The following is a 279,986-nucleotide window of genomic DNA, read 5'->3' as shown; positions in this document are numbered from 1 at the left end:
GCACACAGCACACAGCACACAGGTGTACACATCACACTGCACACAGCACACAGCACACAGCACTCAGCACTCAGAAAACAGCACACAGCACACAGCACACAGCACTCAGCACACAGCACACAGCACTCAGCACTCAGCACACAGCACACAGCACTCAGCACACTGCACACAGCACACAGCACTCAGCACACAGCACGCAGCACACAGTACAGCACCGCAACATCAACAACACCATGGACGTGGCGGGCGCGCTGCTGCCACTCGCCGGCGCCGCGCGCTCGCAGCTCGCCGTGCACGTGCGGGAGGTGGGTGTACACACACACAGCACACAGCACACTGCACACTGCACACAGCACACAGCACACAGCACACAGTACAGCACCGCAACATCAACAACACCATGGACGTGGCGGGCGCGCTGCTGCCACTCGCCGGCGCCGCGCGCTCGCAGCTCGCCGTGCACGTGCGGGAGGTGGGTGTACACAGCACACTGCACACAGCACACAGCACACAGCACACAGGTGTACACATCACACTGCACACAGCACACAGCACACAGCACTCAGCACTCAGAAAACAGCACACAGCACACAGCACACAGCACTCAGCACACAGCACACAGCACTCAGCACTCAGCACACAGCACACAGCACTCAGCACACTGCACACAGCACACAGCACTCAGCACACAGCACGCAGCACACAGTACAGCACCGCAACATCAACAACACCATGGACGTGGCGGGCGCGCTGCTGCCACTCGCCGGCGCCGCGCGCTCGCAGCTCGCCGTGCACGTGCGGGAGGTGGGTGTACACAGCACACTGCACACAGCACACAGCACACAGCACACAGGTGTACACATCACACTGCACACAGCACATAGCACACAGCACTCAGCACTCAGAAAACAGCACACAGCACACAGCACACAGCACTCAGCACACAGCACACAGCACTCAGCACTCAGCACACAGCACACAGCACTCAGCACACTGCACACAGCACACAGCACTCAGCACACAGCACGCAGCACACAGTACAGCACCGCAACATCAACAACACCATGGACGTGGCGGGCGCGCTGCTGCCACTCGCCGGCGCCGCGCGCTCGCAGCTCGCCGTGCACGTGCGGGAGGTGGGTGTACACACACACAGCACACAGCACACTGCACACTGCACACAGCACACAGCACACAGCACACAGTACAGCACCGCAACATCAACAACACCATGGACGTGGCGGGCGCGCTGCTGCCACTCGCCGGCGCCGCGCGCTCGCAGCTCGCCGTGCACGTGCGGGAGGTGGGTGTACACAGCACACTGCACACAGCACACAGCACACAGCACACAGCACACAGGTGTACACATCACACTGCACACAGCACACAGCACACAGCACTCAGCACTCAGAAAACAGCACACAGCACACAGCACACAGCACTCAGCACACAGCACACAGCACTCAGCACTCAGCACACAGCACACAGCACTCAGCACACTGCACACAGCACACAGCACTCAGCACACAGCACGCAGCACACAGTACAGCACCGCAACATCAACAACACCATGGACGTGGCGGGCGCGCTGCTGCCACTCGCCGGCGCCGCGCGCTCGCAGCTCGCCGTGCACGTGCGGGAGGTGGGTGTACACAGCACACTGCACACAGCACACAGCACACAGCACACAGGTGTACACATCACACTGCACACAGCACACAGCACACAGCACTCAGCACTCAGAAAACAGCACACAGCACACAGCACACAGCACTCAGCACACAGCACACAGCACTCAGCACTCAGCACACAGCACACAGCACTCAGCACACTGCACACAGCACACAGCACTCAGCACACAGCACGCAGCACACAGTACAGCACCGCAACATCAACAACACCATGGACGTGGCGGGCGCGCTGCTGCCACTCGCCGGCGCCGCGCGCTCGCAGCTCGCCGTGCACGTGCGGGAGGTGGGTGTACACAGCACACTGCACACAGCACACAGCACACAGGTGTACACATCACACTGCACACAGCACACAGCACACAGCACTCAGCACTCAGAAAACAGCACACAGCACACAGCACACAGCACTCAGCACACAGCACACAGCACTCAGCACACAGCACACAGCACTCAGCACACTGCACACAGCACACAGCACTCAGCACACAGCACGCAGCACACAGTACAGCACCGCAACATCAACAACACCATGGACGTGGCGGGCGCGCTGCTGCCACTCGCTGGCGCCGCGCGCTCGCAGCTCGCCGTGCACGTGCGGGAGGTGGGTGTACACAGCACACTGCACACAGCACACAGCACACAGCACACAGGTGTACACATCACACTGCACACAGCACACAGCACACAGCACTCAGCACTCAGAAAACAGCACACAGCACACAGCACACAGCACTCAGCACACAGCACACAGCACTCAGCACTCAGCACACAGCACACAGCACTCAGCACACTGCACACAGCACACAGCACTCAGCACACAGCACGCAGCACACAGTACAGCACCGCAACATCAACAACACCATGGACGTGGCGGGCGCGCTGCTGCCACTCGCCGGCGCCGCGCGCTCGCAGCTCGCCGTGCACGTGCGGGAGGTGGGTGTACACAGCACACTGCACACAGCACACAGCACACAGCACACAGGTGTACACATCACACTGCACACAGCACACAGCACACAGCACTCAGCACTCAGAAAACAGCACACAGCACACAGCACACAGCACTCAGCACACAGCACACAGCACTCAGCACTCAGCACACAGCACACAGCACTCAGCACACTGCACACAGCACACAGCACTCAGCACACAGCACGCAGCACACAGTACAGCACCGCAACATCAACAACACCATGGACGTGGCGGGCGCGCTGCTGCCACTCGCCGGCGCCGCGCGCTCGCAGCTCGCCGTGCACGTGCGGGAGGTGGGTGTACACAGCACACTGCACACAGCACACAGCACACAGCACACAGGTGTACACATCACACTGCACACAGCACACAGCACACAGCACTCAGCACTCAGCACACAGCACACAGCACACAGCACACAGCACTCAGCACACAGCACACAGCACTCAGCACTCAGCACACAGCACACAGCACTCAGCACACTGCACACAGCACACAGCACTCAGCACACAGCACGCAGCACACAGTACAGCACCGCAACATCAACAACACCATGGACGTGGCGGGCGCGCTGCTGCCACTCGCCGGCGCCGCGCGCTCGCAGCTCGCCGTGCACGTGCGGGAGGTGGGTGTACACAGCACACTGCACACAGCACACAGCACACAGCACACAGGTGTACACATCACACTGCACACAGCACACAGCACACAGCACTCAGCACTCAGAAAACAGCACACAGCACACAGCACACAGCACTCAGCACACAGCACACAGCACTCAGCACTCAGCACACAGCACACAGCACTCAGCACACTGCACACAGCACACAGCACTCAGCACACAGCACGCAGCACACAGTACAGCACCGCAACATCAACAACACCATGGACGTGGCGGGCGCGCTGCTGCCACTCGCCGGCGCCGCGCGCTCGCAGCTCGCCGTGCACGTGCGGGAGGTGGGTGTACACAGCACACTGCACACTGCACACAGCACACAGCACACAGCACTCAGCACACAGCACACAGCACACAGCACACGATCACCAGTATCACTAAATTCAAAAAATTGTCATTCAGATTTCAACTTATCATAATTTTGTGTCTGTATGGAAAACTCCCTTCCTTCCTGTATCTTTACATTCAAAATTTAATAGATAATGAGATAAACGACAGAATTACTTACAAAATTAGTTCATTTTATGTAATTAGAATCCCACCAAAAACATTTTCATGTAAAATGTTGCCAAGACGAGCCCATATGACTCGCACTGTCAAAAAGTTATCAGATCTCATGTAGAGCCAAGCTTCTAACACTACATGCCCTAACTCTACAAGGCCTAACTTCACAAACTCTACACCTTAGTCAAAATATGTGGCTTGGCCATTTCGCTACATTCTTACATCGGCGTAAGGTGAAAAATTAATTCACTGTTCATTACTTTTGTGTTATACAATAGTTCTTGTAGTAACGAACGGCCAAGCCACATATTTTGACTAAGGTGTAGAGTTTGTGAAGTTAGGCCTTGTAGAGTTAGGGCATGTAGTGTTAGAAGCTTGGCTCTACATGAGATCTGATAACTTTTTGACAGTGCGAGTCATATGGGCTCGTCTTGGCAACATTTTACATGAAAATGTTTTTGGTGGGATTTCATTTATTTTTGTAAGTTGTTTGCAACAAAATTTTTTTCTTCTTTTTTTGCGGTGTATTTCTTGCACATCAGAGACGACTTTTTTTATAGCCCACTCTCTTGTCAAGGACAATTTTTTTTTATTTTTAGCTACTGTGTGGACGTAAGAGGCAGGAGACGTTCGCAACACTTCTATTCATTCATATTTATATGATCTGATCTGTAGTATATGTCTCAATATATGTCGATTAAATTTTTATTTTTTTTTAACAAGGAGTACTTACCTATACATATATATATCTAGGGGAACCAAGTTTTAGATTATTAGATTAGACCTCTAGCGTCATCAAAATTTAATTTAAAATTACAGATCTCATACAAACTCCCATCCCCTAGTTTAAGGAGTTGGGGGATGAAAGTTACAAGTTTTATAATTTTTTTGTTGTTTGTGTGCTAATACTAGCTTACATACAAAATTTCAGCTTTCTAGGACATTAGGAAATACCTTAAGAATTTTGATGATCATCAGTGAGTCAGTGACGAAATTAGCGTTTTTTAGATATAAATAAAATCTGAAGTATTATAGCTAATGTAATTAAAACTTAATATGTTCAATTAGTCCGCTATTGACAATATATCCCGAAAATTTTGTTGATCTAGCATAATCCAAACCCAAGTTATGAGGGTTCAAAAAAACGTCGAAGTGCTTCGAGAAAAGGTAAGTAGTGCCCATGCGCTTCACTTTCGCTTGGCTCGTCTTGGCGGGGGCACTACCGTGCCCCCAGATAATAATTCGTGAAGCACCAATTCCAGAAAATCATTTCAATCCCAAAGGTTATAATGTATGTATGTTGGTCAAATATCGGAAATCAAACTGAGAAGACTTTGAAGTTCCTCAAGTTAGTAATTCTAGCCAGTACAGAATTATTCAGTTTATTTGCTTTGCCTTGCACATCAACTATATGCTCAACGAAACTTAAATTAACTTCAAGAATATGTTTTTATTATAAAAATCTATTTATTATTCCTTGAAAATGATATAGCATAAATACCAGAATAACACGTCATAAGCTATAGAAATACTTGTTTATGTTCGTATGCGAGTGAAACCGCGCGGCACAGCTAGTATTAAAATATAATTTGGTTATAAAAATATATCATAATATACTACTATATTGTTTATCTTTTTTTAATAATCAACCGTTATTGAAATCGAAACGGAGCGGCAACGTCGCGACAACCGCAAATCATGCGTTTGTCGTGCGTTGCGACGTTGCCGCTCCGTGGACAGTTTTGATTATTTTTGCGTAAGATCACAGGATGCAAGGACTCGTCTTGCAATCGTCATAAAGTGTGCGCATCACGTGCTTATTAAATGGCACTTGAACTTTGTTGCAAATAGTTTTCAACTGATTTAAAAAAGGAGGCTCAATTATCTTGCTTTTTACGGTTTATTATATAGTGATCATACCTAACTTTCGTCTGAGTGAAACGATTTTGATGATTATTTTTTAATTTAAACGCGTGTTAATTGTGCGCGTTTAATTTAAACGTTCAATTTTTATCAGTTTTTGTGATTATTGTAAGTTAGAATTAGCATAAATTTACGAGTCATTAATAAATCCACAGGTACTAACCCAAGCGGATGGTGAAAAGCCCAAAATCCCGCAAATCAACGAGCCACAAGACGACGAGGAAAGTCCCAAAGAGCCAAAAGTCACAGCTTGATGGTTATGAGTGCAAAAGCACGTGCACTTCGAGACTAATGATAGGATTTATTATTTCTAGATTAATAAAATAATAAAATATAATTGCTGGAGACAAAATGGACGACTTTTTTTATGGAATAGTATTAAAGAATACCTATGTATTGAGGAACTAAGGATAGGAGTAGACAAAAAATAATAATTCTAGATTCGTTCCAGAAAAAAACTATATAACTAATTTTATGTCTTTAAGTGTAGAAAATAGCGTAATTGGCCTCGAGTCTTTATTATTATTGGTTTTATTTTTGGACATGATACAGATCTTTAATAAAAATAAATATACGTATTCATAAAATTCCTTTATAAATGGGAACAAATAAAATGTATTTCTCTCGAAGAATTAATTATAAAACTCTATCATATCAAATATTTATAATTTACATACATAAACCTTATACAAATACGAATAAGGTAAAAAAATCTTAAAATAGTTTTTTAACAAATACTGCAAAGACTTTTTTTTTATTTTTTATCGTATTTTTTGTATTTATGACCTAATTAAAAAAGTTTTGATATCCAAAACTTATAACACCAATCTATATAATATTATATAAAACTCAAAGGTGATTGATATAGTGATCTATCAACGCACAGCCCAAACTACTGGACGTATCGGGCTGAAATTTGGCATGCAGGTAGATGTCATAACGTAGGCGTCCCCTAAGAAAGGATTTCCCGAAATTTTTGCGGGAACGGGGAAAAACGGGGATGCACGTACAAAGTCGTGGGCGGAAGCTAGTAATTATATTAAAAATGGTGATTATTCTCAATGACTAGGACTTGTAGGCTCTATATTACCTTAATTAAAAAAAAAATATTAATAAATGTTAGTTTTAATATAAAATGTAAATTTTCAAGCTATATTTATGCGAATAAAAATAAGTTTTTATTGCGTATTACAACGAAAAATTTATTATACAATGTTAGGATAAGTGCATTTGGAAGCTAAAAGCGTTGTGTAAATATTATAGGAACTTTAGGAACAGTATTTATAGAAAATATTAGAAATCAGTAACATATCTCAGATGCATATTAATTATATCATAGATATAGATTTTGATATTTAGTTTTATAGCATTCAAATGAGACATTTTTGAAAAAAAAAACAATTCTTTCCTTTTTTCAAAAATTTCCCAATTATAAGGATTAGATGTTTTTACGTGTTTTGCACCATGTATTATTAAATTCAAAATGTGTGTTTTGTTCATATATTTATACATAGGTTCAAATTTTTGAACAATTTTCTATATCCACCGTCATTCATGCTATAAAAATTTTTATCCAAACAATCCAACATATCAAAATAAGTGTAAAAAAATTTGTGCATGTAGGTACTAGTGTACACATGTAAGAAGTGAAACTTCTTTATGACCTTATTTTTCAAATAATAATTTACTATATGCAACTTTACAGAAATACGTCGAATCACGCGTGGTAGGGATAAGAAAAAGATGGCGCGTAACGGAAAAATGTCACGCATAATGAAAAAATGTTACACTAATTTTTTTTCCCAATCCCGATGAAGAAGTTTCACTTCAATTATATAAAAAAAAAATCTTATTGAAAACCCATAATTGGAAAAAGAATCTTGTATTGAAATTTGAACCTATTTTAAAAATGCGTGGATCTGGCTTTAATGGAATTTTGTGAAATACTTATATATCTTTGTATGTAAAATGGTAATTTTTAGGAAAAAATGTATATTTGTGCTTTTAGATGCGGATTTGAAGATTTTCATTTATATAATTATATCTACATGTAATTATCGGTCCGATTTTATATTGATTTGCCTGAAAATGAAATAAACAAATACTCAATTATAATTTTAATAACTAACACTACCTACTAAGGGCCGATTTTTCAATCCCGAGATAAACAGTCTAATAACTACCCCTCGAATAGATTTATTCAATTGTTTATCTAACTCATAACGGCTCGCCTATTTTTCAATCGTGATTTATTTGATGAATAAGTATCTGACCAAATATTTCCATATTGGCAGCTCTGCTCTCGAAGTGGCGAAACAAACATATTAAATAAGTCAGGTTAGAGCGGGATAGAGTCAACTCTTGCAATTAGTCAACAATCGTCATTATGACACACGTCAGGAGTGCATTTTAAGTTTGCTTGTGTTCTATGATTGTTGATTGTTGTTTTGATTCGAGTAAAGAGTTTTGATTAAATTTGTATTTAAATTTAAATATATTTTACGATGGAAACGACATAAAGCCAGCGTTCGGCAAATTTTCAATGGCATGGTCATCAATACTACCAAAAACATCAATTTCAATATGATTTTAATTGATAATAATTATATAGAAAAAGGCTTAATTGTTAATAATTCTATGCTCTATGTTATTACAAACGAAAATATCCCAAATTTGACGCGTCAGTTGTCAAATCAAACGCCTATTCGTCGAATAGCACGCTATCTGGCCGTTGGAGCGGCAGATAGATTTATTCGTCAAATAACGTAGTTATTCGATAGATAAATCCTATCCGTCTATTGAAAAATTGAATATTTTGTTAACTGAAGAATAAAGTCTATCTAGCTGTTTATCTGGGCATTGAAAAATCGGCCCTTAATACTACTACTACAAATAGTAAAACTGTGACAAGCTGAATATGTAAAAATAACATTTTATGACATTATGTGGAAATTATTGTGTATAAAGCAAAAGATTTTCTTATCCTATAATTTTGGTAAGTAAGCTCTACATCTTTTAATACAAGTAAGTACCTGACTTTTTTCATAATAAAGTAGTTAAAAATATCGTTTTCATTGGTTACAATTTAAATGCCGTTTTGAAACGGACAGACAGACCTTATTCACGCTATAAATAGATATCTCCGATAATTCACACGCTATCAAGTCGTAAGGTGAGCAAAAGCTTTTAATATGTAAAATAGACAACTGATAACACATTTTGTTTTAAACATTTAGAAATCAACAAGATACTAGAAAAAACTGTTTTTGAGTGAATAGTTTAAGGTCAAATAAGAACCATTATAATGAAACCTATATCAATAAAATATGATAGGGCTTAAAAAGGATTGATCAAGACAATTAAATAAATAAATCATAAAGTTATTTATTTAGTTGTATCGAGAAAATAATTATCCCACCAAAAACATAAATGTAAAAATTGGAGCCGAGTTCAATCGTTGACTTAATTTGCCAAAAAAAGAAATGAGATCTAAATGTGTGCCAAGTTCTGCAGACAGTCCAGAAATTTATTTACAAAGATGTATTAAGTTCTTAGGTTGACTGAAAACTCAATTGTTTTATTCCCTTAGAGAACAATGTTTATTCCAAAATATAACTCTTTTAATTTGAATAATATAATTATTTTCACAAAGCAAACAACTAATGACCTATTGAACCCCATAATTTGATGAGGCTAGTTTTACATACTGTTTATATTTTGTGAGGTTCTAAAAACTAGCCTCATCAAATTATGGGGTTCAATAGGTCATTAGTTGTTTGCTTTGTGAAAATAATTATATTATTCAAATTAAAAGAGTTATATTTTGGAATAAACATTGTTCTCTAAGGGAATAAAACAATTGAGTTTTCAGTCAACCTAAGAACTTAATACATCTTTGTAAATAAATTTCTGGACTGTCTGCAGAACTTGGCACACATTTAGATCTCATTTCTTTTTTTGGCAAATTAAGTCAACGATTGAACTCGGCTCCAATTTTTACATTTATGTTTTTGGTGGGATATCATTACTTTTTGTACAGAAAATTACTCTGCAAATTTGATTTACTTTATAAATATAATACTTTTTATATACAATTTTTTTTTCTTGCGGTTTCTCTGTATGGTTTGTTTAGTATTATTTTCTATATTTTCTTGTATGTTATGAATGTCAGCGCACATTGCCCCGTCATTATCTGCAATTTTTTAAACTCGTTTTCTGTTTAAAAGATTACATAATTTTCTAAACATCCAGCGTGAATTTGTACACACACTATTACCAAGATGCAAAGATTGTTGTAGAAGAATCGTCGCCTTACTCCATGACGTTACGGTATTGCCATGACGCGATCTTGAAATTTTACTCTAAACGCGCCTAAAGATGTTTCACTCATATTAATATTACGCAAATTAAATCATTTCGACCTTCGACGAAGCCTTCTAGTTCTTCCATTACACCATTTATGGTAATTATTTTTGCATGCTTGTATTGGCTAAACATGTTTGTGCTTTATTAATATAATTGTATCACCATTGAATACCATGTTTAAAGCAAAATAAAGATTTTATTTTTTTATTTATTTACACTGAAATTAAAACTAAACTAAACACTCATAAATAAAGAATAAATAAATGTGAATATGTAAAATTATATATTATTTTTAACTGTATGAGCAATAAAGGCAATATTTTTATTACAATTTTCTTTTATTTAACGTTTAATAACAGTTTTGAATAAAGAAATCATGCAATCGAAGTAATCCGCCCTAGCGATACTAGCGCGAGTGAGTGTGATGTCAGAGGCGCTTCGAATCTACAGATGTTTCGTCCTAAAATATGTAAACTTCAATAATCTATATCGCAGTCATTTATTGATGGATTTCAAAATTTTTTTCGGCCACTGATTAGTTTTGATCTATTTTTTAAGACTAGTAAGGTGAATATACTATTTTCTTTTTTTTTAAACTTTTCCATTTTTCCATACAAACAAAATTTATGTCATTGAAAAAAAAATTAAATACAAATAAATTCAGTATTTTCTGATTTTTTCCTTTGTACACTCACTATTACCTAGTTGATTACAAAATTTGAACTTTCTAGGTCATCTGGAAGTGGGTTAGGTTTTGTATATGTCTATAAGTCAGTCAGTCTTAAAAATTGCGATTTTTGGATATTAATACCTACGCAACTGTTTCATCTGTATTTATGAAATTTAAGGTCCTTGTTTATCTTGAGGTCCTCTTGATATGTACCAAATTTGGTTTATATAACTTAAATAGTTTTCGAGTTATAAGGGGGTGAAAAGTGGCTCGAAATGGTTCGTGTAAATATACACACGGCTGCTGCTCGCCAGTTCTCTTCGCTTGCACTCGGCTTGACACGCTGCCGCGTGTCTAGATAAGTGAAAAACGAACACAAAAAAAAGCATAAGTTACTTAGGAATTCTATAGCTTAATAACATATTTCTTCCTTCATTTACCAAATAATTTCAACAATTTACGATAAAAAATACCACCAAACAAATAATCAACTAAACAAACACACAAAACATCAACTAAAAGGTAAATACCATCCATGTTGTAAGCGTAAAAATGTAAAGCAATTTGGTTGATCGAAAATCGATTGAACAACATTGTTAACGAAAGTAGGCCAGTGTAAGCCTCCTGTATTGGTTTTAGCCGACTTCCAAAAGAATACCAAATTATACAACATACATACCTATAATTTTTCCTTGATTTGTGAATACAAATCTTGTATTGGATTTTATTTTTTCAACTTCTGTTTATTGAAAATACTCGATTACAAGGAGATTTTAATTACTATCGACGCCCCTCATATTAAAAGTAACATCACAAAATGATGTTTACAATAATTTAAATGTTCAAATTCATTAGTTTATCGATTATGATCACGTTTATTACGTATGAAACCAACTGCTATAATATGAAAAGTGTGACGTAATAAAGTAGGTACTACTTTATTACGTCACACAGTTATTGTTTTCTCGTGAAAATTCTTACAGTGTTTCTAACCTTTCTTCTAAACCGCTTGACCGATTTTTATTAAAATTTTCATGTTTATTCGTTTGATTTGAGAAGAGGTCGTAAACTATTTTTATACCTCTTGATAAGGATGTCCTAGTAGAACAACGTTTGTTGGCTCAACTATAAAAGTATATACGATATATCTATATAAAAAAAAACTTTTATATCTTCCTCCATGAAATCTATGCTAAAATTATAAAGCTGAAGAGTTTATTTGTTTGTTCGTTTGAATGCGCTAATCTCGGGAACTACTGGTACGATTTGAAAAATTATTTTGGTGTTAGATAGCCCATTTAACGAGGAAGTCCATTGAAGGTCAATTATCGACCAAGGAAGGCCCATTTATAGGCTCATTTATTACATCTATCATCTCCCTAAGACCAACAGGAGTGGTGCACTGCGGGTAAAACCGCGAAGCACAGCTAGTAGCTCATAAACCCGACCCGAGGCTTATAAAAACACACCCACTGATAGTTATTTCAATATGATTTTCAGCTTTCCAATACGATAATATTTTGATTCCGTCAATATGCAAATGATCGCACACTAATCATAACATTACGCATAACCATGTTTTAAGTTTCCTTACTATATCACACCTATTTAATTAATCATATTATTTTTAAATAAATATCGGTCTAAGTGTCTGTCTGTTCGTTTCATAAGATAAACAATTATTTTTTGGAAAACAACAATTAGAAAATAGGTAGACATTACTTCATACACGAGATATTAAACTTGAGTACGAATTACATCATTTTAGGCTCTGTATTATATTATGTAAATCTTTATTATTTATTTGAAAACATCCTTGTAGCTATTATATTTATATTACACTAAACATTTTAAGTGGTATAAACGCGCGCTCTATCAAAAAAAATCGCACAAAATCTCCGCATAATAATAAAACGGCACTGATTATAAAACTCATAATTTATAAATAATTTGGTAACAAATTAACTGAAAGCTTCGTCCTCGGATTCGTCCCAAAATAGACCAATTTTCCGAAACTGCTTATATAGCTTGTAATCCTATACAGTACCAATTTAAATTGTGGAATTTATTTTATACGGTGCTTTATTTTTATAATATATAAATGTACATTATTGCAATGCGATTAGAATTGAATATTTTAGCTGTGTATAAATGTAGGTATATGTAGTAATTCTTAATTATATTCCGCATATAATTAAGAATTACGTTTATATAATAAATCTTGATAAATCATGTAACATATCCATGAAAAAACTACATATTCAAAATCGACATATCGACTACTTTATACTACAATACATACTATAATACTATTCTAATATAACGAACTGTAGTAAGCAGAGATTTAAAAATATATATACCAGTTTGTAACGATACTATATCATAAAATATCACGTAAATTGCAAGCCATGCGCCATTGGGAGGTCAAATCATAAATCACAAAGTTTTCTAATATACTTACGAGCTACGAACCATATTGCATACAGATACGATCACTGATTGGATTTACATGAACAAATTGGATTAAACATAGTTTGAGATGGAATAACAATATTCATTTTGTATGCGACTTCCTTTCAATCGAATCTTAAGAATTCATAGTAAATACATAATAATATTTATATTTAAACATGAGATTTTTCTCATAAACTCATATATTCCCGAACTTATTAATGCAAAAAAAAAACTTCCTTATAACGATTTTAACTTTGAACGAACAAATATGAATAAATAAATGAAAATATACAAACCGGGTCACCGTTGTTTACTCTTTGCATAAACCGTTTTATTTTTGGCTCGTATAAATTTAGGACCAAATGAATAATAAGTGTGAAAAACAGCAACTTTTACAAAATAACATTTTCAGTAGATAAAATTTTGTGGAGCTACTACTAATATTCAATTAAGTTAGCTCAAAAAGGGACTCATTATCTAACTTCACTGTTGTAGTAAAAGTTGAAAGGCAAATACATTTATTAATGCAAAAGAAAGGGACAGACTGAAAGAGAAAAAGGAGATGTTTGATGAAAAATTAATATAATTTGTATTGTGAATATAAAAGCGCCCCCAAGCGTTTTCGATTTGAACTAAAAACTGCACTAGAACATACTCTTCTAAATAATAAACTAAAAACCATTAAGTAATCCTTATTTTTAGATGTGTAGCACATTTATGTATGTAAGTATGCGTATTAAACATAATACATATTTTTACAGATGAGGCTTAGTAGGCTGTGTAGATATACAATTAGTATATAATTAGTTTTTGATTTGTTAGTTATAGATATATATTTTTTGTGATAAAATGTATTACGTGTAAAATTTTACCTTTATCTGATGTAATCAAGTAGATGTATCCATATCATGCTGCTTTTATATATTGTAATAAAAAAAAATGTGTGCGTGTACACACGTAAGAAGTGAAACTTCTTTATGACCTTATTTTTCAAAAAATAATTTACTATATGCAACTTTACAGAAATACGTCGAATCACGCGTGGTAGGGATAAGAAAAAAATGGCGCGTAACGGGAAAATGTCAGGCGTAACGAAAAAATGTTACACTGAATTGTTTTCCAACCCCGATAAAGAAGTTTCACTTCAATAGTGCAACATAATTAGAAAATACTTATATTGTATTATTAAGGTAATTTTATCTTAAACATAAAAAGTGGCAGCATTCCTTAGAAATATTAAGATTAAAATGAACAAATCACTGACTTATGATACAGTGATAATCAAAATTTGCTAAAACCTGAATCATCCTTGTATAGATTCACCTAACTTTTACAAAGTATTACCATTATTATAAATTTTGTATTAAATATAAAATCTATAGATTCGTAGCTCTATTTAATGTAAAATTAACGAACTTGATTCGGGAACATAATATACGTAGTACAAGTAGTATTTTTATAGATACAAATTATACATAACGTAGTGAAATATAAATATCGATGTACTCTGTAAACTGTACGAATAAAATGTACGATGCATATTATATTGTTTTATTTCAATTTATTTTCACGACAAAATCTTATCGATCCTGCATCTCTCAAATAAAATCATAATCGTAACAGTCTGAATAGGCCTAACGAATACATGAAAATAAAGTTTTCTATGTTCAAGATATATCTATGAAAAAGAGGAACAAGGCAAGACTGGGCCGTGTAACACAATTAACACTCAAGGAAACATTTAGTACATAACTTAGCTATTTCTAAAATTTTCTTCTTTGAGAATGAAGTCAAAAGAACTATTGGAAATATATTAGATTTTTGCGTGAAAGAATACCTAATAGTTGTTTTTATAATATTAGTAGGACTATAAGTTGGAGAGTGTGACTTATTTCCCGATATTTACAGAATATTAGTATGAAACGAGTTCCCAATATTGATAACTTTAGTTTCTCAAGCCTTTCATAATTTGGGACGCCTCAGTCAACTACGCACCTCCCACGAAACATCTTGGCGTTATCCATAAACTATTTATAATTTAAATAGCCTCCTCCAACGCTCACAAAGGTCGCAATTCGTCATTGTCACTGCAAATTTAACGATCCCAATCCCCTGGGCTGCGTGAACTTATATCAACTGTCAAATTATTTATGTATATTTACCTTATATTTACCCATCTATTTGTGATGCCAATCTCTGACATAATTGGAGTGGCTAGAGAAGTTTTATAAGCTTGATTAGCCATTGTTTTAGATCTCTCGAGCTTGAGGTTGCATTGTCTTGATAAAAACATAAGAAAACATGTCTTGCAACTAAATGAATTCTGGTTACAACAAAACTCAGTTTTTAACATTGTATTCTTGAGAAAAAAAAAGATTTTTCTGGCTATTAAATCTCTGGAATTACATGAACGAGAGTACAAAAACAAGGCACTATTTTTCAAAAGAATACGACTATATTTTTTATTTTATATATTGCTTGTTTACCTCTAAACTTTCGAATGGGTGAACCGATTTTGACGATTATTTTTATTTAATTATTTTTATTAAATTAAAGCCAGTGCATAATTCCAAGGCGGTAGTTTTTATTTTGTTACAAAATGCTATAAAAAATCGCTATCCCAAAAAAGGTGTTCGGAGAACTACAAATTACTACCACTGTGTACATCTATTCTTGCAAATACAAGAAACATTTGTTTCCGATAAATAATTATCAGCACTTGCTCTTAGTAGTTTTCCTTTACTGAAATATACCTGTAATGTATATCGTATCCATTTGTGCCGCTCCAAGTATTCGTTAACAAATTTAATGATGCGTTCCAAATAAATTGGAACCGATTGATTCTGAGTAATTGATGCCTTTACTACTTAGTACGTAATAAAACATTGAATTGTTTTTGTTTATTTCTATTCGGTCATTAATTAGGTATAAGATATTACAAAATCGGTTATTAAAACTACTATATATTTTATTGCTCAAATAACCGATCTATTTAATAAGAAAACTGTCGTGTTTATTTTTACGGTTATATGTAGAGGTGATGCCATAGTCTTTACTCTATGCACAAGGTATATTATTTTTTATAAAGCTGCAGAGATTGTTTTTTTGAACGCTCTAATATTAGGAATTACTAGTTCGATTCTTTCGGTTTTAGATAGCCCATTTATCGAGGAAGGCTATAGACTATAATATATCATCAGACTAAGACCAACAGGAGCGAATGCGGGTGAAACCGCGGGGCACAGCTAGTTATAAAATATAAGTGCAATGAAACCTAACCGACATTGCAAACGCAAACATATATGCCTGTATCAACTCTATATTTATTTCATATACCTACTATTGAACAAATTAGAACAATTTCGAATAAGAATAGTTCTCATTCGCTTAATTCACTTTACCCAAGGGACTACTCTACACTTGAACCTCTATAGAAAAAAACCTTAGAAATAATCTCCATTTTCCATTGAATTGATGTGGCATTAAAATAAGCAGAGTATTTTAATATCTCTAACAGACTAAGATGTAAAATTTTAGAACGAGTATAACAATCTCACAGAGTGGCGCGCGGGGAATGAAAATGAGTTCGTGCTTGTATTTTGTATAACTTTAGTTGAGGTGGGGGTATACTGAGTTCATAATAAAAACAATTAAGTTAATTTCATTGATCTTATTTTATAAAAACAATATTACTTTTTAATCACACTTTATAGCACACTATAATTAGAAGTAGAGCGAATAATTAATGTAATAGTGATAATATGAAGGTAACAATACTAGCTGTTGCCCGCATTTTCACCAGTATGGTAAATTAAATCATCTCCTATTTATCCCTTTCCGAGTAAATTATGTAATCCTTAACATATGCCTGCATCGTAGCGGCTTGCATAGCATAATCAGCCTGATCGATCCAGTAGTTATGGACTATGTGTTGATAGATCAATCAGTCTGTCAATCACTGTGAATCACAGTGATTAAATTTCAAAAAACTAAGCTGAAGGAAATAGAATAAAAAATATTAAACTAAGAAATAGTAGCTTCGCAGAAAATAGAGTTATAAAACGTATAAAAATAATTGAATTTTTAATATAAAATTCTTACAAAAATGCATACTTACAGACTAGAAACATATTAAACTCATATAAATAATGTACAAACTAATTAATTGCGAGCTTATCCCAGTGTACTCCCAGCCTTCATTCACGAAAAGTACCTTTCATAAATTTCATGAGATATAAACAAACACATACTTATAAAAACAAATATACGAGAAACTTCGCTGACATATTGCTGAGAATAAAAAATCTTAGCATACATTTTCCTTGGAATACTTGAATATAAACATTTTATTTACTGTGCTGTTACATTACAACCTTTTGATGAAGTAGGTACAATCATTTATTATTAAAACTCGGATAAATAATTTTCAGAGAAAATCATCCCACTCGTTGTTGTAGTAATTTTTTCTTAAGTTATCTATTGTTTTTATAAAAGAGCAAGTAAACGGTAATGTATATTTGATTTGAGTACCTATATCAATAAGAATAAAAAAAACGTTTTATATTTCTGTCTGTCTGCCCCTATGTATGCTTAAATCTTTAAAACTGCGCAACGGATTTTGATGAGTTTTTTTTATAGATAGGGTGGTTCTTGAAATGGGCTATCTAACACCGAAAGAATTTTTCAAATCGGACCAGATTTGGGCGTTCAAACTAACTTACTAACAAACAAACAAACTCTTCAGCTTTATAATATAAAAACGCATATTTTATAGCTATAATATTATATATACATTTTCAGTACAAAGACAAAAGCGTAAATGGAAAAGACATAAAATTTTCAGGATTTGAAGATTTTGCATCCAGCAAATAAAATCTACTTGAATAGAAATATCACTTGGTGCACATTCTTGGGAAAATTTCGATATTTTATGTATTTATTCAAATGTATTTCTTTTAGAAGTGCTTTTGAGTCGTCGGTGCCAAATATAAGAACATAAATTAATATGAAACGCCTTTTCAACTTGATGTTATGCCTGTGGTTATGCACTAAAATTCACTGTCTATTGATAATATTATGACTTTTAATAATGATAAGATGGATTCGCAGAACACTATTTTTTTTTTTAGGTAAGAAGTACTACTTTATTGTGGTGCGATAATCGGGGACAATTTTCATATTAGAAATTAAACACTTTACAGCGAGCGTGGTCACGGGGAGACACGCTCACTGTAGTGTTAAAATGGAAAATAACATAACATTTGAATAAATCGCGTTTAAAATCCGTTAAATAGTGTTTAATTTCTAAATGTATAATACTCGCCTAAAATCATAATTTATTAATTAACCTTTTTGAAAAAAGATATTACGAATAATTGAGTCAGTTTAATAATTTAGTTTAATAAATGAGCTCTACATATTTCAATTACGTGTACGTCTTTCCTTTTTATCTTATCTTAACTTACTTAGTTTTAAAATACCTCAAACTCATAACAATACCTCAATACACTACATTTTGGAATAAAACAAACCAATCAGTAACACCGCTAACAAAAATACACAAGAGATTTCATATCCCCAAAATTGAGAATCACAAGTGGAAATTCGTTGAGAAACGTGTAAAAACTATACGAGAAGGCACTCAATAACTTGCTATATCTTCCCAACACGCTCCGGGTATCGAATGACTCAAACTATGCCCTCGGGACATCGCATAATGTATTTATATCTTTACTAGCTTTCCGCCTGCGGCTTCGCTCGCGTGGTCAACGAAAAACGCGCGCAGTTGCCGTTCCCGTAGGATTTTCGGGATAAAACTTATCCTATGTCCTTCCTCAGGTCTCAAGCTATCCGAATTTAAAATAAATGCAGTACTTTTTTAAATTAGCCCGGACATACAGACAAACAGACAAAAATTTTTTGGCTTCGATATCTATTGTAAATCACACTCCAGGTATTCTTTTATAAAATATTCAATGTACAGTTTTGACTTTCCTACGATTTTATTATATGTATAAATAACACGGGGACAAAAAGGCTAGATTTTGAGGTATAAATGAAATCTCTCATCCACTCGCTGAGATGAAAATATATTTTTCTATCTGGGGAACTGTATTGATTGCTGCTTTTTTCTATTTGGATTCCGTTTATAAACTGGATGCGGGAATATTTTATGAAAATGTGGGTAGTTAGATAATTATTCTTGGAAATTTCGTGTTTTTGTGTGAATAAGATATCATTTCTTTATTATTCGTGAACAGTGATCTGTATGAGAATATATTATTGTGCTAAAAGTATATTAAATACTTCGCAAATAATACAAAAATTATGAATGCTTCTCAATTAACTTATTCCCTACTTATTGTTAAGGTAATTTTGAAAGATAAATTATTAAATAAACTCAACACTTCTTCAACAATTGGACGTACAAAAAATAAATTAATATTAGCAACGAATAGAAAAGTGAAAATGAACCGTTGGACCGAAAAATACTTCCCCCGGGCGCCATGTTACTTCCTTAGCTGGAAACAAGATTATTCCATCTCATGTCCGATATAAATAGTCTTATTTTCAAAATAAGTTCTGGAAGCTGGAAATACTTTAAAGCAAGCGTAGTCACACGATTTATAAAATCTTTTCAAAATATTAATTCATAAGAACATTATTAACGGTAAAACCAAAATAAAAGATTAAAAACACACTGAAAATTTCAGTACTTATTTTATAATTGTTAAATAAATATTATTGTTAACCTTTAATCATAAATTATGCACAGTTCATGTTAGTTATTATATCACGCAATGAAATATTTCCTATGAATAAAATATAGTTTGTATACTTTGTATGAAATTATTATTCATATTTATACGAAATCATCGTTTTAGGAAGATCCATTAAATTTGTATAAGACATAGTTAAAAAATCACTTGATAATAAGTGAAAGTACATAACTAATGCGTAGGGATGTGACGACCCCATCGCCCACGGTTGGAATATCTGTTGTCTACGTGACAATAGATATTCCACCCGTGCAATCAGTCAACCCGCAGGACACCTTGTGGCGGGGTGTCGGGGAGTAGCGACCCCGCGGGAACCGAGTGCTCCCGGGGGAGGCCCCTGTCTTCATCTCCGGCTTGCCTTCACCGGCCGGTCGGAGTGAAGCCTGACGAGGACAGGACCCCCACCTCTGGCTTGCCTTAACCGGCCGGCCAGAGTGGAGTCGCGAGAGCTTTTAGCTCGAAGGGTGGATGCGAAGCGTAAGTGGCGAGTGGGCACGTGATGCTGGACCCTCAGGGAGCGCGTGATCGTCGTTTAAAGTCCAGGGACGCCTCTCCACCCTTAGCTGCTCACAATATGTTGCCCCCTTGTCGCATTATTTCGGGGGCCCATACAGTGAGAGGGCGAGTCACCACCTGCCAACATATTTTTTACTTTCTTTGAGTAGAAAGGCAGATGCCATAGTTTTCAATAGTCCCCAAATACCGGCCCATTTAACATCCCATTCCATAGCCCAGTTTATTTTGCTTTCCATATCTCGAAATAGTCCTACATCGGCCGCGGACTGCCTAGGACTGTATCTCTATTATAGTGCAGTCATGGGCAGGCTGCGGCTGGTGTCCCACGACACAGTAAAGTTCTCTAAAGGGCTTCTGCGTGTTGGATACGTGTCCCCACGTAAGCCTTCCAAAGGACCGGGTATCTTCCTTATGATGGTACCCGAGTATTATGGATAAAATGATACAAAGCTACTCGTTCGTGGAAACAGTACAACACAAATCGATAAAACAGATTCATACTCTGAAAACATAAGCTACAATACACACCCATCAATAAATTAATTTCTCACCCACAAGGTCTTCAATTTAAACACCATATTCAATTAACAAATCACTAACATAACATTGACTTCTCAAGCCTAAATAAATTCCATTGATCCCTTTCCAATATTAAATGAAACTCCATTTCAATGGCTTATAATAATTTATTTGAGCCCATATTAATAGCTTTGATCAGTTGTCTCCCAAGATTAAACTCCCATCAGGACATTAAACACAATTTTAACGAAAAACTAAAGGGAAATTCGCAAAACAATTTCCTTAAAACGTCACCGTGGGGTGAGTAGGGCTGCTAGTAATAAGTTATTTGTTAATTAATTTAATCTTTATTCTCATTGTTAATGTTTTAAGGGTTACTGAAATTTTCATTCTTAAAATCGAAATTTTAATTATGTTAATTTATATTAGCATCATAACGAGCTTATAAGCTCATTGTAAACTATTATGTCTTTTTCCTACTCGTACTGAGTTGGTCGGCATTTATCGACATCTAAACGTGAATTGAAAGTGTTTGATGATGTTAAGATGTAATAGAGTCTCTTTTTCACGGCACAAAATTGTACACAATAATCAACAACAATGACTATCTCGACCTTCACGTAAAGAGACCTTAGATAATAATGTATGTAGGTACTTGATAACTAAATATATACATATTAATTATAATATAATAATAAATATCTGAGACTTTTGACAACCCTAGCCACCAAGGAGGTGTGGGGCGACCTTGACCGCTAGCTCGCTTCGATAGACTTTACATCCATTAGCCACGACAGGGAAATATCTGAGACTTTCAATAAAGATACGTAATTTTCCTTCCATTTCACTGAGCCACGTTTAATCGGAGATCAAGATGGACGTGATCCATGTGACGATATTTAAATTTATATTTTGCGTATCACATTTTTGTAAATGTGATACGCAAAATATAAATATAAAGTATATCGTATTACTTACAGTGGCAAGTGTTTCTCTACCGTATCGGTTTTATACAGGATTCGGTTTAGCTTTAGTATCAGTATTTCAATTTGTTTGATTGGTGGCATGAATATATGGTTAAGATAGCCGTCTGGGATTAAAAGCTGACATTTGTCCATTGTAACTGGATAAAAATATATACTTACTAATATTATAGAGCTGAAATCTACAGGTCCGATCTGATAAATTATTTCAGTATATAGATAGCTCATTCATTATTATAGTCACGCTAACACCAATAGAAGCGGAGAAATACGGGTAAAACTGCTGCAAGTAATTAATTAGTAAAGTCCATTACATTGACACTATATTTTAAACGCCAAGATTGTTACTAAACCTATGTTAGTAAATTGTCAATGTGCTCAATAAAAAAGACTGTTAAAAATAATTTCAAAGGCATAAACATAAGTTATATAATCCAATATGGCTATAACCATAACAAGACATAATTGCAGTATAACAATTAATAATGTATCGTCATGATACCCAAAAGTTTTCCTAAGTATAAGCAGGTCTTCCAATTTCAATGCTTAATAGACAGAACCATTACTATTTGATGAGGACAAGTCTATGAAAGCAGAAAGTAAAGTTTCAATACTCATAGGATAATATTTACAGATTATACATAGTTAATTCTGTTTTACCTTAGTAGTATGCATTTAGAAATTAAAACCTTTTAACGGATTTTAAACACGATTTATTTATTATATTAGTGGTTTATACAGGTCTCCCTGTGTACCTCAGTAACCACGCTCGCTGTAAAGTGTTCGAAACGTAGAGTAAATTTACGTAATGCTTATATCGGGTTTAAATTCCGTTAAAAAGTTTTTAATTTCTAATTATACATATTCTTGCACAAAATACCATAGAATACAATAGAAACCTGCGAAAAAAGCCTAGTTTATGTCTGACTGCCATTGTAGCAGGGGACTACGAACATGACTCTACTGTGCTCCGAGCTGTTAATAGAGAGGACATCGCGGGTATGGTATAACAAAGTATATACTAGAAATGACATTTATCTCAACAAAAATACCTTGAAACTGGGTTAATTACCGCATAATTACATAAAGCATTAAGATGATTAATGACCAATAATCCAGTCGTCATTTACGCACAATTAACTAAAGTATGGCAGGTATAATCCAACCCAACTGTTCGCTTCGTAATAGGTAATCGTAACAAAAACATGCAAATTAATAGGGTCTGATCCGACACAGTTTCCTAACCTTTCCAATGTATTATTAAAATTTACCTTTGAATAATACGGGTATGGGTTTTACCGGACGATGATTCATTAAATAATGAAAATTAAAATGAAGAATTATTTATTTCAGAAAAAAGATATTAGTAATACAAATTTAACAATATAAGAATTTGGTACACCAACACTACAGCTTATTACACATTGTATTATGTATTAAAGTGATAAATGAATATCACACAATAAATTAAGGCCATTAATGCTAAGTCGTAGTCTATAATCACAGATATAAAAATACGTAGTAGGTACAAGCCTTAGCATTTCTTTGAAAAAACCCGTATGAGTATAAAACATTTATGGCTTTCCCTGTAGATTTTATTGTTCTGCATTTCTCCGTATGAAAATCAATTATGCGCACACACCTTACAATATTCGTAAGAGCGAGTTCTTAACTTTTATTAACATTTACTATGAAAGTTTATTTGTATCTGTGACACTTTTTGACAGCGTATGTTTTCCCGCGAACTGTCAAATTCGAAAGTCGAGATTACTCCTACACCCTACTTATGTATGGAGGATGACACACGCCGAATGAACGAGGAATTAACTTGAAAATCTCATTTAAAACATTCGGGTAATTGCCCTCAACTGTTGTGTGTTTATGATAAACAAAGGTTAATGTTGAAATATATTCCAGCCACTCCATACTTTTTGTTTTCTGTGTGTCGATGAAAATGACATTAGGCGGATTTACAATCTCTGCTAATTATTTACACATTTACATCTACATTTCGGTAACATATTATATTACCTTCATATTTTACCTCAAGAATAATACAAAACTAAATCTAGACTAAAGACCATATCGACAATACGTCTTATGTGTAAAGCAAGGGCGAAAGGAAGTAGGGAGTAGTGCAGGAAGTGAGGTGTCGTGATGAACGAACAGATTGCGCTTTCAAAGCGATCGTTCACCTTTGGAAACTAGGTCTTAGGATACTTTCTTGGTATATTTGTAGTAAACGTAGATTTAATGTACCAGCCAATTTGGTTTGCCCGAATCTATTCTAGTATTATAATAATTATAAAGCTAAATAAATATAAATAAATAAATAAAACTGAAGTTTGTTTGTTTTTTTTTGAACGCGCTAATCTCGGGAATTACTGGTCTGATTTGTAAAATTATTTCGGTGTTGGATAGCCCATTTATCGAGGAAGGCTATAGGCCATTACGCTAAGACCAACAGGAGCGGAGCAATGCCGGTAAAAACACGAGGCACTGCTAGTTCCAGATATGGGATAATATGTAAATAACATAATAAACATATCATAAGATTTCAAGAGTGTATTTTATTTCATTTTAATTTTTTTTTCCATGCTTAAGAAGCTCAATCCATTGTTGAAAGCATTCGTTTCAAAAATCATTACTATTACTACTCATCCAGCTAAAACTCTTAAAAGTGCTTTTCAATCGTTACATTATTGAACAATAAGGTACGATTGTAGCATTTACTTCAGAAAGAACGAATAATGCTCCTAGTTTCATTCTTTCCATTACAATACTTAAATATTAAAGCACCCTTTATCCACGAACGTAATTTACGAAAAGAACATAAAATACTCGAGTCTGAGTAAAAGATTAATGTATTAAATCCACATTACAAAATACGCAATATCATATTCGATATTATTTTTCCCAAATCATGTTTTTTCAGCTCAGCTTATCCCCCGGTTATCGTTAAATAGATAAGAAGGTAATAGTTTATTGCAAGAGGTTCTGCATAAAATGCTGAATAAAAATTATCCGTATAGATAGCTCCTAGAACAGTTCTAGAAACAACATTCATTAGGTTTGTACTGTTATAATACCATTGTGTATAATAATTGTATTCATTTTTATACGTAAAAATGAATAAAATGCCTAAAAAAACTGACCACTCTTGAGATTTTTTTAATATACATATATATATTTTTTTATATCTGCATACCGAAAAAAGCGAGCAGAGTCACGTTAGAAGTAATAATTTCACAAACGAAGTACCAAGGGTGTTTCTAGGAAAGCTATCACGTTTCTCTCTAAAAGGGGCACCTTCCGAGTAATTGTACCCCAGACCCTTTCCAAATACCTTCAAAATTGAGCAGCATATTTGAATGATGCTAGAACTTAAATGAAATTTTAATTCTTAATTGATCATATTTTAATTAATTTTGAATAATAGTTACGGAAATTTGTACCGTTATTCATTTTGAGTATCTTCACTACTTTTAAAAGTTATTTCTTTGAAGTTAAGTTATTTCTTCGAAAAGATATTAGTTTACATATATACATATAAATGTGGAACCCAAAAAGATCGTAATCCCATATTACCGAGACTGAATAATATGAAGGTAAAATAAATACGAGTGGTCATGGTTCGGGTACTTTTTAACTTTTTACCCTTTGGCTTTTGACTGGGTAAATACTAAATATCACGGCCTATTTGTTTAGTAGAGTAAATATAGTGTGTTAGGTTTTAGGATCGTAGGATGTAGGTAGGGATTATAGATTGGAAAATTATGCTATGAATAAAATGATATTAGAAATATTTTATTATAGCAATATTTGAAACAATATATATTATATATATATCTATTATACCTATCCCAACAGTAGCTTCTTCAATTTTCTGTTACTATTCCCTTTTGTTTCTTCTTTTCCTTGCCTTCCTGTATGCCTTCTGAAGCCATTCATTGTCTTATTCATTATATTTATTTTATTTTATTTTAGTATGTGTATGTATATATGTTTATATGTATTATTTTATGTATTTGTAGTGTAGTATTGTATTTATGATATTGTATTTGTTTATTTTTATGTAGGTATATATTATGTTTATATAATTTTTTTTTTGTATTAATACTTTGTTTGTATTTTTGCACTATCCCATAATCTTCTTGCATTTCCTCTCCCGCCAGGTTGCCTGGTAGAGATTTCTGTTTAGCAATAGGCCGCCTTTTGGGCAATTTATGCTTTTGTATTACTACTTCCTTTAGTATACTATTGTTTGTACATATTTTGCACAATAAAGAATTATAAATAAATAAAATAAATAAATATTAACGTTACAATGTATAAGGTTAGAAAACTGAAAATGCAATAGATATAATCAGCTTTTTAATACATATTTCTGTTATAAGTATCTAATAGTGCATAAATATAAACAAACAGGGTGTCTTAACGTCTGTATACTAGGCTGAAAGAGACTTATACATACTTTTGCATGCAATGATTACGTAAAAAATACTTAACAAATCGACGTAAAAATTAGTTAAAACCCCTGTAAAGTAAAAAGGAGAGTTACAAATATAATGTACACCTATTGCTTTGTGAAAAACGTTAAAATCAAATCACCCGTGAGTAAAGAGAAACGATTAACATAAGAACTGGCCAGCGATGCCCTGTGCGTGACCTAATTTATTAGAAAGCATAATCGATGTCCAATAAAGTACTATAGGAGTATACTTGACATATTTATATTGTCCTTTTATGACCTTCGATTAATGTACGCAAGTATATTGCTGTATACAAGTCAATAACTGCGTTAAAAACAACCGACTTCAAACTTGCACTTGCAACATTTACAAATACAGACAAAAATGCTGATAAAATAAAAACTACTAGGCCTATCTGAATAAAATTTTTATGGGACCAATTCGACACCATCCCACATCAAACAAAAAAAGAATCACGTAAATCGGTACAGAAACCTCGGAGTAATCGGTGTACATACATAAAAAAATACCGGCCGAATTGATAACCTCCTCTTTTTTTTTGAAGTCGGTTAAAAATAAGATAGTATTACATACTAAAATATCAGGACCATTTCATTGGTAGGTATAATGTTCGAGCACTTTCTGTTCAAACCATTCAGGGATTTGCGTAATGACCGGTCTACATTTTTTTTTATATTAGATTAGGTATAGGTATAGTATATTAGGTACTATGTTGTATATATAAATTTTTACAACGTTAAAATTGAGCAGTTGTTTATCTGTATCACCTTCCATACTATTTGTATTTAAAACCTGTTAGGTAGAAACAAAATTAGATACCTACCCTAATAATACCACGATACGCGGTATTCAGACGAAATTCAATACCCATATTTGCTACAAAAAATCATTACACAGTTACGTTTCTCTTCAAAAAAATCTTCAAGATGATCACGGAGTTATTATCCATACCTTTTCTGTTTCAAATTTAAAATCTCAAGCGTCTCACGTTTAAAAAATTGTCCTTTAAAGATAAGCGATTTACTCAAACGTGATATGGGATTCTGTAATTAACCTCGTCTCACAAGTGCTCCGAGATGGATCGGTTAAGTAAACAGCCATAAATCTTGAGGTGTCGCGGTAATATAGTGGCTCTATTCATCATTATTGGGAACTAATCCCTCAAAGGGTTGGCACGTCATCAATCAACGTGCTATTTTGTTTTGAATTCTTAGACAAATCTTGTGTGGAATCTTCAAACTGTTTAGATAGACTACTGGGTAACGTCTAGACACTTATAACGTAGCGTACCTAAACTTGTATGTGTAAGTTCTTAATAGATAAGTAAGTAAATAAACTGATGAACATGTGGAAAAAATCAAATCTAATTTATTCAAATTCTCATGTGAATTTCATTCCTATTGCTAAATTAAACATAATATTTAAACTTTTATTTGTGTTAATAACTACAAATTGTGTGTATGGATACAAAATTTAAATAAAATGATAATTTTAATGATAACACGAATTGACATTTGAGATTATCCAAAAATGTAAAGAAATTTGTACACTTCCAAACTGAAAAATAAATCATGAAAAAAAATAATCATTCTTAAAAATAATATTCAGCATAAATCCACCATATTATCCAGGAAACATCACAAGACATTCTCCCATATAACTTCGATATACATAACGTTAAGTAGGGATCAAGTGTCAGAAACGAGGCTTCGGTCCACAAAACTCAACAGCTCTCGTAGTGGGTTCCGTACGAAATGTCAATACAGTTTGATCAGCGTTTAGTTAATGACCCTCATGAGAAACTGATATTCCTTGAGTGCTATACGCAAAAAATGTAAGTATTTGCTATCCTTTTAATTTATGCAGTGAAAAAGTATCGGTTTTTAGAGAACATTTTATTGTTATAAGCCTTGTTTCAGGAATAAAGTTTCTATTTTAGAAATTATTGAAACAAGGTATTTCATTGTTATTCTTGTTTTATATTCCGACTAATTCTTGACTGTAATTTTTTATCTCTTATATAAAAATGAAACGCTAAATTGTTGGTAAGCGCAAATCTTGAGAACGGCTGAACCGATTTCGTTAATTCATTTTTACAATATTACTTGAAATACAGAATGGTTCTTATGGAGAGAAAACGTAAACATGTACCAAGGTGACGCCGGGTCGAACCTTTAGTTGAGATTATAAATAAAGGCTAACAACTACTTGACATACATCACATAAACAAAGATATCTCTATAGATTTCAAGCTCAAAGATCGACATATTCAAATTCCTATATATAAGACGTGTATACTGTCGTGATATCGAAATGTTCAAATAAACCCTTTCAGGGCGTCTCACATAACATTCTTATCATTTTCGCTTTGATCTATATTGAAATGTAATCCAAATGTAATGGAAGCGTTGTCGAACAATGATGAATTTTACTGTATTTCGTGGAAGGCTTTGCTGGGAATATTATTTACACGTTACAAATATTTTTTCAAACAAATCTTGAGAATACATTGTGTGTTATTTACGACAACTCACAAAAACATCACACAAAGGTATAGTTAGAATGGAACTGAAAAAAAGTATTTCAAAGGTAAATATTAAAGAAATAATGAAAATATTTTACATAAAACTGAATATAAAACTCAGTCATATAACGTATTTAGTAATCTGTGATATTATATACCTACATTTTAAACACTCCATCCATATACTCGTTTTTATTATTTCAGCCAGCAAGCGCATAAGTATAATACGTATATCCGTTATCAGAACTTAAAGTTAAATTTTATCTACAAAAATGAATATTTGTATTTTTCCAAGCTTCTAACCATCCCAATCCATCAACCATGAAAATGTAATAATATTCTAAAAGATTGGGTGTCGTTTTGCATTTACAAGGGATCATAGACATAACACGTAGACTCGTAGACTCGTAGAGTGTCGTAGCACGTCGTAGAGCCGAAAGACGTGTTAACTGTCGAACGCGTGAATTTTATATAATATATAGCTAGCATAATAATATTATGTCCGTTGATATATTTATATTTCCTTACAAATTTATTATCTAGAATAAATCACTTTAAAATATAATAAATTCACTTAACTCTCTCAAAGCAAAGAAATATTATCATGAAAAGTTACCACGGATATTAACGATCTATCAAACGTCTAGCAGCGGAACTCCTGGATTGATACCTCACTTTACATCAACAGCAGACATTTTGTGCTTAAGTATCTCTTTCATACAATAAATATCAATTTCAAAATGATGTAAACAATAAACATTGCTTGCTCAGTGGTTAAAAATTTTAAAAGTTAAGTCTTGAGTTCGCAAATAGATGATTATTTTCTTTTAAGCTATTGCATAGCTTCTATCGCGGGCATTGAGCGCGGAGACCGAATCGAGAAATTCCGTAACGAAACAACCTCACGCTCCCCACTCTGACGGGCTCGGAGGTGTGGCTTGAAGGCATAGCATGCAATAGCTTTACCGCGGCAGTCCTCGAGTGCCACACGTCTTTTTTTTTTGTTTTTGTTACAACTCCAATTTAATGTATAAAAAGATGTATCGCATTTGTGTCATGTTACATTGTATACGGATGATACGGACATAATCATTTGTTTGGCTTACTAGCTGCAGATAAACTAAAAATATATATGAAGCTGATAATGAAGATGATCCTTATAATTTTCATAGATAAACCACAACCATGTATTCACACGAAAACATTTTCCTATTACAGTACATGTTTTATAAGAGGATAATTAAGCCTATAACACCATTATTTTATTATTTTCTGCACATGATATACAATAAATTCCCTGAATAAAAGAACCAGAAAAATATAATGTCGCAAATGTCATAAAAAGCAAATATGTAATATTATTATGAGACCCTCAAATTGTTATTACGAAAAAACACTCAACGATCTTCATATTAGCAAGCGTCATCGTATTACAATATTTCTTCCATAAAAATTCACAAGCTCGTTTCGTCGTTTATGTATTTCGGTGAAATATAATTGTATTGCTGTGTGTGAATTCATTTGACACATTTTGTTTGTTATTATAACGTCTATATTATAGTTTGTTTATAGAACATTCTTAATCAAATTATATACAGGTATAAGGATTGCCCGGTCGAATTTCTTTTCATTCTAACGATTATCATCTAGATTCCAACGCAATAACTCCTTACGAGTCGGAATGAACCATATCTACTTTCCACAAATCTCATTTAGGAATCATTTATAACACGACTATTTTCACGCTACGTAAAGAGAACAGTTTAATATGCCTACTACTTTCTTCTTATTAAGATCACTCTTCCATGCCCATAGCAACGACGTTAGGTATCCTAAAGAACCTCAAAAACGAAAAAACAAAACACCCTAGCATGGACCATCCCTATGGCTATGTACAAGCAATTTATTGTCGAACTTAAGGCGGGTAATAACGGCACAAGCAATAAAAGATAATTGCGCGGGTATAACTCAACGTTATCGTAGGCTTCACCTTAATATTAAGGTGCTGAAGGGTTCAAGTTGATTGATGACAACAGTCTCTTAGCACGTTATAAAGATGGCGGATGTCAATTTTCTCGAACTAAGATGCAAAATTTTTCTTAGATCTTAACTTCACTATCTATAACTATACGATTTTAGAACACGTTAATTGTTGTATACCTTTAAATTAACGGTGTGCCCCGGCTTCGCCCGTGGTCATTGTAAACCCATAGCAATCAGGAATCATGTAGCTATGCAATGGTAATTTTTTTTGAATCGGTCCAGTTAATCATGAGATTAGCAGGTTAGCAGGTTGCCTTCTTTTACGATATAGCTCTAAAATCAAGACATAGTAAGCGAAGAAAATCCTTTGATGTCTTTTGATATTTCTTTTGAAGACTTCTATTTATTGATCGATTCAAATGATCTTTAATTCTTAGCGTATGCATGTTGACGAGAACATAACAATAATAATATTAAGAAACCCAATAGATATTGAATTTAGATACTGTAGGATAGATCTTAAGTCGATAAATATTATAAAAATTCATAAATATTAAGCACCAGGTTTCCGCCCGCGGCTTCGCCCGCGCAGTCAAAGAAAAACTCGCATAGTTCCCGTTCCCGGGGGATTTCCGTGATTGCGTCATTTTCCCGGGATAAAAAGTAGCCTATGTCCTTTCTCGGGTATCAAAATATCAACATACCAAATTTCATGAAAATTGGTTCAGTAGTTTAGGCGTGAATGAGTAACAGACAAACAGACAGTTACTTTCGCATTTATAATAATATTAGTATGGATTATGGATTAAAGCCTAATATTATAAATGCGAAAGTTTATTTATAAACAATGGTTAAAATATTCGTAATTCTCAAATACACTATACCTACTATTTTTCTACACCCAGAAGGCCTGGTATTCTAAAACGGTAAAATGATAAGAAAACATAATCATCCAACCATCCCATCATCACTTTAACAGTCACATGAAACACTCGTAGATGCTCTAAACATTTTAATGTGGTACATTTTTATCGCATTCCTCTCTGCATACCCATAAAATAAATAATAGAATCCATTCGACCTACGTTGGCGTTAACAATGTATTCCAATACAGGGTGGAATTTAAGCATGCTCTTAATTCTGTAGATAGAAAAATCATCTGAATTTGTAGCACCTGAAGACAAATTTATACTCTTAATACAATTAAAAACATGACATCAACCTTGAAAAGATAGATCTGCATTCAAAAAATTTCGAAAAATTTCTTGCCACACCTGGGAATCGAACTGACTAAAATCTTGTAAAATTACACCTTGTTCTTTTATTTCATCGTCCGTTAGGATATTGATCCTTATAATATTATGTACTAGCGGTCCGCCCCGGCTTCGCCCGTGGTATTTTTCGCAATAAAACGTAGCCTCAGGGTGTAAAGATTGTCTGTGCCAAATTTCATCAAAATCGGTTGAGAGGTTTAAGCGGGAAAGTGTAACAGACAGACAGACAGACAGACAGATTTACTTTCGCATTTATAATATTAGTAGGAATAGTAGGAATAAGAATGAAATCTCAAATTTATGCGTGAGTCCTTATAATTTATTAACCGACTTCAAAAAAGGAGGAGGTTATCAATTCGGCCGGTATGTTTTTTTTTTTATGTATGTACACCGATTACTCCGAGGTTTCTGAACCAATTTACGTGATTCTTTTTTTGTTCGATGCGGGATGGTGTCGAATTGGTCCCATAAAAATTTTATTCGAATAGGCCCAGTAGTTTTTATTTTGAGCATTTTTGTCTGTATTTGTAAATGATGCAAGTGCAAGTTTGAAGTCGGTTGTTTTTAACGCAGTTATCACTTGTATAATCTTAAATTTCAAGTTCTTTCTTGTCAAGTAAGGAATTTTTTCTTGAAGTATAATTTTCTATCTACAGTATGATTACTTTCCCTCCAGGTGGCATAAGAAAATCCCACCCTGTATACTGTAAACCTTTATTTCGTTCGCCTACGCTCGTATGCTAATATTAGCTTTGCCCACATTGCATTACCTAGCATTATTACTTGGCAATTTCTCTCCATACTCGCAAATGTACAAAATAAGGGAACAATGGAGATATTGTTACGTAAACTTCCTTAGAATTGATTATAACGTGGTAAATAGCGCACGTATTAGCGGTTGCTAGGTGCTAAATATTGGTTTAGCAATTCATGCATGCTTGCTACATCTTATTAATGAGGTAAATTTTGATTAAATTGTAAATTGTTTGTATTAAATTTAAATTGAGGTATGGGATCAATATACAGAGAAGAAATTCTTTATGGATAAAGTATTTTGTGTCTGACTACACAATAATGTCTTCAGATAGGATTGAATTTTGATAGTGCGTGTTAAAAAAGTTTAATGCGTACTTGAAGTTAACTACTCTATCAATAAGACTAAAATAAAATTAGAAAAAAAATCACATATTTTACTGACAAATGGAGATGGTGAATGGTCTTTTTCCTGTACTGTTCAGCTGAAAATTAAGCTTAAAATAAGGAAATACTTATCTCCAGGTTTCTTCGCTGACCCACTACTATCTCAAGAAAGAAGTGAGAACGATTTCCTTTAACCATTTTCGAACCAACCAATCTATCATATCAATAAAAGTGACCCAGAGTCAAACTTTGCAATCGAAGTACCTAAGTAAATAAAATGTGTGTGTGTACTAGTGTACACACGTAAGAAGTGAAACTTCTTTATGACCTTATTTACAAAAAATTAATTTACTATATGCAACTTTACAGAAAAATAACACACGTGGTAGGGATAAGAAAAAGATGGCGCGTAACAAAAATGTCACGCGTAACGAAAAAATTTTACACTAAATTTTTTTCCAACCCCGATGAAGAAGTTTCACTTCAATATCGCATTTTCAACATGATATATCTTCCCATTTTCACATATATTTGATGCAACATAAACAGACTTCAGTCAACTGTGAAATCTCTAAAATAGCTTACTGAACGTAAATTTTCAGTAATTTGAAGGCAAGCTCTTTGAGCACAGCTCGACTAAAGTAAACTTACTACTCTTGCAAGACGGAATCTAAAATGGGAAGATTTATTTTTGCAGCATTATAAACGATGTAGGCTTTTATCTTTTTGAAATATGTATTTTATGTTTCGCTGTGTTTTATGAATGAAGAGAGACAAAATTAATCTGTGTGTTTGTGTGCGTTGTATAAACGTAGATGTCTTTCATCTATACATATAATAAAATCGTAGGAAAGTCAAAACTGTACATTAAATATTTTTTTAAAAGAATACATAATCCATGATCTATAATCGATATAGAAGCCAAAAATATAGTTTTTAGAATTTTTGTCTGTTTGTCTGTTTGTCTGTTTGTCTGTATGTATTTCCGAGCTAATCTCAGAAAGTACTGCATAGATTAACTTCAAATTTTGCATTAATGTTCCTGAGAGGTCGGGTGAGGATAGTTTAAACATAAGTACGTAGTACACACGTAGACAGAAGGTACGTCACGGTATAATCCTAGTATAATCAAGCTCCAGGAGCGGGGTCCACAGATGCGATTTTTTTGACATCGTTCTTCTAAAGATTTTATAACAGACAAGGGGTTATCATGATATCACGTTCGGGGGAGGAGCTGTGGACCTTTATTTTTCTTACATATTCCGTGTACTACGACAGCGTACAATCTAAAGACTCATGTTTAAATGTTGGTTTCGAGTAAGCCATGCTATTATCTAGCTTTACAAAATAAAAACTATGTCATTTACGTAATTTGGGCAGAGAAACAGTTTAATGAATTAAATAGTATAAAGACAAATTTGAAATAGCGCCATCTATTGAGAATTCATTAAAATCAAATCAATTTACATAATATTAACGCTTCTTGCAAATTTATAATTTAAATAATATGATGTTGGTGGGGTTTTTAATTGTACTTATTTATTTATCTTTTTAACCCATGTCTTCCCAGAGTCCACTTCAGGTGCTTATATTTTATGTGAAGTGAGGGTAAATGTTTATTATTTGATGTCAAACAAGACACCATTTAACAGTTAATATTGGTAATATGAGATTGTGTTCATTGTTGACATTTTAAAAAATCCTTCTTGCGTTCCCACAAAAGGTAAGTTGTAGCTTTTATATTTATTCTTTATAATAATTATATAGTTAGACTCATGTTTTTAATTAGAATTGAAGTTAAGACAAAATAAGAAAATGATGAAATTCTATTTTTATGTATAACACGCCCAAAGAAGGTCACTTTACTTCTTGATAAAATTTTATTTGTTAGTAGCTTTTTAATAAAATTAGGTAAAGATATCTTTTGATTTTTTTATTTACAGATTCATAAAAATTGATGATTTGCGTGAGGATGTAGTAGGAATTAGTATCCTTGCGCGTGGTCAATTGTTGACTAAAGTTAATGTCCAACGTATGGTACAATCATTGGAAGAATCTTGGGTAGTTTGAGAATATATTTTTCAGGAATGAGAGACGGGGCAGCCAACCACGTATCAGCGTGCGTGCGTGAGAATCTACCTACGTTTTAGTACCATAAAAAAATGTAATTTTGAAACGTAAATATTGCACTCACAACTTATTATCGTTATGGCTATCGCGGTACAGATCGTAGGATAGTACATATTATTTATCAATTTAATATACGTACCACACCAAGTAAAATATTTACAATCATACCAAATGGATTAACGCGGTATGTACATAAGGCGGTCTTATCGCTTACTAGCGATCTCTTCCAGACTGCCCAAGGTAAGAGATAAAGAATTATACTCATGATCCAGCAATTTTCAACCGAAAAAGAAGTTTTTCTGTAATTGGTACATAGGTAGTTGTTTCATTTATTTATTTTAAATACCTAATTTTACTTTTAATATTTGCCCATTTGCATTACATTCAGCGTCCATAAAACTTATAAAAATTTAATGTTTATTTCTGTCTATTAAAAAAGCTCCTTTTTAGATATAAATAACAAAAACAACTTTTTTATTAAAATTTAGTACCTTGGGAAGATATTATTATCTATGTGTTAATAGAACAATAGGAAATTAAGTATGTTACGATTTTATACAATGAAAATAGGTAAAAAATAATTAGCAGGTGTTATTATTAAATTGATCCCGAACCCAAAACTGCAGTTAATTTTTTTTTGTCATTTAGTGTTTATAATTTCATGTCAATTGGTTCATTAATAAAAAAAAAATATGATCATTTAAATAATCACGGCGAACATTTGCTAAGGCATTCATATACAGGGTGTAATCGTTAATCGTTAAGTAAAGAAAAAAAAGAAAAGAAAAGAAACATTTATTTATCAAGGACAGCACAACACACACACATAAAAACACAAAGAACCGTAAAAGATAAATAAGAAAGCACCACGACAAGAAAATAGCAACAATAACACTTAAATTAAGAGGCCTACACCACCGAAACTAGCGCCACCGAACATTTTATTTTTTTACTCCTAAACCAGATCAAATTTAAAAAATCTAGCTCGGTACTTTGCTAGTATATTACTTGTAGTATTTTTGGTATTACTTTTCATTATTTTGCATTCGGTAAATTAGGAGAACTTTTGATTACCGCCAAAAGTGACCACTTTTGGCGGTAATCAAAAGTTTTCTAGAATAATGAACAGTTAGAATAGTGAAAAGTAATATCAAAAATACTACAAGTAATATACTAGCAAAGTACCGAGCTAGATTTTTTAAATTTGATCTGGTTAAGGAGTAAAAAAATAAAATGTTCGGTGGCGCTAGTTTCGGTGGTGCAGGCCTCTTAATAACATAAAAAAGCACGTAGAGAAAATAAAATTGATAATCAGTATTTTTTTATTAAGGTGTGTCATTATACGACCCTCACAAAAAGGAGACAGCTCAGCATAAGTGTGCTTTTGTGCTTTTTGATATTTCTCGATTTTTTTAAATAAATCGAGATATATCAAAAAAATTATCTTTAAACCCTCCCATACATTAAGTATCTACATATGAAAATTGAAATATGAATATCCCTTATACATTTAATATGAAAGATTTTAGCTTTCTTTTTTTTTTTGGTTGTCTGCTTTAATTACTTCGCAAATTTGAAGTGGCATTTTCCACGCTTTTTCCGGACATTTCCCAGGCATTTTCCGGACATTTTCCAGGCATTTTCCGGACATTTTCACGCATTTCCCGGATATTTTCCAGGCATTTCCCAGGCATTTCCCCGGCATTTTCCCGACATTTCCCTGACATTTTCCGGGGATTATCCAGGCATTTTCTATGCTTTTTTCCGGACATGTCCACGCATTTTCCGGGGATTTTCCAGGCATTTTCCACGCTTTTTCCGGACATTTTCACGCATTTTCCGGATATTTTCCGGGAATTTTCTGGGTATTTCCCAGAAATTTTCCAGGGATTTTCCAGGCATTTTCCACGCATATGCCGGATATTTTCCAGATATTTTCCAGGCATTTCCCCGGCATTTTGCGGACATTTCCCTGACATTTACCGGGGATTATCCAGGCATTTTCCACGCTTTTTTCCGGACATGTTCACGCATTTTCGGGGATTTTCCAGGCATCTCCCAGGCATTTTCCGGGGATTTTCCAGCAATTTCCACGCTTTTTCCGGATATTTTTCAGGCATTTCCCCGGCATTTTCCGGACATTTCCCTGACATTGTCCGGGGATTATCCAGGCATTTTCTACGCTTTTTTCCGGACATGTTCACGCATTTTCTAGATATTTTCCAGGCATTTCCCAGGCATTTTCCGGACACTTCCTTGACATTTTCCAGGCATTTTCCACGCTTTTTCCGGACATTTTCACGCATTTTCCGGTTATTTTCCGGGAATTTTCTGGGTATTTCCCAGAAATTTTTTGGAGATTTTCCAGGCTTTTCCCGGACATTTTTACGCATTTCCGGATATTTTCCAGATATTTTCCAGGCATTTCCCCGGCATTTTGCGGACATTTCCCTGACATTTTCCGGGGATTATCCAGGCATTTTCTACGCTTTTTTCCGGACATGTTCACGCATTTTCCGGGGATTTTCCAGGCATTTTCCACGCTTTTTTCCGGAAATTTTCACGCATTTTCCGGTTATTTTCCGGGAATTTTCTGGGTATTTCCCAGAAATTTTCCGGGGATTTTCCAGGCATTTTCCACGCATTTTCCGGATATTTTCCGGACATTTTCATACATTTTCCGGAGATTTTTCAGGCATTTTCCACGCTTTTCCCGAAAATTTTCACGCATTTTCCGGATATTTTCCGGACATTTTCCGGGTATTTCCCGGACATTTTCACAAATTTTCCGGGGGATTTTCCAGATATTTTACAGGCATTTTCCGGATATCCCCGGAGAATGCCCTGGATTTCCGGAAAGTACGTAAGTTTTTTAGCTTAGATTAGTAATAAATTCTATTAACAATTCTTTGAATTGTTTATTGTAGTACGTGTTTACTAAATAATTGTATGTAAAGTAGTAACTACTATGCAGTCGCTATTCCACGCGGACGAAGTCGCGGGCACAGCTAGTGGTTAAATAACGACTTTGAACAGATTTCCTTTCAATTATTTTCATTTAATACCATATAAGTCTATATATATTTTTAGAATGTTTTAGATTATTTTGTAACTAAGTTTAATTAATATTCTCTTTTTTGTTAATATTTTTAACCATTTTAAAACTTCTTATAAACTTCTCATAGTTAACATATTTCATGTAGGTTTATAAATCAATTTGGCTGTACCTACACGATACGATCAATGAATTTAAACATTCATGTAAAAAAATCTTTTATGGTCTTCTATTATATAATTATTCGTAACACGTTATTGTTGTATGGGAATCAAACGATATTCAATCTTAACAAAATATAAATAATTTTTAGCATATATAGATACAAAAACATAAAATTTCACAAAAAGCGCTTTATCAACAGAGTTTTATTGAGTTTTTTCTTCAAAAAATAAGCTGTTTCAATTTGCAAGCTGCCAGCAATTTTGTTCATATTTATAGAAACTTTCAAACTGTCGCAATTAATTACGCTTGCGTCTTAATGTTCTATTTAACGATATAATTATTTTGGATTAATTTAGCCGATATCCGTCGAACACGATAAATTTAATGGTTGAAATGAGTTTCAAATGTTATTTGAGTTGATAAATAACAGCTGATTAGACTAGTTATTTGTGACGGATCTAAATTCTTATTAATTAATAGCTTTCCACCCGCGGCATCGCAGTCAAAGAAAAACCCGCATAGTTCCCGTTCCCGTGCGTTTTCCGGGATAAAACCTATCCTATGTCTTCTCTCGGGTATCAAATTTTTCTCTATACCAAATTTCATGCAAATTGGTAGAGTAGTTAAGGCGTGATTAAGTTACAGTCATTTATAATATCAGTATGGATAACGTTTTTTTTTTTTTATTTCATTTAACTGTTTGTTATGACATTAATACAAACTATGAATACAGTAAATTATTAAGTGTTAGAATTAGTTTAGTTTTTTTGCTGATTTTGCAAGGAATCAACGAAGGAATTTTAAAGGTACATAAGTACCTACATATTTTGATAGTGTAGGTACTTTGAACACAGGTTATTACGTTGTATAAATGCTCTCAATCAAACATTACTATAACAACAAGAGAATAAACAATAAACCAACAGACTAACCAAGGACTGAATTTTTTTTTACCAAACTTTAGGACGCTTAAGCACACATTCCCATCTACCTATGTAAGTAAATCTTTCATCATGTACCTATCTATAAGAAAAGAAACCACACAAAAACCAGTCGCCAAATAAATTTTACGTAACAAACGCTTTAACAGAAGAGTCAATTTAGTCCTACAAATCGACCCTCAGGAATACAAACGAGCGGCATCGTTTTTTATGCAAATTCATGTTTATGAAAATCTTTGGAAGTCAATTTTTCGTTGTACCGTGAAATATTATTGGTGTTAGAAGTGAAGTAACGAGGGCAGATTGGATTTGGTTTACGCGAATAGCGTTACAATTACTTCCTTTCTCGGAAGGTGTGAATACAGATGGCGATGTTTATGCCAAGTTTGTTCAAAATAATAACGTGATGTGCGTTTTTGAACGCGTTCATTTGCTTGTGGTATTTTAAATACTGAAAGAATACCTATCTTTATACTGCTTATTTTTACTACTAATATTAAACTTTTCGAGTGTTATATAATTATTTTATTGATTTACTGAGATAAAGGTATTAATATATTAGCTGTAGCTTCACTCGCGATTGGACTCGCAGGCTAAAGCGAGTATATACCATTTACTAGTACTGTAAAGTTCCGTCCAAATCCGTCCATAATCCTCACAAACTTTTGCATTTACAATATAAGTAGGATAGTACAATATATTAAGTTTTTCCGATAAAATTACTTACTTATACAGGGTTACTTGTAAAACACCAGCAACCTCGCAGGACAAGATAGCTAACATCATAAGTAACAACATATTTTGTTCTACGACTTTTGGCATAACGCAATTAATTATTTTTAAATGATTTTTTAAGCTTTTATTGTACTCTCCTAACATTTGTAAGTCTATGTTCTATTCATTATCGAAAGGACGACGCGAAGCCCCCTTCCCTCTCTCGTTCGCTTCTTGTTAACGTAAATTTTAGATGCGCGTAGAGTTTATAATATTCAAACGGAAAATTAAATGAATATTTATTTTTGTATGAAAATAAAATCTAACAAATTATCAAAAGTCGTAGAACAAATGTTGTTACTTATGATGTTAGCTATCTTGTCCTGCGAGGTTGCTGGTGTTTTACAAGTAACCCTGTATATATTATTCTTATGTCTCGTTTTTCCTTTCATAATTCTATATCTGCTTTTATGCAAATAAATTGCTTTCTTTCCACTCTTTAATTACACAAGCTGATGAACTTCGGACCGCCTCATAAATTTTTATGCATATTTATTTTTACTCCTTTTGTTATTCTGATATTCAAAGTGGAAGATTTTTTAAAAGTTCAAGGATTATAAAATTGGTTTAATCACTTTTTTATTGTAATGGTTAGTAAGTCGAAGCCTAAAAATTATAAAACAAGGGCTAATTTCACGACCTAGTGATAAACTAACTTCTTAACTTAAAGTACCTCTAACTTAATAGAACATAATATCCAGAAGTGTGTAAACGACCATTACGAATTTTAAATTATACTCTTTAAAAATTCATCGTTTATAAAGTAATTTAATTCTATAGGTAAACAAAATAATATTAAAATCGATCATTATAAATTGGGTGAAAGATTAATAAGCCTAATTTAATAAAAATATATTTGATTTTGAGTTTGGCCTTTCTAGAATTATAATAAGGTGATAAACCACCAAAAGTACAATCCATTAGCTAATATGACTACTCAATGGACGAAAAAGTAATATTTGCGCTTTCCTCGTGGAAAGTTCGCGACGTTATAGCCGTATAGTGCTCTTTGCTGTATCTCAACTCTTGAGTTAGATCTTCCAGTACAGGAGAGAAGCTATAGTTTTTAATTAGATATTATTGGAAACTTTTTATAGGTCGTTGCAGGGCTCTGCTATCTACTATTGGGTTTGAAAAAAAAATTCCCTAATTTATTGTGGAGACCACAAAGATTGAATAATTTAATGAACAATATAAATTTATATTAAAGAACAATGTACCTAATACTATTTTCAATTACATTAGCAGGAACTAATAACGACATAAATACTTACTAAGTAGGTATAACATACCATAAATAAAAATAACTTATTTCGATATTGAAAACAATAATCTATAACCACAAGCAAAATACAATATTATGTTCGCTTACTTTTCAGATAGCTTAGCTTTTACTACAGTGGAAGCCTTACTATAAGCCAGATAGCAGCGTGTGTGGCGGCGTAGATTACACATAATATGTTTCACGTACGATGGAACATGAGAATTAGTGTGATTCTGTTATGAACATTCGAGATATAACACTACTAGCTGTTCGCCCCGGCTCTACCTGTCTTTTTTGTCATTAAAGCAATTTTGGAGACATAAGTGGTGTACATTAGATGTCAAAAGCTGAATTTTACGAATAATCTCGTTTTTATTTTTGCTGTAAATAATATTTGAATTTGTTCCAAAAGTTGTAGAGCAATAATTGTAGAGTATGGAAATGTGGAACAAATTACGCTTAATATTTTATTGCTGTTTATTTGTTGAAAAGATCTAAAAATTTATTAGTTTATTTTTTCCTACTTATATTATAAATACAAAAGTTGAATGCCAGGAATATAGGCTAATGTTAGAATATGTATATAGAAAAACAATAACAATGAATATTCAAATACCGATACACGTGCTATTAAGTTAATTAGTTAATAAGTAGTTAAGTAAAGCTATTTACTGTAATTTTAGTAGATTAGATTAGATTAGATTTTATTAGATTTATTCATTAAATCTCTTGTATTTTCAAGCGAATTTAACCCTTATCTACAAAAATAGTTAAAGTTTTAAAACCACGTCTAAACGTTAACACAAAAGGATGTCGCAAAGTCTAAAGCAGTTTTATATAAACGACATCACTTAAACAGTAAACTCTAAATGTTAAAACAAACATCAAACATAATGGCAATACTGCAGTATAAAGTTTATTTTCTTTTCCGAACAACTTTGACCTATTTTCGTGTGGCAATTAACTGCACTTGTTAGAAACGTGGGTTTTAACCGAGGTATAGGTTTCATTGATTGGCTTTCTTATTTTTATTTGATATCGAGGAGCGTGTTTTTGAATGTAGTAATTTGGTATTGAATGATTTGATTGTGTTTTATGATCTATCTCTATCTGTTACATTTTGGTAAATAAAAACACGCGTTGGTACGTAGGTACGCTTTATACAAAATTAGCCTTTTAAAGCATAACGTAATACCTAGTATAGTATTTATTATAATATTATCTGTGATAATACTAACTTTCTGCGCACTTTTTATAATACATTCGTTATCACGCGAATTTTTCCATTATAATCAATTATAATATTAAATCTAACAATAGAAGTTGTTGAAACTGCATGTACCTATACATAACTTTCCTTTTAAGTAGGTACCAAAATTCTAATACACAAATATCTAAATCTTAAAAAAATCCAAGAACTAACGAACTGAAATTCACGCCTGTAAGAAATACCAACCGACATCAACAACCGCTTTTTAAAACAGTATACCTACTAGAACCCTATTTGCATACACTTTATTTTTTATTTTTTATTTTTGACTTGAGACTTTTTATTTTTGACCGCCTTCTTGGTACAGTGGTTGACGCGTGAGCGTAGAACCGAGAGGTCCTGGGTTCAATTCCCGGTGGAGACGAAGAAAAAAAAATATCTCAGTCTGGTAGGACACAGAAGGGTGATCACCTAATTGTCCCTAAAGGAAATCGATCAGTGAAACAGATGTATGTACATATAATATACACATCTGCCCCTTACCCCACTAGGGGACACAGGACTTCACTTATTTTTGAAACCGCCAACATCTTGTTTGCTGAAATTCCCTTCAAAACACCGGTAATCTAGTCACGTATGTAACGTTTAGTTTTATCGAGTACTAAAAGCTTCAACGGTAAACTGTTTAGCGCTCCACCGACCCGTTAAAAGTTGAAACAAAGCTTATGTTTAATAGCGTTTTACATGATGGTAGTATAATATAGCTAATTTGTAGTGGATACTTTGGTTGATGTAGTTTTTAAATAAGTTTCGTAAGTATTTAAATACTTATGATGTTGGCAAGTCCAACTTACAACAACACATTAAGTCTATATTATCAAAAGGTGTTCGTATTCATGTGCTGTTTTATGGCAAAACGACATTATATCAAAGAGATAGAATAGACACAGTAATTTTCGAAATAATGTTCTTGAAATGTGTATAGGCAAAAGTTTCTAAACAGCTATGAAGCGCCGGTGGAAAGTTACTACTATTGTATAAAATTAAATTTGAGGTTTTGCATGCACCATTTTCAACAGTAATACGGTAACAAAACTTAAAAAATTTCTAATTGTTAGATAAAGGTAATTTAAACCACATCCCACTTCACGATCAATTATATATATTAGTTTTAAAAGTACATATATTAATTTAAACTCCTCCAAATAACACGTTTGATAAATGAATAGAAAATTAATAGTACACAGATAGAGAAATTAAATTTACACCTCGAGCGCTCAGGTTTAATCACAAACTAATCACTCAGGTTTCTCTAGTTCTCTACAGGTACTTGTAATGTTGCTTATTTCTTGTTTATAATATCTTAATTCGTAGATACTTCTTCCATACTAATATTATAAATGCGAAAGTAGCTCTGTCTGTCTGTCTGTAACTCAATCAAGCCTAAACTACTGAACCAATTTTCATGAAATTTGGAATGGAGATATTTTGATACCCGAGAAAGGACATAGGCTAATTTTTATCCCGGGAAAATGACGCAATCCCGGAAATCCTACGGGAATGGGAACTATGCGGGTTTTTCTTTGACTGCGCGGACGAAGCCGCGGGTGGAAACCTAGATATGAAATAAATCTTTGTGCTTTTCTCATTAAAGAATAAGTTATATTGTTTACATAGCTGAATTATACCTATGCAAAATATACCGTATCCAGTCAACCAACACAAATCTTCTTCGTTGAACATTCCTACAATACTTACCAACACCTATTATTATCCCCAGGCTATATCGTAAATTGACACATTTCACGTGTGCGTATTATTCGCTTCGAGGCAATTACAGTAGCTTCTACTGATTACACGTATCTGAGATTGGATCCTACACTTCGATAGATAGCAGGATAATTAAATCCTCGTATAGTTTTACACTTCCTACATAATTGATACACACGAGGAAAATACAAGCTTTAAATGTCAGCTTATGATTAGGTTTGCGATACTGTCGAAAGATCAGGAAAAGCAAAATTGAACGAACATCTAGTCCAAAAATGTACACCGTGTACGAGTTACTTATGTTGTATTATTTGTTTCACAATTTTTTATGTGGTAAACAATTTAAGTCAACGTTTTAAAATAAACTTTTTGTATGTGACAAATTACGATGTCAACTGGGAAACGAACGCGAGAATGTTTAAAGTCAACTTTACTGAGTCATTTAAACTTTTGAATAAAAAGCTTATTAGCATAATATAGAGTCCGTCCCGTTCCGATTATGTTTTTATACATGCAGATGTTTAATTTAATATACAAATAAGTCGACGCTGAATCAGATAAGTAGGATGGTAGCATTTATTTTTTAAATATATTTTTATAATATTTTTTAAAAATTGTTCTAAAACAAAATTTAATTACTTGTTGACACCCAAAAAGTTATAATCCTGCGAAATATGGCGTTTACCTCTCAATTTGAGCTATTTGTCCACAGTAAAATAAAATTAATGAAATTTCAATATTATCATGATATAAGACTCAATAAATCTAAATTGAATTCCTTTTGCAATATTTCAGAAATAAACAGTAATGTAACGTGGGAGTCACCCACACGTTTGCGGGGTTTAATACCTACCTTTTCTTTAATATATACGTGAATAAGACTATATCTTATTTGCTAGAATTGATAATTGACTTGGTACTAGTATTAATTACGACTTTATAACACGAGCATGAAATTTTTAACCCTGTACTTCGAAACTCAGGATTTGACGTTGTACGATGCTTTTCATAGTAATTGCGATAGATTAGCGACAGGCACAATGTAGAAACATTTTCATAATACTTATCAACTATTAAAAAACTATTGAATTAATAATGATAATACAACTTACATTTTAAAAATCAGCTGTTACTTTATTACAAGGTAGGTACAACAAGTTATATGTAGTATGATGGTTCGAAAAAACTTCGAGTAGATCTATATAATATTATTTTGAAGATATAAAAATTTGAAATGCCATGAATCAAATCAGAATTTCTCACGTTTACGTGAACCTTACTATCTATCGGTTGGGTGCAGAAGAAAAAGCTTTTTTATTTAAACCAATTTTTTCTCTAAAGCTCTTTTCTCTTTCCTCTTATTCTACACACATTATTCTGCGTTTCCAATTCGACACTTCAAATTCCGTATCCGAAAAACGTCTAATTATGCGGAAAATTCCTTATAGTAATAAGATCTGTCTTCGGATCTCGATTGTAAAGGACTCGAACTTTAGACCCTTACCCGGGTCGCCGGGGACCGACCTGATTTCCGATTGTGCCGTTATTTTTGATTTTTCATACAATTTATGTTTATAGGATAGAAATCTTGAGAGAAATAGTCTTATTACGGAACTCGAATTGTCGGCCTTTCAATAATGTGGACGCTTTTCAATATTGAATTTGAAGTATTTGCTTGTGTTTGATTTTTCCAATTCCTACATAGATTGAACATTATTTTGAATATAATTAAAAGGATGTAAAAAATTATATTGTAAATTTATTTATTTATTTTGTAAAGATGTTCTTAAAGCTTCTTAATTTTCTTAAAGGTATAAATGAATAGACATGATTGGTATCGAGTTTTATCATTTCGTCTAGATTCAAAAACTAACTAATCTAATAATAACATTGCACTAAAATTATAAGAAACTGTTTGACAAAATAATTATAATGGCTTGTAACTTGTATTATCTACCTATCTAAAAAAATCCAATAATACCTCCAATCTGTTTAATTTACATTAAAACACCACAATCTCTTTAAACTATGTCTATCTACGAACTCACGAACCAAATAACAATGCGTTGGTTAAGTAATCTCTGTAACTAAAGCGAATGAGATATTCTTACCACAGCATCCCATTACCTGAGAAACAAGCGGGAACTAATCCGGGAGAAAATTAAGGAATTACAAACTGGTTACGTGTACAGATGGAAATTTAAACACTGAAAACATTTCGTGGACTTTATAAAGTTAGTTCACATGAAGTTAGCGATGTCACTGATAAGTACGTTTGGGGTCATATAATAACTTGCTGATAGAGTCATTTGATAATGTTTCTTTTCATTCGCATCGATTATTTTAACATAGAACATAATATCAATCATTTCCAATTGAATTACGAATAAATCGAATTATAAATCAAAATGTTAATATAAATATGTATAGAGTAAGACCAAAGACTCAGGCTCAAGATCAATAGCTCTATGGGCTCTATATGACATTCCCTAAGCAATAGAAAGTTATAATCTTCATGTCTTCAGAAGTACAGAGGTATGAAATCATAAAATCACAATTATTTCCAGACTGAGTTTAATATAAAATAGGTTAAGTCTACAATTCCCCAAGAGTAGGTAATAATTCAGAGCACGATCCAATTTACGTATAATTTATCGACTCTTTGATCACATATATCCGCATTATCTAATTTAAAATCTCTGGCTATTCACAGGTGGGTTTCAAAAGTAATACTGAAATACCTTGACGTTATGGCCCGTTATGGCGGGGAGGGAATCTGTATATTGCTCCTCGGATGTCGACGCACAGATCCAATATTTCACACTTAGATCTTGGATATGGGTGTTGTGATCGGAGACGATTTGGAACGTGAATTCCTGACGCTTTTGAATATAAAATAGAGTGGCAATATGGATTAGTTTTAGTTTAACGTATTATGTATGTTAAATTTTAATATTACAATATATTATGTAAAATATATATGTTTTTTTATTTATTTTGATATGTAGATAACCCACGTGTTATATCTATATACATATATAGCATACCTATCTAATTCTATATACTTACATATTTGATAAGTAAACATAAGTTACTCAAAAATGGCAAATATTTCACAATGGCTCTCTATGTAATTTTTTATGAACAATACCAATCCATTACCGCCTCGGTCTCCCTCTGGTTCGTTTCCGAAATCATAAAGAAATGTACATACCATATTCACAACAAAATTCACCAAACCTGTCGCAAAAATGAAAGTTTACTAACTAATTTCTGGCTGTGACATATGACACACAAAGCTTAGATAGTTTCACATAAAATTCTGCATTAGATATTGAATTTTACATCATCCTAACGTAATCTACGTGCATGCATGATATTTTATAAACAGTTCTTTATTTATTTGTTTCTAAACCGCTTCATCTTATGAGAACAGTTCCTGCAGTAAATTGCATTCAAATCGCACAGACTGGTCATTAATTATTGCTCTCCACTTATCTACATAAGTTCCTGAGTTCCTGAGAGCATGCGTCATACCTAATCCGTGGTCCTGCACTTTTTCCTGTATTTTATAATTATTCATACGCGACTCAAGACATACGAAGTCTGAATAGATTATTTCCTCGTGTTTTTATTCAAACAAACATTTATTCTTTTAACTAGACTTCTACTACTAATACAAGCTAGTTGAATTTAGACAAGTTACTAATGAATTCTAAGCTCTTTGTACATCATTTTAATTAAAAACACATCCATTGAAACACTGAAAGCATTGGCAATGAAACACATCAAACTGAAAGGATTTTAATTTCAAAGCCACAATCACCATCAATACATCATCATTCATTATCAATAATATTTTCATTTTTCAGTAGCGACGTAGTAAAAAAGATGATTTTGTATGTCATAAAGCAAAATATTTTATAAAAGTCGTTTAAAAATATATGAACCTAAGTACTTCTAGGGATAAATCTCATTTAGATGTTACCGTATTTTCATCGCTACAAAATCCTAGAAGCAATCATTTCTTGGTCCCATTTATTTCATAACATCTCAGTACATAGTAGGTATACTTGGTACAATTTCCTGAACGATCTTTTTAAGAAATGAAAACAGAAAACATCGACTTTCTTCCTTCATTTCTATTTACGATAAAACCGTTGCAAGGATCCATAAAAGAGTAAATTCATTAAGTTTCAACAAGTTTTAAAAGTTTAATCGGAACAGAGGTGCAATTTCACGTTCCCGTAAACGGAGGTCAAAGCGAAGTTATCGGAACTTATTCAGTTAGCCTCAGAGTTGAAAGAAAAATAAAAACTAAATAGAAAGCTGCTTATTTCGTTTATTTCGTTTTATATCGCAACTCGTGGCGAAGTCTTGTATAAATCGTCGGAATGATTCTTTTATAAAAACTTTACGAACTTACAATTTATGGAATTCTATTTGAAATGAATGGAGAAACTTGGCTCTGAAGATAAAGGAACATTGTGTTCGTGGAAACTTTTAAAGAATGATATTAAGCGTATAAGAATCAAGTTATTGAATCAAAGATGAAATGGAAATACTTGCACACGGATCGCATTATACTTTGGAAAAGAATCTTATAACTTTTTTTAATAAATACTGCAAATTTCAGTCCAAGAAATGTATTTTGTATTTGATTTTGTATCGTTTGAGGGCAATTCTATTTCAAAAATACAAAATGAAAATTCTGTGCTCTATCAGACTAAAGCTTGGTTAAATTCACTATCTCTTTTTTGTAACACACAAATCTACTAAGGAGGCCTTTAATACTAGGTACCTTGTAGATTTGTGACCATTATAAGACCAGGTTTTATTAATGCCTGAAAAAACAGAAAAGTAAAAGATTGGACTATAAAGACTTCAATAAATAAATATTCTCCTAAACGGTAGCAATGGAATATATATTCAAGGTTCCCGTTAAACGCTATTAAACTGTAATCCGACGCGCATCATATCAATTTACTCAAACAATGCGAATACTTCGTAAACATACATATTATCTATTTGAATATAAAATTTATATATTTACTTATATCTTATGTATTTTGTAGATGAAATTTACAAAATAATCTTACCGTAGTTAACTATTTTTCTTGAAAAAGAACCATAATAATAATAAAATGTGAGATTAAAATAATTATGTGAAAAGTCTTAAAACTTTCGAGCTTTTTCTACTAGTTTTGTACTAAGTAGATACTTAATAAATAAAATGGTTAAAATTACTGCCTATGACAAGATAGAGACTGTTTATACAAGTAAAGAGAGCGGTTTATTCTGTTATGAATATATTTTAATTCTCTATTTTACTTATAAATCCTACAAACATCCTAGTATTTCCAAATTGCACAACACAAAAATCAGTTGGCAAAAGCATTTCCTATCTTCAGTCTGTAAATTTGCACTGCCAGCCTTTGTAGTGAACACCAAACATTTAGATCACGAATATCGGGGAATGGTAAGTGGTAAATATACAATTAGGTTCTTGTTTTTAAATAGATTCAGTTATTTTTAAATGTAAAAGAGTCTTTATTGATTTTTCGGTTGCTAATTAGAGATAACATTGAATCGTAATAAATAAGAACAGGATTAAAACGAATTACGAATGTGTATTAAAAAATCACCAAAAATTTAATAATCGTCTATCCTCTCTTCACCAAATAGAATACATAACTTAACTAGATTTCCGCCCGCGGCTTGGCTCGCGTTTTCAAAGAAAAACTCGCGTAGTTCCCGTTCTTGTGGGATTTCTGGGATAAAAAGTAACCTTTGTTTTATTCTGGTTCTTCAGCTAATATACCAAATTTCATTGCAATCAATTCAGTAGTATATGCGTAAAAGAGTTACAAACATCTATCCTCACAAACTTTTGCATTCATAATTATGTATTGTCGTACAAAACGAGAACATGTATTTTCAAATCGGTAAACTTATTTCAGCGAATTCCCTAACAACATGAATTTATTATCTAATCATAACAATTCTATTATATACCCTTAACTAGCTGTGCTAGCGCCGTTTTACCCGCAGTGCTCCGCTCCTGTTGGTCTTAGCGAGATGATATTCCTATAGCCTTCCCGATAAATGGGCTATCTAACACCGAAATAATTTTTCAAATCGGACCAATAGTTCCCAAGATTAGCGCGTTCAAACAAATAAACTCTTCAGCTTTAAGCGCGTCACACACGGTGAAGATAGGTACTATAATATTTTATGTTAAGATTCTCTAATATAAAACGTTATAGTATTTTAAGGTATCCGGTATCAGCGTTCTGACCATCATTTTTCTTTTTGTCATTGCGTACTAAGACCCCTTTTGAACCGCCATCCTGTTACAAATGACCCACAAAATTTCGGGTCATTTGTAACAGGATGTAGTATCTTCACCGTGTGTGACGCGCTTTATAATATTATTATAATAGTATTACCTATAGTATAGATAACATGTTTACCACACGCTTTATCCGTAAATGGAGCTTTTAATTTACAGAAAGTTTGCTAAAAATATAACAGAGTTTACACTGACTCCAATACCAGCAATTTTCGCTCGACACGGAACAGGCGTGGTTCAATATAAAACTGTTTTACTGTTAGTTTGTTCGGACATAACTACGGTAGTATTATGAAAATTGGAAAATAATGTTTGATATTTTGTCTTTTGTCTTGTATATAGGTAATAAATACTTCGCTATGAGATTAGGTTTCCAGAAAATTAGGGATTTTCAGAACGTATGAAGTAGTTACCTCCTTCTATTTCTATTGTTTTTTTTTTATATTTAAAAATTTCGATTGATTTCAATACTAAAGGAACCTAATAGATTTATTTACCTATGGATCTTAACTAATTATTTCAAATCAATTATTATTATTTTCTAAAAACACATTCTGGCAGAAATAGCATCTGATGATCTGATCGTATTATTAAATTGCATCACAGTTTAGCTTACATTACCCACTCTACTTTATAAAAAGAGACTAACAAGTAAATATATTTACGTCGACAGCTAAAATTTGTAACCTAGATACCACTCGGCGCTCGTAGCGTCGTCAGTGACGGAAAAGTTAATTATCTTACCTGGAGTTAGACTCTTTGGGTCTCAGCACACATATGGGATCGGAAAGGGATCGTAACCGTATCGCCTCGAGCCGTTCAGAATGGTTTGTATTAAACTCCCTACTGCAACGCACACTTATCGGAATAGTAACGTAATCGCCTCCGCTCGGAACAGGCTCCGAACTTGCAACGGCTCATCGTCCCCGCGCTTACGTCTCTCCGTCCCCGCGCTTACGTCTCTCCGTCCCCGCGCTTACGTCTCTGCCTGCTATGACTTGCCGTACGTTGCTTGGTGTCGCCTAGCCGTAGCCGAGTTGACGTACAGGCGCTGCTGATACGCTTTCGTCACGTGCATACGGTAGGTTGACGCCTGGTTGACAGCGAGGCGAAAGGCGTTACGGTTACGATCCCTTTCCGATCCCATATGTGTGCTGAGACCTTTTCTGTATTACATAACCACGGATGTATAGTACTAGATGCAACTTCTATTTATTATCACATAACCAAATTTATGTGTTTTACATTATAGTATAATTGAAATCGTGGACGTGCGTCGTGCATAGATACTAGATAAGTACTAAAAACATACGGTTTTTTAACTACTAAAAATTTATAATTTTTATACTGTAAATATCATCATAATCAGACATGTTTATAATTAGCACTGCAGGGACTAAGGGCTCCTTTGATGGCAATGTGCTTGAACTTGTAATTCTTGAACATTTTAGTTTCTTTTCCCTTCAATAAACAGAGCAGTGTTGTCGAAAGAAATGTGTATTTTAATTGATATAGTTTATGTAATAAATAAAATATGTAAAGTACTAATTCCAATTATGTAGATACTTACTGAATTCCGGAAACACTGAGGTTGAATATAAGAATATGTAAGTACCTAATGGTTTATCGTTCAGCAAAATTGCAAATCATTTCTCTGTTTAAAGGTTAAAATATCCAGTAAATAAAATATCCAATAAAAAAGTTAAAATATCCAGTATTCTCTAAATCATCATCACTCTACAAAATTCAATTCTCCATTTCGCTATTTTATAGCTCTTATCGAATCATACGTAGAAATAAAATGTTATTATGATACCGTAATAGAGCTTTAGTTTCAATAAGGTACCTCTAAAACTTCTTAACTAAACCATCTAAAACTTTGTAGGTATCTTAGGTATAGGTTTTAATTGGAATTTTTAATTTTATATTGTAGTATTTACTAATGTGTCAGTAGTAGTAGCCAGTAGGTACTTAAACTTTTACTTAATTATATATTTTATAGTACCTAGTACCTCATAATATAATACACTAGAAATATTCAGCTCTATATTATTGTTTTAGTATGAACTAGCTTCCACCCACGACTTTGTTCGTGCATCCCCGTTTTTCCTCGTTCCCGCAAGAATTTCGGGAAATCCTTTCTTAGGGGACGCCTACGTTATGACATCTACCTGCATGCCAAATTTCAGCCCGATACGTCCAGTGGTTTGGGCTGTGCGTTGATAGATCACTATATCAGTCACCTTTGAGTTTTATATATGTATATATATATATAGATTCATGGTATTCATATTTGTAGAATTGTCGCTCAAAAAGTAGCTAATAGAAAATTGTTATAGGTAAAATAAATTATAATTTGAAAGGGCTTCAAAAATTGACTATTTGAGTTTGACACAGAGATTTTACGTTATAGAAGTTTTATCTCAACTATTTTTTGCCCTATTCCATTTAAAATCACTCTGATTTCAATATTAAAATCATCTAAGTTAAAATCAATAATTATAGTCAACAGTTACAAAGGTCAAATTTGTTACTCTTTACAAATTTAATTTAATTCAAATCTTTTTAAAATGGTGTCTAGAAAATAAACACCAATAAGAGCTTTAATTAAGAGACCACTGAGAGAAATATAGTATTTAATTACAATAGAAATCGTAAACGATAGTTGTTCATCGGTTTGAGTCATAAAAGCCAAATGAAACATTAATTAATTATTGAAGACCTATTAATATCGACAATGAGTGCCAATCTTGATGTTACCTACTGTAGTTCATAGTGACAGAATACTAATACCAATAGATATGTACTAACTATAAACTTTATTATAATACTAGCTTTCAGCCCGCGGCTTCACCGGCGCTTTCAAAGAAAAACCAGCATAGTTCCCGTTCCCGTGGGATTTCCGGGATAAAACCTATCCTATGTGTTTATCCAAGTTACCCTCTATATTATGTATGCTAAATTACAATTGTAATCGGTTCAGTAGTATTTGTGTGAAAAAGTAACAAACACACTCACATACTCACAAACTTTCGCATTTATAATATTAGTAGGATAGGATAGGACAGTTATATAGTGCACATGTATGCATGCGATCATAAGTGCACTTATCACTCTCAAAACCCACTAAAAAGTCCATTTGGTTGTCTGTAAAACGTAAGTAGTTAGGTACTCTTGTTAAAATTAAGGAGACTACTATGTAAATAAAATTACTATTTTTAATTAAAATGTCTTGGAATAAAGCTTGGCCAACAATAAGTATTTGTTAAACCAATAAAAATATGTAAAAAAATAAACGAGTTAATAAAATAACTAGGACCTATATAAAACTATAGTTATTTTAAATCTTAGTATATAATTATACAAGTTCCGTATTTTAACGGTAGTTAGTAATAGTATCATTAAATTTTATTTTCCACGAACTGTTAAATCCACATTATGAAGCTAATTCCCAAGTTATAATTCTAAAGTTATGCACGACATAAAATATGCAATAGCTACAGCCTATTTCGCGGGAACTTTTAATGGAGTAAGTTTAATCTTTGGATACATTAATTTGGTGTTACCAACGAAAAATAGAGGCCTTGTTTTATTTATGGTGTCTTTCTGTATTGTATTTCTTGCGTGGGCTTCGAAACTTTGTTGAGAATACAGCTTTTGATAAAATAAATTGCCTATAAGTACTATCAGATATCTTATTACTTTCATAGCTTATTTTCGTCGACATTTTGTATTAAATTCCAATGTTGTTTTAACAATTAATCATATTAATGAGCTAATTATAACAGTTTTTGTTGAATCGTGTTTAATTTTTTTTTATAAAAGTTATCCAATTAACTCAAAAATATCTCGACAGGTTTAAAATTATAATTTATCGTGAGAAAGCAACAATATCTATAACAGGCTATATTTGTTTGGCGTCAACCGGGATCGAACGGAAAGCCGCTAGGGTAGGTATTACATAATATTATTACCTATATATAGGTACCATGTCCCATAGTAACAGTGACGTAATACAAAAAGGTAAGGTACTAATAATTGTTTAGCATACAGAAAAGGGATCACCTTAAGGGACGCTCGATTTAATCGACCCACATCTTATGGTGTTATGTATATTTGTAAAGATTAAGAGTGGATAAAATATATTATACCTTATTTCGCATAATAATATAAGATACTAGCTTTTCGCCCGCGTCTTTGCCCGCGTTGTCAAAGGAAAACCCGCATAGTTCCCGTTCCCGTGGGATTTCCGGGTTAAAACCTATCCTATGTGTTAATCCAAGTAACCCTCTAAATGAGTGCTAAATTTCATTATAATCGGTTCAGTAGTTTATGCGTGAAAACATACATACATACATACCTTACCTCTTTATAATATTAGTATAGATTATTATATTATGCCTTAGAATTCTTATTTAGAAAATTATTAGATATAAAATTGAGAAAAATGTCAGAATATCTACTCGGTAAAAAGATAAATGTATTACAATGATGCAATATGCATTTCCTAGGATTAACTGTGACATGACACTATTATGTAATCATTTATTTATGTGGATATTGATAAAATAAAACAAAACCATACAATATATTATTTATTAAACTAAAAATAATACAAAGTGGTCCTATTATTTACAACAATCGTTTAGTTTTTTCCAACTTTTTAATATCAGCGCCATCTATGATTCATGATGTGATTTACAAAATTTATTAAAGCGCCATCTTTTGATACAAAACGGAAGTTATATAAACTAAAATGGAGATTTTTCAATCAGAATTAATCTCTTCTGCGACTTGTTGCCATTTGGCGACTAGAGACGACACTGTTTTATGCTTCATTCCTATTGAACTGGAGATCTTTACCTGTGAATTAATTAAAATAAAATTATTACTTGTTTATGGTTAAACTAGCGGTCCACCCCGGCTTTGCCCGTGGTACATATTTCGCAATAATATGCCGTAATAATACGCCTATGTTCTTTATCAGGGTCTAAAGATTGTCTGTGCCAAATTTCGTCAAAATCGGTTGAGAGGTTTAAGCTCGAAAGCGTAACAGACAGAGTTACTTTCACATTTATAATATTTGTGGGGATTGTGCCTTATAAGTTATAGTCTTTTGTTTTATGTTTGATATCAGTTGGCGGTTCGGTTCAATATTATTTTTTAGACATACAAATATAGGAAAATTACAACTATTTCAATTTTTCTACTAATTCAAAAGATAATTATCCTGGAACATTATTGTAGTATTTTCTTTTATGAGTAAATAATATTATAATGAATAAATGGCGTTTAAATCCGTTATTTTATTAATTTCTGTCACATTAGCAATAATGATTTATTGCTAACTAGCTTACCACCCGCGGCTTCGCCCGCTTTGTCTCTAACCTAATAAATTATATACATACTAAAACCTTCCTATTCAATCACTCTATCTATTTAAAAAACCGCATCAAAAACTGTTGCGTAGTTTTAAAGATTTAAGCATACAAAGGGACATAAGGACAGAGAAAGCGACTTTGTTTTATACTATGTAGTGATTTCAACATGCTTAGTATCTAAATTCCTTATACTATTAGATTCCAGAAAAAATACAGACTATAATAAAAACAACACCATCAGAAGACAATATTTTAAAAACACTAACCTTACTCTTCCGTCTACTCTTTTCCTTTTCACATTTCTCAATCTTCTCCACTGATTTCACTTCACTCTCTCTGTATCTTCTCTCTTTTTCCTTTTCACTCTCCCTGATTCTTCTATCCCTTTCTTTCTCACTCTCTTTGTATCTCTTATCTTTGTCTCTCTTTTCACTGTCTCTGTTGGATTCGGGAGAGTTGGATGCTGTTGGTGGACCGGAAGAATGCTTTTCTAATTCTGCTATATCGCTGTAGAACGATAGAAGCTCGTCGCCTATCTCTTTCTTTGGTTCCTGAAAAGATAATATCAATATTACATGAAAAAAAATTACATAAAAAGTGGTGTTAGAAAGTTAAAGTTAGTCATTAATGAACATATATTATTTCTTTTTATTTGTTGGATATGAACAAAAACTGTCATTATAAAATTATAATAAACACACAATAGTGTGCAGCTTGTAGTCATAATAAGTGATGCATGCAGTTTGTTGTATACAGTTTCCTTAGTTATAGAATGTGGACTAGAACTAGGACTTCCTTAGTTATAGAATGTAGACTGTAGAATGTGTGTGTGTTATAAATTGTTGATTGTGTGTGTGTGATGTATTATGTACATTTCATGTATGTGTATTTAGTTATAGAATGTGGATTGTTGATTGTGTGTGTGTGTGATGTATTATGTACAGTTCAGGTGTGTGTATAATGTGTTAGAGTATCTGAGTTTTGTATTGTGTATTTAGTATACCAGCACCAGCTTGCGGCGCTTCACTTGCAGCATTAGTTGCGTGCGTGTTTCGTAGTGTTTGCCATGCGGTAAGTAAAGTAAAAAATATTTATTCAAAAATCTATATATTTATAATAAACATACAATCTCGTTGAACTTATGAAAATAAGGCTGTTAACACAGTAAATAGAATATACATCATTTGAACCCAGATGCCCACACTAGACTCGTGGCCTGTACTGTGAGCATCAATGCAAAATATAAAGAAACAAACAAAACTAGACATGTATGTAAATGAAATGTCGATTTATTATAAGTGGTATGTAATACTGTGTAGCGTAAAGTGTTAAGTGTGTATTTGACGATCGTGTGCAGTATATCCAGCTATATTATACTCACGGGCGGCGGCGGGGGCTGTACTTTCGGCACATGTGGCACAAGCGGCACTTGCGGCACATCGTCGGTGCCGGGCGGGGGCGGGTCGTCCCACGCGGGGGGAGGGGGGGTCGGCACGCGAGGGGGGGTCGCCGGCGGCGGGGGAGGGGGAGGACTCTCCTTTAGAGGGAAATAATATTATTATGATGTAACACTGAGTTTCAGAGTACTTTATTTGACTAAATATTTAAAAAGATATTTTGATATGGAATCAAAATTTAAAACAATCATGCCCTGTGTTTCAATTTCATAAACACACTGTAAAAACACTACAATAATTGACGTTATATTGACTTAGCGTTTTGGTATAAAGTCCAAAAATCGACCTCAGTTCATGATTTTTTTTCAAAAAAACCTGATTGTAAAATAAACAAATTAAAACAACCATGCCCTTGATCATATTCGAAACTTTAATATACATTTTTTTTTGATATGTACATTAAGCATCTAAGAAGAAAAACGGTTATAACTAGAGTTAATTTTCGGTATTAAAAGGGAATTCTACCCGATTCAGGCCTTTTTTAACTAGCATACATACCCTGTCCGGCGGCGGCGGTGTAGTGCATATCTCCATGTCCGTGCTGGCCACAGCCGGGTACTCCCACTGCAGCAGCCCGTCCGCCTCGCGCTTGTAGCTGTAGCGCCCCGCAGACCTGCCCGGGTTACCCACGTTAGTACACACCCGGGGAAATTCGTGTAATGCCCCGGGAGTTTAGCGGTGGATCGCGTTTTAAGGATTTGAGAAAAAATATATATATATTTTTAAAGTTTGGGATACATATAACGCAGAGTTGCTGGATTTTAAGGAAGAGACGTTTAATTTCAATGTGGGCTATATAAAAAAGAACGAAAAGTAACTGGATTTGCGTTTGTTTTTAAAGTAAGCTACGTAAATAAAGTTTTAAGAATTTGAATAAGACGTTTGTTTGCAAAGTTGGCTACATAAAAACGATCGTGGAGTAGATTGATTTGAAAGAAAATACATATCGTATCATTGCAGTAATAAGGCCGGCCTTTGTACTCTATCATTCTTTTAATAATATTTTATTACTATTATTTTTACTCAAATAATATGTATATTTCTACCTTATATTTATTTAAATTTAATAAGGATAGTAACTGCGCGGTGGCCGCACGCTTCGTCTAACTGCAGCCTATATCGATCGCCCTTTTGATTGTTTTAATATTTTTATAATACTGTTTTCCTTGCAAATGTTCGACTATAAGCAAATAAATTAATTTTAACTATAGAAATCATTATTGTAGTTATTATTTCCATATACCGTATACTTAGAACACGATACCACAAACTAAAATCACGGGGCCAACTTAAGCTATGACACATAGGACCAGTTCAGAAACGTATTAAAAACCCAATTTCTGGACCATTCCCATAAAATTCAAATGTTCATACTAAACCCATGAGCTGTAAGGAGCTTCGTATAAAGAAACTCGACCGCCATTCGATTTTCCTCCTTATACCGTTCTGGAAAAGATCAAAGTGCATTATCAAGAATATAAATGGCAAATAACAAAAATGTATCTTACCAGATTCACGCGCGACGTATCTCAGCATCCGATGGTCTTCTTTCTTCCAGTCGCTTCAACGATTTGTTGGAACTTTTAGTGGCTTTATACAATTATTTTTATCGGCCCGTATTAATACCTCTTAAATACTGACTTATAAACAAAACATAGCAGAAATGAAGCGAAATAAAACATTGTTGAAATAGCATACTTGGTATTTTGAATTTAATTTTTATCACTAATTTTACACTTGATGGTTATCAAATCGCGAAAATCTATTTTGTCTTCAGACTTAAGGTCAATAATTACAGAGAAAAACAATCATACACATTTAACATTTCAATCAAGACTATAAAAAAAACAATAATCACTTAATAAAGCTAAATAATATAAATCTCACTAATTCTTAATATTATATTAATAAGGGCCAGCGGATAATTGACACAAATGTTAAGTTAATAACACTTTTATCACTTACAAGTTTTCGGGTTACTGAATTAAAGAAACTCAAAATTATATCGATAAATATTTTATTTAACAATAATAATTCAGGTACTTTTTATAACAGTTATATCACAGTATTGTAAATATCACAGTATCTTTAATACTAGTGCATATGCATTTTATGCATACATAATATATTATTCCATGTTCTTACTCCCGTGTAAAAATGGTTTAAAAGTGTAATTTGTATGTACATTGATTAAAGCTCATTTTTTAATTTATAACTGACTAAAAATAAAAACATTAATGTGTGTATCACATATATGTAGGTTAACGAGACAACCACGTTCGAATTGGAAGTCAATATTTTTTCAAAGTTCATTCCTAAACATTATGTAATATTTGTATTGTATTGCCAAAAAATAGTGATCAGACGATATTCACGGTTAACAATTACATATGTTTGATGTTAGAATATGGAAGATAAAATTTTAATCGACTACATTAGAAGCAGCATCTTCATTTTCGAATCCGGCTCGAAGGACCAAATTTTACATAAATATTTGTTTTGATAAAATAATAAAATTAATTTGGAAAACTTCTTTATTTCAATTTTATTTATTCCATATTCTCTAGCCAAACTAACACAACCTAGGTTTTACGATAAAGTGTAACAACGTATAATGTTGGTGTCATCGTGTGAGTGTAAATGTACGTCGCGATCTAGTGTTATACGTAGAAACATTTAAATGTATGTACCAATAAATTGCTCTAAACATGAAACTTATAAACTCGTTTAATTACTGAAGACTAATCTTGTTTAATTCAAATTACATTCAAAATGGTAAAATAGCTAATCATATCTCAAATAATAGTTCCCTAAATACATTTACACGGTACAGTATATCTCGTACCATTACGCGCATAGATGAGTCTTTCATATTAGGTCACTTATATGTGCGCGCGTGTGCGTGCGTGTCCGTGTACGTGTCGGTGTAAGTTTACGCGTGAGCGTGTGTGTCGGTGTACGTGTAATTGTACGCGTGTGAGTGTGTACGTATTGTCGTATGTGTATGCATAGTTGGGAGTGTGTGCATGTACTATCGTAGGTATATAGGTACGCGCGCGTGTATGTCTCATATATCGCATGTTCGTATTGGTGTACGTGTGTGTGTGCGCGCGCATGTATCTCATATACAACGCGTGCGTGCGTGTGTATCGGCGTACGCGTTGCGCGCGTGTGCGTGCGAGTCTATATATAGGGGCGCGTACCTCTGGAAGACGCAGTGCCAGCCGGGCGGCGCGGCGCCCCGCTCGTGCGCGCCGAGCGCCGCCGCCGCGCCCGCCACCCAGCGCCGCCAGTACGGCGCGGACAGCGCGCCCGCGCGGAACGCTGATACTAGCGTCTGCAATATTATAATATTGTTAGACTAGTTGTCAATGTAGTTGTCATTATTTCATGTCCGAACATGCTTAGCTGTCGAATACTATAAAAAGCCGCTTTCCTTTGACTCGTGGCGCAATCGTACGGATCGTGCCTAGGGGCTCGGACGTTGTTTATGCGACGTTCGACCCAACTACCCTCACTTTGCTAATAGTCGTTGACTAGCTGCGATTTGTTATCAACTACCTACATCAATTAGGTAGCTGTGTAGAATTGCAGTACATTCTTATTACATTTAAACTAATATTTAACCCAGCCTCTCGTGTTTTTTTTTTAATTTCTTACAATATTTATATTATGTTAATAAATTAGAATACAAATACTTGATTTTTGCACTAAAAATTATTTTAAATCGGTACAATACACTACATATAGAATCTCAGAAAACGAACACATGTAATTCTTTCTAGTGAATTAACTTTCAAAATTATTTCACCTAACTAGGACACCTAGGAAATAACCAGGTAAGATTAAAATAGAAAATGGTTATCTTAAAAGTTTAAATACAACTGGAAGAACAAAAGACTCAGAGAGAACAGAGATATGCTTAAATCTAAAGTCAAGAAACAACTATTGATATACTCTTTGCAATTGATATGTTAATTTCCAACATCATCTACCATTAATAAAGTAAATAATAACTCACCTGCATTTGTACCATCATCTCTTGCACCGGAGTGAGCGTTGCCGTTTGCACTTGTATCAGATACTTTATCTTAGCTTCCACCAAATCCGCCAAGTCATCTAACGCTTCATCTTTCTTATCTTCGTTCAATACTTCCCCTTTCGTGAACATCAACCCGTTGCCATAATTAATAGCATTTTTCGGAGCACTGTCTTCATTCTCTTCGTTACTAAAACCTAGCCCCATCCGTTCACTTGAAAACCCTTCAATATGCGTACTATATTTCGTTGTATACGCCGGCACTTCTATCTTCTCTTTCCTTGGAAGAATAGATTTAGATATCCTGAGTTTCCTAGTTTCGCCTTCCGTTACATCAGTAAGATAAATATTCTTCTTTTTTTCCTTTTCAGGAGGTGGCGGCGGTGGTTTATCTACTATTTTAGTTTCATCTATATTAACTGCACTAGGGAATAACGGTCCGTTTGTATGTTTGTCTTCTAGACTTGGGGTAAGACTACGCGGCGAATTCGATATACTTTTATCATCAAATATGTCTACTTTTTTACTTTTAGCTTTTGGTAGTTCTTTTTGCTCAATCTCTTGTAATAACTCATCAATGTCTAGATCTTTCACTGATTTAGGTGAATTCGTTCTTGATGTGTCATCTTTTATTATCTTCTGTAACTCTGACGGAAGTTCACCACCGAGTTTTTCTAACAACATCGCTTTATCTTTGAGTTTCTTTAACAATTCACTTTCATCTTGACTGTCTTCATCTGATTTTGTTACCGGCTTGGGAGTTAATTTACTTTCCTGTAACAAATATATCATGTTTTGATATATTAAAAACAATACTAACACATATTTAATATTTTTATAATATATTTGTCACCTCAGATTGAAAACTTAGCCATCAAAGTGCATAGTAATAATCCAATCCCGCTAAATTCTATATCATTAAATAACTTGAACCCACTAAGCAAAAACTATAAGATGACATAATTATTGCAAAGTGTTTCCAAAGTTAGGTAATAATTAAGAATTAAGTGATCCTGAAACATTACTGTGTGGCTATTTGCCAGTTGCATTTCAGCTTGCACTTCTCATCATTGGTAAGTAATACAACAAACTTAATAAGGGATAAGTAATTTCAATCATTCTAGCTCATATAAAAAAAAAAATACACACATTTCTACTATACAATGATAATGATGCCATTTCTAATGTAAACACAGTAGAAATTGCATCATCTTTATTAATCTCAATCAAAAATAATCTAATAGCTACATTTAGAAATGTAATTAATATATTATTATTTTTATGGTACAAATATCTTAGGTCTGAACTTCTATACAATTAAATATCAGTTTCATATAGAGCATCATTTCCTAATTTTCCAAACAAGAAATTAATTATTTTAATACACATAAAATAAAGTAAATACCTCTTCCTTCACAATTTCTTTACTCTCTTCCGGTTTCACTTCCACAACCAAGTCAGGTGGTAGTTCCGGACCTATGGGCGCAGAATAACTCTGATTATCAGGTAGCGAGGGTCCATACTCCACTACATTGGTCTTCTGCTTCTTTGGCTGATGCTTTGGTGGTGGTTTTGGAGTGACCGGCTGCGGTTTAACGATCTCTTGCTCGTCGTTGGATTCCGAATCTGAGTTGTGGTAAGATGTGATCAGTTCTATTTTGTACCTGTAAAAAAAGGCTTAATAAGATACAACTTTCTAAATTCAAAAGTGCGTCTATGTCGTCGTAAATCTATGTTACTACAATTCAAAAGTCTTATTGCATAAATAAAAGTTTGATTTTGATAGCACTGAGTTTTCATATAATACATGGTTAATTTTATATCATTTATACAGATGAGATATTTTTTTAATTCACATGTGTTTTTATAATTATTCTACTACTTTTTTACTTACTTTTTTAGTGTGTGGAAGCAATTTTTGGTAGAATTTAGAAGAAATTTCATGAGATAGCATTAAAATTTACTATTATAATTCTATTCATAAACTTACTCATCCTCACTGTCACTGGAAGGCCTTTTCTTTGGGTTTTTCTTGTTTTTGGAAGTTTTCTCGTTTTTCTTGGAAGATTTTACGGAAGGCTTAGTTACTTTTGCTGGCGTGTTCTGTTTCTCCGCTAAAGCCTGTTGATACAATTGCCATTCCTCCGCGGATACTTCTGCTGAACCTAAATAATATAAACATTTGAATGAACAATAAAAAATGATGGTAAATTTTTATATTTTTGTATTTTGACCATTTACAAGCGCTACTTTTCAAAGTCTATTTGATTAATAAATGTATGAGTTTTACACTTTATCTAAAACTAGTTCTGCTCCGCAGTTTCACCTGCTGCTGCTGTTGGTCTTAGCGAGATGATATAATATAGCCTTCCTCGATAAATGGGCTATCTAACACAGATATAATTTTTCAAATCGGACAAGACGTAGTTCCCTAGATTAGCACATTCAAACGAACAACCAAATTCTTCAGCTTTATAATATTAGTATAGATTGTCTTCAAATAAATATTTGTAAAATATAAACACACAAAACATACCTGCTGTAGTCAACTGTTGTTGCGCTAATTTTAATGCCAATAGATACTCTGGAGGTGCTTCCCAAGTGACTGCATTTGTATGTTGGTTCCAGTAATATGTGAAACCACTGTTCTCATCGTAACAAGCAGACCAAGCTAAATAGTTAAGTTTCACATTAAAATTGTATAAAATCATGGAAAACATTTTTTTTTTAACAACGAATGTGTATTCTTCAAACTTAATATAGATACTGGTGTAATTAAAATCTATAGTATAACTACTGATTTTTAGTACTTAAAGTTGTAAATATTATAAAATTAGTACATATAGGTTATTACTCTGATAACAACACTTACGGCAATGTGATATTGGCGGTGGATGGATGGCGGCTGAAGCATGATCATTTGTCGCATAGCTTGTTGGCAACTTTACACTTCCTTGCGGCTTCTTGGGCGCTGAACCACCATCGTCGGAATCATCGGAATCGCCATAATTTACAAGCAAACCTAGCGGATTAGCTTTACTCATTCTTATAACTATACACGTTTAGAAGTATTTTCATAATATGTACTGTTTCACTGAAAAGTCCTCATCAAGGTTTGCACTTTATAAAAAAGGTAATAAAATATTGCAATTGAATTTGCGAGTAGATATTATTTTTCACAAAAGCGTTTTTTATTACTGACAGGTGTCTGAAAATGATTAATGAAGTTAAACCCATAGACTACAAAAAAATATTGCCATTTTTATTAAAACCATAGATGGCATAGATAATAAAAAAAATGTAATTTCTTAATTTACCAACCTTGATATTTCGTATATTGTAAAGGTTTCTAATGTTATAACATTATTAAATATTAATATCACATTATTTCAAATATTATGTACTTGTAGTCTATGACTGTGCGCACTTGCTACTCTGTGGCATTTATTCCTTGCCTTGTCTGTAGGGGTAATTTAAAAAAAAAATGTTTATTTTGAATTTTGAAATCCTCCGAGCTCCGAGTTTGAACTTTGAAATCGATGCCTCAATTCGATTTCAATTTTCGTTTGTTTTATAATTTTTGTCTCGTTTCTGGTACATACTCTATTTTACTAATTATAAATTATTAAAGAAAGATTAAAGACTAAGATTTATTTTATAGAGTTAGTTTTTTAAATAATCAAATCTTGGACGAGAAAAAGTAGGTAAGTACGGTCTACGGTCTACTTTTTTTAGTGATCTGAACATAAATTTACATTTACAACACACGTGCTTACTAGTTCAGGATACATCACCCATTTTTGCAAGTGACTACTATCAAGCTGATTTTCCGTTTGTAGCTTTATTTTGATGAGACATCGAATAATTTCGTGTACGAAACTCTCGATTGTGGTAGCTAACAGAGATAACAAGGATAAAATTTTTTGATTTGATGGTTCTCAAATATTTATTACGCAACTTGTAGGACAATATGTCTGTTGAATTATATAAACATTAACTAAGTGAAAACAAAAAAATCAGCTTGTTATTAATCATTTATGATGACCTCGTTATCGATACACTTTGGAAAGGGGGACTCTTTGAACAAACCATAGATTTTGTAGGACAAATATTTTTTCGAATAATTTAGGTAATTATCTTGAGATTGAACAAAAAAAAATCATTCAGTTAGTAATAAATACAATCGAGACTTTCGTACACGAAATTATTGGGTGTCTCATCAAAATAAAGCTACAAACGGAAAATTAGCTTGATAGTAGTCAAGTTTGCAAAAATGGGCGATGTATCCTGAACTATACAGGTATGTACCTATTGAAGAATATCTATTTTTATAGTAGCCACTACCTACCTAGACATTGCCTGGCCTCATCTGACTGATGAAGCCGGATAAAACCTATAAAAAACTTTAGCCATGTTCTTACATTTTCCTTTTTGTCATATATACTTATTAATTAATTATTAAAAGATACGAATCTTTCAAAACGTAAGAAATAGGACAGATTTTTCCGGTATGTTCCGTCTTCCATAAAACTAATTTTTGAACATTAAATAAAAAAGCAAAATGTAGGAACATAGCCTATACTTTTCTCTACAAAATAATGAATAAATTAATTAAATCGGTACAGTATTGGAGGAGGAAACAGGGACCTACGGAACGTCGAATTTGCGTAATTTTCCTAGATATTTTCGGCTCGACTGCAGTTGTCCCTGTCGCGCTCTACGGGGGAGGCTTGAGAGTTGAGGCATAGCGCGACAGCACAGAGTACATTATAACTGCGCGACAGCAATAGATAATAGGAAAACCTAATTTTGAATTCTCTCACTCGTTTTGTTGACTCTACTAATGATATGCAATATTATTATAATACTACTTGCTCTGTCTGCGACTTCGCGCGTGCGTAGATGCAAATTCAAATTAAATTCATCGAAATAAATTATACCTATGTTATCGATTACAGAAAGTTGCATCAAAATCCAGTACCTAGACCTACTACTACTTGTGTGAAACCCAGATAATTGCCAGACAGACAAAACTTTCAAAATATAGGTACATTGGATAATTATTGGACTAGGTTTACATATACCTAAATGTATAAAGATCCATAGATGATTTATGTATATAGTACAATATATAGGTTAGATAATAATATATATAATAGCAGATGATGCATTATACCTTACCTAGTACCTACATAGGTACTAGCTGTTTCATAGATCGATTTTATTCACGTAGGTACCTACAATTATTATATGATAACATTTTATTTTATCTCCCGCCTTACATTCTTTTTTTTTTTGTTTGTCACCAAAGGAAATCGAATCCAGCGCTCATTGGTAACATGCTCACATTTATCAATTTAGATTCATATGAATTAGAAATAGAAATGTCTCTTACTAATAAATAAAACAAGAAATACATATATTTTAGTATTTAATTTAACTTAACTTTCTACATAGGCACGTGTAAAATATTACAACAATGTATAAAAATAATCTATTTGTACACAACTATTACGAATTAATAAACAACAGATGTCAGTAACAAAATATAGGTACACGATAATATAATAATTTATAGCCAACAAATATAATAATACGTAATATGCGAATTATAAAATTACTTCTTCAAAATGGCAAGATCACATTGTATAAAAATAACAATTTTTAAATGTGTTGTTGTGTTGAATACCACAATAAAATCATAATTATTCTTATTACATATATTTTGTTTTATTTGATTATCAATTTGATCATACATTCACATATTGTATTAATTAAATATATTTCATACAATTAAGTAGATATAAATGAACCTTATCGATTTACATAACGATTCTAGCGTGTTACTATGTTAAGGAATTAAGATGTGATCAAGTTTTGTATTCAAAATTACCATCGTTACTGCAGGGTGTGTACAAAATCTTGAAAGCCATAAACAATTTGTGAACGTTATCATCTATTGTATAAGGCTCCTTATTCTTCATTGCTTTTATTGTCGGTGTATCACAGTGTTAAGCCTTCTCGAATTCATCTGTTTATCTTCTATAAAGATACTCGTCTATCTTGCATTCGTTAAATTGGTATTGAGCATATTATGTTCGCTGTTTAGTAAAGACAAGGGATTTATGTGAATCATACAAATTATAATGACTCGTACAACTAAGTATGTGAATAAATAATTTACTAACAGTGTTACCGTTTAACTACACAAGGCTCGCATTTACCGGGTTCAAGATAGGCTGGATGGCATTGAGGACAGTTAGGGTTTTCTCCATAACTAGACCTCCCGGCCCTTGATACTTCAACTTGGAAGGAAGTCTGTGCTTCATCGTCACTGTAACCTGGGTGAGGATTGTCTAAAGGAAATACGTAGTCTGGTACGAAGTAAGAACTAATATTATACTCTGTGTTGCTTGGTGTTAGATCAACAGTCGCTGGCGTAGTTCTTGGTGCGCTAAATGGTCGTTTTCCTTGAGATTTTTGTGGAACGTTAGTTACATTCGTGAAGTTACTGAACTTTGGTGGTTCGAGCTCCAGCGCAGGTACTGCCCATTTCCATTCATAGTAGATTGGTGGTCCCATTGTAGTGGTCATACCCAGTGTTGGGAAATCTTTTTTCGGTGGCAGCAAATCTCTAGAAGGTTCTGGTATGTGTTGTGTGGAAGGTGTGGTTTGTGTTGTTTGCGTGTCCTGTGATTTCACTTTGGAATTTACTGAATCAAATCTAGATTCAATTTTTGATCCTTTCTTGTTATCCAGCTTGACGAAGTTAAAGTTCTTATCGTTGTTTTTGTTCTTGCGTGGAGTTCTGTCTTCTTCGGCACTAGCTTGTCCAGCTGGTAAATGTTGGTTGAGATTTAAGATCTCCGCTTGCGTCATGGACGTTCCGGTAGTACGTGTGTCGGGAGAATTTGGATCGAAGCGTTTAATAAAATTGTATACTGAATCTTCTGGTTCCATTCTGATATCTAATTGGCCAGCGCCATCATTTGAGCCTGGAGACGGCAGGAAAGGTGGGTTCAATTCTTTGGACGGTGGTTTTATTTTAGGGGTTTCTTGGACTGGTGTATGTCTTGTAGGTTGGGCTAATATATCATCGTTATCATTGTCTATGTAGCGAGGAGTTGTTGACCGTACGCCGGTGCCCGTAGACCAGGATGTAGGTGGCCGGTAGTTTTGCTTGTCGCTGTCCAAACCGTTGTTGTTGGCGCTGGATAGAGAATCAGCTATGCCGACGATGCTGTTGCCGGGGTGAATTGAGAACTGAAAGAAGGTAAATTAAATATAGAATGATTGAACATAAGCTACTTACTAAATGTTCATCGAATGGATCAAAAAACAAATCAAACCAGAGATCGTTTATGCTAATAATCTATTAAATCTGTTTTCATTACAAGAAGGCAAGATGATTTCAAATTCTTGGAATTGGAAGATTTTTTATTACCTTTGTTTCAGATTCCTTAAGACCATCATAGTAATTACTATTCGGCGGAACAGATAGTATGTCAGGCCGAGGGGTCCGTTGTCGCATCTCTTCATCAGACACGAACGGCTTATCTCTTTGACCTGCAATTTAAAAATACTTTAAGTTAATGATTGCATAACTTGTTTAATTATAATGCAAGGAAACTCCGATGTGAGTTAATTGCGTGATATATTATCACGAATACATCGCCATTATAAAGTAGATGCATACTGCAAGTTTCTGCAACATTTTCCCATGTGATTGATTTTTTTAAACTATAATTTAATACAATCTAATTCCAGTTACAGTTAGAAATGATGAAGGATGACGTGAGGAAGACGAAGAAATCATACTAGACAAAGAAAGTTGTTGTCTGCTATGGCCTATGTCTACCTAAAGACTAAAGCCAGAAGACGTGATAACTGATGAGATATAACTGAATCATTCAGAAGAAATTCTTGGCCCATTAATACATGACACTTACAGATGATTTATTGAAATGGGTACACGGCCTTCCACACACAAACAGGTCATTACCGCGTGAACTCTGACATCCGATAATACATTGCCGTATTCGTGTTATCACGCAAAAAGTACCCAATTATACCACCCATGTAACGGACACACGGAAATATTGCCAAGGGCATTGCACTTGATTACGTCCATTCATACAAACAATGATTACATGAGCAAAAACAATGTTTAGGCCATTATGTCTGACCATGTTAGGATAATAGGCGCTAAACAATTATGGAAAAAATGATAGACATCACCAGACAATGCGACGTTTTTTATTGCATTTGAAAAGTTGCAATTTGCCCATATGATTATAGAGTTTGGTAATCGGTAAGGAAAGGTTAAATAAAAAGTTGCACGCAAACGTTATTGCGTATTTTAATACCTAACAATTTAAAGATGGTAGCAATTAATAACCAGTGAATTACAGACTATTTCAATTTTTATATTATGTAGATACTTGCATTTTCCTCTACATTAATTCTAGAAGCAAAAAATAATATACAATCAATTGAATGGAGTCAATTCATTTTTAAATACAAAACATCAATACCAAATTGATTTTGATTGACTCCTCATGTGCTAATGTACTTTTGATTATTAACAAGAGTTCAAATTATAATTTGTAAAGTGCAATACGTAGCAAGGCTAGGCTATTAGGTTTATAACGACCTCCATTGAAGGATGGTTCCATAATTGTTGCAAATTTACTCATAATATTATTTAATTACAATTGTATTATTATACGTTACGTAAAAGTTGGCAAAAATTGTTAGACGTTAATATTCTTTAATAATATCTAATAATTTTATTAAGGTAATCTCTAAGGTTTAAAATAACGAACTCATTGATACTTTGCCTTAAAGCAGAGAAGTTTTTAAGGGCAGCACGCATTTTAGATGCTCGGATCGTTGATAATGTCAGAAACATAATTATGTTATAAGATTTAATTATTATATTGTAAAATTTAATTAGGTTGTAAAAAAGTACTTGGTCACGGTAACTTCGTAATGATTGGAGTAGTTTTTGCGCTACCTACGTATTTATGTAAGTTGAAAATAAAGTTTGAATAACATTTTCAAGAAATATAAAAAAAATTATACTATCAACCAACCTTATCATAATAAAACCACATATTCCTTCATGTGGCTCTTATTGCAAGAATTCAAAACCAGAAATCGGACCTCAAGGCATTTAAGAAATGAGCTTTAAGTCCATAAAGCCATAAAAAGCTAAAGCATCTGCAATACCTATGTCTAGCCAATGTTTCGTGGTAGCGATGACCACTTAACCTCAAGTGACCTGCATTCACATAATATTATTCAAAGTATCCTTCTATAAAAAGCAGATCTGAGTAGGCTCAACATATTTTGTGTTAAATTTAGCAACAATATTTCGTTCGTGTAATCTTAAGAGCAAATTATTTATTTTTCGATTCGGTCCTTTACTGACATACAATGCTGAATTTTATTTAATAAAACGTATAGCAGTTAGGTATAATATTTATATTATGTAGTATAGCTTAGCATATATCAATCATATGGAAAGCTGCGCTAAGATGAGCTACAAATAAGAGCGAATCATCAAACATTTTCAAAGGCTGCGGAAGAAAACAAATTTCTGACCCTATCAGCAAATTGACATGAAAAATTTTCTTCAAATTCGACAGTTGGTCATATATGAGTACACTGAATTAATTTACATCTACTATTAATAAAGTACTGACCTATAAGCAGATTGGCATCATAATTATCCTCCGAGTTGGAACAGTTGACCATATACCAGTGATCACAGATCAGCATTCGTTGTTGGAACAGCGTGGTGTTCGGACAGGAGTAGCTGAACTGCCGCCCGAGGCCATCGCACATGTGGTAGATCTGGAATAAGACATGGGTTATAAGAATATGTATACTTATATTGTAAATCTGAAGAGTTTCTGTTTGTTGAACACACTGATTCCAGGAACCACAGGTCGATTTGAAAAAATATTTCAGTACCGGGAAAGGCTGTATATCATCACACTAAGACCAATAGGAGTGGAGCAAAAAAAAAAGCGCGGCACATCTAGTTATGTATATTCGTCGAGTTGAAAGGGAAAGAAATCTAGAATACTTGAAGTAAACTTAAAAAGTATAGAGCTGATTTGAAAAAGGCTTTTACCAGATAGTTGTGTTGTTCTGAAATACATAATATTATTATAACTTTTGTTTTTATTGTTATTCACCCGAAGACGAGCGGATAGTTAATAAAAACACACACATAATTAGAGAATCACCTCTCAACTATTTTAATTTATTTCCAAGTTATAGAAGCTTCGCTTATTTTGGCATTCGATAGATAATAACGTGTGACATCTCCAACAATATGCATTATTAATTTGAGCAAAAACAACAAGCGAGAGATTAAATTCATAATGAACTTACGCAAGTGTATAAAACGCAAATGATAAAACGACGTATTCTCAGAAATAGATTCATTCACGAATCGTAAATGGTCAATTTGTATAACGACCCGTCTGTGGTTTTAATCTATTTTTGATACACTAGCTTCCCACCCACGGCTTTGCCCGCGTTGTCTTAAATTTAATAAATTATACAGGCTGACAAATCAATGGGAAAAAAAATAAATAATAAAAAATTTAAATAGGAAAAAATATGTATAGGAAAAATTCTTTAAATACTGAAGATGGCAAATTTTGCTGAAACGTTACATTACTTTATTTCTAAAAAGAAATTTAATGCATGTACCTACCTATTTTCGAAAATTGACTTTCTTAATAAGGATGATCATTTATAATAATATAATAAAGACGATCAAAATATATATGTTACCGGAAATGTATGAAATCAAGGAATTGTATACAATTCCTAGGAAATGTGTACAATTCCGATACCATTTAGGAAATGTATAAAAAATTGTTTAAAAAACTTTTTAATGCATACATATCCTAGGAAATGTATAATCTTCCTAGGAATTGTATACAATTCCAATATCGTATTAGGAAATGTGTAAAGTAAATGCTTTCTGTAATAAAACACGTTGTTATTTTTTTTATTTTAGCTCTTATATACAATCGGGTAACAGTCATACCGTAAAATTGTAATAATATTATGTTTATATGTATTATTATCTTACTAATTAACATTAATTTATAAATCAACTATCTAACTTTTAACGTAAATATCACAAAATCAACTTATATTTATTCTTGTAAAATCAAATTTTCATTTGGCAAGTAATCAGTCCCCTCGTCACGCTGTCCCCGCGTATATTTGGCGCAGTCGGATTGTATAATCCGCCGTATTACATTACGGCTAGCTATTTTAATATGCCGAAAATTCGTCTTTTTCCAAAATTCTACAAAAAGACGGTCAGAGTCGACGGAGCCCCACTTCGTGGGGCAGGGGGCTCCTATTTCTGTGTCGTTTTAAAAAACACGAACCTAACCTAACCCACCCCCTTATCCAAACCAAAAATTTCTGATTACGAATTATCGGCATAGTTACTACAAAATGCCGACCGTTTGTAAACGGCCAGATTATATACAATTTGCCTGCGACATATCAATATCTTAAATGTTTTACATTTCCGATAGCTATTTAGGAAATGTATAGATTTCCTAAGAAATGTGTATAAAATAATTTATTTCACACATTTCCGTGCGATTTTAGGAATTGTATACATTTCCTAGGAATTGTATACAATGACGGATTACATACATTTCCGGTAACATATACATTTATTATATAAAGTTATTACATTTATGTCGACACCCACGTTGTTCAGTCGTTAACTATTTATTTTATTTCCATTAAAATTCAACATTATAATGGTCAATAAGTATAGACTTACTGGAATGTCCTGATTAATACCTATGTGAAAAACACTAACATTGCCATCTTTGATTTAAATGCCTGTAAGTTTTTTGATCATATACTTAGTTAAGATAATAACTAATGATAATAAAGGTAATAACTAATGATAATAAATACTTGCGTTTTATGTAGGAACACGGGAAAGAACGTATAAAAGACCCGATTAAAGTTGAAGATGAACACACGATTAAAGTTTGTAGGTACTAATATTATATTATCTGTGGTTATAGCACAGATACCTAACTTAAATAGTTAATAGATAATGGTACATAGTTCCTAAATAGCGCGGGTATATAAAGATACTATATATTATTATATTAATTATTAACTACCAACTGTTTCATAAAAATTGGTCTGCTTTATCCTATTTGGTGCATGGTTGATCACCTAATGCTCAGATGAAATTAGGGGTAGCGTGATGTTATAGTATAAAATCTTTCTCGAGAAATCGACTAACCAACACAAAAATAATATAATAGCGCATTCCAACAAAAAACTCTACAGCTTTATAAAATTAGAAGAATAGATAGATGACCTCTTTGTGTAGTCGCAATTTGTATATGCTTCAAATAAGACCAGAAGAAAACAATTATAGTAATTACTGTGGTAATTACTTTGTAATTCCGGCACTTTACAGGAAGTTATGTACGAGAACATCAATGTAAAATAATTATAATTTTATTTTGAATCATGAATTTAGTAAAGAGCTGTGAACTTGATACTTACCTATTTAAAAAAATAACGCTCTTGTATGTTCAAGGGGGTTCATATAATATAAGTGTTATTACAAAATATACTTGATGAAATAAAAAAATATCGTTGTTGACCTAAATATTTTTCCTATTGTTCCCTCCTGATATAAGAAGCCTTGGCGTTTTTACGTTATTCAGTAAACTTAAACATAGCTCTATTTATATTAAGTTTAGTATTATTGTATCTGAGAAGTGAGAAACGATCTTCCACGAAATAACGTTAATATTTTTTTGCGAATCCTGCCATCGCCGATTCATTAATTGGTCTACATAAAATACAGGAAAAAAAAACAAAATCAAATCAACGAAACCACAATTTGGCTAAAATGCAATCAAAATTATAACCAATAGCGGTCCGCCCCGGCTTCGCCCGTGGTACATATTAACGTTTTCTCTACATAAGAACCATCCTCGTACTTCAAGGAATATAATAAAAAAAGAATTATCGAAATCGGTTCAGCCGTTCTCGAGTTATGGAATTACAACGAAAAGTGGCATTGATTTTTATATATTAGAGAATAAAAATTCATGACCTATCGAGGGTCATCATTACAAAAGAATATAAACTGTATTAACATTTACAAAAAATCGTAATGTGATTGTTGATATCAGAGCACGAACAAAAAGTATTTTTTTTATTATTTTATTGCCAAGGTCACTTCCTCATACCAAAAGAAGACGCCATCGATAAAAACCAAGATCATAGTAATGGCCAATTAAATCTAAATAACGCTTTGTCAAATTGGTTTTGACGGATTAAGGTGTGTTTTTTCTATGAGCTTTTGTATTATCTTGATATCTATTTAAAGTAAGTGCCCGAGGCAAAATACCTAATAAAATTCATTATTTATTTACAAGAACAAGGCGGAGTAGTTATCAAATTATAAGATTTTTTTATCACTCGATTGCTAATAAGATGAAGCAGGGAGAAAAGCTTCAGGAACAAGAAGCTTTCTAATCTCAAGAATTGTTCTGGAAAATGATAATAAAATATATCCAAAGCTTGTTATTAATATAATACTCAACAGATACAATATGCTCATCAAGTTTTCACCAAAATAGAAAATATCGGAAAATAACAAAGCGGTCCAATAGGTACAAGCCTTGAGTACCATCAAGTATCACGTACCTACATAATATTCAATGGTGACATAATTTATACAATCCGTCCAGCGGTTCCTGAAATTCGTTCAAACATACAAACACTCAAAGCTTTATATGATTCGTATATATTATGTGAATTCAATTGCAATAACGCGTCTGTACTACCCAATCCTTTCTTGAAATGATTAAGTAACTTTACTATTACTATTATGGCGCCGTCATATTACAATAGCTATTACAGAAAATCTACCAATATGGTGACAATACCATATTAATGCGTGTTCTTGACACAGAGTCGCGTGGGTTTCCTCTCTTACATCATGACTCTTGTTAGTTAATAATTATTGAGATTAGATAAAAGATTAGACAATTTTCGTTCTAGAATTCTGTTTTTGGATTTATCTGTGGTTTCTGCAATAATGTATAGTGCAAGAAAAAATGTGTTAGGTACCTACTCTGCGAAATTTATGATTTCAAAATAGCTCTGTTTTTGAAAGTCCTCATCATTAATTAAAAATAAATGCATTCTCTATTACTTAGTTTGGCATAATCTCTGATAAAAAAGATTAAAGATAAACTTTTAAAGAGCTTTTTTTTACAGTCAAACCCAGATTTATCAGAAGTTCTTCAGTAAAACACGCATAGTAAGTATTATATTACTTATTAGCTATTGTTGACTTTATTAAATGTAACTAAAAACTTAAAGATTCAACTAGACTTCTTTAAAAGCTCTTTCAATTATTATCCTAAAATGTACATACTTTCCTAAATTATTACGCATCACTATTCTTAACCCATAGGTACATAACCTACAACTTTTCAACATTTTCACAACACTACATCAATACGCTAACCATGTTTTAAAATAAATTATAAACAAATATAAAACCTCGGAAAGTAAGAGTTAAAGATCCAAAGACCTTGAACCTTAAGTTACGTAACTTATGAGTGAAATTACGGCCGTCTGGTCAAGCGGTGATTCATTCTTATCTCGAGACATTCGTAAGTATGGTGAATTTAAGTAGTACCTAGTTTTTAATTTTTATTTGCATATTTGTAAAAACTATCAATAAAAAGATAGTACGTAAGTATCTTAATAGTTACTTCCTAAAAGCGAAAGTTTTTGAATTGGATGTATCTATGTCTGTAACTCTTTCGGGATAAAACGATATTGGCGTTATAATAATTTTAGTACATTTGACTAATAATAATTATAATAGATATTATTAAAAAAAACTAAACAAACTTCAAATTGTCAGAATTAAACCAAAAATATACCGGAAGATAAATCCATACTAATATTATAAATGCGAAAGTAACTCTGTCTGTCTGTCTGTTACTCAATCATGCCTAAACTACTGAACCAATTTGCATGAAATTTGGTATGGAGATATTTTGATACCCGAGAAAGGACATAGGCTACCTTTTATTGCGAAATATGTACCACGGGCGAAGCCGGGGCGGACCTCTAGTAAGAAATAAAAATAAAAATCTAAAGTTATGATATGTAATTGTAACAAACCCAAAAAAAACTATGCAGTCAATTTCAGAACCACCTCCTTATTTGAAGTTGTTTGAAATTTTAAGAATGAGCTAATCCTACCTACCTAATTTTAAAATAGAGCCAACCTACATACGACATAATTTTGTAAAAAAATACATTGACAGAATAAAATAAAATGGCACAATCGGTATTACATAAAATGTAAAATGATTGCAATAAAATAATTATTCTCTACACGTTTAGAATCTCGTCTTCCGTCAAAAAGTGGGTCACTTTTTAGCTCTCTTGCATGTCAAATTGTCAATGCAACTTTTTGCTAACCTACGCGCGATTCGTGCCCGATTTAAAGGTATTAACTTTAGAAATTTTGGGGTCATGCCGTCATGACCTTATTATTACAATGGTTAAAATACGATTTTTTACCTTTTTATGCTTGATAATATTAGTTTTAATAATAAAATTTATTTAGGCACACTGTGTTATTGATTCAATGAGGTAAGTTTTATCGTCTACGTGGTTCTACTTTATACTTTTTAAGTAAATTAGCAGGTAATAAACTAATAACGCACTCGAAGTGACAACAGGTACCTAAGAAGATAACGTTTTGTAACCAAATCTTTACCATCGTTATAACTTGTTATTTTTTGTTATACGAACATGTGCTCTACGAGTATGTTAACAATACATAGTATATTTTAATTTAAACTGTGCACATGATCCTATTGGCCCTTAACCCTTAAAGGTCTCTAAACAGCATTCCAAAGATATTAATAAGTTAAATCAAGTGCAAATTGTGTACGACCTGATGTATAGAGTATAGAATATAGTCGCATACCTATATTAAATCTGTGCACATTAATTAAGAATTATGTTCCAGAGACAAAATTTATAGACAAAGTAAAATTTATAACAGTCCGATTGATTTCTCGTCACGATTTTGAATCTGTAGTTAGTACCTAATCGATGTTATTATTCTTATTTCAGTGATTTTTTTATTTATGTTTACAAACAAATGAAAAATATTGCAAATGTGAAGATTCAGTATAAAGTCTTGTGCTAAGAAATGAAGTTATTTCATGTTGATGTACCGTCAGCAATTTTCTGTGATGTTAGCAATGGAATACTATGCTTTTAACTGGTTCTATTTATATTTACATTTACAGACGGCGCTAAACATCTATCCTAAGAATGGCCAATCATAAATCAAATACTTTATAAAACCATTAAAACTGATTCCAGAAATCTTACAACAACTTTATTTGCTGACGGTACGTGCGTAAAGAATGCGAACGGCTTATACATAAAGATGTTTCTAATATCTATGCCCTATAGTTCAAAGAACAATGGGTGCGTCGGTGTGTCTCTATGCACCTTCCAAACGGATGCCCTTGAATACACATTTTGTAATCATTTATATTTATTACACCTATTTACTTATGAGATAGCAATCCGTGGGACTTTTTCCGATTTCGAAAATGAGGCTATCCGTTTATCACTAAACTGGGTTATAATCTTTTTGTACTTTCAGACATGTATACCTACGCAATGTATGTTTTATTGATATGTTTCATTTGCCAAATAGGTCATGTTTTTATTTATGGGGTATTGTAGAAATAGAAATAAGGAAAAAGGAATTATTTTCTTGAGAAAAGTTCCGTACAAAATCGCGTCAAACTAAAATACCTACCTACTAACATTGTCTACTAACTATAAAAGTAATTAAGATTGACGGAAATTCTATCATTTATATTAAAACTAGGTTTCCGCCCGCGGCTTCGCTCGCGCAGTCAAAGAAAAACCCGAATAGTTCCCGTTCCCGTGGGATTTCCGGGATTGCGTCATTTTCCCGGGATAAAAAGTAGCCTATGTCCTTTCTCGGGTATCAAAATATCTCCATACCAAATTTCATGAAAATTGGTTCAGTAGTTTAGGCGTGATTGAGTAACAGACAGACAGACAGAGTTACTTTCGCATTTATATAAGTAATATTAGTATGGATAATGAATAAAAAAGCTAGATACGTTACCCGCTCTCTATTTTGGCAAGAAAAAACTCAGGTAAGTGCCCGAGTTTCACTTAGTCACGCACCATTCAGCGTCGTAGCTGGACGTTCTTTTTATATTTTAATCGGCAGTTGTTATTACGAAGTACATGAGTGAGACATGTATTATGTCTCGTGCGTGAGAGTGAAAGAGAGAACAACTGTATTGGTGATAATGCGTTAGTAAGTAGGTATGTATTAATTACGCTGTTTTTTAGTGCAATGATGTTGGCGTATGCCGCGTCTACTAGTATAATAGGTCATTGACTGTAGGTACCTGCGATAATAAACCAATAAACTAGCATTGCCAATTTAATTCCACTAAGTTTTAATTAGCATTAGCGGAACGAATTTAGATTTGATTAAATTGTACCTAATTTTCAAATACAAATTTCAATGCGAACATTAAATCGATCAACTTTTGACACGAATTGTGTTCATCGTAAAATAAGATGGCGTTTTGTAAGGTTCTGTCGTAAACCAACACAATAGTTGTTCGCACGCTGCTCACAGTTTATTTATAACGAAATGGAGGCCGTGACACGTAAATTTCTTCTAGCTGTTATTAAAAATTGTTTACTTTAAATTATTATGTAGGTAGTTGGTAAGAAACATGGGTGCACAGAATTCTCTTGCATAAAACAGCGGTATTAAGAGCCAATTATGCTCTACCAAATAAACGAATTCAGCTGGCTTAAAAGCATGATTATTATAATATTGTGGTATAGACAAATACTACATGGTGTAATGTATTTATTTTCTGAATTGCCTCAGCCCCCGGAATCACAGACACAATAGAAAATCTATTGTGTCTATTCCCGATCGGGCCGCTCGATGGTCAATGGGTTAATGTGATCTTATCTATCCGAGTTGATCAATTCGCTAAAACAAAAACCCATAATAGTGTGAAATTAAACGCTTTCGTGTGTTCTCTCCTGTGGTTCTCTCTACTTCTATCCCTTTCCGATAAGTAGGTAATTATCTTCTTCTTAGATTATACAATAACATGAAAACTGGAAAAGTACGCAAGTGACGGCGATACGGAAATCTAGAAGAAAATATAATATATCATAGCATTATCAACATTATAGCAATAAAACGACCTCAAAGGTTGCAAGCAATCCTGAGACAATTTTAAAACAATGGCATTCACCTTGAATGTAAATATCGTGTTTAAAAGGATATTAATTTAATTAAAAATTGTACAGTTTTCGTCTGAGGTGCGAAATTTTTGATGAAATTTTGGATGTTTTTTTCGAAATAATATTTTTTTTTAATCCGTTCTTTTATATTTTACCTTTGGAACCCTTTACAGATTAAACCGTGTAATTTATATAGTTACAACGGGAATATTTTTTCCCTGTAAAGCATAATTAAAACATGTGTGCGATTAAATAAAAACAATATTATCCAACATTTTATTGTGTCTTCATTTATTTCCGAATGTCTTTTGTCTGTTTTTTGGTTTTTTGTTTATTTTGTTTTGACTATTCTACAATGTCATCAAACTGAGTTTAGCAACATGTCACTGTATTATCCTAAGAGCAATAAACCTATAGAGTTCTTATATTGAGACAGAACAAAATACATATTTTCTAATCTACTTACTCATAGTCAATAACAGCATAAGCCAGATTGAGATAGCGATAGAGTATCTGCACTGTCTTCAAACGTAGCGCGCCGGCAGTCAGTTTGTTTTCCAACCAGCTGGTGGGCTCAGTGCGTCAAGTGTTTTTAACGAAATATTTAGAAAATATAAAGTGTACAGTGTTTCTTTTTATTTGTCAGTGTGCTAAAATAACTATTGTATGTTTATCAACCGGCTATCACTAGTCGAATGGGAGTTTTGGATAAAAACAATGTGCAAATATCTTTCCATCGGTAAGTGATTTTCAGCAAATTGATAAATATTTATGTTTTAAACCTATTTGAAGGTTTTATCAAGCGCTTTTTTGTAATTTTATGTTGTAACTGTAACATTTACCCACTTTATGGGGTTGTGGAATATAGAATAATGAAATAATTTTTTAAAAATGTCACAATAATATCACGTTTGGCATTTTGTTTACCACCGTAGTGTTGTAACACATCTAGCGTATATTATCGATTTATGACAAAAAATCTATTTCATATTAACGTTGATTTATTTATTTTGTTTCTTATATCAGATTTATATTATGTAGTTGTTGTTGCAAATAATAGATGTAAATTTTTTACCGCAGGAAAATAAAACATACCACGTGGTTGTTTTATTTGCCTTATGTGTTTTAGTTTTCGTTTGTTGTTTATTAATTTGTCTTTCAGATTATTAATAAATTCATTTTGTTTTAGATTTCCAGAGCTAAATAAAAAATGGGTATAAAACATGAGACATGAGTTGATTGGACGCCGCCACAATTTGCTATATTGTGTTCACTGCATTTCGAGTCTGCGTGTTATCAAGATGGATACTCTAGAAGAATTGTGCAATCTTACGCTTACGTTTTTTTTTGTTCCTGTAGTTAGATAATAAATACATTTGATTAAAGAGAGTGAATTTTTATTTTGAAATTTTTTACACATAAGTTACTTTAAATGTGTAACTATGTGAAAATTAAACGGTTGATTAAATGACAGTTCTCATAGACGAGAAACTACTATTGAAATACATACTTAATATACATGCGTTTTCAAAGAAAAACCCGCATAGTTCCCATTCCTGTTGGATTTACGGGATCAAAAGTAATTTTTCCAAATTTCATTGTAATCGGTTTAGTAGTATTCGCGTGAAAGAGTAACAAACATTCATCCTCACAGACTTTCGCTTTATTAGTAGGATGTTAGGAAAATGTTTTCATTAAGACTGTCATTTTAATAACTTGTTAAAATGCTGCATGATTCCTTCATGCTGACTGTGCCTTTCTCCTCACTCCTTTAACTTTATCATCATTTCCTTCTTTATTTTAAATTACATTTCAAGTTTTAAAATTTCTTTTATAATATACTAGCTTTCCGCCCGCGTTTTTAAAGAAAATCCTGCACAGTTCCCGTTCACGTGGGATTTCCGGGATAAAACCTAACCTATGTGTGTATGTACAAAATTTCATTGTAATCGGTTCCGCAGTGAAAGAATAACATCCATTCTCGCATAATTTCGCATTTATTATATACAAATAATGTATTCAACTGAAATTAATTATAAGTTTTGTTTTTTTTATTTATTATTTCACGAAACCGTAAATGCAAAATACATTCACGATTTTATCGATTGAAGCACATCCCATCACTATCACCTTCTATCTATCTAAATACGTACCTATAGTAAAAATGGTGCCATGACTATGTTGAAACGTAGCTTGTTGTCTATAGCTGTCTCATTCTTTCATACGACGTTTTCTTTAGATAGAGAGAAACAAATATATGTAAATTGTATACGCTCGATACAAGTACTCTATAGGTTTATTGCTCTGAGGTATTATCCAATAAAAGACCGTTTTGGCATAGCTTATTAAATGCCATAGATTTTACCTGTGATTTTACCCATTCACCAATTCTGTCTCTCTCACACGTAGGCTGTGTGAATGAAAACACCGATAACCTAGATAACTTAGGCATCTGCTTTCGACCTTGACTTGGTGAAATGTTAAGTACAAATTATTTTACTTAATTGCTTTTTTGTATTGATTTAAATTGTACATTTAATCATAATATTTGGCAAAGAAAGTTGATCTGGGAATATGTTTTAGATATAATTTATTTATAACCTTAGAGTATATATTACAATAGTAGTTATATACTCTAAGTTTATAACCTATAAATAATGTACATAGCTTATTGATATTTAAATGATTTAATACTATCGAAATAATTCTCAAGTCCTTTTAAATTAATCATCATAATATTATGTTGAAGCATTCAAGATGAGTGACTTAAATTTTTTGAAGCGTCGTAGGTAGGTATTACAGACAAGCACTTTTAGCCGTGACCTATCAATTGATGGGTGCCCGCTTTAGTTACCGGTTAGTGGCAAGTGTTTAAATTGAAGATGCAAACAAGTTGTACTAACTACATAAATATGTAAGTATAGAAAAATAATTAACCAACTATCCGCAAACGAGACCTCAATAACAAAACAAAAGTATAAAACTTTCTCTTTGAATCCAATAAAAATATAAGAAGCATACTTATAAATAGCTCTTTTTTCTTATGAATTAATTACAAAATTTAAAAGTTTTCATTTATCTGCATTACAAAACTGCAAAATCGTTTCAGTTGGGTGCCTATTGTTTCAAGAACTATTAATAAATATTCCTCTCTATTGTTTCATTAACTCTCAATAATAATAACCTAACCAAAATTATTAATTTATATACCGAAGGAACTTTCTTTACTTTTAAATCTGATTTTATATAGATAATAAATCAAGATTCGACGAATATTATCCTTCTGTGATTTATTACATGCGGCATAATATTATGACATTAGTAATCATTGGACGTTGACATTTCACAGATTATATTTCTCAATATTAAAGTTAACCATCGACTTTTATTTTTAAAATTACACCCATATTGTTATGTCCATAATATGATGTAAAAGCAACGTTAATCATACATCAGTTGAGGGATCAGGGATATTTTTAAAAGAGTATTCAGGCAAAGGTCAATGAGATCTCGTCCTGCCAGATAATTATTGATAGTCTGTATTTCGCGAAGGTTCGCGCGCTTTTGTACTTTTTTCCTTTATTTTTTGAAGTTTGGAGTTTCATAGATTGCATCAAGGGTGTATAGACAGTAGACTATAGTATAAACTATAGATGTCGAGCAAATTTGGAAATATTTTCTTACCATTTTGTTATAAAAAAATCATAACAGATTTTTTACTCTATGACATTAGATCAAATATCATAGACATTATTATATATTGCAGCATCCCAGTAACAACGTTGTTCTATTAAATAATGTTACGTATATGTCATAAATCTTCTCATAATTATGTACCTACATAAGATTATGTTAAGTTTGTTTACCAGTATGTAAAACTAATGTTCTTGTTCCTATAATAGTTATCACTTCCAGGATGCATGTTGTATATTTTTATTTATGTACGTGTTGAATTCCCTTATTATAAATTTAAATATAATATAAGTAATTATATATATATACCTAATTCACTAATTATAATTACAATTAAATCTCTTGCACACCTCTATACTAATATTATAAAGCTGAAGAGTTCTTTTTTTTTTTGTTTGTTAGTATGTTTAAACACGCTCATCTCAGGATCCACGGGACCGATTTGAAAAATTATTTCTATGTTAGATAATCCGTTTTAAGAGGAAGGCTATAGACAATAGAAGCGAAAAAGCAGGTAAAACCGCGGGGCACAGCTTCCCTATATCATCAAATTTATGGAATGATCCTTCATTTCACGAATAATAAAATAATGCGGAAATAAGTAGAAACAATAACAAAAAGAAATACTTAATAATAGAGAGGGAAACTATTTATTTCAATTATTATTATAGGTAAGTACTAGCGTTCCGCCTGCGGCCTCGCCCGCGTTTTCAAAGAAAAACCCGCATAGTTCCCGTTCCGTGGGATTTCCGAGATAAATCTAGCCTATGTTGCTCAGTGAAGATGCAGCTTTAGCAATGGTGAAAGAATTTTTGAAATCGATCCAGTAGTTTATGCGTGAAAACCATACATACATACATACATAATAAACCTTTCCTCTTTATAATATTAGTATAGATTACTGTAACGTTGTTCTGACGTCGCATAAATTTTAGAAACAGTAATATTATCAAACCTGGATAACACCTAATTATGTGTAGTCTCAGACTTAATATATCCTAATATTATTAATTAAATATTACGAATAGGTACCTACTACATAAATGTTCGAAAACAAGTTACCCTTGAAAAAAATGTCGCTTATTAAAACGCATCTTTACGAAGATGTTCATTTTATAAGAGCTTCATAAAAATTAAAAAAGCAAAGACAAATCTCGTTAAAAAAGTATTAATTAACAACATTCGAGTTTTGTTCTGATTTTAGAATCTATAAATGTGAAAACAATATGTACTTAAGTAGATATTATATATTTTTTTGGAATTCCTCTTCTGGGATAAACTACCTACTTGAATCACGACTCATCTAAAATTCCAAGAATACATAAACATAAAATAATCGTTAACTTCTTAGACTCCTTGACTGTGAATCCATAACTGTGTAGGTATAATATAAATATTTTTGAATAATTATGTAATGAAACAGTTTTCACAAATCACAGGTCCTATTCGGTAAAACATGTACCTACATGGCCAACAGACAAACGGCCAAAAGTTTCAGTAATAGGTATCTATAAGTGCTTTACCTAAATCCATGATTCAAATAAAAACTTCTAAAAAAACACGCTGAAAAAACTGAAAAGAAAAACACAAGTAAACTACGTTTTTAAAGTAATAACTAATGAATGAAAAACTATACCCAACCTTTTATCACAGTTGACAGATATGTACTACGTACATACAGTTAGGAAACTAAGCCCCTGCGATGAAATTATGACGTACCTATAGCTATAGGGCTGTTACCTTTTTGATATTTAACCGACTTCAAAAATGGTTATCAATTCGGCCTGTATATTTCTGTTTGCTTTTTTTACAGTTGACTTTGTGGTAATTTTGAGATTAAAACCCGTTAAAATTAAAAAATGGTGTAGCCTAAATATGAATTTACAAGAAGAAACAATCTCAATAAAATATATACCTTGCAAAAGTAAATAGGTACGTTTTTTTCAGTGCTATATTTCGAAATCTTGTCTTTTTGGACGCCGAAGGCTATTTTAATGTAGGTACCTACCTCAATTATTTATAATGCTTGATATTTGTATGATACATATAAGTATTCAATAATTATTTTAAACCAGAATTAACAATACTTGTATGTAGGTATACCTACTAAATTATTTTTAAAACGATAAATTAAATTAAATTAAAAAACACAAAATATGCAAAAATAAATTAAAATTATTATTATACGAACATAGAACCTCCTTTTATATAACCTTTTTGTTTTAGGATGAAAAAGAAAATAGTTTGACAGGCTTAGTGCTTGACAAAGTGGTAAAGTCACGTATCGATAAAAATACAATAATTATTATAATATCTATCTTTTTCTTCCCTAATATTTACGTAATTATGTACATAAATTTAAACAAGATTTTTTAAGGTTTCCATTTTTTAGATTTTCGTGCTCTTCTAGATTGCGTAAAAAATAGATGCGGTCTTTAAACAGACTGGACTCCTAATAGGTACTATTTGTAGCTATCATTTTGGTAGAAAATATGTCAACATAATTTAAAACTCATACTGCCATATCTATAGAAATTAAAAAATAGTCTCTTTTTAACTTGTAGTCAAATACGATACAGATATATATTTATTGAAAGGGCTACAAACTGAAACAATCGATATTTATTTAATGTGAAATGACATCACTTTAAACTTTTTTCCATACTATATTCAAAATCTGTGGATGTGTCACCCGCTACTATCGATCCCCCTCAATACCCTCGAAAACACGCTTTATGGGGGGGGGAGCCATTTCGAACATTTTGTATGAAGTTTCCTTACTGTATGTATCTGTATATTGTGCTTTTATATATGATACCTTAATCTTTTAATAGGTAAAAGGTTGTCAACCCATAACATAGTATAATAATCTGTGGCTTAACAGCTTATGGTAAAAAGTAGTGAAAGTTACCTGGCAGCCAGTATCGACATCTGCATAGTAGCCCGACGCGCGACCTTGACAGGTGAACCGAGTTGCCGGGATCTTGACTCGGCCGAGCTTGCCGGCCTGTAAACAAATTTAAATAATTTATTATTTTGTATAAATAACTTTATATTATAATTAGGAAGCGTAGCGTGTGGTGCTTATAGCTATATATGGGTATCGTTTTACATTGTGGGTGCTTGAGTTGGTAGCCAGCATTTAAACAAAATTTATAAAAATATTTTTATTTATTAATATAGTTAGTCTATATAGATTATAATTATAATAGTGCTATAGATAGGAAAAAAAGGGTAGCGTTTGTGAACTGTGGTATTACTACTTTATAGATATTTTTTATAGATTAGTAGGTATTTGCATCAAGATAATATTAAGATAATAAATCACAGATAACATAATGCAATGTTAAATTGAAGGTAAAAATTGGGATACTAAAATCAGGATTCGGGTAAACTTCAGTAGGGAAAAAATACAGAGCTCGAAAACATTCTCTCATTTTTACCTAACAACATACACATAGATTTAACTAAATTAACAAAAAAAAAGAATTATTTTAAATATTAATTAATTTACCCTTGTTTTTCTAAACAAAAACTATTCAAATATAGTTAGTAGATTGTAGTCACATAATACCATTGTATGATTTAACAATACAGTGTGATACATGTTTTAATAGCACTCATTTGCTACGCCTGTCAAATTGACAGTTCCCGCATAAGATTATTAATTTAATTCAATTAACATAAGAAATAAGTTTGTACCTACTATGTAAACATTATAAAAACTGCAATTTATTACACAAGAACATAAACATTGACGATAAAAACATAGAAATGTAAAATGATATAATCATCACCTATTAAACTAGGCTATAAATGTATTGATAGCTTCAAGAATATCTGAAACTAGCTGTTGCTCGCAGCTTCGCTTGCGTGGAAAAGAAAAATTTTCATGGTATAAGTTTTCATCTCCTATTTTACCCCTTTAGGGGACGAATTTTCTAAAATCCTTTCTTAGGGGACGCCTACGTTATGACATCTACCTGCATGCCAAATTTCAGCCCGATACGTCCAGTGGTTTGGGCTGTGCGTTGATAGATCACTATATCAGTCACCTTTGAGTTTTATATATATAGATTAGTCACACGCGTGGAAAATTGTTATACAATGACATTGTTTAAGTATTACCAATGAAGAAGTCAGATGTTATTGTGAATAATGCAATGGGAATTATGTGTAAAAACAGATTCATAAAAAAACGAAGCAACTATAATTTGCGGTAGCAAATGGTAGAGAATGCTACTGAAAAATAATTCACATTTATAAATCGTCATGAATTTAGTATCCACGCACTTGCTCTGTGACATCCTTTTCTATTACATTTCATTTTGTGCTTTCACTACTGTTTTGTACTAAGACTAATGCATTTTAATTCAATTAATTTAATTTTACTATAATAAAAATCAACCTCTACCTGATATTCTTCGTATGTTGATTGTTCAAACCAACATTATATTAGATTCTAGATTTCCGCCCGCGGCTTCGCCCGCGTTTGCAAAGGAAAACCCGCATAGTTCCCGTTCCCGTGGGATTTCCGGGAAAAAAACTATCCTATGTGTTAATCCAAGTTACCCTCTATATGTGTGCTAAATTTCATTGTAATCGGTTCAGTAGTTTTTACGTGAAAGAGTAACAAACATCCATACATCCATACAAACTTTCGCATTTATAACAAGAGTAGGATAATCAGATGAACAAGAGATTTAATCGTAATAAGCACATTCACATCGACAAACATTCACAAATCCCAATAAATCCACAAAGTGTGCGTACACACCTTAGATATAGGTACACTATACACACTATAACAAAACTCACACATACATAAAGAAAACTCATATGGTGTATATGTGTGAGTTTCCTTTACGTAGGTACGTGTGTGTGAGTATTATTCCCGTATCAAAGACAAGTAAATGACTCATTCCCGTAATTCACTTCAAACACAATCAGTTTGCATAACATTCGTGAGTTACGTAAAACGGAAGGCTTGGATAATCGTTAACACGCTAAAATAGTGCACCTTCCGGGTTTAGATTGTATAAGAACAGAGCACTGGGTTTCGAGGGACAACTATGTTATTAACTTTTAAGGTAACAAGCGGGTAGTCTTCTTTAGTTTACATAACGAAACATAGTAAATAAATATAATATAATATAATAATATTACATAGTAAATACAAGAGTTAAATATTTACAAGAACAAAACAGTTACTTCTTCAGTTTACGTAACAATTCTAAATACTATAGTCTATAAGAGTTAAACAAAAGCTAAAAGCTAAAAGCTCCTTTCCTGGTTCACGTAACTGTAGAATAATTAATAATTATAAATACAAGATTAAAAAGTAAAAGAAAAACAATCACAACAACACATTACGCGATTCAAACGAATTTAAAATTCCGATTTGCTGGCAATAATGCAATTTATTAATTAATCTTTAAAAAAGTAACATGATAATGTTAAAACATGAATCTTCATGCATGCAAACGCTATTTACTATAGGGAATTGCGGTTACTACTAGTGTGCCTATTTACTTATATCATTTTAGATTTCTTAGTTCCCAGAAAAACAACATTGATGCAACTACAAGGGCTTACTTCTTCGATATCTACGAAAGGATTACAAGATAGTTGATTTACATAGATTTATATAGAGTTTATTAAACCCGGTTTCATCTTTCTTAGAAATATTCTATCTCTGTGGTAGTAAATTTCATCCTCTCTCCACATAACTAGTTTTGTAGATAATTCTTTATGCTATTCTTATTTGCTACACACGAGGTATTCATTATAAAATAACACATCTATACAAAAATCAATAACGTAGGCTTAATTGAAAGATACTTTATTTCTACAACTAAAACAATTGTCATCATACCGTTTTGGTTTAGACTGCTGTTAAAGTATCTAAAAGTTAAGACAGTCTAACACATTTATACAATGAAAAATGCTCCTAATTGGTCAGTTCACAAAACGTTTAAGCAATTGACTTCTCACATCAATTCACATGTAAAAATAGACCACTCCCACGGGAAATATACTAAACTCCAAAAACGATCTTATTTCCCAACCCTCTAGATCCAAGATAATACAAATTTCGTTCATTGTTTACAGACTCAGAAAAGCACGCTCTAACGGTTCGATAACTACAATGTACATAGTTATTGTTCTGTATGTTCTATAGGTACTGTGTGTTGCGACATGTCTTTGTGTATACGGTTTAAGATTTAATTGTTTTACTTCTGTATAACGCGATCCCTTTTGTACTACGCAATAGAAAATCAACTTCAGTACCCCGATTAGAAGTAACCTATATAGGTTTTTTTCTGGCACGAAATTTGGCAACAAAGTGAATTTTTATTATCTAGTAATTTTGAGAGAGAAAAGTGCTCCATATTCAGAAAAAACTACTGTTACCTAACAAATAAAATTGTTGAGAGTTTCGCTTTAAAACTAATTTCAATGATCTTCATCTACATAATATATACATATTTTACGGTAAGTAGGTAGTTCACAAACGCAAAATCAATAGAAAACCTAATGAATGTTCTAACATTCAAAAGGACCATTAGAAATAATCGGGTATTTTAAATAAAATAAGTAGCATGTAAAATTATCTTGAGATATAGAAATATGTCACTGTGATACAATGCCCTCTTAAAACAATCACGCCATTTAAATGCGTAAATGACCCATAAAATAAATAATACAACGATAAATAACAATCAAAGGCACTTAAAATACCAGACCAAATAGCTTTTTTTTACAAACACATCATTCCGAAAATGTCACCTAGAAAAATACTCCATCAAATACTCCAAAAAAGTAAAAGTGATACAATAGTATTTCAAATAACTCTATTCTTTATCTTTTACAAGTTAATAAATATATTTTATAGCTCTCCTAAATGGTATTACGAAATAATCGATCGGCTTAACACCTACGCAAGTTATTTATGACAAATCGAAAGAAAATTATACGAATGTGACATATAACAATGTTCATGTACTAAATAAGATTTATTATGAGTATTAAAAACTATATCCTGCTCGAAGGACATGGCACAAGGTCACATGAAAAAAGCAAAAGTTTTGTATATATCTAGGTATTGTTAGCAGAAATTTATAATGGTTAATATTTATTTGGGTTTCATTTAATGAATAATATGATTTTACTTTCAGGATTTACATTGGTCGTTCTTATGAATTCCCGATAACACAGACTTTACTATTTTAGGTACCTATTCTATATGAAATTGAAACACGCGATTATTGCCGATATTTTTAAACAGGTATTATATTTTATTTTACAAAACAATAAAAATAAATAACAGACCTGAAACCGTAAGGATATCGTTATTTCTCGCCATTCAAATGAAAGTGAATTCAAATTTTTCATTTAAAATTATCTCTATACATGTTGTGGACACTAATGACGCGCCAAAACCGGTTTTATTTAAAAAAAAAAGTCTGGTGACAAATTGTCTTTTAAAGTAATTTATAAACGCGTATTCTAAGCAATTGTATTTTTTATACGTCTGGCTTATTTATATTTTATAGCCGGGGCCCAAAGGACTTTGTCCGCCTCTCAAGTTATTTTATGATGCTGATAAAACCAGTCTAGGCGTTTCGGAGATAAGACAAACAGATGTAAAAATTTTGTGTTTGTTGTGTGACATATTTTGTAACGGATATGATGTTATTTTAATTAATATCTTCATCGTTACTAAAATTTTATTTTTTAATATCTCTACCATACTTAGTAGTACAAACATAAACTAGGTCCTAGGCTAACCTATTGCGTAAATACTGAAATAAAAAATGCCTTAATTTTCATATAAGGGTATTAAGTATTTATTTCAGTATCTAATTTAGTTATAGAGTTCTGAAAAATTAAAAACAATATTTGGACGTACGGACGGGCAGTAATCCTTACAATACTTTAAAACTAATTCACATATTTTAGCGGATTACTCTAACCATATTTTGGTCAGCTAATCCCAGCTTAAAACAATTTGTTACCCCACTGTGTCGCAACATGTACCTTAGCGACAGTTTATATTATCTCTTCAACATTATAATCCTGCTATTTTAGTATTCAACATTTCATAATAAGGCTTACTTGAGGCTTCGTTTATAAATATCCTACTTGTATTATAAATTCGAGCTTCCCACAGAGTTACGATCCTGTATCTTTAGGGCTGTGTGCCTCTTCAAGGTATGGCATAATATAAATAATTTCGTTTCCTTATATTTGGGCGATAGCCTTCTTGGAATCGAACCCATCGATTCCAAGTGAAGGCTATAATAGTATCGGTCTGGCTAGACACACAAGTCTGGCTGTCTGGGTTAATAAATCGAGAACTAAAACAGAAATAACTATTAGAACGCTTTTGAAAACCGTCTTATAACTATCCGAGAAGACGTATAAATCACATGTATATTCTGTGTTTTTTAACCTTTCATACGATTCTCTATAATATCTAGATTCTAGGTATCTTTTTATTTATTTACAGGAAAGCTTCTGCATAGTGATGTGCCTTTTTTGCATCCACTATCGAGGTCAAGCCATTCTATCGATTGCTTACGCGATCAAGAAAAGTTTTCTTTAAAATGTAGAATTTATTTATAGCTCTAATAAAAAACGAAATATGTATTTGAAGTTGTTTATTGCTTTATTGCTATTTCAATAATAACTTTTAATGGATTTGGTAGTGCAACGTAGTGATTGTTAAATAAAAGGTCCGAGAAAATATGATGAGCGGTTTTATTGAACAACGAACAATGAATAATAATGCAATCGTACAAGTGTCAAAGAATCAAAGTGACAACAGATAATATATGAAATGAAAACTATTTATTATCTATGTTTATACTTCACATCTCCCTTTCTTTGTAAACAAACTAAACAACCATAACAAACCAAACTTTTTTTTTTTTTTTTTTTTTTTAATATATGTATACACTATGAATGAACATTTTTATTTAAAGTATTAAATTTCTTTATTTTTACTTATCCAGTAATTAAAAAATTATATCTATCATATGATTATATAACAAGATACATGGCAAAGCATTCAGTTCTAATTAACAATGTTAATGTAAATGATTACTGAACAAGTTCTTATAAAATTATAGTAAACAAGTTATAATTAACTGATACTTAATGTTAATGATTAAGATACATGAAATAGTACTACAGTACTTATTGTTTTTTAACAATATTAGAGATTGAGTTTATTAATAGGTTTTATAGGTCTACCATATCTTGAGACTTGTGGTGCAGTCGCTGGTTGTGTCACCATATTAGAACTCTGTGTATTATTAGAGCTAAGCATCTCTCGCATCTCTGATGGATGTGTAGTTGTTGGGGTTGTTGCAGGAACACCCGGTGATTGAGTTTGAGCTGGCATCTGTTGTACTACTGGTTCTTCTGTGTATTTAGTTTCAGGTACAGCTATTCTGTTGCTGGGAATATCAGCTTGTGTCTTGTGCAAATGACTTAAGTTTCTTCGTAAAATTTGTCCTTTATCTGTTTGTATAATAACAGATCTTGGTAGATTTTTGGGCTTCTCTATTACTCTCGCCCCTTCCCAGTGTTGGTGAGCTACCTTGTGTCTGATTTTATCATTAATTTCCAAATTTACTGGTCTTGTAGTATGTTTATTACTGTAATTGGCCTGTTTCTCTCTTAATGTCTGTAGTTCAGTTGTGACTCCTTGTATGATTTTTGGTTTTAAATATTTGTCACTTACAGGTATTGGTGATCTTGTAATTCTGCTGAAAAGTCGTTGGTTAGGTGAGCCTAATAGGTCATTTCTAGGTGTATTTCTCCAGTTCAGTAACGCAAGCTGCACGTCTGACTTGTCAATGCTGCATTTTTTTAGTATGTTTTTTGCTGTTTGAACTGCTCTTTCAGCAAGTCCATTACCTTGATGGTGATGTGGACTAGATGTGACATGGTTAAATCTCCATTCTTTTTGAAAGGTCTTAAATTCTCTAGACATATATTGTGTTCCATTGTCAGTTTGTAACTCTTCTGGTATACCATGGGTAGAAAACCATCTTTTAAGTTGTTCAATCACTTCATATGACGACTGGCTTTTTAGCTCTTGAAAATCAATATATCCAGAGTAGCTGTCACATATAACAAGGTAAGTTTTTCCTTTTAATTCAAATAAATCTGAAGCAATTATTTGCCATGGAAGTGTAGGAAGCTTTTTAACTAAGACTGTGTCTTTAATGTTATCTCTTTGTGTTTGTTCGCAGACGGTGCACCCTTTAACTAGCTTTATGATATCATTATATTGTCCTTTCCAATAAAGAAATTGTCGAGCTCTTCTCAAACAGCTGTGTATACCAAGATGTCCTTGATGAATATTTTTTAACATTTTAGGGATTTGTGATGCCGGAACAACAATCTTATCACCTTTGAATATAATTCCTTTCAGATAGCTCAATTCTTCTTTAAAGTTAAAATAGTGTTGTAGTTCTGTAGGTAGTTCTTTCATGGTTTCAGGAAATCCTTGCTTTATAGTCTTCATTAGTAACTGTAAATGTTGATCTTCTTTAGTAGCCTTAATTAATTCTTCTTTAGCATCTAGAGACATAGGTAGTATAACTGCGATTTTTAAGTTTTCTTCTGGATCATATCTCAAGTTAGACGCATCACAGTCTCGACTAAGGAAGTCTGCTAATGGAATTTCAGTTCCCTTTTTGAATAATACCTTGGGTGAGTATGGTGCTAAGTTAAACATTATTCGTTGAAGTCTTGCGGGGGCTGATTGTATGTTTTTCTTAAATATTGTCTCTAGTGGTTTATGGTCGGATTCTACTGTCAGTTGTTTACCATAAACATATTCATGAAATTTCTTACATCCAAACAGTATGGCGAGCGCTTCTTTTTCTATCTGTGGATAATTCTGTTCAGATTTGGTCAATGCTCTTGCTCCATAGGCTACTGGTTGTCCTTCTTGGAGAAGTGCAGCTCCGAGATTTTTTGAGCTTGCATCTACAGACAATGTTACAGGTTTGTTGACATCATATAGTCTCAATACTGGGGGATTTTGAAGCACTTGTTTTATTTTATCAAGAGCTTTTTCATGATGAATTTCCCATGTAAAGCTTGTATTCTTGTGTAACAGGTCTCTAAGTGGATTTGTCAAATCCGACATGTTAGGGATAAATTTATTGAGATATGTAATCATTCCTAACAGTCTCTGTAACTCGGTTTTATTTGTAGGTTTTTTCATTGCCTGAATAGCTTCTACTTTGCCTGGGTCTGCTTCTAAACCTTTAGCTGAAATAATGTGTCCCAGAAATTTTATCTTGGTTGCTTCAAAGATGCACTTGTCTTTGTTAAGTTTGAAGCCAGATTTCTTTAATATTTCAATGACTTTGTCAACAGTTTTGCGTAGTTCTTCTTTAGTTTTTGCATGTATAAAAATATCATCGATCGATACTCTCACATTTTTTATATTACTGAGTAGATTTGTTAATATTTCTTGGAATATTTCTGGTGCTGATGAAACTCCAAACGGAAGTCTCTTGAAAGAATATCTTCCCCATGGGGTAGCGAATGTTAATATTTTTTGTGTTCTTTCTGATAGTCTAATTTGCCAGAACCCCTTTGTGCAGTCTAATAATGCAAAGAATTTAGAACCTTGAATATCAGCTGAAATTTCTTCTATAGTCGTGAGTGGAAAATGACGTCTGAGGATATTTTTATTGACATCTGATGGATCTATACAGATTCTTATTTTGTCCTTTTGTCTGACAACTACCATAGGACTCACAGCAGGAGTTGGCTCCGTTTCTGGTTTTATGACATCTAACTTTACCATCCTGTCAAGTTCTTGCTTAACTTCGGCTCTTATAGCATGGGGTACTCTTCTTGACGGTTTAATCTCAAGCTTTGGGTTCTCAATTAGGTCAATATCATACACATAATCTTTATAACAGCCTAATCCTTCAAATATATTATCAGTATATTGGCTCACCTTCAATGTTTTGACTCTTGCGACAAGTCCTAATTTTTCACAGGTCTCAAGTCCTAGGATTGGAGAAACTTTTTCTTCAACTACTTTGAATATTATTTTTGTTTCTTCATTCTTTAATTTACATAGTAGCTCTGTTTCACCTAGAACTGCCATCTTGTCTTCTGTGTAGCTTATTAAATTTTTTGTTCGGCTTGGTTTCAAAATTGCCTTTGTTTTGTTCATCAAGTGTCTTGGTAACACATTGCACTCTGCTCCTGTGTCTAGTTTGACTGTAATCCTTAAATTGCCAACTTGTAATTTTTCTGTCCAGTTTTTCTTTTCTCCAGACCTTATAGCGGATATATACACTTCATCTTCGGATTGAGAGCTTTCTTCTACTGCGTTTACTCTATTTTTCTGTTTGTAATTATTATGTTTCATTTTTGTGCGACACATATTAGCAAAATGACCCTGTTTGGAACATTTGGTACAAGATTTGTTAAAAGCTGGGCACTCTCTACTTTTATGGTTAGTACCACATCTTCGGCAGTCAAAAGTCTTGTTTTCGTTAGATCTTTTATTTTTCACAGCAAAAACTTTATTTTTACTATCAAATTCATCTAATTGTTTAGATGCTTGTTCACTAGTTTTGCAGATCGTTATTGCTTTTGTCAAGTCCAAATTTTCTTCCGTTAGTAATTTTTCTCTAACCTGATTTGATCTAATTCCAAAAACGATTTTATCCTTTATCATTTCATCCAGTAAGTTGTTAAATTCGCATTTACTTGCTTGAGTTTTTATTTTGATTAAAAATTCATTAAATACTTCGTCCTCGTTTTGTTCGATCTTAAAGAATACATATCGTTCAAAAGATATGTTCTTTTTCGGCGCGAAATATTCTTTGAATTTATTTTTAATGATTTCAATATCATTTTTTTCCGCGTCGACAAGGTTAAAACTGTTAAATATTTCGATGGCGTCTGGGCCTATGACCGCCATAAAAGTTGCTGCCTGGATTGCGGCTGGTTTTTTGTCTAATTGTATTGCTGTGGCATACCAGTCAAATTGTTGCACCCACCTTGTCCAACACGTTGACTTGTCGGCGTCAATTAATTGTAGGTTAGCTGGCGGCTTTATTCCAGCCACTGCGTCGGATGTCGTCATTTCACAGCTTTCTCATATATTTTCTTATTACATACTTTACAACCGCTTCTGACACCATGCAACGTAGTGATTGTTAAATAAAAGGTCCGAGAAAATATGATGAGCGGTTTTATTGAACAACGAACAATGAATAATAATGCAATCGTACAAGTGTCAAAGAATCAAAGTGACAACAGATAATATATGAAATGAAAACTATTTATTATCTATGTTTATACTTCACAGGTAGTAAATGTATTGAAATGTATTGTAGCATATAGGTTTCATAATTCGTGTGCAAAGACTCAGATAGTTGTTATAAATCTTTAGTAAATACTCTATAACAAATATCGATGTATTGAAATTTGGATGTTAGCAATAATTACATAATATGTACCTATTATGTATTTGAACCAAGCCATTTATCTCATGTTATAGTTAGTAAAAAAGAACTCACTTTTTGTCTGTTTATTTGTCCTATTATATGCAACTCATTTTGAAACGTTCACCATCACGCAAATAATCGAATACAGAAGCCTGTATGTCAAATAGGTACATTCTAATTAAAATGTCATGTGTGTAATAAAAACATTTCGCCAGTATACTTTTATAGATTTCGTAAGAAAATTGCATCCGTGCAAAACCGGGTTGATTTACAAGTGCTATTTATAAATGCGAGAGTTTGTGATTATGGATAATATATGTATGTTTGTTACGCTTTTACGAAAAAACTGCTGGACGAATTTATATGAAACTTTACAGTAATATAAGGTTTGACATAGATTAACACATGAGCCATAGTACTTGATTTTGGATGAAACCGCGCGGCACAGCTAGTGACTTATAAACGTTAGTTACTTTCAAATCAATGATATTTGCAGAGAACCTGAGTGAGGCGAACAACTAACATCTTTTGACCAGCTGACCTTATTTAGCTTATGCAAGTTGCTTTTCTTACATAACTGGCTACAATTACATTTATTTACACATAATTGTTTTTTATTTTTTGTTTTTATAATTATGTGTAGGGTCTTTAAGTTTTGGTACTATTATTAAACTTCGTAGTTGCGTATTTAATAACACATTGTTGTGGACGTTTGTTAATCTTTTAGGCTAATATGCCTAAACAGATTTTGATGCAATACTGATAAATGTATTAGATAAACTCTAGGATAATTTTATCTAGCCATCTTTCTTCTCGCATCTTGGCTTGCAATTTACGTAATTACATAGGAAATGTTTCGTATACCCTATTTCATTGACCTCCTTGGTACAGTGGTTGGCGCGTGAGTGTAGAAACGAAGGGTTTCTGGGTTCGATTTCCGGTAGAGACGAAGAAAAAAAGTCTCGATCTGGCAGGACACAGAAGGCTGATTACCAACTTATCCTTAAAGAAAGTCGATCAGTGAAACAGATTTACGCATAATGCATCTGCCCCATAACCCACTAGGTGACACGGGAGTTCACTTCTTTTCGTCACTCAAGTTGTTTTCGCGATGAAAATTTATAGCCTTTGCTCCTCCAAAGACCCATCTAACTTTACACAAAAAATCACACAAACCCATTGAGTATTTTTGGCACAATTGACATTATAATCATCTGCTTTGTAAACAAGATTGCTAACTAACCAAATATGGTGACAAGAGATCCAAGGCCATGCCTGTGGGGCTATCATTAGATAAATCTATGAAATTGAAACCTCTCATAAAACTTACGAAAACGTTCCGTAGGTTTACGCCTACAATTATTACGTATGTAGGTAAAACGATGCAAATGATTCATTCTACGTTTTTGGATAACTATGTTGTTAGAATAAAAAAAAGAAAAAAAAATTATATCATGTAACTACATGATATAATTTTTTTTCTTTTTTTTTTCGACATATTTAGAATTAAATGTAGGCTTCTTTGTAAAGTAATTTTTTCGTGACATTTAATTTTGAAAAGGGCAACTGACAGGGGACGTATATTATATGTAATGAACTCTTATTTCCAGACTGACAAATTCAAATGATGATCGCAATAACCAACAATGGTAAATTCTGGTACCTATGATATGAATTTGCCAGTCAGTTCAATTCACGACGTAAATTGCCTGGAAATAAGGGGTCGTAATACGGCCACTGCTATCAAATAGAAAAAGAATAATCGAATTTAGTCCACCCAGTCGAAAGTTCTGAGGTAACAAATACAAATAAACAGTCCTATTGAGAATTGTTTTTTTGTTGTCGGCTAAAAAGTGTCTCGTGTTGTTATTTGCATATTTTGTGCATATTAATCATCCTATCTGCTCCAAAATTAAATAACCTTTTTATGTGAATAGTTTTTTAATAAAAACAGGATTTTTACAGACAGGTGTGAAACGTGGCCATTTTGAAGAATGTCTGTGACCTCGACCTTTACTTTTATCATACAATTGTAAATTAAAAAATAAGAACGATGCCTTAGAAATTTTAAGTTTACTATGCTTGTAATATAAAAAATGGGTTAAGTTTAACGCGATTTCATATTATTACCTATTTAACCTTACGTTACTCAAAAAGGAAAAATTTAACATTGAAAAAAGTTCTCCTGATATTCAATATAAATTTTTAATTAAATCGATTCACCAAATTCCGAGCTACATCTACAAAGATCGAAAAACAGACACACTCAAAAAAAAAATACTACTTCCGATGAATTTTAAACGTTCCTTGTTAGTTGTTTGTGACGCAAACTAACGTTTTGAGAATTGTAGACTTTAAAAAATATCATAAAAACTTGGCAAAACTAAGTTAACAGCCATGACCAAACGCTAATATCACTCAAAATAAATTGCAAAAATATTAGACGTTCATCGGAAAATGATTACCACAACTATATGACTGGGTGTAGGTTTTTTTAATTGTTCCATCCAAATTCCATCAGAACTGGACTATAAATTTAATAAATCTATTCACATGATTCATGTAGGCATGTGATAATGGGTTAGTATAACATCCTGGTGGCGCTAAAACACGTAATTTTTATTTCTAGATGTTTCTAGAAGTGTTGGTTAAAATAACCTTATTTTAACATTTGGCACAACAAAGTTATCTAATATCTATACCTATGTATAAAAATGAAATAAAATAAAATAAAAATGAAACCCATTTCGCGTTGTCACGGCATCACGTGTGAACGGCTGAACTGATTTCGATAATTATTATTTTTTTATATTCCTTGAAGTACTTGGAGAAAACGTAAATATGTACCACGGGCGAAGCCGGGGTGGACCGCTAGTATTTATATATAAGTCAGATATGGAAAACTTGTTGGTCTAAACTCGCATAGTTCCCGTTCCCGTGGAATTTCCGGGATAAAACCTATCCTATATTACTCGTGGATAATGTAGCTTTCGAATGGTGAAAGAATTTTTAAAATCGGTCCTGTAGTTTATGAGCCTATTCATTACAATCAAACAAACAAACAAAGTTTTCATCTTTATAATATTAGTGTAGATAACATTGTACACATATTCCCGTTCTAACGTAGTAAGTTCGAAGATCCACCGGTCATTGAACTATATAATAAAAACTACATAGATCCAAATCGTTATTATATTTTTACAACTGTTTTACTATAAGCGTGAGCTTCTTACCAAATAAGGCTCGGATAAAGTAAAAAATAGAGCCGTGCCCACAAAAAGTTGTGATTATTTTTTAAACGTTTATTCGAATTTAAAGTATTGAATACACAGGTCAATGTCATAGGAGCTTACCTGACTTACCAGCCCCCCTAGACAAGTGGCTTTCGTTTAGCGTAACGTTTGATAGAATAGATTATGAATGTATGAGAATGACGTAAGCTGTCGATACATTTATCTACAGCTTATGTCAATCTCATACATTCATAATCTATTCTATCAAACGTTACGCTAAACGAAAGCCACTTGTCTAACCCCTCAGATAGGTTATGTTAGGTAGATATATGCCAGCTTTAGTAAAAACATGCAAACTGAACGATAGGACAAGCTCTAGGTATAACTAGCTGCTCCGCGCGGTTTCACCCCCGTGGCTCCACTCCTGTAGGTCGTAGCGTGATGATATATAGTCTATAGCCTTCCTCGAAAAATGAGCTATCTAACACCGAAAGAATTTTTCAAATCGGACCAGTAGTTCCCGAGATTAGCGCGTTCAAACAAACAAACAAACTCTTCAGCTTTATAATATTAGTATAGATATGAAGATTTTAAAGGGCAACAAAACCTTAATTTAGTTTCGAATTCAGCAAATTAAAAACTTTGCTTCAAGTACATATATTTAAATATGCGTAGGTAATATTCACCACTTATTTTGTGGGATAACCTTAACTTATGAATGCATTTTTAATTTTAAATATTGTATGAGTAAAGGCAATCGTAATAAACACACTGAAATATTGATTTATTATAAGTCAAAACATACCCCATAACTGTCTAGAGGTCTCGGAGCTTTTTCAGAAGCTTAATATGGCATTTATAAAAGCTTATATTTTGCATATTGGACGCTGTTACAAGAGCTTATTTTCCTTATATCAACAATGTATAACCCAGACCCTCAAAACTCTTACAAATCTCACACATTAAAAAAAAATTATTGTTATTTTCATCCCAGCGATTGCCACATATTTGTCTGTCCAAAACAACAAGTATTAAAATACTTTCTATGTCACATGATGACAATCGGGCATGCCTTGTGGTCAAACAGCTTTACCGATTACCGATGTAACCAAAGGTCACATAAAACTACAGACGTTAGTCCAATGAAAGCTATATACTTGTATTTTTAATATGTGCTTGTAATTTTGAATATTTAGGCTATAGAAATAGTTCGATTTTATGGTGTTTAATTGGTCGGTTAGTCATTTAAAATAATTAAACAGGTAGAAATTAAAATATAGCATAGCGTTGACATTAAAAACATAGACACACACTCATTATTTCCGATATAATGTTGCGTTAATTAATTTATAAGAAACATGAGTATTAATTACCTCTTTTTATATTTTAAAAAATCGCTATGTGATTTACAATTAAATATGTAACTAAATGAGCCAAATTTACTTCCACAATTATAATTTTTTTAGTGTTGAAAGCTATATCCAAGTATAGTATAGCTTTCACTGGAGAGTGGAGACAAATTTAAAGTCATGATGGGCTATGGGCCGTTGAATTCAATATTTATATAACTTTATGTAACACTATTACATGCTATTGTTCGCTTACCAACCAACAATAAACTGAATTAAATCAAAATAAACATGAATAAATCAATACATATTGAAGTAGTTTTTTATCATTACGATGTGTTTTTCGTTGTTTTGTAGAAATATAGGATAATTAATAGGATTATTAAATAACTGTATAAAATAAATAAAAAAACTCGAAAATGAAACTTTTGTTTGTGTTCTACCGTGGTCCAGTTTAGGTATTTAAAATGAAATATGGAATAAAGAATCACACATAATATGTACCTACATATTCTCTTAGCTATACATTTACAAACATAAAAATGCATATATAGATACTTGGTATAATCTAGCAAAGCTCCTAATCATTAATTATGCGCAAAGCTCGTTTTAAAATTCATATTTGCGTAAACGTTAAAATACCATGTTTTAGTATTAAAAAAAATAAACTTGATGATGGCCTTAGACAAACGTACGTAACGCCATGGAATAGAAACTGCTAACGCTAATTATTGACATAAGCTCATGACATTTTGGTAATGGTTCGATCACACTACCAACGACGCAGACGACCACGACCAAAGTTCCAATCTTGCCGAAATTTGTTCAAAATCAATATTAAAATCTCCCGTCATTCTGGTACTCAGGAATAAAAAAATTCGAGGTCAATTAATAAAAAGAAATAGGGTTTTTTGCGATTTTCGCCGAGACGGTAAGTTTATCATACAATCACCTGAACCAAAATTGTATATAATCTAATTATCTATAAAAAAGGTTAAATACATTTTTTTCTAGGAGCCACCGTTTCTATGAAAAACCTGTTTGTTTATCCATTGATCTCAATTTTTTTTTTTCCAAACACCAATACGACAGGAAATTCTTAAATTTCATTTTTAATTGTGTTTTGCACAATTTTATTTAATTGCGACTGGATGAAAATTTTGTTCGTGGTCGTCGTTGTCGTTGGTAGGGTGACCGAATCCTTAAGCAAAACATCATATGCTTATGTCAATTTCTATCGATAGCGTATTCTATTCCTTGGCGTTTTGACGTTTGGCTAAGGCCCATGGTTTTGTCTACATTAAATAAATTATTATAAAGCTCTGTTTTTCGGTCATCCCTGATCGATTTTAATAAATAAATAAGCTAAAGTTACTTCTTATGCATATCTATTAGTGAAAGTGCCGGCAAAACCGAAAGAGGAAAGGTTTGTAATTATGTATGTATGTATGGTTTTCACGCATAAACTGCTGGACCGATTTCAAAAATTCTTTCACCATTAGAAAGCTGCATCTTCACTGAGCAACATGAGCTATATTGCATTTTCAAAAAATTAGAGATCCTTACCAAAAATGCAATAATGTAAGCCAAGGTGTAAAAAATTCCTTAATAAAAATTCTGTCATCGCATGCGCTGCGGAATCTATTCCTTGAAGTACGAGGATGCAGGTTCTTATGAAAAAAAACGTAAACATGTAGGTACCACGGGCGAAGCCGGGGCGGACCGCTAGTACTAGATATTATTAGAAAATAACTAAACTACCTATATACCTACCATGTGTTATTATTGTTTCTTTTCATTGAGTAATTCGTTTCTAGTATACTAAGTATGATATTTGTAAGCAATCAAAAAGGCTGTTATTCTAGATTAAATTAAAAAACCTCAACTTAATATTTGTTGACTAATAGTAATATTCATTAAATAAGGTTTCATATATATGTGTTAAATATATTTGGCAGTGAATCATGTGCCTGAGACGGAAAGATGACGAATCTTGGCTTATTAGGATATCTGAATTTGACCAGTTGAATCGAGGTCTCCAAGTCAATATAGTTCTGTTAAACTTAAACTCAAATATAATTATTTACATATTATATTCGAATATAAATGACAAACTATTTCCGCGATTTTGCTTATTCTTTTTGTTATGTTCGCAATTTGCAGAAGATTCTATGAAATAAAATATTTAGAAAATTACGAGTCAAATTATAAAAAATTGTATGCCTCATTGACTATTAAACTTTGTAAGTATTTGTGTTTTAGCGGGACTTTCTGTCATATTTTTTTTAAGAACCTTGATCAAAAATGTTCTGCTTTTTATTTTCTTTCAACGATGCATGAGGATATAAGGTTAGTTAAAATTAATATATTAATCCTGTTTAAAAAGTAGTTTATATAAGAATATACGTCTTAACCTTATTAAGGTAACAAACAGGTTTGATAGAGGAAGGGAAATAATATGGATTGTGGAAGTTTATGTGTCTTAAGGATATATTTTAAATAATTTTCTTTTTTTTGTAGGATATGAATTATAAATTAATGCGTTTTGTGTTTATATGGGGTTATGGATTATTTATGCACTGAAATATTTCCTTTTGATATATTTCTTATGAAGATAGTAACTATTTGTCAATTTTGATTTGATTGCTACCTAAGCCTGTGCGGGAATTCTAGTACATACAAAAGACTTGATACTACCACATTCCAAAACCTTTAAGATAAAATCGTCCCACAAGAAACGTCTTGAAAATGTTACGCTTTCCCGCTTAAACCTCTCAACCGATTTTGATGAAATTTTTCACAGACAAGACAGCCGGGCGGACTTTAAGAAATAAAAAGGGGCCCCACTTTTTCTCTTCTTCTCAAGAGGAATCAGGGAATATTATGAATTAACTATATTATAATAAGTATCGTCATTAAACATATTATTTAATATTGCCTAATCCCATCCCATTAAAATTGTTACACACGCAACGTGTTTACTTTAATTGTAAAGTTATTACCGTAATTTGAGTCATATTATTATTTAAACTTATACAATAAAACTCGGTATATAGACTTTGGAGTTTGGATATTAAGTATTGGTGAATGGTGAGGTATGGAATGAATCTTTTTAACCGACTTCAAAAAAAAGGAGGAGGTTATCAATTCGGCCGGTATATTTTTTTTTTTTTTTTATGTATGTACACCGATTACTCCGAGGTTTCTGAACCGATTTACGTGATTCTTTTTTTGTTCGATGCGGGATGGTGTCGAATTGGTCCCATAAAAATTTTATTCGGCTAGGCCTAGTAGTTTTTATTTTATGAGCATTTTTGTCTGTACTCGATGACTTAATTTCAATGTAGCAAGTAACTTTGATTCACTTCCCGGTAACCGATTGAGCTGAAATTTTGTATACGAATGTAAATTGGATAGCGATGAAACATTATCATGACATGGAGCTGATCTGATGATGGAATCGGAAGGTGGCCATAGGAACTCAGTAATATATTGACTCAACTTTATCGAGTTTGGGCTCGTTTGATTCGTGTTGAAAAATACACTAAAAAGTATTAAATAAAAATAACTGCGTTAAAAACAACCGACTTCAAAAACGGAAAAGTAAGAAATAAAAAAGATTTGATATTATTAATTACTACATATTATTTTTATGTGCTATTTATTAAATAGGTTTGAAGTCGGTGCCAAACACTAAGCACTTAGTATTAAGCCCATGCACCGACATCAAACCTTTTTAGTAAATAGCACATAAAAATAATATGTAGTAATTAATAATATCAAATCTTTTTTATTTCTTACTTTTCCGTTTTTGAAGTCGGTTGTTTTTAACGCAGTTATTTTTATTGTGGGGGTAATCATCCTATCTTACTAATATTATAAATGCGAAAGTTTGTGAGGATGGATGTATGTGTATGTATGTTTGCAACCCTTTCACGCAAATACTACTGAACCGATTTCAATGAAATTTAGCATACATATAGAGGGTAACTTGGATTAACACATAGGATAGGTTTTATCCCGGAAATCCCACGGGAACGGGAACTATGCGAGTTTTTTCGATTTTATTTTAATGAACTTTCCTCTTTTGTTGAAAGCTTATCACTTTTATTTCGTTTTAATTTGCTTTTTCTTATATTTTTAGTGGTATTATGATACAAACGTCACAATATAACATTCCCTAAAAAATCCTGAATATTAAAAACAGGAAAAAGATATCAATTTACCTCTTTCAAATATAATTTCCAAGATGAATGCCTCTTGAACAGTTTACGAAGCACATTATGATAACGCCTGCCCTTTCGTGACATAAAGCAAACTCGATCTTGACATATATTTATGTTTACTTGACTATATTTATCACTGTATCGTCTTTATATTTAATAGGTACTTTTACATTGTAAGTTTATATTTAGTTTATCTTCCTTGAAAAGAGTATTAAATTATTAATAAGTTTAATACAGATAGTATTTTTCAATATGAAAGTAAAATCAATATTAATCACACACATTATAATCTCTAATAAAGTTGAAGCACAGTAAATACTGTAGTTGAAGTCTATAAAATTTCAGATAGGTAATCAAATATCTACTGATTAAATGAGAATTTATAGAGCCAGCTAAAACTATAAAAGAGTCTTTAAAATAACGTAAATTATCGTTTCATTCCTAATAAACGATAATTTCATACGAATTCTCAAACTAATTCATCCTTAATAACTTAAAGAAAGTTTTAAATACAATAACCACTTAAAAGTTCTATTATAAAATCTTAAATAGGTATGCTTATTCATCTAAAATGGGTTCATTACGCGTATCTAAAATACAATCACATGACATTTACAATCGAGATAAATCATCGATTACTTAACGAGTCCAAAATCGATATTATCATCGAGTCGTGAAGATGAATTTGGTTGATGTCCCAACGGCCGTGGGACGTGATGATTTGAAACCGATTGTGATGAATCGATACTTTTGTGCGGTGAGAACTCATTTTATGTTCCAATTTTATCGATTAATGATGTATGTAGTATTTAATGTATTCTTTTAATCATTCGTTTGTCTTAGCTTGTCGTTTACACGTCTTAGTACCATTGAGATATACATAGCACCTAACTAGATAATAATTTTTAAAACTTAGTTAGAGCAAAAAAATGGCGCACAGATTTTGTTCGTGGTGTCTCCTCCATACGTAGTACTATCATCTCAAAGCTTAGTACATATTTTATTATGTTACCTTCCATTGTGACGATCTACAAGTTTTGTTTATTTACAAAATGAAGCTTATTGCTGTTCAAATTAACATTTATATATCAAATCTTATTAATTAAATCACTTCCAAAGTAAATCTACAAAAATATTTACAACACTTACAGATTTATAAAATTTATGGAGAAGCACAATTATTGCAAAATGCGTGACATATTATATTCTTAAACAAAAACTAGCCTACATGAAAAATAATTTTAATTCATTAATTGTGTTCATTATTTTATTATTTACTAGCTTACCGCCCGCTGCTTCGCCCGCTTTGTCTAAAACCTAATAAATTATATACTAAATCCTTCCTCTTGAATCCCTCTATCTATTAAAAAAACCGCACAAAATCCATTGCGTAGTTTTAAAGATTTAAGCATACAAAGGGACATAGGGACAGAGAAAGCGACTTTGTTTTATACTATATTGTAGTGATTCTGAAAAAAATTCCTACAAAAAATTGAGCGTAATCCAGGCCTTAAAAGCAAATCTGTGTCACTTTCAACTAAGCTTTCAACTTATGAAGTAGATTGATTTACAGTACCTACAATATGCAATAGACTAGGTCATCTCTTTCAAAAAGAACTACATAAAACGATTACAACAAAATTCAACATATTACAGCAATCATCTCTAATGATCTCAATACACATTTAAAATAAATCTAAAGCTAAGTAATAAATGTTGTTAAACTACGAAATACTATAAAATAACGCAACAGAAAGGATGGTATATTATTATAATTTGTCAAATTTGACCGTGATGTACCCAATTTGGGCAGAGCAGTCACGAATTTGATATTTATTGTCCAATCTAATAATTATTATGTTCGTGATGATACATTTCTAGGTTAAATAAAAATTGTTATATATATATATTGATGTGTAAATCTATACTAATATTATAAAGCTTAAGAGTTTGTTTGTTTGTTTGTTTGAACGCGCCAATCTCAAGAACTACTGGTCCGATTTGAAAAATTCTTTCGGTGTTAGATAGCTCTCATCAAGGAAGGCTATAGCCTTCCTAGCCTATAGGCTATAATATATAATCACGCTAAGACCAACAGGAGCGGAGCCACGCGGGTGAAACCGCGGATTGCAGCTAGTGTTATATATTGATGTGTAAATAACATTATATCTGTTTACAGAGATAATTTGTAACATTGAGTAACTTCCTTTTTGAAGATGCTTTTTTGTAGAACAACTGAACAATATAATTATTTAGTTCACGAACTTTAATGAGGCTAAATTTAATAAGGTTTGAGGCATTTAATTCGGCTCGGTACGTTACTATGGTTCGTTACCATTAAATCTTTAATATTATAAATACGAAAGTAACTCTGTCTGTCAGTCTCTTCTTTACGCCTAAACAAAGATAGTTGGATACCTGAGGCTAGACATAGGATAGGTTACATCCTGGAAATCCCACGGGAACGGGAACTATGCGGGTTTTCTTTTGACTACGAGGGCTAACTATAATACCTAGTCTGTTAGAAATATCCCTCAACTTATTAATATAATGAATAATCACTGCAATAACACATTATTGACTTAAAAGCTTTGTATTTACCAGCGCTACATTCTCAGCTTACTATTTCAATTCTGTTTATATCTATCGCATAGTTCACCTCTGTGGCCTTAACCTGTGCATAGAAATCGGTCGCATAATGTAATCTGCTAATAGAAAGATCAAACTGTCAAAACTAACTTCACCTTTTTAATGCTGAGGAATATGTTTTTATATAGCAGCTTTGCCCCCGGCTTCGTTCGCACGTGCGTAAGTTTCAAATTAAAATTAAATTCTTCAAAATGTATCCTAGGTATATGTTGCTGAAAACTAAAATAACAAAAAAAAACCTATTTAAAATCCGCCCAATAATTTGATGTTTTTATGTGAAAACCAGGCAACAGTCTTATTTTCCTAATTTTATTGATTGTTTGGCGATTGTTAAAAAATAATATCCCAAAAGTTTTTGTAAAAGTCAATTTACCATTTTATTAAGCGTCTAAAGCAGTGAAGCTTTTGGAAGTCATGAATAAATTTTATGAAAGGAGACGCGTAAAAAAGGATACCAGGATCTAAAGTCAAGTCTATAAAATCTATACATATAAGGTGTTGGAAGTGTCCTATGTTAAATAGAAAATTAACTTAATTAAGCCGCGCCTATACAGGAAGGCTAAGTGTAACGGAAATACGCTACTTTATATCAATTATCACTGCACAAAAACTGTTTTAACCTTAATAATATGCATATTATATTCACTCTACATTTAATGAATTGAAATTAAATTTTATCCTAAAGATGCATATATTTACAATATGAATCGAAAAATATTAAGTGAAATGAAAGAAACAATATAGGTGAAAGTCAAGTCTTCCATATTACAATCAAGGTAAGTAATTTTTTATTATATTTAAATGTAGCGGTAAATTTAGTTGTGTTAGAAACAGCAATCCAAATAGTCTTGTACATTCATTTTATTATTTTAATCAAAAACTAACTATTTGTACTTCTCTTCTCTCTTAACTTTAAATATATTCATTTAAAAACAATAAGTTTCCAATAACAGTTATGTGGTATTACTAAATAACGCGTTTAACAAAAAGGAAGTTTATTTATTAAAATATAACCTTATTATATTACCTACAAATTACGTAAATCTCATCAAATCTAAACTTATTTATATCGACAAATGTCAATCAATAAATATTTAACGAAACAATATTTTAATAAACACCGTCCTCGTTATTGTTTTGCAATTGAACGAAACAAATCGATTTTTCGCATCAATTATTTCAACGTTATTCCGAAAACTTGCACCTTTGCACCCAAGGAAATAATATTGTAATAAGAAGGTAATAAGTGAGAACAAGCTAAAGTTCATTTGTTACTTTATTGCTTAAATTGGTCTTTTCTTAAATGATCCATTTCAAATAGGCAATAGGGACATTGTGGTGAATAGGTCATTGTCTTTTATCTATAGTAATAACTAATATTATAAAGCTGAAGAGTTTGTTTGTCTGTTTGTTTAAACGCGCTAATCTCAGCAACTACTGGTCCGATTTGAAAAAATTTTCGGTGTTAGATAGCCCATTTATCGAGGAAGGCTGTATAGCAGGAGCGTAGCACTGCGGAAAAACCCGCGGGGCACAGCTAGTTTGTTATATTTTAGTAATTAAGAGTCTAAATTCACAACTATATCTAAATCTTTTATCATTATGAATTAATTATTTTGAAATTTACCTACATCCATGTGCAAAATAGGCGACTCATTCCAGAGATAAAGGTGGCCTAACAAACAAACTCTTTTCCTTATTATTCCATAAGCTAATTCCTAGAATATCAATTTGTAATACTTATTTATAATTTTTACCAATATCACCAAAAAGATGATACACAACATTCACTCAATACTAATAAATAATAATACTAATATTTTTCCATTGTTTCGAAATATTAACAAATCCGTTTAACAAAATCAATAAATTGTATGATAATGAAATACATAATATATTAATGTTAATAGAATCAAACACACATTTTGTATGCAACTTGCACATTAATGACCTGCTTTAAATTATTTTGAAATGCAAAAATATACGCAATGAATAAGTTAATAGATAATAATATACTTATCTAATAATAATACCACATAATACAATTATTCTTCATGACGTTTGGGCTCTAGAACGTGACAAAGGAATATAGGCATACACACACTCGAAGAACATAACCTATTTTCGGCCGCAGTCGGACACAAATACATATTTTTTTAACATACTTTATGATGTAAATAACATCACTCTATCAAATAAAAAATTGTAATAAGATGAATTCTCCATTCTCTAATTTTCGCAGATTAAATAATGATGTCATAAGAATTTATAAATTATTTATCACCTATTTTAAGAAGATTTTGAGCACCCGGATCAAGATAATGATCTAGAATATGCATTATTTCGTAAATAATTTGAGCCTAATATTTAATTTAATTATATGTAAGACGTAAGTATAATTAGCATAATAAACAGTGCAACTTTGAAGAAATAAATGCTTGCTTAGACATTCTGGTAAACGATGAACTATTTTATTATAATCAGGAAAATTGAATTCAAGTTTATTATCATCAATGTTAATTATATTGTGTTGCAGATGACAAAATACTGTACATATCGTTCTATTTTTTTTATTTTTCATATATATCTATAAAATTTAAATTTTGAATTATGAAGTCACATAGGTCGCAAAAAGTAAATTACAAATCACTAGGTAGGTACATATAGTATAAAGCAAAGTCGCTATTTCCGTCCCTATGTCCCTTTGTTTGCTTAAATCTTTAAATCTACGCAACGGATTTTGATGGTGGTTTTTTTGATAGATAGAGTGATTCAAGAGGAACGTTTTAGTTATATATAATTTATTAGGTTTACAAAGCGGGCGAAGCCGCGGCCGGTAAACTAGTATACAAATAAAGCATACTTTAATCTCACGTTCTCAATTTCGCAATCAGCTTGGAATAAGAACAAAAACATATACACATATATAATATACTTAGTTATTTATTAGTTACATAGATAATAGTAGTTTATAATACATAGATAATAATAGAAAAAACACGATGTTTACGACATTAAATAGAGCACTTGATAACCTTTTAAAGTTCAAGTAAATACTTATTAGAAAGACATTCATTTATATAAATTATCAACAAAAACTTGGGGGTATAAAGTACGGTTGTATTTTTTATTGATATAATAACAGATCCTTTTGCATTTTATTACCTACTAGCTTCCGCCCGCGACTCCGTCCGCGCGGATGTCGGTCTTCGCGTGGATGGTTTATTTATCCATTTTGAGTACCTCTGACAATAACATCTTATAAATATCTATTGGACCCAATTCCCAAATACGGCTAGGCCTATAATAATACGCAACGTGTGTTCGCGGTTCTACGGAACAACGTCTATGGATAAAACTGAAAAATTAAGATTATTTTTTTTCTACGTATTTTTCCAGGATAAAAAGTATCCTATTTTACGCCCAGGATAATAAGGTATAATTATACCAAGTTTCATCGAAATCGCACCGCTAGTTTTCACGTGATGCCTTCACTTACAGACAGACAGACAGACAAAAATTTTTTTAATCACATATTTGGGTTTGGTATCGATCCAGTAACACCCCCTGCTATTTATTTTTTTAAATATTTTCAATGTACAGAATTGACCCTTCTACAGATTTATTATATGTATAGATAAGATTTTTTTTCTAACCTGATATAAAGTCCTGCATATTAAATTAGTTTTACATAAATTAATACAATTATTATGGTCGATTACTTAAATTATTAGATGTAGTATTATTATATTATAATTAATAAATAGTATTTAGTTACTAATGTCCAGTGTTCAGATAAGTAGAAATAATAATAGGTAACCAAAAAAATAATTCGATAAATAATCGAACAATCAAACTTTAAGAATCTTTGATTTACGAAAATATTGACCCTATTGTCGCAGTGGTAACGACCTTGACCATAACCCAAATTGTGACGATTCGATTCCAATTACCAGAAAAATAATTATTTTCGCTGTATAATTTCATTTAAAAAATATAGATTACAATTTTCTGTAGATCGCTCTATTCAAAATAAACATACCTACCTATTTAGACATTCTATTGTAGCAAGCTATTAACAGAATCCTTTTTGAACTAGAATCTAGATAAAGACGAGCAGCTAGGTACTCTCATACAGGATGGAAAATTTCTATAGGCCCTGTAGGGAAAGTAGGTAATTAAAATATTGGAAAGAAAGAAAATTTTTGCCGAAAGAGAAATATTCTTGAAAATTTTGCTCTACTTAGTATTTCAGATCCTTCTTCTCCAGGGCTCATAGAAAATTTCCACCCTATGTGTAGAAAAATAAGTACTTATCTATGTTAATTATTACCTAATACAATAACGATTGAATAACTACTATAATTGTGAATAAAAACTATTGTTTCTCACCTGAGTCGTAACAGTATAGATGCAAGTGAGTGTTGCACACAACAAAAAAAAGTTCATTCGATTCATTTCGACACAGTATCAATTTGACATCACTTATTACAAACTTCTTGCAATGATAACGTTATAAAACTCCAGGCTCCTAATTAATACTAAATTCTAGTTAATCAACTCTTTATTATTAAATGTATTATTAAAATAACGTGTTTGTGCAAGCTCGTTTCAAAATTTACATTTTAATAATGAATAATGAATTCATCATAGATTTCGTGGATTGAAACACTTCGAAATATCTTATAGTTTATATATGAAACTTAATAAATCAATTTAGTTAAAATTATAATTTATAATTGACCTAATTCAGTTGTCGCTTCTGTTTGATTGTATAATATATTACATCAATCTACATACAATTTTTATGTATTTATGCAAAATAATACGAGTTCAAACAAAAAGTAATAAATATTGTAAATTAATTCCATTCAATGTTTTAAACTTGCACAAACGTTATTTCACCCTTATTTATTGTACAGCACTACACTAGGGTTGTATAGAGTGTATAGTTTATCGATATTCGTTTCGACGAGTTTCGCTCGCGGCGTTCGAGATATTACTGACATTTGGCGCGAGTCTATCGAATGCCCCTACTTTGGACGTCCTTGGGCATATATATTATATACAATTTACATTGTTCGCGGGTAAGTTAGGCGCATCCGTGGTTTCGATTCTAAACAGGTCGTAGCAAAAAATTAGGTGTGTCAAAGTTCAGCATTGTCTGTTGTTTTGTCACGATTACGGACGCTTGTGAAGTCGTTTTGCATAATTTTTAAATATTTTTTTGAAGTGATGAATTGTATTTTTTTCGTGTACTTTAACTTGGTATTATGACTTATTTGACGACGCGGTTGGCGCAGTGGTAAAGTAACTGCCTACTGAGCCGACGGTCCCGGGTTCGATCCCCGGTCAGGGCAAATATTTGTGTGATGAACTCAATTATTTGTTCTTGGGTCTGGGTGTTATTATCTATATATGTATTTATTAAATATTATATTTATCGTCGCCTAGTACCCACAACACAAGCCTTAATTGAGCTTACTGTGGGACTAGGTCGATTTGTGTAATAATGTCCTATAATATTTATTATTTATTTATTGTTGTTGTATTGATAATGATATTTCTAACTAAACAAAAAGTAATCCAATGCACCATTTAAGGAACCATGGACCCCTGGACACGCTTATCTCTGATAAATTATACAAAACTAGCGGTACGCCCCGGCTTCGCCCGTGGTACATAATTACGTTTTTTCTACATAAGAACCATCCTCGTACTTCAAGGAATATAATAAAAAAAGAATTAACGAAATCGGTTCAGCCGTTCTCAAGTTAAAAATATAATACATATAATATACGTTCGCAAGTAATATTAAGATAGCGTTTAGCTACTATTATGTATTCTGTGATTAAGATTACCGGCTCACTCGAAATCCAATTGACTGCAGATAAAAACAAAAACAAAAAATTATCAGTATTCTCATCTTGACATAATTTTCAAAATCGATTCTGTAATTTCGGGGCTTTTACTTATTTTATTCTTCCTCGAGAACCACCATCTATATTAAATCCATCCACCATCTTTATCCGAATCGCGAAGGACTGGAACATGCTTTCTGAGTCTGTGTTCCCCGACAAGTACAATATGGGGGTCTTCCAGCGTAGAGTAAACAGGTACCTTCTAGGGAAGCGCGTACCATCGACCACATCACGCTTAACATCAGGCGAGATTGTGGTCGAGCGCTTCCCTATCGACGGTAAAAAAGCGACATCTTAATCCGGGATATAACCGGGATGTAACCGAGATAAAGCTGAAAGCGACTTTGTTAAATACATTCTAGATATATATACAGAAAATATAGGTAAAAAATAATAGGAATGACCTACAGGATGACGTTTATTGACTCCATACTATTTACGGTTGTATGGGAAATAGTATTAATGAGAAGAATTTCTCGCATTTTATAGCTTCTTATCGATCATTTATAATGACGCGAGAGACAGATGTGCAAATAAAAAAACTAGCAACTGCATAGAGTTTTATACACTGTATGTTTATTTATTTTTAAATAAAAAATAAATTACAAGGAAATACTGATACTAAGTAAATACATCTAAGTAGATATCGATAATTATTATGGTTGAAAGTGAAGTTAAGTCATTTTTTATCACCTCTATTCGACGTAGATTGCATTGGAATTGCATATTATTGTCAATAATTGATTAATTGACAGGATAATAAAAAGTTTATGATTGCTACAAAAAACTTATAATTTTTATTATAAATATCTATTCGTAACTGTGACTAATTCATAATAATTTACTGGCGACAAAATACAAACGTAAATTCGTTAAAACCTATAACTTAATAGAGCCAATACCATCGCATACATTATAGTACGATGACACGCTAGTTGCTTCTAACAAAAGCTTCATATTTCACTTAAAAATAATTGATTGAAGTATTTGCCTTAAGGGGGGTTAGGCGGTCAGCGAAAATTCAGCTATTCGGGCCTGAGGTAAGCGGTGAGGGGGTCCGCGTTTAGTATGGAATCAACGTGCTCGAAACTAAAAATCGTAAGCGCCATTTACATTTTTATATGAAAGTGAATGAAAATATTTAGTATTTTCTAAATCTAAAACAGTCACGAAATCGAGAAGGTAAATACCTATGTATTTATGATTTTATACGAATTATTATCGTAAAATACGGTTGTAATGAGCATTTATATGATATTTTAGAGGTAACTTCAGGATTTTTTATGATCGAGCAAAATTTTTCCAATCGTGTTTTGGAAACAGTCATCCCATCACACATACGTTCTGTAATACATATTAGAAATTTCAGTGCGAAAAAACTTCAATATTTTTAATTATAGCTCATAGAAAACAGTCCATTTTGCCATGTTCACCTACTAAGGGCCCTTAATCAGACAATCAGAGATTACCCTACGGCAAGGGTCGGCCATAAAAACTGTACTTGGGTAATTAAGATCGTGTCAAGGTTGGAACAATGATTGACAAACTAACAATTGAATCGTGATTAATGATATTCTGATTAGCCAGTCCGGCAAAATTATAAATTATTTAACGCGCTTGACACAATTCATACGTACCTACGTCAAACGTGTCAAGAATGTATAGAAATTGGCAGTTGTCAATTATTATTTTGTCATTAAGCTAACGCACGAGCGTTTGATTAAATAAAGCTTAAGTCAATACGCATTGAAACAAAAAATTCTGTAATGGTTATTTTTAAAATTCCTCATTGCCAGCCACACGCAGGTCTTCTGTGAGAACTATGGCTGGTTGTTGCGATCATAATATGAATTTGCCAATCAGTTCTTATCACGGCATAATCTGCCTGGAAATAAGAGGTCATAATACGGCCCCAGGTCATAATTCATCCAGGCCATAATTTGGGTTGGGAGATGACAGACAAATTTTTATTGAAGCCTAACCCTATCAAAGTTTTCCTTTCCTATTGGAGCTGTGGTCATTTGGATAGTGGCAGATTTATTTCAAAATATCTAAGTACATGTATATTTATTTGTAAATGCGTCAATTCTCTTTTTATAAAAGTAGGTACAAAGGCTTAACCGCTCTACATTATAAATAACATGTAGATTATAAGTATATACTTGTAGTTATGTATTTGTTGCTATCTGCTATAAAAATGATATTAATCTATTTTTAAGAGGAAATTGGGTAACCAATTGAAACAAAATGACCATATCAGATTTATAATCAATTGTACTAAATACCAGTGTCAAAGTAGGGAGAAAGATTATTGATAGATAAATAATTTATTGATTCATAACTAAGCCTGCATTACTCTTAAGAAAATACCCTAATATAATAGACTACAGGCCCGTGTTGAAAAAAATTATGGGTCATTTGATCCACCAGGTGACCTATCTAGAACGATATAAGAGCATTAAATAATAAGATTCAGCATTATGACATCACTTGTAAGCTGTCCACCTGAGTGCAGATGAGAATTCGAAAGTTCAGGTAGAGATTTTTTCCTCTTGTCTCCATTATTTTTGTACGGCGTTGCGGAATAATGGATTAAAAGCAGTATAGAAATAGTATGACATAGATGCCGTACACCATCAAATGACCAAATTTACCCCGGCAACTATCGAAAAATAAAAATAAATTCCGACTTTGTGGACCACCATTTTTGTATTTTCACATTTTTCAACACGGGCCTGTAGTCTATAACCACAGATCTAGATCTATAACCCAATTTGCTGAATATTTCTACTGCACTAGTGGACAAAAAAGTTTAAAATATCGAGAAAAATAATATCTAACCTTTTTTTAGGTTTAAAACCTAATAAAAAATCGAACTAGTAATTACTTTAAAGAAACATGTTAATTAGATTTTCATTGTATCGTCCACAGAAAAAGAAATAAACAATAATTACTCATAAAACATCCTACTAATATTATAAATGCGAAAGTTTGTATGGATGTTTGTTACTCTTTCACGTAAAAACTTATGAACCGATTACAATGAAATTTAGCACAAATATAGAGGGTAACTTGGATTAACACATAGGATAGTTTTTATCCCGGAAATCCCACGGGAAGGGGAACTATGCGGGTTTTCCTTTGCAAACGCGGGCGAAGCCGCGGGCGGAAATCTAGTTTCCTATAAGTTTTAATCACGAAATGAAGTTCATCAATTAGATACGATTTACTAATTAATTATTATAAGGCAATCAATCAACATTTGGACCTTGTCTGTTTTATTAAAAGGAAACTTTTTTTTTTGTATTTTTTCAATATTTCCTTTGGCCATCTTCTTTTTATACGCAGTTGAATAGAAAATCTTACTATTTTTTCTTTTATAATAGAGTCGTGTTTGTCATCAAATTGTTCCGAAACGGCTTAACTGATTTTCATGATTTTTTTTTTATGTTCTGACACAGCAGAGGCAATAATTGAGACAGAATAACAATAAGGTGTCTTGTCAGAGCGATGAAATTAGGTGGGTGTGAAAAAACATTAATATTTAATTTCTTTAGATGTTGGTATTATATAAACTACATAACATTTCGTCATCTCTAATCAAAGTAATAGTTTAGGTAATTGCTAAAACAATCACATTATTATATTGAACAATTGATTCTACTCAAACTCAAACTCAAACTCAAACATTTATTTATTCAAATAAATAAATCAACTCAAACTCAAACTCAAACATTTATTTATTCAAATAAAAAAAAAACTTCTTTTAGAAGCACTTTCGAATCGTCATTACAATTACCACCATTCTCTACAATTTAATTAAAAATTAAAATAAAATAAATAAACCTGAAGGTACTATGGTACGAAGGTAGGATATAATTTCACGGTGTTTAATAAATAAATGGATACAATATAAGGCTTAATATATTGCCGTCGATAAATTCTTTGTCCCTGACCGAAAACCGAAGCATTGTTGGTGAAACAATAAATAAATTCAACCCTGAAGCGAGTGACGCATCATGTATTAAATATATCTCAAAACATAATTAGTTTTGTATTTAAAAATGAAATAGAAGTAAGTTTTACCTATACTAATATTATAAAGCTGAAGAGATGGTTTATTTGTTTGTTTGTTTAAACGCGCTAATCGCAGGAACTTATGGTCGAAAAACCGATTTTTGACCGAAAAATTATTTCGGTGTTAGATAGCCCATTTATCGAGGAAGGCTATAGGCTATATACTTATATCATTACTCTAAGACCAACAGGAGCGGAGCAATACGGGAAAATCCGCAGGACACAGCTAGTAATTTATAAATGCTAAAGTAACTCTGTTTCTGTTTGTTTGAGAAGGTATATGCTAAAATATCCAAAACCGTTGAATGGATTTGATACATTTGGATAAATCAATCTTTAGAAGAAGATTGGGTAGTTTTTACCCTTAATAAAACACGAAAAAGGATCTGAAAATTTACTGAGAACAACTATTTGACTGCGTCAGAGCTGCGTTAGAAAACTGATTTAATTATACCCTTGTACCTAATGCATAGATACTAATAAATTTTATATTATCTGTGCTAATAATAAAAAAAATGTGTTACGTAAATTGCTTAACCGCAAAAGCTGTAAAACAGCTGAACTGATTCCCCCGAAATATGAATACGCACCTATATTTCCAATACATGATTTTCCTCATTATCAAGAATATGACTGTATGTAGTTTAAGGTTAACAAGCCAATACAAATGTCTAAAGGATGCAACGTCACTGACCGTTATCACCAATCAGGATTTATTGTTTAGGTCAGAGGACTTGTAGAGGGACTAGGTTTTTGGTAGAAATAAGGACTGATAAAAAAATAAACTTCTATCTTATACAGTGCAATTTTTTACCAATTTTAAGTGAGATCCATTTAGTCAAATTTTGTTAAGTATTCTCGAGTAAGAATTAAATAACAAGTGATAACTGCGTTAAAAACAACCGACTTCAAAATTTACAAATACCTACAGACAAAAATGCTCATAAAATAAAAACTACTGGGCCTATCCGAATAAAATTTTTATGGGACCAATTCGACACCATCCCGCATCGAACAAAAAAAGAATCACGTAAATCGGTTCAGAAACCTCGGAGAAATCGGTGTACATACATAAAAAAAAAAAAAAAAATATACCGGCCGAATTGATAACCTCCTCCTTTTTTTTGAAGTCGGTTAAAAAGGAAAGTGATTAGATTATTTCAAAAACATAGAATTTAATTTACAGAAGAAATTTACCACCGAATTTCAATTTAGTTATGAAGATTTCCTCCTCAAGAAATCAGTCAGTAACTTGAAATAAAAAAAAATCTACAGTGTTGGTTACTTATTTGTTAACTTAAGCAATAAGCATAAGTACCCTTTATGTTAAATAATATCCATGAGTTGTGGCCTTCTTAAGAAACAACTGCCTGATTCTCATAACAGTAAATTACTTAACACTGTCATCAACTTTTTAATTAGTCATTCCCCATACATTAATTTACTTAAGTCTCACTTTTCCATACAGCATGGTCACACAACTCCATTGTCGTTGATTTTGCAAGTGTTTAATTGTTCTATTATCCGAACAATCCAGTACGGATGTTTGCTAATAAATCTGTTTCATTCAATTCCAACGACACAGAACAAATCCTATTTATTTTCATCATCAAAAAAGAAGGAGCTATTTTATATTGTAGAAAATTAATTGTCTTTTGGTCCTAAAATAAACTTGTATTATTGTGGTATTTTACAAACGTTCTAGGTAAAATAACAATAGTCAATATTTTTTTTAATTTGGTATTTTAAAATGTTATTCTTCCTACCATTGGTTATTTACAGATTCTGCTCGTAACTTCGCTCAGTTGTTTAAGTAAAAAGCTATTCAATATCTAGAGTCTAGAGTCTAGCTAGGCTATAACAATGTATACAATTTATAATAGAAAATCAATTCAGATCTCTTCGGGCTTCAGAGGAAAAGATGTTTGCTTATCAAATATATAATATATATATTCAAGATTCCGTATTTAGCCTAGGTAGCCTTCGTATGACACATTTAATTTTATTTCTTGTAAAAACTCTACAATTTGGTTAGAAAACTCTGGATTATTTTCTTTGTAAAAAGCACAAAATTTGATAATATACGTTCCAATGCATGTCTTTTTTATTGAAGTTACCAAGCCCACACAAATTTTGAAATAATTTTCAGTTAACTATAGGTACTCTATCTCATTTGAAATTCAGTAGATGTACTTAATTTTTTAATAAATGATTAATGCGATAATTACACTATAAAACCTTTGACATCATTTGTTAATTAATTTAGTCGCAAATTAGTGTATATAACGCAATATGCATTGTATATACATTTGCGTATATATGATAATATTTTATGGTTGTGAGACCAACAGTAACCATACTACAATATCCTATAAACCAAGTTCCCATACTTAACTGATGTATTGTAATTGAAAAAATAATACGATTTTAGACTGGGTATAGGTAAATACTATAAAAGCTAGTTTTGACACGCTTCGCTGCTAAGCTTAAGGAAAATGTTGCAGTTTTCCTAAAATTGAAAACACGGAAAATTTAATTGTAAGCGGTGATTGAAACACGACTAAGCAATTCTTTTCATTTTATTCAAAAAATACTCTTAGTTTTAGTTACTTAGTTTTAAATTATTGTTTTGTTAATTTCATCGATATAAAACACACTTGCAGCTCGTTGGTGCGCTTTTTCCATAAAGAAGACAGACGATGTAGCGCTAAAAGAGATATTGCCTATAAAAGATAGATTATAGTCAAAGATAGTCACATAAAACAGACTATAAATCCCCAGAACATTGAATAGTATACAAAAACAGCTTTTACACAAGATACATTACACTTTAGGCAACATGTACACTACCTAATAATTATAGTTCTTCCTGCATGACATAAGGCTTTTATCACCTTTCTAAGTACCTTTGTGTGAAGCTTTTGTTAGAGATATCGTGAATGATGGGGGCGGTGCGTGAAATGTACAGACAATAATACTGTTAGGTTGTGACTATAGATTCGGAAAGTATTGCATACAAGCACAGATTATCTATACTTTTAGAAAATTGCTGTCAGATCTTAGTAGGTACCTAATCGCTTTTACTGATTTTGTAGTTAGAAAATATTTTTTCTTTTATACATATTGAAACTTTTCCGGTTCGGTTATATAAAAAGGGTTCTAAAAATGGCTTACATTGTTATTATTTGAAAATTGTTAGAACGATTCTTTCATTAAATTAAATAACTATGTAGTTATATGTACTATAATATGACCTCTATTTTTACTTTTAGTAGTGCAATGCATAATATAAAATGCTATTAAATGTTAATACAATTTAACTCTATATCAATTATCATCTTTAATATTACATTTAGAAAAATACTTAAATCTATTTTTTAGTTTTACAAAATTAAATTGAAATCTCAAAAGATAGTCTAAAAGATAAAACTAATAAAGACTAACGAAGATTTTCAACATCCTTCTTCATAATCTGGGGGCACGGTAGTGCCCCCGCCAAGACGAGCCAAGCGAACATGCGAAGCGCACGGGCACTACCTACCTTTTCTCGAAGCGCTTCGACGTTTTTTTGAACCCTCATAACTTGGGTTTGGATTATGCTAGATCAACAAAATTTTCGGGATATATTGTCAATAGCGAACTTATTGAACATATTAAGTTTTAATTACATTAGCTTTTATACTTCAGATTTTATTTATATCTAAAAAACGCTAATTTCGTCACTGACTCACTGATGATCATCAAAATTCTTAAGGTATTTCCTAATGTCCTAGAAAGCTGAAATTTTGTATGTAAGCTAGTATTAGCACACAAACAACAAAAAAATTATAAAACTTGTAACTTTCATCCCCCAACCCCTTAAACTAGGGGATGGGAGTTTGTATGAGACCTGTAATTTTAAATTAAATTTTGATGACGCTAGAGGTCTAATCTAATAATCTAAAACTTGGTTCCCCTAGATATATATATGTATAGGTACTCCTTGTTAAAAAAAAAAAAAACTTTAATCGACTTATACAATTTTGTTACAAACAACTTACAAAAAGAAATGAAATCCCACCAAAAACATTTTCATGTAAAATGTTGCCAAGACAAGCCCTTAAGACTCGCACTGTCAAAAAGTTATCAGATCTCATGTAGAGCCAAGCTTCTAACACTACACGCTCTAACTCTACAAGGCCTAACTTCACAAACTCTACACCTTAGTCAAAATATGTGGCTTGGCCGTTCGTTACTACAAGAACTAAGTATTGTATAACACAAAAGTAATGAACAGTGAATAATTAATGTTTCACCTTACGCCGATGTGAATGTAGCGAAATGGCCAAGCCACATATTTTGACTAAGGTGTAGAGTTTGTGAAGTTAGGCCTTGTAGAGTTAGGGCGTGTAGTGTTAGAAGCTTGCCTCTACATGAGATCTGATAACTTTTTGACAGTGCGAGTCTTAAGGGCTTGTCTTGGCAACATTTTACATGAAAATGTTTTTGGTGGGATATGTATTACAGGATGTTACAGTTTGTAACAAAAAATCACGGAAGCGTTGGTTGTTATCAGATGTCAAGTAACAAACTTAAAAACTAATTCGTGACTAAACTCATGTTCTTCTTTGTCTAGTTGAAAGCGAAAGTTTGTATTTAATTTTAGTTACTAGATTAGTCACAGCTAGAGTCATCCTACTAAGTTATTGATTCTGGAAAGAATAAATCTATTAAACAGATGATTTTTCATTTTGTTGAAATCAAAAACCACAAAATAATGTGTGTTTGCAATATTTATAATAATTAAAAATAAATAGCATTTTAATCGTAATTAATGCAAATATGATAGAGATTAACAACTAGGTTATAGGTTCTATCTTCTATATGTCTATCTTCAGTAAATTTTACACTTTCAAATTATTGTACTATGTATATCTAACCAAAATTCACGATAAACATGCAATGCACGAGTGTTTGCATTCTTGAAAGCCTCTTTTACCTACAATTCTATTTTCGTCTATATTGACTACTGGAAAATTTAATTTAATGTACAAATTGTTATCAGGAATACTTTTAAATAAATTGCCTTTGGATGATTATAATCTGATTAATAATAAAGTCTATCAACTATACAAACTATAAACGGCGTGATAAAATTAAAAACGCCTGTCAGAAAAGTGAGGCAAAACTCGAACATAATAAATCAAAATAAATGATGATGAAGGTTTAATCTCAAGGTGATATAGTTTATTTTTACAAGCTTATAACGTTATACGTTATATTATTTAAATTTAAACAGTTAAGTGCATGTAATATACTTAACGATAATAGATAGACGATAAGAGATTCTCAAATCGTTTTATTTTCCCATCCAATGCTTAAAGAAGAAGGTCAACGGTACCTTAATAGTTTAAATGGGTCAAATTATATAAATACCTCTTGATTGGATAATGTTACTGTATTGTATAGTAGGCCTAAATATTTTCTATTGTTTATTTTGATGATATAGTTACCTAATACCTACCTAAGTATTAAGTAAGTAATATTAAATATAATATTATGCCAAATGTAATATGTAGGTCAAATCATATAAATATCTCTTAATTGGATGTATTTGGTTGTATTCATAATACATATGGAGTATTGAATTATCAGTACCTAGGTATATAATGTAGAGCTTGGATATTATTCAATTTTCACACAGCTATCTTATTTATTTTTGACTATCTCTTCGCCCGCGGCTTTGCTCGCAACCGCAAGCACCTATAATATACATATGTGTATTGTTATCACTCGATTGCTCTTTTAGGATTTCCCATGGATTTTATTCACAAAATCGTGAGTAATCTGACCTAAAAATCATCGATATCGCTTAAACCGTGTGGTAATGAAAACCGATATTTTCATTATAAAATTATCAATTATTTATTTTAAGGATTATTATTTAAACTGCTCTTAGCCTGTCATATCGTAATATCGACCCAAATCGTGTATCCCACTTATATAATTTTCGATGTAACATAAGAATTATTGCATTAAAGCAATACTTGCAATTGAGAGGACGTGGGCGGTACGTGACAGACATGAACTATATTTATCTTACCAAATAATATATGGATTAAGAGATTAAAGGTCAGGATTTGTAGATCATGGTGTAAGTGCTTAACACTTGTGTTGTAAAATGCGTTTGATTGATTTAAGAGCTTTCCGCCCGCGGCTTCGCGTTTTCAAAGAAAAACCCGCATACCTATAGTTCCCGTTACGTAGGTACTAAGCTAACATAAAAACTAGTGTCGACACTTTTCCTCTAGCCAAAAATGCACAAAAAAGGTTAAGTGGTATGCAATACTCTGAAGATCACTTAACATTAGAATATGAAGGCGTAGCTTCCCACCAATTCTGTTATATTTCATTTCGTTATTATTTTATGCAATCATAATAATTCAAAATTGCAGCGTAAAAATAAAGAAAAGGTTCTTGTATGAACTTAATTGTATCATAAAGGAAGCGAGTCTAATGGGTACCTACATTGAAATTGAATATTTTCGTTAAATTATTTAAACTATAAATAAAAAACAAAGCTGTATAATAACACAAGCTAATAAAGGATAGGAAATAATACAACCACTTCATTAAAACGACTTTATTCATTACATTCCTCACCGCGTTTGACCAAAGTTCAAATAGGTATTCGCACTTTGTGCTACAATGCGTCATAATTCTCAACCATTTTCAGTGTTCCTAGCACAATAAAATGATTATCAATGAAGATTTTGACAAGTTGACGCGGCAAGGCGCCCGTCACTTCTGTTGTGTGATGTATTGACCAAATTGACTTACCAATGAGTAGATATTACTGGATGGAGCAACTATTAATTTGCTATAAACAAAAGTTCATAGATACGAATATGACTTAAGCGCTTATTTACGACTAGATTTCCGCCCGCGGCTTCGCCCGCGTTTGCTTAGTTTCCGTTCCCGTGAGATTTCCGGGATAAAAACTATCCTATGTGTTAATCCAAGTTACCCTCTATATGTGTGCTAAATTTCATTGTAATCGGTTCAGTAGTTTTTACGTGAAAGAGTAACAAACATCCATACATCCATACAAACTTTCGCATTTATAATATTAGTATAGATATGAGCCATTTGTACTAGCAAAAAGTAGAGCGGAGGACGCATAGTTAACTATTTTCTTCTTTTAATGGGGATGAAATCTATATAGGTTTCATATATTTTGAATGATTGATACCCATATGCATGTCGCTTCTAGATATGAATAAAAACAAACCACAAACCTATAATTGTCATAGTTTTCTCAGAAAAGTGTAATTATAAAAATGCACAGATTCTGTAATAGGATAGGATTCGCTTAGCTCACCCTGATACATAAGACTGGTCCGTAGTACGATTGGATTGCATATTTGTTTATCTTACCCCACTACACATTACACACCACCTTAAACCTTTACACTGATGTCAAAAATTCAAGAAATTTCTAGAATTTTCCAGAACTATATATCCAAAGCGCGGATCATTGTTACCGATCTGTCAGTTGACCCCTGCCTCCAAAATATATCACGACTCATAAAAATCCAACCTTCGCATAACTACGTGATATATGAATCACGATAGCATTCAACGTCATTGTGGCTCCATTATTTAACAAATAATCAATTTTAAAGGGAACATAATAAATAATAATGACTTTTAAAATAACTATTGTTACAGTGAGGTCTGTTAATTATGTTTGGAGGCTTCTCTTTGTTAGTCGAAGATTATTATAATTAAAATTGAAGATCTTATTAATATTTCACACTGAATGCTGCTTAATAATATAAATTAGAGATATGTATTGAAGTTTTAATGATTTAATTGGATAGGTAGGTTAAAATATGTATATTCATCTATCAGAATTATTCAGATAATACCTACACATATGAATATGAGCGCAAATTCTCTTTGTGTTATAATTATACTCAAGTCTCCAATCATACCCATTAAATTAATTTTGTAGATATTTAAACTAATAAGATGAAATGTTGGACGAAGAATTAGTCGAGAATATAAATGTTAGGTGTAGAGGTCCGCGCCACGCCGGCGTGCCGCCGCCGAGAGACCCCGGCGCGCCGCCGCCGCCGCCGGGTAACAGAAAAATTGGCGCCGAGTTCAAATTTTGCGCGCGAACACAGCACGCGTTGTTGTCTACAACACGGCAACGATAATAGACAATGCCTACTATATCGATGCCAGATGTTTTACTCCAAAAGCTAGCCAAAAAACACTCCAATAGATTTATTGATGGGGATGACGACGTCGCTCAAGAGTGTTGGAGATATTTGGCTACGGCTAACCCTTCAGATTTAGGAGATGTAAAGGGCAACATTCTTAAGTTCTGGGAACAAAAAAAAAGTTGTTTTTCCTGGGCTTGCCGAATTAGCGCGATCGCTTCTATCTATCCCAGCTTCAAGCTCGCCAAGTAAAAGGGTTTTTTCTGTAGCTGGGCAAGTCTTAACTGCGAAGAGATCGCGTCTAAATCCTGCAAAAGTTAACAAAATTATTTTTATCCATGATAATTATAAACATGATTTAACATTCATTGCTATGCAGACGACAGTAGGGGGGATGCTCTTTATCCCGGCCGTGCAAACACCTCAAAGGAAAGCCTCAATGAGAGTCGAAACAAACTTGTGCCTGAAGTCGAGTCTTCTCTCCAAGAAGTCTCGGATTGGGGCGAACTTAATCGAGTTCAATCCCCTAAAGACACAGGTTTGCGCGTTACCCGCTAAAAAGACCCCATTTGTCGTAGAACCTCGGTTTAATAGTACTCCCCTTAGTATATCGCCGAAAATCGGAATCCTCGGAGTTGAAATCTCGAGTGACGTTCAATTCCGCAGTCATTTGGAAGCGAAGGCTAAATTAGCCTCGAAAAAACTTGGTGTGCTCAGTAGATCGAGACAGTACTTCAAGCCGGCCCACCGACTTCAGCTGTACAAGGCTCAGGTGCGACCGCATATGGGGTACTGTTCTCATCTCTGGGCCGGAGCCCCACAGTATCAACTCCTTCCTCTTGACAGCATCCAACGTCGAGCAGCTCGAATTGTCGATGACCGTAGGCTTTCCGATAGGCTCGACCCACTGTCTGTGCGGAGAGACGTTGCGTCTCTCTGTATACTGTATAGAATCTACTATGGGGAGTGCTCTGAGGAATTGTTCCACCTTTTACCAGCCGCACAGTTCCACCACCGGACCACACGCCGTAAAAACCAGTTCCATCCGCACCATCTGGATGGTTGGCGCTCCACCACTGTCCGCTTCACCCGCAACTTCCTTCCGCGTACGGTGAAACTATGGAACGATTTGCCACCTGCGGTGTTCCCGAACAACTACGACATTGGGGCCTTCAAGAAAAGAGCTTATTTGTCCATAAAAGGCCGGCAAAGCACCTGTAACACTCCTAGTGTTACAAGTGTTTATGGGCGGTGATGACCACTTAACATTTTTTATTAAACTTAAAGAGAGATTTTTCTTTTGCCCGCCCACCCCCTAATAACTTTAAAAATAACTAGCCCACGCCGGCGACGCCGCGCCGCGCCGGGTGCCGCACCCGGCGCGCCGCCGCTGGGCTTTTGGACTGCGGCGCGGACCTCTAGTTAGGTGTGCCACAAACTTTAAAAAATCATAGAAAAATAAATTCAATTCGAATCAAGTAATAATAATTAACTTATTTGGTTATTTTTTTATTATTTTATATAGCCTATAGCCTTCCTCGATAAATGAGCTATCTAACACTGAAATAATTTTTCAAATCGGACCAGTAGTTCCCGAGATTAGCGCGTTCAAACAAACAAACAAACAAACTCTTCAGCTTTATAATATTAGTATACATTTTAATAGAAATCATAACGTTAGTCATTAGTTATCATCACATATAGATATGATTCATCCACACAAACCATGTTAATTACAAATGCAATTTATAATGAAAGGTCTCTGTATTTAATAGACACGATTGAAAGGTATTTCATATAATTTATTATTTATTGATCGCTTTTAATGAATTGGTTAATCTAGCGAAGGCCTTTAATTTGACATTGTTCTTACTGAGGTTAGAACTGTAGACTGAGGTCTAGAACAAGGTACCACACTATTATTAGGTACCATATTTAAGTTTATGTGTTGTTCTATTTTTGGCGTTATTTATTATAGTAGGTGTTTCATACTTATTGTAATGCCAAATATTTCTATGAAATTATACGAAAGATCAGCAAAATGAGAAGTAGCTAGGAGAGAAGTAGTTATTTATCCGACTACGCTTGAAAAATTATTAATCTATACTAATATTATAAAGCTGAAGAGTTTGTTTGTTTATATGTTTGTTTATTTGTTTGAACGCGCTAATCTCAAGAACTACTGGTCCGATTTGAAATATTCTCTCGATGTTGGAAGGAAGGGTATAGGCTATATAATATTATCATCACTAAGACCACAGTATTACAATATTGCTAAGACCAACAGAAGCGGAGCCACGCAGGTGAAACCGCGGAGCGCAGCTATAGTGTTCAATATATAGGTAATATTATGTGTCTTAATTGTACATTCTAAGCGGGTAGTATGTTATACATATTTGTTGAGTATGTAGGGACCGTCTACTGACTTCTGAGATACAGCCTACAGCCTACAGTAATTATGTACACCTATTACAGAAGGTAGAGCAATGTCTAGAACTATTTGTACACGGTTATTCAAGAAAACAATGTTATCTTAACGAAATATCTGTAAAGTAAATGTGACAGTAATGTATATTATAATGTATTTCAAATGAGTGTATATTAGGCTATTAGCTATTTCACAATGCAAGTTATCTTCGGCATCTGTAAAGAACAAGGAATCAAAGCAAATGAGCCGTGATCGATGGATGTACCTATCTATAGTATTATATTATCTGTGGCAGTACAAACATTAATTTAAACGTGTTGAAATAGATTCAATCAATATCAAATTTATATGAGTTATTTCTAAATATGTAAAAATAACTAAATACCTACTAAGTAAATATTTTTATTTTCTTGCCGCATAATGTTTTTATTAAAAATAAACCTGATCAGTGTATTCCAAATTAATGACTCATTTTATTTTATCACTCTTTATCTTATGATACATTTTCAATGGGTTTTCTTAGAACAGAATAAAAGTAGATAAGAATACACGAAAGATACAAACGCCTACTCAATGTCGCTGTTTCTCATACAACCATCGCGATCGTAGGGAATTGAGTTTATTTGTATATAAGATAATCTCAAGAACCACTGATTGGATTAAAAAAATGCTGTTAGATAGTTCATTTATCGCGGAAAGCTTATATATTTGCTACACGCTTTTGCTAATATGAAAAATGTTGCCAAAATTTAATAAAATATTTGAAAACAGAAATAGGCGACCTTGTTAGAGTGAGTCCGTTGATCCAAAACACCAATTCAAAGAATGACCCACTTGTTACCCTAAGAAAAGGAATTACGTCCAACGCGTTATCAACAAACACTAGAGCGATATGTCCGAGATGCGTTATCACTTATCACTGATAAGAGATAAGCGCTGATAGCGGCTGCCAGTACGAGCCGAGTTGTGGTAAACGATGTACCCGGATACGTAGAAATATGGTAAGTTTATATATTTATAAATCTATTTATAATTATGGATTATAAACATCACCTTTTCGTTAAGAACTGTTGAAAGAAATGTTTCTAAAAACGTTTAAAAACCATACAGAAATATGATGTCCATGATTTTACGCACGTAGACCGTATTCAAAAATAGAATTTATCGTATATTTTCTTTTTTTTTAAATTACAATATCTCAAAGACAAAGATGCATTCAGCCAGTGTCAAATTGTATTGAAATATGTCAATTGTTTTTTTTTTTCAGTTGTTTACTATTGTGCTAATGTTTTATTAGACATCAGATAGCATGTTATCTTAGGTGGTTTTACCTTTTTATGGTCATATTTTTATGGTTAAATCATTATGGCTAAAATAATAGCAATGCTGTAGCCCAAAATTTTTATTAATAATAATCATCTCCTTAATATAATCACCATTATAATTAATCATTATAATCATCATCTCCAAGTTTGCATCCTTATTTGTAGTAGTATAGCTAAGAATATCTTTTCATTAAATTTATGTGTTCAATTATAATAGAGGAAAGTCACCAAATATGGAATAGTATCCTAATATGGAATTCCTTCATTTCTCTGAGACTATAAGTATGAATCGCAACATTCGACCATCTTCTGTTTCATTTGGTGTACTAATTATCGCACTAACACCATCGAGTTAGTTGCGCGAACGGTTGACATGTAGCAGGCGTGTTTTGTTTTGTTGCCGTGCAGAAATTTTTTTAGGTAAGTAATAAATGAGTATTACCGGCTATTATGTTTATTTCGATAAGTGTTATACTATTTAGTATATCGGGTATTATGTTTATTTCACCATTTTGTGATCTTTTGTCTTTAAAATATTGTGAAATAAAAAAATATTTAGAAGAGTTTGAACTAGTATAAAAATCCAAATATGGACAGTCGTCGGTGTCTAATTATGGAATATAATATAACTTGCTATTATTTCTTTAAAAACTGTATGTAATGTTTGTTTTTATAGGTCTACCAGAATCTGATGGCATATTTTTATTTAAGAAATAAAAGATTTTCATGTGGCAACTTATTTGACAATTATCAAATTGGTTGTCAAATTAGTTGTCTTTTTTGCAATTGATGAATAATTTTTAGGATTTTGTCTAAAAAATCTTCGAAAATGTCGAAAATTCCGCTGCGATCACAAGCGAGATGTGTTGTTTATATTGTTGATAAGAAAACATTCGATGAAGAAGGGTCCAACACATCACAATTTTCAATTTTGAAGATTTTATTGGTAAATTGGATTTACCCGTTTTGATACTTTAAATTAAAAAAATATTATATGTAGGTAACTATAATATTGTTTGTTGATTAGAATATATTTTTATGAAAACTTATTACAGGAGTTTCCAATACGGCTATTCTTCAAGTCAAAGCTGTCCAAGTCAATTTTATAATGTGTATCTGTTAATACTTACGAAAATAAACATAGTTTTATTTTATTTTTATTTTATTTAATAAAAAAATATAAGCAGTTTTGATCTACATTATCATTATATCGATATTTTCACATGGCATACTGGTAATAAATATACAAATATAGGTATGTGTAAATAATAATATGTATTACCTGTATACTGTATAAAAGTAATATGTATAATTGTACCTATATTATACATGTAAGTATGTACCTACCTACATAATATTAAGTGGATATCTCATTATTAAGTACAGTATTGACCACTTAAGTAATGTGACTAATGATATTGAGGACAAAATAAAAAATAAGCAGTATCAAGATCGTTCAGTCCATTTTCCCTAGGGTTGCACACTCCAAATTTTGATTTCCCTAATTGCCATCAGATTCTGGTTTACCTATAGTAACATACATGCATCAGCAGAGTCAGGAGGTTCTGTTCAAGACTTCTTTCCATGGATGAAAGTGGAGAAAGTTGAATTAAATGCTTGATGTATGGGCTCTGAACAATTATGATGTGCTGTTCCAGATGGATCTGGATTTGTGACTTTTGCAAGTAATTACGTAACCCCTTTCATTTATCACAATATGTTATATTCATTTAATCGATCTCAAAGATATTCATTATATTTTTGTCATTGTTATGTTGATTTTTGCTTATATTCCATATATGGGTACCTATTCCATATTTGGTTACTCTTTTGTGATTTTGTTTTTTGTGTAAGATTTTAATTTTTTTACTGATATATTTGGTTAAAGGCTGTTAATTACTACTTATAGATGTATGACTGATCAGTAAAAACAATAAACTGATTTAATTTATGTGAAGTTTTATTTTTGTATCCCAAAAACAAAATGGTATTCCATATTTGGTGACTTTCCTCTATTTAAATGTCATTCTTTTAATAACTAGGTAGTGTTATTTTAAAATTAACAAAATAAAAATACGTCTGAAGTGGTATAAAGCTTTGAATCGTAGATATTAGGTTCGTGTCTCGTTATCTGAAGTACTATTCGTAGTAGTTTATGAAATAGTATTAAAAATGTGAATATTATTTAAAATATTTAATAATTTATAAACATTATGAACTGGCTGAAAATAAGCGTTGTTTTCATGACTGATGGACCAACCTTTGCTGATCCTACTGTTATGTTTTTTTTTTGTTTGATTGATAACGATGATTATTTATAACGACAACCGTCATATTTTTATTGAAAACTAAACCAATATTCAATATTTTTTCCTAACTAGCCTTTAGTCTATAGACTGTGTCTATAGGTTCTTAGATAATACATTTATTCCACGTCTACAACAGTATCTATTCACTTGTAAATAATCTAATGTGAACATGTTTATGTCACGCATTCCTTTGATAACTTCAAATGTGTTATCACTGATTATTTATCGTAAGCTCTAATAGAGACGCGCAATAATGTGAGATGATTCCGTGTGTGAATATCATAAACAAACAAAAAAATATAGAAATTTGAAAAATAAATGTAAACAAGAAAACATTAACTATATAAGGTATAAAATCTGTGCTGCACCAATAAATCACAATTAGATTGCATTGATATGCAGAGTCCAGAGATATTATAATTATTAAATAAGTTTGAATTGTATGAAATTCGTATACATATGCAAATATATTTAGTTGTACTTTTACTGAAAATCTGGTAGTTTAACTAGTTTCACTGAAAATAGTTTAGACTGTGTTTTTTAGCAACATACAAAATGCATGCATGCGAAGAATAAAAATAGCTTCAAGATTGGTTGGTATATCACATAATCTTAACATGAGTAGGCATGCATTATCTTATTCACTTATTTGCATACCTAATAGTCTCTCATTAGTCAAGACTTTTCCTGCAGACATTACAAAGAAATTCGTCACCTCATTACATCATAGGTCAATAGAAATCTCGAAATAATAAAGGAAAATGTAACGCATGAAGAATTTTATAATATAATCTTTTCTTTGTTCGTTATCTAGTTACTACTATAGACTTTACATAAATTATAGTGTAAATTACGCCACAGTTACACGAATAAAATTAAATGTGAATTTAGCTGTTTACTACTTTACAACCCATCATAACTTTCAAACTTTTTTTTAACGATGGGAAAACACTTGACCACAATCTCGCCTGATGTTGAGCTATGTGGTCTAATAGGTAAATCACACGATTAGTAATACTTACTAGGTACTAATCGTAATTTTTTCCAATAGGGCTACATTGTTCGAATGTCTGTCTGTTGAAATTTTAAAAATGGTAATGGTAATGATAGGTACCTAAATGTATTTAGTGGCCGGAATAACCTATTTCTAACAATAGATATAAGTAAAATTATATTCATTGTTTTTCAGTACTTTCATTGAAGAAGGCGTGTCACAATATATTATCATAAATGTATTGATAACAGTCACTTGTAGAACTGATAATATTTGAATAATAATTATATTTTATCAATGTTATTATGATATTCAATAAATAGCTTGCATATTTATTCAATTTATTTATATCTAGATAAGTTAATTGAAGAAATGTTCACAAACAATTATTGCTAATGTTTACTATTTAATATTATTTGCAATCTTCTGATGCAACCATCAGAATTGATTTTCATTAGTTTTTACGTGATAATCAGACAGACATTTTAATTACTTTAACCATATTATATCTTATTTCAAATTAATCATATTTACATTACTACATATTTTATACAATTTACAAGAGACAAAAACCTCTACCAAACATTTGCTACGCTACTTTGTGGAGGATCTACGAAAAAATTACAAATTTATCTTTTGAAGAAATAGTTAAAGTAGATAATTATATTAAGAGCATTTGAATATGTATTTTTATTTATTTGACACTTCATTACACACATTGTTTTTATAAAATATAAAAGTATATACCTAATAAGTCACAATGTTACAGCTTAATATGTGTAACGGGGCGGCCTTATCACTTCAGAGTGATCTCTACCAGGCGACCCCTTAGGCAAAGGACAAGTGTTTGCTGTATAAAGGGAGGCATCAAAATCTTATTTTAAAAACTAAACAATATTTTACAAACATACATATTACTTAATAATTACATAATAATATATACCTACTAAATGATAAACATACACATATAAAAATATAGTTAATAGTTATTAATTACTTAAAGTATTAAGGTCACTACTCAGAGCCATATTCCAGATCTAAATAATATTTATGTATTAGACGTTTAAAAGAAGTCAAAGATTGTGCACGTCTTATATCCACAGGTAAAGAGTTCCACAATCTTACAGCGGTTGAAGCAAATGAATAACTTAAGAAATCAGTTTTTTGAGTAGCCACACGCAGTGTGAGTCTTTCTTTCGACCGTAGAGTATAAGTTTCATTCTGGAGGAATTCAAAGTTATTCTTAAGGTATGAAGGCGATTTAGGGTCAAAAAGTACTTGATACAAAAGACGGAGAAAATGTATATTACGACGAGATCGGATTGGCAGCCACTTGAGTTTTTTTCTAAAATACGAAACATGATCGTACTTCCGAAGCCCAAAAATGAAACGTATACAAAAGTTTTGCAGACGCTCCAGTTTATTTAAAAGCTCCTGCGTAAGATCCGAACAGCAAGCGTCAGCGTAATCGATAATAGGCAAAAGAAGGGATTGTGCCAGTATGATTTTCGTGGAGAATGGCAAGAAGTTACGCAAACGCCTTAGCGAGCAAGATGAAGCATAAACCCTACGACTCACCTCTTTTATGTGATCACGCCAAGATAAAGTTGTATCAAGGTACACACCAAGGTTTTTAACAGTTTTGCTAAAAGGTATAACAATGCCATCAATAGAAATAGGTGTGAGGTTCTCCCAGTCAAGCCTTGAGATGAGACGGGGGCTACCAATGATGATGACCTGACTCTTAGATGGATTAATGGTAAGGCCATAGTTTGTGCTCCATTCAACAATCCTGGCTAAATCAGCATTAGTTGAGGCTATAGCATGTGATATATCTTCGAGGCTTGATTGAGTGTATATTTGCAAGTCATCGGCGTAAATGTGGTAGAGAGAAGTTAAATTACTTGTGATAGAGTTTATAAATATCGCAAAAAGAAGAGGAGACAACACGCCACCCTGCGGGACACCATCAGTAATGGATGACCAGGATGATATTTTATCATCAACTATAATGCGCTGTCGCCGTCCACGCAGGTAACTTTGAAACCAATCAATCACCTCTGGAGATATATTAATTGAACGAAGCAGACCTAACAATACTCTATGATTGACACTATTAAAAGCATTACTAAAGTCTAAAAGAGTTAATACGGTTAGCTGCTTATTGTCCATACCTGATCTGATGTCGTCGGTAACCTTAACCAACGCTGTCGTAGTACTGTGACCAGGACGGAAACCGGATTGGAAAGGACTAAGGACGCTGTTTTTGTTCAGAAAGGTGGTAAGTTGTTGATGTATCAAGCGTTCTAGGACTTTGGAGAGGAAGGGTAAAATGGAAATAGGGCGGAAATCAGTGGGATTACTGGGATTATTTTTTTTTGGAAGAGGTATAATTTGAGCAGCTTTCCAAAGGTCAGGAAAACTGCACGTAGTTACGCTATAATTTAAAATATGGGTGAGGATAGGAGAAATAATATCAAGGATGGGAATGATCATACTACGACAGATAAGATCACTTCCGACCGCATTAGAAGATATGGACAGAACGTTCTTCTTAATATCACAGTCGGTGAATTGATTAAAGACGAATGATGGGAATTGAGGTGTTGGAAGTGATGAAAGATAAGCTAAGGTACGATGAATTAACTTGTCATCGAAGGAGGTAGAAGAAGAAGAGAAGTGTTGATTTAAAGAATCGATGTTAACATTATGCGGGAGATTGGTTTCTGATTTTCCAACACCTAAGGTTCTAAGAAATTTCCATGTTTTTGCAGTGTCACCACTGTCAATAGATTTATGGATATGGCGTCGTTGTGCATCTCTACACAACATGTTACACCGATTCCTGATATTCTTATACTTCAATTTGGCTGCATCAGTTTTTGCGGACTTCAGTTTTGACTTCGCTCGGTTTTTCTGATTCATAATAGCAACAATATCCTTGGTGAGCCACGGCGCAGGCAGATGTTTCTTTTTAACGCGCCTTAGCGGTGCATGCTTATCGTATAAATGAGTAATGATGCCATTGAATATACCCACTTTAGCATCAATTGATTCAGCTTCAAAAACATCTGACCAGCTCATTTGTCTGGCATCAGACAAGAGGTTCTCCTGATTAATTCCACCAAAATTACGTAGCAACAGGACAGATGGTCGAAGTTTTGGTGGACGTAATTTATAGGACAAGTAAATTAGTTCATGACAGGAAAATGCATCAGCAGGACATTGATCAAACTTCGCAACAAATTCGGGAGAGGAGACTATCATGAGATCTAACAGAGAAGGGATGCAACCAGGCATAAAGTGAGTAGCATTTTGGGAAAGAACATGAAGGTTAAACGAGTTAACAAGGCCAAGTAATTTGTTGGAACGGTGGTCACGTTTCAGAAGACACGTATTAAAGTCCCCCATAAAAATAACATGTTTGTAAATCGGTAAGTAGTTTTCAAGCGTATTTTCTAAAGATGCAAAGTAGTCTACTAAAAGGGAAGGGCTGTAAAATACACCAAGTAAAATTTTTGAGGGAGAAAGATCCAGTTCTAAGAGAAGATGTTCTGCTGTATTTAAAGGTGGAGGCTGGGGAGAAGTACTTACAATTTTATAAGGTAAGTGTGAGCGAAGGTATATGGCCACACCACCGCCACCTTTCCCGATTCGGTCATTACGAATTAAGTTAAATCCGGGAAGGGAGTAGGAAGATGAAGGAAGACATGGCTTAAGCCATGTCTCAGACACAAGTATTGCGTGAATATTATTCGACACGAATGACGCCAGCATATCCGGAAAATGAGCAGGGATGCTTTGAGCGTTCATATGAATAACATTTAAATGTTTAGGTACGTCGCAAAAATAAGCAGAGAGAGTAACGTCCAAAGGTTCTGCAGAAACGCTATGAAAACTATCATCACTGAACGAACACTGTGATGAGATACTAGATAGACAATCATTAAAATCTGAAATATCGCTCCGAGACATTTCTGTAGAAAAGTAATATATTTTAAATAATAGATGAGAACAAATAAAAAAGTACAAAAAATACACAAATAAATAAGTAAAAAGAAAAGAATGAATGTGCAATGTAATAATATGAAAATAATAACTAAGGTATAGGTACTAACACTAAGGGAAAACAATTAACAAATATTAAATAAACTAGACAACTTTAAAATATAGATTATATAAATACAAGAAATACTACTAATACTTTTAATTTATTGAAATATAAATAAATGAACAATACTTATAATACTAATAATAATATAAAAAAAAATATAAAAATAATAATTATAATTTTAACTAAGTTCAAAAAAAAAAAATTTTTATCCTTTACCTAAGGCATCTTACATTAATTATTATGACGGCAACACAGAGGTATACAACAATAATTATCAGTGTACCAAGAAGCTTATATCTAATACACTGGAGATTGCACTATGACCATTAACTTGAAACAAGAAACTATGACATTCAATGACGTCAGTCATGTTATTTGTCTCTTTCTGTCGAGTGACCACGCTGGTTTGTAAATTCAGGATTTTTCAAAATAGAAAAAACTAAAAATCATGGTCTATAAATAATAACGACATATATTTTTAACAGTATTTATATTATAATATTATGGTCATACTTTATAGGTAGGTACATACAATTTTAATTGGTATAGAATGATAGTTATAAATAACTTTTGGCTACAAAGCTTGGATATGAACCGATATATAGCATTAACAGTGCCGGATTAGCCACGTAGCAAGAGTAGCAAATGCTACGGGCCCCGCGACTCGGGGGGCCCCGCGGTCTAATACCTCTGACCGTAAAAAAATATTAATTTATAATACACGTACCGTAAAAAAAATACACGTACCTACCACGAGAAACGTTGGTATCAAAATCTACAACAATAATTTAAAATTTTACCACGTTTCTACAATTGAGCGCTGGCTACACCAAAAGTTGTGTTGTACTGCTTGCACTGCGCTACACGCAAGTTGGTAGCACGGCAAAACTAACAGGGGAATCCCCTGATATTGTCATCGAACGAGCTAGTCGTAACAACCCGATCAAATAAAATAGGATTCTATCGACTATCAAACCTTAGATTACAAAATAAAAGGCAGATGGAGCATGACAATCATCCATCGCCCTTGTCAAAGAAAATACGAAATCAAAAACGAATACGAACCTTTTTTTTTTTATAGTGGGGAAATCTTCCAAAGATACCCACGGCCCCCGGGGAAGGAGCCGTGGGTTATGTCGGATTCTTACCGACTAAAACCCCACTGTGTTCCGTCGAACCGCTTTAATGAGAGGGCCGCGGGTATTTGTTAGAATTCTTCCACAACCCCCTCGGCGGAACGAATACGAACCTCCGCCAGTGCTATAGCGATTATAGTGTCATGCAATACGTCAAAAGGGGTTTGCTATTTTAGTAAAAAAATGCTGTCTTGTGATATTAAAACGCTGTAAAATTTGTTCCCGAAAACAAACAAAAAGATCGTTTTACAGGTTCTCTGTAGATTATTTGGCTTATTTAATTTTGTATACAAATAATAATTTTACATATACGAATAACGAAGGAATACAAAAAAAACTTCAAAGTTCAACGTATGCTGCCAGTATTTTGAAAATGAATTTGCCATTTTTATGGGTAAAACGGTAAAATTAGATTGCAATGTCACCTCATAAATCAAAATCGGTTCATACTGCAGGGCGTGCCAAAGAAATATTATACATAGATACACTCGAAAAACAACCCTCTTTCTTCCGTGGTCGGGGAAAATTTGGGAAAATTTTCAATATCTGGTAACATAACAGTTAACACCCACACAGAAGCACCGTGTACGTACAGTTTTATTTAATACCCTTTAACTTGAGAAACTATAGCAAACGAAGGGCCTCTTGACAGAATTTGCTACAGGCCCCGCGCTGGCTTAATCCGGCACTGAGCATTAACATCCTTTGTAAATAGAGGAAAGTTGTGTTTTGCATCAGATGCTGTTTACCAAATTGTTAGCTACTCAGATCTTCTTTTTAAACGCGTTGCTTCGACGGGTCAATTTCAAGCCAGAATCATCAAAGAAAAACTGTTTATAGCAGCCTTGCACAAATTTCAGCTAACTTTACAAAGTTTATTTTTCAAAAGGTATTTTTTTCTGGGTCGTAATCCTCAGTAACCTTGATGGGCACATATATTTCTTTTTATTTTACTTTTTGGAAAGCTGAAATACGTAAAACAAAACAAATATGAGTTAAGTTAAAAAAGTATAAATTTCAATGTAAAAACGAACAATCTTATAACTACATGTGAGTGCAATACCGATGTCATGTGTTGTTTCATTACTAGTAACAATCTTTAAAATGGTGTTCTAAATTTTCATCATAATATTGTTATTACAATATATTCTCTTCACTATCCATAAAAACTCGTCATCATGGTTACCTTACTTGTTAAATCTGTTTATTGAAAACTTGTTGAAAAATGATAAAGTATTAGGGAAATAACAAATTTAACATGACTGCTTACTAAAATGATGCTAAATTAGACAATTTTTGCCATTGAAATGATTCTAAACAGGTAAATGCAGGAGTATTGAGGAATATTGTAAATAACGTAAATATATACACTTGCCTGTGAAATTCTATGCCAGAATTTGGTGTCCAAACACTTCTGCAATTTTGCACAATACAATGCATTCTTTATATTCGGAAAATATTCATTAAATAAGCAACAATATTAACTTAAATATTCGAAGCGACGCAATTTTTTTGACACACATGCCATATTGACAAAGTGAGAGTTGCTACAATTTTATTATGGTGATGGACTACCCATAATCAGGGAGTATCGCTTTTTAATAATTGGTTCAGATACTTAGTTTATTTAGCATAAATAATAATTGTCTTATTCAACAATGCTTCTGAATGACGTTGTTGGCAATTTATCAACAAACTCATGTACAAAAACTAACCTTTTGCACAGAATATTACAGCATACATAGTAGCCTTGGGAAAACTTCGTATTAACAGTGGCAATACCAAGTTAGGTGTGAAAGTGATAAAAAACATGAACTGGGCAATATTTTCTTGTTACACGTCAATGTTCATACCGAAATCTCCAGTGTATTAGATATAAGCTTCTTGCAGTGTACTGATCTAAGTCTTGCATATGTCATAATATTGACATAGGACATTTGACAGATTGACACTACAGCAATCATCAATTCAGTTTTTGTGGCTTTTACCTTTTACAATAAATTTACATACCTACATTTTAATCTTTGAATCTGTATTCAATTTTAACAACAAACTTATTAAGCTAATAGTGAAGCTAAAGAAGACGTAAACAAAATTGCAAGTTACATTTGCAATCAACGATTCAATTTTAACATATTTACATATTTAACTAATATAGTGATTAATAAAAAACACATAAACAAATTTGCAAGTTACAGTTTAAAGCAATCAACGATTCAATTTTAACATACTTATCTAATATAGTGATTAATATGAAACACATAAACAAATTTGCAAGTTACAGTTTAAAGCAATCAACGATTCAATTTTAACATACTTATATAACTAATATAGTGATTAATAAAAAACACATAAACAAATTTGCAAGTTACAGTTTAAAGCAATCAACGATTCAATTTTAACATACTTATTTAACTAATATAGTGATTAATAAAAAACACATAAACAAATTTGCAGGTTACAGTTTACAGCAATCAACGATTCAATTTAAACATACTTATTTAGCTATTACCTAGTGAATAATAAAAACAATCAAAATTGCAGGTTAGGTACAGTTTACAGCGATCATCAATACAACTTCCATATACTAATTTAGCTAAATAGTGATCAATAAAAAACCCTTAAGTACTTAATCAAATTTGCAGGTTACAAATGAGAATAAGAATGAAATTATTGATAATATAAAGAAATTGAATAAATCAGTTTTATAATTCATAATAATAGGTGAGAAGTGTACATCAAAAACACTACATTCAAATTTGCAGGTAACAAATTAAAGAATGAAGTTAATGATAATATAAAGAAATTTGAAAATAAATTAACAGCTACTATGTTTAACAAAGTATATAGAAGTAATTTATAACACAAAAATTATTAGCTAGGTATTACTTACATAATTAATTAATTTAAGTACCAATTCAAATCCTTACATCACTGATTAGATACTAGCTACTTTCAGTTTATAGTTGCTTACTACAATTATTGGTTTATTAAGATGATTGAGATTTAGATTAAACTTTAATTAGGTAAGCGGCTAGCCAAAGTTAGTTAAGGAAATAATGAAAATGAAAGGTCTACCAAAATAACTAAAATCTTTTATCTTTATATCACAAATAATTATAGGTTATATGCAATTCTTGATAATGCAATGAAATGAGAAAAAAATAAACATTAATTTAGATAATAAATTTAACAAAAAAGGCATAACTAGAAGTAGCATGTATGTTGTGATGGAACTATAATTACTTAGGTACTATTTAATTATTAATTATACATAGGTACAACCAATTAAAGAAGAGAAAAGAGAGTAAGTATATAAATAAAAATAGGTAATAGATTTTACAACATTACTTAGCTTTACGTCTTGACCGCTGAGGATATTTCTGAGCAATTGTATTGTCTTTTGGGGGCGCAGGGATATTGTCTGAAGTAGCCTCAAGATCTGATATGCACTCAATACGCCGTCGTGAACCATCTATCACTGCAAAAATCCGGCCATTAGAAGTCCAGCATTTATTCACACCATAGCGATTTCTTGCTGCCATGAATACTTTGTGTCGCTCATTAGTCAAGAATTCAGATAAAGTAATTCCTGACCCTCTAAGATTAGACTTTGCAGACCAGATTTCTTCTTTCATATTAGATTCATGAAATTTAATAAGTATAGGTCTTGGTTTGTCACCTTTTAGAGCTCCTAACCTATGACAACGTTTCAAACTGTCACTGGAGAAATTGGTCACCTTAACTTTTTCAGTAATCACTTTAACAACACAATCAGTCGGATTTTCATTACTTTCCTCAGTGATTCCATGTACCAAAAGAATATTCCGCCTACTCCTCATCTCCTGCTGATCCAGTAATTTTGCAAGTGAAGCAACTTGATTTTGGAGACACTGCAAAGACGACAGGACAAATGTACGAAACGCGTGGAATTCCGAAATCAGTTGCGGAGGAGGGTCTGCTGATGAAGAAGTCGAGTTTTGTAGTTGCTGGTGAAAATCAGCCATCTTTTTTTGAAACATTTCGGACATATCCATCATTGACTGCTGAATTGATTCCATTGTTACCTAAGTGCGGTGCAGTTTTCACAAACACCTGTTGCGTTTTACGTATTTAAACTCGGAGAAACACAATGGATGTAAGACACAGTAGGCAAATTAGGGCTTTAGAACATATTTGTATATTAGTAATAAACAAATTATATGTAGTAATAAACAAATGAATATTCCAGGAGACAGAAACGATAATAATCGTGAGCGTGTTCAGCGCCGCGTGGTTCGTCCTCCTGCTCGTCTGCATCATCCTGTGCACGCAGGTCTCCAGCCTGAGACGGAAGATCCACGACCTGAACAATACAGGCCGACTTCGTGTACAGTAAGTCTATTAAATTATTTATCAATTTATTTTTTTATTAAGGCGAGAGTAGAGCAATACCTGAACGCTCCGCTTATGAGGCGTGCAAAATATAATAATACACAGCGAGATTTTAAGTGATTCAAATAAAAACTTAGATTCAATATTGTGATGGGTACAAAAAGTAGATAGACATGCTTACATGCTCTAAAATAATTAATGGATCAGAAAATGAAGGCATGCGTTTGACGAAAGAAAACAAAAAAAGTTTCAATTATGAAATTCAATCACAAAAAGTATCATTATAGATTCCTTCATCTTTACAGTGCACCTACTTACAATAGCACACGAAACAATTTATTTTAATACTATTATTTATCTTCAGGAAACTGCAGATGAGTCCGGAAGGAAACCACGCGTTCAACAACCCAGCGCTAGTCCCTGATGAGGAACTGTCTCGGCGCGGCTTCTCCATGTACCAGGCTTCCGACGGCGACCTGGAGAGTGGCCGAGGTACTGATCGGTACGACGATAATGATTTTAACATCAATAAAGTTAATAAGCATTGATGAATGTTAGGAATAACAGCGGGCTCAGTGTTCATCCCTGGGGAATGCCAAATGCCCAATTTTAACAATAACTGTTTTCATAGTACGTTACTAGCAATTTTATACTTAGGGTTTTTTTTTTCAAATTAAACAGTTTTTAACTTGTCAATTTACACTCTATTCATAACAAAAATAAATATGACCTATAACCTTCTGTGATCCATAAAACTTTTAATCCTTTAACGTATACTATTGCTATTGCAATTGTTTGTTGTCTCAATACCGCTTTTTCTACTAGCCTGTCTCTACATAAAACCAAAAATTTCAGGCAGACGGGTGGGGAGTTCGTAGAGGAACTATCGCGTAAGATAGACGACAGACAGCAAAGGCAGAGCCAAGCCAACGGTCACCCGCCACCCTTCTTACTCCAGAGTATAGAAGACAGCAAGAAGAAGACCAGAAGTATGGTCAATCCCGTGGCGAACCCAGGCCGACATAGCAACACAAATCCGAATTTTATCTATTAATTAATTGTAAAGCCATAAATTAATTGACCCTTTTAAAGCCATTAGTACTCTATTTTCTTTGTCATCGAGTAAATTGTAATATTGTCTCAGATTTAAGCACAGAGGACGCAAATTGTGCTTATTTTTGAAACAATGTTTCTAAATCCTATTCGGTTTTTTGTGTTGCTAAAAATATTTATATTGTCAAATTTGCAGTCGCTTCCTCTACAAACCAACGCAACGGAAGCTTATGAGTAAAAATGCAGTAATTTTCACTGATTTTCATAACCTGAAAATTAAGTTGAAATTTTAAGACTATTGTAATTATAGTTTTAATAAAACTTATTTAATTATCATTGTGTTTCATTTCGCAGTACTTAGTTAACTATACCATAAAAAAAAAGATTCGGTCAAAAATCAAAATCAACAATTATTTTAATAAATAACAAACTTAAATACTTACAATATCTATTACTATATTATAGTACTATTTAATATCTCATAAATATTGCACAATCGATATTACAGTCTCTTTTTAATAAACAAATATTTCGCATTTCTAGGCCAACAATAACTTTAAAACTAGTAAAATAAATTGTCCGACAAAATTGCATAATTTTTCGCTTCGGTTAACAGAACATTACTGTATCTTAATCTAAGATTATCTTACAAAATAAACATAAATCTATAAAACAAGCCAACAATAACAATGTATTAGATCATGCGATTCTTATACGCTTTATTTTTCTTATGTATGGTCTGGAAGCGTAACGATATCCATTTGAACTTCGCTTCCTGCATCTTCCTGTACGACACCTCGAATATAAGCTATTGTTATTCAAGAACCTAACTTTGTTTTTCGTTGGCACTGCTTTAGCTGCGTATCTAGTATACTTATCATCGTTTTCCTTATTTAGATATCTTGGATATTTTTCCAAACTATCATTGAACTCAGTCTCAGGTTTACGCGCTTTGTTGGATTCGTGAGCATCTAATATATCCTGAATGCTTTTATAAGCTTCCTCTTCTTCACTGTTTTCAATGTATGATGGTTTAAAACCGCTCTCAGTTTCAGGCAGTTCAATCTTATGCTTTTCAAAATGTTCGAGATGTTTCAAATAGTTGTATGTTTCTGGATCATTTGATTGAGATATCGGTTTGAAGTTCGATAGACCTACAAAATGTAGTGGTGATTCAATTTTAGATTTTTCCTTTTTGGTCTTGTCTTTTTTGTGAATCTTGTTGAATTGTTTTGCGTATCTGTCGCCGAATGAATGTGGTTTATATTGTTCATCGAAATCTGTATCTTCATCATCTGTAGAGATATAGTGTTCCCGTGTTTGAGACGCCTCCGCTTTTACTTGTTTCGCGCGATCGATATCAAATCGAATGTTTGGAGGAAGAGTTGCTCCGTACAGATCCTTGTCTGATGTCTTTCCGTATATTTGGTCGAGGACTTTTATATCGTCCATCCAAAACTGCGAGATACCTGAAAATTATAAGTAAAGTTTTTTGTTAAGTATTATATGTTTTTATTACATTGCGGCCTACATAAGTATAAAAGATGTAACAACATAACTTAGCTAGTAGTGACAGAGCAAGGTACACTGTACTTAGATTAGTTCCGGTTAAATGCTTTAACAGATAAAATGCTATCAACGATAGTCACCTTTAGAACTCGTTAGCGAGAAAGTAAATAGCGGTGAGTCGATATTTCTCACTACACAGTACACACTATGTACTAAACTTTCGATTTCTTTACAAACAAACGTAATACGAGTATTCACTACTAGCTGTGCTCCGCGGTTTTACCCGCAATGCTCCTGTTGGTCTTAGCGAAATGATATATAGCCTATATAGCCTTCCTCGATAAATGGGCTATCTAACACCTAAAGATTTTTTCAAATCGGACCAGTAGTTCCTGAGATTAGCGAGTTCAAACAATCAAACTCTTCAGCTTTATAATATTAGTATGGATGAACTAAATATTGGTAGATAAGTGATTTTTTTATTTACGTAGTATGAAGGTAATTAGTGGATGTAACAGAGCGGTTAAGGCCTCGAACTTCGGAAAAGTCAAGGATTCGAAATTGGTTGAACGTCCGTAAAGTTTAATTGATAATTGATATTAGATATTAATTTCGACCTTATTATCATCGCCATCGTTATCATCAGTAAGCAGAATTAATATTGTAGAGAATCAGAAATACTCTTGATCTAAACAGATTGAAATACAAGACGTGACATCTCCGGAAAAATTTATCAGGAGAACACTATCATGAAAGGCACCTCTTTCATCTTATTCTATATTTGTTGTGATCTAGTAGGTAGGTACTTGTGTTAACTACAATTTTTTCCTTCTCAGCATATTATAACGTTTTATAGATTTCAAAATAAAATATAATACATTCCTGAACCTATTTAAAATTAAAATATTTTCGGAAAATCCGTTGCCTGATTTTCTATAAGTGAACTGTGAAAGGCGAAAGCGATAAATTTTTAACAATAAGGCAATTAGCACAACATAACAACATTATATTTTTTGTTTTTCATATGATAACAAATAAATAAAATAATTACCAGAAGGTTTAGTAACTCCACCGCGAACTGCGCACACCGCCAAAACAAAACACAACGCGCGTGGCGTACACATGCTTACTGAAACAATAAATTTATCTTTGTATATTAATGTTATAATTAATCATAATATATTTATTAAAAAGAAGTATTTTCTCATTATTTATAAGAATTGTCAAAACTTCCTCTTACTTATTTGCGATTTAATACAGTCAGCATTTCCTTGCATTTATTTTAAACAATAAAAGATAATATATAAGAAAGATTATAATATCACTGATTTAAACTAGATTAAGGACTTACTATTTAGTAACTAGGTATTAATCTATTTAGTAACTATATTGTTAAATGAATAATATTTTTAATTCACTAGCCTCTACTATTAATAATACACTTATATTTACCTCTACTTTTTCACCCCAGTTAAGATAAATTATGTACCAAAAAAATTAAGTCTGGATCAACAAACAAAATCAAGAGAAAGCGAAGTAATAAACATAATAATAAAATCCATACAGTACATTTATTACCAGCATACCTACTTAATTAATATCGTTTTTATCACCGACTTTGTTTATCAGAGCCGCAGACTTCCTATAACAGATTCCTGTTTTATAGAAAGTACATTGAGATTACGATCTCGACACGCTACGTAAATTTATTTAAATAGATAAGTATTATTTAAAAGAAATTTCGCCACAAAACAATGAAATTTATACATTCATTTGCAAATTCAAAAAGTTGCCTACATATAAAACAAAAAAGCATGTCATTCTTCTCATTAACTTGCGGCAAATAAATTTAAATAGATGTGTAGTTAGAAAATATTATTTCCTAATATACATATTTAGTTTTGGGACAAAAAAAAAGAAAGCTAAAATTCATATTGCTTCTGGGTAGAGTTACCATACTAACGTGAAATAATTTAATTAATTATTTTGGGTACCTACTCGAAAACCTTATTTGAAAATGATTAAGTACAATTATTTATTTTATTTTCCAGTATGCTTGTATAATTGGTATTTTACGAAACGATCAATGTGGACTCAAATATTATATTATATTTTTTAAAATAAAATCTAATATATATTATAAAGGCGAAAGTTTGTAAGTATGGATGTATGGATGTTTGTTACTCTTTCACGTAAAAGCTACTGAACCGATTACAATGAAATTTAGCATACATATAGAGGGTAACTTGGATTAACACATAGGATAGTTTTTATCCCGGAAATCCCACGGGAACGGGAACTATGCGGGTTTTCCTTTGCATACGCGGGCGAAGATCTAGTAAAAGATATAATCTTAGTTCTTAGGTTTATCGCGTAGAAAGAAACCTTTTGACTTAAATTCACCATGCGTTAAAAAATATTGAGACTAAACGCTTTTAAGACTTTAGTTTCTTTTTTTTTTGAGCTTAAAGTTTAAGCTCTATGAATTATGAAAACTATTTAAAAAACAATCTGTAGTATTAATTACTAATCCTTTGTTATTAAATAAGGTTTCTAGTTTTTTTTTTTCAAAATTACAGCCAGGAAAGGCTTTTTATTAAAGCACGTCCCAACATAACTTAAAATTCGGTAATTTATTCCACTAATGATACAATAAACAGGCTCCTTAAAACACCATTAACTAGTGTTATCAAAAATCGCTTACCTTATTGTCCAGAGCACATTTCTCACTTTCATCACTCAAGAAACATGAATGAAAGTGAGCAGAATCTTACCTTACCTTATAAGCTTTTGACCACTCCGACTTTATGTCCAGTCATTGCACGTAACTAAATAAGAATACAATAATATAATCAGGTATTATATAACTTATAAATAACGAATGACTTATTGTATTATCAAAGGTTAATAATGATCTTTGATATCTGCATGGTGGTAGGTATAACTTGAAAGTTATAAAAATGTACGTAGGTACTTGTACCAAATTTTTAACTCATGGTAAATGTGTTCTGATGCTAGATTTTTGTTTATTCTCTACAAAATGTAAAGACTAGAATCATCGTCATTCTTCTTCAATAAAATAAATGAAAAGTTAATTATTAGGTACCTAGATGATCTGTTAAACCTCGTACCATTTAGATTACCTACCAATAGGTACAGCTAGGTACATATTTTAGAATTTTTGAAAAACATAGAGAAAGATATTTTACATTATACAATAAATAACGAAGAATTCGTCTTCTCTTTTCTAGGATCTAAATTACCTACACTGCGATTTCTACTTCATAATTATTATCTACACAATTCTAATCTAATATTACAATATACAATAACAATAAAATTTAATGATTGATTTCTAGTTGATTTCGATTTTTAATTATAATAGAAAGGTATATTGGCTTTTACAAGGGTTTTACTAACCTACTTAGACTTTTCCTAAAAAAGAAACGGTTTATCAGTCCGCGGTTCATAACTGCATTGTATTCAGCATAAAACTGCGAAGCTGTAAAATTATAGTGACTCTCTATATCAAAAAAATATATAAAAACAAGGATTGCCGTAGTCATAAGTAGGTTAATATTATGGTCATAATCATCATAGCATTTCGGGCTAGAGTCCCTACAGTGGGATCCAATTAATATTTAAGGCATTAACATGTTTAAAAAAAGATTTATCCTTAGTTCTAAATCCGCCACTAAATACAATTTTCCTTCCGTACATATCCGTGGGCGCTTGTGCACTACAAGGAATTTTACCGTCCGGCATTCCGATTTTTTACGGTCCGGTGTGGCATGAAAAAACCGATGAATTGCTTGTGCACCTGTCCGTCTTTACTAGGATCAGTGCGGTACAGTTCAAGGAAGTTTGGCGGTATAATGCTATCATAAATGATTGTTTTTGCATTTTACAAGAAACTAGTAAAAAATATAGAAGGTGAAATATTATATTACTTCGTTATAATAAAAAGTAAAGTTTCGTGAGAGATTTAAAATGCGTGTTTCACTAATTTATTTTAATCGGTGACGAGGAGCTAAAGCTATTCCCACTTGAACTTTAACTTACCAACACTTACTTAGATAATAATTATAGGTCAATGCTTGGTCAATGTACCTATATAAAATAACAATACCGACTTCTCAAATCTCATTGCCAACTAAAAGAAAGTAAAACAAGAGCTTGCTGTCAATTGGCATATGCAGTAAAAAAGAAAAATCTGAGCAAGTGGGCATTCGAAAACAATAATTATACCTACAGCGACTCGTAGACACAAAAAACCATCCGGAATAGGGAAAAGTAAAATGTCGGACAGTAATATTACGTATAGTGCACAAGCTAGTATTTAGATTAATGGCGTGCCATACCGGACCGTAAAAAATCGGAATGCCGGACCGTAAAATTCCTTGTAGTGGACAAACGCCCTAACACGTAACTGGTAGAACTTGTGAGGGAAAGTCAAGTTCAAAATCCTCTGAACGTCCTGCATTGCCTTCCTGTAACTAGATATCCGATATCTATTTACTATTCGCTAATAACCATGCACTTAGTTATGTAGTTAATTATCATTGTTTCAATACAATTTTCTCATATTATTTAAGTAAGTAGGTACCTAAGTACATTTACCTAAACGGAACGCGCAAAAATTAAGCGCGAAAGTGTTATACAGAGGATGGGTAGGTATTTTGTATTTTAGATAAAATCTGGATGAAAAGTGTACATATTTATTAGAGTACCTACTCATGATATTATTGTCTAAGCAGCAGCCAGCAGGTATGAATAATGATCTATATATACATATAATAAATCTGTAGAAGAGTCAATTCTGTACATTGAAAATATTGAAAAAATAAATAGCAGGGGGTGTTACTGGATCGATACCAAACCCAAATATGTGATTAAGAAAATTGTTGTCTGTCTGTCTGTCATCACGTGAAAGGCATCAGGCATCACGTGAAAACTAACGGTTCGATTTCGATGAAACTTGGTATAATTATACCTTATTATCCCGGGCATAAAATAGGATACTTTTTATCCCGGAAAAATACGTAGAAAAAAATAAATCTTAATTTTTCCGCGCGGACGGAGTCGCGGGCGGAAGCTAGTATCTAATAATTTTGTTCATCCGTGTAGATAGAGATACGAATACTATGCGAATACTCGTAATTTGCCTTTTGGTCGTAATTCTTACTAAATTACTTATTTTTATTTTTCTTTATCTATATGTTACCGGAAATGTATGTAATCCGTCATTGTATAGAATTCCTAGGAAATGTATATAATTCCTAAAATCGTACGGAAATGTGTGAAATAAATTATTTTATACACATTTCCTAAATAGCTATCGGAAATGTAAAACATTTAAGATATTGATATGTCGCAGGCAAGTTGTATATAATCTGGCCGTTTACAAACGGTCAGCATTTTGTAGTAACTATGCCGATAATTCGTAGGTAATCAGAAATTTTTGGTTTGGATAAGGGGGTGGGTTAGGTTAGGTTCGTGTTTTTTAAAACTACACAGAAATAGTGTCGTGCCGTCGGCTCGCGACCGTCTTTTTGTAGAATTATGGAAAAAGACGAATTTTCGGCATATTAAAACAGCTAGCCGTAATGTAATACGGCGGATTGTACAATCCGACTGCGCCAAATATACGCGAGGACAGAGGGACGAGGGGACTGATTACTTGCAAAATGAAAATTTGATTTTATAAGAATAAATATAAGTTGATTTTGTGATATTTACGTTAAAAGTTAGATAGTTGAATTTAAAATGTTAATTAGTAAGATAATAAATACGAACATAATATTATTACAATTTTACGGTTTAAGAGCTATAATAAAAAAATAACAACGTGTTTTATTACAGAAAGCATTTACTTTACACATTTCCTAATACGATATTGGAATTATATACAATTCCTAGGAAGATTATACATTTCCTAGGATATGCATGCATTAAATAGTTTTTTAAACAATATTTTATACATTTCCTAAATGGTATCGGAATTGTACACATTTCCTAGGAATTGTATACAATTCCTTGATTTCATACATTTCCGGTAACAGATATACTAATATTATAAAGCTGGAGAGTTTGTTTGTTTGTTTGTTTGAAAGCGCTAATCTCAGGAACTACTGGTCGATTTGAAAATTTCTTTCAGTGTTAGATAGCCCATTCATCGATGAAGGCTAATATATCATCACGCTACGGCTGAAACCGCGGAGCGCAGCTAGTTAGGGATAATAAACATCTCGGGATTTCTTTCAAGGAGATCCGGGATGGATTTAAAATACTGGCATTTTAAATAACGCCGGTATTTTTCCTTTTTTTTCTGGGACATAGTCAAAATTTTAAAATTCCAACAAATGCTGAAAGCTATTTTAACAGTTGTACCTACATCTTTTTTTTAATCGTATCGAAAATTTACATAATAGGCGCAAAATCGTAACCGTAGTAGTTAGACAGATTGATAAAAAATGTTTCATTTGGTTTATTTTACAGGAAAAAAATATGCAAACAGTTAAAAAAAATATAAATTTATTGTCACTCTAACCTAATATCACAATTGAAGTACCTTATCATAAACTTTCCAACTTATAGTCACTTCTTGACTAAATAAAAAACTCTTTAGCACGTAATCATAAAATTAATAAATTAAAATAACTACATATAAAGAAAATATGAGAGATGACAAAATAATCTTGCATATTCTAATAACTATTCATGATGAAACAATAAAAAAAAAAGATTTTTCTGAAATAGTAATACAATGAATTACAAACTTACTCCATCTTCTTACCAAAACCACACCCCGGACACTCCATACAAAATTATCGTTTTGACAGTCACACTTTACAGAGTGCAAATGTTTGTGTTAACGCTTTAGGGTTGGCGCATTTGTGACTAGCGTAAAGAAATTCGCGTTTTTCTGATGAAATACATCCATAAACAGCACAATATCTAACCATTTTCTAGGAAAAACGATAATCACAAATCCAAAATAATAAAATTACTTTAAGTCAATTTCATTAATGTTGTCAATCTTCATTGCGTATTGTCCTAACGGAAAAATGCGGGCCATCTATAGCGTGATCGTGCGGGGTGAGGTAAGTGTTTAATTTTGGCGGGAGGCGGAGAGTGTCCGTTCTGTAGCGTTTAGCTACTATTATGTATTCTGTGTCAAAACTTAAAAAGACTTGGTTTATATGCAGACTATATATTCATGGCTTAACTTCAGTACAGAGGTTTAAAGTCCTTGTCTATGGTTTAACACTATAACATGTTTTGTTATGGTTTAGATATATTTTAGACCTGGTTTATAGTTTGTCTATGTTTTGTAATAAGTTGATTGAGACTTGACGATTAAATAATTAAACAATTCACTACTTTCCATCATCATCGTCACATTCATTACTATTCTCAGTACTAATTAACTCAATTTTAATAACAGATATATCACTCCCTTTATCAATATCTATTTTAACGTCCTGCAGTTTCGCTGCTTCTTTCTTCTTTATAATCTGCAATTCCTGTGGCTTCAATAACTTAACACCTGACGGTTCTTGCAATTTGTACAAATTCCTGATCATTCTTTGATTGTGTATCGTTTTATTTGTAATTTTCGTTTCGCTGTTCAATTCAGCCAATTCTTTGTTAATTTTTTTCAAATCCTCCATGTCTTTCTCTATTTTTCTGTGGTCTCTGTTATACGATTTTAGAGGTGGTTTTGAGAACATATTGATAGAGGAGGTTTCCGATTGGTCGTCTGAATCGTATGCTTTGTATAATTTATCTACATCGGTAACAGATATACCTGAAGTTGATGTGCGTGAGTTTGAAAAGAAATGTCGCTTTTTAATCGACCCTGTTTCGTTATCTGCACTATCCACTTGCACAAACTGCAGTTCTTCATAACCAAAAGGAAATTCACATTCTGTGTTCTCACACATTAGCAGTTTCTCATTGTAGTTTATAAAGAATAGTTTAATTGGTGATGAGCATAATGGACATACCTAAAACAATAAAAATACATTTTAGATCTTAAATTGATTTAAATTAAAGATGATTTAATTAACTATAATCTAAATTCAATAGTAATTTAACACTACATAAAAAAAATGGTTTCTAATACACAATATACATACCCTTGGTCCCTCTTCAACCATCTGAACTCCTTCCATCTGTAATTATAAATATGAAAAAGTAAATACGAGTATTATGTACATAACCTTAACCTCTCTAGATGTTGTTTTTTTTTTTAATAATTCATCATTCAAAAACATTGCTGAGAATAAAACTTTTTCTTTAATTTTACACTACCTAATCTCTTATATGAACCTGTACAACTTCATAAAATTATATTGAGTAAGCAAAACAAAAATCTGAGACAAATAATAAATAAAGAACTTACACCTGGGGTTGACGCTAATAACACAGCGATATTATCGCCTTCCATGATTCCTTTATTTTGCTCAACTGGATGGTTATTCAGTTTGAATACTTTTTCTGTAGAAGAAAGAAGAACAAATTATATTTTTGTTTTGAATTTGTTTGAAAACGAGCTCGATCGTCTCTTGTCACTTTTTATGAAAAAATGTCAAAATGACAAAGTCAAAGCATGGTGTAGTGCTTGCACCACAGACATCCAAATATAAGTCCAAATATGTTTATATATCTGTGGCTTGCACCAAGAAGCTTATATCCTCTAATACCTAAGAGCAATTAACCTATAGAGTACTTGTATCGAGCGTATACAATTTACATAAATTTGTTTCTCTCTATCTAAAGAAAACGTCGTATGAAAGAATGAGACAGCTATAGACAACAAGCTACGTTTCAACATAGTCATGGCACCATTTTTACTATAGGTACGTATTTAGATAGATAGAAGGTGATAGTGATGGGATGTGCTTCAATCGATAAAATCGTGAATGTATTTTGCATTTACGGTTTCGTGAAATAATAAATAATAAAAAAACAAAACTTATAATTAATTTCAGTTGAATACATTATTTGTTTAATCCTACGTATATAATAAATCCGAAATTATGTGAGAAGGGATGTTACTCTTTCACTGCGGAACCGATTACAATGAAATTTTGTACATACACACATAGGTTAGGTTTTATCCCGGAAATCCCACGTGAACGGGAACTGTGCAGGATTTTCTTTAAAAACGCGGGCGGAAAGTTAGTACATTATAAAAGAAATTTTAAAACTTGAAATGTAATTTAAAATAAAGAAGGAAATGATGATAAAGTTAAAGGAGTGAGGAGAAAGGCACAGTCAGCATGAAGGAATCATGCAGCATTTTAACAAGTTAATAAAATGACAGTCTTAATGAAAACATTTTCCTAACATCCTACTAATAAATCGAAAGTTTGTGAGGATGGATGTTTGTTACTCTTTCACGCGAATACTACTAAACCGATTACAATGAAATTTGGAAAAATTACTTTTGATCCCGTAAATCCAACAGGAATGGGAACTATGCGGGTTTTTCTTTGAAAACGCATGTATATTAAGTATGTATTTCAATAGTAGTTTCTCATCTATGAGAACTGTCATTTAATCAACCGTTTAATTTTCACATAGTTACACATTTAAGTAGGTATTTTAGTAGGTTATTTTAGTAGGTAACTTATGTGTAAAAAATTTCAAAATAAAAATTCACTCTCTTTAATCAAATGTATTTATTATCTACAGGAACAAAAAAAAAACGTAAGCGTAAGATTGCACAATTCTTCTAGAGTATCCATCTTGATAACACGTAGGCTCGAAATGCAGTGAACACAATATTGCAAATTGTGGCGGCGTCCAATCAACTCATGTCTCACGTTTTATACCCATTTTTTATTTAGCTCTGGAAATCTAAAACAAAATGAATTTATTAATAATCTGAAAGAGAAATTAATAAACAACAAACGAAAACTAAAACACATAGGGCAAATAAAACAACCACGTGGTATGTTTTATTTTCATGCGGTAAAAAATTTACATCTATTATTTGCAACAACAACTACATATAAATCTGATTTATGAAACAAAATAAATAAATCAACGTTAATATGAAATAGATTTTTTTGTCATAAATCGATAATATACGCTAGATGTGTTACAACACTACGGTGGTAAACAAAATGCCAAACGTGATATTATTGTGACGTTTTTTAAAAATTATTTCATTATTTTTTAATCCACAACCCCATAAAGTGGGTAAATGTTACAGTTACAACATAAAATTACAAAAAAGCGCTTGATAAAACCTTCAAATAGGTTTAAAACATAAATATTTATCAATTTGCTGAAAATCACTTACCGATGGAAAGATATTTTTACATTGTTTTTATCCAAAACTCCCATTCGACTAGTGATAGCCGGTTGCTAAACATACAATAGTTATTTTAGCACACTGACAAATAAAAAGAAACACTGTACACTTTATATTTTCTAAATATTTCGTTAAAAACACTTGACGCACTGAGCCCACCAGCTGGTTGGAAAACAAACTGACTGCCGCGGCCGGCGCGCTACGTTTGAAGACAGTGCAGATACTCTATCGCTATCTCAATCTGGCTTATGCTGTTAATGACTAAGAGTAAGTAGATTAGAAAATATGTATTTTGTTCTGTCTTAATATAAGAACTCTATAGGTTAATTGCTCTTAGTCTAATACACTGGAGATTGCACTATGACCATTAACTTGAAACAAGAAACTATGACATTCAATGACGTCAGTCATGTTTTTTGTCTCTTTCTGTCGAGTGACCACGCTGGTTTGTAAATTCAGGATTTTTCAAAATAGAAAAAACTAAAAATCATGGTCTATAAATAATAACGACATATATTTTTAACAGTATTTATATTATAATATTATGGTCATACTTTATAGGTAGGTACATACAATTTTAATTGGTATAGAATGATAGTTATAAATAATTTTTGGCTACAAAGCTTGGATATGAACCGATATATAGCATTAACATCCTTTGTAAATAGAGGAAAGTTGTGTTTTGCATCAGATGCTGTTTACCAAATTGTTAGCTACTCAGATCTTCTTTTTAAACGCGTTGCTTCGACGGGTCAATTTCAAGCCAGAATCATCAAAGAAAAACTGTTTATAGCAGCCTTGCACAAATTTCAGCTAACTTTACAAAGTTTATTTTTAAAAAGGTATTTTTTTCTGGGTCGTAATCCTCAGTAACCTTGATGGGCACATATATTTCTTTTTATTTTACTTTTTGGAAAGCTGAAATACGTAAAACAAAAAAAATATGAGGTAAGTTAAAAAAGTATAAATTTCAATGTAAAAACGAACAATCTTATAACTACATGTGAGTGCAATACCGATGTCATGTGTTGTTTCATTACTAGTAACAATCTTTAAAATGGTGTTCTAAATTTTCATCATAATATTGTTATTACAATATATTCTCTTCGCTATCCATAAAAACTCGTCATCATGGTTACCTTACTTGTTAAATCTGTTTATTGAAAACTTGTTGAAAAATGATAAAGTATTAGGGAAATAACAAATTTAACATGACTGCTTACTAAAATGATGCTAAATTAGACAATTTTTGCCATTGAAATGATTCTAAACAGGTAAATGCAGGAGTATTGAGGAATATTGTAAATAACGTAAATATACACTTGCCTGTGAAATTCTATGCCAGAATTTGGTGTCCAAACACTTCTGCAATTTTGCACAATACAATGCATTCTTTATATTCGGAAAATATTCATTAAATAAGCAACAATATTAACTTAAATATTCGAAGCGACGCAATTTTTTTGACACACATGCCATATTGACAAAGTGAGAGTTGCTACAATTTTATTATGGTGACTACCCATAATCAGGGAGTATCGCTTTTTAATAATTGGTTCAGATACTTAGTTTATTTAGCATAAATAATAATTGTCTCATCCAACAATGCTTCTGAATGACGTTGTTGGCAATTTATCAACAAACTCATGTACAAAAACTAACCTTTTGCACAGAATATTACAGCATACATAGTAGCCTTGGGAAAACTTCGTATTAACAGTGGCACTACTAAGTTAGGTGTGAAAGTGATAAAAAACATGAACTGGGCAATATTTTCTTGTTACACGTCAATGTTCATACCGAAATCTCCAGTGTATTAGATATAAGCTTCTTGGCTTGCACAAGTGCTTGGTGTAGTATATATAGACCACAGATATAGACACAGAGATTTTACTTTTCAAAATTAATTTATGATAAAAATCTTTTTTTCGACTGGTATGTAGTTACCTATGTCATGTTTTGACTTTGACATATAAAAATTATATTCATTTACGTCATTGCTATCAAGGTGGAAGTTGGAACGAAGTAACGATTCGCCGATTTTAATTATTTGTGAATAGCCGGTGAAATTGAAGATTAATTTCTTGTATTCTAATTGATATTGATTAATTAACATTTTAAAATGCCTGTCAAAGCTGTCTGCGTGCTTAATGGTGATGTAAGCGGCACCGTGCTTTTCGATCAGAAGGTAGGTTTATTTTTTTTCCGCTTCATTGACCTTGTAAATAACCCGTAAAGAGTGTATTTATTTTACACAATAATAATTATCGCATAGATGGGTATGATAAAAAATTACCACATGTCCTTATCGTGAGGTAAAATAAGTTCGATCTTATTTTAATCTCATAGTAATTTCTAGAAGCTTTATCACTGCAACTTAAGTCGTAACTATTGATAATAATATCTACTTCTCACTACAATCTATGTATATGGGTATATCCTCAAGCTACAGTGTATGAACCATACTACCACAATATTATGCAATAATGAGTTAACATTTTATTATGTTTCATCAGCATATTCTTATGTATTACAGGATGATAAGTCTCCTGTAGTTGTAACTGGAGAGGTCAAAGGTCTTTCTAAGGTGAGTTACAGTTTTTCAATATAACTTAATACTTAAAATACACATTAATATGTTTTCATAGAAAGGGGTAGAATTTAAAAACACTCCTGTAATCTACAATTCCGATTAATATCTACTTGCGATATTCATGACTTTAACCATTAATTATTATGGGAAACTTCTATCCCATAAATGGGTAAACAGTGACTTTGCTACAGGCAGTTTAAATTTGACAGGAATAAATAGTTTCTTTTAGTTCAGATACTTTTTTTTTTTCTAATAAATTGTTAATTGAAATTATATAGAGGAAATTGCAATGATGTAAGCAAATGAACTACCTATATGAATATTTATGACAATGATAAGGCAAAAAATAAGAATATATTAAGTGAGGGTCAGATGACCTTGTACTCTATAAACTGTGGTTTGATTATTTTTATTTGGAATATGTAATTTGAACCATACTCTACTAAAATTCTCATTGAATTGTTATCTTCATTATTTAAATGATAACTAGAATTTCAGAGCATTGCAGTACTGATGACTTTTACTTAAATCTGCTTCAATCTTAAAATATAAAAGTCATTTTTATGTAAATTGTTAACCAATAGAATATTAAAAGTTATAGAAAGTTATATAGTACATGATTTCAATTAAAAGGACATTTTAAAAGTCCAGAAATTTGTAAAAATAAGTTTTGAATTTAAATATACAGTGTAGACTCTATATAACGACACTCCATTTAACGTCAAACTCCGTATAACATCAAGATTGCTCGACTTTGGTTGGTTTATATTGTTGTCTATACAATAATACACTCCATATAGCATCACGCTCACTCTAATTAACGACCACAATAAGACATTACCAATTACTAGGAAGTACTGACTAAGTTGCCGAAATCAATGAAAATGTAGTTGTGTACATTCTTTTTTACTGACATACCGAAGATTCTAAGAAATGCAGTCGTTTGTTTGTTGTGTGAATGAACTTACATATGTTCACCTCAACTACTTGGCTTTCGTTAGTTACACGTTAAATAAAAAATTCTGCATGCCGAAGAAGATGGACGATCTGCCAAAAAATTGAAGAAACCTCAATATGAAGACCTTGATCAAGTGATGATAACATGGTTTCATAGGCAATGTCAAAATAATATTCCTGTCTCGGGACCAATCATGCAATTTTCCCTTTCTTTCCATTTAACGACCACTCTCTATAACGTCGAAAAATGCACGGTCCCTTATGTGACGTTATATAGAGTTTACACTGTATTATAATAAAATTTATCGATCTCATTGGGTTATTGGGTCAGGTGTTTATAACATTTATACTGATGTAACAAAGCATTGAACATTGATTAGAATACATTATTTAAATATGTAAATTTATGCTATTTAACTGATTTGTTTTATTATTAAGTGTGCAAATCAGAAGTAGGTACAAAGATTATTTATTTGTCTTCATATAATACATAGTCTTTATAGCAGGTTAATTTTATGTCAATGACTATGATATAAACTATCTTGGGAAGGGACACAAATATAGGGGTATTTATTATTTTCTCTATATTAACTGTTTCTCAAAAATCACAAAATGATTTACACAAATTCCAATGGCTTTTACTACTAAGTTTATTTGTATACGATTTTCTGTCCTAAGTTTGTCTGTTACTAAGTTAATCTCCAAAAATCATCCAATTTTTATATGTTATTCATGTTATCAGAAATAGTAATATTAGCCAATTTCTTACAATCTTGTTCATTTTCTGATGTCTATATTTCAGGGTAAGCATGGTTTCCACGTCCACGAGTTCGGAGACAACACCAATGGCTGCACGTCCGCGGGGCCTCACTTCAACCCTTTGAAACAGGAGCACGGAGCCCCCAATGCTAGCGTGAGGCATGTGGGTGATCTGGGCAACATTGAGGCCAACAGTGATGGGGGTGTTACTAAAGTAAGTAGATAGTGAATGATAATGTTTATCCTTTGTTCTTAATCCTACTTCCTAATAATATTGTAAATGTGAAAGTCTGGGAGGATGAATGTGTGTGTGTTACTCTTTCACGCAAATACTACTGAACCGATTACAATGAAATTTAGCACACATATAGAGGGTAACTTGGATAAACACATAACACATAGGCTTTATCCCGAAAATCCCACGGGAACGGAAACTATGCGGGTTTTTCTTTGAAAACGCGGGCGAAACCGCGGGTGGAAAGAATATAATGAAGTTGTGTGACTTGAAAGATATCCAAAAATTAGGAAGATTGATATATTTCTGCTGCATTTTGTTTTAAAGCATTCAAATTCAAATGCTTTAAAATCTATTCTGTCTATTTTTTAGTTGAACATTTTCTAAATGTAGAAGTTGTGTTATTGGCCTTGAAGTTTGATCAATATTAAAATGATGAGCCATTGTGACTTGCATTTATTATGTTGTTTTTATAATAATAAAAACAAACAAAAAAGATTATTTGGAAACAAATTCAAACTATGTGTGAAACAAAGGTGGCGGTAGTGATTATTCAAACAATTGATATATCTTATCAGTATTTAGAAACTAAGACATAATTAATTTCCAATATCCCATAGCTTAGTATTTTCTAGTTTGATTATAAGCGAGTATTATACATTTAGAAATTAAACGTCGGGAAAATAATTAAATGAATATATTGCGTTGAAGATCCATTAAAAATCTTTAATTTCTAAATCTCATAACTTCTTTTAATATTCTATAACAATTTATGTAGCTTCTATACTCACTAACTTTTTCTAAATATTTAATGAAGCTAAAAAATATAAAATACCACAAATTCATCTTTAATCAGCAATAACACTACTAAACAAATATCAACTTAACAGGTGTGCATCCAAGATTCGCAGATTTCCCTCAGCGGACCCCACAGCATTATCGGCCGCACTTTAGTTGTCCATGCTGATCCAGATGATCTTGGTGTTGGTGGCCACGAACTGAGCAAGAGCACTGGCAATGCTGGAGCTCGTATCGCCTGCGGAGTCATTGGTTTGGCCAAAGCTGAATAAATTAAAAAAAAAAAATAGCGCCTGAAATTGGCGCCAAACTGAACAAATAGTGTTGCCAGTACCAATTTTGTCTATAGTTTGTAGTCTATGATAAATTCGTTAATATTTTGATGTGTGTGGAATGATAATTGATATAACAGGGTGTTGTGTGGAATATATTATCAAAGATTGATAGTATGTGTGATGAAATTGATATTGGCAACATTTTAAAAATTTGATGCGTAATCAAAGATATTTTAAGCATAATCTAAATTATAAACTACTTATAATTGGTGTGTTTAGCATTCCCTGAAATCTCGTGTTTCAGATTTTTGTTATTTTGGTGCAGGGATATATTGTATTTAAATCCTGTCTGCCATATTCTTGTTTTGTTTACTAAATAAATATTATGGAACATAATATTTTGTTTTATTTTTAATGTAAGTGATAGTACTAGATGACCTGCCAACAATGTCATGAATATTCTATATTCAATGTAAGCACTATAGTCGAAGAGAACATTCATTGCACGCAGGGTTGTAATAGGTGCAATCGGGATTGAGTATATTGCGTGCTCCCTTGCACTTATGGGCAGGCATAGTTATGTTCCATTTTCCTATCGATGTTTAATTTGGTATACAATTCATTTGTTAAAGAGATTGAGGAGCCCAGTAATCATTCATTCATTACGCAACCCTAATTATTATTGATGTCACTGCCGCATATTAAAATTCCATAATATATCCTTATCCTGAAAATACACTAGTAGCAGTAAGGTAGTATGTACAAAAATAATATAAAATTAAATATTGAATTTTATGTAAGTTTTTTTAAGGCCTCGTTCAAGGAACAAATAAATTACACAATATGATTTATCAAGAATACTTTAATTGTCCTACAGAGTAAATGACTTGATCATTGTGTGTAAAAAATATATTACAAGATGAGTTGTGTGATTGGAACATTCTTTGACTGCTAAAATTCCATTGATATAGACTTTCTTCCACAGTTTGTATGCTCAATGCTGCCCAGTAATTCTCTAGTTCTCTAGTTAAAACATATTCCGATATTGCCTTGCATGCTTTATTCATTATATTCGGTGTCATAAACCCCTTTATGATAAGTACTGCAACTCTCGTTGACTGCAAATTTGTTCCACTATCTGGTACATAGTATGCACTTATGTAATTCTCTTCTGGTGTCAAATTAGCGTTGTGTGCTAGCATCCCCAACCATTCGACTACTTCATCTATATCTATTTCAATTAGAGATGGTATTGTGGTAACCTCCGGAGATAGATTTTTAGCTTGTAAGGCATGTTGTGACAATGTGTAGTTTTTATCACTAAAGTATTTTGCTATTGTAGACGGGCATATGTTTTCATCGTGTGGCTCCCAAGATATATAGAAATTAAACAGCTCTAACTTGCTTAAAGCATTTTTTAACTTTTCACTCCGCTTTATATCTTTTAAATCTATCCGAACTTCGTGAAAATTATGCGGCCTCTTTATTCCTTCCAAACCAAGCGTCTGATAAACATAATCTGTTATATTCAATGTTAATATTCCATCTGGTGTTATTGCGACGCTGTTGTGAGTTATACAACTTTTATTAACTGATAAACAATATAACCTCCCTTTTCGTACGAAAGTTTCGATGAAGACGGGATCAATAAACTCAACCACAGGACAATTTAAGATCTTGTAGTAATCACTGTCATCTAGAAAACACTCTTGAATAAAACTCGGTACATTTAATTCATCAGGAAAAGTTATTATAGCACTTCTATAAAAGTTATTCAAGTTTATTATGGTTTCTGTTTTCTCTATATTTAAGTTTTTCCGCACTGTACACGTAGTTTTTGGCGGTGGAAAATTATTTACTTCAGGGCAAAGCATCTTGCTTAAAAGTATAAAAATGACAATATTTATTCTCTAAATAAGAATTTTTTCATGCCGCATTGACCACCATTGACTTGTTTTGGACTTGTTGTGACAGAAATTCACTGACATTTCTGCGTTTAGACTTTAGCTAGGTGTCAAATCTGACATATTTTTTTGTTTGATCTATCTGTCGACTGAATATGTGATTTTAATCTGTTTTGAGATTTCGCGGTGAGATTTGAAAAAAAAATGTCGCATATCCATACATTTGTCCATAATACATAATGTAATATTATAATCTTATAATAATATACCTAGTTTATGTATGGAGTTAATGCTTGTATTTTTTTTAATAAATCATGCTCGTATTTATTATACTACCACCGTCCACCACTAGTTAGTAGTTATGATTAGGTAATAATTGTGTTAGGTAATAATCCTTTTAAATAGTTACTATACTCTTTGATTGTGTTTCAACGCAAATTTAAACATGTATTCTGAAGTGATTCTGAATAATATGATCAGACAGATCATTATTATTTATTAGGAATTGTAAGATCATTGCATTCAGCATTGTAACAGTTTTTACAGTTCGGAATTTATTGTAAAGAAAAGAGCTAGGAAGTAGGAGCTAGTCCATCCTGTTCCTGTTTCCTGGATGTTTCCTGGTCAGATTTATACCATGGAATGATGGAATAGGTACCTCCTGCTTTAAAGCATATTAACGAAAAAGTCTGTTAAAAGTAGGTGAATTTATAAGGCATTAAAACACATATTTTATTTTTTATTATTTATTTCTATCTCATCTACTTTTAACTATTATCTACTTTATTGTACTATGATTGAGTGCATAACAACAATAACCAAACAACTTATTAACAATAGAAGAGAATTATAAGTTCCTACAAGGATATATTTTGTTCCAGCCAAAATAAAATTATATTAATTGTACGAAATGTTATCGCAATAAATACAATAATACTTGTTCGTTTCGTAGACGCCTTCCAGTCGGGTCCTAAGTGCTAATTTAAAAATGCCGCGGTATTTATTGTTAGTTATTTAAATAATTAACAAATTAAGCTAAGTTGAGTTCTTCAGCGGGTACAGCTTTGTACAGCGCTTCCACTCCAGCGACGATCCGCTCCAAAATCGCGTGAACGATGGGAGGCGCGATTTCTTGCATCACATCCTTCCAGTTGCTGTTTGCGAATTCTAGTACTGGTTGTGCTGAAAGAATAATGATCGGATTAGTAAAGACATTAAAAAAATCAAGGAACTTTAAAATAATAACTTTGTGACAATATTTCTTAGTTAAACTTTAAAGCTTTATAGATTATTGATATCTAATTATGAAATATTGGATAAGTATAACTACTTAAACAAAACTATTTACAAAACGTAAAAAATACTGTTCTGCAGGCTTGCCACGATAATAATTTCCTGATTTTAGGTAGGTATGTAGGCAAAACATAAATTATGAACATAATATCACATTTGACATCTACTTTGAAGAATTTATTCATTACTACACTAAGCATCTATCTAATTAGCTTTACTAGTAATATATGAACGTACCCAAAGCATTGTTTCCATTGAACAAGTTCTCGAAAGCGAACGAGGCACCAGTCTGTACGTTATAAGAATCCTTCCACTTCTTAATGTGCCAATGTGGTTTGCCATCAGCGCCCGTCACTGTTGTGAGCTCGCTCACCACCTTGATCACGATGTCACCTGTAAATTACAATAAGTTTATATATCTTGGAAGGAATTAAAAATATGTATTCGAATAAAATATTATTAAATAATTATCTTACGGATATTGATGCTGTATTCTCCATTTCCCTGGACTGGCAGGATGAGCAGCTGGCCGGACAGCTTGTAGTTTCCTTTCAGCTTCAAGTTACACTTCATCGTTATGATTTGTTTCATTTTCACCAAGTCGTGTCTGTAAAAACGGAAAGTATAGTTAAAACACATTAAACACTTATACAATGATAAAACTCTAAGCTTATGTAAACAAACGAGGAAAATGTTAACAAGGAGCAAAAATAGGTAATTTATTGTGAGTATTTTTCTAATAATAATTAATTAGTAAATACAAATACTTCTCCTGTATATCTAACAAACCATAACAAACAAGTATCAGTGTATTATTATGACGATTACTACATATCACGATTCATATAATATTATAAAACTGATTGCAGTTAAGTAGGTAGTAGTAAGTAGCTTAAATACAGAAAGGGTTATATGCAGGACGCAGGTACCTATTTGAAATTCTTGAATAGATATTTAACTGTGTAAAACACTTTTTCTTTACAAGTAGATAAACATTATGTTTGACGTAGAGAACCTAAAAAGTTAAATTACCCATGTATACAGTACCTATAACCTAACAATGGTAAGTTAGAATATGCTACGTAGGTACATAGGTAGTAGACTAACATAGTTATGCAATAAAATGCAAATAAGCTGTGACAATATTTATATAGTGCAGTCACCATCATCGTCAGCCTTGATGTGTCATACTAAAGAATACACCTGAAGGGTTCGTTATAATATAATGATCGTACTTCATAGTAAAATACACGCAACTCGCAAGTAAGTAATAAAAATACTCAATTCCTGAAAATCCCTAAAAAGTACCTAGTCAAATATTATATCTATTTATAGCGCTTCCACGAAGAAAGAAAAATAAATGAGACGATATTTTTGTAATTAATTATTTAAAGTAATTTTTTATTCATGAAATGTAGGTATCTAAGTAATTGAGTATGTCGATTCATTTCACATTTAGTCACCTAAAAACTATTAATATTTTGTCGAGATATACATATGTTATGTTGACAAAATAAATAAATAAATAAAATCTTTATTTGAATTCATAGATACATTAATATGTTACAATAGATTGGGGTAGGATGTTTTATCGATTTTATTTAGCAATTTTTAAAATACTAATTTATTTAACTACCTGCCTACTCTGTACTCTATGAATATGAAAATCCCACCATATTTTAATTCCAATTCCAAATTCCAATATTTTTAATATCTCCAGAATATTTTAAACAACTCCAGAAAATACGGTGTTTAGCAAGAATTGTAATTAAATTATTATCAAGTTATCAAGATAGATCCGTAACTATCTAACAAAATGACAAAGCAATTAATCCAATTATGCTAACAATTATTCTTCGCGCATGTCCATTTTATTAATAGTTTAATAGAGTTTTTTCTGTTGCGTTTAATTTTACGTTATATGGAGGAGAGCTGTCTTTATCAAGTTGTATTAACAGATCAGTGAATTTAGATAAGTATATGTAAATTCCAATAACGTGAATAATATTATAGTTCCCTACGTCCTTCTATTATCCTTTGCAGATGAAAATAAGTACTAATAAGTACTAGGTACGATAATATTAATTATATTTTGATTTTTGATAAATTTTTTCATGGCAAAAATCTAGATTACCTATAGTAGAGCTATTTCATTAATCGACCTCTTGAGAATTGTATTCTATTTGGAAACTAAATGAAAGACGCGGAACGTCTTTCTTATCAAATATAGGTACCTATTGTTATAATTACCTTACCTACACACAAATTGCATGTAAGAATTCAGTAGATATAAAGACCTCACGCGACAGATAGCTAATTAATTAATTATCATTATTCTCTATTAAAATACAAAGAAATGACATGCGACCATAGCGCTTTAAACACATCTTTCAATAGTATCTAGTTCAATTTTCTTTTAATTAACACGTAATCATACATTGTTCCAATTCAATATATTATAAAATTACATCACACTATTATGACAGCTGAGGTTAGAGGAAAATACGGAATGCTAATTTTTCTTAGGCTACATGAATAAGGTCACGTTTGCACTATCATGATAATAAAAAACTTTGGAACGATTTGCCAACGGCTTGTTCCCGAACAACTACGACATTGGGGCCTTCAAGAACAGAGCTTATTTGTCCATAAAATGCCGGCAAAGCACCTGCTACACTTCTAGTGTTACAAGTGTTTATGGGCGGTGGTGACCACATAACATCAGGTGGCCCATCTGCCCCTTTGCTTGCTCTGACATAAAAAAAATATCATCTCAATAGATGGGGCGCGGTGTGTCCCTTAAGACACATAAAACTGAAAGAATAGAATGAATTCGATCAATGAGTTGGTCAGGCATCCGCCCCGGAATGGCGCGAAAGGATGCGGGTTCGAGTCCCGTCTCGTGATCGAATTTTTTCTATTCTTTATAAATTTATAAAAAAAAAATAGTTCTATTGACAGAATTTCGCTCCCAGAGACGGGTTCACGTGAAGACATAAATATTATAGATACAGCTATGTAGCAGCTATGACACATCGAAAGATGGTTTTTATTTATTTATTTATGCAGATATTATTTATGTTTTTGCAGATAAATGTTCATTAATTTCAAATTGAAGCTTCTAGCGAATAGAAATCAGCGTAGAAGCAATTTAGTTATAAAAATATGTTTATAATAATTATACACTGTTTCTATAATAGTAGTTTTAGCCTTGATCCTTATGAATATTTCGAAATTTCTGCCGATAGACTAACAATACCTGTTTTTATTTGAGCCATAGCAACAAACTACAGAATTAAATAAAAACGAGATTCACACAAACACAAGAGATATAATCCTATTATAAATAATAATACGTGTAAAATATTAATATCGATATAAGAAACGTATAAAAAGTTATCCAATCGCCATCGCGGGCTGTTCAAAACAAGGAAAGGATAAAAAATATTTAATAATCACAGTCGTCAGGTTTTTTTTACTTAGGTTCCTAGAATTTTTTCTTGACTTAAAAATTTACATAAGAGCAGAGCATAAATAAAAAATTATGTGGTAAAAACTGATCCTTATCGATTCCCACGCAATGTCGCGAGCATAGCTTTATATTATATACTTACAGTACATATTATATTTATGACATTATATTATTCACAATATACATTTTAAATAAGATATACTGAAAATACCTACTAACCTAGTGGAGACTTTAATATTATAGTGTCTAATAGGTAACGTATCTTAATAACCCTTACAACCCTCCGAAATTGAGAAGTCCTCACGTTAAATATAAAATGTAAGTAGGTACATTAACAATAGACATTTGCAACTTACTTCACAGTCTCAAAGGAGCAAGACTTGATGCCAGTCATGATGGTATCTTTGAAGAGGAGCTGCAAACCGCCCTGGTCACTCTTGATGACGTCAATGTGCATGGGGTCCATGGGACTGTAAAGAAAGAATATATTTAATTTTTGTTGAAGTTATTTCTGTTAATAATTAATCAATCATAAAATTGATCCAGTAATCCATTTTCTATTAAAAGCTGTTTGTTGTTTTTGATTATGTTTCAATTTTTTTTGTGTGGTGTCTCTCAATGTTAGCCAGAAGGGCTCGGACGCGTGGGTGAACTGAAGGTTCACCCTGGTAGCGACATGCCCAAGGGCGTCCCCCCTTGACGGGGATCTCGAACCCCGGCTTGGGCTGTCGCTTGAGTGGAGGAGGCCGGAAGGGCCCTAGTCGGACGGGTCAATATTTCTGTCAATAACCCACCAAAAATCTTGCAGATTAGAAATAGATCAAATAATATTGAAACATTGATGCAATCCTGATTATGATAGAACATTATTAATTAAAATCGTTAAAATATTCATATAAATTGTGTAAGCAATATCAAAAAAAAAAACTTTATGAGGATGTTTCTGAACTTAACTATAAGGAAAACATATATTTCAAAGCTTAATTATAATTAAGTAGCTACCTACCAATAATAAGTTTTATACAAAAAAACACTATTCTTTATATTGTTTCGGTGCTGAGCACATATATATTTTTAAATTCAGTTTTCATATTGTTCAACTAATTAGACTCAACTTTGTCCTCTCACCAAGGATGTTAGTTTCTTAAAAAGATAAGAATTAAGGTCACAAAAACTTGGTTAATTAAAACAATAAACATTTCGATTTAATGCAAAAATATAGGTCGTAGAGTGAGCTAGGATTATTATAATCCACTCAAGGTGATACTAACCCGTTTGCCTTACTCGCGACGAGTATGGATTGAAGGCATTTAGCCTTTGGTCGTTTGTGTTAAGTTTAACGACCTTTGGTACTATCATTTAAGTATAAAAATAAATTAGAGTAATGCGGTATTATTGTTAGAGATAGTGCAAGAGAAATTACAATCGAATTCTTAACATATTTTTATCTTCCTTTCATTGAATGGAATTCCCAATTAACCTCAAAATCCACTTTAATCTTGTGTGTCCACATAATATAATAACAATGTAATTTATATAAAAGTTTACAATTATTTACCAAATATAAGTTTCCGAGCTATTTTATCAGTTTAACAGACATAATATCAGTTAATCATAATAAGATAATTTTCACTTCCTCATAAAATAGCTCTCATACAATCACAAACTCGTCTACCTTTCAAACGCAAACATCGCAAATAATTAATACCTTATTCATATCAAAAACATTTAAATGATATAATTAATAACTATTTACCTGATTCCCAATTCGGGAACACCAGACAGGAAGAAGGGAACTGCCGCCTTGGCGGACGCCAAGACGCAGGCTGAGTCGCCATTTTTGCATGGCTTTATGAATGGTGCTGTAACAAATACAAGTTTATAATAATGCTATACAAAGACAAATCCTAACTTCCTAACTAATATTAATTTATTATTGTATAGAGCCTTATATAGTTGGATTTATATAAAAAAAAGAATTTGTAGAATTTACATAAAGAATTGTTTTTCCTTGACCACCAGGTTGTCTGGAAGAGATCACTGTCTTAGCGATAAGACCGCCTGTTGTGCTCAACTGTGTCTATTTATTTTATATATTTACTCTTGTAATTTTTTTATTTATTGGTGCACAATAAAGTATTTTTGTTTGTTTGTTTGTTTGTTTAAAGAATTTAGTTATAATTTTGGAAATACTTAAAACTTTTAAATAAAAAAAAATATAATTTGAGGTTCAAACAATGTTATTAGCGCAGTGTTAATTTGATAATATTGGCGGCAAATTTATTAATTACGATTATAACACGTAACAACCTAAATAAAACGTATGTTGCCAATTCATAATACATAATCCAAAGTTTTTAAAAATCCATTTAGTAATAAATGTACAGGGCACAATAAACCTAAACACTTATCATAACTTAAACTACTTTTAAAACTACCAACACAATTGCTTACATTGTAAGTTAATTGAGTTCCTATATAACTTGCATCAATGGAACAACTTAATGACGTCACAATTCATACATAAATATACGTTCAGGCATACTAAATCCGAACCTATATCTCTTCTAATATATAAAATTCTCGTGTCACAGTTTTCGTTGCCATACACCTCCGAAACGGCTGGACCGATTCTCATGAAATTTTCTGTGCATATCGGGTAAGTCTGAGAATCGGCCAACATCTATTTTTCATATGTACCACAGGCGAAGCCGGGGAGGACCGCTAGTATTACATAAATTATCGCTTGCCCTAACTTTGAAAATGGATTACCCGTGAACCGCTCTACATTTCTATAATTCTATTTTAAGGTATATGTTTTTTTTTAAATACACACAATTCAATATATTCTAGTAAAAAAATATTAATATAAGCTTGTTTTTTTATTTATCTTTTACGGTGCAACGTACCTACCTACCAATTTTTTTTTTGTGTCTGGAGATATATTTACGAAGCTAGAGAGTGATAGAGCCTTATCGCGGCGAAACATGACATTAGCAAGGGACGAAACCGCGCGTAAAAAGCCAGTTATTATTATACTAATATTATAAAGAGGAAAGGTTTGTAATTATGTGTATGTATGCATGGTTGTCACGCATTAACTACTGGATCGATTTCAAAAAATTATTTCGCCATTAAAAAAGCTGCATCTTCACTGAGGAATTATGCGTGCGAGACCGCAGGCGAAAAGCTAGTAAATAATAAGTATATTATAACATTTTCCGTATACCTCTACCTGTTACTTAGCATTGTCTATCCAACCTTTGATCAGTGCCTATACAATAATCCTCGACAAATTCAACAAGGTTAATTTTAAAATGACATTATAAAGTTCACATAATGCCGTTCAAGTTCACGTCCTTATAAATATAAATGTAGTTCTTGGAATATAACATTATAAATACATTTTAGAATGTCCAGTTTTGTTGAAAAATTTAATCGTAACATTTTATTGTATAAATCGAGGTAACAGATAAAAATATGAATATAAAATACGGAATAATAGCTAAAAATAAATCTTATTGTGAATACCTACTGTTTATTCTAAACATAATTTACTGGGCAGGATTTTTTTTTCACAAAAGAAAGATAGTAAAAGAACATGTGAATATAATTCGTTATCACTCAAAGCAACCGTAACTCAAACTTCCGTATCAAGGATCGTACTTTTCTGTGTTACGGTGAAACACGTAAAACTTTCATGCTTTTCATAAAATAACTGAGGCAATTATAACAATAATAAAACCAATACTATAATAATAATAACGGCCCATTCATCTACAGGTAAAATTAATATTAAAAATTTATCTATCTTATATTTAATTTTACTAAATTTACTGTACTGTTATTATTTTCATGGTCTATTTTTAGATATATAGATAATAATATCGACCTAAGTCAAGATCTAAATAATTACTTGCTTTGATCAGAACATCTCGTTATAATAAAACAAAAAACTATAGACAGAAATAACTTGATTATAATAATAGTTTATTTAGTAGGTATATGATTTATTTTAAATTATTTTTATAGTTTTTTTGTGCAGGTGCAGTTCAAGGTTAACGGATTTAATCAGAATTAATTAAATTGATATTAATTTGTCCGATTATCATTTGTCAATAATAACTATTAATTACTTACATATACCTTTTTTTTTGAAACGCGGAAAAATAAATCATCATTTTCATATCACTACATAGTATAAAACAAAGTCGCTTTCTCTGTCCCTAATCCCTATGTCCCTTTATATGCTTAAATCTTTAAAACTATACGCAACGGATTTTAATGCGGTGTTTTTAATAGATAGAGTTATTCCAGAGGAAGGTTTTAGTATATTACTTATTAGGTTTTAAAAAAAGCGGGCGAAACCGCGGGCGGTAAGCTAGTAAATAATATAGGTACCATTGTATAGTGTATACTGATATTCAAGAGCTACGAAGCTCGACTTAATCAATAAATTAAAAATAGCAAATAATATATAACAATAATTTATTAGAACAGGCAATTATTTCCGTTCAAAAAATACGTAATATTTCATGCTCAAATTAACGAAATTATGGGCCTTTTTAACTATCCTTTCCAAAAACAACGTTTATTTATAATACATTACAATTGTATCTTAGTTAAATATGTCATAACAGCTCTCATAAGGCTCTCATATTAGGCAAATATAATATTACTAGCTTTCCACCCGCAGCTTCGCCCGCGCATTCAAAGAAAAACCCGCATAGTTCCCGTTCCCGTGGGATTTCCGGGATAAAACCTATCCTATTTCCAGGGGTAAAAAGTAGCCTATGTCCTTTCTCGGGTATCAAAATATCTCTATACCAAATTTCATGCAAATTGGTTCAGTAGTTTAGGCGTGATTGAGTAACAGACAGACAGACAGAGTTACTTTCGCATTTATAATAATATTAGTATGGATTATATTGTGTATTATTCATTTATTGTTAAATTTTTAATCCTTGTGAGAGAGAGAGAAATAAATGTTTTTATTTATTTATTTTATTATTTTATGAAATCAAATAAAATGAACTTTAAATTATTATTTACGAATAATTTCGTGTTTTATACTTAGGTTATATACAGGGTGTAATCGTTAAGTGTGCACAAGCGATTATTCCGTAACTATTGCAGATACCAAAAAACTTTAAACTGATATCGAAAGTACTTAACCTAATGAGTAAAATGGCCATAATAAATTTTTAAAAATAAAACGAGAAATAGCCAAAAATGTTACATTAAACGCTCCCATACATGTTATTTCCCATACATTTTGTATTCATATCAGATTTTCGAAGTGATGTCCTCATTGTGCAATACAATGAGGAGCTCTATTTACAGTTTCTAAATGAACTTCCCTTCAAATTTGCGAAGTAGTTAAAGGAGAAAACCAAAAAAGAAAGAAAAAGCTAAAATCTTTCATATAAAATGTACTAGGTTGATCCAAAAGTAATGATAATTGGGTATTTCCTGTGCACATAAAAATATAAAATAAATGTTTTTTGCTTGCTCATGTATTCACTAAGTAATCACAAAAAAATCATATCAACAGGCCACGTTTCCAATTATTTACATTAATTTGAATGTGAACCGTGCGTGCCAGAATGTTTCCCGACGAAAAGAAGAAACAACGATTCGACATGTAGAGGGTAAATTTCTATATTTTTAATGATATCAGGATAATTTTTTGTCACGTTTTGTGATCATGGACGTTACCCGAGTTCACCATGTTTATGCTGAAACCAAAAAACAATCAATGTTCTGGATGCGAGCTTACAAAGTGACGATGAAGAAATTCAAAGTGAAAATCAGTAGGTTAGATTAAAGCGGTAGTTTTTTGAGACGCTGAAGGAATAATTACGGTGGAATATTTTAAAAAGGTAGCCACTTTATTGGGCTCTTACTAAACAGACCAAATTAAAAGATTGCAATAGGTTAGTAAGGAAAAGAGACATGGCAAACTGCGGACCTGAACGCTGTTTCACCAAGACAACGCACCAGATCACAAAGCGTCAGTTGCGATGGCTGCCATTCAAAAATCGGCATTCGAAATGCTTGAACACCTACCCTATTTTTTAGATCTAGCTCCTATTTACTTTTATCTCTTTCCTCGGCACAAGAAACACTTTCTTAGCAATAAATTATTTTAAGACGACAGCGAAGTGATGGCCGCGTGGAGGGGTTTTTGTGGATGAAGTCAAAGTTTTTTTTTAAGTTTAGGAAAAAAAAATTTGAAGTATATTTTCTAGTTAGAAGACTATCTAGAGAACTACATAATTATTATAACTCTAATGACCTTGTTTAATATTGATTATCATTACTTTTGGATCAACCCATGTACATGGGATATTCGTATCTCATACTAAATGTATGGGAGGGTTTCAAGTTAATTTTTTAAATATTTCTCGTTTTATTTTTAAAAAATTATTATGGCCATTTTACTCATTAGGTTAAATACTTTCGATATCAGTTTAAAGTTTTTTGATATCTGTAATAGTTACGGAATAATCGCCTGTGCACACTTAACGATTACACCCTGTATATAGGGTGGAAGGTTAAGATGGGGCATGAAGGGCAGGTACCTTAACCGTTGTAGCTACATGAAAACATTCTTAGGAGACTATCCTTAAATTCTTGAGAAATTTTAATCTGCATTCACAGATTTTTGAAAAAATGTACGGTCAGCAAGGAAATCGGCAGTTTTAAAAAAAAATTTTTTTGATGCCAATCGACCCAGTTTCTCATGGGGATCAAAACACTCTAAAAGACCAACTGAGGTATGAGTACTAGAAAAGTCAGAAATCGCGAAAAACTATTTCCACACATTCGCTAAGAAAATAAGTGATTCAACAAAAGATGCGCTAATAGAAAACTCCAAAGAGATTTTCAGGCTTCAATATTTTTTAAAGGTATTAGGTTAAACTAATTAAATACAAGCTTCTTCACAAAAGTAACATTGAATACGAATTAGCATCCTAAATATAAAAATATTTTTTTATTAATGAAATGTTGAAATAAATTTAAATTTTATATGAATATTAAATTGTTGATTAACTTCTAAAACATTTTATAATTGCAGTTAGATACAATCATAAGATTGGAATCAGGTTCGCAGGATTTCTCATAATACCTAATTATATAACCTCAGTGCATTTATTAAACAAACATAATGAACAGAAATTTATTCACATCCTTATTCACTATCGTTTTTAATCGCTTCAAAGTAGAAAAAAAAAACAATTGAAATTCTACAAATATCATTAACGCGAAAGTTTGTGAGGATGGATGTATGTGTATGTGTAGGTGTGTATGATTGTTACTCTTTCACGCAAATACTACTGAATCGATAACAATGAAATTTAGCACACATATAGAGAGTAACTTGGATTAACACAAAGAATAATACTATGCGAGTTTTTATTTGGAAACGTGCGCGGGCGGCTAGTAAAATATAAACAGAATAATATAAACTCCATATCAGACCAACTCCATTCCTGCAACGTGCACAACTTATTGGCTATCGTTTTTAATTTAATCGCTTCAAAGTAGAAAAAAAATAAACTAGAAATTTAAAATAGAGTTTTCCTGAATGTCGGTTAAAAACGAATCGTTAAATTGTAATGAAGCTTTGTAGAAGAGCTTTCAAAGTACACTCTAGATTCATACAATAGAATATAGCTAAGTTATACTTACTACAAAAACTTCCTATTTGACCTTAGCCAATAAAAGCTAACAAAAATATTACAGAGAAGGGTAACACAAAAATATTTTCTATACTTTTCGTACAAAAAAACTCTCTTTGCAGATACAAATTTACAAATATTAAATTTCATAAGAATATTTCCAAAATCATCCCGTTCCTATCCCGAATTATATGTTACCGGCACTAAAAAATCCAGGATTTTTCACAACTAACTAGTTACTTTAACATAAATAAAACTCACCTGCAGCACTATTTACACTTAAGAAAAGTCCAAGTAAATACAACACCCGGAACATTTTGTATATAGGTTGTCACTATGTAGTGATGAGAGCCGCTCAGAAACCTGACTTATATGCTCGCTGTGACGTCACGCCAGTGTCACTGTCATTCAAGTTACGGGTATGTGGTTGAACTGGATGTTTTATTTAATGTCTATTTTTGCCTTGATATTCGAAAGAATTAAAAGATTGTTTCGTAAACATAAGATGTTTAAATATTTTAATTCCCTAAATATATAATGATTTTTCTCAAATGAAAATATATTAAAAAAAGGAGAGAGTCCCTTTATTCCTATATCCCTATGAAGCAGATGCATTAGACAACTGTTTCGCTGATCAATTTTATTTAATATACAAAAAAGTAATCAGCCCTCTCTGTCATGCTTGCATTTTTCTTCGAAACCGGAAATCGAATTCAGGACCGTTTTTGCGCTCACGTTTGCACCCCTGTACCAAGGAGAAATGCGTTTTATGCTAGAAATATTTCTTAAATATTATAAAAAAATCCATAACAGGTACATAACAATTTTCCTAAAAACAAATATTCCTGTAGCTTGCAAAACTTCGAAACAGCTTTAACCTTTTTGCTGTATTTTTTGCTAAAGTTTCCTATTATTTAAGATTGTTTTGGCTGTTCGTCTATTGTATTCGGTTCCACATAAGGGTCTGTTAATCGACTATTTTGTAGAACCTATTAATCATAATAAGATTATACATTCAACTTACAACAACATACTTAACAAGATAAAACAATGCGTTACAAATTGGACACTTCCGTCCTTTTGACAACGTTGGTTAAATCAATTTGTGGATTTATGTCCAAGGAGGAAGAGAATATTTTTACTAGGTTCTTCAACCTACGAATAGGTACATTATTTTGTATCACTGCATTGTAAGTACATTATACGTGCTCAAAGAAAAACCCGCATAGTTCCTGTTCCCATGTGATTTCTATGTTATTTTTCTGGTCTTAAGCTATGTTATGAAGTTATGAGGATAATAAATTTAATTAAATCGAAAATCTATTTTGATTTTTGCATACTCGTCTAGACAACCTATTGGCTTGTGTTTAGTGCAATTTATAACATTGCAACAGATTCTGTTTAAAAGATTTAAAAATACAGAGATTTCAAACTATATGAACAAAGTTTGTATCAAATATCAAGTCAAATATTTATTTAACAGAGTTTTTATATCGACTGTTTGAATTATTATTATAATTCAAAATTCAAGTTTATTAACTAGCTTACCGCCCGCGGCTTCGCCCACTTTGTCTAAAACCTAATAAATTATATACTAAAACCTTCCTCTTGAATCATCTTTAAAAAAAACCGCATCAAAATCCGTTGCGTAGTTTTAAAGATTTAAGCATACAAAGGGACATAGGGACAGAGAAAGCGACTTTGTTTTATACATATACTATGTAGTGATTGTATAGTTAATTATGATATTGAAATTTTCTGAGTCTCGTCCAAAACTCTTTTTATAAGCAATAAAAACAAAGTAATAATAAACAACACTGACTCATAATTAATAAAAAAACACAACATTTAGAAAAGTCCTTTAAATTGATTTAACATCATTTAGAAAGCTCTACCTATATTTCTCTTATCTTATTTTTTAGATAGTTGTTGGAGAGAAAATGTACAAAGCAGAAGTAATTTTAAATAATAGATATATAAAGGGCTACTTATACATCACTACATAGTATAAAACAAAGTCGCTTTCTCTGTCCCTATGTCCCTTTGTATGCTTAAAGCTTTAAAACTAAGCAACGGATTTTGATGCAGTTTTAATAGATAAAGTAATTACTTTACAGTAATAAATTATGTACTAAAACCTTCCTCTTGAATCCAAGAGGAAGGTTTTAGTATATAAATTATTTGCGGGCGAAGCCGCGGGCGGTAAGCTAGTACCTTATAGTTTATACGTAGCTATCGATGATAAGCATCAAGCAACAATGGAATATTGCATCTTACTGTTACATTAAATAATTCAATATTATACGAAGCAATGTAAATCATCTAAATGTATTTCCCTGTAAATAATTTATTCATAGAGTTATAAATCAATATAAGCCCATGAAAACTTCCTTAGCAATAGTACAAGTATATTATCTATTAAAAGAAGTAGGCATTTACAGACCATTTACAGACAGACAGACAACTAAGTGATCCTATAAGGAATCCGTTTTTAAACCCTAAAAAACAATGAAAATAAGATATTTTAATCAATCTTAAATAACATTTTATTAAATTAATTTTAGAGACATTTTACCTTGGTAAATTTAAAAAAAAGCTATGTAATAGATACTATTTCCTAACCCATTATAGAGAAGCAATGTTAATGCATATTAAAATATAAGATGCCCACTGCAGTAATTGGTATACCAAGCTCAAAGGAAAGTTATCTATAGTTTTGCATACGTTGAGTACGTAAAACATACTTATAAAATTCCAGACGCATTTTTTTTTTCAAATAGATGAATTCTTAAAATTCTATGTGTATACCTATAACAAGCAACCCGCCCAACTTTGCCAGCAGCACGTGATTATGTTTTCATAGACAAATTGCTCACATTAGAGAAGAGCTATATGCCGGTTGCGCGAAGCTAGAGAAGAAAACACGAATTTTCAGGAAAAATTTAGCAAATAATTTTTGACGTAATATTGTTGTTTAAGTATTTTTAACGTAATCAGTGTATGCAAAACTACAAGTTCTTTATATTTGTTCGTTTCCAATAGTGGGACACCCTATATAATAAATATAGATTACCTATGTATCAATATTTGAACATTTAAAAGATTATTCTTACATCTATTGATAAGTAGAAATATACTTATTTTGTACCATCAAAGATAGCGACAAGTAATACAAATATAGTTATACATATTAATTATTATTAAATAACATAAGTATGGGAAACCCCACTTAGCATTTACATACTTGAACGAACTTAAGTTAGTTTGTCTTGAAATAATGCTCTTCATTGATAATGTCAAAGGTTAGTTTTACAATATTCTACGAAAATATTAAAAAAAAAACCATGTCGTATGATTTTCTAATAATATATTATTCAATAATAAATTATAGACGATTTAATAAAATATCACATAATAAATAATATTATAGAGCTTTAGATTCGTTTTAATTGTTTAAAAAATATTAAATGTGTGTGATTTTATTTTCATTGAAATGTAGATATCGAATGGTTTATCAATCTAATTTATAAAGATTTTAGGATATAAGCTGGAAAAGTGTCATTAGATTCGCATTAATTCTTTAAAAACTATTAGAAATATCTATGTTATTGAAGTGAAACTTCTTTATCAGGGTTGGAAAAAAAATTAGTGTAACTTTTTTTCGTTACGCGCAACATTTTTCCGTTACGCGCCATCTTTTTCTTATCCCTACCACGCGTGATTCAACGTATTTCTGTAAATTTTCATATAGTAAATTATTTTTTGAAAAATAAGGTCATAAAGAATAAAGAAGTTTCACTTCTTACGTGTACACGCACACATTTTTTTTATGAAATCTATCACATCGAATGTTGTATCAAAAATAAGGCTAAGCTGTCATTTTTTTTTAAATAATAGCAAAGGTTTGTCAAATAAAACACAAATAATAAAAATATTAATAAACTTTATTTATACAAGTACATTACTGAAAATCAAGAGAGAGTTTGTTCAGTGGAACCTGATTGAACAGTTTGGTTGTTTCTCTCACGATCTTAGTAACGATTGCCTTCACGATCGGAGGCGCCATTTCGTCGAAAATCTCCCGCCAATTCGAGTTCGCTAAATGCGCCACTGTATGTGCTGTGAACAATAAAATAGTTTATAAAATTGGTGAATCACACATAGTATAAAACAAAGTCGCTTTCTCTGTCCCTATGTCCCTTTGTATGCTCAAATCTTTAAAACTACGCAATGGATTTTGATGCGGTTTTTTTTAACAGATAGAGTGATTCAAGAGGAAAGTTTTAATATGTATAATTCATTAGGTTTTAGACAAAGCGGGCGAAGCCGCGGGCGGTAAGCTAGTAAAGTGTAAGATGCAGAATTTAAACTTTTATAAATAGTAAAGATATACAAATTTGAATTGTAGTACTTTTGAATTGTATTATTTTCAAATTTCACTTTTTTCCTTTTAAAATTTTAATTACAGTCTACAATTTTGAATATTTAGGTTATTAATACGTCGAACAAAAGGTATTTACAATATACATATACTTTTCCAACGTATTTAGCAAACCAGTCAGTCAATGGGAAAAGCCAATACAATCACTATCACTACATAGGGTAAACGCAGCTATCAACGACCCATCGAAAATCTGAAGGTATTACCGACCTATAAAAGTAATTCGAAATTTAAACGTTTCCAGAACTATTCTAGCTATAGGTAGGCAAAGTTATATACGAATGTATTACTTGAGCATCGTATACTTTAACGTTAGAGTCAGTAACTGAGCAAAAAAGACTTAAAATGCGTAAGTTGCTGCGGGGTAGCGTGGAAGCAGGACGTGTCGTACTGTTCCGTTGTTCCTTCGGGTAAGTACTGTGAGTATCTTTTTAAGACATTTACAAACAAATGACATCTATACTTTAATTTATATTACTAAATGTCAATGCATTTAAGTGTCAACTTTTCATTTCTTACAACATTTTATTAATAAAAAGTAATTTGAAACGATAAAACTTAAAATTAAAATGGGACGGTGTTAGCTTCACCAGTTTAAGTCGTGGCAGGTATCAACGACCCGTAAGTCGGCAATGGCAGCAACGTAACTTTTTGTTTTATTTTCTTTTATGTTATTATATCACACTTACACAAGTGGTTTCATGGACCAGTTTAAATCTAAGCTATGAGTCTTCATAAAAATCTATTAGCGACTAAACTTTTTTGTCTAGTGTTGTGTCTTTTAGCGTTGTCAATTTATACAAAGTTATGATATTTTCGAGGATCCCTATCGAATAGTTACAGTAGTAAATCATTGTTTTTTTTTGTTTAAACAATATGCATTTGTTCATATTTTGTATGACATTAATCAATTATAATCTATTTTATAGTCTGATGGTCAAATGAATTAAAATAACCATTTTTTTATGCATATATTTAGCAACAATCGACTAAGTTACATTGAGAATTATTTTTTACAAGATAATCCTTTATTAGAATGTATTTGCTTCAATAAATACATTTTTTATACATAACACTAGCATATAAAATGAAATTATAAATCTTTAGAAGAACCAGTATACTTAAAAAATATGGTTGATTTTGAAATTGCCTTAGAGGGGTCGTTAATACCTGCGTTTACCTTAGTACTTATTAAACAAAGTCGCTTTCTCTGTCCCTATGTCCCTTTGTATGCTTAAATCTTTAAAACTACGCAACGGATTTTGATGCGGTTTTTTTATTATATAGAGTGATTCAAGATGAAGGTTTTTGTATATAATTTATTAGGTTTTAGACAAAGCGGGCGGAGCCGCGGGCAGTAAGCTAGTTTATTAATAAATAATTGTTTTCTTACCCAATCTCTTATTCCCTGGCAGAAGGTTGTCGAAGTGGAAGTTCACATTGGTGAGCACATGGGCGGAGTGGCTCCAATTCCTCACGGAGAGGTAAGTGTTCCCGCCCTCAGAGCGTAGGGCTGTGTCTAACACCACTTTGACTACGATGTCATCTGTATAAGTGGAATATATTATTTTATAAATCTCGTGTCACAATGTTTGTCCTCAATGGACTCCTAAACCACTTAACCGATTATAATAAAATTCGCACACCATGTGCAGTTCGATCCAACTTGAGAGATAGGATAGTTTTTATGAAAAAAAAACGTAAACATGTAGGTACCACGGGCGAAGCCGGGGCGAACCACTAGTTGGTATATATGTTTGATGGATCTTTGCTTTGATTGTTATAACGGACTAAGAAAGAAAGTTAACCATATGAATATCTTTTAAGTGTGTATTTTATTTTTTAATTTTATTTTGTGTCTCTACATTATTAATTGTGTATTAGTAAGATGCCATTTTTTTTTGTATATTTTGGCTATAAAATAAACATTGCACTAATTTTTTGTGCTTTTTTAAGAGGGTTCTAGGATATTTTGACGAAACTTCTAGGATATTGAAACTTTTAACTTTATACTATTAAAAATAATCATTATCACTACTTTGAATAACTTTTTATACATGAAAATTTTTAGAGAATAGAAAAAAAATCTCATTTATCAAGCATTTAAATGCTATAAAACTAATTATTAAACTTTTTATGCATATAAATTAAGGTATGTTACTCACGAATAATAATCCTGTAAGGGCCATTGCCGTCAATTTTGAAGTCCATGAGATTACCATTGAGAGTGTAATCTCCGGTGAGCACCACGGAACATTGCAGATTTATGTTAATACGGCCCGCTTGTTGCCTGTTAACAAAGTAAATTATATTAGAAATGCCATTTTTGAAGTGTAACTTCTTTATCGGGGTTGGAAAAAAATTTAGTGTAACATTTCGTTGCGCGTGACATTTTTCCGTCACGCACCATTTTTTTCTTATCCCTACCACGCGTAATACACACGTGATTCGACGTATTTCTGTAAAGTTACTTAAAGTAAATTATTTTTTGAAAAATAAGGTCATAAAGAAGTTTCACTTCTTACGTGTGTACAATAGTACCTACATGCACACATTTTTTTATTTATCAACTTGCTCTATCTTTTAGGTTAGGTTAACACTATATCTCAAGTATCTGTGCCTATTCCTAATATTTTTTTTTATTTTTAAATTATAACAGTAATTATTCGAATTTGAAATCAATTCGTTAATTATTATTATTATTACTGTAATAATGCATTGAAATATTTCTCATATAAATTCTGACTTTACTCTATCGTCTTCACTAAAGTTTTTTTGTCAAAGTATTACTACATGATTAATTAATATTACTAGACGATTTAGATTAATGTCTGACTGTTAATACTATCTCGTTGACTCTTCCCTCCATTACTACTTTCGTGGTGGATTTACTACATATTTTGATGTTCTATTAACTATTATTAGAATTTCAAAATAATATTTTCAAGACAATACATAAATAAGTAAATTTAACTTTAACTGTCAACATATTTTCACTGTGTACACAATACAATCACGTTCATTTATTTACGAGTCAAACAAGTGGACAAGTGTCATTGCACCCTTGTTTACTAAATGCCAAATAAATATAATAAGAGGTACTTACCTATGCTAAAACACAAAAATTTCCAAATTATTATGTATGAATACTCCATCTAGACATGTACCTATCAATCACATACCCTCATGGTCGTAATATACCTTAAGATATCTACTAATTTGACGTAACGCAATTTAAAAATAACTACCGGAACATAACAATTGAATTTTCAATTTAATAAGATGCGTTAATGTGACGTTAAAAAATACAACAAAAAGTAGACAAGTAAATTATTATTGAAGTCATACGAAACAAGGTTGAATAAGACGAATACTTCACAACTTACATGAAGAAAATAGTTAAATACCTACCTAAGAAGTTCTTTATCTTTCTAATTTATTTGGGAATTTTAATGGTTTTAAAAATTTTCCGTGGAAGCAGCTAGAATGGGGAATACCCATAGAAATCTAAATAACAAGACACGGAATACCTATTGTCAAAGAAGAATTTTAAAACTTAGAATTTATAAATGTTTGGTTTAAGTTTTAAAAACGGTCTGATAATTTCCCAATTATTCTGTTTTTAATGGCAAGAGCAGATGATATGCAATATTCTTTTATCAATGTAACAAAAATGTACCAATGAAAAAACTACTGATAGGAGAAACGTCTTCAAACACAGGATACATGATTATTAAAGCTACTTACTCAAGATCCAAAACCCGACAATGCCGCAGCCCCTTCACGACCGTGTTTCTAAAGTCGATATTTAATCCCGCCTGGTCGGTGGCCACATGTGGCACGGTCATAGGGTCCAAAGTGTCCATGCCCAGTTCTGGTACACCCGCCGCTATGAACGGAACAGCTTGCTGAGCGGATGCCTTGAGGCAGGCAGAGTCGTAGGAGTGGCATGGCCGGATGAAGGAAAGGTCTGTAAAGAGAAAAAGATGTTTAATAAATGCTGTAGAATAAAAAATCTTTATTAATAAGTGGCTATGGTTATTTGTGAAGTACATAAAATGAAATTTGTTAGTATTGATTTGTTTATTATTTTTTTGAAAAGCTCGAAAATTTTCGAATGCTCTAATTCGATGATTGTATTTTTTGTAATTTGATTAAAATAAAAATAAACATGTAGGTAGGCTAAGATATCGATTGGTAACATAGTTCTTTATACTATGTAATTAATTTTATCTTAAGAAACGTTTTTCTTCCATTCTTATAAAAAATGTAAAATCAAATTTAAATTGGGGATTATGCATCTATGATTAAAGATATTTTTTCTGATTCACTCAGCACTTTATTAATACCAATTTAAATGTTTTGTGCACTTAGCCTAGTCGCTACTACCTATTTGCAAATTTTGTACGCATCATGGTCAAAGGTGCACAGTTCAAGATTTTTTATGGTTTTATATAATATTATTTTTCTGTTAGTAGTACTGAGTACCTACTTAGATGTTTCAGAGGCTGGTTTTCCGCTAAAATTAATGAGAGATTTACGTGCCAGAGATTCTTTGAAATAATAAACACTGACTCTAGCTTTACAAGCTTATAATGAGAAAGATTTTTCCTATTTGTTTACTGAAGATACAAAAATGACTTCTTGGAAAATAATTCAATTTAACAATTAAAAAAACAATGTGAAACTTTGACACAACAAAACAAACTTTGAAACACAGATGAAACTTTGCATTACTTTTAAAGATCTGATTTATGAAATCTAACTACATATTCATTTTTTTTGTAAGTACTGACAACATACATAACATACGGTGTATACCTACTCGTATACGTAATGATATAATCACATAAATAGATGGTCTATTTATTATATTATCTTAGTTTAAAAAATTGGCGTAGCAAGATTTTCAAGGTCAGCAGGGAAGTTAGCTTTCATACCTCTAGAGTATAGCCCTATATTTTAACAGAGACTATTCGTATTAATTGCATTCCATATTGGCATAATAATAAATAAATGAAACTACCTAAATAACAAAAGCTCTAAAGTAGGAAAAAAAATTAAGAAAAACTTTAGTATTTACAAAGATATAATAAAAAGTCATTCCACGTGTTTCACTACATTAGAATTATAGGATAGCAATTAAACGTATATAAAATGTTTGAAAACCGCCACTTATCCATAGCAAGACATATCATAATGAATATCTTTTACACCGTTAAACATGTCAAGGAAAATATAGTTTATATCCTCAATACAAGTTTTTGTCCTCACGTTTACTCAATTATTATATATGTACATACAATTGCTATTTTATTGTTGAATAGTTGTAAGATGTTAGTAATCTTGTATGACACTTCCCAGAAAATGTTACAAAATTCTGTTTCTTAGATTTTGTAAATAGAGGTATTTTTAAAGTTATGTAAAAACTGTTAACTCTCTACAATAATGCTTAAGATATGAAAAAAGTAACAGAAAGATTAGTTAGTTCGTCTATATAATTTGTATAATTTGAACTGTACTAAAAATAATTATATTCATGCACATACCTACTTATATCTATTAAAATTTAAAATATTATAAGGGTAGGTATTGAATTCATTAAAATTGATTTTTTTCTAAATCATCACCTACAATTTTTTTTTCATGTAACTATATATCTTGTACCATAGTATTGTATAATCTGTGCTCGTACGTAATGAAAAATAATTAATCATAATTCTTACTCTACTTTTTGGCAATCGTAATAAAATAAGCTGGTTCGCGAACTGGATCATGTTTCCAACAATATCTGATGTACCTAACATATTTTTTTGCAATACACTTAAAAGCAAGGTCATTCATATAATTATAACAACTAAATTAACAAAAACTTCACACGTTTTGTAGAAAAAACAACGAAATCACACATGTTTCCGATCGATTATAGTTTTGAAGTTAATCTCCTAGACGGAGACTTTTTTTGTCTTGTTTTGGCAAAGTCTTCTCCATTATAAATACAAAAAAATAACATTCTACGGCTTAGATGTAAAAACAAAAAAAAACAGAATAAATTAATATTAGTGTGTATTGTGTTTTAGGTCAAATATATAATTTACCTATATTATGTACTATGCCTCGAGCTTGAAAATTAATATAAAACATTTAAAATACTCTCTCATGAGTAGGTAGGTAGGTAGGTATTTCCTACTTCTAGATATTATTTTGGAAGTCTAAAATAGATGGATTTATATTGCTGTATCACGTTAAAATAGTTGATAGAGTGAATTTTACGCATACCATAGACATAATATATTAATACTAGTATTATTATATTATCTGTGATTATAGTTTATATTTTAAAAAAACAAAGGTGACCTAAGCTCTTTATCCGTAGGTATATAACGTTAGTAAAGCCGCTTGCTAAAGCTTGCCACATCATGGTTTAATACAGCAACAATCTATACTAATATTATAAAGCTGAAGAGTTTGTTTGTTTGTTTGTTTGAACGCGCTAATCTCAGAAACTACTGGTTTGAATTGAAAAATTCTTTTTGTGTTGAATAGAACATTTATCGAGGAAGGCCATAGGCTATATAACATCACGATATAACGATTGGGAGCGAAGAAATAATGGAAAATGTAAAAAAAACGGAGAAAATTATTCATCCTTGAGGGCTTCCATTACGTACGCTGCGGAAACGGTTCGAGATACCAAAAATATATGTATGAAAGAATTATTCCTTTTGAAATGATCTAAAAAAATGTCCGCGACAGTATATGTCTATCTTTTAAGATTAACTCACTAGAACCGTTTTTAATCAAATTTGGTCGAAATTAATGCATTATTTGTTAAGAGTTGTATCAACGTAATAATATTAATCTTTATCCAAATAAATGTGTTTTTGATTAAAACTATTTAATTGTGAACAAAATTGTCTTTGTCATCACTTAATTTTAATGAACATCTTAGAAGATATTACGATTTAAAAATAACACCCGAATCACCCGCGCCGCATGATGTGCAAACTTTGCTTGCGAGTGACGCTGCGGAGAGGGGGGTGTAACTCTAACTTCCAAGAGGTTCACAGTATTTTTTGACCCTTCTTTTGCGACAGCCTAATTTTATTGAATGATCGAACGGATGTGACTTCGCAATTTCGAGATAATCGTATAAATAACAAAATTTCATTTTTTTTGTGTCTGAACTCTTAAGAAAAAGCGGATTTTTTTTACATTAAAACATAGTTATATGTATGAACTACTTCCACAAAAAAGTGTGTGTACTTATGTACACGCGTTAGAAGTTATACTTCTTTGGCGTATGGAAAAAAAATACTAGAATATACAACTTGAACATAGTTATCAATTTTCATACCACCTAGAACTAACTTCATGCTGTTAAATTTATCTACGCGGACGAAGTCGCGGGCACAGCTAGTATTAAATAAATTAACGCATAAAAACAAAAGACGATTTTATAGTGCCGATAGTTATTAATTGTAGTTCTTAGAATCGTCTATTTTGTGTTCATCAAGATTTTATAACGAAAAGATTCTTCATGCAATAAATATAGTCTATAAAACACTAACGAATTGACGTCATAAACGCTTTTTAATGTTGTTATTATACAATCCATCAATATTGTAATTCACAAAACCACTAATTGTCAATTAAATACATCAATATTTCCTCGATTTTTAAGATTTAATTTAGGATTTAATCAAATAAATGATCTAAACCCCAATTTTTTGCAGTTTGAGCAAAGCCAATATCTATATCTATACCTATCTATGTATAAAAGTATTCTGTGCTTTATCTGAAGACTGAAGCTTACATATTTTTTATATTTTATCTGCGTAGGCATAAATATTAAAAAATTAAGAATATAAAATGTTAAATGCTGCACACTCAACATTTTATTATTATTATTTTATAATAAAAATCTTTATTTGCCAAAAAACATTAACTTTACAGAAATATATGTACGCTGAATCCTAAACTAGAGGAACTATGTGTCTTAGGAGCCACCGTTTCTCCTTATAAATATACTCAGTTCTTACTGCAATTATACATCGACGAGTTGATATTTTGTTCAATAAGAAAGATTTTTATAAACGTTTTTATGATGTACAAACTCGTACTTTTTACCACAAAGAATAATATAAAATATACTTCCTTCAAAGCAAAATAAACGTCTGAACGTAATTTATTTCCATGACAGGTATTTCAATAATAAACAATATAGTTATAGTTAATTAGTTAATAATGAATAATTAATATATTATAAAGGCTAAAGTTTGTATGGATGTATGGATGTTTGTTACTCTTTCACGTAAAAACTACTGAACCGATTACAATGAAATTTAGCACACATATAGAGGGTAACTTGGATTACACATAGGATAGTTTTTATCCCGGAAATCCCACGGGAACGGGAACTATGCGGGTTTTCCTTTGCAAACGCGGGCGAAACCGCTGGCGGAAATCTAGTAGTTAATAAGTAAATGCATATTATATTGTAGTTAGTTGATAAGCAAAGAAATACCGCAATAGAGAACTTCAAATGCAATCTAAAAACGAATTTATCTTTCCGCAAAACTTCTAAAACAAAAAGTTGATTCGTATAGGTATAGTAACATAACCCACGACTCCTTCCCCGGGGGGCTGTGGGTATCTCTGGAAAATTTCCCCACTTAAAAAAAAGGTATATTAACTTCATATATTCGTATATTCGTTCCAGTTTCCACTAAAATAATTGATATACAAATATATCCCCAAAACCATTTATCTATTAGCAATTATTTATCAATGCCTTCAGTTGCTTAATTTTTTTAGATTTTTACATAAAAAATATCAAAAAAATCTCACCAGCATAACAAGTGCAAATAAACGCACAGACGAACACAAAAACTGACACCTTCATTTTGCTTCATGCACTTCACAAAACACAACTTTTTAATGACACTACATTTTTATAGTCTCTTCATTTCTTAATTACTGTTAAATTGACAATTAGCAGTGAATTTGGAAATTATTCCATTATTAAGTACCTTGACTCTACAGTTACGTGGGCAATGCAAGTTTGTGGTTTAACGATATTGTAAAGTAGGTAGAGACAGTTAAAGAGTATAAGTAGAACAAAAATTATATTCATCATAGAAAAACTAAAAACTCTATAAATAGAGTATCCGTTTAAATTACACAGTACACTTCAAATAATATAGACGTAATATCATAAAATACTAATGTAAGTCTCTTGGCCCGACTTCACCCGGTTTGGCTGGGACTAAAAAATTTGAATAAAATATTCTAGGAGGTAGCAACGTTGACAAGTGAGCATTTTAGTATAGTTGGTTCTTTGATATGCTGTTCCTCTTGCTATTTCGGTTACAGTCCGAGCTGTCTGGCTGGCCGCAGTGGTTGCGTTTAATAGTGCGCATCTTATCTGCACAGGAAAATATCCTTAATTTAAAGTCATTTTTTAACGCGTAATTTTTAATCGTTTGCCTTTAGATAGATCCATTAGACATACATTTTTTATTGCAAGACGTTTTTTTCGTTGTTAAATAGGTGCCAGACGCAATTTTTATTTCAAAATAATTAAAATATCATCGAAATAAGTGAAATTCCATCAACATGAGTCCCAGTGAAGGATAAGTAATCACTGTGTTACTTATACTATATATAATATTCATTTTACTATTTACAGTTTTATTGCAACAATCTACCATATCGCCTCCTTTTTCCCAACGAACCTCAAATAGGACGTTAATGTAAACTTGATAAAAACCAAATTTCATCAAGAAATTAAATACTTTTTAACGGATTTTAAACGCGATTTATTCATTGTATTATTTTCCCAAGTCTTTAATTTCAAAATGTATAATACTCGCGTAAAATCAAGCACTAGAAAATACAAATATCATCAAATTCATATTTATACCCAAAAGTGTAATAAATATGAAACCATCTATTAAAAATATTAGTTTACTAATTATTCAATATAAGTATTAAGAAAGGATAATATAATATAAATAATAAAGTTATTACTTACCTTTTAAGCGGACTCATGTTGATGTAATTTCACTTATTTCGATGACATTTTAGTTAGTTTGAAATAAAAATTGCGTATGGCACCTATTTTACAACGAAAAAAACGTCTTGCAATAAAAAAATTATGTCTGATGGATCTATCTAAAGGCAAAAGATTAAAAATTACGCGTTAAAAAATGACTTTAAATTAAGGATATTTTCCTGTGCAGATATGATGCGCAATAATAAACGCAACCACTGCGGCCAGCCAGACAGCCCGAACTCTAACCGAAATATCAAGAGAAACAGTATATCAAAAACCCAACTATACTAAAATGACTTTTTTTTTAACGTTGATAGCTCCCGTACTAAAAGATATTCCCATCCATATTCAACATAAATATATATCCATATTCATCCATATTGATAAAATTTAACCTCTTTCTCTAAATAAAGTACATACAATAAATGTGTCTGAACTAATTTAAACTCTCAATATTTAATACTAGCCGTGCTCTGCGGTTTTACTCGCATTGCTCCGCTTCTATTGGTTTTAGTGCGATGATATATATTTTTCAAATCGGACCAGTAGTTCCTGAGATTAGTGCGTTCAAACAAACAAACTCTTCAGCTTTATAATAAAGACTAGCTTTCCACCCGCAGCTTCGCCCGCGCAGTCAAAAAAAAACCCGCATAATTCCCGTTCCCGTGGGACTTCCGGGATAAAACCTATCCATATATTTCCCGGGGTAAGAAGTAGCCTATGTCCTTTCTCGGGTATCAAAATATCTCTATACCAAATTTCATGCAAATTGGTTCAGTGTTTAAGGCGTGATTGAGTAACAGACAGACAGAGTTACTTTCGCATTTACAATATTAGTATGGATTTAAGATTACACACGTTTAATATAATTAAATATATTATGGTAAATGAATGAATCATGAATAGTTAAACAAAAGCCTCAAAGGTCGTTGACATTGGCCTTTAATCTTCCGTACAACTGGGAAATGATTTAAAAACACAATATGTGAGTAAGCGAAGGTGTTTTATGTATGCGTTTTTTCGATGAATCTCTTAATTATCCTTTAATAATACGGATGTAACTATAAATTACTTTTATTGGAAACAGATAGGAAACTTTCCAATCCTTACTAATATTATTGATACGAATTTTTTGTCCTTTTATTTACTTCACTTGCGTATACGGCATCCTTATATAAGATAAATAATTTCTACTAGGGCTAACATAATATTGTAGATTTCTTAACACCAAATGCAATACTCTTTTCCAGGTAACGGTGAAAGAGTTTAAATATTTCTTTTATATACAAGGTACTTTAACTATTTTAAATTATTATAGTATTTTAAGTTAAAGTTAACATTGAAAAAATCGTCTGTGTACACGTGGACTCCATCAATATCCGTGACATAATTTAAAAATAATTCTGCATTCATCATCCTAGATTAAAATTAAGCCAATTATGTTATTTTTAGACAACAAACTGTTGGAAAAAGTGTTATAATTACCATAAAGAAACAACAAAATGCCTCTTACTAAGTATAACCACAGACAATCTATTCTTACTAATATTATAAAGCTGAAGAGTTTGTTTGTTTGAATGCGCTAATCTCAGGAACCACTGGACCGATTTGAAAAATTATTTCGGTGTTAGATAGCCCATTTATTGAGGAACGTTATAGGCTATATATCATCACCCTAAGACTAACAGGAGCGGAGCAATGCGGGTGAAACCGCGGGGCACAGCTAGTATAATACTAAACTAGTATTACCAGACTTTTATTGTTAACTTTTCCTGTTAAAGTTACATATAAACAATATTGTATTAATTAAAGTAGATACGTGAGGGTTGACTGGTGGCAATGACCATGGCCGAGGGTATACGTGACCATACATACGTCAGCAATAGGTACCTACTGTTTCCATTGAAACTATCAAGTAACGTTAGTATAGGAAGTAGTATAACTTTTATGGTAAATACTTTAAAAGGATTTGCATCTACTTTTGTATTCACTGCATTATTGTAATTATTTTAAACCAAGTTACAAATTAAAATATGCAGTTACATAATTCGTTAAAAATGGAAATCTTCATCATCAATTTAATGCAATTATTTTTGGTTAGATTCGTTGTGTAAAATTGCCGAAATTTTGTAAACAATTTGACTAAATTACCACAGATAATAATATAAAACTATACTAAATATTATATTAATTTTTTCCTCATGGTTAACATAAAAAACCACAGATCAAAAAAACTTTATTACCTACGTATTACGTGAAGGTATAGTGCGTGTATATTAGGTAGACATACATTCACCTTTGACATCGTTACTGACATACCTACATAATAGTTTTTCAATTATTCGGTTTCAATTACATAAGCAATAAATATATACTTATTATTGAAAAAATGGAATAGATATTATTCCCTTAGAAAACTCATGTCAATTATTACATTCGTTATAAATTAGTTGGATTTCAAAATTCATTTATTTTATATCTATCTATACGTATACAAAATAATACTGGTATTCACATAAATGAAAATAAAACCAAGAGTATTCACGGCTACCAACAATCTCCTTTACTACACCTATCCCATTATTAACAACTCCTGTAGCAACTATAATTTAGTTTTATTACCAAAAGACGTCAACACTCTACGTCAGAGCCGGTCTCATTGAACATCATAAAGAGTCATGACATGTGTGAAACGAAAGGATGTGATACATGTCACACATTCCTTTGATGTTGTTTTTTACCAGTTTATCCGGTGACGAATTTGAATATATTTTGAATAGAATCTTCAAAACATAGCCATGTAGTAAACATACATATTTTTGCTGTATTGTCGTTTGGTTTAAAAAAAATGTATGCGTGTACTAGTGTACACACGTAAGAAGTGAAACTTCTTTGTGACCTTATTTTAATAATTTACTATATGCAACTTTACAGAAATACCGAATCACGGTAGAGATGAGAAAAAGATGGCGCGTAACGAAAAAATGTTACACTTAATTTTTTTCCAACCCCGATAAAGAAGTTTCACTTCAATAATAATTAATTTATTGCATTAGTTAATTAATAAAACGGAACTTCAACATGGTAACAAACAAGTTTGTTGTGCTATAAAGATTTTTCTTTCATTGTCAATAATTTGAATTAGTACTACGAATAGTGATTACCTATAGTAGATACAAAAGTTTTTCCACGACATGCCTGGAATTTGAATACTCCTCACAATTAAAACAACATAAAAATAATCGCCAAAAACCAGGTTATTATTTTTTTTAATGATGACAATTTAAATATGACAACTGATATTTATTATGTACAACATCACGACGTTGAAGATTATAACAGACAGACAGACGTGAGAGCAAAAACATAATGCAGGATACTGTCCTTCATAATTATAAAATTACAAAGAACATAATATATAAATGTCGCTGTGATATCTTTAAACCTTACTGTAGTTACTGCGATGTCGTGAAGAATGGTCACTTCAAAGCTCATAAAAATATTTGCGAACTAGCGGTCCGCCCCGGCTTCGCTCGTGGTACCTACATGTTTACGTTTTTTTCATAAGAACCATTTTTATTAAAGAATTTTTTACACCTTGGGTTACATTATTGCATTTTTGGTAAGGATCTCTAATTTTTTTGAAAATGCCTATGTTGCTCAGTGAAGGTGCAGCTTTCTTATGGTCAAAGAATTTTTGAAATCGGTCCAGTAGTTTATGCGTGAAAACCATACATACATACAAACCCATTCCTCTTATAATATTAGTATAGATTACTCAAAAATGCAACTTAGAAAAATATATTATCTCCGCAATCATAGGTGGAGATCGTCACACTCATTCTAATGGCAGTTAAATGCTTAATCCCCTGCTTCTATTTGAATCCAACGTAGCTATTTTAGTTCCATTAATATTTAGGGTATGCACCGATAGAGAATTTTCACCTTGTGTGCGCTGGATCTTAAAAATTTGATCAGTAATAATTTGGTTTTTTGATTCTACTAAGTAAGTTATATGTAGTTGTCGGGTTTCTCGACTGCCATCAGACCTCCATGGCAGAGGATTTTTTGTTAAACCTAATAGGAGACACAAAGATCTATGCAAAATCAAACACATTCTCCATGATGAAGACTTCATTTTAAATATAAAAGTTAAAAGGAGATGGTTTATCATTTAATCTCAGGCGTGAGGAAATGAATGCCATTACAAAGACATGAAAAAATTTCTAAGAACTTACCTGATACATAATATAATATTTGTTTTTTTATTTATGACTAGTGGTCCGCCCCGGCTTCGCCCGTGGTATCTACATATTTCGCAATAAAAGGTAGCCTATGTCCTTTCTCGGGTATCAAAATATCTCCATACCAAATTTCATGCAAATTGGTTCAGTAGTTTAGGCGTGATTGAGTAACTGACAGACAGACAGAGTTACTTTCGCATTTATAATATTAATATGGATTATAATTACTTTAACATCCTCAAAAATATTTCAAAGACGATGGATCCAGGTCCATGATATTAATTGTAATATATATAATTCTGTTTTATCTTTCAATTTATGCTTATCACGATCTTCAAAACCAAATTGCTTTGCATTTATGATCAGGCGTCAGTTTTTAAAGAAGCCTACCCACAGAGCCTACCTACTCGTAATTTTCCTAGTCACTTAAATAACTTGCATAACGTAATTTTTGCTACTATAACATTGATGAAAATTTTTTCATTCACTGAGACATGGATACTTTAATAATTTTTGATAATAATTTATTAGATTTTATTATTTTTTGCTTTTGACATTCCTAAATCGAGGTACATTCTCAAATCTTAATTTTTATTGATAAGGAAATTGAATCATCACACAACCATTACTAGCTGTCCCGGCAAACGTTGTTCTGCCTTACTCCTATCACTTTGAGGAATAATAGATGTTGGTTAATTCTCAAATATACCCAACAGGCAATTTTACAAAATTTCCTGAGAATCGGTCCAACCATTTCGGAGGAGTATGGTTACACATTGAACGAGAATCCTACTAATATTATAAATGCGAATGTTAGTGAGGATGTGTGTGTGTTTGTTACTCTTTCAAGCAAATACTACTGAACCGATTAGAATGAAATTTAGCCCACGTATAGATGGTAACTTGGATTAACACATAGGTTTTATCCCGGAAATTCCACGGGAACGGGAACTATGCGGGTTTTCCTTAGAAAACGCGTGCGAAGCCGCGGGCGGAAATCTAGTTTTATATATAGAGACAAGAGATAGAGACTTATTTAATAAAGTTATATTTTTTCTACTTTCATTCTAATTCGGGATATTATGCGATTGAAGACAGTCTTACAAGAAACCATGACCTTAACAATAATATTTAAATAAGCTAAGAAAAGTTTTAAAGGGTCAGCGTGTAGGTTTGAGGAATAAACAAACATACCTTTAGGTATTTGACCCTCGAAATATCTCATTAAATAAACAAACATTAGGAAACTTGTTATTAATTTAACTCTAGCTAAATATAGCTGACTTTGATCACGTAGGACCCTATCAATTACAAGTTTATTTAAGTTTTTATCTATACTAATATTATAAAGAGGAAAGGTTTGTAATTATGCATGTATGTATGGTTGGTTTTCACGCATAAACAACTGGACCGATTTCAACAATTCTTTCACCATTAGAAAGCTGCATCTTCACTGAGCAACATAGGCTATATTGCATTTTCATAAAAATTCAAAAATGCACTAATGTAACCCAAGGAGTAAAAAAATCCTTAATAAAAATTCTGTCATCGCGTGCGCTGCGGAATCTATTCTTTGCAGTTCGAGGATGGTTCTTATGAAAAAAAACGTAAACATGTAGGTACCACGGGCGAAGCCGGGGCTGACCGCTAGTTGTAAAATAATTATACAAATTATCGATCATTTCCATCAAACACTTCGCATATAAAGATTATTTTCAGCTCCTAAGTGTCAAATAAACGACATAATATTAAACTTACTTGATATAGTAGTAAAGTGTAAGTTAATTAATTATCGCAATATCTCTGTTGGTTTTTCGGAAAAAAATGAGTTTAATATATTTAGAGTAAAAAGAATTGTTTATTTTTTAACGGTGACACTTATAAATAATTAATACGTACTTGTGAATTTCTCGACTTTACTATGTTTAATAAAATTGATGAACGTACGTTTTAAAACTTAATATTTACAATAACATACCTATAGGTAATGTTTCGTAAGCTTAAATATCACGTAGTACAATACAAATAAAATAATATTTATTAAGGCTTCAAGTTTCTTTGTCGTCCATATTTTTGCAATGAATAGCTCATTGAACTTCATCAAACTATATGCATAATGCATTTTTGGGATTGCTTAAAAATGTTCTTATTATGAAAATACACAATATAAGAATATCTTGCTATGTAGAAAAAGGGAATTTGTACTTAAGATACTTACATTATCCATGTTATTTTGTATGTTTAGATGTTGTTTTGATTCCAAATAAACAATTTTTATTATTTTTCCACCGACCTCAAAAATTAGGTTCTGTATTTTTTGGGGTTTTGCCTCAGAACTTTCCAATGAGTGAACCGATTTGATGATTCTTTTTTATTTTATTTGAAAGCCTTTCGGTAGGTACCATTCAAAATCTGTCCAGTTTTGACCGTTCAAAAGCGGTTTAGTATTTGTTAAATAATTATTATAATATAGTACGAATAATATGTTGATAAATATCAAATAATCTACCCTATTGTCTAGAATCTAGATTACCTACCAAATAATTATCCCAATATAACCCGGCCCAAGATCGTAAAAGCATCAGCCGATAATTTTATTGGAATGAAGATGTGCTCTTAGTATGATTAAAATTACCTGTTTATCCAAGGTCTAATCAATGAGTATTTTATCAAAATTCGCTCATCAATCTCATAAATTTTTACATAATATAAAAATACACTTTCTTATTTATTATTTTAGTTGCAATAACTAGACATATATTGATAAGACTCTACATTTATAAGAGAATATTTTGAATTAATCATAAGATGTGAGAGAAGTACATATTAGGAATTATATATCAATTGTCTCTAATAAGCTTCTTCCAACGCTATTCTATCATGTATTCACTTAAACAAATATTTGACAGTGGATAGAATTTCACCACCTTTAATTCTACAAAAAAATCACATATTTCTCTATTAATAAAATACCAAAATAAGTAAAAAAAGGCTGAATATTTCTCATATACATCGAAGTAGGTGAACGCACTGTAAACAGTCGGACCGAACGTTATTGATACTTGCGTAAGCTATATAACGTAACGTGCGATACGGTAACTCGCAGTATAGTGAGAGCGGTTAACTATAGCGGGTTTTTTATATACAATTTATTGATAATGTTTCGTGTGTCCGTCTGTCTGCTGGCGGTAGTCTCCTGTGGGGCCAGCGTTTTTGCTGGAGCACTACGTGAGTGATACAATTATTAAGTAAATAGTTGACAAAGTGAAGTTTTAAAAACAAATATTCATTGGTATTAAAGTATCGGATTAGCTTATAAAAATTGTGTAGTTTTATGAAAGTAATCACCTTTATTCTAATTTACTCTTTTAATTTCAATGTGAATAGGAAAACGTATGATTAACTTTATTAATAAGATTTATATTTTTGATAAATCACTTACAAATTTAAAATAATAAAAACAAGCAAAAAGTGGAAGAAATTAAATTCCCTGCAAACAGCTAACCATCTTTTTTATTAATAACTGTTATTATTTATGTCTCTTTAATATATTATCTAGAAAACTTCGAATTTTATACGATTTCATCAATAACACTTGCTATTTTACAAAATTGACTAAAAGACTTCAACGCGCTTGAATCTAAAAAATATTATTGTTTAATACAAACAGAATAAAAACCAATAGTTAGAATTAATAAAAATATCATCTAGTCTAAAAATACAACTTCTAAAGATAAAGAAATAATCAATTGATCCTGTAACGTTCAATCGAAAGATCGATTCTCTCCAAATTCTGCTACATATAAAAAATTCATACATTTGGCTCGAATCTCAAATAATCGAAAGGTCGTTACTTTCATACAAGTTATTTTGTAATCGAGATAAATTCCAATTCGATGAAGAAACTATCATTTTAACTCGTTTGACATTTCAATGTCATCTGCCGCTCTTCCTGTGGCGATAGAGAGGAAAGGAAGGAAAAGAGAAATAAGAGATGTAGTTTGTGATTTATAAATATTTTAAAGTATAGGTAATTATTATATAAGTGTTATATCTGTAGTTGTAGGTGATGTGTAGGAAGCCAGAAGTGATTACTTATGTACTTATTAATTTTTAAATAATATGAAATATATTCATATTTATACATAAATAGGTTTGGCTTTTACTTAAAAATAAAAAGAACAACTAAAAATAAATAATAATCAAATTCTTCTTACTTGCTTAGGGTAGCATTTTTTGAAGTGAAAACTTCTTTAGCGGCGTTGGGTATAAAATCTTAAACTCGCGTCAGGACACGTGGCCTGATCGAAAAAGCGTAAGACGGATTTTTTTTTAGCCCTTATATTCCATGCGTAAGACGGATACCATTCCAAAAATATCAAACATGAATCAAGTTTTCACTTCTGCCGGCACTCCCGGAGTGCAACCCCTCTTTTTTTTATCACTTGAATCCAAGCTAACCGGCTTAAACTGAAAACCAGTGCTACCCGCATATTAATAAGCAATTTAGATTTATTGACAGCAAACACTTGAACAAAACAATACTTTAACTAGATTGTTATATTATATAATGTCCAGTTATTTACGTAATGTGAAGATTGAAGACGATGTTATAGTCTGTTTGTTATTTGTATTAAGTATGAGATAAGAACCACCGGAACAAAGTTATTTATCTTTATTTTAAAATTACTTTACGTGTACAGTAATTCAAAATATCTAGATTAACACTACATAGGTAGTATAAAAAAAAGTCCCTTTTTCTGTCCCTATATAACTATGAATGCTTTAAATCTTTAAAACAACGCAACGGATTATGATGCGGTTTTTTAATAGATATAGTGATTGAACAGGAAGGTTTATGTGTACGCGTAATTCATTAGTTTTTAGTCTTTTTAGACACAGTGGGTGAAGCCGCGGGCAGAAAGCTAGTTTTATTATAAAGTATAAACAATTTTAGAATATACACACGTAGTTCTCTTTATTACTTGTAGATTAACTATAAACATAAGTACGCGGATAAACTTATATTAATAAAAAAGAGCATGTGTGCCGAGTAACTACACATGTCAGAAGTGAAACTTCTTTGGCCAGATTCAAAGATACCAAAATCGTGGCCTTTACCTATCAAATTTTTAATCTTATTAAGATGTACAGTATGGAAACGAACGTGACTTAAAAACGTGTATGATAAAAAAAAACAAATGACAACGTACTTAGTGATGTATGAGATAATACCACGAGGTTACATTGTATCATCGTCTGTTTATTTTTCAATTTAATGAGTTTGTTTGTGTCATCTATAAAAAAAATTATTAAAACAATATTTCTCTTACCACAATGTAAAAGAAGAATGTATAGTACGTAGGGACATTCTAAAATGTTTATATGCACGTTAGGTTGCCTTTTTGAATTCATTAGAATAAAACTGGTTAAAATTAAGATCAATGACCTAGAGCTAGAATTAAACCACTATTAATTTATTTTATCTTAAATACCCAATTAAAATAATTTAAAGCTTAGAATGATTCCAAAAAAATATTTCTATGTAGGTCGAAAGAAGTTATTTCAACTATATATTTCATCGAATTAAAACCGTTTAGTTTATTTTCGTAAAGAATTATTTAAGCGTCATTATCACATATTATATACTTAATATACTATTGTTTAAACTAGCTTACCTCCCGGGGCTTCGCCTCTTTGTCAAATTATACTATACTAAAACTCCATCTAAACTTTGCTTGATACTATGTATAGTGATACTAATGAGTTACGCCACAAGTTACGCACAAATTTTCAACACAAAACTTTAAAAAAGTTATCTTATCTGTGGGAACTTATCAGACTTTAAAATTACACAGATTAAAAAGTATTGGCTTATTGTCATTGTTATATTATCTACCTTTTAAGAAACCATTACTTTTTGCGCCGATTAAATGACTTGGTTTGCGTTATTTCCTGTGTGAATTATGATTTATGTCGACATCATTTAAGGCGAATTAGGAGTTGGAAATAAATTGAAATAATGTTATGTTATTAGTCTTGGTTTCGACAAATGGTTTAAAATAACATAGTTGAGACTATCAATCATTTCAACTTTTGCTCTTGAGATAATCTATACTAATATTATAAAGCTGAAGAGTTTGTTTGTTTGTTTGTTTGAACGCGCTAATCTCGGGAACTACTGGTCCGATTTGAAAAATTCTTTCGGTGTTAGATAGCCCATTTATCGAGGAAGGTTATAGGCTATATATCATCACGCTACGACCAACAGGGATGGAGCCACGGGGGTGAAACCGCACGGAGCTGCTAGTATAATATATAGGAAAACGATTACTTAGGTACTATTTTTTTAGTTCTAATCGTATTCTGTATTAGATTAGATTTAAATTTCATCATATCCACCATTTTGGATTATTTCTTTTAACGTTTTTATTTAGGCACAAGGAAGGTACTTATGGAGATAAAACACTAAAAAAGGGACAATAGGGCAGAACAACGTACCTATATGCATGGGCAGCTAGTTGCATATAGTAATAAATACATTGCTATATGTCATACAGTTAATATCTCTTAAAAATGAAAAATTAATGTCTCGAATTAAAATTATCAAGTATAATTAAGTTATTTCATAACTCGGCTTTAAGCAATATTTGGCAGAAGTGGTTGCACTTGAAACCGGTCGACTTTCTTCGAATTTTAAATTCGAAACAACAACAATTTTGTAAATATTTTATCGGATATCTTCCGATGTACTTATTGTCATTAAATTTTTTACGTAATTGATTTTCCATTATGTTAATGAATAAGTTTCAATTTATCTTTTTCTAAAAATAGTTATTAATAAATCATCAGTTCTATTTAAAATTATCAGCAATTTCAACAATTAAATGACGCTGCAAATATTGTCTGCGTTCAATATAAAATTTCAGGCAGGTTTCAGAGATTTTCGGGGAATCATAATTATTTTCATAAATACTGCCTGTTTTACTTCTAAGTAGCATAATATCATTCTGTCTTTGATCAATTGTTTTATCTAAATGGATACGTTACACAGTCATTGCGAGATTAACCGAAAAAAACTAAAAGAGTTTATTTTGTTTGCTCTTTTTTTCATAAAGAATAGTAGTAACTGTCAAAAACACAATGACATTATCACAGAGCTAAAAATAGATAGATACTAAACAGCATATAGGAGGTAAACATACAGTCAAACAACTTGCACCACACGCAAACAAAATATTATCCAAAACACAAGGCCGCTGCAGACCGTACTCAAATGTCACTCGCTCGAGTCACGTGTGTCTTGTGTGTGTCCACACGTTACATGCTACAGGCTGACCGACATTGACCTGTTCGTTTGACACACTTGAGTGATCAAGGGCGGTTCGAACGCGGCGATTTTTTAGAATATAATAATCTGTATATTGTAGTACTTTTTAGCAAAAATTAAACGTTGGTAACTCGATTTTATAACATCATCGTATGCCATTAAGGGGCTCGTCAAAATTGTTAAGTATGAAACGGCGTATTAAATCCGTAACAGCCTTCACGTCTTGATAAATTGTTAGTGTAATCAATAGTGAGATTCATAGACATAGTTTTTAATTAAAAAAATATTCTTTCACTTATCATATTATGTATTACATAACTTAATAACTACTAATAAATAAACAAAACATAATTACGTTTCAAATCTTCGTATACGCTAAGCTTTATCTTGGTAACACTTTATTGGCAACTTTAAGCTCATTGGCACTTTAATCCCAGTATGTATGTATCGCAATAATTTTATTAATACAAAATTTTATCACATTAACAAAACAATTACAAAATACCTAGCAAAATATTTCTCGTTTGAAATGATTCCCGCAAGACAAATAGAATCTATCAGCAATATAGTGCGTGCTTTTTTTTTGTCGAACGAAGAAAAATAATTTATATAATATGTATTACTTACTACTATAAATAAACAATAACGAACATAATTCTTAGCTCTACCAGCTCTATATATATATAAGATTTTTATTTAAGGATAAAAATAGATCAGCCTCTACTCTACTATGATTTTATTGAAATAATTTCTAGAAAGGAATGTAAAGCTCATAAAATTATTGATTTTATTTAAAAATCGTTTCCGAACGAAGTTTATTTTAGCATGAATCCGTTATAGGCAATAAAGGATATAGTGTAACAGGTAACTGATAAATATTAAATAACATATCTTGCATCCGAATCGAGAACATTTCTTTCCTTTTCAATTATTTTTAATGTTTATTTACGTTAAAATATTTTGGAATATTACAATATGCCATATAATTTTGTACTAAGTGCCGGATAGGCATGATCATCAAACCTTACGTTTTCATAGCGCCACACGTAAAAAAATTTTCACAACCTTTTCAAATATCTTCCTTACTCGATCGATAAACGAGAATATAATTGATAATAATTGACGAGTTGATAATATTTTTTTTAAATCTAATAAATGTAGCTAGTCTTATGGTAATAAAACGTCTTTTAAAATTGATCCACTACTCTTTGAGTTTAACTACAAAGTATAATATATTTACTGTTTAATATAAAATAAATGGTAACATGTAGTACCTAACTAATATTAGTAAACAGCTTACTACTTAAATAATTAATAATATTAATCAAAATTGTTACAGCGCCGTTCCTCAAGGCTTGTTCAGCATCAGATCCCAATCTGAACCAATGCATAGAGAAGGTGATATCAGCTGGAGGTGGAAAGTTCGCGAAGGGCATCCCGGAGCTCGGCATAGCGTCCCTTGACCCTGTGCACCTGGGCAAGGTGGTGGTTGACAACCCAGCTTTGAGGCTCACCTTTGATGATACAGTTGTAACCGGTCTGGGCGATTTTAGGGTTAATTCTTATAAGTAAGTGACAATGTTTTAGTGTGTTTATCTATTTTTGTTATAATATATATGTGAACAACATACATAAGAAAATAAATTAGAGACACTGAAAATCAATATAAATTAGAGACACTGATGATGATGACTATAATTTTTCCATGAAATGGGAATCGAACCCACACCCACTGCTTGCGCCGGTGTTTTTGCTTACGATAATCGCTCTGTCATATGAATGGTCAAATTAATTCGCTTCTTTAAAAAAAACACATGCAGTTGAGTACCTATAATATATATTATAAATTCAACTACATCTGTTCCACTTAGGTATTTAAAACTATAATGAACCTCATAAATGATTTCACCTTCCTATAAAAGATTCTATTATTTACGAATCAAGCATAACGCTAAACCTAATTATTTGTTCTAGAATTGACACTGAAAAGGGAAAAGCTATTCTGGACTTCACGGCTAATGTAACTTTGAAAGCTAACTACGACATGGACGGGCAAGTGCTTATTTTGCCCATCAGGGGCAATGGACAGGCGAAAATCAAGATAAGTGAGTTATTTACATAAAACATTTATATAAATCACGACAATAGTAGAATATCGATACGTCTGTTATACTTAGGTAAATAGGCAGAAACGTTACGAAAGTTATTATATTATGCAGATCGCAGAATGCAACTGTTGAAAGTGGATTCACTCAAATGTACTTAGAATAAAATTTATTTATGTAGGTACATATGTTCATTTTATAATGAAATAGCCATTAGATATCTTCGATAAAATCTGCTTTTCGTTAAACGCTGCTCTACATTCATATCTCTAATTTTGTTTAAAACAACAAAAAGTAAGATAATATAAAACTTCAATAAACATAGCACTAACTTATAAACTATTCCACCAGCAAACCTGAACATCGTCATCAAATACGACTACAAGACCATAGATGGCTACTGGATGGTCACCGGCTACAAGGACAGCTACAAGATGGACCGAGCACAGTTTAAATTCACCAACCTCTTTGGTGGGAATAAGGAATTGGGTAAGACTCGTTGAAGTATGAAATAAGATTTAAGATTTCAGTTACCATGCATCAGGAACATTAGGTCCATCTAAGAGGTCCATGAAGTTTAGCTACAGTGTGCGTGAGCTCGAAATCGAAGTACCTACTGAGTGCCATCTCTTACTATATTAGTTACTTGTTCTGTGTAGCTACACATTAACAGTCTATTTCAAAACCCGAAACAAAAAATATAATAGGTTCTAAAATTTTTGTAAACAAGAAAAAAAGTTATAAGTCATTTTATAAGCATCCTTAATATCAAAATTAACCAAAAAAACGACGTGTGGCACAGTCCCCGAGGACTGCCGCGGTAAAGCTATTGCATGCTATACCTTCAAGCCACACCTCCGCCGGTCGTAGTGGGCAGCGTGAGGCTTTTTCGTTACGGAATTTCTCTCAGGAATTTCTCGATTCGGTCCCCACGCTCAAGGCCCGGGATAAAAGCTATGCAATAGCTTAAAAACATTGTCTAGTCCACGTAATACAATAAGTTTGTTTTGATACTAATGATGATATACATAGTCATTACTCATAAATCCAAACACAGTTAATCCAATATTTTCATGCATCATACGGATCTAACACCTCGAAGGTAGGCTTCACGGAAAATAACCATAGACCATAGAGACAAATATTTTCCTTACCTCTATAAAGGTCAATCTACACAGTTGAAGGACACCATCAAATTTTTAAGAAAACTTGCATTATCCTCTTTATCGTAATGTGTTCTTAAGATTAATCTTCTTCGGTCAAGGTTTCATAGAAATGGTTATTTTTTTAACTGAATACTAGATAATATCTATACTATATAGATTTAATCTAAATATTAATGTTGATAGTAATCAGAATAGTGAAATCAAAATAGTGAAATTAACAAAATAATTTTGGAATAAATAGTTTCATTATTTTGAAAAAAAAATTAACAAAGAAATTTGAACCTTTTAAGCTTAGAGCGATTCATAGGTTTTGAGTTTTTTGTTAGTCAATTCTGTTTTTCGGGATTATTCATCGAAAGGCGCACAAATATAGATAAGAAATATTACATCCTTACAAACAATATTAAGTACTTACTTACGGAATTTTTTATAACATACTTTTATTAGTTACTATAATTATGTAACAAGCAGTCTCTAAACAAAAATAACAATGGAATAAAATATTCCTCTAACACACAAAACACCTTACAGCCGACACAACAATAGGTTTCGCAAACCAGAACTGGAGTCTCATCATGCAAGAGATAGCTCCGCCAGCGATTGAACAGATTATCCGCAAATGTGTTGATGAAGTGAAGAAACTGTTCAGAGCGGTTCCAGCTGCGAAATTATTGTCTGCTTGATGGTTTGGAACTTTATAATCGGCATGCATCGTTCGCCTGATCCATACTTTTCTTCATTAATTTCACGAATGAAATTAATATTATGTACATTAATTGAATTTAATGGTGGTTACCTAAGTGCATGTCTCATACTCAAGTTTTTCTAATTCTCATCGTTCAGAAACAAGCGTTATCATAATACTTATGCATGATGATTTGTAACTCAATCATCATAAACTACATGGAAAATGTAACTTTAGGAAAACATTTACCTACATATTTTTTGTTTCTCTTTGTATCTTTTATTTTGTGCTATAAAAATAATGTTGCCGTAATATAACCCCAATTTTTATTTCCAGCATCTACAATCCAGAGAGTAATAAACGAGAACTGGGAACCAGTGATAAGAGACATAGCCCCAGTAGCATTTGAGACGATCATCGCTGCCTGTGTAAATGAAGCCAAAAAACTATTCGCTGCTGTTCCCGCCAATGAACTTCTTTTGCCTTGATCGTAAAAAAACATATAAAAAAAAAGAATTATTACTTTTCCGCGCAAATTTAAATTCGTTCGATTTATAATCTGCGCTTTTAACCCATATAATATAATTGCCGCCTTTTTCATAAAATGATTTTAATTTTTAATATTTAAAAGGGCGAGAGCTTAGATTAAGGATTGGTCGGTTAATCTAAGGGCGAGGGTTTTTTTTAAGAAAGTTTATTTAAGTAAATATTTCTTAATCTTTTACATACTTTTGACTGAACTGGAAGTTGCTATTTAAAACGCAAAATAGTTTAATCATACTTACGTTAACGTTAATTTTTAATTTGAGGCGTAGAGCCTACTTATTTATTATAATAATTAAAGAAATTACTATTTAAGGTCTTAAAATAACGCTGTTAATAATTGTTCACATTAAAAAACAATTATTGTTTTTATGAAGCAAATTGTACAATTACCAAGTAAGTAGAGGGTTATTGCCCAAAACTCAAAGGTCAGTTGCGTATTTCCTGATCGATATTGTAACTTCCTATGTGTTGTTTGAAAGTACATGAAATAATGTGCAACTCTAGGCATCCTTCCTTTTTGGCTGAATATTACTTGTATCGCAATATTTAACGCAACTTAAACTATTAATAATTAAGTATGCAAATATAACTAGAGAAATACTAATAATGAGCAAATCTGATCCATACTTACTTTACATTTGCTTTTTTAATCGTAACTGTAAATTATTATTAGTACGCACTAGCGTATGAAAAAAAAATTGTAATGTACCGCCGTTTCGGAATCGAAACATCAGAATCAAGGAAAAATGTCCCAGAATAACAAATTGCATTTTATACTATTAAGATTTCATCGTTTTTATTCTAAACTTAATCATAGAAATATTTGAAAATCTTGTATCATTTCCATTGACCATTACTATTATAAAAATCAGTTGACTTCCGTAAGAAGGAAAGTATTTAGTTACGTTACTATGAGTTAAGTTTCATTTCATTTTACTATGACTTCCATATTATTTATACAAGCCTTACATAATACGAGACGTAATAAGAAATTTTAAATTACTCTGCGGCTAAGTACAACACTATCTGATTAATATTATTTTACTGTTTATATTTCCAAAAAAATTTCTATTTGTAATGTTGATGACTCAGGTTTTAGAACTATAATATGTATTTTATTATAATCTATGGCCTATGATATTAATATTATCTCAATGATTTCAGTCAATATTTCAGACTATTTTTAATAACCTTACACTTTGCTTACAATTTACTCAATATGAAAAAAATATTAAATTACTTTTATCATTTTTTTTAATAATATTGACTAAATATGTAGCCAAAGAGTAAAGTGTAGTAAAAAACATTATTTTCATAATTTTTATGATTTTATTATCTATGATCTAGAATCTAGATTCATATATTGTAGTGTTAAGAATTTTAGCTCTTTGTCAATGTACACTTTGATAAAAAGTTTTGTGATAAATATGTTACAATAAGGATTAAGTACATAATAAAATTTTATAATTAATTTTGTCTTTAAATGCCACCTTGGACCTAACGCAAACAAACATTGTTTGTTTTCCAAATTGTATAGAGGCCCATGATTGTGACTCTTACCTCATTCATACAGATTTTTTTATAAACAACTATAAAAATAAAAAACATTTTCAAACTTCAACAATTTTAATCCTTTAAATTCCTCCAAAAATAACAGTTGTAAATGCAACTTATCAAATACATATTTATACTTAGATCTATTTTATTTTATAAAAATATTATATATTTTATAAAAATGCTCAGATAAATTCATAAAATTGCAATAAACAGGTATAAAAATTAAAATCTAGCGTGGGCACATAGCATGGCGTCCTCCATCAACAGGCACACTGGCTCCAGTAATATTGCTAGCTAAGTCGCTGGCCAAAAATGCTATTGTAGCTGCAACTTCATCAGGCTTGCCAGGACGGCCCAAAGCATGCGTCTCCTTGCTTCTTTCCAAGAAAGCTGCATACTGCTCGTCAGAGAGCCCTCCACGACGTTGTAATTCGGTCAGAATAACACCAGGGTTCACACAATTTACCCTAACACCCTTAGCCGCTAACTCCAAAGCAACACATCTTGTAAACTGATCCACGGATGCTTTAGACACGTTGTAAGCTAGCACGCCGGGGAACGACCGTATACCATTCACGCTAGAAACATTTACAATGTTACCTTTAGTTTTTAACAAGTGTGGTACAGCCAACATTGTCAAATAGTAAATTGATCGGACGTTGGTATTCATGAGGCGGTCATACTGCGCTAGAGATGTATTCTCAATAGTTCCTGTTTCGATAATTCCCGCGTTGTTTATCAGAACGTCGATTTTTCCATAATGATCCACGGTACTCTTAACGATTTTTTCAATATCAGCTTCCTTCGTCAAATCTGCCGGAACCAAAAAAGTAGATGTTGACTTCTCACAGTCTTTGTGAACCTTTTGCAAATTGTCCACATTTCTTCCAGTTAAAGATAATTGTGCACCAAGTTTTGATAAAAACACGGCAGTAGCGGCACCAATTCCTGAACTGGCGCCGGTAACAATTACTACTTTGCCAGCGAAATTCATGTTTGAAACGTTTCTAGAATGATTCCTACTGCACACGGTTACAATGTGAGATATTCTTATCACGTATATAAATAGATAACGCTAATAATATGTAAATCAAAACATATTTACCACAGATTAGGATATTTACCACTTCATTTTCATTTTGAAGTGTGTTTTCTTTCCAAATATCAATAATCAATGTCAGCTGTCATTGACAAACATTGTCATTGGTCGAAAGCACGCCACTCACAAACTAGCCAATGAAAATTCATAATATCGACTTAAAATAATTTGTACCTACTACATTCTTGCCAATTCTTGCAAATAAATGTAGGTAATTTGTGTTTTGATTTTGGTTGCTTAGAATGATAGGGATATATTTTTGAAAAGGCAAAGTTTATGTAAAAAATATCAATTAACTTTTTTTTCATCTAAAGATCAGTAAAATTTATCCAAGAAGCTTATATCTAATACACTGGAGATTGCACTATGACCATTAACTTGTAACTAGAAAATATGACCTTGAATGACGTCAGTGTTGCTTTTGTCTCTTTCTGTGGAGTGACCACGCTGGTTTGTATATTCAGGATTATTCGAAATAGAAAAAAACTAAAAATCATGGTCCATAAATAATAACAACATAATATATTTTTAACAGTAGTTATATTATAAAACCAGTAAGGTCATATTTTATAGGTACATACAACTTTAATTGGTTTATAATGACAGTCTTAAGTCGCTCAGTCGCTTGCTCGCTCATTGGCGCGAACGTCACGCTCATTTTTTATTTGTTTTAAAGTGAAACGCATCAAATATGCCTTCGTGTGTGTTATGATATTGCACAAATAATACAAATAATACGGAAAAATGATAATAATTTTTAAAACTTAGTTAGAGCAAAAAAATAAAAAATGCGCCCCGCGCCGCCGCACTTAGCGCACAGATTTTGTTCGTGGTTTCTCCTCCTTAGTAATATTATCTCAACGCTCATATACTTTTAGCAAATGCTTGCTAGTCATAGCTTTTGTTTATAATTTGTAATTCACAAACATGTAAGTTCAAGTCATTAAAACCTTATTTGATTGTTCAATAGCACAGATCAATAGTTTTGATTCAATCTATCACTCTAGCGCCTGCGTTACATAATACATTTCAAAATTATGTCATAATATTTATAAATCTATACAACATGTAGCTTAAATTTTCTGTTTATTTTCTTTAAAATCTTTAATTCAAAATTTTCGTGATGATATCTAAAAATGACGATAGTAAGTTGATTCAACGGTTACTTTCTATTCATAAATTACCTATATAGTTTTATAATTTCCTAAAGAAATATTAATATCTCCTAGAAAGAAGTTATTCACATACATATAGGACAGTCAGGAGTACAAGTTGCAAATGCTTGTTGGGAGCTCTATTGTTTGGAACATGGCATTCGACCGGATGGAATTATGTTATTTAGTGGCGATGAACAAAGCTGTGCATCATTCTTTAGCAGTACTGCCGGAGGAAAAGTTGTACCCAGAGTTGTTATGATTGACTTAGAACCTACTCCTATAGGTATGAAGTAGAGTAAATGCTATGCTTTTTTCACAGTTTTTTTTCCGGTTGGTTGGTCCGTTACATTTCTGACGGCTCAGTTGCTTATAACATATCGTACGGTACGCGCTAGCAAAGCCACGGTCACAGAAGGAATAGTCTAGAACAGTCTATAGTCTAGACTCTTCTAGACTCGTCTAGACTCTAGACTCTACACTCTAGAATCTAGATAGTAATTTTCTTCTCCTAGTATTGCTTATACCTACTAATTAAATTATTTTCAATGCAGATGAAATACGACATGGCACATATCGACAGCTATTTAACTCAAAATCGCTGCTTACTGGAAAAGAAGATGCTGCGAGCAACTTCGCTCGAGGCTATTTTGGTGTTGGACGTGAAATGATAGACGTAGCCTTAAATCGGATCCGACTTGCCGCTGAAGACTGTCATCATTTACAAGGCTTTATCGTGTTTCGATCCTTTGGTGGAGGCACTGGCTCAGGCTTCACAGCACTATTACTAGAAAGCATTGCTAGGGATTATCGGAAGCTGTCGAAAATCGAATTTGCGATGCGTTCTGACTGCTCACGCATGTATGGATACAGAAGATGTCTGTTTTATCTTCGATAACGAAGCTTTGTATGAAATATTAGCAAGGCATTTAGACGTTCCACGGCCGACATATACAAATTTAAATAGACTGATTGCACAGGTGAAATAGTTTTTGGCTAAAATATATTTTATGGAGTAGGTAACAGAATATTAACAATATTTCAATAATTATTTTTATTATTTAAGGTAATATCTTGTATGACAGCATCTTTAAGATTCGAAGGCTCCCTAAACGTTGAACTTGTTGAATTTCGGACGAATTTGATTCCATATCCCAGAATTCATTTCCCTCTCGTCACCTTTGCCCCATTTGTACCTCCAACAAGGGCACAACACGAAACTAACACAACACAACAGTTGATGATGTCATGTTTTGAACCAGCTAATCAAATGGTCAAGTGCGATCCCCGAAAAGGAAGTTACATGTCTTGCTGTGTGCTATTCAGGGGCGATGTTAATCCCAATGATATAAACCTAGCTATAAATCAAATAAAAAGCATGCGCTCGATTAAGTTTGTGTCTTGGTCACCTACTGGTTTCAAGGTAGCAACCTTACTTTTAACAAATATACAATACCATACAATTTGATCCATTGATGTTAATACGTGTGTAAGAAGACGTTGTAATGTTTTTCTTTGACAGATAGGTGTAAATAATCAACCACCGATTACTGTGCCTGGTGGTGACTTGGCTGCGTTACAAAGAGCAGTAACTATGGTATCAAATTCATCAGCAATAAGAATTGCATGGGAGCATTTATGCAAGAAATTTTCTCTAATGTACGCTAAAAGGGCGTTTGTTCATCACTACGTTGGAGAAGGTTTAGAAGAAGGGGAATTTAAAAATGCGTATCATAATATTCAAGCCTTATCAAATGATTACAAGGAAATGGATACGTGAAAGTAGTTAAAATTTGTATTTGTCAAACTGTCGAAAAAAATAAAAAGTAACTTTTTGTTTTCTCATAATTCATTTCAACATTTTATTATAAAAAAGTATAAATCATCAGGTGATCGAGGGAATGCGCCAATGTCCGGTAAGCCCACGGTAAGCCGGTATAAAATAATAATATATCAATGGTAAGTTTTATAAACTAAATAAATAACGCTAATCTGTGGTCCAGAATTCAGAAATTTCAATTTTTCCTACTGCCATTTACGAATTGTCACTTGTCAGTTATCGTTTTGTTTGTCAATGTCAATAACACGGTATCTCAAGTAGACATCACGTACAAATTACAATATTTTTAATAATTTTAATAATTCTCTGATAAATAACTAAATAGTAAGAGTTATATAATCCTATAAGAGAAAGTGACGAAGAAACTAACAACAATTTCATTATTTAATCAAATTCTGTCAAATGCTTTAGGTTAGTATTGCATAAATAGTCGCAATCAATATTTAGGTAGGTACTACATAACCAAGATATTGAGATAAATACTTATAATAGTTAAGTAACAGCTAATCCAGATTAATTATTATCAACGTTTTTTCAGTAAAATGCTGAGTTTAGCACAGGTGTGTCGATGTTCTCATTATTTGAGGGCTCCCAGTCGAGTCCTGTTATCTAGTACAAAAAGCCATGGTACCTTACCTTCAAGACAATTGCTAACACCAGCGCAATGGAACCACACGACTAAGGGTCTTAGAGTAAGTAATCCACAAGATTTCACAACAATTTGTTTGACTGTATTCTGTTATAGTGATTAATTATTACGCAAAAACTAATGTGTGAGGTCTGGAGTTTATATTCCAGTGGAGATGAATGTAGTATGTCAAATATGATATAGGAATCGGATCACTGATGGCTGTAAAGCAAAATCAATCAAAATAGACTTGAACAGAATAACTTACGCTGTGGATCTTCTAGAAGTCTTTGATAGAATATAGTCCATTATTTTCTTTGCTATCCATACTAATATTATAAATGCGAAAGTAACTCTGTCTGTCTGTCTGTTACTCAATCACGCCTAAACTACTGAACCAATTTTCATGAAATTTGGTATGGAGATATTTTGATACCCGAGAAAGGACATAGGCTACTTTTTATCCTGGGGTAATCCCACGGGAACGGGAACTTTGCGGGTTTTTCTTTGACTGCGCGGGCAAAGCCGTGGGCGGAAACCTAGTATTTATATAAAGCAAGGACATTGTATTGCTAAATATCTTTGAATTCAGTTCATATTCTTTATTATTGTAAACCTAGTAATAAAAATAGTACATCCTTACAGATAAGTGAAATAATCAAAAGAAATGGCATTGTCGCAAGGTTCTGCGCTTCATCACCAAAACCAAAATCAACCAAAATAGTCGGCTACTGGTTGCTCGGCTGCAGTGGTATGGTTTTCACAGCGGTGGTGCTAGGTATGGCTGTAGGCTACTTAATTATTTTATACAGTATTTATTATGTTGTCAATGTAATTGTTAAAGTCACTAATGGTACGAAATGAAACGAAGTTTTGGTGGGGATTTTATGTTATTTTTCATTGGAATGTGATATAATTTGGCATTTGCGGTTTTAGTATTTTGTGTAAGATCTTTTTCGGGCTTTAGTTAGTTAAGTGTATTGATTGGAGAAAGATTCATCATGTTATGTTATTGAACATAGATCTAAAAAGAAAATCTAGGATGATTTTGAGATAGTAACAATAATATGTTTAAATATTAATAATTTGTTATTAAAGGAACTTAAAATTACACAGTTCTTTTATTTTACAAACCCAATATTATACCCTTCTATTAGAAAGAAATAAAAGAAATATATTAGATTCGTACCTTTAATTATGGGTAGTAAAAAAAGCATCCTTAAATTTGAAAATTTGCTGAATAAAAGAGGATAATGTTATATTAATGAGAAACTAATACAAAAGCTTAAGAGTTTGTTTATTTGAAAGTACTAATCTTAGGAACTACTGCACCAATTTCACTGTGGAATGAGTATGTGATGCCTGTGAGCTATCTCTATGTACCATCTCTATTATTATCTCCAGGTTGGTTATATATTAATAAAATCATTTATTTGTTTCATAACACAGTGTACAATAAGCTTTGAATGCAATAAAAAAGAAATTGTATATAAAAAGCATTCCTTTGTAATTTATATAAAAATTTAAATGACTATGACTTGATTCACAGATAACAATCTTGAGTTAAAGTATCTGTGATTAACTCTTTTAAAAGGCAGTTAAATAATTTCAATTTGTCTCACATAAAAGATAATAATATAAACAAGTAAATTACACAAAAATGTAACTTTCCTTTTTTTTTGGAATTAAATAACGCCCGTGATTGTTATATGTGAAAAAGTATCTCTAGAAATATGAAAAGAATAATAATATCACTACAACTTACAATTTGTTAGTAAAGAATAAATTTGAAATTGTAATATTCATCTTTTTCTAAAAGTTTTTTCTTACTATTTCACAATAATTTATCTAACTATAATACAATATATTCTATAGGTGGAGTGACAAGGCTAACAGAATCAGGTCTGTCTATGGTCACATGGAAACTCCTGGGTGAGAAGCTGCCGAGGACTGAGGAAGAATGGCAGGCAGAGTTTGAAATATATAAACAGTTTCCGGAATATAAATAGTAAGTAATTTATCGTATGCGATTAAATTATTAGAAGAGACATTTATACCATTTAAAGATTAAAACTGATAAAAAAATTAAAATGTTGAAATTAAACTACATCACATTAGACTGTGATAAAGGCTTATTAATTCCACGAAATACTGAAGCATATTAAAAATGAAATAACAATGATTGAAGTGTTTTGCTTGTTATCGTGACAACATAAAGGCACATACAGACACAGGGACATCCCAGACACTTTTTTTTAAGTTTTTTTAAATATTTTAATAACATAGAATGCTTTAAAAATATCTTGAGTGTAACAAATAGTGCTTTTTCGCACTGTGTATGTGTTTGTATTTGTTAATAAGTTGTACAGTTAAGAAAAAAAAGACGTGTGGCACGCGGGGACTGCCGCGGTAAAGCTATTGCATGCTATGCCTTCAAGCCACACCTCCGCACGTTGGAGTGGGGAGGGTGAGGTTTTTTCGTTACGGAATTTCTCGATTCGGTCCCCGCGCTCAAAGTCCGCGATAGAAGCTATGCAAAAGCTTAATATTAAAATATATGAATCCCTCAGTAAATAGTAGGTTATATTACAAATTTGTTCATCTGTTATTTCGTCTTGCTTTTAAGGCAGCATTACATCTAGAAAATTCGGTCAAGTGCGAGATGGACTCACGACACCATAGTTCCGTACAAATAACCTGAAGCTAAGCTGATACTAACGCGTTTCAAACTTGATTTATTTTCATTTCTTTCAGCAAAAACATGAACATAACACTGTCCGAGTTCAAGTGGATCTGGTGGATGGAGTTCGCTCACCGCAGCTGGGGGCGCGCTATCGGGGCCGCCATGTTCCTGCCGGCGACGTTCTTCTGGCTCAGAGGGTACTTGGATAAAGCTATGAAGTTGAGGGTGGCCGGGTATTGTGTGCTGGTTGGGGCTCAGGTGAGTAATCTACACTAATATTATAAAGTGGAAAACTTTGTTTGTTTGTTTGATTGTAATGAATAGGCTCATAAACTACTGGACCGATTTTAAAAATTCTTTCACCATTCGAAAGCTACATTATTCACGAGTAATATTATAGGCTAGGTTTTATCCCGGAAATCCCACGGGAACGGGAACTATGCGGGTTTTTCTTTGAAAACGTGGGCGAAGTCGCAGGCGCAAAGCTAGTTTTAACTAATTTTCCGCGTATTTGTTGAAAACTTCACAAATAAAATAAATAAATAATAAATAAAAAGCCAGTTTATTTCCAATCCACAAGAAAAGTTTTACTTATTAAAATTACACTATTTTTTTAACTTAATTTTTTTATTACTAATACTTAATTCATTTTTCTTCCATTTTTTTTTCATTTTTGACGTAACATCCAGTACCAGTACCATTGATTGGAACCCCTTCTCGGGTATAGGCCTCCTCCAGCTTTTTTATATCTTATAAAAAACACAAATAATATACTAAAAACTTCCTTAAGAACCAATCTATCTATTAAAAAAATAGCGTGTGTGCCGAGCACACGTGTCAGAAGTGAAACTTCTTTGCAAACAAAATTCGACACTAAGATTCAAGGAAACAAAATTCATCGCCTTATTCTCTTATGGCGTGACGGTATTGCCAATACGTGACTTTGAAATTTTACTCACAACACGCTTAAAGAAGTTTCATTTCAAAAACTATCAAAATCCGTTGCATCGTTTTTAAGATCGAAGCATACAATGGGGAGAATAGACAGTGATAGCGACTTTGTTTTATAGTAAGTTATCTAAATTTATCCCTGTTTTAGTACATAAAGGGGTTCGTTCTGTACTTATGTAATTAGCAAACAATTATTTAATCATTCCAGGGTCTAATGGGCTGGTACATGGTGAAATCGGGCCTTGAGGACCGTTTCCAGGGCCCCTGCGATGTGCCCCGGGTGTCCCAATACCGTTTAGCCTCTCACCTCGGTTTAGCATTTCTCTTATACGCGGGGCTCCTATCTGGGGCCCTGAGGATGTTGAGGCCCGCGCCCGTTGGGGCCCTGTATAGGAAAGTTAAGGAGTTAAGCGCCTTAACGGCAGTTGCGAATACTGTTAAGGGGATGGCGTTCATTACTGCTCTTTCTGGTGGGTGGTTCTTGTATTGTGAATTTTTGCATGACAGGAAATTTACTATAATCTAAATATTATATGCATGTAAATTACGTGTGTTGTCTAAAGTTTCTAAACGAAACTGCTGAATCGGTTTTAATAAAATTTTGCACTAATATTCACCTTAGTGGAGAATGGGATAGTTACTTAATTTCAATAAAAATATAAATAATAAGACTGCCTGTGCAAGCAGGTAGTACTAACTAATATTATAGTTTCTATGTATATATCAAGTATAATAATCATTATATTGCAAAACTATGATTTAGATTTAGAATAACAGATAAGCTAATTATTTCGGATGCTACTAAATAAATAACCCATATTACTTGGTTTAGATGTAGCTTTCTAATTGTGAAAAAATAGATCGAATAGTTTTTGAATCAAATGGTACAAAAAATCTCGATAAATAAATGATCATATTTTATTTAATACAAATTATAATTATTTCAAATTTTATTTTTTTATCTTTCCAGGCGCGTTCGTAGCGGGCCTAGACGCGGGTCTAGTCTACAATTCGTTCCCGAAAATGGGCGACCATTGGATACCAGACGACATACTGGCTTTTAGTCCTAAACTGCGTAATTTCACGGAAAATCCCACCACAGTGCAGTTCGATCATAGGATTCTGGGTACTAGCACGTTGTTAGCGGCTACTGTGCTGTGGGTAATGTCGAGGGGCAAGCCACTGTCGCCAGTCGCCAGGCGAGTGGCTAATGCAGTGGGTGCGATGGCTTGGTTACAGGTGAGAATATCGATTAAATATGTATTTAGTTTGTAATTTTTAATATTATGCTTTTGATAAGTACTCTAATATCACTATCCTATATTTTTTTATATTCTATATATAGAAGCCATACTTAATATACTCAATGACTTAATATATATTATATATTATTATATTATAATATTTATTATAAAAGTAACTCTGTCTGTCTGTCTAGTCCTCAATCACGCCTTAACTACTGAACCAATTTGCATGAAATTTGATATAGAGATATTTTGATACCCGAGAAAGGACATAGGCTACTTTTTATCCAGGGAAAATAACGCAATCCCGGAAATCCTACGGGAACGGGAACTATGCGGGTTTTTTTCTTTGACTGCGCGGGCGAAGCCGCGGGCGGATACCTAGTAATATATATATTTCTTAATTAAGGTACTTATGTAAAAATATAGCACACCTCTCTGCCTTCTATTGACATTTAGTAATTACATTCAGTTTTATTTACCTTTCAACTAATATTATGTAGAGTATGTTTGTTAAATTATGAGTATTCCTTCACAAATGCTTAAAAATGCACATCTTTGTGTCATGTAGTATAAAACTTAATAAAACATAATTGATATTACATTACACCATCTTTTTTATAAGATATTAAAAGGTTCGAAACAAACTAAAAAAGTTTATTTTTAATTGCAGGTAACATTAGGTTTCCTAACACTGCTATACTACGTGCCTACTCCCTTAGCGGCGACTCACCAGTCGGGTTCATTGACCCTACTCACACTAGCTGTGTGGCTCACACATGAGATCAAGTTGCTTAAATACATACCCAAATAAAATATTTTAATTGCCTAGTCTTTGATTTTGTGATTGAAACTGTTGTATAGTGTGTAAATGCCTTTATGTTTAGGTCAATTTTAGTCAATTTGGATACATTATTTGTCACACATAATCACGAAACATTAAAATTTAAAACCTAGTTTTACTCAACGCATGTAGTACTTTCTAGACAAATATAAATCTTATGTAACGGCAGTTAATGTCAAATGTACATTGTACGCTTAATTACGTATAATGTAGTATACTACAAAACAAAATTAATTGAAAGTTGTAAATAAACTGTTTATGGCGGAGATTTTTTGTGAGACAATATGACAAATGGACTGTGTTTGATGAGCTTTCCTTTTTATTTAATTTCGATATTAACTTACCAAATACAATAAAATGAAAGATAAAGTGCATTTTCGTCCAATATTGTTAATTTTAAACCTATCACTTAGGACTCTGAACTTTAATACCACACAATAGCATTTTAAAACAGTATTGTATGTACAATTAAGATATAAATAAATTTTGTTCCAAATTTATTGATTTTTATTTTTCCTTTTTTTCCCACGCAACACTTTAGACATAGAAATGGTACACAAGTACACATTCGAATAATGCATTGCAGTGTAGTGTTTATGTTTCAGTTAAGTTAACCACCTCAGTCCAAATCAAGTTCCAGCTCGGTTTAACTCGTTAACCTGCGTTTGCGTTAACTATCTAACTACGAGTTATACTTGACTGGGGTTAATAGCAATTCTAATTTCTAAGCAATAAAGTGAAATTCAGGTTACATGATAAGCATAACAAGGAAACGACTAAAAGAAATAGCCATTTATGCTACTAAGATAGTTCAAAATATTAGGTCGCTTTTAAGCATTTATCACACAGATACGAGATCAATAATTATTTATTATAATACTAGCGGTCCGCCCCGGCTTCGCCCGTGGTACATGTTTACGTTTTCTCTACATAAGAACCATCCTCGTACTTCAAGGAATATAATAAAAAAAAGAATTATCGAAATCGGTTCAGCCGTTCTCGAGTTATGCGAAAACACATTTTGCGATTCATTTTTATATTATAGAAGTATAATAAATGTAACTTTATTATGTACGGTTTTCTATCAGTTATTTAGCGCCACTTTAGCGTGTATGGCAAGTACTAGGTGGCCGGGGCCACCTGCGTTACATAATTATATTATGTTCTCTATTGAAATTCAAAAGCGATTCTAACAGAATTTTAATAGAATAATGAAATTTTAGAAATTGTTATATAGTATTATCTGCGTTCTGTAGTTACATGAAGTACAGATATAGCAGTATGCTTCTGAATTAGAATTTAGATGAATGTATTATGTAGTGGAATATTCTTCCTATTTTTGACAAGCATAAATCAATATAAAATAATTTATAGCATGTTTTTGAATCATAGGAATTAGGGGTAAAAATAAAAACACCAGTGTAAAGATATCTCTTTATATATTGATATACAATAATTTATTTAATAATTATCTATTTAACTACGATATGCCTTGGGTTAAATCAGTAAAAGTTTACGAATCAAGAGTCAACATGTGAATAATATAATTACGAAGAATCTCATTTTTATTTACTGATTTATCCCAAATGCTGATATTAAAAAATTTATACAATAGAATATAAATGTGCGCATTGAAGTTATGATCGCAAGCATTCAACACAACCAACTAAATGCCATAGACACTCGATTTTGGGAAATTTCATTTTTATTTGCCGCCATTGAAAACAATATGGCGGCCATTCGCAAAACCCGTGAGTGCAAGTGAGATAGCACGCTTACAAATGTCAAATACATGAATTATTTGCACTAGTCACTGAAAAATTAAGTTTAAAAGACAATAGAAGAATGTAATGTATGGCACAAACATTTTTAATAAATTGTGATAATATATGAATGATGCAATAAAAACAACGGGTAAATTTCCCAAAATCACGGCTCATCACCATAAAAATATAACATAAAGTATATACATTTCCAACCCAATGAAAACATGATTTCAAAAAATATAATTTTGGACAGTACCCGTATAAGTAAGTTACAAATACCATTTTAAATATATATCGTCTACTATAAATGAAAAGGAATTTTCGACACTCGATAAATAATCCTATATTAAAAAACATAATTCAGACGCTTACCCGATATTAATGTATATTATGAAACATTTATATAATAAACGATATTTTACATAACTGATCTATATATTGGTCTCATTATAATTTTAATATCTACTTAATCAAATTAAAGTGAGCAACTTACGTTTATTGAGAAACTACTGATTCTTAGCGAATTATAGAACACAGGTAAAACAAAGACAAACATTTGTAGCTTCGAATATGTTTAAGATGTTATAGCAATAGGGTGTAAATAATGAGGGTCTGAAACATCACAATGGCAAATATTACAGACCCCTTCTTATATCAGTACCACAAATGTGTATGCATTAATTTATTAAGACAGTATTTTATCTGTTTCACTACGAATATTGTACACATGCAATAAGATTTGACTTTTTTAATAATAGAACAAGAAATGTTCGTACTCAAAATGGTTCATAGTTCATACACACAAATTTTGTTATTTTTTTTGTTAATTTTTTCTAGTTGTTATTTCTATTTCGAATATTTGCCACATATATACAGTTTTTCAATCAGGCAACATTAAAACAAGGCAGAAAACTTGAGCGAAAAAAACATTTAGCACCATACAATAATTCCTTCAATTCGAATTAATATGAAAATAAATAAAAAAACACGTAAACTGAGATTTTCATGTAGTATCGAGATCTATAGATATAAGACACAATAATAAATGCCCGTGTTATTAAAAACAATATTTGCAATAAAAACAGTATAAGAATTGGTCGGAATTATATTGTCAGTCGTTATTTCAAAAGTTGTCGCAACACTGAGCATTCTAGAAATAACTATGATAAAAATTGGTAACCTAAGATGGCATTTATTTTAATTACGATTAGAATTAAGCCTCCTTGCATGGTTTTTGCGCAGTTTAAAATCTTACGTCATATTAAAAATTAGAATATTGTTTTAACAACCATAGACACCTCATAAAATCCTTATAATCATAGATAAATACTTCAAAAATAAAGAGAAACATATCGAGCATGATACCAGTAAATATTAACAAAAAATAACGTAAAATACTTTCAAATGATCATAGATTACATGATTTAAAATAAGGCCTTCCATAACCCATAACAATTATAATTTATAATACATATATGATCAGATACACAAAAATAACAATTTAATTAGTTAGAATACAGTTCTGTATTGAAAAATTCAGTAATTTCATATGGGTATTTTGTTTTAGGCCTGTTTATTGAATTAACACCAATCGAAAATGACCAAAAGACAATCTAGAGTTTGGCGCCAAAAATAACGTAAAAAATAACGTAAAACGAGAGCATAAAACACGAATTTTAAAATGACATTGAAGATGTATATTTTTTATTTTATTTAAACATGGCATCTACGCATTGATGGCACCTCAAATACTTGCATTTATCAATAACTGTATGATATATGAACGCATTAATATAATAAAAATATTAATAATAAAGTTTGTCTTGCATTAAACCAATATAATTCCTATATTCTGACAAAAACTAAGTTTTTAGACGAGAGCGAGGGAAACGCGGCATTTGAATTGCGCGGTTATTTTTGATAAAGAAGATTTATGACTTAAGTATGTAATAATAATAAAGATGTCTTAATGAAGGAAAATATATTCCTTTTTATACTGGAAATTAGGTATCTAGCATTTGTGAAATTAATTAGGGTAAAAACACAAAATTCGGACTGTTTAAAATTAAAATAATATTTGTGTTTCTATCAAAACGATGTCTATTTTTTTACGGCTAAATTATATTCGTTTTTTTCGTCAGAATATATAAAAATAATAATAATCAGTATTGATACGGCAGTGAAGTTAATAGGAATCAATTAAATAATAATAAAAAAAACTATTGTTTATAAATAATTTAGTATCTATTTGGGGCAACGTTTTCCATCGTAATAAATAATAATATCACTTATACATTTAATTATTTAGTTAGTAATAAAAATATTGGTAAATGTAATTTCATGTTTTCCATTCCAATACATTTGTTAAAATAATACTTAATGAACTTATTCAAAATAGCAATTCCTAACAGACAAGATCTATATACAGTATGACGTGCAGGTATTTCAAAATAATTTATCTCGCGTGGAATACTTAGTAAAAAATGAGTTATTATAAATAAATAAAAAAAATCAAGATCTAAAAAATAACTCTAATATCAAGATAAAAATATTTTGTAAAACTACCCGCAAAATTATTTTGAAACACCTGCACGGTTAGCGTAGAAAAGTACAAACTATGTGCAGAGAGATTTTTACATAAATTCTCGATATCCCGCCTCAAATACACATCTATTCATATTTACACAAGATTTAAATCTCTAGAAGTCTAGACGAACCTTCGAGTATAAATAAAAAAAAAATTAAAACAGCCGCGAAACTATTGTACAAGGCTGAGTATACGCAGGCTGAAAATTTTATTGGATACTATTTAAACACTGTAAATTAAAAAAAAAAAACACGCGACCCCGTACGAGATTTTTTAATGAAAAAAAAAAATGAATGAAAAATTCAAAAATTTTATCTATAAAAGCCATGTACAAAGTTTCTTTAGGACGTGCGTGTTAAATAAAAATTTCGATTACAGCGACATCTAACGATTTAAATCTCCGATTTAAAAATAAATCAATATTATACTGATTATGATACAATAACATGTAGCTCAGATGTTCCGTGGTGTGGACTCGTGAAGCGTGATTCAACATTGTTTTAGCATCTCTGTTCGGAGCCTGAAAATTTTATAACCAGTTTTAAAGTTTCAATTATAACACAAAAATAACAAAAAAAAAAAAATTCTTTTCAATTCAAATTCAAATAAAGATCTTCTGTATAACTTTACTATTTTTTTCTAAATTTACACTATCATAAAAGGAAATAAACCAAACTATTTGCTAAATTCGTAGTCGTGGGGCAACAAACTTATAATGTTGTGTAGTTTTTATTTAAACTCAAACTCGAACATTTATTTATTCAATTAGACTCCTTTTAGAAGCACTTTCGTATCGTCATTATATATTTTTAATATTTACCACCGATTCGGAAAGCAGTATCTATGGCAACCGGCAAGAAACTCCATTATTTGTATTAAAACAAAAAAAATAGCTTTTCGAATTTTTTTCTCTTTTTTTCACGATTCCTATCGAGTTACCGCTACATACTCACCGAGCCACTAGCTGGGCGGCGGCGGGTCGCTGACGACGACCTGCACCACGTAGCCGGGCGTGATGCGCGCGTCCTCCAGCGGCAGGCGGTCGCCCAGCAGCTTGCCGCCGTAGAACCAGCGCTGCCGCCACACCTCTATGCCCTCTTGTGCCTACACACGATTATATGAGTCACTATCCACGAATCTTATAAAAAAAAATGACGGGTTGCACTCCGGGAGTGCCGGCAGATGTGAAAACTTGATTATTAACGTTGAGCATGTTTGATATCCATCCGTCTTACGCTTTTTCGATCAGGTCACGTGTCCTGACGCGAGTTTAAGATTTTATACCCATTACAGAAAAAGTGCTCAACGCCGCTAAAGAAGTTTTCACTTCAAAAAAAGAATTTTTGACAAAAAATTCTAATAAACAACCTTCAAATCACTAGAACTAGACAGAAAATAAATAGGACCGCACGGCAGGCTTTCAAATAAAAAATATTCATAAAAATCGGTTAAACCAGTCGAAAGTTCTGATAACAAACACAACCCTGCTCCTTCTTTTTTTTGAAGTCGGTTTAAAATAGAATTTATTTTTATTTTTTTCATAATCTTCAAAAATTACTAAGATACTGGCGAAAATACCGCCTCCGCGGTCAAATGATGCAGCGACGCAGTATAAATATCGAACAGTATAGAAACTCAGTACTCACTACAAAAAATTCAAAGTTCAAATCTTACAAAACATAATATAAACTGTTAGTTGTAAGTGCCGCATCAACATGAGGAGTCAGGTATTAGTTAATATCTGCAATCTTTTTAAAAACCAACTTACATATTTTGAACACTAAATATATAGTATTAATTGAACACTATAAGCTGCAATGGCGCTAAGATATTTATTTTATCGACTAGGCTATCTCCATTCATTTTTTGACGACAAATGCAAAAACAGGTTGTTTATGATTTTATCCTAAAAATGATAAATACGAAGGTTTGGATACTTTAATGCATTTTGTTCAATTTAAACTTCTTTATAATTGTACTACCACACTAAAACACTGAAAAATCACTTAGTGATGGTCTTTACAATTTACATTATACCTAATTGATGATTACTTTTATTGATAAAACATTATAATAGTACCATAAACAAAATCTCACCTGTAACTTAGCTTTGCAATGCGCTATAGTGTGTCTCGAACCGACGGGCAGCATGAGATCCTTGCAAGTTGTTGACAGTCGCAGTCGCAACGCCATCTCGGAGCCAGCCTCCACTGGCTCCGAACAGTCTGCTGGGGAATCTCGTCCACTCGCTTCCTTGACCATGTTTATTGGTGCTGATAGACAGTAGATTGGCACCTGGAGATATAAGAAAAGTTTGCTGTATTCAAAAATACTATTATTATTTAATTGTTTTGTGTATTGAATACTAGCTGTGCCCCGCGGTTTCACCCGCATTGCTCTGCTCTTGTTGGTCTTAGCGTGATGATATAGCCTATAACCTTCCTCGATAAATGGGCTATTAAACACTGAACAAATTTTTCAAATCGGACCAGTAGTTCCTGAGATTAGCGCCTCAACCACACAACCTCACCACACCACAAATATTTTAATTATTCACTGGCTGCATACTAAAAGAACTCCACTTATCTGTAAGGAATTTGTGAATCAACTTGTTAATGAGTCTCATAATCAGTAAGAGCGAAAATCCTCAAAGGACTTAATGTTTACAGTAATTATTGTCTTCTGTATTATTCATATTAGCGAATTACACAATGTCTAAAAGTTTTTATTTTTTACCCAATATTTTTGTTCAAAGAAATCCATACTATATAAATGCAAAAGTATCTCTGTCTGTCTGTCTGTTACTCAATCACACCTTAACTACTGAACCAATTTGCATGAAATTTGGTATGGAGATATTTTGATACCGGAGAAAGGACATAGGATAGGTTTTATCCCGGAAATCCCATGGGAACGGGAACTATGCGGCTTTTTCTTGGACTGCGCGGGCGATGCTGTGGGTGGAAAGCTAGTATACTATATATTTTACTTATTATTTTATTTCCATTTATCAATATCTATTATTAAAAAAACAAGTCGTTCAACAATGTTTATCAAAACGATTACCAATAAATCTTTTTAATCCAAGGTTACATACACCATTAACATGACAAATATTGAAATAACCATACTAACCTTGACCGTAAATGCAATGTGGCGAAAAAAACTTAATTCTTAATGAATCATGTCATTGCATAACTTACTTACAACACAGCCCGGTGAAAGGATGTTACCTCATCTAATATATAAAAATCAATGCCACTTTTCGTTGTAATTCCATAACTCGAGAACGGCTGAACCGATTTCGATAATTCTTTTTTTATTATATTCCTTGAAGTACGAGGATGGTTCTTATGTAGAGAAAACGTTAATATGTACCACGGGCGAAGCCGGGGCGGACCGCTAGTATTATATATGGACAGACATTTTGTATTAGGTTCATTATAATGAATATTTTAAAATAAGTTATTGTAATTAATTAGTATAATTATTGTCATTTATGTAACTGTATTTCGTAATGAAAATTATATTTTTTTCTTAAATTTGCTCTATAAATACACTATTATTCTAGGAAAGAATAACTTTGCAATGCCTCGAGTTGTACCAACAATTTAATGTGCAATTTTTTCATAATTAATGATGACAAACATCATAACACAAGGATTTTATATTTATTTTTTAATATATTTGATTGAAACAGTTACTTCAAATCTTTATCAAGGCATGATATCAGTTACTATAAATTTACATTCAAGTGTGTCTACAGAATATTCATTGACCTTTGTTACCCATATATGGTGTGCGGTTTATATGCCAATAAAGCCGTCAATAATAACTTAACACAATAATTAAGCAACTGCCCTTTTGTAGCTTATAATCTTCTTAGATGTACTTATTCGGTTTTTATTGGCTTTAATTAAGAATTTGATGTTTTATTTGGTATTTATTATCTTACCTGATACCTAGTTCCCCATTCATCATAGCACTCTGTGAGGTATCCATTAGGTACGGAAACACTGGCTCCATCCAGTATCGCCTGAGCGAGCTGGAAGTCCATCGCCTCAGCAGCCACCGCAGCGGCCCGCAGCGCGTCCCAGATCTCTTTACGGCCGTCAAACGCCGGCGCCGTGTCCCAGAACTCATCGCGTTTGCTCCTCAATTGCCCCTCAGTCAGTGGCACGTCCGACTTCCATCGAATTGTCTCATGGCACAGTGACTGATTCTTTCGCAAGCCACCTAAAATAAAACTCAATTTAGTCACTTCACGCATGACTCCACGGCGACAGATTCGATCACGTACCTGAATTCGGTCGAGACACAGTGCCCGAGGATTCTTCTATCGGCCCGCTCCTGCTCCTAGTTATTCCTATACAACCACCCATTGTAATTACATTCTTTTATTACCAATTTGTAACATTTACAAAAACATTAACAAATAACATTTTATCTCCTGTTCGAGTCATTTTCTGTCAAAAGCTAGCTGTATAATATTATGTTCCTTTTTTACATCGAATCGGTCAATGCAAAATATGTCATTTATTATTAAAATATCAAAATTAGACTTTCACGTATTATTTTTTCAGGAGAATGATGAACAACTAAAACATCAGAATCTATTTATGGGTGCTTAATTTATCTTATACAAAATAAAATACTATAATATTTTGATATTCAAGGTTTTATGGAAAACGAAACGTTAATGTTTTTTGACGAATCAGGTTTGACTACAGATAATAATATTTACAATCTTAGATCATTAAAACCTCAGATTAAAACAATACAGACACTACATTTTCAGAATTTTTTATTTATTTGAGTACTGAGTAGGTAGTTGGTCCCCGGTGGAGACTGGAGGAGATTTTTCTCCTGTGATAACGTCCTTTGGTTTATTGAAATAAGTGGTAAATGTGGTGGTAAACAATGATGCTTTGTTAGGATATAATAACTCTTTCTGCAGCACCTGATCACATATACAGTACTCTCACACATACAGTACATTTAGAATTGCGTTATAATCATGATGTCAAAATATATTAATAACAATAATTAAACAATTTAAACTTTTGATCGCTTTAAGTTTGACCTTACCAATAAGCTCTCCTCCGTATCAATTAATATCACGAAAAATAATGTTTTCAAATTTGTCAGATGTCCAAAATGTCAATCAACGACATTGACATCGTGATTTGAAAATTTGAGGAAATTTCAAATTGTTTATTTGCCTCAGCCTTCTCGTAATTCAGTTGATAAGATAATTTATAATATGTGTTTAGTTTTAACATTCCCAGTTGCATATTTTTAAACTTTATTAGTGTCATTAAATGTACCTACAATAAAATCTTACAAAACTTTTGAAGAAGTTGATTCTACTTAAAGTTAAAATACTTCAAACGAAATTTGAAAACTTAAGTGATATATAGTAATTTACCAAAACTAGACAATGACCAATGGAAATATCTGCTTAGATAAGCTCAGAGTTACTTCGGTAAGTGAGGAAAATATTTGGAAAATATTGTTTCAAATAATTTACTATTACATTAGTAAACTTTTAATGATTAACTTTCAGATTGATCCAACTGCGTATTACATCTCCGAATTTATATCTGAAGAGGAAGAAAAGAATATAATAAACAACATATATGCAACACCGAAACCAAAATGGACTCAATTGTCTAACCGTAGGCTGCAGAACTGGGGTGGAATCCCTCACAATAAAGGCATGATAGCTGAAACAATACCCCCTTGGCTCGATCACTATTTAGAAAGGATACATAGTTTAAATTTAATGGGGGGAAACAAACCAAACCATGTGTTAGTCAATGAATATACTCCAGGACAAGGCATTTTACCACATCTAGATGGATCCCTATTCTACCCAACAATAACTACCATTTCCATAGCCTCTCATATAGTTTTAAATTTTTATGAACCGTTAACAGATAACAAATCTATGCACCCAGTATTTTCTTTTTTATTGGAACCAAGGAGTTTGCTAGTGTTACAAGAAAAATTATTTAATCATTACTTGCATGGTATAGATGAAGTTAAGCATGATATAATTGATGATTCAATTTTAAATTTAAATATGTGTTCAAATAGATATAGTAAGGGTTCTGTAGTTGATCGGCGAACTAGAATATCGTTAACTATAAGACATGTTCCTAAAACAACAAAGTTTAAATTGAATATTGGGAAGAGATAGAGCTATAGATATATAGATAATTTATAATATTGTTATTAACTAGTAGCTGTTTATTGGCTGTGTACAAATTTTGATTAAAATTTATATTTTTTTACACAGCGGTGTTTTAATTTTCCTTCCAGTTTAAAAATTCATATAATACAGTTTAACATTTTTGTATTTTAATGAAAGAAAAAAAAATTGTTGTTGTTTTAAAAGTAATATAGTAATAATAGAAAATGAAAATTATGAATTGTAATAAAACTGCACAATAGCAATTTTAAGCAAAAGTATTTGGCTAAAATTTCTACATTCAAACATTTCAACACAATCTAGTTGGCTCAAATTTTCATATTATTTTCACTTCTATTAATTTTAAGATGGCATTTACAAAATTATTTTCGAGTGGTAAATATTTTTATTTGGAGAGAAATTTTAGCAAGATTTTATCTAGGAGTTGCAGTGCTAAAGCTAAAGCAGAAGCCTGTGATAAAAATGAGGAAGGTAAAGAAAATCCAGCATCGGGAGATTCGCCTTCAGGAATTGGGAAGAAGGTAAATAAAACTTTATTCTTGCAATAGATTAATAGTACATTTTAAAACAAATTAAATATTACGTATCATTTTTTATGGATAGCGAAATGCTCTTTTTATGCATTGAGCTATTATTACTACGTATATCTCAATGTTTTATGAATGAAATGTCTGAAACCCTCTACAACTCAACATATAATAAATCTATTATGTATTATATCAATCACATAAAAATGTTACATGCTTATTTGCATCTTATTTTTATATCTATTATACAATATTGAGAAAATGGGAAGGATTAACAAATAAACATTTACCATTAATCTTTTGTTTTCAACTTCTTAAGCATTACTTTTAAGCTATTGCATATTATTGCTTCTATCGCGGCCCTTGAGCGCGGGGACCGAATCGAGAAATTCCGTAACGAAAAAAACTCACGCTCCCCACTCCGACGGGCACGGAGGTGTGGCTTGAAGGCATGCTATGCAATAGATTTACCGGGGTAGTCCCCGAGTGCCACACGTCTTTTTTTTATTTTAATTTATATATTTTATTATTAAACTAACACTTTTTGAATTTTAATTTCAGAATGGTTTAGTGCTAGGTGTTTATGAAGATGGTGACCAGTTCAAGTTGACTTCCGCGGCAGAAGAGGTCAACCAGAAGAGTGGCGGCAAGCTGTGCAAATATCTTAATGAGTGAGCAAAAACAATAAAATACGAATGTTGAACTTTTCGCACTTTTTCTTATATAAGTAATTATTCCGTGGGCAATCAAAATTAGCCTACGTAATAAGTTTCATTAAAAACGGTTCAGCAGTTTCAGAGATTTATAGTCCTGATAAACTGAAACACAACACAAATAGGTACTCTAAAATAAATTCCAGAAGCAGCAATTAAATAACAAATTCATTTGTGTTATTGCTAAATTTTTTTTCTAGGTTATCTATGTTTATTCTATTCTTTACCATTTGAAATAAATACTTTTTCCAGGTTATCATGCGAGATGAAGCTCGGCAAAGCGTTTGTCGTCACAGATATTATACCCGAAGTCAGCTGTGTAGCACTTGCCTGTCTCGGGAAGAAGGCTCCTGGGTACAATCTCTTGGAGGAAATCGATGAAACTAAGGTGGAATACTTTATTTTGCCTATCTGTCATAACTAAAGTATAAAGCAAATATAAAGAACCATTGTGAATAAACAACTAAACTAGTAATCTCACATAAATGATTATCTGAATAAAAACTCTGCCTATGTGTGTGTAGGCAGAATTTTCTTTTGAACAATACAGAAGACTTTGAACCTTACTGCTACCACATAAGGTGTTAATTTCAATGAATGTTTTATACATCGCTGCTCGGACATATTTTGTCTTTTGACTTCGTAATGGGCGATTATGTTTATATATAGTAAGTAAATAAAAGTAGTTTATAGTACACTGTACAGAAGATAATAGTAGATAGGAATAAATAAATAAGGAAAATAGCAATAAATAAATAATGAATTGCTTAAATTTTCTATCTCTTTTTGTTATTCTTATTTATCGGGCGTGCACTTATTATGGATGGCAGTTCTGTAGACTAAACATTTGCATTATAAGTTTCATTTGTAATGTTATCTATACTTACTCAATATTATAAAGGTAATCTCAGGAACTACCTAGTTCTATTTGCAAAATATACGATACGCTAAGACCAACAGGAGTGGAGCAAAGCGGCTGAAACCGCGGGGCACAGTAACTTATAAATGTAATTAATTTACTAATATTGACACATCATCACAAATCACTATTGTGTAACATATACAAATAGGAGAATGTACGTCTGGGTGTCGGTGCGGGCGTGCACGCACTACGGTCACGTGGTGTCAATGACGTGTCCGTAGACACAGCGGAACAACCGCGCGCTGCTGCTGAAGCCGCGCATTTAGCTGCTTGGAGGTAAGTACTTAACTGCTAGGTACTTAAAATTTTAATAGAGGGAAGTACTTAATTACTAGTTACTCAAACTTTTAATAAAAAGTTGTTAGGTTTTTTTTTACAAATACAGTAAACAAGTTAAAGTGTACATATGTATTTTTTTATATATTTATCGATATTATTTTAAATATTCCAGAACTTAGAAGGTAAATGTACGGACTCTTTTTAATTAACTAAATAAAAATAAAACAAGAAACAGCTTGAAATATAGACGAACACCAAGGATTTAAAATAATATCATCTTACAAATATATTATAGTCCTTTCCATCTAAGATGATTTCTGTGACACTTCGATTTTTGACACGTGAAGAGATGTCTGTACTGAAATCATATCAATTGTTTTCGATAATCGATAATATTTTATATGGAAATGAAATCGATTTGAATAATGTACCAAAATTAGTTTTTTCGGCATTTCGCCATCAATTAACTAAGGAAACTTAGCAAACAACAGCAACAAAAAGTCAACAATAACAATTAGTAACAATAGCAGAATACCACGGAAAGTATCAATATAAAAATGCAACTTGTATACAAGGCTGACGCACTCCTACAGACGATTGACTCGATTGACAAACGATCATAAGATGGGCGCCGATTATATGATTTTCCAACTCTATGATTTTTCAACGATCCATTTCATGTACACGAGTTGCGTAGGTATTATATTTTTGTGTTATTTTATTTTATTTTTCATTATATTAAACTAAACAATACTGTTTTTGATTTATAAGCTTAAGATGTCTCATTTTTATATTTTTGGTAATAATGCTGCCATAAAATAAAAATATTATGCACTAAAATCATTTTGGCGTTTCAAACATAAAATACGTAATTCGGAACACGATGAAGTGTCACAGGAATCATCATAGCTGAAAAGGACTATATATAATATACTAGCTCTTCGCCCTTTTAGTCATAAGAAAACTCGCATAGTTCCGTTCTTTTCGGATTCCCGGCATAAAAACTAACTTATGTGTTAATCCAAGTTGCCCTCTATGTGTGTGTCAAATTTAATTAAAATCGATTTTGCGTGAAGAATTAACAAACGAACATACAAACTTCCGCATTTATAATATTATAATAAAAGATATTTCCCCTATATTTCCAGTTTCCAAGAATTCAAATCCCTAGAGACCCGCAAACCAGAAGCTAAACTATCTCAATACGGCACAGAAAGCAGTGACGAATGGATGCTGGGGTCAATACTGGGACGGTCCCAGAACTGGGCCAGATTCCTGTCTGACATGCCCGCTAATAGCATGACTCCTATTGGACTTGCGCAAGTAAATGTTATTCTATAGTATATGATAATTTTTTTTGGGATTTATTCTCTTTTAGGACAAAAATACTAGATGTATTTGATTGAAACCTATTACGTACGACGTATTATACATAATATAATATATCAGAATAACACATGAGTTATAGATATCCCTGATTTTGCATGCGGGTTCGTTCGCGGGTGAAACTGCGCGGCACAGCTAGTATTTATTATACTCAAACTGAAATAAAATAGATCTTTTTTTTATCTCTAGACTCTGCGATGGTTAAACTCGAAAGTTTACAAGATCGGATGGATGTTTGTTTGTAATTTTTTCATATAAAACCGTCAAATGTGATTTGAATAAATTTTTTGTTTATAGTCAGTTAACAAGAAATCTAGGGAAGCCAGAAATTCTGTATGTATGACATGCGTGTGATTATAATGCTACCAATTTTGGTCAATTGACCAATTTCGGTCTAATTTCTCCACCCCTAACTATTTTTGCAAATGCTACATTTAGGAAGCATTAGACGTCCTCTGCCCTCTCGGAGTGCAAGTGACAGTTCGGGAAAGGGACTGGATAGAGGCGCAGAAGATGGAGGCATTTCTGGCCGTGGCCAAGGGCTCGTGTGAGCAGGCCGTGCTGTTGCAGTGCGACTATAGAGCGGGGGGAGATACTCCGCCCGTGCTGTTGGCAGCCAAAGGAGTCACTTTTGACAGGTTTTTTTTTTAAAAAAAATATTTTTTGTGAATTTTTGTTTAGTTTGTAGATTTTTTGTCTCGAGTTTTGTAGATTTTTGTTTTGAGTTCTGGTGACATTATTATGTTTCACATACATACATTAGGTTCAGTTGGTCTGTGCATTGAAAACTGAAAAAGTTCCGAATGGATTGAGCTCATATTTTAACATGATGAAAATTTTTCAAAATCGGTCAAGTAACTACTTAATACTTTTTTAACCGACTTCAAAAAAAAAGGAGGAGGTTATCAATTCGGCCGGTATATTATTTTTTTTTTTTTTTATGTATGTACACCGATTACTCCGAGGTTTCTGAACCGATTTACGTGATTCTTTTTTTGTTCGATGCGGGATGGTGTCGAATTGGTCCCATAAAAATTATATTTTATTCGGATAGGCCCAGTAGTTTTTATTTTATGAGCATTTTTGTCTGTAGGTATTTGTAAATTTTGCAAGTGCAAGTTTGAAGTCGGTTGTTTGTCGCAGTTATCACTTGTGTTAATAATGTCAATTCACCTGTATTTATTTATCGTACAAATAAGTGTAACACACTATTTGGTTATTTAAAGTGCTAAGTAATATTTTTGATTGTATTAATTTATCTATTATTTTCAGTGGTGGTTTATGTCTCAAGAAAGCTCACGAGATGAAAGAGAACCGCGGCAGTATGGCCGGCGCTGCCGTAGTACTGGCCGCGATACGGGCTATAGCACTCGCTAAGGTTAATAATTAAAATATATGTAACAGTTAAAATACAGGGTGGAAGGTTAAGATGGGGCATGAAGGGCAGGTACCTTAACCGTTTTAGCTACATAAAAAAGTTCTTAGGAGACTATCCTTAAATTCTTGAGAAATTTTAATCTGCATTCACAGATTTTTTAAAAAATGTACGGTAAGCAAAGAAATCGGCAGTTTTCAAAAAAAATTTTTTTGATGCCAATCGATCCAGTTTCTCATGGGGATCAAAACACTCTAAAAGACCAACTGAGGTATGAGTACTAGAAAAGTCAGAAATCGCGAAAAACTATTTCCACACATTCAACAAAAGATGTGCTAATAGAAAACTCCAAAGAGATTTTCAGGCTTCAATATTTTTTGTTTCTGATTATTAAAACACATACCGACAATAAGAAGAAACATTAATTTAATTAAACGGTTGTCAAAGAAAATAAAAAATAACAAAATAATAACAAAAAACATATATTGCGTATTCTCATTCAATACGCGTGAACGACGCGGACGTGTCAAGCTTTTCTTAAATGAGCCACTTTCTGCTAGATTTTTTACAAGATTCGCAATTACCTTTCGCGTCGGTACCTGTCGCATTGGGTATTTATTCCTGTACCATTCCAATGCAACTGTTGGGTTTTTATTATTTAAAAAGTAAGCCTCTAACAGATCTAAACGTTCCAAATTATTTAAGGACATTTTTAGTGAAGACAGAGTAACTTTTGGTAACTTTTGTTTTCTATGTGTTATTGTTTACATAAGCCATAAAAATGTGACGTGTTCGTTCGATATTCAAATTTAAATAATTTTTAATCTCGTGCACGAGCTGCCAGCCACCGCCCGCTCACGCCCCGCGTCGCTGGCATGTTACGCTGCTGTGCCTTTATCTTTTTACTTGTTCATGAATGAATATAGTTTTTCGCGATTTCTGACTTTTCTAGTACTCATACCTCAGTTGGTCTTTTAGAGTGTTTTGATCCCCATGCGAAACTGGATCGATTGGCATCAAAAAAATTTTTTTTGAAAACTGCCGATTTCCTTGCTGACCGTTCATTTTTTCAAAAATCTGTGAATGCAGATTAAAATTTCTCAAGAATTTAAGGATAGTCTCCTAAGAACGTTTTCATGTAGCTACAACGGTTAAGGTACCTGCCCTTCATGCCCCATCTTAACCTTCCACCCTGTATATTCTAAGTTTTCAAATATACATAGTTATATGTATTATGCTATGTACAATACTTTTTCCAATCAGTTGTGTCTAGTATCAGACAAAGATCAAAAATTATGATTGAAAACAAATGCTGAATCTCAGCCTTTTGTATATTATAGTAACAATTTATTGATGCCTAGTAATGATTACATAGGAGATTGTCTTGTTATTACTATGACAATAAACCGACTACAAAAAAGGAGAATGTTTCAAACGTACGTTGTTGTTGACGTACGTTGATCGTATAATATACGTATAGATAGATCTCTTAGATTTCATAGATTATAAATTTTAAGAAACAACAATATTTTTCTAAAATAAAACATAATATTATCATGTAAAATCAAGTAATTCCTAATTAAAAATTATCAGGTGCCCATAAACGTGAGCGCAGTGATACCTCTCTGTGAGAACATGGTCAGCGGGCAGTGCATGAAAGTGGGCGATGTGGTCACTGCCCTCAATGGATTGTCCTTGCAGGTTGCAAATTGAAAAATATTATTTTAAACTGTATTATTTGCATACTATATTTTGTCTGAAAAAAAAAACTGAAGTTTTGAAGAGAAACTTCTTTAGGCGTAGAAAGTAAAATATCAAGATAGCGTCAGGGCGATACCGTTACGTCATGGAATAAGGCGACGATTTTGGTATCTTCGAATCTTGCCAAAGAAGTTTCACATCTGACACGTGTGCTCGGGATTTTTTTTTAATTTGTCACTAAAAATATTTTTAATTCTCTTATATTTTAACTTCAGATAGAAGACACGGACATGGAAGGTCGTCTGATGCTCGCAGACGCGTTGGTGTTGGGGCAAGTGATGCACAAACCCTCGCTCGTTATCGATGTGGCTACACTTACTCGTTAGTTGTTGTTTATAATTAAGTGATTTATTAATAGAGAATAAGTAGTGTTTGTTGCTATGATACTTAAAAGTTAAAACCAAATAATGAATAACAGAAATTAATAAAAATCCTATTGTGATCCCACTTCCCCGTAAATTACCATTTTATAGAAAGAGATAGAAAATTGCGATACCCTATCTGATATTTTAGTGACCCTACTAATCGATTGGCGTTTAGATTTATATATGCTACTGTTGTAATAAGAAATTATTACACGGGAAAGATTTATATTTCACTACCTTTCTGTCCGATTCCGGTTCCGGTAATGGCGTCGTAAACAAGTCAGATAACGAACTCCGTGAAAATAATTAAAATAACTGTGTAAAAGGCATTGTTCAGTGTATTCCAAGCATAAATCAGTTGATTCAAGTGTCGAACTTCATTAAGTGCAAATAAATTCAGTGCGGAAAACGCGTATTTTAATATAAAAAAAGTGTACTACAATAGCATGAACTTAACCTAAAAACCGATTGACATTTGAAATTTATCGAAGTAACTTTTCAACGTAATTAGAGTACCAACGCAAGATATTGAAAAAAATAGAAACGGCCAACAACGAAACAACTGACACAGCATAAAATTCGCTGTTTTCAAACCGTGGGCTAGCCATTGTATAATTGAAATAAAATTTTATCCGCCGCCATTATGAGTTCTCAAATGTCAGGCGAGATGTTGTTACTTCTGGAAAAAATGAAGGAAGAGCTCACCAAACAAACAATTCAAATAACAGAAAACGTTCTTAAAATGGTAGATGAAAAAATACAGCCGATAATTGCGGAAAATGTAAGACTTTCGCGGGAAGTTGAAACACTGAACAAGAAGATACAATCATTAGATTTAAACGCTAGGAAAAATAACATCATTCTACATGGAATCGCCGAACCTAGCACAGAGAGATACGAAGATTTAAACGCTCTGGTAATTAAAACAATCACGGACTTGGAGGTACCTCTCGAAAACAGTGAAATTAACAAAGTGCAACGCCTGGGTAAAATAAAGGAAAATGGAAAAATAAGACCGATCTTGCTAACACTAACGACTATGCAGAAAAAAATCCAGATCCTAAGAAATAAGAAGAAAATGAAAGAACACACTTATATTACAAATGACTATTCTAAGGAAACCATAGAGAAACGCAAAGCACAAGCCAATATTTTTCGTGACAATGAAAAAAGGAAAAGAACGCCGGAGACACCAAGCCCCAAGGAAACAACCAACAACACTAGCAAGAAAATCCAGCGGACAGATGCTTTTCAACGCATGCGTGAGAGAGCCTACTCTATGTCCGAAAAGAATACCTACCTCAAATACTAACCGGAATCAGAACAACATACCAACATATATACAACATCAACAGAAACAAAAAACACTTGCATTCCCCAACCCGGTTGGTCCCCGTGGGGAATTAGACCGAAACCCTCCAATACAAAATCAACAACATCAAAACGAAGCAAATAACATCAAAAGCACTCTACCCAATCAAAAATACAAAATGGAGATTCCAGCAACTAAATGCACAAGAATATGCATTGCTACTCTCAATGTGTTGACACTAAGATCAGAAGAAAACCTATCAGAACTATCATTAGCACTAAAAAACACAAACTGGGATATTCTCGGGATGAGTGAAGTGAGAAGAATAGGAGAACACATTGTCGCACATCCAGATTTCTTGCTATATCATATAGGAGAGACCCCAGGACAATATGGTGTGGGATTTTTAGTAAAGAAATATCTAACAAAGCACATAAAAGGTTTTTATGGTGTATCAGAGCGCATAGCATTATTGAATCTAGAACTGCCAGACTACAAGGACCCATGGACAATTATTCAAGTTTACTCACCCACAGAACAAGCAGATATTGAAAAAATTTACCAGTTTTATCACGATTTGAACAAAACTTTACAGACACATGCCCACAAAAATATAATTGTGATGGGTGACTTCAATGGACAAATTGGTGAACGCCAGCAAGAAGAGGACAAGATTATAGGTCCCTACACATACAACTCAAAACCTAGAAGCAGAAACGGAAAAATTCTCTTGGACTTTGCAATGGAAAATAACCTTACCATATTAAATACTGTCTTCAAGAAAAAGAAAAATAGAATGTGGACCTGGCTGTCACCCGATGGCAAATCAAAAAACCAAATCGACTTTATAATGACTAATAAACAAAAATTTTTCTTGGACATAAATGTCATCAACAACCTCAACTTCAACACTAATCACCGTATGGTCAGGGCTGAACTGAATTCATCTCAACCAAAGAATTCCAGACCAAGAACAAGCCCAGGGATTCTAAAAATCAATAAAAACAATATAGGAGAAATAGCCAACTCACTCAACTCGAAACTTAAGGAATACAGTATAGAAACAAAAGGCGCTGAAATGCAAGAGAAATACACTTGGCTCGAAAGAGCAATAACCACTAGTACCATAGAACTTAGAAACAAGAAAGATTCCCCTGATAAGTGGATGTCCAACAAAACTGTCAACCTCCTTGGACAAAGAGCAGACCTAATAAATGCAAAAAGCACAGAAAAAAACAGGAAAGAAATTGCCCGAGTTAGTAAAGAAATAAAAGAGAATATAAGGAAAGACAGGAGGCAACGTCGAATGGAAACAATAGAGAGACATATTAGACGCACAGGAGGAATTAACTAATAAGAAGGAATGGATTGTAAAGATGGAGGAAAACAGTGGAGCGAGAAAGTTTGATAGACACGAAATCCTTAAGATTGCTACTGATTATTACACAGAACTGTACAAATATAAAACAAATGAAAGAGAAATTGAACTCCCAGATAACGAATCGATACCTTACATCATGTTGGAAGAGACTGAAAAAGCTATTGACACACAAAAACTTGATAAAGCTCCAGGGCCAGATGGCTTATCAAATGAAATACTAAAGTTGACCAAAGCAATCATGACACCAATTTTAACCGATATTTTCAACAATGTAATAAACACTGAAATGATCCCAAAACAATGGACTGAATCCACCATTATCCTTATATTCAAAAAAGGAAATCATTACGACATAAGAAACTACCGTCCCATCAGCCTAATGTCTAACATTTACAAGATCTTTGCAAAGGTTATTTTGGGAAGAATAAGTAGGAAACTAGATGAGCAACAACCAATAGAACAGGCAGGTTTCCGCAAAGACTTCTCGGTACTAGACCACATCCATACTGTAAGACAAATCATAGGAAAATACACTGAATATCAGCTTACATACTACATAGCTTTCATAGACTACAGCAAAGCATTTGATTCTCTGATACACTCAAAAATCTGGGAAGCATTAAAGGAGCTAGGAATAGAGCACAACTATATTAGAATTATCAGAAACATATACAAAGACAGTTCGGCTTGCATACAACTAGAAAAGGAAGGAAATAGGTTTCAAATACAAAAAGGTGTGAGACAGGGCGATCCCCTCTCACCAACACTCTTCCTGGCAGTACTGGAAATGATCTTCAGGAATATGAAATGGATAGACATGGGCATAATGATAAATGGCCGCACGCTGACGCACCTAAGATTCGCGGATGATATTGTATTATTTGCAAAAACACCAGAGGACTTAAGCAAGATGATAAATGACCTAGCATCTGAAAGTGCGAAGGCGGGATTAAAGCTAAATCCGGACAAAACCAAAATTATGACCAATGGCAAAAAATACCCGGTAGCACTGGAACAAAAACAAATGTCATACGTTGAAGATTACATCTACCTCGGCCAACTAATATCCCCAGAGGACAACGAAAGCAAGGAAGTTGATCGAAGAGTTGTGAATGGCTGGAAAAAGTATTGGTCTCTTAAAGAAGTAATGAAAGACAATAACCTACACATTTCAACTAAAGCTAAACTATTCAACACATGCATCCTACCTGTGCTGACGTATGGAAGTGAAACGTGGGCTCTACCAAAAAACATAACAAATAAACTCCGCATCTGTCAAAATTCCATGGAAAGAAGCATGACTGGCATCAAAAGAAAAGACAAAATAAAGCAAAGCAGCATCAGATACAAGACTAAGGTCCAGGACATAACACTGAAGATAAGAAGGCAAAAGTGGAAATGGGCGGGGCACATGATCAGGGGTAAAGAAAAATGGAGCAAAATAACTACACAGTGGTACCCAAGAGAAGGAAAGAGAAAGAGAGGTAGACCACAAAAAAGATGGGACGATGACATCAAACAGGTAGCGGGCACAACTTGGGGTAGAGTGGCCATAGAAAGGCCCGAATGGAAGAGATTGGAGGAGGCCTTTGCCAACTGGCAAACGGACACGCAGAGATGGATCAAACCTACCATATATAATACATACATGAGTCTGATCAAAGGCTAATAATAATAATAACCTTTCTGTCCGCCGCTTTTACCCGCGATATCAAAGGAAAACCCGTATTATCCGTCCCGTGGTCCCGATGTCCCGATTCTCTGTTTCTCGAGTCTGTAACTATATTTGTACCAAAATTCATCCAAATCGGTGCAGCGGTTACGGCGTGAAAAAGAGACCTATTGAAGGTTGAAGGTAGTAATAAAATTTTAAATACATCTTTTCCACTTTTTAAGTAGATAAAAGGACTAAAAATAATAATCTATTTCCAAGATGGCGTCCTCCTCGCGATGGGAGGCGGTGCGTTCGGTTGTTTCTCCAACAACGAACTCGCGTGGAATGCGCTAAAGGACGCGGGTTCGAATACCGGCGATAGACCGTGGCGGTTACCGCTGTGGGATTATTATCAAAGGCAGATTCAGAGTATGTTTATAATTATTCTGCACTAATATTATAAAGAGGAAAACTTGGTTTGTTTGTTTGATTGTAATGAATAGGCTCATAAACTACTGGACCGATTTTGATGAAATTTGGCACAGACAATCTTTAGACCCTGAGAAAGAACATAGGCTACCTTTTATTGCGAAATATGTACCACGGGAGAAGCCGGGGCGGACCGCTAGTATTAAATGAAATGTTCAATCCAAATATATTATTTTATGCTGTGTATCCTAGCTTCCACTGCGTTGATTTAAATACTAAGCTTGTGATTAAATGTTGTATGCATTAAATGCTCTTTATAAGTAGCAGCTGTTACTTTTAAAAACTTCACTACAGACGATCCAGCAGTAGACTTACGCAACAGAGGCTCCGGAACTGCAACTCCGTGTATCGGCGCTGCATTTTTGAAGGTACCTGCTTATTTATAACATGTCATTTTCTTAAATTTTTGCTGAAAAAGTAGCTTAGCAAAATATCTGAGCCTGATTATGGTGAGCTAGCTACATTTTGTGTATTTTTAACTTTTTTAAAGTAGGTATAGCTCCCGGTAAACTTCTTGGCCAAAAAGTAGCGTGGTGGGGAAAGCTTGCGCATATAAAAATGTACTAAAACTTGATGCGCAAACTTCCCCCACCACGCTCTTTTTTGTTTGGATTAATTCTCTCATAAAAGCATTTAGGTACCTATAAAAACAATCTGCTTGATGGACTAACAGTACATACGAAACATTTTCGTGTTCCAGTGTAAATATCATTTGTAAATGTATGATTACTATAGTAGAGCCATTTTAATAGGCAACATTTGACAGTTCAACTAAATTCAACAACGTAACCTAGTAACGACGACATAGAATAACATGATATTTCGTTATGTTAGATCTGCACATTTGCTTAACTTTTTTCAATTACGATTACATATTTATAATAATAATGACCGATAGAAGTAATTTTAAGATTTCATTTTACTGATAAACCATTCTAAACATAATAAACAATTTCTGACTTGACTGACGTCGCTACAATTTTGTGTCATTAAACCTTTTTTCTTTTTAAATACCAGAGATGTTACTCTAAAAATCGAAATCTGACATCTAGAATCGAATGCATTGATTATAGGTAAACCAGAATCTGATGGCAATTAGGGAAATCAAAATTTAGAGTGTGCAACCCTGGGGAAAATGGACTGAACGATTTTGATACTGCTTAATTTTTATTTTGATCTCAATATCATTAGTCACATTACATAAGTGGACAATACTGTTCTTAATAATGATACTTAATATTATGTAGGTACATACTTACATGTATGATATACAATTATACATATTACTTTTATACAGGTAATACATATTATTATTTACACATACCTATATTTGTATATTCATTACCAGTATGCCATCTGAAAATATCGATATAATGATGAATGATGATAATGTAGATCAAAACTGCTTATAATTTTTTATAAAATAAAATAAAAATAAAATCAAACTATTTACTTATTTATTTATTCTTCACTGTATAGGAAATACAAAATGAAGACGACACAAAATAAAAGATACAATCGGCATACAGTGGGCGGCCTTATGGCCATAAGCCATTTCTTCCAGGCAACCGTCTATTTTTAACTATGTTTATTTTCGTAAGTATTATCAGATACTTACGAAACTTACATTATAAAATTGACTTGGACAGCTTGGACTTGACGAATAGCCGTATTGGAAACTCCTGTAATAAGTTTTCATAAAATTATATTCTAATCAACAAACAATATTATAATTACCTACATAAAATATTTTTTAATTTAAAGTATCAAAACGAGTAAGTCCAATTTACCAATAAAATCTTCAAAATTGAAAATTGTGATGTGTTTGACCCTTCTTCATCGAATGTTTTTCTATACACATTTTAAACAACACCTCTTGCTTGTGATCGCAGCGGCTTTTTCGACATTTTCGAAGATTTTTTAGAAAAAATCCTAAAAATTATTCATCAACTGGAAAAAAGACAAATAATTTGACAACCAATTTGATAGTTGTCAAATAAGTTGCCACATGAAAATCTTATATTTCTTAAATATAAATATGCCATCAGATTCTGGTAGACCTATACTTGTGAATAAAAATCATCATAAATTAGTAAATTCGATTGACAAATGTATCAAATCCGTATCGATTAATTCACTTTAATCGATTTTTTGAAGCAGGTTACCTCTCTTCGAAGATAAAATTGATAGACGTCAAATGTTGCCTATTAAATTGGCTCGACTATAATCAATCAAAATGCAGCATATATATGTAAAAAGTTTTACTCGTTTATCACTAGATGGCGCTTTCAGATTGCTAAAGGCACCTATAGGTAAAGATCTGTCATAAAGTTTTTAAAAACTACTTCAGGATTTTATTACAAACTATTGTGATACAGTGACAGCTGATAAATTAACCTTTTAAATAAAAGTCTTAAAACGAATTTACTAATAATATAATTTCAGAACTTCATATGCTGCGACTGGTTACACATGGACATAACCGGAGTGGGCAAGTTGTCGCACGCGCCGGCGCCATCTTACTTACACCCTTATCGTATGACAGGTATTATACAGGGTGTCTCAAAAGAAAGTTTATATTTTGTGGATGAATTTAAAAAAAAGTAAGCGGTGTTTTGAAAAAATGTTTATTAATTATTTATTAAAGTGCATAAAATGGGAATTTATTTCTTAAAAATAATATCGTCCAAATGCAGTCCATTGCGTTCACGGAACTCATATCGAACAGTAAAATTACAGTATTTATGACAGCTCGGCAGGTAGACACAGTGATGGCTGCCATTTCGTGCTGGATATTTTCTTTTAAATGCTCTAGAGAAGTTGGTTTGTTGGCATACACTTTAGATTTAAGATACCCCCACAAGAATTATTATCAAGAATAGAAATTAGCGAGGAATTATTGGCCCTTACTTTTTCGAAGACGAAAGGGGGCGTGCAGTTACAGTAAATTCAGAGCGATGGTAGACGAGTTTTTAGTGCCTGCACTGCAAAAATTTCCTGGCTATAACCAGAGAACATGGTTGCAGCAAGACGGAGCTACATCACACACATCCAATATGTCTTTACCTCGAATTCATGAAATTTTTCCGGGAAAATTGATCTCTAGGAGAGGTGATATAAATTGGCCTCCATGCAGCCCTGATTTAACTCCCATGGACTTTTTCTTGTGGGGGTATATTAAATCTAAAGTGTATGCCAACAAACCAACTTCTCTAGTGCATTTAAAAGAAAATATCCGACACGAAATGGCAGCCATCACTGTGTCTACCTGCCGAGCTGTCATAAATAATTTTAGTGTTTGATTACATGAGTGCCGTGAACGCAATGGACTGCATTTGGACGATATTATTTTTAAGAAATAAATTCCCATATTATGCACTTTAATAATTAATAAACATTTTTTCAATACACCGCTTACGTTTTTTTTAATTCATCCACAAAATATAAACTTTCTTTTGAGACACCCTGTATTAAAATAAAAATATAGGGGCAAATATTTTAGGTACTACTATTAGGTACTCAAAATATACAACCTAGGATAAAGTAGTGATATTTTTCTATCATTTCAGGTCGGCCAACCCGCACGCTGGCTACATTTTTGATGAACACAGCCCAATCCAAAGAACAATGCAAATAGACCTTTTTAGATCGTTTATTATTATTGTGATTATGTATTTTTGTAATAAATTAATATATTTAACATGTTGTTTTATTTGTAATTATGAAATTTACCTAACAATTATAAATATTAAAATGATCTTTAATTCTAAGGATGTGAAAATGAAACACCGATGCTTATTGACCTAAAAATGAAGAAACATTTATTTTCAGTATGTCTTTTGTAAAATTTAATAACAGAATGAATCAAATGTGGTAATTCAATAACAGCTGAGTTGTTCACAGTCGATAGAATTACTTCACCAACAATAGAAATATAATATTTATCAAGTCATTTACAGATACAATTAAATGTAGTATCGATAAATCTAATTTATTCGTACAGAGTTAGATTGAAACGTTGAGACGAAGCGCGGGGGCGGCCCCGCTCGGCACGAGTCACACATCGCAACAAAACCAAACTCCAAATAAATCAAACCAACATAATAAAACAATAGATTATATTATAATTTCATTAAAGTACATGGGATTAAAACACTAATTCTAGTTCCACTATTTATTCATCGCTAATTTAAAAATTACATCAGATAAGTTACACATAGATAATTAAATTAAATAATCACAATTATGTCATATTCTAAGAATAATAGTATTAAATAATGCAAGAGTAAAGTACAATGTTTACGTTACATTAAGTTTACTGTGTGAAATGAATAGTGAAACTAGTGTTACAGTAGATTACATCACGGGAAATGTAGTGACACATGTATTAGATACATTACATCTTTAACCGCTAATAATAATTTATAACAAGTTACACGATTTAAGAAACGGTTCGACTCAACACAATGAATAAATAGAAAAATGGAAAACGTTATAGCCGAAGGCGAGCAGGTATTGGTTGACAATTCCGAGAATCCGCCGCCCCGCGCCCGCACGGTACATTTTTTTGGGATTTTTTCAAATTTTTTATCTCACGTACTTTATAAATATCTCATACTTGAAAAAAAATTACATTAAAATGTATCGGAAAGGTGCGGACGCTAGCACCGCATACACTAGGCGCGACGCAACACAGAGCACGCACACACACACGCCGCTCGAGCGACCCTTACAATAGTTACATTAACGGAATACTTTAAGTCTAAGGACGAGTGGCGGGGCCCTCGCCGCTATACAATTATACCATTAAACTGAAACGATGACAATATTTAATTTATCGCAAACACTAGAGAAATGCAGGTCCAATACGATGGTAATATTGTGTGTCATGAAACAAAATGTATATTTAAATTCTTTTACACACACACTAGCCGGCGGCTCACTTCGACGTCATCATGGTGACGAATTCTGCAAACAAACAAAAAGAGCGCATTAGTCGGAGGGTTTAACGTCGCCCGAACACCACACATCACACGACCCCTCTAAGAGATAATACGGAAACAACACAGATATAGTAACCGACAGAGAGAGATGCACTAGAACAACCTGTTAGAACGCTAAGTAGCGGAAACGCAAGCTTCGAGCTCGCCGCACTACCAGGGGACGCGAAATACCACCCGAGCGCTCCCCCCCCCCCTCCCCCCACTACCCGCTACAGTAACGCTACTCGTACATGCACTACGCCTACGCCTGTCGCTCGTCCCGTGACGTCACGCGACGTGTTTGCTGCTCGTTCGGTGCGAGGGGTCGAGGTGGTATTTCTTCGAGACAGAAAGGTTAGACATGCAGCGGGGGGCCGCGCGGAACGGGGTTGCGGGCGGCCCCCGGGACACAACACCGACCCACACGACACGGGACAGCTACCAGTGTTGCCAACTGGGCGGGGCGTTACGGGGAGGTACATCAAAGGGGATGCCAGAGAGAAAAAAGTAAAAAAAAAATTTCGAAAATATTATAAAGGATCCGTCAAAATCGAAGGCGAAAAAACTACCGAGTCCGCCGCGGGGGGCGGACCGTGACATAGGTGACAGACAGTGAGTGCTACGATAGATAGAAACATGTATGTAGGTGGCAACACTGCAGAATGTAGGAACAGTTAATAACGAGCAGCAAACCATTGAATGCACTGTGTACCTAGAGGCGACGGACGTAGGCCTTGCGCACTAAATATATCGAGATCACAGCGTGTCCTTATGTTAGTTACTAAGCTAGCTAGCGGCCCCCGTCGCCGCGCGCGAATATCATTTGCGCGAGCGCATGGAAGTCTGTAAACAGACAAATCTCTGTCGGTCGCCGCTACCAGTGTGCTCGATTTAAAACAATACATTTTTAAAACACAAATAAGTATGGCTAAAAACAATCACAATTTGCAATTTTAGATAGGTTTTTGGAAGTTGAGAGATTTGAGAATAATAACATATGCAATAACTTTCACCAGTGTTAGGGGCTTTTAGTAGAGGTGTGAATTACAATCATTTGTTAAAAGAACAGTGTATAAAGCATGCATATGTTACAACTCATATATTTTTTAGACTTCAAACCATGAATTCTCAATTCAATGATTTATTGTTATGATTACAAATTAAAACACTATTTTATTTGAAGAATAAATCCTAGTCTTGCTAAATTTTAAGTTGGTATTATGCTCATATACTAATGATTATGGTCCTATCATATATTATTAATGGAAATGTCTTAAAAAGCAATAAGAATACTTTTAACGATAAACCATTATAATATTTAGAATCACGTGCCATTCGCTAACTAGCGTGGGCGGCGCTCATATTTGTTGATAAACAATATTGAATAAAATAATAAACTATGATCCATTAAAAACTTGACAGAAATAATTTAGAATCATAGAGCTATTTATTCTGTCTGCATATTTAGAACAGAACATAAAAACATTGATATTTTAGCCTACTCTATGTATTTGTATATCTCAATACAAAAAAAAAAAAAACAATGTTATTGGCCCTACATTCGACTCTTTCGCAATCTGTCTCTTTTCCTATTACGCACGCAGTACCAGTAGCCACGCTTCTGTCATTCCTGCCATAAATTACCCCCTAGTAAACGCGCTTTATGATATACCACAGTTAACCCTTGCTCATCTGCTCCTAAACATCCAGTATCTGTACATAAACATTATCTAAACCTAAACACCCACAGCTTTTTAAATTGTAAAATTGACATGATGTTAAAAGAGCAAATATGGAGTTTCTTGCCTGTTCTTCTCCATAAATACTGCTTCCCGAATTGGTGGTAAATGTTAAAGATATGAAATGACGATTCAAAAGTGCTTTTATAAGGAGTCTAATAATTGAATAAATAAATGTTTGAGTTTGACCCACCCATGTACCCCATATCTCACCTTCATAATTGACCTGTCCGTCGCCATCAATGTCCGCTTCACGGATCATCTCATCAACCTCCTCGTCCGTGAGCTTCTCCCCGAGGTTCGTCATCACGTGGCGCAGTTCGGCGGCCGATATGAACCCGTTGCCGTCCTTGTCGAACACGCGGAACGCCTCGCGGATCTCCTCCTCGCTGTCCGTGTCCTTCATCTTCCTGGCCATCATGGTAAGGAACTCGGGGAAGTCTATCGTGCCGTTGCCTGGAATATGCATAATATGCAAGAATTAGATTTGTGTATGATGATATTATGCTCTGAAAGTTTTGTACACAGTGAGATTGTAAAACAGCTATAGTTAACGTTTATAAATTTCTGGCTAATTTGATGTCATGGAACAGAGTTGAAGACTACAAAAAATCTATAGTAGTTTTTCTTGGTGAAAGAATTTGAAATTAGGTTCAGCAGTTTATAAATTTACTCATAGTACAAAAGAAAATCAAATCATTGAACATTTCAATTTCTCTTTTTAATACGATATGTAAGTTGGATCTTTTATTCATTCTGAAATATTTAAAACCTTGAGCAAAAACTTGATTACCTTCAAACTGGTAGAGAAAGTAAAAACTTACATAATTATTATATTGTTATTCCGTACAAAATTCAAATAAACGTACGATAGCTAATTATTCACGCTGCCGACGAGTCTATACGAAGCCGTCGTTTTGATCTACGCATGTAAGTAGTAAATAATCCGGTTTATTTATAATTAAATATGATAATAAGGTCAAATACACATACTCCCAACTAAGTAGGTCCACTCTAACGACCATAACAGAGGAGATCACTCAACACATGAATAAATCAGAAAAACCAGTTAACAATATTAATGAATTAACATGGAAATTTAAATGAGTGCTTTTATCGAATTGCTATCGCTCATTGTTACATTAATTAACATACTTTAGTACTAAACAGTATAATTATTGCTTTGAAATGGGAACATTTTTTTAATCGCCTTTTAATGTATTAGTTGCAAACATCAGCAACGAACGTAGATACAATAATATCGCCACGAAACCTATTTTATTGGTAAAATCGTACATAGTGCGATAAATGTTATTTTAAGGTATTTAAAAGGACTACATAATAGGTATTATTATAGTCCTTTCCAGCTAAGATGATTCCTGTGACACATCGATTTTTGACACGTGTAGAGATGTCTTTACTGAAATCATATCAATTGTTTCCGATAGTCGATAATATTTTATATGGAAATGAAATCGATTTGAATAAAGTACCAAAATTAGTTTTTTCGGCATTTCGCCAACAATTAACTAAGGAAACTTAGCAAACAACAGCAACAAAAAGTCAACAATAACAATTAGTAACAATAACAGAATACCACGTAAAATATCAATATAAAAATGCAACTTGTATACAAGGCTGACGCACTCGTACAGACGATTGACTCGATTGACAAACGATCACAAGATGGGCGCCGATTATATGATTTTCCAACTCTATGATTTTTCAACGATCCATTTCATGTACACGAATTGCGTAGGTATTATATTTGTGTGTTATTTTATTTTATTTTTCATTATATTAAACTAAATAATACTGTTTTTGATTTATAAGCTTAAGATGTTTCATTTTGATATTTTTGGTAATAATGCCGCCATAAAATAAAAATATTATGCACTAAAATTATTTTGGCGTTTTAAACATAAAATACGTAATTCGGAACACGATGAAGTGTCACAGGAATCATCATAGCTGAAAAGGACTATAGTTCGAGAAATGACGCTTTCTCTGGTACAATGTAGTACTTTTAAAATTAATGAATCCGATCAAAAGAGCTGCCAGTGTTTACGTATTAACTCGGTGCTCATAGCTATTTAAAGTGTATGAGAGAATCAAATGTAATGCCTGAGCATACGCGATTAAAATGTTTATGAAAATGCCATTTATTTTAATAATAACTTGCAGACACAAACAATAAATAAATAAATAAATAAATAAAATAAAATTGTTTTATTTCAGGAAATGTTGGGTTCCCATATAAAAGTAATATATATAAAAAAGATTAAGATTAAAGACAATTAGAGCATCATTTATAGTTTTTTCTTGGCTTTATAGGTTTATCCCTAGCATAATATGGTGAGTGAACTTTGCACCAGTACAGAAGTACTGGATTGTCATAATAGTTAGAGGCAGCCACCAGAATACTATTACTGGAGCGTCTCATTCTCTCCCAAAAATTTGCGATTCGAGATCTCATTAAAGCCCTGAAATCCGGGACCCTCGTCTCCAAAAACATGCCAGATGCACTACAGAACCTGGGCAGTTTCATGAAGAGTCTGTATGCGTTATTATACTGCACTCTCAATGAAGAAATCGCTTTATTTGTGAAGTTGCACCACAATTGACACGTATACATGCACATGGAATATGTTTTAAATAACAATTTTTTAACGTCAGTAGTGCACCTGGCAAATCTTCGCGCCAGCATGTTGCTCCGGACTGCAAGGGCCCTGCGCTCTCGTTCAATATCTGAATCGTCTCTTAGATCCCCCGTCAAAATGTGACCCAAATATTTAAATTGTTCCACGATTTTAACAGCAGAACCATTCAAAAATAACCCAGGTATTCTCTCCGGTCCCTGTCCATATCTAAATACCATCAATTCGGTCTTTAAAGCGTTATACTTCAAGCCGTGAGAATTAGCATAATTCTCACAAATTGAGAGTAGTTTTCTCAGACCCTTAATTGAGGGGCTCAGCAGAACCATGTCGTCGGCATAACTTAAATTGTTTACGCACACGTCGCCAAGATGACATCCAACCCTGGTTCCCCTGAGCTCGCCAATCAATCCATCTATGTAGAGATTGAACAGGTCCGGAGAGGTTAGCCCTCCTTGACGTACTCCACATTCTAACCTATACCCGCTAGACATGGAGTCGCCCCATCTGACATAATTTGTTTGATTTCCGTACCAGAATCTCAACAGACGCGCTACACTGTAAGAAACTCCTGTTGCTTCCAGTTTATCCCAAAGAATACCATAATTTACCAGATCAAAAGCTTTACTAAGATCTAAAAAGCAAGCATACACCGATGTTTTGTGTTGCTTATAATAATTTATGGTACTCTTTAGGCTAAAAATAGCGGCGTCCGTTGATAGTCCAGGACGAAAACCAAACTGTGCTTCATTAATATTTAATGATCTCTGTATTTCAGGATGAATAAGACGCTCCAGCACTTTACTTAATATAGTTCCTAAAGATATAGGCCTATAGTTAGACGAATCGCCTAGATTACCGCTTTTATTTTTAGCAATAGGCACAACTATTGTTCTTATCAAATTTTTGGGCAAATAAGAATATTTTATGCACTTGTTGTATAGGTTGCACAAATGTTCGACCAACTTCTCACTTCCCCAAATTATATGCTCAATGCTGAGACCGTCATAGCCGGGTGATTTCCCCCTTTGTATGCTTTTTATGGCTTTTTTAACATCTTTATGAGTAAATTTTATGCATGATTCCTTATCTATAGTTACTGGCTCGTTGTGATTGACGGTCTCAACACCGGGCACACTCCTGACAGGGAGAGGCTTAGTTTTGAATTTATTAGCAAATATCTCTGCAATCTGATCTGACATTTGCACACCATCTACAGAAACCGATCTACTCTCTCTACCATTAAGCTTTTTTGTAGTTTGCCAAAATTTTACGAAGTTTTTGTTTTTACTGCATGTAGCTAATGTATTCATCTTAATACGATCTTCATTTTTCTGACACCACTGAATTTTATTTTTAAATATTATACGGCTCTTTCTCATATTATCATATAAAGGTCCATTTAAAGGTTTGCCCGATTCCACCCACTCCTTAAAGCAATATCTAGCTACCTGATGGCTCTCTCTAACATGGAAATTCCAGCCTACTACATGTTTCCTATTTTTCGTTTTGTTTACTACGCTTCCACTAAAAATAGCAGCTTTTTGTAAAATATTCACAATATGATCGTATAATCTATTAATATATAAATGATGCTCATCAAGATGTTTACATTGGTGCATACTACTACATTTACAAATAAAAATATCACAGAAATTGTCCAATTTATCACAGCAATACTTTTGAAAACTACTAATCTGTTCCTCCGTTCTTACACCCCACTTAATTCTATTAAAGCTATTCAGTCTATTCACATTACTGTCAGAGATGATTGTTGGTATAATCTCGTCAGATATTCGACATGTAATACTTAATGGATAGTGATCCGACCACCCAACGTCGTAGTGAATATTTACCTTCGATATTGTTTGCCATGCGGCTTTTGTCGTCAAACAATGGTCCAACCATCTCTGACAGCCATGTGCTTCGCTAATATATGTAAAATGACTAGAATCTATGCCGAGTATATTAAAATCTGCACATTCCCACAACATATCCTTACAAAATTTAATTAACTCCTGGCCAAACTCGGCGGAAGGATGAGCATTAAAGTCTCCCATAATATAAACACATTGAGTGTCCGACTCGTCAATAATAGCATTTATTTCGGCCAAGCAATCAATGAACTCCGTCATGTTGTCCTTATTATCAACTGGCATATATACATTAATTAATAACATTAACTTACTCCCTATTAATATTCGAACAGCCGCAAGACGATTATTAGCACACTGAATAGGAGTTACAAAAGGGAATTTATTTTTATTCCACAATATGGCCAACCCACCATAGGGTCTGCCCCTCAATATTCCCGTGGACGTGTCCACAGACGACTTGGCCACGCCACTGTACTCACTATTTATTTCATTTATAAAATTCAAATCATGTGGCAAAAGCCATGTCTCCTGTAAAATGAGTATATCGGTATACTTAATTAAATCACGAATATAATTAATCGATCGTTTAACTGATTTACAGTTATAAGAAGTTATACAATAAGTAAATGATTTATCGTCCATTATTAATATTTTTAAAACTACTTGTATTGTTCCTTGGCACAAAATCGCGAAAACGTCTAAATTTAATTCCCTTAGGCCAAAAATCGGCACTAAGCAGGCGGTCTAATTTGCTTTTATTAATTACTATTTTAAAAGAAACAAATTGTGTTTCCTGTTTTTGGGGCAATAATTCAACATTTAAACACTCCTCGCCCATGTCATTTATATATTCCATTAAGTCACGAGCTGTAGTTGTTTTACTAGCTCGTGACACATAGACAGCAGAGGTTAATTCCGCAACGCGCAACTTACTAGATAACTCTGCGGTACCATTACGATTATAAAACTTATTTTTAATACGCTTTTTACTTGAAACTATCGTAAAACCATCATTCGATTTTGTTACCTCACTATAAGACGGCTTTGCAGTTTGACTAAGGCCCATTGACTTAGGATACACGTTTAATGACATAACATTGTTTTCGTTACATTCAAAGCGTCGTATTTGATTTAATTCTTTTACATTGTTGTTATCGCTTGCTACAAGATATTGAATGGGCGCAGGTTCCACAGGCGGGAGGGGGATCGTTGTAGCGGCGGTCTGCATGCGTGGAGAAGAGAGCGCGGGCGCAGCTGTTGACACCGGTGCGAGAGGGGGCGCCTGCTTCGGCCGCGATACGGGAGAGACGGAGATCGCTAATGCATTCGCGGTCGCTTCTTTGTTTTGCACATTGCGTTCGATGACTAATGATTGAGACGTTTGATGAATTTCTTGTAAACAAGAAATCATACGTTTAACTTCCACAATATCTTGTCTCAAATATTCAATATCTGCGTTCTGTTTAGATGATTCTTTCAAACAAGTAGTTTTGGCCTTCATATTGGCTACGTCATTTTTTAATAAAGTCATTTCTTTTAAAAAAGTCGTCACATCGATATGGTCGAACGTCACAGGTGGGAGTTTATTTAAGTTTTTTGCAACAAAACATGGCAAGGACTCAGGTTCAGTCTCCTTAATTAGTTTGATAATTTCTTGCAAACTTTTTTGTTCCGAGCCTTCCTTTCGCCTCATTAATTTCTTCGACGGTGTAAGCAACTTATAAACGATTGTTCTTGCAGCTTCGATTTCCTCATATCCATATGCACTGGTACAAATTTGAATAATTGCGGTCTCCGGAAGGGTGTCTACTTTATTAGATATAAAGGACAATAGTTCATTTATTACTACGCAGCATTGACTACATTGTATATCACTGTTAGGCACTGTGGAATTGTTTTTACCGCGAGCGGTCTCGGGCGTAGGCGAACGCAGCATAGGCATCGCACGCGCATACGACGCCTCAGCTAGACAACGACTCACAATGTGAAGTAATATAAACAAAAAGTTATTATTTAAAATGTGATAAAGATGTACACAAACGAGGACACAGGATACAAAACAATCACGCAAAAAATGCATACTAAAACAAACCACATCCCATTTCGATTTGATGATTCGTTTCTACATCCCAAACTGATCCTATATTACAGGCGCCAAGGACAAAAAACAATAGCCAATACAATTATGAAATTAAACAAGACATGTATTTGAATGCAAATCACGTCGATGTGTTTGCTATCACGCGCATCCAATGCACACAGGGGCCGTGAATCTGGAAGACATTGATTGATTTGAGTTAACAAACATGTTATTATATGCGCTTGACTAAACCTATGAAATAGGTATAGCATATGATTGGGTGAACAGCAGTACATTGCAAAAAGTAATGAAAAGAAAATAGGATATTTATAATCAACTTTGAAATTAAGAAATTCCATTTAATTCGACAGTACCTATCCACTTAAAGAAAATACAATCGCTTCTTATATCTTGTACGTTTTAATTACCAACCCAAATTGCGCTAGGCAACCAGTTTTAAAAGCATGACTAATGCATCCAAATATACTTGAGCAAACGATAGAACAATATCATTTTATTTTTTCGTATCACAATTCACACTCTGCAATTAGTCCACCCACAGCTCATATATCAAGTCAATTCGACTCATTTGGCCAAAATATCTAGCCAAACAAACGCCGTGAATCCAGAGTCAGTGAACCAACGATCGGGATCGCAAATATAAACACAAAATGAATGAACTCGTATATAGTTTATGAGCATCACCGATCAATCCGTGCATCTGAATATTCGTATCATTACCCTACGCCATGGCGCCGAAACCTTGATCCTAATAAAGAGCCGCTGTAAACAACGCGTTTCTATAAATGCATTATTCACGGAAAACTGTAACGAATAAAATTTTCCGCTTGACGGCGACACTGTTTCAGGTGTATTGCCTATTGGCATAGCATATACAATCTGCTTCAATGTTGTTCAGAGCACAAGGCTTCACAACATTCCGGCAATTACGTCCAAAACTACTTCCTACATCAAAGTTTACGCCGATGTGTGCTCCATCAATTCTGGTAATAGCATTTTTCCGCGGCGTTCTCTACAATCGAATTAGTCCAACCAGCCTATGAATAGTGCCTAAACGCATCGGTAATCGCACATCAAACGTCGTAAAAATAAGTGCAAGTTAAGTTTGGCGACGCTAATTCTGTGGCTAACCTTTCGGAGGCGTTGCTTGCTATAATTAGCCGGCACGTGAGCAGAACTTTCGAGAATGCACACCGGTTCCTGCCGCTGCTGGGACGCATCTGGCCGATTGGCGACACTGCCCCCGTTAAACGTCTTCCTTATGTTCTACCGAGAAGTGCTACATCGCAGTTGAGCTGCTATAGCCAAATTATTCCATGGGAACATGTGATTCATAAAACCTATTAAGCTATCCAATATATGGGCTAAAAGCTATGGTGATACAGTGTTGTTTAAAAATAAGTCGTAATAGGAAAACGCGCCAGTTTATAAATAACAGCAGGAAATGTTTCACGATATACAAAGAGACAGAAATTTGTCGGTTTATGTCTCAAAACTCAAACAGGCGCCAATTACGTGCGACAAAGACGAATGTTTAGCAAACATAACATCCCTAGCCTCTTTATAGATACGAGTAAAGATTTAACAGTCGTTTCGTATGCCGTGTGTGTAGCGACTGTGTATTGTTCACGAACAAAAGCCTCCGCTCGCCTTGAACTCGACCACACCTACATCTCGACATTTCTCTCCATATTTGATAGAACCTGAAATCTTCAATTCCGCGTCCAACACATTTATGATTTCGAGGTTAAGTTGAAGGTTATTTACTTATTCATAACATTCATTATTGGAATATTCGCAACCAGAAATATTGTAATTAGAACGGTTTGAGGTCAACCAGCAGTTTACTTGTAACTTTAGAGTCTAGACAAAGCCTCATGAAACCAAACACGTCAGTAATCTCAGCCTCAACGATCATACGATCCAACATAGCAAAACCGCAGTAAACCACATATCGTTAGTTCAGAAACATAATACCCAGTACATACAATGCTTGTTAAACTACTCGCGGTTAAGAAAAACTAACAAACCCAACTCGGCAGTACCTACGCAAACAAAAGAACTGACTCATTTATAAACAAAATCGGTACAATGGAGTCGATTATGGCGAATCGAGTAATCAAACCGACAATCTACAGCCAATTGAGTAAACATTACATTTCGGCTAAGTCTAAATCTGATACAGATGTAACAATAATGTTTTTCATAGTCTTAATCTCCATTACCATTTACACCGAGACGAGCGATTTCATGCTTCCTTATAATTGAGGCAATATTCGAGCGTGTATCAAGTAAACAATGTACTATAATTAATGCAAAAACAAGGTGTATGACTAACTATGTGATAGATGAGATGTCCCTGTTAAACATTTTGCGTCAGTCTGCTTTAGCCGTAAACACACACATCATGGTGTATTATATCAGTGGCGTGACAGTTTGTGCCTAACGATGCAAATTCAGATGAGATCATCTCTCTGAATAACGAATCCTATGGAACTGCCCTATGCATGTACTTTTGCTGCATACCTACGTAAACAAATCGGGGAACAAACATGGCGGACTAGGGACGTTCACTTGTTCGCCTAGTCGATAATATTGTATCGATTGATGAGAGAGTTCAGAATGAGCAATTCAGAATTAATAAGAATTTTGTATTTTTGAATGTTTTGTAATTTTGTATTTTGTAACTTGAATTAACACATAAGATAGGTTTTATCCCGGAAATCACATGGAAACGCGAACTACGCGGGTTTTCCTTTGAAAACGCGGGTTAAGACGCGGACGGAAAGCTAGTACATATCTACTATAAATGCGAAAGTAGGTACCTACTTTCGTTCTGTTTTCACGTTAAAACGGCTTCTTTACATAAGTATCCTCTCTAATCCTATCATATCTTATCCTACTAATAATATAAATGCGAAGTGTATATGTATGTATATTTTTTTTCATGTCAGAGCAAGCAAAGGGGCAGGTGGGCCACCTGATGGTAAGTGGTCACCACCGGCCAAAAACACTTGCAACACTAGGAGTGTTACAGGTGCTTTGCCGGCCTTTTATGGACAAATAATATTAATAAAAATAATAAATAAAATAATAAAAAATAATTATTAAAGTATATTTTATAGTAATTTAAACTATATTCCGTTTTCACGCTAAAACGGATAAGCCAATTTTGATGTAATTTAACATCGGATTTTATTTGACCATGGTGCCATCCATAGGGTACTTTTCCCGCGACTTCGTACGCGTGTACGAAAATAAACGATAGCAGAGCCGCTGGCTAATATATATATATATATGAGTGACTCAAGCAGATGTTCAGGGGCAAGTATAGTTAAATAACAAACACATTTTTTTTTATAAAATAATTTATTTAAGTAATAATGGTTACTATATATGTTTAGGTACATGCGACAGTATTCACAGATGCGGGCTTCAAGGGTACAAAAGGCTTCTTTGCAAAGTCCAGGTCCAGCATTAACATTTTGGTACCACTTGCTAAGGGTACATGGATGCGGTAGACAGGACTCATACGTTCTGCGGATGTAGTCGTAAGCCTTTGGCGAATAAAAATGAGGGTCAGAGCAAACTTTCTAATTTCTTCTGAGTACTGTTTTGTCAAAGGCAATCCTTTATACTTTAAAATCTGTGCCTATGTAAAAAATCATGAGATCCAGCACATTGCTGTAATAATATGGATGTCTCCATATTTATTAAATTCTTCTCCTTCAATGCAATAATGATATTTTTAAAGGTTTCAATTTTCAATTTTCAACTTCATTTAAACATTTAATTTTCTTTTTCTGTTTCTCCACTTTTTCTTCTAATTTTTTTAATTCTTCGAGTGCTGAAGCCTAAAAAATTAAATAAATTTTAATTAATGATATTCTCATAATTATACGCATGAATCTATTGAAGTTTCCTTTTTTTTAAAGCTGATAAAAAATTCTACATTTCAAACAACAATTATTTCATATAGGCATTTTCATATTATATTTGACATGTCAATTAATGCAAATTGAGATGGATGGTCTGCCTGAAAGAGATTAAAATGTTACTTATAACATTGGATATTATGGTTCCAAGTAATAATAGATAGATTGTTACAGAAACATAGACTCAATATTTGGTAAATTGTAAAACTTTTAGTATTTTTTTTTTTATTAAAAGGATTTATTGTACAAACATAGTGTATTATACTTATGGATAGTATAGCTTTCCAACAACGAAAGAATATAAAAAATTGGACTTGTACTGGTAGTAGTTTTTGTGCATACACAATCAAATCTTTCCTTTTTACAATATAAAGTACCTATAGAAAAAGATCTTAATAATGTTGGAGATTTATCGGTCAACAGTAAGGGGTACAGTTTCAATTACTACCTTGGACCTAAAAAAACAAACAGGATGAGCTAAATAAAATCTGTACTAATATTACCTATAAAGCTGAAGAGTTTGTTTGTTTGTTTGAACACGCTAATCTCGGGAACTACTGGTCCGATTTGAAAAATTCTTTCAGTGTTAGATAGCTCATTCATCGAGGAAGGCTATAAGATATACATATATCACCATGCTACGACCAACAGGACTTGAACCACGAGGGTGAAACCGCGCGGAGCATCTAGTTGTTAAATAAAAAGATTGATGAATTATTTACCTTTGCAAATACTGTTGGGATAGCATCATCTCTCAATCTAACGATGTTTAAAGTCTTATTAAATGCGCTCTCTTAAAAGTGCAATGAGCACACATTAATGTTTTTACTTCCTGGCCGGATATTTTCTATGCCAATCTTTTCCAAACATGCCTTTCGCCGCCGCAGTGATTCGTTACTTGGTAAACTAAAACGAGAAAATATACAACAATATATAACTTCGTACGTAATTAATAAACAAATTAATAATTTATCGATAAGGTGTTTATGCGATGATGTTCGACACTAGCACTCATGTTTATGTTTTCGATGCAAAAGAAATAATGAGAATATTGCGGGTTTCTACAGCTCATAATAACTAAGATGATTAAAAGATTTCTATACACTTGATAATAAAAATACTTTATTATATGCAACAATTTAACGAAATGTTAGCCACTTACCGGTGAAAGGTTAGATTCGGCTTGTTCTTGCTTTGGCATAGGCCACAACCTACTATAGAACACTTCATGGTACCTATTATTAGTTTCAATTATACTTAATACACTCGTATATGGTCGAAAAACACTGGAAAATCGTAAAAATTTCACAATGACATCTTCCCACATGTAAACAAAACCGTAAAGTAAGATGGCGTCCGTGGCACCAAAGGTACATCGATGCCAATGAAGAGGGCGCTAATAAAAAGAGTGTAGATGCTTTTTCTAAGGTAAAACCACTGTTGTGAGAAAGAGATGGGTATATCATTATTATTTCCGCGTCAAATTGAACAATTACGGCAGTTCCATAGGATTCGTTATTCTGAGGATCATCTACAATACCCAAATTGGAACACATATTTTTACGGCAATGGTTGAGAATAATCAGATTTCAAACAGCAATAATGCGCGATATGGTCAAATTAAACCGAATGCTGTTTGTCAGTCTGAAAATACGAATAATTAAACTTCGATAAAAAACGATAAGAGGGTGATAAGATACGTTCAGATTATGCGGCGGGTAAACTCCATTCGCTAGTAATTTTAGGCACTTTATCGCAGTTTTAATATGTGAAATTAATAATGACAAATAGCGAGTACGTTTCGTGCAACACGTTGTAGGTACTTAATAGATATCTGCATTAAATAATTACATATAATCTATTGGCCTTGGTACAGCGATAGTATACGATAACAATGCGGCGATCGAAGACGAAGCCTTAGCGAGCGAGGACGCGTGACTCAAAATGACGTCACTGCCGGAGGTTTTTGCGACGGTTCCAACGGCCGCATACTTAGCAAAGTGCGTAATTTATCAGCTCGCACTTGTTTGTAATCACTAAGCTATGTTACTTATCGCGTTTAAACAGTCCTACCTATTACTAAATATTTGAATTTGAAACGATACGAGAGAACCGGCAGTAGGGCAGAGCTAAGTGAATTCAAGATAGCCAGCGCTATATTTAGAGAAGCAATAAAGCTTTAATGTTCCTGAAAGCAACACAGCGATCAGTAAACAATCCGAAAAAATGTAAATAAATTAGAGCGCCGCCGATCTTGCTTTTGTCACAACGCCAGCGCGTCGAGTAAGAGTAAATACGTTGTTTGCAGTCACTGCAGGGCTGCCCGAACACTTGTATACAAAACTAAGACAAGACACTTTAATCATTCAACAATAATTTCTGGTATCGATAAAGAAATTAAATATCTATTTGAAGAAGTTACTGCTTAAAACCTACTCGTCTAAGATGCTGCTTTTTCACCATTCCTTCAATTACCAGCAATGTATTTTACTCGTCTATAAGTCTATACATAACAATTAATTTATACACACACTAGCCGTTGCCCGCAGCTTCGCTTGCGTGGAAAAGATAAATTTCTATGGTATAAGTTTTCATCCCCTATTTTACCCCTTTATGGGATGAATTTTCTAAAATCCTTTCTTAGGGGACGCCTACGTTATGACATCTACCTGCATGCCAAATTTCAGCCCGATACGTCCAGTGGTTTGAGCTGTGCGTTGATAGATCACTATATCAGTCACCTTTGAGTTTTATATATGGGTCATTATACAAAAATGGGGTAACTCAATGTCACCAGCCAATTTATACAAAGTCTTATTATATTTTAATCAAATAACAATCTATTTTAAAACAATAAAGCGTCCTTTATTTGGTCACTGACTTTCACTTCTTTATTTAAAATACAAATTGATAAAAAAACAAAATTAATACTTAAATAATCAGTACTTTGGCATGTCACAACTCCGAAAACCAACAATCAAGTGACTATTTTATAAACATTATCATTGATTAGAGAAAACTTACTAACTCAGGACAATCTTTGATATACATAGTATTATATAGTATAACTTTCATAACGAAATGTTTAACATTTTATTTAAAAAATAAAAATAAACTTTGTCATCGTTTTTATTGGTCAGTCCGTTGTGTGTTTTTTAAATATGAAATTCTCGCTAAATATCACCAAGTCGAGGTCAAATCCCTGTCTAAATATTAATGATGGCAATGAAGTTACTTGTGCATCCCATATTTTGATGGCCGTCATAACTGTACCAGCGCTAGGGTTGTGTTTGTCCTCTAAATTCATGCTGCGCCAGTCAACATTTCAGTCCTATGGTGAGTCGTTATTTTATTGTTAAACTGATTTTTATTTTCATTCATACATGGTTAAGTATGATTTGTAAAAATATAGTTTGTTGATATAATAAATAAGGCAAAAAAACATAATTTGTGATTATAATCTCATATTAAGTCCCTTTTTATCAATCCGCTGGCATCAGTCCTATGTCAGATATCGCGCCAGTGGACTGACGCGACCCCATAGTACTGATGATTCTATCGTTTTTGAGAACTTTTATCTTGATTGCTATTGGTATAAGCATTTCTATTTGATATTTCAGTTTAAAACATCATGCGCCACGCTAAAAGAAACTGAATTTGACTAGGGAAGAAACATTTAAAAAAGAGTAGCAAAGAAAAGAGCAATTGAAACAAACTACTAATAATCTTATTTAAAAGATCTTATTTTATTTTAATTATTGATTTTGATGCTTTCAGGGCATAGCTTGTTATATGTATTTATTAGATAAATACGTAAACGTATAATATTGTGAAGTAAAATTACCTGAAAATAACATAAAAGTTAATTATTTTAATAACATTATAAAAATGTCAAAAGGCTCTTATGAAAACTCAGATGAGACTTTCATTCAAGCCTTTGGTTAAAAACCATGAACCATTTTATGAAAATTAGTACTTTTAACATAAATAATGTTAGATTTTTAGGGCTCCGAACCTCAAAAGGAAAAAACAGAACCCTTATACTTATAGTATCACTTTGTTGTCCGTTTGTCTGGTAAGACGTTTTTTTGAAGCGCGTGGAGGTATCAATTTGAAATTTATATTAAATACTCAACATTAAGAACCCTTGGGGCTGTAAAAAAATTAAACTTAGAACGCAACGCAATTAAAAGATACCTACATCCGTTAATACTGCAAATTTCCACAAATTTAAATATTCGCAAGGGAATAAAAAAATACACAGGATGCTTGCCGTGTATACAGTCTTAAAATATGGTAAAAAGCAATGTCTTATAACACATATAAAGGAAAAATTGCTAAAAGTGTAAATTTTAAGTTACAAACATAATAAAAAATAGGTTTGTTAGGAGTCCAACTCGCACTTGGCCGTTTTTTTTGTTTCTATTGTTTGTGAATTACTTGAAATATTAAGTAAAACTAAGTCAAAGTAGTAAGTTAAGTAAGAGAGTAAGAATATTCACGTTGCGTTAAATGTCAGAAGGCTGTTTTGAAAATTGAGACATTGTTTTTTCCCAGTATCACAATATATTATCAATTATCATTTTTAAATGTAACTAAGTGATTTTAATACTTAAAAGATATGTGCCATTATTAAAACTGAGAGATTTGTAGTAATTTTCATTGAATTTCTTTAAGAATATTACAAAATTGTGTTTTTTATCAGTACTATGTTAGCCTTGTCAGTCCCCTGGAGGCCAAATCCAGAAAATTTAAAATATCTCACAATCTACTTAAAAAAGTGGCTGGCCCGATTTGGAACAATATATTCATTAGATTAGCTATCACATACACCCTAATTTGTAATAATCTGATATAAAAAATATAGTAAACAAAATATCCTTAAAAGTTACCCCATTTTTGTATAATCACCCATATATAGATTATTAAAACAGGATGATAAAAAGCGAATCAGCTAGACGCAAACCCAAAGAAAATGTAGCCGATTGGTGTGGTGGGCACACGCGCGGCTATCGCGACAGGCCCGCTGGCCGCACGCCAACCCAATATGCAAATTCATTTGCAATCCGCGCCCGATGCAGACAACACTCGATTAGATAAGTGCGTTGTCAACACCGCGCTTGGCACTCGCATTTCTGACCAAATGGAGCGCCAGCACACATTTATGTCAAACTATCGGAACCGGTATTCGCCGTACGCATGAATATCTAGATTATCATCCAAACAACGAGTTTCTGCTCTAAATTATCGTAGACTGGGATCAAAAAATGTTTTCATTATTTAGTAGCGCAACATAAATCAGATACCATGAAGTCTTCAATAATAAAATGTGGCCAGAATGTTTCTAAAAACACAGATAGTATTTGTGATACGGTAATGATTCCTGTGGACGTACATCGCTATGATCAGATGTGATAAACCAGAAATAGAAAGGATCTAAATGTGCCCGTGATTCAGAATCAGAAAGGGCACACGATGAGCGAGCAATTAGGACAACAATGGGTCAGCTATTTGAACGCTCGAGACTAGCTCTTCGGGAGATGCTCACTGGGTCGATACGATTGGCGCCGTCCCAACTTTTCACCTATAACTTCTTCAATCGATTTTCCTTAAACAAGTTTGATTTGTCGCTGCTATTCGCCAAAACAATTGTAGATGACAATGAGAGATAAACCATTCACTAGAGATTTTATCGATATTGGGTAAACGCGTCAAGTCGCCGCCAATTTTGTGGTCGTCAGTAAAGCGGCACTTTATCTCATTTACAGCGCTTGTAATTACGAGACATAAACCAGAGCCATCACAAATTCCTCGCGCGACGAATGTACATCTAAATTACATAAACCAGCTATTGTTAGCGCTTAGCGCTTGATAAACGGTTATTAGGAAGGAAATAAGCCGCATCTGGTGACACAGGGTGACACAGGTCAAATAAAACCACAAACGAGAGGAAAATAAATGGTCCCACACAAATTGCCTGCAAAGGACTAACGACGACAGCGTGATGGCGCGAACTACATAATAATGAGCTGAGAAAGGTCAGCGTTGATGTATTGCCTGTCTCTATTAATACATAGTCTACTTTCGTCTACATTGTATCATTTAGCTGTTCGAGATTTTGGGGATGTTTGATACGTAAGGGACATATCGACGATGCTACATAAAAATACAAATGGAAAATAATGGAGCAAACGGTATATATTATTACGCTCTAATAACGACCAAGATCGGTTCCGAGTGGATCGATAGCGGAGAACCTATTTTTATTGTAATTCCGCACACAAATGGTGCATCTCGCCCTAGAGCTGCACCAATAAATCACAACGATCCGATGAGGCCATATTGTCAATTAGAGTAATAGAATTGCCGACAACTGCAATTACGCCAATCGTCATTATGTTGTAGTTTGTACTCTTGACCTCGTAACGTAAGCGCGCTGGAGGGAATCGATATTTACAGTGCCACAGTGTGGTACGAGCCGGCTGTGGATAAATCAATAAATGGAGCTATTGTGGGGTCGAATGGGGTCGAGCGGAGCGCGAGACGCAAATCGATCTTAACGTAATTAATAATTGACGGCTCGTCCGGTTCTCGACGGTACGAATATTCTCTGTAGTCTCTTTTCTGATCTTTTTCTTCGATTTATTTTGTTATAATTTTTATTTGTATTGGTTTCTGGCAGATGTTCAGCACATTGATTTTTAATAAAACTATGTCAAGCATGTATGTAATGCCGCGGGAATTCAGTTGACGTTGCTATCGAACGCGACACGTGTCTGTCTGCGTATTGATCGTTAGGCTTCACCCTCCCCTCACCTTCAATTTAACAACCGTATGCTTTTAATTTAATAAAATACAATAGTCTCTTGGGATTTTTTTAGTTTCACGTAGTTTAAATTTATAGCTGAATAAATTAATTATAGTTGATGATCTAAGTGTGCGGTCATCCGTTCGAAATGTGGCGAACAATTCTTGGATAGTTAACTTTTTATAGCGTCTGATATTGTACGATGTAACGCATAAGATGGTGCACATTTAATGAGAAGTTTTTTTCCGAATGACGATAGGTCCAGAACTGATTTTCCGTTTGGAAGCAGCATTGTTCCGCAAATAGCATTAGAGGAGAGCGGCGCGGCGGTCGAGCGCCGTCTCTCTCGGACAAGTGAACGACTTCTTATCGCCGCTTGTGACATCACCATTAAAATTACGATTCAACAGTAAACAATTCGGCTATTTTTCACGAACGAGGTTAAACTGGCCATTTGTTATAGACGGTGAGTGGAGGCAACCGATATTAAACATTAGTGGGTGAAAAATGTAAACTGAAACGGCAAATTTATCTTCCGATATTCTATTATAGTGGAATTTATTCGGTTGCATCGAACCGTTTTAGCGATAATGCTTTATGGCTGATAAAAAGGCACTAAGGAGAGGAATTTATGCGCAGTTAACTGGGCCACTGCACTTCCTCGTATCAAGCATTGGCCTCATCATTTCGCAACTTGGTTGCGAGTGATATTCCCGAATTGCAACATTAAATTGCAATCGGAATGCCATAAAACCATGTATGTTTGAAGAGAAAGAATGAAACTTATTTCCAACAAAGAAACCAAAGTTCAAAGATCTTAAAGTCTATTCCGGCGTTTATGCTTAAAATGACCTTATTTTTTGTTTGGACAATAGATTCTAAGATTCGGAGATCGTGCACAAAAAAGTAGCGAATTTTAAGAATATGCCTTAGATTTGGAATAAATCAGATTCAAATCTATTTATTTAGCGACCAAATTTAGCAAGCTCTTTTTACACTGATTTCTTATAAAATTTCTTACCGATCTTCTGTTTCGCAAAGCGACACAAGTACATTCAATGTTACGTTACATATTCTTTTAATGGATTCCCGTAAAACTCTCAAGGCTACCTAGCCCATAAATCGAAGTGATTCGTGTGCTTTTTGAAATATCGCTAACAGTAAGATGGATAGCCAAGCTAAACATTATTTTAAATTGCATATTTATCATATTTTATTAAATTATCGTGGTTAATCACCAACCCGAGGCATACAAAATAATCAATACAAACATATGCATGATACATTAAAACAATTATAGTACACAGACGTTCAAACATTCGATTTTAATGGAAACTTGCCCAGTGTATGATAATTGCTTATGGCTAAATAAACATTTACGATCGGAAATTAATAATGGCCGTGGACTGTAACAATACACAAACATTATTTTATGTGAAGATTCTTATGTTCACTAGGAGAGGAAATTAAGTAGACTAACTAATCCCAATTTTCTGTATAATGTTTTACTGATTCTGCGTACTAGTTTTCACTTGTAGTCAGATAAAACAAATCCTATACTGTTTCAGGCCATCAACTGTGGCAAAGTGCCAATATTTATAATTTTTGACAAACTTGCAACAAGTAATGGGCAATAGACATCACGAGATCATCATAACAGATTATATTAACCACTTTTGTGAATACGATACGGTATAATAACATTAGTCTGGCTTTTAGACATTAGGCAGAACAAAACATGTAGCGCTCGGAAATTTCTGGATTTAAGCTCCGTATCTGAACAGGATAATACGAACAGGAAAACATGGTTGCCAGTTATCTGAAACGCTTTCCTGTGGCCGGCGAATTAATCTGAGGCCGGAGCCGACGGATGTGCAGCTATTGTTATTCCACACGATGTACATGGACAAACATTACCTCACAACCAAGGCAATGCCGTCATCATATTTCCATTGTGATAATTAAAATTCCTTAAAAACATCGCGTTTGAGCAGTATACCTACGCCATCAATTACGCTTTATTATGAGCATTTTTCTATAGCTTCCGCGAAATCTTTTTCATCTGCCGTACAAAATTGACTGCTCTGTTGTAATAAATTTCTTATATTTCTTATGAAGCAGAATCCACTACCCATGTAGAATTTGGGATTCGAGTAGGTAGGTAGGTACCTACAAAAATATTGTGTATTAACTACCTATATTCGTTCTGATCTTTTCATTAGTAACTACCAGTGTCGTGATATCCACACTATTAATAAGTGTAAGATAGAACTGCTTCTTTTAAAAGAAAAAATGTGGATGACTAACTTGACTGACTTGCGTAACAATTTTCGTATGGTTTTAGTCGTTTCATCAGACCAAAAGCGAAGCAGACCACCAACAAATAATTATCACGCAAAATCCTACATCCCGTATGTAAACCATCCCAGTTGTACAAACACACACAATTATGAGTGACAAGCGTCGCTCGCGCAGTTCCGCGTTACAACAAACATATAGTATTACGTGGTGAATAAAATAGCAATTGTTATGTTAATTGGCTCTCACGCCCCACTGTAGGGCAATAATACAATAATAAACAAGGATCTGAACTGATCCCGCCATGTGCGCGTTCTCACACTGATCACAAGTATTTCTCATTAACTCGCCCAAGGCTGTAGTGTAGCCAAAATATTGATATTATTGATAGATACACAATCAGCAGCTGTCGTGTTATTATAATTTTTTAGGCTAGATATTAGATTTCAGTGAAACGAAACGGTTTTAAATTGTGCTTTGCTTTAAAAGATAGAGTAAAGCAAGAAAAGGTCTAACATTCTAAATTCTTTGTTGTTCATATTGTGGCAAGAAGTTCCCCATTAATCGTGAACCTATCGTAATGTACCAATTTGTACGAATAAAATATAAATAACACGTCTTGGCGTAGTTTGCCTTGTTTCTTCTCCATTCTAATCTATGTGTGCTATTCTGATACTTCCCGCATTAAATTAACACACAATCATTAGGAAATATAAACACTTGAGAATCTAAAAATTAAACATTACAAAGTGTGCGGATTAATTTTTTATTAATCGCACGTTCCTCCCACAGTAGCCGGCGATATGATAAATGTTCGCGGTGGATAAACACAAAAGAGCGTTCGTTTAAAATATTTGCAAACCAATAAGCGATGTATATCGCAGCGTCCGAACTTTGAGATTTATCCGCAATCTTTTGGCGTCGTGGAAGTGTACATTAGCCAATATGAATTTATTACAATATGCGCCAAGATTTCAGACAGGTGAGTGTGTATCGGCTATAAATACGTATTAATCGTCTATTAATATTGTATCGAGTTGACGAGATAAGGCGTCGTATCAGGGTCGTCTCGAGACGCGCCGCTCCTACATTGTAAACAAAAACTAAAATAACGAACTTTAATGACAATATAGCACAACAAAAGGTTGACAATTTCACAAATAACTTATTCAGCGCATAAAACGCGGACGTCGTTTTAATTGTTAACAAGGTAGTATTTAATAACAACGCTAAAAAATAAACTCATTACAATATTTGCATAGCGATAACTGTTTCGCGATTCGGTTTGTTTTGCACAATTTGTTTAGGCGTATGCGTTAAGCCCGCGTTTTGGGTACACGAAATATCATGTGATATTACGTATATTTAATTTGTTCTGACGTTTTTGTTTATAAATGATAGTTGGAGCGAATTTTAAGGTTCAGCTATCACCAGTGAGCCGGGGTGACGATGCGTTTCACCCAGAGTTTACGACTTCACGTTATGGCGTGTAGTAAATAGACATTACGTAACTAAGGGTAGGTGAAGGGAACGCTGCCAGCGGCGCAATCCTAGCATACCTTTCCGCCATTCATCACGCATCCCAAATGCTCAACACGTATTCGCAGAACATGTGATTTCTTTTGTTTAACGTTAATGCAGACATATAGACGGGCGATAAATTCGTCCCAAGTGTTACACACTGCCAGCGCAGTATCAAAAATAGACAAATATCAATTGTTTCACAGTTTGCACGCGTTATACGGACGATAATCAAATAATAAATACAATTTAAACGATTATTGAAATTATTTCTTTTCATCTACTATTTCTTTTTCTTAAATCTGTTCGCGTATCAGTTATCACAAGAAGATCGCATATCGAAAGATGAAGAACCTTACGATCCAAATATTCAACAATCGGCATTTCCATCGACCGTTGATAGGGGCGACCGAGGTCGACACGACACACAATACGTCTCTATATCACTTGACCCCATCTCCCCTCACTTTACCGCTAAGACGCAGTGATGTATGGCTTCGAGCCGCACAAATTGTGTTGTAAATCTACCCGCAACTTCGCATAACTTATCCCAGTCTCCCCATTTGCAGATCCAAGGGTCTCTATTATGCAGATGCGTCAAGATTAACATCTTGCGTGTTTCGTATTCCGCAGTATAAGATCTCAAAGACGTACGATGAAATTTATTTGACTACGAGAATAGGTTAACAATTTTTATCCCAGTTGTAAATAGTATTGACTATTGAGCAATCCTTTACCACACCATATTTGTATCCATACATATTATTTAGGTAACGATTATCAATCCAAATATACTACTAATGAATGAACAGCATATCTCTATTCTCTTTATAAACTATTCAAGCTTGCCATATTTCTTCATAATTTTCATTTACAGTTACCAGCTAAAACATTGAGCTTCAGCTCTTTTCTTCCAGGCTACATAGCTATTCAATTCACATACTAAAAACTTATTCAACGGCCACAAAGAAGCACATCTATACCATATACCTACCACCTAGCCATTCAATCATACCGGCGAGTCTTATCGTGGTATGTGCGATAACATTTCGATTAACGATAACGGCTTGACGGACTTCAATATTGAACCCGAGAACAAGGTTGGAGTGACCGTCACACTGTAGCATAATTTGAAAGTAAACTGGTAACTGCTGGTTGTACTAAATGCAGTTTAAAACGATTTTTTTATGAGGAAAACGCACATTTTTTGCGACAGCATTCGTTACATGCACTTCACAATCAGTAAGGGTTGAATACATGTTTTTAATTATAGTTAACAAGTCAAAACCTAGGCGATTTGTGTAGGATAATTACATAGTCGTATTTATTACTGCTAAGAGTAAACTCAATTGTATCGTAAATATTTCATCTTTATTTATTAATTGCTTATTAGTCCTAAATTCTAAAGACGCGTCAATTTAAATTGTATCCAAATTAACATAAAACAAAACAGCTTGAAGATACCACTTAATAATGAATACAAACGATTTAATTTTAGTGGGATTTGATGGAGGCAACACGCTAATCTATCTTTTGTGATAAAATATGACTGTGTCTAAGCCCCGAGGCGTCTAAAAGGTATTAATTATGCAAGGAATGGTTAATTATACGAGGCAACAAACCCTGTATAAATTCAGTTATTGTTCACACTAATCTAAGTTCGTTTGGATAGCTTCAAGTTTAGACCTTTCTATGCCTCCTTATATTATATACCTACGACATGCCATTACAAGAACCAGAGATAAAAATTCAATAGTATGACTTCAAGTTTTTTTTCGACATTTACTACCTTGATTTTGATAACCATTACTTTTGCCCTACTAAACCTATCCTTTACTAATAAGTAATACCATTTTTATCAATATCGTGGTCTGATTAGACAGTTATTCCAATCTTAGTACACCGTCGTTTTTTCTTTCGTAATGTATCTCCAAATGTTTCCCTTACGTATCCGTTTACTTAATCAGACAATTATTATCCAATGCAAAGTTATCAGTTCATTTCAATTTCGAACTGGTGTTTGGTGACTAACCTTGTATGGAAAACCACAATCACCATTACATTACATACCCGTTTATTTGAATTTTGAACACCAGGCTATCATACTATGAAGACCTAAAGCATCATATTATTAGTATTAGCTATCTGTTTATTTGAATTTTGAACACCGTGCTAGCCTAGTATGGATACGAAAACGGATTCTCACTTACCGTCCGCGTCGACCTCATTGATCATGTCCTGTAGTTCCGCTTCCGTGGGGTTCTGTCCTAACGACCTCATCACGGTGCCCAGCTCTTTGGTTGTGATGGTGCCGTCGCCATCCTTGTCGAACAGTGAGAACGCCTCCTTGAATTCTGCGATTTGTTCCTCTGTTAGTTGATCCGCCTGCAAGTGGAAATAGAAATTGATAGATGGTACATTAGTTATTGTTGTACATTTTTCAATGCGTGAACATTTTCGTAAGTAATAACATGCATATTGGATCGTATAGTAAGATCCATATTAACTAAAGTAGGTTTAACTAACGTTTTTAAATTTAGCCCAAAATAATATTCATTTATGCATTTCACATCAGTGAACAGCCATAATTTGTGACTGATATCAGTCACAAATTATGGCTATAACTACTGATTTACAAAATTACGACAAACGAATTCCAAAATATGCACTAAGTTATAGTACATAGGTACAATAAGTTATAAACATTATCTTGCACTCATTTTACAAGAATTATTTTCCAAGAAATCAGATTACTCACACTAAAACCTTCAGAAGGTTACTAATTAAAACTTGTGTCATTTCTTACTCATGTTTCCTTGAAATATTGTCTATAAAACAATGATATGATCTCTAATCTAAACTCGATATAAATCATTAATATTCCAAATATATTGCAGAGTTATCTACACTGATAACTATCTTATGCTATCAAAAACAATACCATATGAGCAACTTAAAATTACATACAAGGTTTCATATCAACTATACAATGTTGTAACAATTTGTGGAAGAAAACAAAAGAATAAATTACAAATTCATCTTGTAAATTGTTATATTCTTTTCTGTTATTTATGAAAATCAATTTACATACCACTGTGACAACCATTGTGAATTGTGTAAGAAATGGCCAAAGACTGAACGAATAATGAGCTTGAACACAACACAGATAAGATTATTACACGATAATTTTCCTGTTTGATTAAACACGTCACACTGCGGGCTACATGTGTAGATATCATTTACTGCATTATAATAAATATTATCATTTTTACACATATATTTGATATGATTAAATATATCACCATATACGATAGCGCTTTACACATGAAATTATTTTATTATTTAAAATATAAGTTGTTTGAATGATAACATGAGATATTTATTTTTATAAAGACAACATACATTTTATCTTATGTTTGTGTTTTAACAAAATATAGTAAAAAGATGCTTTAGGAGGAAAATCATACAATAAACCGAAATTTTACAAATGTAGTCGTCAATTTTATTATTAAACGTGATTACACTAACTTCAATATAATTTTAAGCACCAAGTAATTTACTGATAATGGCTTTAAACTGTAATTTTGATAGTGGTATCAGTGAGATTACAATTTTATGAATCTTATAAAAATTTATCAATATTAAAATTTTATTTGATAAAGACTGAATTAAAATGAAAATCAGCTTTATGTTTCCGTTCTTGAAAATCCCGATTTCAGAAAACAATCCATTTTTTTAATAAGTCTGTATATAGTGTGAATTTCTCACCACGGTAACTAAATATAGAAAAGTAAGACAATACACATGATATTGGTATACTTATCCGATTAGTGACTTTATATAAATCAATATTATCAATTGGAAACAGGCTATTAAGCACTTAAGATTACAAACATTACAGATATGTGCGGTCAGCACACACCACACCCTGTATCAATATTCAATACACTGTATCTTTAGCTAATATTTTACTTCTATGTCAATTTATACTTGTTCAATGGTACTTTTAACTGTATTAACATGATCGCTTAACCATTGTCAATACTAAGTAGTTATGAAGTACATTTCTGATATTTTTGTAATAAGATTTGGATGTATAAAGATCTAAAAAACTTCTCTCTACTTTTAGTTTAATTTCTATAAATTTATTTTTGTAGAGATCAATGATCATAGACATTTATAATAGTTCAGGATACATCGCCCATTTTGCAAGTGACTACTATCAAGCTGATTTTCCGTTTGTAGCTTTATTTTGATGAGACACCGAATAATTTTGTGTACGAAACTCTCGATTGTGGTAGCTAACAGAGATAACAAGGATAAAAATTTTTGATTAGATGGTTCTCAAATATTTATTACGCAATTTGTAGGACAATATGTCTGTTGAATTACATAAACATTAACTAAGTGAAAACAAAAAAATCAGCTTGTTAGTAATCATTTATGATAACCTCGTTATCGATACACTTTGGAAAGGGGGACTCTTTGAACAAACCATAGATTTTGTAGGACAAATATTTTTTCGAATAATTTAGGTAATTATCTTGAGATTGAACAAAAAAAAAATATTCAGTTAGTAATAAATATTTGAGAACCATCAAATCAAAAATTTTTATCCTTGTTATCTCTGTTAGCTACCACAATCGAGACTTTCGTACACGAAATTATTGGGTGTCTCATCAAAATAAAGCTACAAACGGAAAATTAGCTTGATAGTAGTCACTTGCAAAAATGCGCGATGTATCCTGAACTAAATATAGAATGCACAATAACAAATTCTTATTGGAATCAGAAGCTATTGGTATACGCATTGAGATGTGCATTATTATTACACATATTGTATACCAAATACAGAAATTCAAGCTGTTTACTAAAACATACAATTAAAACTGAAATAATAACATTAACTCCATGTTATGTTATCAGTAAATCAAACATTGAAAGTTTGAAATGGCATGAATAATACATAAATGTGTGACACATAAGATATATTATTTATGTTAGTACTACAGACACTCGGCACAATAAATAATGCATAGATATCTAATAGTTACCCCATTAAGTGCACAGATAATACAATATAAAACAAATTAACATCGCACTAAAGCCATTCACAAGTATGAAATTTAATGTTTCTTAAGTATGAAAAAACAGTCAAATTATTTAAAAATTTCAAGGTAATAAACTAAAACCAGTTATGACTTATGACGGCTTAAGTTAATGATACACACTTTGAGATTAAAGTATAAAGTTTCTATATTTTAAAATATAATATAAATTTGTTAAACTTGAGATTGAAATTACCTACATAATAAAGAAAGGAACTAAAAACTAAATGAGATTAAAATTGTACAGCATATTCATATACCTGTAGAAACCATAAATTGATTACTGAAAACAAGGCAAAAACTGTAGCATGTACATTAAATAAAAAATAAGCAAAAAGCTAAAGTATTACTTAAAAACTGATACTTATAAAGATTATGTATTCCATAGTAATGTTTATCATAGAAAAGGTAAACTAGGGCTTATAATATTATCAGGTAAATGAAGACACCAACACTAATTGAATTATGTGCCTAATAAGGCTTCATTCATCATTACTTGATTATGGAGACATTTTTTAGTAGTTCAACACACTTGAGGTAATATTTAGAATTTTACAGGCAATTATTATTGTTTCTATGTCACTTGAATTAACATTTTGAGTAATAGTTGTATTATCAGTTGTAATATTAGCATAATCAACAAATTTTGTTTGTTTTATTACATTTTTCATTTTTAAACTACTCACCATTGCCTTAGTTGAAAGTAAACTTGGTTTTAACCAATGGTACTAGAGAAATCAAGTTGCGTATGGCTATGTGGGTATGAGACCGGCGACTGGTTCAAGTGCCGTCGGGTTGGACGTGGTTTGCTTACAATATTAACTAGAATGTGTCACACAGTTAAGCATTAAACGAAGAAAGCTAACGGAACTAGTTTGCTGAATTGCGTATGAAAACTAAGCGAGAATGATGAGTCAACGGGCGTTTGACAGGTGCGCCCGGCCGATCGATCCGCGACACTGGGGCGCGACACCGTCTCAAATACCAACAAACGATTCAAATTGTTCCTTCCAAAGCTGTTACCAATCGAGCCCTCAAACAGAGTCCGTTAAATAAGCTTGAAATCCAATGAAACGTCATCTAGCTGTCGGCAACACCTAACAAACTATGGCGACGGACGTTTCTCGAGCTATCGTAACGGTCGCCGATGGGATTTCGTTCTCAAATTGCACTTCGTCCCCTTTACCAGCATCCGAATGTTCCCAAATATATCCTCTTCATAGCTTCGCCTATGTACTCATTCCGCAATGCGGTAAAAAACGGCCATCACAATAATAATGGAGGCCGTCATCACTATAAACACCGATAAACCGAAGCTCCGAAATATACCCTGGAATAGGTACGGGACGCTTCCTAGAAAACACTTCCGGCTTTTTTTTGAAGAAAGGACACTCACCATAGTCGATTAACTTGGATTATCAGGAGCTACACTAAAAAAATCACAGACTACGCCGCAAAGCGACCACACAGACCGACGGTTGAACGAATACTGCCGCCCTCAGTCGCGCGAGCGGCCGCGCCGGGAAACTCGCGACCGTGCGCCGCGCGAATCGTTCGTAATCGTTCAATCGAATCGCCGCACTGTCATGACCGGTACCGATTCTTATTCGTTCACGACAACTTTTCGTATCGTTGCGTTTTGTACATGCAAGTCCATGTCTCGGGACGCACGGTAAGAGATTAGAGCGGATCCGCGAAGGATAGTCGGTTTTATATTGGGCGGACACGGTGGCACGAAGCGGCTAGCGGCGCGCGCCGATTGGGCGTCCCATACCTGCAATGCGTCACTGCGGCGCGCGCGCGAACCGGCTACCGCCTGCCGGCCGCGGCCGCTGCGCCACGCCGCACCGCGAACGGGCGCGCTGCCCCAGTTCAGGCCCGCCTCACCCGCCGCGCCGCAGTGCCGCCCGACTAACGAGATATCAGCTGGCGGGAGTGCGCAGGCTTCCCGCCGTCGCCGGTGCCCTTACCTTGTCAATGCGTAATACGCGCCCCTCTAGACATCACAATGCAATTATTGTTCAATAACAATTACTCATTCCTGTTGTTGCTGGCTTTTCAATCTTATCTTACGCCGAATTCAAAAATATTTCATGATGGAAATGCAATTATTCTGTTAAAACTTAAACCAAAACTTATCATTAAGACATGTAGGTAGTTGTTACCTTTAGGAACCGACACTACAACATTCCTAATAAAATTATACCTAATAATAATTCTTAAATTTGCACGATATAATATAACTTTCCAAAAGATGAGTTCTTATTATATTTACAGTGTATTTACAGGTCTATTAATTTACATAGGTACCATTTATTTTAACATAAATAAATCAATAACAATTTACAAAATAATACACAATTATTACCTGGATTAAATTTAAAAGAATTTAATTTGGGTTATAAAACACTTCAAGCTAAAACATAATGCAATAAATATTCATAATTCATCTGATGAAATCTTTAGTAGACTCACAACTTCACAAGGCACAATAAACATTAGTTTGTTAAAATCGATTAATCGATATCGATTTTTGCTTCTGTGAATCTGTGGTCGTTACAATTTGACAACAAGAAATGTCATTGTATGTAATTCTGTCATAAATGACATATTTATTGTTGATTTATTGCCACACTAAAAATGTCATTGACTGTTTGTTGACATATTAAAAAAACAGCTGTAGATAAATATTAAAAAAATATGAAATAAATTCTGTAATAATAATAATAGATTATTATAATTACATTTAATATATTGTGTACTTGGAAGAATGTCTCAAGTAGCACACAAGACATTCTTGTGTATATTGGAATTCTTGCCGCCTTTGGGTTCTGAGATATTATCGAGCGTTTCATGTGCCAAAGAAAATGCTTATTTAAAAAGCGTTGGAATTTACTTTTAAATATACAGATAAGCTTGATGCTGTAAACTAGATTCTAGAAGCTTTTAATAACATTGTGGAAGCGAATAAATCGTACTTACGAAAATGGTCTAGCCGAGGAGACTTTTTTAATTTTTTAATTAATTACGTTAATTACTTTCATCTTATCAAATGGGAAGACGTTAATTTAAATAACTGAAGACATTGCACAAGTATAGCCTAAAAATCTAAACTTTAACATTTTTCTGTACCCTCATGCGGACAATATTTTTCCTTGGTTGCCACTTGTTGAATGACCGATAAAGGCCATGCTGGAGTTTATTTCCAAACATCGATAATATTATGTAGTCTATAATTTTTAATGTACTTAAGTCTACTTAAGTAGATAATATACTACCTAGTTTAAAGTTAATCATTTTGTTTCTTTTTTTAAGTTTTTATTGATTTGACCAACCACCATGATAAGACGTCAGCATCTATTATTTTTTTCTTTTTATTCTTAACATGATTTCAATTTCGAATAATATGTAAATCATACTATACCCGGTAACAGGTAACCCTGTAAAAAAAATACCACATCCATGATCACATCACTACGTCATAGGACGTATTGAATTATTTCTTTTTAAATTTCGAAAACCGGCCCAGTATATTCGGATCTTATTCGGATATTACCTAAATATTATTTGGAAAAAATTAAATTAACAATAATTTGTTAGGTATACAATATACAGGTACTTATGTTACTTTCAAATTAATTTATGCTTATATTCAATTATATGAACCACACCATCTTAAGAAATTAATGTACCTCAATGATGTACCTAAATATTCTACTCATATGTAAGTAGGTACCTAATAGGAAAACATACAACATCAACAATTTCAATCTTTTAATTATGTTAATTTTGTTTTGATTTTATGTAGTAGCGATAAGTAAAAAAAATATATTTTTTTTTATTTGAACAACATTTTAGTTTCTCAGCATAATATAATCTGTATAAGATCTCAGGGGTTTCTCATAAAAAACGCTTGGGGTTACATGATACAAAGGCACATCTACCCGTAAAGGAAATAAGTCAGTGAAACGTGGTGAAACAGACGTGAATTGCATCCCTATCCCTTTTTATTTCTCATACAATTCCAACCAATCTCTCAATTTACTTTAATTTGACAGACTGGCGCGTCTTTTGTGATGTAAAAATGATATTTACTTAATAATAATAAAATGTCTGAATGTATTAAAATAACAGTTTAGTTTGTAACGAATTGAGAAGCGAGTACATTCCTTTTTTATGTGTATCTGATAATGAACATGTTGATAATTCGGTAGGTATGTTCTAATCGATCTATTTACTTTCATTATATTATGTCCTCCGATTCTTTCAACGAAATAATACTTACTTACCAACGCGAACGGTTGAAAGTGATGGCCTCCGACAATAAGAGAACGAAATAATATCTATACCAAAATTCAACTAAATCTGTCGAGTGGCTCTGTGATGAAAACAACAGACATACAAACATAGAACCTACTTTCAAATTAACATTAATAAAATTCACATAAACAATTGCCAATCCTAAGCCCATATAGCCAAAATTCTCCCCAAGGACCGGGAGGGTATAAAAGATTAGCTTTTGGTAAACACTCGTCGGGTTTAATAAAACCATGACCTAATAGCTTAATTTAAGGGTGTGCATGCACGCGATAGTCACTCTAGTGTTGAAAACTATTATAAAACCCTTGTTGATTTTACGTAATCTTCCGCTGGTAAAGATTGTTATCGAATACTTGACGTAGGTATATGCGTTGATAATAAATGTGACGATAAATTATGATTTCTTACTTTTAACACGTAGATTACATATTACAATCGTGTATAAGATATTAATTCATCAATTTTCTACTTTTAATTGAATAAATAATAGTAAAGAATATAAGAATCTGTGGCAAACAAATATGAGAGAATC

At 32.7% G+C, this 279,986-nt stretch overlaps 16 protein-coding genes, 1 long non-coding RNA gene and 1 pseudogene across 26 annotated transcripts; 7 read left to right on the top strand and 11 right to left on the bottom strand.

Annotated features, from left to right (window-relative positions):
* Positions 1-55,709: 55,709 nt before the first annotated feature.
* Positions 55,710-65,222, bottom strand: LOC123697023 (formin-binding protein 4-like). The gene is made up of 10 exons (XM_045643441.1): positions 64,877-65,222; positions 64,541-64,675; positions 63,995-64,169; positions 63,410-63,668; positions 61,987-62,778; positions 61,093-61,302; positions 58,464-58,637; positions 57,890-58,045; positions 56,775-57,059; positions 55,710-55,990 (listed from the first exon to the last, which is right to left on the bottom strand). The coding sequence occupies exons 1-10, from the start codon at positions 65,046-65,048 to the stop codon at positions 55,895-55,897; spliced, it is 2,454 nt and encodes an 817-aa protein (XP_045499397.1). The 5' UTR covers positions 65,049-65,222; the 3' UTR covers positions 55,710-55,894.
* Positions 65,223-67,646: 2,424 nt separating this feature from the next.
* LOC123696605 lies at positions 67,647-114,055 on the bottom strand. 7 transcript variants are annotated; one of them, XM_045642897.1, is made up of 6 exons: positions 113,961-114,055; positions 113,448-113,586; positions 87,008-87,103; positions 71,712-71,862; positions 69,449-69,570; positions 67,647-69,267 (listed from the first exon to the last, which is right to left on the bottom strand). In XM_045642897.1, the coding sequence occupies exons 2-6, from the start codon at positions 113,511-113,513 to the stop codon at positions 68,197-68,199; spliced, it is 1,506 nt and encodes a 501-aa protein (XP_045498853.1). In that variant the 5' UTR covers positions 113,514-113,586; positions 113,961-114,055; the 3' UTR covers positions 67,647-68,196. The 7 variants fall into 7 exon arrangements, with proteins under 7 accessions (XP_045498853.1, XP_045498852.1, XP_045498856.1 ...); XM_045642896.1 differs by having other exon boundaries at positions 113,448-113,603; positions 113,961-114,052; XM_045642900.1 differs by having other exon boundaries at positions 113,984-114,051.
* Positions 114,056-130,591: 16,536 nt separating this feature from the next.
* Positions 130,592-145,329, top strand: LOC123696761. The gene is made up of 4 exons (XM_045643126.1): positions 130,592-130,692; positions 143,801-143,943; positions 144,308-144,445; positions 144,799-145,329. The coding sequence occupies exons 1-4, from the start codon at positions 130,690-130,692 to the stop codon at positions 144,995-144,997; spliced, it is 483 nt and encodes a 160-aa protein (XP_045499082.1). The 5' UTR covers positions 130,592-130,689; the 3' UTR covers positions 144,998-145,329.
* Positions 145,330-145,482: 153 nt separating this feature from the next.
* On the bottom strand, positions 145,483-147,629 carry LOC123697022. Its single transcript, XM_045643440.1, has 2 exons — positions 147,557-147,629; positions 145,483-146,465 (listed from the first exon to the last, which is right to left on the bottom strand). The coding sequence occupies exons 1-2, from the start codon at positions 147,627-147,629 to the stop codon at positions 145,696-145,698; spliced, it is 843 nt and encodes a 280-aa protein (XP_045499396.1). The 3' UTR covers positions 145,483-145,695.
* A 5,827-nt stretch (positions 147,630-153,456) lies between these two features.
* Positions 153,457-155,069, bottom strand: LOC123696742. The gene is made up of 3 exons (XM_045643104.1): positions 154,913-155,069; positions 154,647-154,682; positions 153,457-154,514 (listed from the first exon to the last, which is right to left on the bottom strand). Exons 1-3 carry the CDS (start codon positions 154,955-154,957, stop codon positions 153,885-153,887), a joined length of 711 nt encoding a protein of 236 aa, XP_045499060.1. The 5' UTR covers positions 154,958-155,069; the 3' UTR covers positions 153,457-153,884.
* A 3,746-nt stretch (positions 155,070-158,815) lies between these two features.
* LOC123696798 (superoxide dismutase [Cu-Zn]) lies at positions 158,816-162,845 on the top strand. The gene is made up of 4 exons (XM_045643165.1): positions 158,816-159,020; positions 159,369-159,419; positions 161,185-161,355; positions 162,267-162,845. The coding sequence occupies exons 1-4, from the start codon at positions 158,955-158,957 to the stop codon at positions 162,444-162,446; spliced, it is 468 nt and encodes a 155-aa protein (XP_045499121.1). The 5' UTR covers positions 158,816-158,954; the 3' UTR covers positions 162,447-162,845.
* Positions 162,846-163,293: 448 nt separating this feature from the next.
* LOC123696728 (ribonuclease P protein subunit p40-like) lies at positions 163,294-164,390 on the bottom strand. Its single transcript, XM_045643089.1, has one exon. It carries the CDS (start codon positions 164,321-164,323, stop codon positions 163,301-163,303), a length of 1,023 nt encoding a protein of 340 aa, XP_045499045.1. The 5' UTR covers positions 164,324-164,390; the 3' UTR covers positions 163,294-163,300.
* Positions 164,391-165,083: 693 nt separating this feature from the next.
* On the bottom strand, positions 165,084-177,176 carry LOC123696959 (circadian clock-controlled protein daywake-like). Its single transcript, XM_045643356.1, has 6 exons — positions 177,065-177,176; positions 170,875-170,980; positions 169,475-169,588; positions 166,123-166,253; positions 165,884-166,039; positions 165,084-165,535 (listed from the first exon to the last, which is right to left on the bottom strand). Exons 1-6 carry the CDS (start codon positions 177,117-177,119, stop codon positions 165,384-165,386), a joined length of 714 nt encoding a protein of 237 aa, XP_045499312.1. The 5' UTR covers positions 177,120-177,176; the 3' UTR covers positions 165,084-165,383.
* Positions 177,177-180,764: 3,588 nt separating this feature from the next.
* On the bottom strand, positions 180,765-190,149 carry LOC123697021. Its single transcript, XM_045643438.1, has 5 exons — positions 190,095-190,149; positions 184,992-185,214; positions 183,410-183,534; positions 182,638-182,790; positions 180,765-180,922 (listed from the first exon to the last, which is right to left on the bottom strand). The coding sequence occupies exons 1-5, from the start codon at positions 190,147-190,149 to the stop codon at positions 180,765-180,767; spliced, it is 714 nt and encodes a 237-aa protein (XP_045499394.1).
* Positions 190,150-198,639: 8,490 nt separating this feature from the next.
* LOC123696936 (circadian clock-controlled protein daywake-like) lies at positions 198,640-207,506 on the top strand. The gene is made up of 5 exons (XM_045643331.1): positions 198,640-198,773; positions 204,215-204,443; positions 204,850-204,980; positions 205,332-205,469; positions 207,168-207,506. The coding sequence occupies exons 1-5, from the start codon at positions 198,704-198,706 to the stop codon at positions 207,317-207,319; spliced, it is 720 nt and encodes a 239-aa protein (XP_045499287.1). The 5' UTR covers positions 198,640-198,703; the 3' UTR covers positions 207,320-207,506.
* Positions 207,507-209,108: 1,602 nt separating this feature from the next.
* On the bottom strand, positions 209,109-210,024 carry LOC123697081 (3-oxoacyl-[acyl-carrier-protein] reductase FabG-like). Its single transcript, XM_045643496.1, has one exon. It carries the CDS (start codon positions 209,926-209,928, stop codon positions 209,164-209,166), a length of 765 nt encoding a protein of 254 aa, XP_045499452.1. The 5' UTR covers positions 209,929-210,024; the 3' UTR covers positions 209,109-209,163.
* Positions 210,025-211,106: 1,082 nt separating this feature from the next.
* On the top strand, positions 211,107-213,007 carry LOC123697080 (annotated as a pseudogene).
* Positions 213,008-213,256: 249 nt separating this feature from the next.
* LOC123697079 (cytochrome c oxidase assembly protein COX15 homolog) lies at positions 213,257-219,868 on the top strand. 2 transcript variants are annotated; one of them, XM_045643495.1, is made up of 8 exons: positions 213,257-213,438; positions 213,566-213,719; positions 214,301-214,433; positions 215,531-215,663; positions 216,410-216,596; positions 217,498-217,759; positions 218,260-218,528; positions 219,207-219,868. In XM_045643495.1, exons 2-8 carry the CDS (start codon positions 213,570-213,572, stop codon positions 219,345-219,347), a joined length of 1,275 nt encoding a protein of 424 aa, XP_045499451.1. In that variant the 5' UTR covers positions 213,257-213,438; positions 213,566-213,569; the 3' UTR covers positions 219,348-219,868. The 2 variants fall into 2 exon arrangements, with proteins under 2 accessions (XP_045499451.1, XP_045499450.1); XM_045643494.1 differs by having other exon boundaries at positions 213,257-213,474.
* A 931-nt stretch (positions 219,869-220,799) lies between these two features.
* On the bottom strand, positions 220,800-228,199 carry LOC123697082 (ubiquitin domain-containing protein 2). The gene is made up of 5 exons (XM_045643497.1): positions 228,031-228,199; positions 227,686-227,966; positions 225,828-226,025; positions 224,684-224,834; positions 220,800-224,250 (listed from the first exon to the last, which is right to left on the bottom strand). The coding sequence occupies exons 1-4, from the start codon at positions 228,110-228,112 to the stop codon at positions 224,691-224,693; spliced, it is 705 nt and encodes a 234-aa protein (XP_045499453.1). The 5' UTR covers positions 228,113-228,199; the 3' UTR covers positions 220,800-224,250; positions 224,684-224,690.
* Positions 228,200-229,040: 841 nt separating this feature from the next.
* On the top strand, positions 229,041-230,028 carry LOC123696751 (alpha-ketoglutarate-dependent dioxygenase alkB homolog 6). The gene is made up of 2 exons (XM_045643115.1): positions 229,041-229,215; positions 229,297-230,028. Exons 1-2 carry the CDS (start codon positions 229,171-229,173, stop codon positions 229,930-229,932), a joined length of 681 nt encoding a protein of 226 aa, XP_045499071.1. The 5' UTR covers positions 229,041-229,170; the 3' UTR covers positions 229,933-230,028.
* Positions 230,029-230,230: 202 nt separating this feature from the next.
* LOC123696957 (cytosol aminopeptidase-like) lies at positions 230,231-245,808 on the top strand. Its single transcript, XM_045643355.1, has 13 exons — positions 230,231-230,465; positions 231,033-231,142; positions 231,437-231,572; positions 232,255-232,382; positions 233,534-233,708; positions 234,210-234,409; positions 235,044-235,149; positions 236,740-236,847; positions 237,123-237,228; positions 241,899-242,048; positions 242,403-242,476; positions 244,554-244,653; positions 245,678-245,808. Exons 1-13 carry the CDS (start codon positions 230,292-230,294, stop codon positions 245,743-245,745), a joined length of 1,635 nt encoding a protein of 544 aa, XP_045499311.1. The 5' UTR covers positions 230,231-230,291; the 3' UTR covers positions 245,746-245,808.
* A 94-nt stretch (positions 245,809-245,902) lies between these two features.
* Positions 245,903-276,813, bottom strand: LOC123696956 (calmodulin). 3 transcript variants are annotated; one of them, XM_045643353.1, is made up of 4 exons: positions 276,531-276,813; positions 272,237-272,411; positions 249,043-249,285; positions 245,903-247,076 (listed from the first exon to the last, which is right to left on the bottom strand). In XM_045643353.1, exons 1-4 carry the CDS (start codon positions 276,531-276,533, stop codon positions 247,048-247,050), a joined length of 450 nt encoding a protein of 149 aa, XP_045499309.1. In that variant the 5' UTR covers positions 276,534-276,813; the 3' UTR covers positions 245,903-247,047. The 3 variants fall into 3 exon arrangements, with proteins under 3 accessions (XP_045499309.1, XP_045499310.1, XP_045499308.1); XM_045643354.1 differs by lacking the exon at positions 276,531-276,813 and adding an exon at positions 275,821-275,841; XM_045643352.1 differs by lacking the exon at positions 276,531-276,813 and adding an exon at positions 273,118-273,197.
* On the bottom strand, positions 259,073-260,752 carry LOC123696958. Its single transcript, XR_006752156.1, has 3 exons — positions 260,562-260,752; positions 260,122-260,305; positions 259,073-259,318 (listed from the first exon to the last, which is right to left on the bottom strand). It is a non-coding gene; the product is annotated as an uncharacterized LOC123696958 (long non-coding RNA).
* Positions 276,814-279,986: the final 3,173 nt, after the last annotated feature.

This window comes from Colias croceus, chromosome 13 (genome assembly GCF_905220415.1).
Source record: "Colias croceus chromosome 13, ilColCroc2.1".
In the NCBI taxonomy this organism is placed as follows: domain Eukaryota; kingdom Metazoa; phylum Arthropoda; class Insecta; order Lepidoptera; family Pieridae; genus Colias; species Colias croceus.
The sequence above is the reverse complement of the archived record's forward strand: the minus strand, read 5'-3'. Positions and strand labels throughout refer to the sequence as shown.

Coding starts and splice junctions, on each gene's coding strand:
- LOC123697023 (XM_045643441.1), bottom strand. CDS start 65,048: ATGAGTAAAGCTAATCCGCTAGGTTTGCTTGTAAATTATGGCGATTCC. Junction 64,170..64,540: donor ACAACAGTTGACTACAGCAG/GTATGTTTTGTG, acceptor TATATTATTTAG/GTTCAGCAGAAGTATCCGCG. Junction 58,046..58,463: donor CACCGCCGCCGCCGGACAGG/GTATGTATGCTA, acceptor TTCCCTCTAAAG/GAGAGTCCTCCCCCTCCCCC.
- LOC123696605 (XM_045642897.1), bottom strand. CDS start 113,513: ATGAATCGAATGAACTTTTTTTTGTTGTGTGCAACACTCACTTGCATC. Junction 87,104..113,447: donor TCTATACTGTTACGACTCAG/GTGAGAAACAAT, acceptor ATTTGTTTACAG/GCCGGCAAGCTCGGCCGAGT. Junction 71,863..87,007: donor ATGTCGATACTGGCTGCCAG/GTAACTTTCACT, acceptor GTCTTATTCCAG/ATCTACCACATGTGCGATGG.
- LOC123696761 (XM_045643126.1), top strand. Junction 143,944..144,307: donor ACAGGCCGACTTCGTGTACA/GTAAGTCTATTA, acceptor ATTTATCTTCAG/GAAACTGCAGATGAGTCCGG. Junction 144,446..144,798: donor AGTGGCCGAGGTACTGATCG/GTACGACGATAA, acceptor CAAAAATTTCAG/GCAGACGGGTGGGGAGTTCG.
- LOC123697022 (XM_045643440.1), bottom strand. CDS start 147,629: ATGTGTACGCCACGCGCGTTGTGTTTTGTTTTGGCGGTGTGCGCAGTT. Junction 146,466..147,556: donor TGGAGTTACTAAACCTTCTG/GTAATTATTTTA, acceptor TATAATTTTCAG/GTATCTCGCAGTTTTGGATG.
- LOC123696742 (XM_045643104.1), bottom strand. CDS start 154,957: ATGGAAGGCGATAATATCGCTGTGTTATTAGCGTCAACCCCAGGT. Junction 154,683..154,912: donor TATTAGCGTCAACCCCAGGT/GTAAGTTCTTTA, acceptor TTATAATTACAG/ATGGAAGGAGTTCAGATGGT. Junction 154,515..154,646: donor TGGTTGAAGAGGGACCAAGG/GTATGTATATTG, acceptor TTATTGTTTTAG/GTATGTCCATTATGCTCATC.
- LOC123696798 (XM_045643165.1), top strand. CDS start 158,955: ATGCCTGTCAAAGCTGTCTGCGTGCTTAATGGTGATGTAAGCGGCACC. Junction 159,021..159,368: donor CCGTGCTTTTCGATCAGAAG/GTAGGTTTATTT, acceptor TATGTATTACAG/GATGATAAGTCTCCTGTAGT. Junction 159,420..161,184: donor AGGTCAAAGGTCTTTCTAAG/GTGAGTTACAGT, acceptor TCTATATTTCAG/GGTAAGCATGGTTTCCACGT.
- LOC123696728 (XM_045643089.1), bottom strand. CDS start 164,323: ATGCTTTGCCCTGAAGTAAATAATTTTCCACCGCCAAAAACTACGTGT.
- LOC123696959 (XM_045643356.1), bottom strand. CDS start 177,119: ATGTTCCGGGTGTTGTATTTACTTGGACTTTTCTTAAGTGTAAATAGT. Junction 170,981..177,064: donor AAGTGTAAATAGTGCTGCAG/GTGAGTTTTATT, acceptor TATTTGTTACAG/CACCATTCATAAAGCCATGC. Junction 169,589..170,874: donor GTTCCCGAATTGGGAATCAG/GTAAATAGTTAT, acceptor CTTTCTTTACAG/TCCCATGGACCCCATGCACA.
- LOC123697021 (XM_045643438.1), bottom strand. CDS start 190,149: ATGAAGGTGTCAGTTTTTGTGTTCGTCTGTGCGTTTATTTGCACTTGT. Junction 185,215..190,094: donor TATTTGCACTTGTTATGCTG/GTGAGATTTTTT, acceptor TTCTCTTTACAG/ACCTTTCCTTCATCCGGCCA. Junction 180,923..182,637: donor GCCAGGGAATAAGAGATTGG/GTAAGAAAACAA, acceptor TATTGTTCACAG/CACATACAGTGGCGCATTTA.
- LOC123696936 (XM_045643331.1), top strand. CDS start 198,704: ATGTTTCGTGTGTCCGTCTGTCTGCTGGCGGTAGTCTCCTGTGGGGCC. Junction 198,774..204,214: donor CGTTTTTGCTGGAGCACTAC/GTGAGTGATACA, acceptor AAATTGTTACAG/CGCCGTTCCTCAAGGCTTGT. Junction 204,444..204,849: donor TTTAGGGTTAATTCTTATAA/GTAAGTGACAAT, acceptor TATTTGTTCTAG/AATTGACACTGAAAAGGGAA.
- LOC123697081 (XM_045643496.1), bottom strand. CDS start 209,928: ATGAATTTCGCTGGCAAAGTAGTAATTGTTACCGGCGCCAGTTCAGGA.
- LOC123697079 (XM_045643495.1), top strand. CDS start 213,570: ATGCTGAGTTTAGCACAGGTGTGTCGATGTTCTCATTATTTGAGGGCT. Junction 214,434..215,530: donor TTTCACAGCGGTGGTGCTAG/GTATGGCTGTAG, acceptor TATATTCTATAG/GTGGAGTGACAAGGCTAACA. Junction 218,529..219,206: donor GTGCGATGGCTTGGTTACAG/GTGAGAATATCG, acceptor TTTTAATTGCAG/GTAACATTAGGTTTCCTAAC.
- LOC123697082 (XM_045643497.1), bottom strand. CDS start 228,112: ATGGGTGGTTGTATAGGAATAACTAGGAGCAGGAGCGGGCCGATAGAA. Junction 226,026..227,685: donor AATGGGGAACTAGGTATCAG/GTAAGATAATAA, acceptor TTATATCTCCAG/GTGCCAATCTACTGTCTATC. Junction 224,835..225,827: donor ATTGCAAAGCTAAGTTACAG/GTGAGATTTTGT, acceptor AATCGTGTGTAG/GCACAAGAGGGCATAGAGGT.
- LOC123696751 (XM_045643115.1), top strand. CDS start 229,171: ATGACCAATGGAAATATCTGCTTAGATAAGCTCAGAGTTACTTCG. Junction 229,216..229,296: donor ATAAGCTCAGAGTTACTTCG/GTAAGTGAGGAA, acceptor ATTAACTTTCAG/ATTGATCCAACTGCGTATTA.
- LOC123696957 (XM_045643355.1), top strand. CDS start 230,292: ATGGCATTTACAAAATTATTTTCGAGTGGTAAATATTTTTATTTGGAG. Junction 232,383..233,533: donor GCGCATTTAGCTGCTTGGAG/GTAAGTACTTAA, acceptor CTATATTTCCAG/TTTCCAAGAATTCAAATCCC. Junction 242,477..244,553: donor TCGGCGCTGCATTTTTGAAG/GTACCTGCTTAT, acceptor ATATAATTTCAG/AACTTCATATGCTGCGACTG.
- LOC123696956 (XM_045643352.1), bottom strand. Junction 249,286..272,236: donor CAATGAGGTCGACGCGGACG/GTAAGTGAGAAT, acceptor TGCATATTCCAG/GCAACGGCACGATAGACTTC. Junction 247,077..249,042: donor CGGACAGGTCAATTATGAAG/GTGAGATATGGG, acceptor GTTTGTTTGCAG/AATTCGTCACCATGATGACG.